The 288,358-nt window shown below is 45.6% G+C and overlaps 1 protein-coding gene and 1 pseudogene across 1 annotated transcript; both read left to right on the top strand.

Moving 5' to 3' along the window:
• Positions 1–100,410: 100,410 nt before the first annotated feature.
• Positions 100,411–219,191, top strand: DYNLT3 (dynein light chain Tctex-type 3). Its single transcript, XM_085622909.1, has 5 exons — positions 100,411–101,267; positions 127,126–127,167; positions 172,299–172,422; positions 188,038–188,115; positions 212,681–219,191. Exons 1-5 carry the CDS (start codon positions 101,238–101,240, stop codon positions 212,755–212,757), a joined length of 351 nt encoding a protein of 116 aa, XP_085479035.1. The 5' UTR covers positions 100,411–101,237; the 3' UTR covers positions 212,758–219,191.
• LOC146805640 (5.8S ribosomal RNA) lies at positions 191,329–191,481 on the top strand (annotated as a pseudogene).
• Positions 219,192–288,358: the final 69,167 nt, after the last annotated feature.

Below are 288,358 nucleotides of genomic sequence, written 5' to 3'. Positions count from 1 at the left end.
AGGATAGCTTGACTCCAGTGGCGCAGTGAGCACGGGTCCCACGTCTGGGAATACCCATCCCACTTAGGGCGAAAAGCGTTACAACAAACAAATGATGGACGGAATGCTGACAATGCAGGCATTCTCCCCCAGTCAAGAGATCTGGGTTAAATCCATCGTTCTTTTGCCCACTATGCCACCCCAGTTTAGACATGGCCATATGCAAATCAGTCTTGACCCTGTGCCTCATGGGAACAGTCCAGCCCGAACTGCCAAGCCATGTCTTCCCTGGACCGGAATCAAGCATCCTAGGACCGGTTTCTGGCTATCAGCCGTCATCAGCCAGGATAGCTTGACTCCAGTGGCGCAGTGAGCACGGGTCCCACGTCTGGGAATACCCATCCCACTTAGGGCGAAAAGCGTTACAACAAACAAATGATGGACGGAATGCTGACAATGCAGGCATTCTCCCCCAGTCAAGAGATCTGGGTTAATTCCATCGTTCTTTTGCCCACTACGCCACCCCAGTTTAGACATGGCCATATGCAAATCAGTCTTGACCCTGTGCCTCATGGGAACAGTCCAGCCCGAACTGCCAAGCCATGTCTTCCCTGGACCTGAATCAAGCATCCTAGGACCGGTTTCTGGCTATCAGCCGTCATCAGCCAGGATAGCTTGACTCCAGTGGCGCAGTGAGCACGGGTCCCACGTCTGGGAATACCCATCCCACTTAGGGCGAAAAGCGTTACAACAAACAAATGATGGACGGAATGCTGACAATGCAGGCATTCTCCCCCAGTCAAGAGATCTGGGTTAAATCCATCGTTCTTTTGCCCACTACGGCACCCCAGTTTAGACATGGCCATATGCAAATCAGTCTTGACCCTGTGCCTAATGGGAACAGTCCAGCCCGAACTGCCAAGCCATGTCTTCCCTGGACCGGAATCAAGCATCCTAGGACCGGTTTCTGGCTTTCAGCCGTCATCAGCCAGGATAGCTTGACTCCAGTGGCGCAGTGAGCACGGGTCCCACGTCTGGGAATACCCATCCCACTTAGGGCGAAAAGCGTTACAACAAACAAATGATGGACGGAATGCTGACAATGCAGGCATTCTCCCCCAGTCAAGAGATCTGGGTTAAATCCATCGTTCTTTTGCCCACTACGCCACCCCAGTTTAGACATGGCCATATGCAAATCAGTCTTGACCCTGTGCCTCATGGGAACAGTCCAGCCCGAACTGCCAAGCCATGTCTTCCCTGGACCGGAATCAAGCATCCTAGGACTGGTTTCTGGCTATCAGCCGTCATCAGCCAGGATAGCTTGACTCCAGTGGCGCAGTGAGCACGGGTCCCACGTCTGGGAATACCCATCCCACTTAGGGCGAAAAGCGTTACAACAAACAAATGATGGACGGAATGCTGACAATGCAGGCATTCTCCCCCAGTCAAGAGATCTGGGTTAAATCCATCGTTCTTTTGCCCACTATGCCACCCCAGTTTAGACATGGCCATATGCAAATCAGTCTTGACCCTGTGCCTCATGGGAACAGTCCAGCCTTAACTGCCAAGCCATGTCTTCCCTGGACCGGAATCAAGCATCCTAGGACCGGTTTCTGGCTATCAGCCGTCATCAGCCAGGATAGCTTGACTCCAGTGGCGCAGTGAGCACGGGTCCCACGTCTGGGAATATCCATCCCACTTAGGGCGAAAAGCGTTACAACAAACAAATGATGGACGGAATGCTGACAATGCAGGCATTCTCCCCCAGTCAAGAGATCTGGGTTAATTCCATCGTTCTTTTGCCCACTACGCCACCCCAGTTTAGACATGGCCATATGCAAATCAGTCTTGACCCTGTGCCTCATGGGAACAGTCCAGCCCGAACTGCCAAGCCATGTCTTCCCTGGACCGGAATCAAGCATCCTAGGACCGGTTTCTGGCTATCAGCCGTCATCAGCCAGGATAGCTTGACTCCAGTGGCGCAGTGAGCACGGGTCCCACGTCTGGGAATACCCATCCCACTTAGGGCGAAAAGCGTTACAACAAACAAATGATGGACGGAATGCTGACAATGCAGGCATTCTCCCCCAGTCAAGAGATCTGGGTTAAATCCATTGTTCTTTTGCCCACTACGCCACCCCAGTTTAGACATGGCCATATGCAAATCAGTCTTGACCCTGTGCCTCATGGGAACAGTCCAGCCCGAACTGCCAAGCCATGTCTTCCCTGGACCGGAATCAAGCATCCTAGGACCGGTTTCTGGCTATCAGCCATCATCAGCCAGGATAGCTTGACTCCAGTGGCGCAGTGAGCACGGGTCCCACGTCTGGGAATTCCCATCCCACTTAGGGAGAAAAGCGTTACAACATACAAATGATGGACGGAATGCTGACAATGCAGGCATTCTCCCCCAGTCAAGAGATCTGGGTTAAATCCATTGTTCTTTTGCCCACTACGCCACCCCAGTTTAGACATGGCCATATGCAAATCAGTCTTGACCCTGTGCCTCATGGGAACAGTCTAGCCCGAACTGCCAAGCCATGTCTTCCCTGGACCGGAATCAAGCATCCTAGGACCGGTTTCTGGCTATCAGCCGTCATCAGCCAGGATAGCTTGACTCCAGTGGCGCAGTGAGCACGGGTCCCACGTCTGGGAATACCCATCCCACTTAGGGCGAAAAGCGTTACAACAAACAAATGATGGACGGAATGCTGACAATGCAGGCATTCTCCCCCAGTCAAGAGATCTGGGTTAAATCCATTGTTCTTTTGCCCACTACGCCAGATTGGGAGCTTGTTCACACCGAATTACACTCTGGGGGGGCTGTAGTCCAAGAGAGTGTTGGAGAGAGCTGAGCTGGGCAGTGACTCTAATGTCTAATTACTTTTTAATTCACAGAGGCTTGTGGCCTAGGGACACAGCAGTGTACCTACCTTGGATTGGGGGTACTCCTCTTGTGGCCCCTACTGGTTGGAGCTGGGGCACCTTGGAGCTCACTGGTACCCAGCCCTCCTCATGGTCATTGGTGCTAGTCGTTGCCCAGTGGTCCCTCTAGGAAGACAGAATGGTGTACCTACTGCCAGGAGTGGTGGCTTGCACTCCTGTACCTTTGTCTTTAGCCTCTGAAGTGGTCTGCTGACTTGAGCACCACCACCACACAACCCTCAGCGGAGTGTGCCCTCTCCATCCACCTCCTCAATCTTGCTGGGGCTACCTAATTGCCTGGTGTCAAGCTGCCACCCCTGGGATTGTTACACTGCAGCGAGGGAGTTCTGGAGCAATTTATGCACTGTGCATTTGCCATATGATCATGGGTAAAGTCGCCAGGAAGCATGACCTGGAAACTGGGGGTCGGGCCCTGGATGTGACAGCTACCTGCAGATTTACAGAAACACTGATATCCTAGCAATGGGGGCCCTTGACGAGGCACACTCTCCATGACATTTTGCAAGCAATCACTGCATCCCACGAGGCTTTGGAAATAAAGATCAACACCATCGGAGTGGACTTGAGTATCCTGAAGGACGACCATCATCACCTAGCTGGGAGGGTCACAACAATAGAACAATCAATGGTGGACATTCCCTCCGACATGGGGACGATGCAAGAGTAACTTTCGGTAATGGAGGATAAAGTTCGGATCCTAGAAGTGCGGGCTGAAGACAGCGAAAAACAGATCAAGGAGAAATGTTATCCTCATTATAGGACTACCAGAACACATTGAGGAGAACAATATGCTGTCCTACTTAGAACGCTGGCTATGCGAGGAGGTAGCCGCGGAGGGCCCGCCCTTTTATTACACTTTGGAGAGGGCGCACAGATTCCTAGCTCGACCCCCCTGTGGGGCACGCTTCTGCAACCAGTCGTAGGTAGGGACCACATCCTTGCTTAAGCCAGGGACAAGAGGAACATTAAAGTGAACAATCACAGAGTTATGATTTTTCCCGACTTGCCCAAGGAGGTCCAGAAGCAGCATTCCTGGATGCCAAGTGACGACTGCACCAGATGGGGCTGAAGTATGCTATGCTTTTCCTGCTCCGGCTGTGCGTGATGACCCCAGAGGAGGTGCAGTTTATTCACTCTCCACAGGAGGTGTGGGAGTGGCTCAAGATGTACCCACAGGCTGGCCCCAGCTGGGAGTCCCTGACAGGGGCACCCAAGCAGTAACCATTGAGGCGCTGAAGCAGAGTCCCATGTGGTGGGGCCCTATCAGATGCGGAGGCCCAATGAGAACAACAGAGAGCAGTGGAGGTGGTGGCAGCAGTGAGTAGCAGTGCGAGGAATCCAGCTTCTTCAGTGGGCGGTGGTGAAAAACGAGATTTGGACCTCACCCAGTGCGCTAGTTCCTCTGAAGACTAAAACAATGAACTTACAAGGGTAACCCCTGGTACTGCTTATAAATTAACTTAAAGTTGGTGATGTATTGCATGATGTGTCATTCTAATGGGGCGCTGTATTTTGTACTCTGCATTTTATATTTTCAATAATGTGCTTTTATCTTGCATCCATGATCAGCCCCAAGGGTAGTCACCCTTTGACCCTCCTTCAGTTGGGTGGGGGAAAAGCTTGGGGGAGAGTCCCGAGATGGTCATTACACCTGTTCTTTTTAGTTCCTTGCAGTTTTTTGTGGGTGCTCCCAAGAATGCCTATGTGTTAGTTGACTGCTTGGATGGGAGGTGTTGGCCTGCTTGTCCTGGGGTGTGGGAGTGTTGGGGTGTTAGTTAGTTCTCTGTTATAGTGAGGATCTTGAGTCGTGCCCTAGATTTAGGCTCTTCTTTCTACAGGATTGCAGGTGGTTTTTACAAGAGGGAAGCTTATCTGAGATTGTGACACCTGCCCTATAACTGCACTCTTCAATGGTGGCCCCCATAAATTATAAAATCAACTCCTGAAATAATAGATGCATACCATGGCTCGGAGGCATAAAGTCTTTTTATAAGTCAAAATAAGTGGGGTCCTAATTGCGCTTCTCCAGAAGATACACCTACTTGCCAAGGAAGGAGCACCGCTTCAGCACAGGTGCAGGGGTCAGGCATACTTTACTTCTCATTCGGCCTATGTGAGAGGGGTGTTTGTGTGGATATGCGCAGGGATCCCTTTTCTAACATGTAGGACATTGTATATACCCAGCAAGTTGTTACGTACTGGTTTATGGATGTGATGTCACTATAGGTAATGTGTACGTTGTATGTTGGAACAATGATTTCATCTACCCCGCCTACCTTTACAGCGCAGTCTCTACAACAACCCCGTCTTAGCCACAAATTGCTTTACCACCCATTCCTTTCCCAAGAATTTTCGTGGTTAAGGCATGTGTGGTAAACAGCTATCCGTGGCTAAGGTTACCACCTCCTCCCTCTCCTCCTGAGCCCTAAATACATCCCCCAACCTCCTAAAAACTATCCCAATCCCCCTCATCACCTAAAAACTACACCGATCCCCCCCACCTCCTAAAAACTACCCTGAACTTCCCCTCCCCCGAAAAACTACCCCGAACTCCCCCACCCCCTAAAAACTACCACCAACCCCTTAAAAACTACCTCAAACTCCCCTACACCCTAAAAACTATTCCAAACCCCCCTACCCTCCAAAAACGACCCTGAAAACCCTCTTACCTGTCCTGTTCGCTTTCCAACACTCCTCTCTCCCTGCCCATCTCGAACACTAGACTGACTTTGCCTTAACCACTCACATGTGTGGTTAAGTCAAAGTCGTTTGTTCGGGCAGGCCGTAGTTCGGCTTGCAGGCTTCCGGAACTCGTGACCCTGGCCTTGTTGTTCCGGATGTTTCCCTGGGCTGAATATTGATCAGGCAACATTTTTTGGTGAACCTTCTAGGACACTGGCCCCTCATCTGGTGGGTTCCATTATCCTGGTGGTATTATAATTATGTGGCAGATCCTATCCTTGATTGATCCCATCTGCCATCGTCAAATTCCAAAGTGATGCGACTAGCCCACACCTTCTCATCTTGGCAGGGTGAATGGAGACTGATCGATTCATGGCACTTGCATCACCCGGGCAAACAAGACTAGTCTTTTTCTATCATTTGCATGACTTACATGTTCGCTTAGGTGGTCTCCTATATACACCTTGTCTACATGCTCTAATCTGGTCCTCAGAAAATCTCTCACGGACCATTTCTGATCATAACCCCCTGTTGGTAAGCCTGGGCGAGAGTCTGTCCCTGCATCCTGACCTGGGAGCTCAAGCCGGAGGCATTAGAAGACACTGTCTTCTTTGATACTCCGGGTACTGCTGTTAGCAATTACTTTGAAGATAACACCAGGTCAATGTCCACTCCCAAGTTGAAGCGGGACACATTTAAAACAGTGATTAGAGGACAGTGCATAGCTGAATCGGTCATAGTACGATGGACCCTGCTTGCTTTTAGAAGTCTCAGAGGCTGAAGAGACCGTGCGGGCTGCAAACAGGCACTGACCGGATCATTCTGAACTACAACCTGTTCTATTAGAGAGTAAGGAAAAAGTTATAGAACAAGTAGAGCGACTGTGTAGGTTTGACTATAAGAACTATATGCTGAGGGCACATGCGGAAAGAAACCGCACTGGCTAGCCCTTGGCATAGCTTGCCAATCCGGCAAAATGAGGCTCAGTTATTGTTGAGTTAGACATCGCCAAAAGGACATTAATCGGGAATTTTATAACTATTATACTGCTCTGTACCGTAGTACTACTTTTTGTTCAACTAGTCGATCTATATAACACTGCTAGGGATGCGGGTCTGCTGCTACCCTCCACACAAAAATCCTTGACAGTACAACTGCTGAAGGCAGGGAAACCAGCTCAAGACAAAAAGGCTTACCGCCCATTATCGATTATGAACATTGATTACAAAATCGTCTGTAGGATTGTGGCCACTCACCTGCTGCAACATATGCCCACCCTCATACCTGCAATACAGCACTTAATATTCGCAGGTTCTTTGCGCTATTGGAAACTGGAACAAACAACATGTGACAGGCACTGATCTTTGCAATGGGTATTGAAAAGGCTTTTGACAGCCTGGAGAGGGCTTTCCTTTATGGCGTAATGAATCACTTGCGACTGGATCAGGGTTTTATAGCCTGGGCAAATCTACTGTAGACTGAACCCTCGGCCAGAGTTTGAACGGGTCTGGATATCTCGAGTGGCTACAGAGTGGAGCGTGGACTCAACAAGGCTACCCTCTGTCGCCTGGATAAGGTCGGTAGCGCATTCCGGGGCATAACGGTTGGTGCCCAGATGCATCACATCACGTTGTACACGGACGACCATTGAAACTTTCTGCATAACAATGTGAGGGTACTGGCTGGAGCTTGACGGCTATCAAAACGCTGTGGTTCCCTCTCAGGCCTCTGTGTTAATTATCCGAAGTCCCGCACTTTCATTGGTGGCCAGACAGCCACCAGCGACACTCGGGGGTTACAGTGCAATCCATATGTGTGCCCTACCTTTGGGTTCAGGTATATAATAACCCCATGGACCTGCTTGATGGTAATGTGTGAAAGGCCCTTTGGGCACTTCATTCTAGCACTGAGTTTTGGAAAAAATTTACCTTTTGCGCCTATTGTACTTTTTTGTGGTGCTACCAGTATGGATTTACAGGGTGACCTTCCGGGAGATTGGCACACTCATCACGGGTTTCATATGGGGTTTTGGTTGCAGAAGGGTGGCTCTAACCATACTTCAGAGGCCAAGGATGGACAGGGGCTTGGCTATTCCCGACTTTGAAGCCTATTATATAGAGGCACAGCTTCAGTGGCTGCCACAGTGGATGGCGGGCAGACTCGATCCTGGCAGGGACATAGGCCCTTTTGTGCCGGACCTTCCTAGCCTGACCCGGGTGCTGCTTGGTCTTCGTCCTCCTCGTCTGGATGGCAACATGGAATTTCAGGTCTTGCGTTGGTGTTGGTTGCATAGTCTGCGGACAACATGGGTGAAATTCCCTTATTTCCCGGATATTCCGATGGGATTTCTCGATGTGCTACCACACTTTGGAGAGGTGCGAGGCTTGATGGACTGGGAGGCAGCAGGTGCAACAACAGTGGGGACCCTCTATTCCGCAGAGATGCCCCTTCAGTTTGAAGAGTTCTGATCACAATTTGATTTGCCACAGAGTCATTTTCTTCTTCATCGTGCAGTGACAGCAGTAGATTTCTGGCACTGGAGGATGGGCACGGCAGAACCACCACACGCAAAAAGTTGCCAATATTTGGTCACCTCATCGGGACCTTTAAGGCAGTTATATGTCTCTATAAAATACTGATGGAAGCCATACTATCTCCCTTATATAATCTTAGAGCCCTTGAAAGGAAGATCTGAGGGTTCTCATGCCGGAGAAGGCCTGGTTATCCATTCTAGAACATGTACCCAAAGTCTCCTGAAATGCACAGTTCAAGCGCATACATTTTTATGCACTACACAGGGAATACCTCATGCCAGGGGGGATTAACAGACACTTTGCAAAAGTTGAGGAGAAATGCCCAAGGTGTAGGGAGGTGATGGTGGAGTTCCTCCATATGTTTTGGGAATGACTGGAGCTCTGAGAATATTGTGAGGAGATCATTGGAGTGATGGCCGAAGTCCCGTACACTCCTGGTCATTGCCTCCTAAGCTGATTCTCACACACATTACTAAGAATAAAGTCACAAGCAGGTTTCAGGATTTAGCTTTTCTCCTAGTAAAGATAAAAATTACTAGGAACTGGAAAGCACCTAGGGGCCCTCGGGTGGGGGTCTGGAAACAAGATTTGCTGAGATGGGCGGGCAATGAGAGTGAGGTGCTGCTCCGGGAGGAGAAGAGAGGCCTCGGGTTTATGGAAGTAGCCAGAGCTTGGGAGGCGTTGGTATATGAACTTCAGTACCCAGAACCACCTTCCCCTGATGAGTTATCGGCTACCCCCTTAATGACTGTAACAGTAATGGATACTGGAATTCCCTGGAGGGATGTCTTATTGGTGGCCTTAGTTTATTGTACAACCCTGAGGTTTGGGTGGCACTGCATTTCTTCATAGCGCCAACTGTTCAGAGCTAAGGTGGCTTCTGCTTTTTAAGGAGTACAGAGCAGACAGGGGCACCACTGGGGTGGGGGTGGGGTGGGATGGAGAGGGAGATCACGGGGGTTACTTTTTACCAAAGTTTGTTGTATGTTGTCTAGAGAGTGGGGGAATATGTCACTGTCCTCAAGAAGTTGCATGCTAGTTGATAACTTCCAGGAGTTTGGATACTCGTATTGTTTGTAACTGAATTTGCATATAACAGTAGCCCAATAGGTGTGACTACATTTATATTGCAACTCTTGGTTGGATGATGTACAACATGTCGAAGAAGCAGAATATTGGTGCCAGGTGGACTGCATGGATCGAGACGTTCAATGATTTCATAGACGCTCTGGAAGAAGTAGACGATGAGAAAATAATTAAGTACCTAAAGAATCATGCTGGTGATGGAGTGAAAGAAGTGATAAAGAAAATATCACAATCTGATGCAATATTGTAACTTCACATCAAAGAACCACTGGGACCCAAGTTAAATCCGATGCTGAATGTCGACTATGAGAGGTACATTTTCAATCAAGGGAGACAGCAAGGTAGTGAAATGATGGATGAGTTTGTTGAAAAATTTGATGTGTTTATCTAACACTGCAAGTTTAGAGAGTTTAATGACAAAGAAGCCATGCACCTCAGAGACATCGATGGCTGTATTTCAGACTTATTCAGAAGGCGCATAATGCGAAAAATGATCAATTTGGAGAAAATACTAATGGCTGCAAAAGCTGATGAAAGAGCAGATCGATATGCTGTTGACATGGAAGCTGGAACAGCAAAGAGTGAATCGGCATTAATCATGAAAAGCAGACATAAGCACAAGGTAGATGCATGCAAGTCAATGTCTTCCAAGAATGAAACGTTTTGCTTGTGTGGATTTTCATTTCCCCATAAAATAAATATCCAGTCATCGGAAAGACGTGTAAAAAGGTTGCAGGAAGGAAAGCCACTTTATAACGGGTAGCAAGTCAAAATAGAAACCGACTACTTCACAGTCAGAGAAGAAAATGGATGCCAAAAGGTTCCAGAAGCATTCTCGCCACCCCCCAACAAGGCCAAAAAGGAACATGAGTTATGACGAGTAGAAACCAAAATAGGTCGATCGTCATCAAACTCGTCCTACAAAGGCTTGTTGATGTCATTGATGAGTGCCTGTGAAGAAGATGGTTGTGCGCTGATGGCATTGATCAAGGAAAGCAGGCACGTGTAGGTTTGAATGCTTGCACAGTAGAACAAACAAAAAAGAAAACCACCAAATGAAACATTTAAAGTCATTTGGACATTGCCCCAAGATTACAATAAAGGTCAACGGGTGTCTTATGACATTTTTTATAGGCAGTGGTACCTCAATTAACATCATGCCTGTTGAAAAGTTCAACAGCCTATCTCCTGTGACATGCTTCAACCTATTGAAAATGAAAGTATGCATGTGGGCTGCTTCGAAACCATTGCAGAGTCAAGGGTCATTCAGTGCTTGTGTATTCAGTTTTGCCATTGATGCCAACATGGGACTGATATCTCTAAATTACATCCTCAACACTCAATCTGAAGTTGTGAGTCAGTTCCTGTTGTTATTTAACTGCCTAGGCAGGCTCAAGACAATGAAAGTGCAACTTCACATCAATGAAGACATGCGCCCTGTTGCCAAGCGGCACAGCAGAGTCGGTTTCTAATTCCAAGAATCTGTTGATAAAGAATTAGAAATGCTATTGAAACATGACATCATTTAGCACTCCACTGGTCCTACACCATGGGTGTCACCCATAGTGGTGGTGCCAAAAAAAGATAGTGGTGGTTCAGTGCCCATCTGCTTTGTTATGCACCAGGCCAACAAAGCTATTGAGAGAGAAAAATATCCTGATCCATGCATAGCGAACATGATCATGCAGCGGAATGGTGCCAAAGTCTTCTCCCGTCTTAACCTGAACAAGGTATACCATCAACTCGAATTGTAAGAGAATTGCAGGTACATTGCTACTTTTTTGACTCATGATGGTTTGTTCAGATACAAAAGGTTGAGCTTTAGAGTGTCGTCAGCTGCAGCAATATTTCAGGATGTTATATGTCAAATAATACAACCTATTACAAATGCTTTTAACTGCAGTGATGACATCCTGGCATTTGGAGCAACGGAGTATGAAACAGCTCTAACACAATTGTTCCAGTTACTTGTTGATGCAGGTCTCACTCTGAACGCAGCAAAGCGTGAGTTTAAGAAGACCAAACTTAAATTCTTTGAACACATATTTTCTAGCGAGGGAGTACCTTCTGACCCTGAAAAAGTGAAAGCACTATCAGCTACTTTCCCCCATAAGATGTTACTATGCTGTGATCATTCTTAGGCATGGCCAGTTATTGTTCAAGATACATTCATGATTTTGCCACAGTGATTGCTCCATTAAGAGAGCTGACAACATAAAATGTCCCATTCAAATAGTCTGATGAATGTGATCAAAGCTTCAAAAGAATAAAACATGCAATTGAGAATGCAACCATGATGGCCTATTTTGACCTCAAATTACAGACTGAGATCACAGTAGATGCGAGCCTGGTGGGGCTGGGGACAATACTTGATCAACAAAATGGTCATCCAAATGCCCAGAGACACATTGTGGCCTATGCAAGATGACGCTTGCCTGACACAGAGTGTGCCTATTCTCAGTCAGAGGAGAGTCTGACTACAGTGCGGGCTTGCAAACATTTTCATGTGTTTCTATACGGAACACGTTTCACTATTATAACAGACCATCCAGCACTGCTCACCATTTTTGGAAATCCAAAAGTCAAGATGCCCCCTCACATCGAGAGGTGGGTTATGAGACTGCAAGTTTACGACTACGCAATTGTGCACAAGCATAAAAAGGGCTGATCCCGTGGTGGTCGCACAGTGGTCAGGAGCAGCAATATGCTGATGGTGCCACTGCGGCACCGCCAAGTATATTTTGAGTTTCCTGTCCACCGCCCATTTCATGGCAGAGAGACAACTAAAGGGCCCTAACAGGGCCCCCGTTCCACCTCTTGGCCTGGAATTGCACCCCTATTCCTGCAAGATGTGGCATGCATGTCACACCATGCAGGAACATGCTGCAGGCACTGTCATGGGGGAAGGCTGCATGTTAAGCTCTCCTATAATCCTAACAGCCCACCACCATGAGACCACCGCTCCACCGCCCGCCTGACCAGGATTAAACTCCTAATCTGGCAGACAGGTGCACCACAGCTTTGCGGTCCTCCAGCGGATGGCAAGGTGGCGGCGCCACTGGAGGACCGCCAAAGTCGTAATAAGGCCATTAGTCATGGGCAAGTAGAAGCGGAAGTGGAAAACAGACACTCCAATTGCTGTTGATCCTCTGAGTGTTGTGACGTGCAAAGGACACATGGTGACAGCCCATCTTCCCGGACAGTCCATCAAACGAGAATCATCACATTTTAAGCACCTACCTCTGCAAACATCAGCTCCTGCACTTACAAATGAGGCCGTCCTGCCTGACAGTCCAGATCAAGCATCTGAACCTATAACATCGGTGCATGAACAGAGTCCATCTCAACCACTTTATGCCACTCAATCTGGCAAACAAGTGTGAGTGCCTCAACGACTTATTGAAGAAATATAAAGTAACTGTTTGTGCTTTTCATTTAACAAGGGAGAGGTGTAGTGTTGTGAGACTATGTGTGCTAGAACCTTTGCAGTTCTGGGCAGACTTAACAGAGGAAGTACGTAACTGGTTGGAAGGTGTTACGGTGTGATAATTAATGGTTATGATGCAATCAGAGAACAGAGTGTGATTGTATGCAGAGGAATAAAGATGTACAATCCAGAGCTCCATGTGTGGCAAAAATTAATTTGCATACTCCAGTGCTTGGGAGGACGCTGCAACTATCACTAGTGAAGGAATGTTCCAGAGAAACCCTGGAAGATAACGTAGGAGACAACACTCGTTTAAATTAAAGACAATATTTGGGGAACCAGACCTCGCTGATTCCCTGCCCGACCTAACATCTATAATTGTGGGAAATGCTAATGTACATAATGTGAGACAAGATCTGGAATGTTCCTGCTGCCAGACTGCCTTGTTAACTGAACTCCCATCTGTTCTACAATTACAGGTGAGTCGCCCAGGCATGAAATCTGAAACAACACGCAGCAGCTGCTGTTTGCTTCTGGCAAAGTTTCTATTTCTGATTTTAAAGCAGTGTATTATAATGTTCATTTCATGAAAGGGAAAAAGTTAGATTGCCTTTTCAAGGGCTTCACATTAAACAAATGAATCAATAAATATACACTTACGAAAGATGGTGTGTCTTTTAACGTAAAGCCCACCTCCTGAAGCGCAGAAGGAGGAATGGCTATACTCACAGGCCCCTTATCTTATGAAAGTTATGATGGCAGCTTTCCCAGAGACGTCAGTTGTGGTTTGCTAGAGTGTACAAGTGCAAACTCTACGAAATCCCTTGCTAAACAGGTAACTCTCTGATCACCCCCTGGCCCTGGCCACAGAGGACATCCCTTCGAGCCATGGGTAAACAAGCATTTACAATGCAATAGGTATTGCAATGACATTATTTTGAGCTATTGACATTGTAAATGGCAATGCCTTTAAAAAAATTAAAAAGCATTGTTATTTACAATACCAAAAGCAACACCTATTGCATTGCAACGCACGATGTCCATAAAGACGGCGCCGCCCTTATTAAAGTAAAATAAAAAAAAAATAATAAAATAAAAAGAGTGTGTGGGGGGCAGAGCCCTGTGGTGACTCACTGGACAGCGCCTTGAGTGCTGCGCCCAGCTCGTCAGTGCCAATGCTGCCCTGCCAGGGGCTTCTCGCACTTTATCTGGGGCTAATCTTATAATTTCCATAAGGCATCCTGTGTGCCGCAGGGACGAGTGTCCCTGACAGCCCCCCCCCCCCACACACAGCACTGGCCGGTGTTGAACCACACTGTGCCCTCACTCGAGTAATCTCATGGACAGAGCACACAATAATAATATTCACACAAATTCACTCATCCGGGGCTCTTTGCCGTGGGGGGATGGGAGCAGCCAGGGCTGTCTCTCGCTGAAACATGTGTTTGTGGGGGGTGGCAGCCTCCCTCCTACCAGGACTGGTGCCTCATACTCTCTGTACAGTAAGATCAGGGGAAGAGCTCACAATATTAATACCTGTGTACACACCCTGGCTCTCTGTCTGCTTGGGGGAAAGGTTTTGGCCGTGTAAATCTTACTGAAAGAGAAAGTCATGCAGACACCCCCAACCCTCTCCCTCATACACACAGCTAGGCATCTCACCACTCTGTGCCCTGCAGTCCCTAGAACTCTGCGTATGGTAACACCAGTGACAGGACAAACACTATTAATGCATGGCCACACATCCGAGGCTTTATCCTGCCCGGGGTGCATTGCCCCAGCCAGGGCTGACTCTCTCTGAAAAGGAGGTGTGGCTTTTTGACCTGCTCCTGCAAACTCTGCAAACTCGGAGTACAAAATGCAGCTTTCAGCTTCAGGTGCTGACAGGTGGGAACATGAAAACCAACTAGGAGATTGTCTTCTCCAAATGCTGAAAAATGTAACCCCCACTCCCGTTCTTTATGGACTAAGTGATGAAAGATGGCGTTTTCTGCACAAAGGGCCCTTGCGCTTCTATTGGCGCTTTGAGCATAAACATTCACTAGAAGCATCACAAAGTTAATGCATGTTTTGCAGACAGAGATATTTCGAGTTAGTGCATGCGCTCAACACTAGTGGCACACTAGTTTATACCTTTCTTTTACGTAGTGCTGCTCTGTCCCCAATAAGTCAGTGCTTTTCTTGGCCTGGCAGAGTGCATCACCTGGACGCAGCCGACCAGAATAAAACTACCTCCTTCACGCAATTTGTTCCTGGACTTGGCAGTAGTAGTATATTTCTCTTTGTATTGGTGCTCTGTACACGTCATTTTGCAAGATGTTTAAGCACAAACCAGTGCCGTACGGAAAAAATGATGCCCCCCATCCCCCCCAGAAAGTGATGAAGGGGAGCGACTCCATATCTCCCAGATACACCCTTGAAGGTTACCCAACTTCCCCCTCGCCCCCCCCCCTGTGAATGTGTATGGTTCTATTGAAACTTCAACTCCCAGAATGCACAGCACCACTGGCGAAAGATGTAAAGAGCGGCCAAAGTCGTCAATGATTGGCAGCTATAGGTTTGCTCAGCTGATTAAGAAGTTAACAACCCCCGCTCGACCTTGAGCTGATTAAGTAGATGTTATGAGATGATGACAGACGAACAGAAGGAGACGTGCCCTCGGTTATTTAAGCGGCAAAAGTGGAGCAGGGATGAGAAGCCAAAACCCATTACTGCCCCCCGACTTAACAGGTGCGCAGATCACCCCAATAACCCCCTTCCCCCCAACCGGGAGATCTACAAATGTGGAGCCCTAACACATTTCCAGTGCTGCGAAGTGCGACCACTTCACTCGAGGGGATGCGGGCGACTCCTCATAGCATAGCCCAAATGTGGAGGCTGAGGCTAGCAGCCACAATGTGCATACATCTAGGAATACAGCTACTGCTATAGGCAATTGCTTAGGCAGTTCCAGCGGTTGTACTCTGGTCACGTGATAGTAACATCCGACCCACAGGATGTTTTCCATGGACGACAGCTCTTTCCGGTGTGCGCTTAAAACCAGGTTTCTCGGAAATGAAAGCAGTGCTGATAAAATGCTCAAACAGCCCTGGGCAGCTGGAGAGAATGGTACAGGTGGGGGCCGACACCGAGCTTCAGAAACCAGCATCCTGTGTCTTCATATTCGCCCCCCCCGCCACCCCCTCCGCAGAGCTTAGTAGAGATTTTTCTAGGAATGTCACTCCTATTCGTGTGAATATAACCTCTAAAGTTACCCTCAATGGGGATAGCTGGGAGGTGTGTACAGCGTTCTGAAATGTTGCTAAGAAAGGCACAGCAAGTAAGATAAGTAAAGCGACATGAGCTCCAAAGAAACTTACGATGCGGCTATCTTTGCCCTCCGCCTCAGGAAGCCCATGAACAATGAACAGCACAACTCTGGGGAGTTTGCTTTTGGATGGGGGAAGGGGAGGGAGGAGCTGGTAGGATTTCCAATGAGGAGCCAGCGTTTTCCGTAAACAGAGCTAGCAGCACACCTTCCTAAGTCACGCCAAACAAAGATGGCATGGGCCAGTCCACATGGCCATCCAAAAAGGCGACAGGGCGGTCACAAAAAAGCCCGATATCCAATCACGCACCACCATTTACCATAAAGGATGAAGCAAGCCAATGGGAAAGAGGGGCGGGGCTTCAAGTCCCCTTCTAATATGATCAATTACTTTAGCTCTTGCAGACTGAGCAGTGCATGCGCGCTGCAACACTAGGCGAGACCAAAAAATTGAACTAAAAATAATCTGACGAATGGGGGAGAGCATTACCAGGCTCAAAAGTAAAAGTGAAACGCAGCAACAGAGCATCATCAAAACAGGATCACCAATTAAAATCCTATCAGAGGCAGTGCTAAAGTCAAGCCTACTCAAAATCAAGATGAAACACAAATTACTCACATTGATGCCCAAAGTAGGCATCAGCACTAAGTTCAGTGACACAAGCCGTATCTAAGGGTACTCCCAATACACCTAATTTTTTTACATCGTGTTGTGGTGGATGTTCAGCGCTACTGAAGCGACATCAATTGCAGTGGTGGAAGGGAAGGACTTTGAGCATTCTAATGTCCTCGTTTATCCCTTCGCTGAAAGCGTGCTTATGCATTGCATCACAGCACAGTGTTCACTGGTGTAAGCTTTGCGCACTGATCCACCTGGACCCTGTCTGGTGGTGTCTCCATGAAACTGAATCACTCAGTAATATAAAATAAGGAGGGTTCTTGAAACTGGAGATTGAAACAGCAGCCACTCGCGTAGTGGGAAAGTGCAGCACTTTTGAAGTGTCAGATACTATGGGGCAGATTTACAAGCCCCATGCGCCACTTTTGCGCCGCTGTTGCGTCTCTTTTGTGACGCAGTGGCAGCGCAAAGCTAGCGCCATGCTGCGACAGATTTACAACATGACGCATCTAGGGGTTGCTATTTTGAAAAACAAGAGGTCCTTCAAAAACAATGGGGTTGCGTCACGTTGTAAAGCCCTGCGCCACATTAAACCCGCGTCAGGTTTAATGTATGCAGGGTGGGCGTTACGTCAGAAAACTTTTCCGACGCTGGTGCGTCAAATCATTACGCCTGCTTCAAGCAGGCGTAAGGCGTGACGCACCATGTTAGGGATAGCGCAGGTTGGAACAGTGCTGGAGTTGCGTCGCGCTTGCGACACAACTTCAGCACTGCGCCATCCTTACGCCGGCAGATGCGTCACGCATCTGCTTGTCCTTGCGCCACGATGCACCGCATTGTAAATGCGGCGCATCTGCGGTGGCGCAAGGGCAAACTTGCGTAACGCATCTTCCCTGGCGCATCCCTGCTGATTTGCAGGGATGCGCCAGGGAACGTAAATCAGCCCCTAAATTGTTCTTTAACATTTGTAGGAATAATAGCTATTATTATAACAATAATTCTTATCACGTTTAACATGAAAGCATTTCTACAACAATTTTGCTTTTTTGTATAATCCTAATGAATTTGTAAACCAGTTAAAGGTTGCTGAATCAGGCAGTAACACAAGAATGTCTACAGGAATTAACTATGGCCATGTTCTTCCCTGAATCCAAAATACTCCATGACAGGGTGAAGCTGTGCCTGTTTTCTTACCTCTAGAGCTCCGCCTCAAGCTTCCTGAGGCCATCCGTGAGTAGCTCATCCAGTTCAAAATAACGCTTTGCATTCTGGAACTTGTAGTCATGAGTTTGCAATTGATGAAAAAAGGATACAAATCTCAAAATGCACATAAAATCGGGACTGGATGTCTTAGTGTGATGTAACATGAACATACTGCATAATGTGTTAGATAAGATAAAAATCTCAAAAGATTCACTTTGGTCGCGTGTTTGTGTATAACACGGCCTGTCTGACAGCTGGCTACACTCCATCTGACTAGAACTTCTAGAAAACTCTGGTGTCTGCTGCGGTACTTCCCTAAACTGGCTAACCTTTTGTCTAACAGGCGCAAATAACAATTTCGCCATTCACATCCACACCTAAAGAAATAAAATATGAAGTGTCAGAGGACTCTTTGTTGACCCACCTTCATTTAGCGCTTGTATGGGCCCTCCAGGTGCAATTAGTCCTTTTTTTTTTTATCTCAGGGTGGTTTCTTATGCTGATGACACGTAGCTGTTTTTCAATTGATAAAAATGGCAACATCATGGGATCTCTTCGGACGGGCGTCTGGCTACACCATAAACTGGTCCAAATCTGTCATGTATGTTTTACACAGCCCTCCACCGCAACTCCCTAACGATTGCCCGCTGCAGATCGCGGGTGACACGTTTAAACACTTGGGTATACATATAACAGCCAACCCGGATGATTTCTTCAAAAGAAATCTAATGCCCACATTAGAGCACCTTAAAAGGGACGCAAAACACTGGGGGACGTTGCCGCTCACATTGTTGGGAAAGGCAGCACTTTTTAAAATGATGGCGCTTCCTCGATTTCTATTATCGCTAGAGAATACACCGACCCCAGTACCGGCAAGCTATTTTAAGGCGATAGCGGTGCAGGTTTCCAGCCTTATGTGGGGTATCAAACCAGCACGCATAGCACAGACCAAGTTGGTTCGAGGGTGGTACGACAGTGGTATAGAACTCCCTAACATAGAATTATATTACCGGGCGGCGCAGTTTAAGGTAATCAACCAATGGATACATGCCCCACAAGCAGACCCTGCATTTCGGGCAGACAGATCAGTATTGGGAGCGGGAAATATGCTGACCGCCCTCTATAATAAGAAGCATTAATAGGGCCCACAAACAACACAGTCGTCATATGGCATGCCGCGCAGGCTAAGTTGGACTTGCAAGGGATTATAACCCGACTTACTCCTCTTTGGGATACGGAGCGGTTGGGAAAATTCAGGAATAGTAAGGGCTTCAAACAATGGGATGCAATAGGCATATCCACGGTGGGTGACATGTGGGACAAGGGGAGTGTAATTACATTCGAAAGTCTTCAGCAACAATACGAACTGACACCCTCTGAAATTTTCCGATATACGCAGATAAAACACGCGCTGACAGCAGTCATTCCACCTGGTACCGAGGTCCCGGAAGCTTCACCTCTGGAGGACAGATTACTGACAGACTACATGCAGAGTCGGGCTACTTGATTCACCTATCGAAAGTTAGTTAACAACCTGCCAGCTCCCACTGTGCCACTCAGGAACAAATGGTCTTATAATGTGGGTGACCTAGATGACACTGAGTGGCAGGAGTCGTTGGCCTCACCACGGGAGGTGGGTATTCCTTCGCGACTCAAACTTGTGCAGCTTAAAATTTTGCATCGAACCTATTACACTAGGCCTACACTATGTAGGATGGGTAAAACAATACACCCATATTGTCTGCAGGGATGTGGGGAGGAGGATACCTTTTATCACACCATATGGCAGTGCCCGAAAATTACAGAATATTGGACAAAGGTAATGAGAACCATATCGCAAACAGAGGAGGTGTCATTAATACCAGAGCCCAAGAGGTGTTTGTTAAATATATGGGAGCCGAATGATCTCACTCATCCGGCGCAAAATTGGGCTACACTGGGGATAATGGTTGCAAAACGCAATATTGCACAAAAGTAGGGGGCGGTGGAACTTCCGTCATTGACCACATGGTGTATAAACATGGACACTGTTATGGTGGCCGAAAGAACAGTATTCATTAATCGAAGTTGTCCCCGGAAATGGAGCAAGATCTGGGGGGCCTGGAACAAATTTAGGGGGAACATCTGTGATCCACCACATTACCAGGCGGAAGAAGACTCGGATGAAGAAAGCTTGGAAGGGGAGCGATATCAGCATGTAGGGCTATGGTGTAAGAAGTGCTATTGTGATAAGGATGTTGAACTGTGTAGTGCTGACGTATAATGTGTATATATACTACCTGGAAAGGTTATGCCTCGACAAAGTTAACTATAATAAAAATATATATTTTTTTTTAAATGGCAACATCACTTTAAAATGTTTTAAAGCATGTCTTGTTCATAAAACCAACTGCCTGAAACCACCGAACTCAGGTAAACCTGAGATTCAGATTTTTGGGGGCACCCGTCCACTTTGGTCTTCCATTAAATGGGTGAAGTAATTGGGCGTAACTTTGAAGCAGATCTTTCTTTTGCGCCAGATTTTGGCACTCAAGTCACTTGCTTCTCTTTGCTACTTTCCCTTAAAAGATTTTTTGTAAGTATCCTGCCTGTTCCTATGTGCAAGACAGTGTTTCATGCTCTCACAACGGCAAGACTAGACTAGGCCAATTCACTCCATCCCAGCCTCCCTCAGCACCTTGTCAGAGATCTTCAAGTTGTCTAGAATGCAGCGGCCAGGCTCAATTTACACATCCAAGGTCAGCAGACCATTTCATCGAACCCAACATCTCTTCACTGGCTCTCTGGGCACAAAAGTGTGCATTCTAAAAGTGTAGTCTAGACATGTCATTCATTTCACAGGAAGGGACTGAAGTACCTGAGCAACCAACTTGTTCATTATCACCCCGAAGGAGATCTGACATCGGCAAAAACCGATCTGGTAATAAGGTTCCAACTGGGACTCGGGTACGCCACAACTATGGCGGTTGTGCCGGTCCCCAATGCCCTAGACGCGCAGGGCTGGAGAGGGCGCTGGTGACGCAGCCAGAACCAGCAGCGACCTTCGCCCCTGCTTGGTTGAAAAAGGGCATGCCCCGGTAGCACTCAAGTGCTCCTGGGGCCTGGGAGGCGGGTCCAATCTGGATCGTGCCGGTTCTCGGGTCCTGATCATGGACCCTTTAACCTCTTCAGCGCGGCGCGGATTTCCGCGCCACGCTGAAGATTCTGTGCGCGGGCGGGGCCATGACGGAACGGTTCCGTCATGCGCACAGCGCAACCGACGTGCATGACGGAACCGTTCCGTCATGCGCGTCGAAGGGGTTAAAGGGGGCTGTGGAGAGGCGGGACGGTCTTTTCCTCACTGCTCCGCACTCGATCAGCAGATCTGTCTACGCGACAAACATTATGCCCAGCAACCATCCCTTGAGCCAGCAGATTAAATGAGTGTTCCGTTAGAGGTTGTCTCAATATTTCTCTTTCAGGTTGTGAGCTGTTTTTCTGGCATTTGGTACTGTATACCTAACAAAGAGTTTCTTTTGCAGGGTGGTGTCATTGTATTTTATGTGATGGTATCCTTGGTCTGCGGTACGGTCATGATTGGTGGGGCATTTTACAGTCCTTAATAGGCATCACCATTGTTAATGGGGACGCCTGGGGGGGAGGGCAGTACAGTGGGCTCTCATGGAACTCCAGGGGTTGTTTACGGCCGGTAGGCTGGAGGGTGCGGGTGGAGAAGGTCCGCTTCCGGCAGGCCTTAGGGCCAATCCCTGCACAAGCGCATTGGCGCCAAGTTGGCATAACAGCACAGCCCCTTGTAGGTAGTATTTGAGGGCGTTGGGGGTGCCCGAGGGAGGTCATCTTCTGGGCAACCGGGTCTCCTGCACAAGGTCACTCCGGTAGGAGAGGTGGACCTAGAACATAGTTGGACCAGTCATGACCTTGCACGTAGGCGCAATTCAGGATATGCAGAAAACAAAATGTACATAATTTAGTTTAAGGTTAGGAATGGCTATGTATTAGACAATATGTTAAGGTTAACCATCCAAAATAATTGTAAATTTATTATAAGAAATTTGGTTGATGTTGGAATATTCTGTACTGATGGATGGGTTTTCTGCATATTGTAAATATAACATTTTAAATATGTTTTATCATTTAATAAACTACGGCCGAGGTTCTTCCGACCTCTCACCCAAGACAATTGTGTTGACTTATATCTATGCCTCGGGGAGATCGGAGGTGGTTTGTGGTACCCATGGGGTCATGATGGGGAAGGGATATCAACCTGGAGAGGGGGATTTAGCAATACCTGGCCATCTATAAGTTTCGGGTGCCAGAAAACTGGGCTGCCCTTCTTGCCGTTCTGTCTGATAAACCGCGGAAGGACCTCCCTTCTCCTTTACTCTCAATCTCTAATGAAGACAGATTTAAAAAAAACAGTAAAAAAACAACCAACAATATGGTTATTTCGATCTGTCTAATCATCCTTTTCATGTGTACCTCTCTACTTACGCAGCCCTGGGATGCTTTTTTGGAGTAGCTGTTGTACCTTACAAGAATTCATTCACTCAGGAAAATTTGGAGCTACGTGGCCCCTGCCCCGGGCTTGTCAGTAGTGCGTCCCAATTTGGTAGAGCGAAGTTGTACACGGAAGCGAGTCTATGCTGCAGGTGATGGATACTGACCTGCCATTGGTGGAACGTCATCATAGAACGTGTTCCGGAAGTAGTGATGATGGCTATGTTGACCAACCGGATATTCCTTTATTTTGTTGTCCGGCTTTGATATCGATGTCTAGACCTCAGTGGTTTACTTTGTGGGAATGACAGACACACGTGTGACGCTCTAGACATGAGTGGTTAAGCTGGAAACGCACGAGCCACGTGTGCAGAAGACCCCAAAGGGACTTTTCTTTCTTTCAGAACTGGAAATCATAATAGAGCCAAGAATTGTAAAATCCTTCTGTTGATAGCCAGCAATGAAAATGTCATTCCATCTGTCTCATTCTAGCAAATGAGCAGGTCACTGTCAACAGGAGGCGGCCTGGTCGGGGGCACTGGTCAACCCACCTCCTTTGTAGATGAGACAGATGCCTGTCTGTGTCTGTTAGAAGGATTGCTGCAAGAGCCTGCACTGGAAATACACTGTTGCTTCAGGGAGAGGGGGGGGGGGGGTGTATGGCTGCCCACTGTGAGATCCTGCTAGCCCAATCAATCACATGGCAAGATAGGTGGGCAAATAAATGCATTTCAGTAAATTCCCTGGACGGCCGTGTACTGCCACACTCTGACTCATTGGTGCAGGCAGGTTACCCTGGTGCACCACAGACTAACCATAAGCACATGTGAATGGTAGACATGGTCTTTCAGCTCAATAACCAGAGTTGTAATCTGTACAACCCCACATCTGCAAATTGTGTGATCGTGGGCAACTCCGTTTACCTCTTGGGCTTCTCTTCAAATATCTTCCTGCCATGGGAGCAATTAGAAACATGCTTAGTCAGCCATTAACGGCGGTGTGAAGCTAAGATGAACACAGACACGTAAACTGAATTCATACAAACACTACAGATGGCCTTTCATGTCCAGTGAAGTATTCGCTCACACCTGCTCAGCATAAGCCGGAGTCTCACGAGTGAGGCCACGTGCAGAGGCCAGGACATAAATCGTCGCACACCGACGGCTCACAAGTGCGACCAGTTTATTGCGGCGAGAAGTGAGTGCGAACAGGGCCAGTTACAGCATCACTTCACCCCTGGGCCTCCGCCGGGACTCGTGAACGCGCACACTCGGCACTGCAGCCCTGACCCTCCTTGTAATAAAGAGCTCTGGCGAGTGTCCAGAAACAGTCAATTACTGGAGGGCCCCAGACTGGGGTAGCGTCTAGAATCAGTATGAGCGTGATAGGCGCTATGCTGAGATGCGAGCATCAATGCCTGAATAACACCCCTAGCTTCACTTTCAAAGGCTGTCAGTCAGCGTAAAGAGTGCTAAGCTGGGTTTACTCCACACCTGCCGAGGCGCAGCTGGATGATGGGGGGTAGCAGGGAGGGGGTAGACACTAGGGGTGGGCGGAATTTGCAAAATCCACTTCCGCAAATTATCGCGAAAATGTTTAAAATTATCGCAAACAAGCGGAAATATCGCGAAGATGCGGAAATTTTTTCCCGCATGTTCGTGAGATTTTCTGCATGGTTGCGGGTCGCCAACTTACCCATGTGGTTGCTCGCGGGCGTGGCCATCTTGTTTTGAGTTGTCTCGCGGTGCATGATCCGAGAAGAAAGACGTGATCGCGCGACGCATGACGTCACTGCGGGCGCGAACTGTCGCGAGACAGCGCAAATGGCTAAAAACAATACAACATCTCATGGAGAATGCGACCGGATCAAGAAAACTTGTCGGCGAACGCAGGGATTCAGGTAAGGCGATCGCGCGCGCGCGAGAATGTATTATTTTACAGCGCGAGCAAGAAACAAATTATCGGCAAGCTGCGGAAAGCGGAAATTTTTACATTTTCCCGCTCTCCGCGGAACGCGAAAATGTCAAATTATCGCAATTTCCGCGAATGGAACGAAATTTTCGCCCAGGCCTAGTAGACACCCCATATGAAGCAGGTAAAGGGACTTTATATTCTGTCAACTGACGTGCCAGCAACCACAGCTCTGAAGCCAGGCCCCCATGCTGGCTGGTCATGAATGCAAAATGTTTCTCTTTACTACGTTCCGTTAGTCTTTTAAAACTGGGGTGAATAGGGTACAAAAGCTCCGGGCCCTGCCGACACCCCCCATTACTGAGACTTTGCGCATTTTTTGCATTCTCCTATGTGCTTATGATCCTTTTTGTTTACAGCGCCTCGAGGCTCGGAAGCAGCAGGAGGGCGTGGCGGTGCTATACAAACATGAGATCCAATGAAAACAAGCCGTCTTAAGGGCGACACTAAATACCAAAATAAAAACCAAACGTCTACGGTTGTAGACTGCGCCTGCACTTTAAATAGTACACAAACACTTAGTATGAACACCGCAAATCATCTTTTCTCAAAACACAATACTAACAGACAATACTGACAGATGCTACTATCAGCGCCAACATAACCTCCTGGGTGACTTGTGCGCTATACAAATATACATTACAACAAACAATTGATGGACGGAATGCTGACAATGCAGACATTCTCCCCCAGTCAAGAGATCTGGGTTAAATCCATCGTTCTTTTGCCCACTACACCACCCCAGTTTAGACATGGCCATATGCAAATCAGTCTTGACCCTGTGCCTCATGGGAACAGTCCAGCCCAAACTGCCAAGCCATGTCTTCCCTGGACAGGAATCAAGCATCCTAGGACCGGTTTCTGGCTATCAGCCGTCATCAGCCAGGATAGCTTGACTCCAGTGGCGTAGTGAGCACGGGTCCCACGTCTGGGAATACCCATCCCACTTAGGGCGAAAAGCGTTACAACAGGCACAGGGTCAAGACTGATTTGCATATGGCCATGTCTAAACTGGGGTGGCGTAGTGGGCAAAAGAACGATGGATTTAACCCAGATCTCTTGACTGGGGGAGAATGCCTGCATTGTCAGCATTCCGTCCATCATTTGTTTGTTGTAACGCTTTTCGCCCTAAGTGGGATGGGTATTCCCAGAAGTGGGACCCGTGCTCACTGCGCCACTGGAGTCAAGCTATCCTGGCTGATGACGGCTGAAAGCCAGAAACCGGTCCTAGGAAGCTTGTTTCCGGTCCAGGGAAGACATGGCTTGACAGTTCGGGCTGGACTGTTCCCATGAGGCACAGGGTCAGACTGATTTGCATATGGCCATGTCTGAACTGGGGTGGCAGAGTGAGCTAAAGAACAGTGATGGATTAAACCCAGATCAGTTGACTGGGGGTGAGTGCTTGCAATGTTCAACACTCCGTCCATCATTTCCTTTGGTTTTTGCTTTGTTCGCCATAAGTTGGCAGGGTATGCTCAGACGTGAGTCCCTTGCTCACTTTGCCACTGGATTCAAGCAAGCCTGGCTGAAGACGGCTGAAATGCCAGAAACCGGTCCTAGGAAGCTTGTTTCCGGTCCAGGGAAGACATGGCTTGACAGTTCGGGCTGGACTGTTCCCATGAGGCACAGGGTCAGACTGATTTGCATATGGCCATGTCTGAACTGGGGTGGCAGAGTGAGCTAAAGAACGGTGATGGATTAAACCCAGATCAGTTGACTGGGGGTGAGTGCTTGCAATGTTCAACACTCCGTCCATCATTTCCTTTGGTTTTTGCTTTGTTCGCCATAAGTTGGCAGGGTATGCTCAGACGTGAGTCCCTTGCTCACTTTGCCACTGGATTCAAGCAAGCCTGGCTGAAGACGGCTGAAATGCCAGAAACCGGTCCTAGGAAGCTTGTTTCCGGTCCAGGGAAGACATGGCTTGACAGTTCGGGCTGGACTGTTCCCATGAGGCACAGGGTCAGACTGATTTGCATATGGCCATGTCTGAACTGGGGTGGCAGAGTGAGCTAAAGAACGGTGATGGATTAAACCCAGATCAGTTGACTGGGGGTGAGTGCTTGCAATGTTCAACACTCCGTCCATCATTTCCTTTGGTTTATACAAATATACATAGCATAGCAGCCATCTCAGTGGTGCTCATTGGGTTGAAACCTCCAGCAAGGGTCTAGATTCACTCTCCCGGGATTCCAATATTCCATCCGTGAGTGACACACGGGCATCAGAAGAGAAGGCATCAACCAGCAGAGCTATCTCGCCTTGGATATTACCACTCCCAACAACGCCTCCAGCCACAACAGTAAACAAATTAATATATTTAACATCAAATCAATACCCCGAACCGAGATCTATTTTTTGGACTGTAGAGGAAGTAAGCAGCAGCTATCAGACACAGGAGGGTCAGGGCACCCCAGACCCCGGAAGGTGTGTCTTCGGAGGTAGTGACCACCGACTTCCTACAAAGTGCACCGGGCCATCTGGGGAACTCTCAGGAAACTCCTTGCCAGCCGCAGGTGACTCCCTCCACAATCCTGGTTTCTAAGTCTGAGTAAAATTTGATTTGGGCAAAATGAGTCCAAATGTGGGGCAAGTGGGCTGAATAGTGTTACAACAAATGTTTAACAATGACTTATGAAATTTCTTTGCCATCATTAATATTTTCAATTTATGAATTACATACGTCAACATACTGATCTGATATTTCGAAAGTGGGCCCGTAGTTTGGAAAATAAAATGATGCCTTTAAATGTCTTGCAGTTTGCAGCCCTCCGTGCCACTCTCTGTCATCCTGCCTGGAGACTGACTCCGGTCCAGCACCACGAGGCGGGTATGGAATCTTTCTGAGTTCGACATGAATCCCCGAGGGGAAAGCTTCCTTCAATTACTGTATCTCTATCGTCAAATGTGCAAACATTTCTACAGCTCGCTCCTTCCTCCTTCTCCCGTTGCAAAGGGTTTTGAGATTAATATAACATTTATTTCCACTTTTACGGCGCTGCTCTGCCTGTAAGGCATCAGGGCGCCTAAAAAATAAAGCATAGGAGAACAAGCGCTCGCCATCGGTTTTCACTCAGCCGCTTGTTTATATTTGCATCGTGCTTTAACTTTCACTTTAAGTGAAAGCGCCATGCAAAACTAAACACGGGGCTGAGTGAAAACAGATGGCCCCCATAAAGATGAGAAATGGCGAAAGGGCTTCAACAAGAAAACCTCATTTCCAATGGCAGGCCACTGTTTAGCATAAACGGGGATGTCAACCAATGAAAATGAGGAGCGGGGCTTCAAGTCCCCTTCTCAAATCTACTCTCTTACAATATCTCTAACCCAGCGAGTAGCCCTTTGCGCTGCAACGCCGGGCGAGACCTAAAAACGAATTATGGTGGAAAAGAAGAGTAGAGAGGGCGGAGTAGAGGTAAATTGAAACCTTGCATAAGTGTACAGTCAGAAGGCAAGATAGATGGGAGGGCATGGAGTAACAGGTCAGTTGATAGTAGGGTGAGTCTCGGAGGCATTGGGTTCCCCATTTAGGTGGAATGGGAATAGAAATATTTTAATTTTTTGTGAAATGTAAAAATGGTCTTATCCATCTCTCGTTTGACTTGGAAGGGAGCATTCAAAAGAAGGTACTGCTCCTAAGAAGACATGGTCAGAGGGCTGCATGTGTTTTCAGTTTTTTATACTAAAGTCTAAGGGGCATATTATAAAGACAGGCGATAAAATTATCGCCGCTTTAGCGGCAGAAAACTGCCGCTAAAACGGCGATAATGGGCTTGATAATATGCTCTATGGAATTCCAATTGAAGCTCAGGTTAGATGTCCTTCACATCTAACATGGGCTTCAATTGGAATTCCATAGAGCATATTATCAAGCCCATTATCGCCGTTTTAGCGGCAGTTTTCTGCCGCTAAAGCGGCGATAATTTTATCGCCTGTCTTTATAATATGCCCCTTGGTCTGTTTGTTCATTGGGAGTTTATTCCCGCCAAAACTTATTAGGACCAAATAAAAATAATTAATCTGGGCAAATCGTATGGATGTCCACTTTATGTGTGCTACTTTAAATATGATTTTGGCCTAAAAGGAAAATCGTGCAGTTCGTTAAGTACTGCTGTAGTGTGAGCATATTTAATGTGGCCAAAGACCAATCTAGCTGTTGCACGTGATTTGTCAGTGAAAGGATAGAGTGGATTTGGAAACTTCCAAAAAAGTGGGATCAATATAGCCAATTCGAGATATGACTAGAGTTTTGGCCTCTAGGCAAAATTTTGTGTCATGAAAAGTTTTAATTTTGTTAGAGACGAATGCGGCTCAGCCCATGTTTACAGTGTTGTCAGTTTGTAATAATATGGACACAGAATGATTAAATCAGAGGTCATGGGACTTTACTTCATTAGACAAAAGAAGAGAAGGGATCGCTTTTAAGTTCAGCCATTTTTTGTTCAATTTTTATTCTTAGCTGTCTTTGAAGGAAAATGAATTCGCTTTTCTCGTTGTTGAATCCGCTAAATTTTATGTTATCCAGGTTTGTAATTTTTTCTACCATTCCATCAGAGCGAGAAGGGAGTTTGCTTCCAGGTAAAGCCAGTGACATTGGCATATCAGTGAACCTAACTCCAGCCACTTCAATCAGAATTCTCAGAAACTGCATCTATATATTGAACAACATATGAGCAAGTATAAAACCCTAGCGGAACTCGGCAAGAGATAGGGTTAGTGTTGATGACAGCTGTACTTCCAATGAGTTGGTTGTAGTTGGAGAGGAATCAGATGAACCAGATCGAAGTTCTTCCACCAAATGACATGAATGTTTCAAGAATCTGGCAGAGTCTATGATGGTCAATAGTACTGGCAGCTGATGAAAAATCGAGATGGATAAGGAGACACGGGCCACCCTCGTCAAACATGCAGGGGCAGATGTTCTAAGTTGCCACGCAGTGAAGCGCAGCATAGCAATAAAAGTTGCTGCTTTGTATGAGATGGATCTACTATGATATGGCACTCCTGCTCTCTTCCCTCGTGTGGGTGCACAGTCAGGCTGCTGAGCACCACAAACACACCTTTGCACTATAATGCAAATGTTTGTGTGATGTTTAACATCGGTTTTGTACTGGAAGGGTACTCTTCCAGAACCAAATCCTGCAGATAGACAAACTTTGAAACTTTTCCCACTTTGTATGTGTACTGTACATTGCATCAATCAATCAATCATGTAACTTGTAAAGCGCACTACATACCCGGGCGGGTTTCAAGGCGCTAGGGGGGGGGAGCTGTTAGTGGTCGAAGAGCCAGGTCTTGAGTTGTCTCCTGAAGGTCAGCAGGTCTTCGGTTTGACGTAGGTCGAGGGGGAGGGTGTTCCAGGTCTTGGCAGCGCAATGGGAGAAGGATCTGCCTCCGGAAGTAGTTCTCCGGATGCGTGGGACCGTGGCCAGGGCGTGGTCAGCGGAGCGGAGTTTTCTGTTGGGTACGTAGAAGGAGAGTCGGCTGTTGAGATAGGCTGGGCCGGTTTTGTGGAGTGCCTTGTGTGCGTGGATCAGGAGCTTGAAGGAGATTCTTTTGTCGACGGGGAGCCAGTGCAGGTTCTTCAGGTGGGGGGTGATGTGATCGCGGCGCAGAACATCGAGGATCAGGCGTGCAGAGGCATTCTGGATTCTCTGTAGTCTGCTGACGAGCTTGGACGAGGTCCCGGCGTACAGGGCGTTTCCATAGTCGAGCCTGCTGCTGACCAGGGCCTGGGTGACTGTTTTCCTCGTGTTTGTCGGGATCCATCTGAAGATCTTGCGGAGCATGCGGAGGGTGTTGAAACAGGTGGAGGAGACTGCGTTGACTTGTTTGGTCATGGAGAGTTTCGAGTCGAGGATGACCCCCAGGTTGCGTGCGTGGTCGGTGGGGGCCGGGGGGTACCCCAGTGATGTGGGCCACCAAGAGTCGTCCCAAGCGGAGGGGTTGGACCCGAGAATGAGGATTTCCGTTTTGTCTGTGTTCATTTTGAGGCAGCTGTCATCCATCCAGTCGGCGACGGCTTTCATTCCCTGGTGGAGGTTGGATTTGGCGGTGAGGGGGTCCTTGGTGAGGGAGAGGATCAGCTGAGTGTTGTCGGCATAGGAGATAATGTTGAGGTCGTGTTGTCGGGCGATGCGTGCTAGTGGTGCCATGTAGACGTTGAACAGCGTCGGGCTGAGGGAGTATCCCTGTGGGACGCTGCAGATGATCTTGAAGGCCTCGGAGCGGAACGGGGGAGGCAGACTCTCTGAGTTCTGCCGGAGAGGAAGGAGGTGGTCCAGTCCAGGGCCTTGTTTCGGATCCCTGCGTCGTGGAGGCGCGTGCGCAGTGTGTGGTTGCAGACGGTGTCGAAGGCGGCGGAGAGGTCTAGGAGGATGAGGGCCGCCGTCTCGCCGTTGTCTAGCAGGATCCTGATGTCGTCTGTGGCGGCGATGAGGGCGGTCTCGTGCTGTGGTTGCTGCGGAATCCTGATTGTGATGGGTCTAGGATGTTGTTGTCTTCGAGGTGTCACGTGAGCTGGTGTTTACTATCTTCTCGATGACCTTAGCTGGGAACGGGAGCAAGGAGATGGGCCGGAAGTTCTTGAGGTCGCTCGGGTCTGCTTTGGGTTTCTTCAATAGGGCGTTGATCTCTGCGTGCTTCCAGTTCTCAGGGAAGGTGGCGGTCTCGAAGGAGAGGTTGATGATTTTGTGCAGGTGGGGTGCGATGGACTTGCTGGCTTTGTTGAAGATGTGGTGTGGAGGGGGTCGGATGGGGAACCGGAGTGGATTGATCCCATGGTCTTGATTGTGTCCTCGATGCTCACGTTGGGCCAGGTTGTCAGGGTGTCGTGGGTGGTGGGTTTCGGTGGGTTTGGTGTGGTGTGGTCGGCAGGGGTCGTCCGGGGTCTGAAGCTGTCGTGGATGTCAGTGATTTTCCAGTGACAGAAGGTGGCGAGTGAGTCGCACAGGGCTTGTGATGGTGGGATGTCGTTGGCGTTGGAGATGGGGTTGGAGAGTTCCTTCACGATGGTGAAGAGCTCCTTGCTGTTGTGTGCGTTGTTGTCAAGGCGGTCTGTGGAAGAGGTCCTTTTGGCGGTTCTGATGAGGTGGTGGTGGTTGCGGATGGCGTCTTTGTAGGCAGTGTGACTGTCTGGCATCTTGTTGCTGTTCCGTGTGTTTTCCAGTTTCCGGCAGGTGCGTTTGGAGTCGAGGAGTTCCGGGGTGAACCAGCTGACTATTCTGCTGGTGCCTCTGTTGGTGGGGTTTTTCAGCGGCGCGATGGTGTTGGCGCAGTCGTTCATCCAGCGTTCGAGGGAGAGCGCGCCATCATCCGGGTTGGTGGGGTTCGTCGGAGGGTTGAGTGCGAGGCTTGTCTGTAGATGTTCTTCAGTGATTTTGCCACAGCGGCGGCGGGGAGTCTGTAGGGTGCGGTGGTGTGTGAGTGGTTTTCGGAAGGAGAGATGGATGCAGTGGTGGTCAGTCCAGGTGAGTTCGGAGGCGTGGCTGAAGGTGACGTGGGGGCTTGAGGAGAAGATTGCGTCAAGTGTGTGGCCGGCGATGTGGTTCGGCGTTGTCACAAGCTGTTTGAGTCCGAGGTTAGTGAGATTGTCGATCAGGGTGGAGGAGTTGCTGTCGTTGTTGTTCTCCAGGTGATAGATCAGGGCTCCGAGGAGGATGTAGTCGGTGGAGGTCAGCGCGTGTGAGCTGATGAGGTCGGTGATGGAGTCGCAGAATTGACGCCGGGGTCCTGGTGGTCTGTAGACGAGGGTGCCTCTTAGGGTGGTCTTGGGGTCCGTGTGGATCTGTAAGTGCATGTGCTCGGCAGTGCTGAGGGTGTCGTTGGTGTTTGTAGAGATCTTGATGGTGTTTTTGTGGACGATGGCGATACCTCCTCCGGCTCTGTTTACGCGGTCTCTGCGGGTGATCTTGTACCCGTCTGGGATGGCTATGGCGATGTCTGGCGCGGAGGTTTCGTTCATCCAGGTTTCGGTCAGGAAGGCGACGTCCGGAGATGTAGTGTCGAGTAGTTCCCAGAGTTCGACGGCGTGTTTGTGTGCGGAGCGGGTGTTGATCAAGATGCATCTGAGCTGGTTGGTTTCCGTTGTGGTGGGTGTCTTGGTGCTTTCGTGGCAGGAGAAGTTGCAGTTCCGGCAGGTGAAGGGGCTGTGGGTGCGCCTCGGGGCGACCTTGCAGCAGGTGTGGGTCCATCCTGGGTTGAGAGCGACGAGGGTCTTGGCGTCGTAGCGGAGGCGGTGGTCCTCGTGGCTGGCATGGGGGCCAGTTGTTCTGGCGCTGGGCAGGTCCAGGCGCGGACGGGCGCAGACGGGCTTGCCTTAGGCGCGCCTTCGGCTCGACAGCGGCGCGGACGCGCAGCGGCCGCCATATATGGGGAGGTGGGGAGGGAGGAGCAGCTGGGAGGCGGGAGGCGAGGGACGGGAGTGACGAATGGGCGTGAATGGGGCAGGGCCGCAGGGGAGGCAGCGGCGGGGACGGGGGACAGGAGACCGGCAAGGTGGTAAAGAAGATAAACGGGGCACAAAACAGGGTCCCAGGCACAAAGTAAACACGTGGACGGCGAGGTGGTACAGAAGATAAACGGGGCACAAAACAGGGTCACAGGCACAAAGTAAACACGTGGATGGCGAGGTGGTACAGAAATAAAAAAGGGGGCACAGAAGCGGAGCGGCGAGCGAGGGGTAGGGGGCACGGACAGCCACAGGCACAAAATCAGGGTCACAGAGGCAAAAAGCAAAGGAACAGCACAAGGGAAATGGCACAGAGCAGAGCAGCGAGCGGGGGGCAGGGGGCACGGGCAGTTACAGGCACAAATCAGGGTCACAGAGGCAAAAGGCAAAGAGACAGTACAAGGGAAATGGAACGAACCTAAGGCCACCACTGGCCACCAGGGATGAGGCGCAGGTGGAAGCCTGCGGGTGGTGGAGGGCCTCGAATTCTCCGGCGGCGACAGCGGGGGTGCAGGCGGAGCTGCAGCGGGGGGGGGAGCGACCTACTAGAAGGTCAAGGGTCGCTCTCCTCACCACGCAGCGGCCGCCATATATGGGGAGGTGGAGAGGGAGGAGCAGCTGGGAGGCGGGAGGCGGGAGGCGAGGGAGGTGAGTGGCGAATGGGCGCGGAGGGGGAGGGGCCGCAGGGGAGGCAGCGGCAGGGATGGGAGACAGGAGACCGGCGAGGTGGTACAGAAGATAAACGGGGCACAAAACAGTGTCACAGGCACAAAGTAAACACGTGGACGGCCACAATAAAAGTCAGAAACAATTGGAGAAATTAGAAATGTCTCCTTTTTAACACCACCTTCAAAGAGCTGTTATTTGTTGACAGCAAGCCCTCGTTAGAAATGTTAGTAGATAGGGCTTTGCATAAAGAAACATGGGTAGTTGCATGAGAATGCCAACGTATGTACCACCCACGTTATTCCCTCTTGGTGGAAAGCAACACAATGAAGCACAAGTGCTACTTTATGTCACTTTAAGGCTGATTTCTAGAGCATATAAAGCCTTTTATTGGAAAGTTAATGCCAAATAAACATTTTGCGCTCGTTTGTGTCACTTTATAACAAAAAGCTGGTGTAAAATAATAGTAAACCTGCCCCACAGTGTATATTTTTAGAACTGCATTTACTGTGCTGCCTTCCTTCTGGATGCTGAATTGGTAGAGGACTAGAGGCTCTTTCTTGGCAGTGTGTGAAGCCAGCAGTTCGGCTACAAATTTACCAGTTGCTTTGTCCGGACATGACAGGTCATCGACAGGTCGTCAGTGATTTTCTATCATTTTTTATAGTATTTTGTTTTAATAACAGAGTCCTTTGACCACCCATGGTTTAGACATGGAATAGACATAGAATCGACAATGTTTTAAAATGCATGGTCATTTGTGGGAAAACATTTAAAAATACATTCTAAATTTCTTTGATACTTGGTCCATACCTTAGTAACTATCATTGACAATTTGTAATGTTACTTCTAGTTCATGATATTTTAATTCTAGAGAACATGAGAGCAAGCAATTACTGCTGGGGGTACATGGTAAATATCAAAAATAGGGATGCATCTTATTATATATCTTATGGTTATACATTTTTGATTCATTTGAGCTAGACAGTTGGTATAGTTTTGTGAGTTAAATAATAAAGACCTACCTGTGCGAAAGAAAGGGTGAAATTAACCATGGTGGTTTAAAATATTGCAAAAAAGTACTACAAAATGAAGTTCCATCATACTGACCTTCTATTGAGAGCCACAAAGTTTCTTGTATGAATACACAATACTTAGAGATCTTTTGATCCTAACTTTATTTTTAAACATTGTAGCATTATTATCAATTTGGTTTAGCAAGTGAGTATTTTAACAACATAGTTTAAACATGTTATGGTATGTTATGTTCTGCTACATTATGGTACGGTATGATATGTTACATTACTTTATGTTTTGTTATGTGTATTTGTAGGGCACACTCTCACCCGCAAGAGTTAACCCGGCCTAGGGTACATAGATTAATTGAAGAGCCAGGTTTTCAGCTGCTTTTGAAATTCAAGAAGATTCAAGAGAGAAGGAGGCTCTGATATGAGGAAGGAAGTTATTCCATGCTTTAGGAGTGATGTAAGACTACGCCAGTCCTCCGGCTATTGTTCTGTGTGTTCCTGGAATATGTGCAAGTCGAAGTCCCGTAGTGCGTATGTGCCTCGGTGGTTGGTGGAAGGAGATGCAGTTGTTCAGGTAGGCGGGGCTTCACCATGTGTGAGAGTTTGAAATGAATACGTTCATGTATCAGGAGCCAGTGGAGATCTTGAAAGTGTGGTATAATGTGAGCTCTGACTGAGAGGTTGATGAGTCTAGCTGCCGCATTCTGGATTGTTTGTGGTTTTCTGGTGGGTTGCTTAGTGATATCAGCATACAGGGTGTTTCCGTAGTGTATTTTGCTGGTGACAACAGTGTGAGTGATGATTTCTCTAGTGTTACTTGAGAGCCCCTTTAGGATCTTCCTTAGCATTTTTATTGTGTGGAACTCGATGTGGCGGTCACGTGGACTTGTGCAGTTATCTCCCGTCTGATGTCAATGATGATTCTGAGGTTCCTGGTGTGGGCCCTGAGTGTGGGTGTGAGTCCAAGTTTGGTTGGCCACCAGGTAAAGCCAAATGGCGAGGTGTGATTGCCGAAGATCATTACTTCTATCTTGTCTTGTTGAGTTTGAGACAGTTGACTATCATCCAGTTAGTGACTTTCGTCATGCAGGTCATCAACGTGGTTCTTGCGTTGGGAGTCTTGTCTGAGAGGAAGTGTTGAGTTACATGTTGTCAGTGTAGAAGAGGATGTTGATGCAGTGCTTGCCTATAATGTTGGCCAGAGGGATTATTTATGTGTTGAAGAAGGTTGGGCTGAAGGATGATCTTTGAGGCACATCTCAGATGAGTTTGCAGGCTTCTGAGGAGTGGGGTGCCATGCTGACAGCTTCCATTCCATCTGTTAGGAAGGAGCAGATCTAGCGAAGAGCTGGCCCTTGGATGTCGATATCACGTAAGCGCCTGAAGTGGATGCAGTGTGAGACTTTTTTTAATGCTGCCCAGAGATCCAGGAGAATGAAGGCTGCTGTATCTCCTCTGTCAAAGATCATGCAGATATCATTGGTGGTGGTGATGAGTGCTCTTTCTGTACTGTGGTTGAGCCTGATTTCCTACTGAGTGGCATTGAGGAGATGGCGGCTGCTAAGGTGGTCAGAAAGGCTTGGTTGATTATCTGTTTTAAGACTTTGGCTGGACATGGTGGGAGTGAGATACCCTGTAGTTAGCGAGCATGACTGGGTCTGTGGATGGCTTCTTGAGCAGGGGTGATGGTGGCATGTTTCCAGTTGTCTGGGAAAGTGGCTGAGGTAAAGGAGGCATTGAGGATAGGTATTAATACTTTGTTTAGTGGTCACAGTTCTTTGGTGAAGGCATAGTGGGGACAGGAGTCCAATGGGGCCTCTGAGTGGATGGTCTTCAGGGTAGAAGTGGTTTTATTAGTAGTGATGGTAAGCCATAAGGTCAGGGTGTGTTCTTCAGCCATGGAAGAAAGTTGAGATCTTTCGGTGATGAGGTCTGGTAGAGAGTCAAAGTTTCTGTATATGGATGTGACTTTCTTCCAGAAGAATTCAAAGAGCTTCTGACAGAGGTCTTGAGATGGGCTAATGTTGCTGGAGCATGCAGGGTGTATAGGGAATTCTTTGTTGAGGGAGAAGATTTCCTTACTGTGGATTATGCTGCTGTCGATACGGTCTACAAGAGTTGGGCACTTGGTGTGTTGGATCTGCTGGTGGTAGGTGAATAATAAAGTTACCAGCATAATCAGGTTTATTACTTGGGCATTCTAAGCAGGGCACGACTGGCCATGCCAGGCATCGGGCGTTTCCCGAAAGGCTAGAACGGTGGGGGCTGGTTCTGCAGCACTGTGGGCCAGTTTTGTTACTGGGGGCTGGGTTTTCAGCAGTGCTATAATATCGACCCTACAGTGACAAAAGCGGCAAGCAAGCATTTCCAGCCTTCTGTGGCCAGCAGAGCTTCCCTGGGGTCTGGTCCGAGAAAATTGCCAGGGCTGCTTTGGGTTCAAAGTCTGGCCCTGATTCCTAGTGATGTCTACAAAAGCCATGGGAATGTCCACATCTGTTTCCATTTCTGATACCTATTTTATGAATGCATCAAGTCTTTAAAGAACATGTGGACAAAATGACAGGGCTTACAAGAACAATGATGAATATAATGGTGTGACGTTCAGTAGTGTTGCATCTTGATTGAAATACAAAAGAACATGAGTGTCATGGCTGCCTCACAGGTGTAAATTAAGCTTACTTCAGCACTCGTACTACTATAAGGTGTAAATTATCTATAATTTAGGCCAGGGTAGAATTTCAATTTCACTGACGTAATCAGAGTAATTTTGGTAATTATACGTTACTCTTTGACTCAGAGTTATAGATAATTACATGATTTCTTCTGCTCATGATTGAAATTAATTTGGGAGAAATGAATCCTACTGTGAGAGCACATTTTGAGTCTGCTGCATTTAGCGTGATTTCTTAGCGAAAAATGCATCCTCGCATCTTTTTTGGACAAGAGGGGGCATTGTTTGTTCTAAGAAATAGGCTGGGCAGACTTTTGACTATGCCAGAGTAAATAGAGTGATTTTGGCAATTCTCAGGTATCTTTTCCTGCTTATGCTAGAAGAATTAATTGAGTTACACATGCTTCCATCAAAACATAGTGCAAGATGCTGAATTACTATTCTTGTGTATTTCAAGCGTACTCTTGCAGAATTTGTAGGTAATTCTGCTTGAATACGCTATACAGAATTAAGCAAGTTGGGCCTACCTCTACTATAATCACAAAAGTTAGACGAACTGCAATACACACAGAAATAAGTATTCAGAAGTACCTTATGTTACAGAGTTTAACACTATGTGTATCAATCATTCTTTGATCTCTCTGCCCTACTAAATGTAAGAAATTTGGTTATTAGTTGCAAAGTATGTGAGTCCTTCACAAGTAATGGATCCGCAACTTTTTCTTTACTCGAACTAAGTGCCCCATTGTAGCACTTGATTCACTCAGTATAGCAATGCAGACCAGCCCAACACCTAATTAGGGGCAGCGGTGTGAGCTAGAAACCCCAACACACTTGTTCGCAACAACAATACTCAATAAATCATTGTCCAGTCAGTGCTTTTTCTTATAAAAAAGAAAGATACTTTCATCACACATACTAATAAATACTGCTCATTATATTACAAATATGTACAACAGATAGATCGAAGCACCTTTGGTGACCCCTTAATGGGAGTTCACACCCCCAGCATGCCCTGAACCCATCATCACAATCCTTCCATTTAAATTAGCTGCAATATGCAATAAAAGAGGTGTCAGTACCAATATGGTCAGCCTACTGCCTTTGTCAGGGTGTCACCACATTTGTCAAAGCAGAAAACATTTTATAACCCACCACTGCAGTCAATAGGCATAGCACCAACGTTCAATACTGTTCATACTAATGACAAACTTTGCATTGTCAACCATCTACATTGTCAATAAAATATTATATTGAAAAATGTATGTTTCAGAGTCTTATTATTACTTTTGCTATGCTGCTAGCACAGCTTTAGAATCCACCAACAGGAGTCCCCACACTCAATAGCTTATAAACAAAAGCTTCAGAATGGTTTAAAATTACAGAAGCATCTCCCGGAGTCAGGGATTCAATCAACTGGGAGACTTACGACTATTTTTGTTAAAACATTCCTGGGGGTCTGCCACACTATTTGCACTCCCCAAACATCAACTATAAATGTTAGCGGTGCCACTGCAAACTCTTGGGTTACCACATCTCCCAATATGCAAATTTCTTAGGGCTTATGGATAACCCTGGGCGTAGTTCGCGTAGTAGCGCTACACGTAGCTACGCGAAGTGCACTTCGCACTACGCTCGATACGCGTAGCACTACGCGAACTGCGTAGTGCGCTGCTTGCGATGATTGCACTGTGCAATCATTGAAAACTGCTGCTTGCACAGTACGAGCTGTTGTTTTCTGCCGCTCGAGTAGATTTTTACTCGAGCGGCAGCTTTCTCAACGCGGATTGGTAGTTTTTCATCGCAAGCGGTCGCGAGCTTACGCGACCACTTGCAATGAGAAACCTGACCTGCTCGCGTTGAGAATCTTGCTGGTAGGTTTATTTTCCACGCTCGCGATCAGCAACTTGATGTTGCTGATCGCGAACGAGGAAAAAGTCTCGCCGGTATGACATTTGCTTGCTCGCTTGCGGTCGCCAACTTGACGTTGAGGACCGCGAGCGAGAAAAAAACGCCAACTACGCTACGCTAAGCGATTTTGCACTGTGCTACGTGCAATTTGCGTAGCGTGAAGTAGCACAAACTACGCAAACTTCATGAGCGTAGCGTAGTTGTCCGACCAGGGTTACTTATGGTGCGATCCCTGGCACCATGGCATGCATTCAGAAGGAGCAGCTTTTTGCTTATGTTATTTCCTTTTCTTCTGTTTTTATATGTGGTCCAAATGGCCTAGTGCTACATTTTTTTGTGAAGGGCTGGGTGTTCCTACACTTTAAGGGAGGTATCCAGCATGTTGTTCTCCCCAAGGGCAGAGCAAGGAGCCCACTCCCATGTTGCCCTACCGGCTCCCCATTTGACCAACACGTTTCTTTGCCAGGACGGAAGTGAGCAAGCTCACAGTCGCTCCCGGGCTACGACTCCCTGCTCCCACAGGCAAGGTGAGCGCGAGGTGGCATAGCCAGGTAGTTGGAGGGTGGGGTATATCATCTTTCCCTTTCTTCTGGAGATGGGATCCCCAAGAACACCTGGTGTTGATCAGGCTCACATGTGGTGAACCAAAAGAATCTCAGGAGGGAGCTACACTCACACCCCCTGTAAATTTAAAGTTAATAAAGATGATTGCACAGACCTCTGGGGGGAATATTTTAAAATATTAGCAAAGCAGCACACACTTCAGTCTCCACCCGGTTCCAGGAGCTCAGCCTTGTTTTGGGGTTTTCTGTGGCCCAGTGGGCTGATTTAGATCATTTGGACTTGTTTTGCTCTTGGTGGTGAGCAATAACCAACTTGAGCATTTTCCTCAGACCCCCTAGCCTTTAAATTTTGGGGCATAATAACCAACAAGTCACTCAGTTCAGCAAGGCACCATGCTGGTCTGCATGACAGTGAAAGGGCAGGAATGTGCCATATTTAACATAATACGGCCATTCCTGTCTTTTCCCAGCTCTAGCGCCCAATGTGCTACCTAGCGCCAATGCAGACACCATTTTACCATGGTGCAATGATACCTGCATTGTAAGCTGGTTTGTTTTTGTGCAGGAGGGGCTACTTCCTGCACAACAGTCCCCTGAGTCATTTTTCTCTTTATATGTGTGCTGCATAATGAAAAGAAGGAAAAAAGGATAAATAAAGATATTTCTCATTGCTACCACTCCCCAGGGGATGCAAAGCAATTTCGACGCATTCCCAGGTCTACCACTTATGGTAAAACATGGAATGCACCAAAATCCATGGGAGCTGCGTGGGAATACTGAGGGAACAACCATGGAACACCTCACTGGGACAGAGTCACGCAACACAGCAATCTGCACTGCATTGCGTTACTCTGGATTTATCAAGTCACTCAGACCTATGCAAGGTGAGCTTCAGTGTCTTGATAAATCACACTTAAGGGTTAGCCACTTTTGCGCCCCGTTTCGTTTTGCAAAAACAGCGCAACCCTATAATAAATATGCCCCTTAGTTTTCACCCAGATTGTGTACTACTTTGCGATACTGACATTTCAAAATCGCTGCTCGTTAGTAGACTAGATACCTCTGCGACACTCATGGGCTTGGGCATAGGTTGGTGGGGTTGGCCCACTGGTGCGGATGTGCTGCTCCCAGCTTGGTTCCCGCCGGACAACAATGCTGCAGGCGTGTGTTTTTTGGGACCAAACCAGTCGTGGTTAGTGCCTCTTGCTTTTTCTGTTCCTTCTTCTCACCGGCAACTTTCTTGGTACTGGAGGACCTGGTACCTTTCTTTGGGCCCATTTTCTTCAGAGGTCAGACGGGACGCAGGTGCACAAGTTGCAGAGATGTCTGTGGTCACAGTTGGATGTGATGTGCGCAGCAGGACTTCTGTCTGGCAGTACAACGGGTGATGTTGATAGTTACCTCCTCCTGTGTCTTTTTGTGCACCCAAAAGCAAATAAGCCAGGAGAAGAACATCAGTGAAATGTTGCATTTGTTGTTGTGGTTCAATTACTACTAGTACAAACAAAAAAATAGAAGATGTAGTGTGGCCATTTGTGAGACTATGGCAACAAGGGCTATGGTATACTACTTACTGTGTACAGTATACCCATACTACACTCTCAGGAAGGATAGGAAAGAATAAGAACAACCACAAAAATACTAATGTAATGGAAGGGAGCTGCTGCTGGCAAAGGGGATGGATGGAAGCAGTAAGCCAATAGGAAAACCACGCAGGCCCAAATTAACTCCCACCAGAAAAGGTCCACAGCCACATGGACACTCGCAAATCACAAGCAACAAGCTGGAGGCCTGGCAAACAATGAACTGCCAAAAGGCCTATAAAGAAGCCAGGCAAAGGATTCATGCTAAACCACTGCTGTGCCTTTTAATGCAATAAAATTCAAAAACGAAACTCCACAGGGCAAAACAAGGTCTGCAAGGTGCACACCAACACACCAGACACACACAACAAAGGCATTTCTTTAACACCCCCCCAAAAACAGAAATACCCCCCAAAAACACATTTTCCAACTCAATCCAATGCCATTCATGCCCTAAATGATGTTTAAATTCAACAGAACACACAGATAAACACTTGTTTAATGCACTTGTGGCTACCTGCTCTGAGCCTACTGGATGAAGGCAGGCCCGTGGGCAGACAAGGCCACACAAGCTTGCAGGCCTAGGCTTCAAAATGGCTGCCAGCCACATGGCCAGTCCCACCCAACTACAAGAAACAGAAGACAGCCAATGCAGGCCTATTGCAAAAAACACACTGCCTGCCTTCAAAATAGCCGCCAGCCTCATGGCCAGGCCCACAACAAGAAGCCTAGGCCACAAAGGAATACCATGCAGGCCTATATATGGCAAAAGCAGCACACTAATAACTCCCAACAGAAAAGGCCCACAGCCGCATGGACACTCGCAAATCACAAGCAACAAGCTTGAGGCCTGGTAAACAATGAACTGCCAAAAGGCCTATAAAGACGCCAGGCAAAAGATGCATGCTAAACCACACTGCTGTGCCTTTTTAATGCAATAAAATGCAAAAACGAAAGTCCACAGGGCAAAACAAGGTCTGCAGGGTGCACACCAACACACCAGGCACACACAACAAAGGCATTTCTTTAACACACCCCCAAAAACAGACACAAAGAGTGATCCTTCCAGCTGAAATCCAAAGGCAGAATGAACAGGCGATGGACAAAGCACTGGGAGGAGCCTGATGGACAGGAACAGGAAGTTGGAGACTCTGTGGCACTTCCTCCCTCTCTCCCCCCAAAAGTTTTTTTTTTTAAAAGGACTCCTTGCACAAAAAAGGACAGCCAAATGTCAATCAGAGGAGTTTTTTCCATCCAAATCATCATTTAGAGAAGGTTTTATGCAACTAGAGTTAATATTCTTCTCCAAATCTAAAATTTGGCGTGTTCACGATCGAGACCTTCACCACACTTCCACCGGATGTCGATGGCGCGTCCAAAATGACGTGTTCGCGATCTCATGGTCTTTGTCGTGGTAGAGATTGACGTGTTTGCGACCTCACGCTCTCTCTCGCGCTGGAAAATGACGTGTTCGCAATCGCAGACTCTCGCTGTGTCTGATGGCGAGGAGAATGATGTGATCGCGACCGCGAACTCTCACAGGATAGCGCAACCGGCTATCAACATCTTGTGCCGCACTCGAACGGATTGGAAAACTCGTCGGCGAACGCAGGGATCCCGGTAAGGCGACCGCGCACGCGAGAACGAATTTTCAAAGTACGAACATGAAAAAAAAACTTTGCACCGCTGCAAATAGCGGAAATTTGGGCATTTTCGCGCTCTCCGCGGAACGCGAAAATGTCAAAATATCGCAATTCCGCGAGCGGAACGGAATTTGACGCCCATCCTTAGTATTTTGCCAACAAATAGATTTTATGCAGCTTCGATGTCAGAATGTCCCTCAATTTCTGCCAAAAAAACATTAATTTAAATTTCGGGTCCCACAGGATCGTGGAATATTTCTGAACTTCACCAAATAAATGGCCTTGCATTTACATTACACATATGAAGGTTAGTGGTAGAACTGGGGAACAGAAATGGACAAAAGAGAAAAGAGAGACAATGGATATCAGTAATTACCTCTTCACTCTGCTTTGCTCTACGTGGGATGTTGTGTATTATCTAAAAATAAAATTACACCGTTATCATGATATCTTTATGAATGCTCCTCTCTAACACTACCGCTGTACTGTTTGATACATACACCTCTGTAATATCTATAAACCTTGTGCTATCGGGGATAATTGTTAACTCTTGTATATCTTGAATTGAAACATAAAGAACTTGAATGAGATCGATGAGAATGTGTTTCAACTATAATCTCTGTCCTGGTCTTGTAAATGCAACTACTTTATATTCTCAGATTATATTCTCTCTCATTTGTTATGAATCAAGTTGTTTCTCGGATTTTAACATAGGCAACATTTGTCAGAAAGGTATCGTTCATGTTCACACTAAAGAACCAGTCTCTTAAGCATATATCACAACTTTAGTTACCATATATACACTGAAGAGTATCAAAAGTCTCTAAATATGTCACTCACCTGAACAACTGCTCCGTTCCCTTTGTGTGATGACTGGACCTGATACCTTCTAAGTGCTGACCTCAGTAGACTGGAACGTCAGCACCAGGAAGCTGAAAACAGGGAACCGCAGAAAGCCAGAGACTCTCCGGGCCTGTCTGGAACTGTGGAACAAGGAGAGATGCACAACCAGTCAACCTTAAATTAGGTCATCTGCCGTCTGAGGAGTCATATCTGGGGGCCGCCTAGACTCCTCCCTGAATGGCCACGTCACAGTGGAGCCGTTGCGTTTGGGGGGAGAGTTCAGGGGAAGTGCCAGGATCCTGTCTCTGAGTGCATTCCCGCATCATCAGCATCGCATGCAGGACCTTCTGCCTCTCTTGTATAACCTGCTCCATATCGGGGGTGGCTTATAGTTGTGGCCTTGGACGCCTGCTCCTCCTACACATCCCACTAGGACTGGCTCCAGGAATAACAGCTTGTTACTCAGACCCTTCACTCCCTGTCCACGGCACCTGGCGACCAGTAGATTCATAAGACGTGGAGCGTCATTACGCCCCAGCCCGGTCGCCCAGCAGAGTCCATGAATACAAAAAATTACTCCATTTCAATGATGTCATCCGTTTGTAACCATTTAATTAAATATTCAGCCAGTATCTTTAGACTTTTTTGTCCATCCACATGTACGGTTTCATGCTTTTCCAATACTTCTAGTGCAATAGGTATACCCATCCAGGCCTTGTTCTAGAGCACCTTTGGTCATGCATTGTTCATTCTAGGCAGTATTTTCCACTTCAACCGAATGTATTTTGGGCTCAATATCCCTTCTTCAGGGGTAACTGCAGAAACTGCATCCCACGCTCGGCAAAAAACTCGCCTGATTACCAAGCCACCTCCGTCAAAGTGTTCAATTGACCAATAGATTCCAGCCAAGTCCAGAACTGTTCAGCAGAGTCAAAGAATCGCATGAGACCACTCGCAGCCTTATCGGGAAGAGGAGGGAGTATTTGATGCCCAACTCTCGGAGGCATCACTTAACCACTAGAAACGCCCCCTCTTCCTCTGCACCATCTTGGCGTAGTCTGGGAAGAAACGTACTGTGGCGTTATCCACTTTCACCTCCCCCAGGAAAGTCAGCACCACCTGGTCGCCTCCTCTGCTCTAACAGTTGTGACCAGAGTCTATGTTTCCCAGTGACCCAGCGAGTATTGTTGGATCAATCTACGTGCCCAAGGGCCTAGGTCTGAACCGACCTCGTGCCCCTGGCCCACCCAGCAACCAACAGCCAATATCAGTGGCTTGACCCAGTTGGTGGAATCCCTCGGCAGTCTTGTGCAGTGTCCTCAGTGATGTGGTTCCGCCGCAGCGCAGGGATTGCTCAGGGCATGGTGTGCGCCACTGTTAGACGGCGACCTCAGAGGAGCCCGGAAAGGGGTTCTGACTACCCTGAGACCCACCCTCAAAGTATCGTAGCCGGGCACTGGCGGGAGATTCCCCAGGGGGAGGAATCTCGCAACTAGGTTCGTACTTCTGGCACCACACGACACAGAGAGACCACACTGGGTATCCTCAGAACAAGCTTTATCAAACAGGTATCACTGCAAATATGTACAAGGTGAGCACGGGCTCAAGAGTCTCGGAAAGGTAGGGGGTAGCGGGACTGTCTCTGGTAACGGTTCAAAGCAGGGACGTATCCGGCGCACAGCTCCCAATCCTCGAGCTGGGGGATACGTGGTCGGAGTTGGGGTCCGGCGGGACCGTGAGAGTCTGGGGGAGCCGCGAGTCACTCAGCAGGGCTCAGGTACAAGGTCGGAGGTCTTACGATCTTCAGGGAGCCGCGAGTCACTCAGCAGGGCTCAGGTACAAGTTCGGAGGTCTTACGATCTTCAGGGAGCCGCGAGTCACTCAGCAGGGCTCAGGTACAAGTTCGGAGGTCTTACGATCTTCAGGGAGCCGCGAGTCACTCAGCAGGGCTCAGGTGAGTTCCAGTTTCAGGAGCCGCGACCACGTCAGCAGGCTCTCGTTGTTCCAGCGTCGAATCTGCCGGATAGCCCCAGAGCACCCCTTGTTATAGTTCGACCCCTCTTTGATGTCCGGAGTCTGTGCAGGCAGGGGTCTTGTCACCTGGGGGTCGCTTGTCGGGTTTTCCTGCTATAGTCTTTTGATCCTTTCAGGGCCGGGTCGGGAGGAGTCCCAGACACCCAGCAGGCGTGGAGCCAGCTCTCAGGGAGGCCGGAGGGCCGATCGAAACCCATCGTCCCGGGGGAGTTCAGAGGTGCGATAGAAACTGCTCCTCCCTCTCTCATCCCCTGGAAGCGTGATGTCCTCCAGCCGGAGTGGCGCCTCTAGGCCCGGGTCGCGCTGGGGCCGGGCGGCCATCTTGGTGCATGAAGTGGGCACGCGGGCCCGGGGTGGCCGAAAGGAGAGAGGCCAGGGACGGGGATGTCCGGGCCGGTGCGTGTGTCCTGGTGGGGAGGTTCGGCTGGGCCGAGTGCTTGGGCTGTAGGTACCAGGTTTCGGTGGTGCGGGGGCACGGAGGGCCATTCTACGAGGCCGGGTCCAACACGCGTCCCCCCCAGCTGAAAGCCGGAGAGAACTGCCCATCAGCTTGGGGGGTTCTCTTCGCTGAGGCGGAAGAACCGGGAGAGGCCGTCAGCATTGGCGTGGTCCGTACCAGGGCGGTGTTCCACGGTGAAATCCATCCCCTGGAGGGAGATTGACCACCGCAGTAGCTTGGGGTTTTCTCCTCGCATCTGCATGAGCCAGCGTAAGGGCCGATGGTCAGTCTGGACTCTGAAATGGGTGCCAAACAGGTAGGGTCGTAGCTTTTTGAGTGCCCAGACCACGGCAAAGGCTTCGCGCTCTATGGTGCTCCATCTTTGTTCTCGGGCCAACAGCCGCCGACTGAGGAAGGCGACGGGCTGGTCTAGGCCTTGGTCATTTACTTGGGACAGGACGGCCCCAATGCCATGCTCGGAGGCATCGGTCTGGACTATGAACTCCTTGGCGTAGTCGGGAGCCTGGAGGACGGGGGCCGTGCACATGGCCCTTTTTAGGGCATCGAAAGCTTCCTGGCAGGCAGCCGTCCACTGCACTTTCTTTGGCTGTTTTTTAGACGTGAGTTCTGTGAGAGGGCCGACAAGGCTGCCATACCCCCGAATGAATCTTCGGTAGTAGCCCGTGAGTCCCAGAAAGGCTCGGACCTCCGTCTGGGTGATGGGTGGTTCCCAGGCCAGGATGGCGTCGATCTTTGGCTGTAGAGGGGCGACCTGGCCACTCCCGACCTGGTGCCCCAAGTAGACCACGGATCCTTGCCCGATCTGGCACTTGCTGGCTTTTACTGTGAGGCCTGCCTGGCGCAGGGCGATTAGCACCCTTCGGAGGTGCTGGAGGTGCTCACTCCACTCTGAACTGAAGACAGCGATGTCGTCCAGGTATGCCGCGCTGAACTGTTCTAGCCCGGCCAGGACCCTATTCACCAGTCGCTGGAAAGTGGCCGGGGCATTTTTCATCCCGAAGGGCATTACGCGGAAGCGGTAGTGTCCATCGGGGGTGGAGAAAGCGGACCGCTCTTTGGCCCCTTCGGTGAGCGCAATCTGCCAGTATCCGCAGGTGAGGTCGAATGTGCTGAGGAACCGGGCTGCCCCTAGTCGGTCAATGAGTTCGTCGGCTCGTGGAATGGGGTGGGCATCGGCTCGGGTAACGTCACTGAGCCCCCGGTAGTCCACGCAGAAGCGGAGCTCGGGGGCGACACCGGGGGCCGCTGCCTTCGGGACCAGGACCACGGGGCTGGCCCAGGGACTGTCAGAGGGCTCGATCACCCCTAGGGTCAACATCTTCGAGACCTCCGCTTGAATGCAGGACCGGACCCGGTCAGGAACCCGGTAGGCTCGGTGTCTCACCGGCGGGCTGTCCCCGGTGTCCACATCATGAACACACCAGTTGGTGACTCGGGGGGTCAGGGAGAAGAGGTCAGAAAATTGTCTTAGGAGCTGGCGGCAGTCCGCTTGTTGCTGGGCAGTGAGGGCTGGGGAGAGGTTCACTCCTTCCACGGAGCCATCCTGCTCCTTGATACACAGGAGGTCCGGGAGGGGATCCGACTCATCTTCGGCCCCGTCATCGGTGGCCAGCAGGAGGCTCAGTTCTGTCCGCTGGAAGTGAGGCTTGAGGCGGTTCACGTGCAGGACCCGGAGGGGATCCCGAGGCGACTGGACGTCCACCAAGTAGGTGACTTGGCTCTTCTTCTCGACCACTTTGTAGGGCCCAGTCCATCGGTCCTGGAGAGCGCCAGGCTTCACGGGGGCCATGACCCACACCTGCTGGCCCGGCTGGAACTCGACCAGAGTAGCATTCTGGTCGTACCAGCGCTTCATTTCTTCTTGACTCGCCTCCAGGTTGGCCTCGGCCAGTTCTCGGAACCTCCTGGTCTGGTTCCGGAGGGCCAGGACATACTGGAACACATCTCGGGGGGTGGTCTGGGGTGCTGCCTCCCACCCTTCCTTAACTAAACTGAGGGGACCTCGGACGGGGTGCCCATAGAGTAATTCAAACGGGCTGAACCCTAAGGACTTCTGGGGGACCTCCCGGTAAGCGAACAAGAGGCAGGGGAGCAGGACGTCCCACTTACGCCGGAGGGGCTCTTCTAGGCCCGCGATCATCCCTTTCAAAGTCCTATTAAACCTCTCTACTAGGCCGTTCCCTTGGGGATGGTACGGGGTGGTGAACTTATAGGACACCCCACATTGTTGCCACAGGGACGTCATATACCTGGATATAAAATTAGTGCCGCGATCGCTCACGACCTCGCGGGGGAAACCCACCCTGGAGAAGATCCCCATCAGGGCCCGGCCCACCACGGGGGCCGTAATGGTGCGTAGGGGAATAGCCTCTGGGTAGCGGGTGGCGTGGTCCACTAGGACCAAGATGAAACGGTGACCTTGGGAGGTGGGGGGGTCCAGTGGCCCCACGATGTCGATCCCGACTCGTTCGAAGGGGGTACTGACGACCGGGAAGGGTTGGAGGGGAGCCTTGCGCTTCCCCCCACTCTTCCCACTGGCTTGGCACGTGGGGCAGGACTTGCAGTGGGCCTCTACCGCTGCTTTCATCTTAGGCCAATAAAAATGGGTCACGAGACGGCTGTAGGTCTTGTCCTGACCCAGGTGACCGGCGAGGGGGACATCGTGGGCTAAGCCCAGGAGGAAATCCCGGAAGCGGAGAGGTACCACCAGTACCCGTCCGGATCCCAGCTCCACTGATTTCTGCTCACTATACAGGACGTTATTCTCCCAATAGATTCGGTGCGTTCCGGTCTGGTCACCTGCGGCTTGGCCCTCGGCCTGGCGCCGCAGCCCGACCAGGGAAGGACAGGTGGCTTGCTCCCGGCAAAATTCTCCTCGGGTGGGCCCGCCCTCGTGGCGCCAATGGGCCAACTCGGGTAGATCCCCCAACTCGGGGACCGGGGCGGGGTCGGATGGTGCGGGTTCGTCGCTGGCGACGGACCCTTCCGATGGGGGAACGGGAGGACCCTCGGCGGGGACGGTGCTGGCTACTTCGACCGGGGTGCTCTCGACTTCTCTCCGGGGAGTGAGTCGGGCTGTCATAGATCGGGTGGTGGCACACACCCACTCGGGGAGTCCCATCATTCCTAGGTGGGCCTTGCGCTCTACGTGCTTCCAGGGAGAACTCTCCAGGTCGTTCCCTAAGAGGCAGTCGACCAGCTGGGAGGTTCTTACGGCCACCTTGAGTTTACCTATCACCCCTCCCCACTCAAATGGCACCAGGGCCACCTGACACAGACTTTCCCTATTGTCTGCAGAGATTACGGGGCAAAAGACATTGGGGAGGATCTGCTCCTCGGGAACTAGGTGCCTGAGGACACCGGTGATACTGGCCCCGGTGTCCCGCAGGGCCTCTACCTGGTGGCCATTGATCTTGACGAGCTGCCCATATTTCTGTGTGTTGGACGGTAGGAGGCTACCAGGGATCATTTCCCTATCTCCCAGGGATACTAGGGCCATAGCGGCGGGTTCCCACTCCTCGGCTTCCTCAACCTCCTCCCCCAGGGCTACGTTGGCTATCTGCCTCGCAGGGGTGACTTGGGTGGCCATGGGGCACTCTGGGTCATTGGCGTAGTGCCCGGGTTTCTGGCAGCGAAAACATGTGACGGTCACCCGGTGTCCCCGTCTCCCAGGGGGCCCTGTTACTGGTGGGGGGGGCGCCGGGAAAGGTGGAGGTGGTGTCTTCGGGGGGCTAGGCTGGGATTCCCTCGGCCCTCCCTGGTTCCCTCCCCCTCTCTGGCGGGGTGGTCCCTGACTGGTTCGGGGGTACTCTCCTACCATGCCCCGGGAGACCCGGGTGTTGGTCCAGCGGTCGGCCTCCACGGCCAGCTTCCGGGGATCTGTGAGCTTGCTATCCAGCAGATGTTGACGTAGCTCTACGAAGCAGTTCGCAGCCAGATGTTCCCATAACATGAGGTCCGTGAGTTCGGCAAGGGTGGTGACCTTGCTGCCCTTGACCCACCCATCGAAGGCCCGACTAAAAAAGTTTACATATTCCACCCAGGTGGTGCCCGGGATCTTCCTGCAGTCCCGGAACCGTTGGCGGTACATTTCTGGGGTGAGGCCGTATCTTGTGAGGAGAGCCTCTTTCATGTGGCTGTAGGAGGTCTGCAGGGAGAGGGGCAGGTCGAGCAGGGTGTCCCTTCCTTCGCTCAGAAACCGTCCCCACAACCCCGCCCCCCAGTCCTTCTGTGGAATCCGATGGGAGGTCATGGCGACCTCGTAGGCCCGAAACCATTGCTGAATGTCATCGTTTTTATAATATTCTTTGACCACATCCTTGGGGATGTGGACCTTCTGTTCCGCTGGGGGGGCCGTCTCTCGGTTCCCCGAGGGCCTCCCGTCCTCATTTCGGGCCTTGAGCTCGAGTTCCTTTAAGCTCCGTTCGTGCTCCAGTTGGAGCTTTCTTCCTTCGTGCTCCCGTTGGAGCTTCTTTTCTTCCAGTTCGCCTTGTACACGCATTTGCTCTACTGCTAGCTTTTTCTCCGCTAACTTCAATTCGCCCTCGATTTTGAGTTTGGCTAACTCGAGTTCATGACTGCGGCTTCTCTCTCTGTCCGCGAGCTCTTCCGGGGATAGGCCCCCGTCTGGTACGATGCCTCGCACCTGATTGCTACTGCTTTCGCTTTGGGGGGGTTCGGCTTCGTCGGGGCGCTCCCCCGTGCCTTCCGGGCGGGAGGCCCCGGTCTCCACCCAAGTTTTCAGTGCTTTCTGCAAGTCTTCCTTAGTGTTGAGGCCAGTGGTAGTGATTTTAAGTTCTTTGCAAAATTGTTTTAGCTCTTTGTGTGTGTATTCTTCCAGATGCTCCACCTGGAACACTCTGTTGGCGTTGGTTTCTGCAGGAGCTCGTGGCGCTTCCTTCTGCCATCTTTGTTGGTCGTGCGTCCGTCGTTTACTGTACGATCTCTAGGTGATGGGCCCGAATCCCGTCGCTTGCCACCAATGTTAGACGGCGACCTCAGAGGAGCCCGGAAAGGGGTTCTGACTACCCTGAGACCCACCCTCAAAGTATCGTAGCCGGGCACTGGCGGGAGATTCCCCAGGGGGAGGAATCTCGCAACTAGGTTCGTACTTCTGGCACCACACGACACAGAGAGACCACACTGGGTATCCTCAGAACAAGCTTTATCAAACAGGTATCACTGCAAATATGTACAAGGTGAGCACGGGCTCAAGAGTCTCGGAAAGGTAGGGGGTAGCGGGACTGTCTCTGGTAACGGTTCAAAGCAGGGACGTATCCGGCGCACAGCTCCCAATCCTCGAGCTGGGGGATACGTGGTCGGAGTTGGGGTCCGGCGGGACCGTGAGAGTCTGGGGGAGCCGCGAGTCACTCAGCAGGGCTCAGGTACAAGGTCGGAGGTCTTACGATCTTCAGGGAGCCGCGAGTCGCTCAGCAGGGCTCAGGTACAAGTTCGGAGGTCTTACGATCTTCAGGGAGCCGCGAGTCACTCAGCAGGGCTCAGGTACAAGTTCGGAGGTCTTACGATCTTCAGGGAGCCGCGAGTCACTCAGCAGGGCTCAGGTGAGTTCCAGTTTCAGGAGCCGCGACCACGTCAGCAGGCTCTCGTTGTTCCAGCGTCGAATCTGCCGGATAGCCCCAGAGCACCCCTTGTTATAGTTCGACCCCTCTTTGATGTCCGGAGTCTGTGCAGGCAGGGGTCTTGTCACCTGGGGGTCGCTTGTCGGGTTTTCCTGCTATAGTCTTTTGATCCTTTCAGGGCCGGGTCGGGAGGAGTCCCAGACACCCAGCAGGCGTGGAGCCAGCTCTCAGGGAGGCCGGAGGGCCGATCGAAACCCATCGTCCCGGGGGAGTTCAGAGGTGCGATAGAAACTGCTCCTCCCTCTCTCATCCCCTGGAAGCGTGATGTCCTCCAGCCGGAGTGGCGCCTCTAGGCCCGGGTCGCGCTGGGGCCGGGCGGCCATCTTGGTGCATGAAGTGGGCACGCGGGCCCGGGGTGGCCGAAAGGAGAGAGGCCAGGGACGGGGATGTCCGGGCCGGTGCGTGTGTCCTGGTGGGGAGGTTCGGCTGGGCCGAGTGCTTGGGCTGTAGGTACCAGGTTTCGGTGGTGCGGGGGCACGGAGGGCCATTCTACGAGGCCGGGTCCAACAGCCACCCACAGGCTCTAGGCCTGGGCCGGACATGACCCCCAGTGTACACCGCCGGGACCCATAAACTCAGGCCCAACGCGGCCTGCCTCCACAGTCAGGGTAAAAAAATTGCAGCTAAGCAACGTCAAAACTGCTTAGCTGCAATTCTTGTGAATATGCCCCATAGTGTTCCCCTAATAGCTGCAGCAGTTAATAGGTCTGCCTGTATCTCCTAGTTCGGAATGCATTGGTGGATCAATCTACGTGCCCAAGGGCCTAGGTCTGAACCGACCTCGTGCCCCTGGCCCACCCAGCAACCAACAGCCAATATCAGTGGCTTGACCCAGTTGGTGGAATCCCTCGGCAGTCTTGTGCAGTGTCCTCAGTGATGTGGTTCCGCCGCAGCGCAGGGATTGCTCAGGGCATGGTGTGCGCCACCCACAGGCTCTAGGCCTGGGCCGGACATGACCCCCAGTGTACACCGCCGGGACACACAAACTCAGGCCCAACGCGGCCTGCCTCCACAGTCAGGCTACAGTAACTCCACAGCACCGGCTCCTCACACTTCAGGTCTTAGACACAAGCCCAGCAAGGCCTCCAGACTCCAGGGACTGTCAACGTTTCCAGGCATCGGCCACCACGGTGTCGCAAGGATGGTGCAATAAAAAGTGCTGCATCACTGTTTTTCCCCAGCAATGCGCCACTTTTCATAAATGAGGCCCTGACTCTGCATTTCTTCTTCCCCTGGGACTCTGGCTGGTCATCCTGGCTGTTAGAGAGTGTGGAGGGTTGCTGACGTGTGCTAAACGTGGCCCTGGCTGCTCCATTCTGAATTACGGTGTTTTGTTTTTCCTTAGAGGTGTATTTGTGAGCTTCTTTTGCCTCTAGAGGCTGGAAAGTGACATTGGGCTGACTAACGTGAATTTTTTTGCTACTAATTTGCCGGCTGTCACTTCTTTAACGCTAACATGTATTTTCTAACACCTTGATGTTAGTGTTAGTGACAATTTTCCCAGCCACTAGCTGATCCTAACACCATGTAGAGACGTCTTGTAAATAAGCCACAAACATAGCATTAGGATTTGGTGATCGCAATGGTAAAAAAATTGCAGCTAAGCAACGTCAAAACTGCTTAGCTGCAATTCTTGTGAATATGCCCCATAGTGTTCCCCTAATAGCTGCAGCAGTTAATAGGTCTGCCTGTATCTCCTAGTTCGGAATGCATTATTGCGTTTTGCCCCAGTTCAGGACCTCTAAGAAGAGCTTGGCATCCAAAAGCATTTTTCTAAAGTGCTATGTGTTTGAAATACTGCTCCTAATTTGAGTAGGCCCTAAAACATATCCAGTCTTGTGCGTAACTTATATATGTAATCATAGGAGTTATCCCTGTCTGTAGAATGAACTTCCCCCCTCATCTCCACTATGTTCTATACCTCTAGCCAGTAGCGGATCTTTGCTGCATTTCTACAAACAGCCATGCCCATTAGAAGGGGTCTACAGGTATCCAGGAGGAATGTATGACGGAGTTCCGCATGTATTTTTCATGCATACCTTAGGAACTCCATCATTTGAACAAATGCGTCTTTAGTACGCATTTGTTCTGCACGCAAGTCTTTTTAACAACTTGCCTTAGGGGGTGCTGGATATTGGAATAATTGTATTTACTATTCCAACTCCAGTCTGTGCAATAGTAGGGAAGGTGTTGGACTCTGATTCCAACACCACTCCACCATTGCACTCCCCTAAAGCAAGTCGTTGTAACGACTTGCGTGCAGAACGAGTGTGTGCGAACGACACATTTGTTCTGTTGCCGGCACAGTGAAGGCACAGCGTGATTCCGGCTTCGTCCTACAGGACGTTTCCTATCCACGAGTTCATTCAATACACAATTGAAATTAACTTCTGTGGTCATGGGGATGAGTGCTACTAATTCCATGTCTATTGACAAATGATTTGGCTTTCACTCTACAATGTGTTGGGGTGTAGATATTGAGAATTGCTATAGGGTCACTGTTGGACCTGGCCCTTTCTGTAGGGCCATCCCCAAACCTTTTGCCTTCCTCCTCCTACTTTTTGCTGAATTCGTTTTTGTTGGCCTGAGGACTCTGTGGACTTTACCACTGCTAACCAGTGCTAAAGTTCTTCTGCTCGTTCCCTAAACCATGTCAACATTACCTTATGTCCATTTGGCATATTTAAAGTATGTGTAAGACCCTAGTAAAGTGGTGCAACATATACCCAGGTCCTGTAAATTAAATGCTGCTGGTCGGCCTGTAAGACTGATTGTACCAGGCAATTATGTAGACCTTTAAACAAGTCTCATGCCTGCCATTGCAGAGCCTCTGTGTGCAGTATAAACTGCCATTTCGACCTGACAAAGTAATCCTTTTACCAGGCCCAAACCTTCCTTTTTTTAAAATATATATGTTAACCCTAGAGAAGGTCCTGGACAGCCCAGAGGGCAGGGTGCAATGTATTTAAAAAGTTGGACATGTACTTTTAAGTTTTACATGACCTGGTAGTGAAAAACCCATTTCTCACTACTGCACAGCCAATCTCTCCCATAGGATAACACCTGAGTTGCCTTATTACATTTTATAAGAGTAATTTCCAAATGAGACGAGATAACTGGTTCATGTTTTGTGTCTCTGGAATCCTAATTTGAAATCCTAACTTATTGTGAAATCAGATTCAGATTTTAAATTACAATTCTGAAAATGCCACTTTTAGAAAGTCCTTTTGCTCACCATGCAACTTCAGTGGCATAGGCAAATCAGTCTTGACCCTGCTCCTCATAAGAACAATCCTGCACGAACTGCAAAACCAGATCCTCCCTGAACCAGAACACAATCAAGCCAGGACTGGTTTTGCCCTAGTTATGGTCTCATCAGTAAAATCATTGTCGTGCTGTGAAAGTCTGGTGTTGTTTCAAGGGAAAGCGGGAGGGGTGCTCAGGGATAGGCAGTGGCAGATTGACCCATTAGTGCATATGGTCATGACTTTATGATTCACCATATGAGCCGGCAGTGCATCAGTCACAAACAGCCACATGTCACATCACCCACTCTGCCCCAGCCCTTGCCTCTTTTCACAACAGTTTGTTGTAATTTCACAACTCTTTCCTGGCTTGCCTTTCCACCTACTTCTCTTTTTCAGCTTTCCCAATTCTCATCCATCCTCATATCACCTTTTTCCTCATTTCACACTCATGAGTCCCTCACCAGGCTGTCATGTGCTGTCCCCTCTGCCCTGCCTCTTCATAAGCACTGTCCAATTTCATTTGTACTGTCCATCTTCTTCTCTCATGTGTGCGTATTATTGTTTCAAAAATGTGTAGCAGGTAGAGAAAGGAAAGTCATTAAAACTTGAAGACTGCCAAATTAATTGAAATTTTATTTCATGAAAAAAGACAAAGACTTTTCATTTTTTTTAAAATAACAATGTACATTAGATTATTAGGCACTATTCTTTTCAACCTTATTCGGGAAACAAACATACAGTACCTGATTCATCTGGATGCAAATGCAAATCTGTTAATTTTCATGCTGGTTCTCATTGCCTTGCATATTTTTAGCTATTCATAATGAGTTCTGAGGAAGAAACCAGATAATTACAACTAATTCTTTTTCTTTTTTAGGTGCATGTAACTGTCTCATCGAGTATTTAAAGCACATTTATAATCATCTTGGTGTGGGTGCCTGATAGCTGCACTTCTCAGGAGCTGGAGTGAACTGGGCCTCCTTCCTCCCATATCTATATCTGAATAAATGATTCGGTTGGAAAAGAGCTTGATGTCCCGCAGCTGCATCTAATCTCTGTGTCTTTTGCTGATGTCCCTGTACCTTCCAAATTCTGGAAAGCCCCACTGCTCTCGCCCTTTGACTGGTATAGTACTCCACCTGTGCGTATGCAGAGCCGTGTAGACAACTGGGTTTCATCTCTCTGACTCTGTCAAAGAATCATTGTGGTGTCCAGAGGCAAAGAAAGCACCCGATTGGTGAGTGTAGGGCAGGGCCGGACTGGGAACCACAACCGGCCCTGGCAAAGTGCTCGGCTGCCCCCCCCCCACCCTCCCCAGGGGTTGGGGGTGCCGCCGAGCTCTTTGCCAGGGCCGGTTTTCGGCCGATTTTGTTACAAAAACGGCCCTGTAACAAAACGGCCCCGAGGGGCCCAAAACCGGCCCCCACCCGTGCGGCGCGCCGGGGGATTGCCCGGTGCCCGCTACGGCCAGTCCGGCCCTGGTGTAGGGCATCGTCTGACAGTCCATGAGAGAGGTAGAGTGAGAGAGTCTGGCTGGTATATTATTGGGGGATATTTGGAAAGCCATCTAATGGATTTATGTGAACAAGACATATTTTGAGTCATACTTAGAAACATTTAGATGTAAGTGTTTGACATAGACAACAGACTGGAATATTCGCTCGCTTATAAAGACAAAAGAAAACCAGACTTAGCAGATATATGGATATGTTATTTGATTAATTGCGGTGTATATTGCAGCTCTTTCAGCAACATTTTATGTTAACTATATATTTAATAAACATGTGGAATATTATGACCCTTTTCAGATGGAGTTCTTTATTTGTAAAGCTTGTCTCCAGAACGTTTTATCCCTTGACGCATCTTGGTGTGTTTCAGCTGTGGAGGGTCTCATAGAACTAGCTTGCAGTTTGTTAATGCACATAAAAAAAGATAGGGCCTCATTTATGAGGTCCTAGAGCCACTTTTTTGATGCTCTGGTGGCGCAATCTGCCGCAGTATATTTACGTAGCCACGCAAAGCCACTTTACTTGGCTTTTAATGGCCTTGTAAATATGTACCCCTTTCACACAGAGCACTGCATGAAAGGGCATTTCATGGGTGTTGCTGTGGGTGTTCCCTCTCAATACCCGTGGAATCTGAAGCATTCCCAGATTTACGAGGAACCACAAACCTGGGCATGCACCAGAATTCTATGCCTCCCCAAGGGAGGCATAGGTGTGGCGCAATAAGGAAAAATACTTTTATTTCTCCTCGTTTTTTCCTCTTTCTATGTGTGCTGCAGAATGCAGCACGCATAGGAAGGGTAAAAAGCCAGCAGTTATTTTTTTGTGCAGGAAGGTGTCCCTTACTGCACAACAACAGTCTTCACTGCAGTGCAGGCACCCTTGCAACATGATGCAAGTGTGTCTGCATTGGTGCAGGGCTGTTGTTTGTGCATCGGAGCTGGGGAGAAGGACAGGGATGCACAGTATCTTGCAGATATGGCGCTTTCCTCCCTTTTCTTTTGACGCACAGCAGCACAGAAGGAAGGCCTGCTGTGCTGCCTTGCATCAAACATTTGTAAATGAGGGCAAAACACACACTCAGAATCTAGCGCACACGGCCACAAGTAAGGTTTGCATATAAACTAAATGGTTCAACATTCCTGTCCCTCCCTAATGAACTATGCACTTTAAATAAAGCACTAGATCCTGAGTGTGCATCTTGAACTTTGTTCTGTAACAAAATCTGCACACGGCTTGCTTGCACCAGTGCACATTCTCCCACTCTCACTGATATATGTAACACACACACAAACGCACAAACATGCGCACACACACATACACACACACCTGAGAGAGACCTACAAAAAAGGGAGTCTAGCTATTGACGGTCCCTAAAGCCCGATGAGTGACAAGACTTCCACCTTGCTCAAGTTTTAATGCACTTCAAAACACTGGTTATTTACTAAGTAATTATCAGACCTTTAGAATTGATGGTCATCATGCATAGATCAGCACCTGGAGTCTATTACATTTTTCAAGGTGTTTTTAATTTATAAACACTGACTCATTCACTCTTTGTGCACTTTATCTATTTAAATAAAAAAAAGTGTTGCCAGGAACAGTTAATTGCAGCATGCAATGACTCATTGTTTATGCATACAATATTCACATAACATGTGCCTTAATATCTCTACTGAGTTTTATTTTAGTCGATCGAATTTATTAAATCCAAAATATTTTAAATGTGTTCAAAAGTCTCAGTGGATACAAACTAAAAATATTTATATTCAAATACAGTCCCTCCCTAAATTCTGCAATTTTAGCATAGATATCAATCCGTGAAGTTCTGGAGAGTTTGGACTAGCATGTATCTCAACCCTCCTTCTCTTGAGGTGAGATGGATTGCTGAGCAAGTTTAACAGATCAGTAACTGGGGACATGGATTTAATGGCCAGTTATCACTTATGAAATAGGCAAGACTTCTGAGTTTGTTCTAGACAGATATAGTCCAGAGTTAGGAAAGATAATGTTGTACTGCTAGACCTGGCATCCTTGGTGTAGTTTCCACTGACTTTTTTGCATTCAGACCTCCTGTTTTGCTGACTTAGTCTCTGCTGGCTTTAATACACTGGGCACTTTACCACTGCTAAAGTGAATGTGCTCTGTACTTGAAACATGGTAACTTTGGGTTATCCACAATTGTCATACTTAATCTACTTATAAGTCCCTAGTAATGTACATTACATGTGCCCAGGGCCTGTAAATTAAATGCTGCTATTGGGCCTACAGCACTGATTGTGCCACCCACTTCAGTAGCACTATAAACATGTCTCTGGCCTGACATTGCAGAGCCTGTGTGTGCAGTTTTAAACTACCATGTCGACCTGGCAAGCTAATCCTCTTGCCAGACCCAAACCCTCCTTTTTAATGCATATACGTCACCCCTAAGGTAGGCCCATGATAGCCCAAGGACTGGGTACAGTGTATGTAAAATGTAGGACTTGTATGTTTAGATTTTACATGTCCTGGTAGTGAAAAATCCTTAAATTCGTTTTTCACTACTGCAAGGTCTAATTCTTACATAGGTTAACTTTGGGATTACCTTATTACATTGTGTTTGTGTAATTTCCAATTGGGAAATGATGGGACCCCCCCAAGTTTTGCGTCTCTGGAATCACAATTTAAAATCCTAACGTATGGTGAAGCTAGATTTTAAAATTTAATTCTGAAAATGCCACTTTTAGAAAAATGGCATTTTCTTACTTTAACCATTTTGTGACTTCTGTCTGTCTCTGAATATACATCTGGGGTGGGTGACAGCTGGGCGTTGCGCATTCCCTCTGGTCATTCATAAACAAAGGGAACTTACATGTGACTAGTGGGCCAGCCACATCCGGGTGGGTCAGCCTGGGCAGGATGGGAGGGAGGAACTGACACTTAAACTAGAATAGGCCAGGTCCTGTCATCACACAAAGGGCAGCATACCCCCCTGTAGAGAGTCTGCAGCTAGGTCAGCAAGGGCAGAGACTCCGTGCACTTCAAAGGCATCTCTTTGAAGTCTCCTCCACTTCAAAGGGACAACTGGGTATAAGTACTGGACCTCTGACACCACCAACCCAGTACACTTCTGGACCTGTGGATACTCTGCCAGGAAGAAGGACTGCTGTGCTGCCACAAGGACTGCCATTCTGCTGGACTGCTACTCTACTGGACTCCGGCTCTGCTGTGCTGACTTGCTGCCTTCTGCCCTCTTGCCTGGGAGTGAGAAGGTCTGAACCTGCATCTCTCCAACCCAGAACCAAAGTGGCTCAAAGGGATTGTCTGCTTGCCTCCTGTTGATCTCACTCATCACCAGCACCTGGACTCCAGTGCCGGCTGATATCATTTAAAGGTGGGGGGGCAGGAGGAGGGGGAATGGGAAGAGAAGCGTAGGGAATCAATAAATGCAAATAATTTGTAAAACTTACCTCATGATGATAGACGCCTGGCCTCTCGCTGCTTCTCTGCTCTGATGCTCCCAGCAATCCCAGGGGCAGCTTCATAGACTCCCCATCCAATCCCTGCGCTGCTCTCAAGCATGAGAGCAGTGTGGGGATTGGCCTGAGTGGGCTTAAAAGACGCTCACTCAGGCACATGTGCTGTTTCTCCAATCAGGATGTATAATACAGCGTGGTTGGAGAAAGCAAAGTGTGCATGTCAGTTTGGCCAGCCTGAGACGGCTGGTCAAACTGACATGAGCACTTGCAAGTGCACATGCCACTACTTCTACCCCCTCCAATGGCCCGCTGAGCCCCCCAATGCACACGCTGGCTCAGAGCCAGCAGCTAAAGAATAAAACAATAGAAAGATATTGTCTATTTTTTAGCTGCTGGCTCTGAGCCAGTAGGGCGAATCTCCTCTGCCATTGCAGAAGAACTGTCGCTGCTGGACTCTGCCATCTGAAAGTCTTGCCCTACCAAGTGGTGCCAATCCAAACCTGGGCCCTTGGAAGTAGGTCTAAAGTGTTGCAACTTCCAAAATTCACTCATTGCCATCGTTCTGCTGCTCGGGACCAGCACATTGCCCTTGACACCGATGCATCGCCGCTGCTGCAAGGACTGAAGACATTGCATCAACGACTGCATGGTGCCGCGCCTCTAGTCCCCGTCTTGGAACTGATGCATCAATTACATCAGAAGGGATCAACCCTGACCCATCGTCTCCTCTGCACCACGCATCAGGACTTTATCGACAATGCAGCAAGATATTTTTCAGTGGGTCAATGTTGCTCCCTGTATTCGACCCGCACTCCATCGCGGTCAGCTTGAACTTTTGAATTTGTCCCAGCCTAGCTCAAGGAGATGGCCCCAGTTGGCGCTTTATGCTTTTAAGAACTACATTTCAGTTTATTCTTTAAAAATTCATAACAGACGTTTTTCTTATTAGATTTTTGTATTTGTATTGTCCATTAAATTAAGCTCTATATTTCTAACCAGGTGTGGTATTGTTTTGTGTGGTGTTTTCAATGTATTACTGTTTCAAGTGTTGCATAAATACTCTATACATTACCTCTTAAGTTAAGCCTGACTGTTCAATGCCAAACGACCAGAGGGTGAACACAGGTTAATTTAAGGTGTGTATCTGACGTACCCTTACTAGGATTGTGGTGGCTGCTTGAGTGGGGTTTCACCCCCTCAACCAGTAACCTAATTTCTTACACCCAGTCAGTCTTCCAAATGGATTTCTCTCACACACACACGCACATGCACACCACACCCCCAACCCCCGAGAGAGACCTACAAAAAAAGGAAATCTCGCTATTGATGGCCCCATAAGCCCAATGTTTGACAAGACTTCCACCTCACTCATTTTTTAATGCACTTCAAAACACTGGTTATTTACTAAGTAATTATGAAACCTTTGGCATTGCTGGTTGTCAAGCAGAGATCAGCACCTGGAGTCAATTACATTTTTGAAGGGGGTTTATATTCCTAAACACTGACTCATTCATTCTCTGCGCACTTTATCTGTTTAAATAAAATAGGTGTTGCCAGGAACAGTTAATGGCAGCATTCAGTGACTCATTGTTCATGCGTATAATATTCTCATAACATGCCCCTCAATATCTCCTCTATGTTTAAACCTCTTCAGATAAGTCGTGGTCAGTTACATTTTATTTCAGTAGATTGCATATATGAAATCCAACTTAATTCAAATGTGTTCACAAGTCTCAGCCGATGTAAGCTATAAATATTTACATTCAAATACAATTCCACCCTAAACTGTAAGATTTTAGCACAGATATCAGTCACTGAAGTTCTGGAGAGTTTGGACTAGTATTTATCTCAAACCTCCTTCTCTTGAGGGTAGAGGGATTGCTGAGCAATTTTAAAAGATCAGCCTGGATTTAATGGCCAGTTATCACTTATGAACTAAACAGGACTTCTAATATTGTTCCAGACAGACACAGTCCAGATTTAGGAAAGAAAGTTTAGTACTATACTCAGCACAAAAACGACACTGGTTTACTGCTGTTTTTCTGCTAATTCATACAGACAAATTTTTTTAGACTGATTCTCCAAGCCCGTTGATTCAAAGGTACCCCTTTTCAGACGGTGTGGTGGCGATAGGGGCTTGGCCTTATTTACAAGGCAGCGTCAAGCCACTTAATGTGGCTTAACGCTGCCTTGTAAATAAGGCACCCTTTCACACTGCAGTTAGCGTGAAAGGGGAGGGCAATGGGTGTTGTAGTGGGCGTTCCACCGAAACACCCAATGATTTTGACACTGCCCCCTATTTACAAGGGTGGCGTAAATAGGAGGCAGTGCCAAAATTCAGTCCAGAAAAAACCTCCTCTTAAACAAAAGAAACTAGGAGAAATGCTTTGTACAGCACACATAGAAACAGCAAAACGCCATTGTTTATGTGCAGGAAGGTGTCCCTTACTGCATATAAACAATCCTTGAAAATAAATTACCTTTTGCAGCTTCTATGTGTGCTGCTTTAGGCAGCACCCACAAAAGTTACAAAGCGCCATTACTGGTTGTCTATGTGCTGGAAGGGACCCCTTCAGCACAAAAAACAATCATTCCCCTGCAATGCAGACTTCCTTGCACTATGGCGCAAGGGTGCCTATGTTGGCGCAAGGCAGCTAAATTAGCACCAGCACAGGGGGAAATGCAGGGCTGCGCCATATTCTTGTAAATACGGTGCAGCCCTGCATTTCAGAAGTGGCGGAGCGTGGCATTAAGCCACGGAGGCTAACACCGCGCTCCACTACTTCTCCCGTAAATATGCCCCAAAGTTTGTTTTAAGTTATGAAGCTATATTTATATTGTATCTTTTATGTAAAAATTGCTATGATTTTAATTAACTAAACAATAAAAATGCATCTATCTACTGTAATCAAAGTACTCAGGTATAAATTTGAAGGTAAGCGTTTTATATGTCACTGTGAGCCAGATGTATGACCCTATTTTGCATGCGCAAACAGGGTTGCGACCCATTTGCGCACGCATGCAAAATCTAATAGGGCAATGTACAATCCCTATTAAGTGAGTCGCACTTTTTTTGCGACTCGTTAAATAGGAATTGCGAGTCGCTATTAGGAAGGGGCGTTCCAAGGGCGTCCCTTCCTAATAGCGAGTCAGAGGCCTATGTAAGAATCTTTTGCGACCGCAATTGCTGTCGCAAAACACTCGCAATTTACTGCCCTCTTCAAGAGGGTGCCAAAGCACTCGCAAATAGGAAGTTGTCGTCAGGGGATCCCTTCCCCTCTGTGAATGCAGGGGAACAAATATTTTTTAGGGGCAGGTAGGGATCCCAGGGACCTCTACCTGCCCTTAAAAGATTAAACGAAAACGTTTCATTTTTCTTTTTTTAAATGCATCTCATTTTCCTTTAAGGAAAACGGGCAGCATTTTTTTTTAAAACTGCTTTATTTAAAAGCATTCCTAGACATGAAGGTCTGCTGAGTCCAGCAGGCCACCATACCTGGGAGGGCCAGCCATTCCTAATGGGGTCGCAAATTGCAAGTGCCTCAATAATATTCAGGAGGCATGCAATTTGCGACCCCATTAGGAATCGCTATCAACACTGTTGTACATAGCATTTAGCGACTCACCAATTGCGAACCTTAATTGAGCGCAATTTGCGAGTCGCTTAATGACATGGTCGTACATCTAGCGCTGTATTACTTTGATTAGCTTTTCCGCGCTTGAGACTCAACACTCCCACGAGGAAGGTACACCAAATTATTATCGCCTCCACTACGATGAAAGTACGGAGTTTTGAAAACCAAACTAATGTAGTAACGTTTTTCACCAAAAGCCCAATCGTATGGAACTTTTGCATATTTTTTTTTAACTTTTTGCGAGAAATAAACAAAGATCACGATAATACAACTTTGCTAAATAAACGTTTTCCAGCTCACAAGATTAAGTCAGTTAGTTGTGCCAAGGCTCAAGCTGTGACGTGCAGGGTAAATACAGATCTTACCAGAGAACGCTTCCTTCATTTAGCTACTTCAAAGGTCACTAGCTAAAAACCCACGTGTATAGCAACATGCCATTTTGTAATTGCTTTAAATAAACTATATAATAGCTCAAATATTCTACCGCCTGTAAATGTTAAACATAGATCCCACTTTTACAATAAGCGTCCCTGTTTACTATTTCATGTCGATTTTGACTGTGTTTTAGTGTCCTCTTGTGGTACTTTATGTGTATAGCAAGCAAATACAAATGTAACTTTTTTCTGTTCTGTACTCTCAACATTATTTATTCCTTGTTTAAAAATATTGAAGGTTAAAGCATACGACATTTTTAGGATTTCAGCTTCAATATTTCCTAAAAACAAACAGTGCCATGACAGTGTGGTTCTAAACCTTCAAGGTAAATCACTATCATAGTCACAATTATAGTCAATTTCTTAGATTTAAAATTTTGATTTTGCAAACATAAACAAATCATAAAAAATAATTTTGAAACACTAAAAATATAGCATCGAAATCTGAGCGGGAGAGATGGTTTTTTTTCTATCCGTTTCAGGATTACGTTTATATAATAACATTGCCGATCACGTGCTTCTGCTGTAAGCTAAAAGCACAATGGTAACGCCTAAACCGTTCACGTCAGTGTCGGAGTAGATGTTTATGGCTCAAGTCACTTTTATTGGCATTTTGTGAAAATACAGTGCAACGGGAAAGTAGAAATTTAAATATGCAATAATTAAAAGCAACAGGACCACGTGATTCTTGCACGCCGTAGCTGGTCAAAGTAATTTGCTCACATTTTAGAAATACGTATTTTAATGTCATAAACTCATCTCTCATTTTTGCGACCTTTATTAGTTTCTCGTCCTCCTCACAGTTCTTATCAAAGGAGGATAAAGCAAGCCAAAAGGCGGGCATTGATTCAAGACAGAGTGAAACCAGATAATAATGCACACCTGGTACAGCTTACTCAAAAACAAACAAAGGACTCAAACCCACTCCACGCTAAGCAGCCCTGCCAAGTACCAGCGTCATGGGTTGCTATAAAGCATTTTAGTGTCAGCTGGTGTTAGCGTTGCCGCATTAAAATGCGATTGTCAAGCATTATCTTGATGCTAGCTGTTATATGTGGGAAGCCGCTGCTCTAGAGCCTTATTCCAGTAGCCAGAGTGTGAACAGGGCCCGGAAGAGGTGGGTTACTATGGAGCCCTCAGCTTGGGCCCAGCTAAGATGTTAACTTAAATGAAATTGTTACGCAGTAACATTAAAAGTCATTGTCTTCCGTCTAATGCTGTCTTCATGGCATGAATCTGTAACATCGTAGCATTAAAAGTGGTTGCCTCCCCTCCTCTGCTCCTTACAGCAGTGTTTTCTAGGTCACTAGCTGACATATGGTTCGTCGTGAAAGCCCAAGAAATAAATAAAGATGCTTCAAACTCTGTATTTAACTTGTCACGTTTGCTGTGCTTCAAAAATAGAAGTCAAATGCAGGGGCAGATGGTGGATTTTGAATGTGGTGGGGTGTACATTTTCAACCCAAGTATAAAATGATCAAGCACCAGTTACATTACATAAGGTCACATTTATTTTGTAGACCCGGTGCGCTTGCCGAGGACCACAGGCTAAATCCAGCTGTATCAAAGGCTCACTATGTGGGGATCTTGTTGATGGGGTCTGTAAGTGTCCCTGATCCAGTGATAGAGTGGCCAGGCGTGGAGGTCCTGAGGACATGTTTCTTGGATGTCCAACAGTCGGCCATTAGTGACATGGAGCTGAAGTCACCAGAGCTATTCAAGAGCTGCAATCAAAGCTTGCTGACAGGGCTGCATGGACGACCCAGGCTGAGACCCCATCCTCCCTCTGGCGCACGGGCCCCAGCCACCCCAGCCCTTCCTCTGCCTTCACACAGGTGGTGGAGGTGCCCTGGCACCAGATGGTCCCTCTCCCTGGTAAGAGTAGAGGTTCAGGTCGGCAGTCGTGAGGAAGAGGCAGTAATGCCCCAATTGTGCAGAGTCCTAGGGAGAAGAATTCACCATCTACATATTTCTTGGGTCTGCCTCACTTCGTTATTTTGGACACCCCATCTGGAGTCCTTTCCATTGGCCAGTAATGTGCTTTGCATCTTATTTCGCTGTTCCCTGCTCATTGCCTCATCCTTACCTGACCCTTCCCTGCCAACCAAAGTCCTCATGTCCGTTCCCTCTCCCACATCCTACACGCCAACCCCATTGCACTTCAGTTGTTTCATTTATTGCCGCCAAGCCAATGCCACTGGGCACTCGGGAGTCACAGAAAATGCTAATGGGAACACTTGTTATCAACCTGCAATAAGAAAGAGACGTAGCTACTCTGGTGTAATTCGTTAGTACATGTTGACGACAATACCTGCAGCCAGAGCCCTTGTCAAGGCCACATCACCCGGGCCAAGTCATAAAATGCACAGTGGGGTACTAATTAGCATAGTCAATGATTAATGATGTCACATAGAGTGGTGTGACAGCACATAATGTCACAGTGCCATCAGATCCATACATTTAAAGGTAACACCATGTGAAGAAGTACACAGTGCATGTGCATTTAAAATGTGTTTCAAGAGCTTGCTGCTCGTGCTCCTGATTTTAGTGCACTTACTTCTGAGGTGACCTAGATGCTCCAAACACCACTTATCCAACAGGTTTCAGTACAAAGATGCAAGTCTTCTTCATCAATAACATTGATTCAGTTTGAGCATCGAGCAGGCAGTGGCGGCTGGTATGGGACAGTGGTGAGGGGGTTGGTAATAAAAAAAAACTTACCTGATTGTTGCAGCTGCTGTCGCAAGCTGCCACCTCTCCGCTGCAGGAAGGAACAGGAAGCACCACGGCTTCCAGACGCCCCCAGCCAATCACGACGCTGCTTATAGCAGCATTGTGATTGGTCTGAGCGCCGTGGTTTGGCGCTCAGACAAGGCTGGTGGCTTGGGCTAGTACTCCACCCATGCTAAAATGGAGCCTCAGTGGAGAACATGCAAAGTATGCATGACTGTTTGGCCGGCCAGAGATGGCCGGCCAAAGTCATGTGTACTTTAGGTGCAGCAATAGCCACTCCTCACCCTTCTGGGTCGAGGTGCCCAGCCCTGCCCCACCGTAACCTGGCAGCAAGGGGAATGCAAAAAATAAAATGATAATAAATTCTGTTATTATAAAAAAAAAATTATTGCACTGCTTCAAAGCAGTGGGGCAACGCTCCTCTGCCTTAGTGGAGGAGCCACCTCTGGGCAAATGCCAAGCTGGCTTCTGACGATTGTTTTTTAACTTGAGATTTGTGTTTACGAACTCCTCTCACTTTGCAGTAAGAGAAAGAAAAGTGAATTAAGTGAATATCTTGCTGTGGTACAGAAGGTGTGAACAGAAAGGCTGAAGGATGTCATTTTTTTGACACACAACAACATGAAAACACCTCTAAATGAACTGCACACATTCAGCAATGAGGAAAGCAAAAATTAAGCACATTTATTGGATTCACGATGTGTGATACAAGCAAAGATTTTAATAGGATCAAAACAAATTGAGGCACTTTTGGTGATGCACAAATGATAAATATTCCCTGAAACTTATTTTCCACACATTATCAGTTGCGTGCAATATAGTTTTATCAGTAAATTGTATGTTTGTGTAAATTTGGTGGCCATTTCAATAGAAAATGTGCTGTCTATAAATGACAGTGGGGAACTGCCACACAATGCTTTATTTATCTTAAAATAAATTGCTCGCCTTATGGCCATTAAAGCTAGGTGGGTCACAAAAGTTTATCATTCTAAAAAGTTTGTCATGTTTCTACAGAGTTTGGGAAGCACTGCCTTATGGCTTGATGCATTAGGCGTTCCCTGCATTGGCCTCACGCACAGCTCTTTGCTAGTCATTATATGAGAAATCATTGATATTGGAAAACTCTTACACAGGTGAGTTAAAACATTTTGCAATATTTAACAATTTTATCTCCGAGGATGGGAAATAGTGTTCAATCCATGTTCATAGTCCATTGTTAATACAATCTCAAGTCAATCATTTTCGGGAAGTTGTAAATTGACATAGCTCCCAAAGTGCCACGTCTCATAAAACTGACACCTTTAGTCAGGGCGCTGTTGAGTTGTTAAGGAATTCCTAAACATTACAGTAGACACAACTGTGCAGTTTTTACATTTACCTCATTACATTAATGTAACTGCTTTGTTTTTTTCTTATCATAAATTGTCACTCAAAGTATCTTTCATGATGCATTGGAATTGAACACATAAGAACACTGAAAACCTGCAAATGTCACACATAAGGAAAACTAAAACTTTACAGCTATGGCTAAGTGCAGCGGCAACAACGGGGGATCTTGACCCCACAAGGCACACTGAAACCAAAGGAAGATTACGAACTGGCTCTTGGACCAATAGATCTTTCACTCACTTTATTGGTGCATTGCAGGGACTACTGTGTAGGCCAAAGAGACCCTTAGATGAAACAGTACTGGACAAATGTGCTTTTAGAGGAGTGATAGCCTCCTGCATGGGGGCTTGACACACTCCCGGGACAGCGACATTCCAGTGAGAGGCACCGGCGACCTGATGACCCAAAACATAGTGACCATGTCATCACCTGCCTTCTCCTACTGTTTCTGAGAAGGACCCTCTACAGGAATTGAAATGGAGGGAGAGCATAAACAGCAACAAAATTCGGAGAGGGAGATGCCATTGCATCCATACCCTGCCCTGGTATCCAAGGTTCTGCCAGAGAAGATTGAAGCAGTAGCAGCTGCTACCGGACTTGGATGGTGAGGTGGGGAAGGGAGAGGGAGGAATCGGGGGTAAGAAATATGGAGAAAAAAAACACTAACCTGAAAATAGCCAGCCACCGCCTCTCCTCCGTCCTCTTCTTCCTGTCTCCGTTCCGGCTGCAGGAAGCACCCGGGCTCCCAGGCTCCACTGAGCCAATACCAATGCTGCATTGGTCTGAGTGACATGGTTTGGTGCTCAGATGGGGAAGGGAGGCTGAGCATGTCCCTCACCAGGCTGTGCATTACAGCCTGGTGGGGAAGATGCAAAGTGTGCACAACTGTTTGGCTGGCCCAAGAGGGCTGGCCAAGCAGTCACGCGTACTTAGGGAGTGCAAACCACTCCTCCCACTGTTCTGACCAGCCCCGCACCACCCCAAGAGCCCCTGACTGCAATAGGAAATCTAAAATGATCATAATGATATGTTATTATCATTTTATTTTTCCTTTTGAGCTGTGGGGCGACGCTCCTCCGACTTAGCCACTGGATTGAAGTTCACTGTCGCCCCTGTTTGCAAAGGCAAAGACCTGACAGGATAAGTTAACCGTGAGGGAACAGTGAAATGAAAAAGGGAGCACACTGCTCCGCTTATCCATACTCACATTATCCACCACAGATATGGAGTAAGCAGTCAATGACAATAGGTTTTGTTCTACTCAGGAACAGAAACATAAGGCTGCTGCAGTCCAGAAATGAGACCCAATGCCCTTCTGACAGATGATTTAAGTCTATACCATCAGGTTTCCAATCATGACAAGGAACACTGGATTCCTCAGTATCGAAGTAAAGGACATCACTCCATGCAGAATGGATTGTCCAGAATGGATTGCAGATCCTTTCAGTTTGGTGACTAGTTGACCTCTGTCCTTGAACATAGGCCCTGGAGGAGTCAAGGCACATGGTAGCCCCCTGAATCCTTCCTGGTACATACCACTTCGAGGAAAGTTTCGCTAAGAAAAATATGGCGTCTTGTTACCTTTTCTCTACAAAATAAAATAAAACTGTTTGTCCTAGAAAGCAAAATCAGGACTGCTGTTCCAACCCTCACACTCGTGCATCTGGATGATGGGAATGACCTGCTTCATGGCCTACTAGACTATGCAGTGATACTCCCTTACGTGCATCCACAACTCATCAAGGGCTTGAAGAAATATGACCACACCCCCTCACCCTGATTAAACTCCACTGACTGCCCTTGCCAGCCGTCACCATCTTCAACCCCAGGTGAATTATGTACAAAGCCATCACAATCGATACTCCTGCATATCTGGCTGACACGAGCACCACCTGCAGTGTTGATCGGCACGCCCGCGGCCAGGACTCCATCAGATTAGAAACAAAGGGGCGCAAAATAAGAAAAACCAAGACAACGGGCTTTTTCCATCTATGCTTCCAGGATCTGGAAGAACTTTCCTGTATACAGGAAAAAACTGAAGATGCACCTATTTAAAGAGCACTACATGATTATAGAGTAACATTCCACTTTAACTCTTTGAAACCAGTAACTCATTGTAATCACACTTTCACTATATATTTGCCTTGGACATAGTACAGCAGTCGGCTACATCTGGTTAGGTTCTCATTACATAAATACTACGTATATACATAAATTCACACATGCTGGCAGAAGTTGCCAACTTAGAATGAGATGGAGGAGATATACACTTTCCAACCAGCCATTACTGGAAAGAGAACTAGATAGACAACGTGATAGGAATCCGCATCTCAAAATATGTAGAAGCTAGGGTCCAGTACAAACAGTTTCATGTGAAACCATGCATTATGCACAACAAAAACCGAGGTTGCATCTGCTCAATATTTAATTGATCAATGGATGTATCATGCCTAGATAGGAAAGAACAAAGGTGAGACAAGTTTCTAGATTCAGTGGAGGAAGGCAAACCCTGCCTTCCTCCACTTGCAATTATACTTTTGTTGTTTTTGGATCAGCGGCCCATCTGTTTTTTTTTTTCCTAATGCCCCTTGGCAACTCGATCAGCGTCGCGTTCAGAGGCCATCTGTTTTTTTTTTCCTTTAGTGCTTTAACTTTTGTGTTCGTGCTTTCACACAAGTGCACGTATTCACATACTCACAATTACATGCACACACATGCTTACACAATCTCTCGCACGAGATCTACTGCTAAAAGGAGCACGTGCTGGGCTGCTTTCTAGTGACTCTTTGAGCGGACAATTTCTTTGTCAGTAACATGCGTTTGAGATTACGTACGTTATTGCGCGACGCAAGTCTATTTTATATTGAAATGCACCTAGGCGTGCACTTTGTGCATTAATTAGTGCTACTGAACCTGGCAGCAGTTTGTAATGAACGAAGTGCCTGTGCTAGCCTTCACGTCACCGCTGGCACTTTACCACCTGAATATTGAGCCCAAAATATCATGGCATAAAAGTATTGTAGCAAGAATACAGACAACAAAAATATCAAGCAGGTAAAGTATATGTTACTAACACACAAACACACATAGCCAAATGTATACACCAGTGCACGTATTCACATACTCACAATTACATGCACTAACTCTCTCACTATCACTAACTCTCACACTCTCACCAACTAACTAAATCTCTCACTCTCACTAACGAACTCACTAAATCTATCACCCTCACTAACTAACTAACTAATTAACTAACTAATTAACTAACTAACTAACCTTCACTCTCATGTTATTTACACCCACCCCTTTAACAATAAAAACCATAATAGGCAACCATTGGGACAGGCAGATACAAGTTGCCAGCATTCAAACATCAAAAAAAGCTTGTCATTAATTATTATTAATACTTTTTTAATATAGTCATTCTGTTGTACATAATACTTTCTTGGTCATATCTAAGGTAACAAAAATGCTTCTCGCAAATCTTTATTATAACTTTTCACCATACTGCAAACTTCTATACAAAACAGCTTAAAAACAAACACAAAGTCAATATCTCTGCCTAAACTATTATCAGTTCCCAAAGGCGAGACCTATTGGCTATGCCAATGCTTGTTTGACAGGGCAGCAGTTGTGTGCTTTCATAAAAAAGTGTTGGCCCTCCACACAGCAGTGATCATTTTGTTTATTTATATGGCATCTTTAGTGGCCCACACATGACACTGGAACCCTATTACAGTGTCTTAGATAAGATCATTTATGTTGTTTTTCTCTGGCAGGAGCACAGATGGGAGGAGGGCAGCCATTAACCTACATGTATATTTAGGCTTGGATTGCCAGTGCAACTCTCACCTGACCTTTTAACCTACATCAATATCATTCTACAGTTCTGGGCTTCCACAAAAATACGTACATGTTCCCGTGCTGCACAATGCTTTACATTGCCATACAACATTCTTGTAAAGTCAGACCTGTTGGCACTGCCAATACGTGTTGTAATATGGCAACTGAGCTTGTTCAACAGAAACATGGGTCCAAATTTACTAATTTTTCCCCATAACGCAGTACAGCAACCAAAGTTGCTGCCACAATAAAGAGGTGGTGAGGTGGGTGGAGGGGTCATGGGGGAACGTGTGGTGGGGTTAATAATAAAAAATAAAAAATAGACAGTTACCTGGAGCTGCCGCTCACCTCCCGCGCCTCACCTCGCCCTACCTGGTGCCGGCAAGCACTGGGGACATGTCACGGACTCCCTGCAATCCCCGCATTGCTCTCATACTAAGAGAGCAGCATGGGGATTGGCCTGAGCGGGCTGGAAAAACGCTCCGCTCAGACCAGGGAGTCTGTGGGTGTTTCTACAACCTGGCTGTTCAATGCAGCCAGGCTGCAGAAACCTAAGTCCGCATATGTGTTTTAGTCAGCCTGAGTCGGCCAGCCAAACACATATGCACACTTAGGGAGTGCACTTAGCACTCCTCCTCCCCATGCCCTGCCCCTCCTTGCACGAGCTGGCTCCGAGCCGCCAAATGACAAATAAAACTATGACATTATTTTATTTTTTATTTGCTGGCTCTGAGCCAGACAGTGGGGTGATGTTCCTCCGCCATTGCAGAGGACCCACCGCTGGTTGCTGAGCTGCTTTGAGTGAAAGGGAGACAGCAGGACAGTGGCATATCTAGTATGAAGAGCACTGCTGCTTGTTCCCCTAGCCCTGAAAAACATTCAGGCTGCCTAGAGCTGTACACTCACATTTTCACCACAGTGCAATAGTGTCTGCATAATATATAGCATAGGTTTTTGCAAATGAAGGGTAATCTTCCAATACAAAATTCTATGTGAAGACAAACTTTAAGACTTTTTTACACTTGTTATGTGTGCTGTACAATACAGCACACATACAAATTGGGAAAAGTTTGGAGACGGACCTTTTTGGTGCAAAGTCCTGACTACAAATGTCAGTACATAAGGGTTTTGTGTCACAAACCATGACTGGTGGCATGGGAAAGTCCCTTTAACAAAAGCATTACAAAATAGTGCATAGGAGTATTTAATGTACTTTTAGAGAATTTGCCAGTGCAAATCAAGATTTGAACTGTAAAGTTAATCCCAGATTAGCACTTTGAGCCAGTTTGCATCACATTTCGTGTCTTTTCACTCGCACAACGTTTTAACAAATCTGCATGCCTGACTTGCCGAACCTTTACCTTCACACACTCAGGCAGATGGTGGCAGTCAAATTGAATACTAATCTTTCTGTGTCTTTTCTCTTTCCTCACTTCACCGCACCTCTTCTACCTTACCGCTTTCTCTGAACCAGCATCCATCTCTGCATATTCCCTCTAGCTTAATCTCAGCTCTCTCTAACCCACCTTTGTCTACCTCACCTGTTTCTCAATATACCCAATATACCTCGATCAGATGCATTGCCGTCTACCTCCTTCGCATGGCTTTGCTTCTCTATCACTCTCTGTGCCTCCCTCTTTATCTATCACTCTCTGCCCCAGCTCTGGATCTCAAATGTCTCTCTGTAGCTCATCCCTCTTTCTGTACCCCGCTCCTCTTTTTCCATCTGACCTCAATGTATCTCTGCTCCATCTTCTTCACTACTCACACAGCCCCTCCTCATCTTTCCCTCACCTCTCTATTTCAGTCACTCCATGTATGCACTACCTTACCTCTCTCTCTACCACTCTCAGCCTGTTATCTTCCTAGCTACTCCCCTTCACCTTTCTATCCCATTTCTGTATCTCACATCTTTCTCCCTCCCTCACTTTTTTCCATTCCATTGCTCTCTCTCTCTGACTATTTACCCTCTCAATTTAGCTTACATTATTTCACTACCTCGCCTCTTGAGCCCCTTTCTCCCTTCCTACATCTTTCCGTCGCCTCTCAAAATATCTTGCTCCTTTCTGGATACCTCTATTCCTCTACCTCTTTTTCTCTATCATCAATAGATCTTGATCTTTCTCAAACAAACAAACACACAGCCACATATCTTTCTGGACCTCCTAATCTATTTCAACCCACCACTTATCTCAAGTAACTCTCAGTACCACTTCCTTTTAGACAGTGGCGGCTCCTCCACTATGGTGGAGGAGTGTCGACCCACTGCTTTTAAGCAGTGCCAAGTAGAAACATAAAATGATAATAACTTAGTTATTATCATTTTATGCTTCGTGTCCTGCTGCTTTGCGGGTGGATGAGAGGGGTGAGGGGTTCTGCTGCCCTCGGAGCAGGGCAGGGGAGAAGTCCTAAGTGCGCAATGACTGTTTGGTCGGCCCTCTTGGGTCGCCCAAACTAGTCATGCTCACTTTTCCCGTTCTCCATGCAGGCTGCATTACAGCCTGCGTGGAGAACATGCCCACCCCTTAAGCCCCTGGCTGAGCACCGTGCCATGGCACTCAGACCAATCACAACATAGTGTAAATCTGGGAATGCATCAAAACTGTGCGCCTGCCCACTGTGTCCCTTCCTGCACAAACACAAACCGATTTTAACAAAGGAACATGGTGAAAGGGTGCATGCATAGGAGCATGGCAGCCATTTGTGTGCCAGCCCTGTGAAATAGGACAGTAATGAGCCGTATCTCATAGATACTGTGCATTCCTGCCCATTTCTTTTGATGCAGAGCAGTGCAGCAAGAAGCCTTGTGGCGCTGCCATGCTCTAAAATGTTGTAGATGAAGCCTTAAGTTTGGACGGCAACACTAAGGAAATGGGAGTGATGGTAACTCAACTGGGCATGCTCTCTTGGTTTTTCAATTGCCAATGATGACCTCCTTATTTTTAAAATGCTTGATATACCCCCTGCAGCAGAGGACTGGCAACAACGTGCCCAAAAGTGAAAGCTCTCAGTGCTCTGTTGAGTGACCTAAAACAGGCATTTGCAGACCTCCGAAGTTTGCCAGCTCATACAATTCAGGTTTTGTCTCTTCCTTCCGGGACATTTAGCCCTGAATTTTTAATAGAGTTTAGACAACACATTTGATAATGCAAAGAAATACCTGTTACTCATACATGGAATTGGTCAACTTCAGAGCTCTGCATTTGTAGGTCATATTTCACTGCTTTGTGCTGCACTAATTTATTCCATGTGTCTCATTACTCATATAGTACATTGATGCTACGCGATCGCATCACATGACACAGTGCATCCCAGTTATATACCCCAAGTTTGTTCAATGTTGGACTATGGCTGACATTCCATAACCCCTACGAGAACACGTGCGGGGGGGACAATGCACCTCACATCCCCAGTGCAGCGCAACGGTCATCCTGCGTGAACGTTAAATGTATCTGGGCTCAGACCTCTAAGGGTCATCACCAATCAATAGACTGAGCGGGAGGGCTCTACAACCTTCAAATTAGGCACGCTTATGTCAAATTGTGTTATAACCGTGCAATATCACTTGTACGCCAATACCATCGGCAGTGAAAGATGTGATGTGTGTAATAATCTTAAATGCCAATAAAAATGTTTTACAAAAAATAAAAATATATATATAATACATTGATGCCACACCAACACCCTCTGCTTCCCTCTTGGTTTCCCTTCTTTCCAGTCTGTGGGGAGGGAACCTCTTCTCCCTCTTTACTGTTGATAGTCACTTGGATAAGTCTCCCCCCTTTCTTTGGCTGTCATTATGATATACCTGTATTTCTAGTCTCTCTTCTCTATATGGCATGCCACACTTTCTGAACAGTCCTCCTTCTTGCCACTGCATAATCTCATCAATAGTCATACTCACCCTTTACCAACTCCACTGTATATTTTTTCAGATTTTTCCCACTCTCTTACGCTTTCTCATTTTATTTCCACACACACGTCCCGCCTTCCCAAGTTTGAACCTTTCTCTTTTTCTCTAACCACCTTGCGCTCATCAAACACACACACACTTCCAACTCCTCTACCCTTGCTAATTTTCCATTTTTTCCTTTCTCTCGCTGTCCTTAACTGTATCTTCTCTTTTCCTCTTTTTCATCTCCTTTTCGTCCTTTACTGTTCATTCTATTTGCTGTCATTGTTTTCTTTACTACTGTTACACTCTCTCTTTCTCTTCTAGTTGATTGTCCCTCACCACCCGCCTCCTATTTTCTTGCTTCTCCCTTGGCTGTATGATAGCCTCTCTTCTACCAGTGTTTTTCTCTCTTTGATGTACCTCACATCCCACCCTCTTACTCCCTTAGAGCTGAATGTGTATTCAATGCCCCTCCTTTTCCCTTGTTTTAGTCTTCCATTCTGTTCTGGGTTTTTTTGAGGGGATGGTGGGTCACAATAGTTAACTGAGTGAGAGTGCCTGGTCACCTTGCCATATGCTAATGGGGGGGCAGGTTTAATCTGGTAGAGAAGAGTGACTCTAAATGGCATGGCAGTAATTAGTGCAAGTGAATAGGGTTGCATGCATGCATTTACGCAACTATTCCTGCAGAGGTTCCAGAGTGGCTCATGCAGGGGACTAAAGGGCTGTGTTATTAATCTTTCTATGTGTCACCATATTGGAAGTTGGAGCAGAGTGTCTGGCTACTTGTCGTCAGCAGCTCAAATTTTAGACTTCATCAGTTTTACATTTGAGAATTTCCACCATTGCCTAGGGAATAGGTTACAAGGTGTGAGATCATGTACTGGTGGTAGCAACATTGCATTTTTGTCAAAAATAGTACAAATTTTTGCAGTGACCAATCGTAGTCTGGCTAAATTTGTCCTGGGCTGCCAGTGAAAATCCAGGACAATGTGTTCTCCTACAACATTTGGGTTAGGTGGCCTTCAATCATACCCTTAGCCAATACTGGTATTTAAAAGCCTAACATTTACACTCTCTGTTGTAACCTGAGGTTGTTATAATGTTATGTTATTGGGATTTTATAACGCGCACAGCTACTCCTAGGAGTGTCTTGGCGCGAGCCTGCGAAGAACCGAATAAGAGAAGAATTAGAACAGAAAGGTTTTAAGCTGTTTCTTGAATTGCCCCAGCTCTTGGATGCAGCGCAAAGAGAAAGGCAAAGAATTCCAAGCCGTGGTGCCCCAACGGCCAGAGATCTGCCCCCCATTCTTTGGAGGCACACACGAGGAATTTGCGCAAGCAGCTGGGATGAGGATCTCAGGTGCCTGGTAGGCAAGTAGAAAGCAAAACGCTTTCAAAGATATAAAGGTCTTCCATCATGCAAAGCGTAATGCGCTATGACCAAGGCCTTAAACTCAACACGTTTCCTAACCAAAAGCCAATGCAGCATGCACAGAAGATGCTTGATACTCTTTCTAGTAGGAATGTTGAGCACCAGCCGGGCCACGGCATTCTGGACTACCTGCAATTTTTTAAAGAATATAGTCAGGAAGGCCCAGATACAGCCCATTGGCATAGTCTACCCGAGAGAGGATCAATGTGTGGGCCACTGTTTCCTTCGCTGGCCTAGGTAGTAGTGGAAGGAATTTTTTGAGAGACTTTAATATCCCAAAGCAACTCCCCGCCAATTTTTTAATCTGAGTCGAGAAGGACAACTGTTCATCGAACCAGACCCCCAGATTTTTGACTGGTAGACCCAAACAAGATAGCTTGGGATAGTCAGATGGCCAGAGAGATTCCCTGAAATGCGGGGGAAATTTACCATAAAGAAGAATTTCGGTCTTTTCCTCGTTTCATTTAAGTTGAGCGGCAGAGAGCCACTGGAAAACGGCTGTCAAACACTCCTTCACCCTCGCGGTAGAGAATTCCGATTTACCCCAGGTAAACAGAAGTTGGGTGTCATCGGCGTAAACAACGATCTTGGCACCCTGCTCTTCTGCTAATTGGACCAGAGGAGTGACATATATATTAAAGAGCAGGGGGCTCAAAGAAGACCCCTGCGGGACTACAGTGGTCACAGATTGGAGAGGAGACGAGAAAGGCGGGAGCCAGACCTGTTGCGAACGCCCCGCAAGAAAGGATTCCAGCCACTTCCAGGCTTGTCCAGAGATGCCTATGTCCGCTAACCGAGCCAAAAGCAGTGCATGGGGAACAGTGTCGAACGCTGCAGACAAATCCAGCATTATGAGAGCAGCACTTCCGCGCGAGTCCAAACAGTCTCGAATAGCTTCAGAGACCTCAACCAAGGCGGACTCAGTACTATAGGCGGCTCTAAAACCAGATTGTGCTGGATGAAGTAAACTGGACCCCTCAACAAAATCCATAAATTGTTTGTTAACTGCCTTCTCAAAAATTGTCACCATACAGGGGAGCAGAGAAATAGGGCGATAATTCCCTGGGTCCCCAGGATCAAGCGACGGCTTTTTTAGAAGCGGGAGGATCTTCGCCTGTTTCCAATCCAACGGGACAACTGCCTCTTTGAGGGAAAGATTAACGAGTGTGTTGACCTCAAAATTAACCAATTCGGCAATGGAGGCCAGAAGCCTGGCCGCACACAAGTCCGATGGAGACCCAGATTTCATAGATCTCAATATTTTAAGGGTCTCAGACAGATCAACAAAGGAAAAGGCTGACAGCATAGAAACGGGAGCTGGTGCCGCAGCCAAAGGAAGGCTCTGGCCGACAAACATTGCCTGGATAGCCCGAATCTTATCAATGAAAAAATGGGACAGCTGAAACAGGGAGTTTAGTGGTCATAGCCTTAGGGGCCATGAAACTCTGAACAATGGAAAATATTTCCCTAGAATTGTTGCTAGCGGACTCAATCCGTTCAGCATAGTAAAAGCCTTTGGCCTTTCTAATGGCCATGTAGTAAACCTTCTGGGCTTCTCTAAGTGTCTTCTTTGCCCCTGGACAATAGTCCACGCGCCAGGCGTGTTCCAGCTTTTTGCAATGTTATTTTAGTGTTTTCAAATCATCTGAGAACCAAGGCTTCAAAGAAGAATTCCTATGACGGCGATGACAAGAGGGCGGAGAGAGGCTATCAACTGCCCGCCCGATCCAATCAGTAAAGCTGGCCAAAGCCCCTTTCGGGTCAGCGGGAAGAACGGACCTAGAATTATCTAAAATCAGACTAAAAGCTACCGGATCAATTTTAACGGTAGCAAGCCTGGAACTGACCTGATGGTCGGCGGCCTCTTCTCCCACAGCCCACGTAAAACAGGATAAAAAATGATCTGACCAGGGGACTGGGAGCGGATCTTCAATTGAGATAGGGAAGTTAGAACAAATGGGGTCTAAAATATGGCCTCCGCAATGGGTTGGAGTCTAATAGATCACAAGTATTTCCCAATCCAATCTGGTCTAGATGGATATTGAGATCTCCCAGAAAGAGATATTGCGAAAAGCGCAAAACGCGAGGAAAAAGAACATCTTCTAGACCACTAAGAAAGGGCCCAGCAAAGCCGGGGGCCTGTAGATTAATGTCCCACCCAATGTGGAATGAGCTGAAAGAACAATGGTGAAATCCAAGAATTCACCCTCCCCCAGTACTATTTTTTTCCCCTGAGTCACTTCCCAAACGTCCCTATAGACAATAGCAACATCACCCCCTCTACCGCCAAGGCGGTTGGTCCGGGAAATTTTAAATCCTACTGGGATGGCCGTCTGAACAATCGGATTAGAGGATCCATTCAACCACGTCTCTGTGATGAACAGAAGGTCGAGATGTTGGTCCAGGATAAGATCAAATATGTCCTGGTAATGTTTCACCAGCGATCGACTATTTTTCAGCCCAGCTCTGATGGTAGGACACACTTTGACTATAGACGGGAGCTCATTCAAATGCTCCAACCCTCCCAGATCGGAGCCCAGATGAAACTGACACTCCTGACAAACTGTCCTCAGATGGCAGCAAACGTCCCATCTAGGATTTGATTTACAATTGCTAGGCCTGAGCAGCAGCAATTCCCTACGGCTGTAAAACAGCGGAGCCTCAGAAGGCAGTAGACAGCAGGCAGCAAACCTGGCACTGGCCGCTTTCGGGACGCTGACAGGCGCAGACGGGCTTTCCATAGGCGCACCCGCTGCGCGTCGATACAGCGTGCATCTAAATAATCCCGTGTGCCCGAGAACTAGACCGCAAATAAGCAAAATAGCGGCTCTCAGCGGCACCACGGGAATGCAGGAAGTGAACTGTCCCAAGTTTCCCCAGCAGGCACCCAACCCAATGCGGTTAAAAAGTCAGTAAAAGCCTCCAATTTAATATTTTTTTTTTTTAAGTGCGGGTATGCGGATCAGGTAAAACATATGTGCAAATAAGCAAAGCAGAACAGAAAAGAGCATGGCAGCAAATGTGGAACCCCTAAGGCGCTGCGCGAGCGTCCAACCTGCATTTAAGTAATCCCGTGTGCCCGAGAACTAGACCGCCAATTAGCAAAATGGCGGCTTTCGGCAGCACCACGGGAATGCAGGAAGTGGACTGTCCCAAGTATCCCCAGCAGGCACCCAACCCAATGCGGTTAAAAAGTCAGTAAAAGCCTCCAATTTAATAATTTTTTTAAGTGCGGGTATGCGGATCAGGTAAAACATATGTGCAAATAAGCAAAGCAGCACAGAAAAGAGCATGGCAGCAAATGTGGAACCCCTAAGGCGCTGCACGAGCGTCCAACCTGCATTTAAGTAATCCCGTGTTCCCGAGAACTAGACCGCCAATTAGCAAAATGGCGGCTTTCGGCAGCACCACGGGAATGCAGGAAGTGGACTGTCCCAAGTATCCCCAGCAGGCACCCAACCCAATGCGGTTAAAAAGTTAGTAAAAGCCTCCAATTTAATAATTTTTTAAGTGCGGGTATGCGGATCAGGTAAAACATATGTGCAAATAAGCAAAGCAGCACAGAAAAGAGCATGGTAGCAAATGCGGAACCCCTAAGGCGCAGCGCGTCCGTGCAGCGTGCATCTAAATAATCCTGTCTGCCCGAGAACTAGACCGCCAATTAGCAAAATAGCGGCTCTCGTCGGCACCACGGGAATGTAGGAAGTGGACTGTCCCAAGTATCCCCAGCAGGCACCCAACCCAATGCAGTTAAAAAGTCAGTAAAAGCCTCCAATGTAATCTTTTTTTTTTAAAGTGCGGATATGCGGATCAGGTAAAACATATGTGCAAATAAGCAAAGCAGCACAGAAAAGAGCGCGGCAGCAAATGCGGAACCCCTAATGAACCCTCTCCATAGTTTCTCAGTTCCCTGCTGATCAGCCAGTGTGTGATGTAATGGAATGTTGATGGGTGCCTGTGCCTGGAGAAGTGCCAGTTGGAGAGAGTGGGCTGACCAGTGAGAATGTTGCTGCTGGTGGGGCATTTATATATAACCTGTAAGCTAAGAGAAATCTTCTTCAGTAAATCTACATCTTGTAACCTACATGAAATGGCTACCTTAATTACAACACTGGCAATGATCTATTAATCAACCTATGCGGAAGAAACTCATGAAACAAAGAGGTGAAGAAACATTAAAGTGTAAGAGGACAAAAGAGACGGAAAAAGAGAAGTAGATACCCTGAACCCCACCGGTGTCTTCTGCATCAGACAACTTGTGCACTGCGAGAGGGGTCTACTTGACTATTCACAGATGAACAGAAAATGCAACAGTTGGGATGTGAAGTGAACCGACAGTGAGTGGAATCAGCCACTTGGAGCGCTGAAGAGCAGCTTAATGGTACACATTGTGAGTAACAGTTGGGAGCGCAAGTGGATGTCGGGGGTCTTTTGTTAAAGTAACGCTCAAGCACAATAAAGTGGCGAATTTTGAAGCCCTTTGGAAGCACTTAAAGTGTCGTGCTGCAACAGGTTTTTTTACAACCATTAGTAACCGTTGTAGCTTAAGTTTAAGGTGGGCCTGTATGCGTGGCTGAACTGTGATTTAGCCCCAATCAAGTGACGGTGTGAGCACGCGCTTAAGTGCGAATATCTGGCTCCCGGTGTCATTACTAAACAAGCATTGGCATAGCCAATAGGTCTCGCCTTTGGGACCTTATAAGTGTTTAGCCATATAACAGTTCCATAACTAAATACTTATAAGGTCCCAAAACCGAGACCTATTGGCTATGCCAGGCGGCCCTACGATCAAACATCAAAGCGGCCGCGAAAGTGAACCCCTAATGAACCCTCTCCATAGTTTCTCAGTTCCCTGCTGATCAGCCAGTGTGTGATGTAATGGAATGTTGATGGGTGCCTGTGCCTGGAGAAGTGCCAGTTGGAGAGAGTGGGCTGACCAGTGAGAATGTTGCTGCTGGTGGGGCATTTATATATAACCTGTAAGCTAAGAGAAATCTTCTTCAGTAAATCTACATCTTGTAACCTACATGAAATGGCTACCTTAATTACAACACTGGCAATGATCTATTAATCAACCTATGCGGAAGAAACTCATGAAACAAAGAGGTGAAGAAACATTAAAGTGTAAGAGGACAAAAGAGACGGAAAAAGAGAAGTAGATACCCTGAACCCCACCGGTGTCTTCTGCATCAGACAACTTGTGCACTGCGAGAGGGGTCTACTTGACTATTCACAGATGAACAGAAAATGCAACAGTTGGGATGTGAAGTGAACCGACAGTGAGTGGAATCAGCCACTTGGAGCGCTGAAGAGCAGCTTAATGGTACACATTGTGAGTAACAGTTGGGAGCGCAAGTGGATGTCGGGGGTCTTTTGTTAAAGTAACGCTCAAGCGCAATAAAGTGGCGAATTTTGAAGCCCTTTGGAAGCACTTAAAGTGTCGTGCTGCAACAGGTTTTTTTACAACCATTAGTAACCGTTGTAGCTTAAGTTTAAGGTGGGCCTGTATGCGTGGCTGAACTGTGATTTAGCCCCAATCAAGTGACGGTGTGAGCACGCGCTTAAGTGCGAATATCTGGCTCCCGGTGTCATTACTAAACAAGCATTGGCATAGCCAATAGGTCTCGCCTTTGGGACCTTATAAGTGTTTAGCCATATAACAGTTCCATAACTAAATACTTATAAGGTCCCAAAAGCGAGACCTATTGGCTATGCCAGGCGGCCCTACGATCAAACATCAAAGCGGCCGCGAAAGTGAAAGTAATCGCGGTAAAGCACGGCGCGCGCGCCCGCGCACATGCACTGTAGCTCCAGGCTGGCCTGGTAGCACTTTTTGGAGCCCTCTCAATAAGTCTCACCAGACCAGCGCATGCGCTGGGTCAGGCGAGACCTAAAAAGATACACTGAATCAATGTGTGCAAGAAGCTAGAAGAAACATGTGATGGTATACTTTGTTGAGCGTGTGGCAGAGCGAGAAAATAACGTGTGCAGTGGTGTGTGCCAGTCAGTGCTTTAAATGGGAAAAAATATGTGCAGGTATTCATTAAAATGAGCTAGAGGTGTAGTGAGGGGGGGCTAGGGGCGGGGCTAAGGGCAAGGCATGATGATACTTAACAACTTCTATATTAGTTGCAGCACATACCAAGACACATGAGAAATGTGTTTTTATAAACAAAGCAGGGTTACTCATTACACAAAATGAAAGAGAAATGCGATAATATGTTAACATTTCCTTTTTTGGCAAAAGTTGCACCTTCTTAATGGCATACTGTTAATTACTGTTTGGCACAATACTATATATTTTTGAGCATGCAAGTAGGAAGAAACTGAAAATACCCCCACGTCGCACCAAAGCTCTTATGGCACCAAGCAAATGAAGCAACTCATCATGACCCTCCCCAGAAGATATCTCTTCACTCTTCCATCAATCTATCTATTCATCCTTTCATCCTACCATTTACCTGCTGATGTCCACCATTTAACCTTTACATTCTATTGTCTTTTCAGTCTTTCATCAATCATTCAGTTTTTCACCATTCCGTCTATCCACCCATAACCAACCCTATCCATCCATCTCCAAACCTATCCATTCATCCTTTCACTCATCCATCTCTTTATCCACCCTTTCCCACATCCATCAATCCTTTCACTCATCCATCCATCAACCCTTTCACTCCTCTATTTTATCCACCCTTTCACTCAATCCCTCCTTTCACCCCACCCTATCCACCTTTTCATCTATCCTCCCTACCTTTCATTCATCCATTCAAACTTTCACTTATCCAGCCATCATCCACCCTTTTATCCAACCATCCACTCTCTTTCACCAATGCATACTTTCAATCATCCATCCATCCATCCATCCATCCATCCATCCATCTATACATCCACCCTTGCTCACTCATCCATCCACTCACTCACTCACCCACCAACCCTCCCTTTTACGTTATTTATGAATCTTTGTCGCCCAGCAGACATGTACAAAAAAGTGCCACCCATTTTCTTTAAAATACCTCCTGGGAGAGTCTTGATTCTCTGTCTCTTTCTTTCACTTTTTTCTTACAAACACAGGCATACACACAAACATAGCAGACACACAAAAGACTCAGATATGATAAAAGCCATCTTTTCTCTTCACCTACCATGGCTTTTTTAATTGCCACCAGCCCGGACTGGCCGTAGCCTGATTGCCACTGCCAGGGGGCTGCCATGATTCCTGTGTTTGCACAAATGCACAGGATAGTGTGAAAGTGATTGACAGCACAGTGCCTGAACAGACCCTGCTCTGTCAAGCACAGCTTGATGGTGAGCACCGGACATTATTCAAATGAGCCTTGCTGAATAGCTCAGCTGGGGCTACACAGCGCCTTGGCCACCAGGGACACGTTCTACTCCTGCTCACCAGCACTGCCAATGAGCCTACCTTTTCATGAGTACCGGTACTCTCCAGAGCAGTAGAGAAGTGCCGGTACTCAGAGCGATAAATCTAAGAAGTGCCGGTACTGAGTACCGGTGAGTACCAGTGCATTTAAAGCACTGGACTGCCAGTTAGAAAGGGCTGTGCGTGAGGGGAGGAACTGCAGGTGCCATCTGAGAAAAGAGCGCATGTGGAGAGAACATGTTTCTGTGATCAGTTGTTATTGCACTGAGAATTCCATCGATGGGGGGGAAAGTAAATAAAGTAAAAAATGTACAAATTAATAAAAGTGAAACCAGTGGCTTTTTGACTGTGAGTGCCGCAAACTTATGAAGAAGAGCTGTTGGAGATCTGAACGTTTGGAAAGGGGCAACGTCAGGGGAGGCAACGATGGTTGGGACACAACGATGAGCCTGAAACCGTCAACCCCGATCGAAGACGTAATCAAGCATTAAAGTGACTAGAGTGACATTGTGTAAAATATCTAGAAGAGGGAAGTGATTTACCTTGTTTTGTTTGGTTTTCCTCCAATAGAGTTTGTGAAGTGCTAAAGGGTGCTTAGTTACTTCGCCCTTATTCTGCAAGATGGGTCATTGGACAACCTGTTTGTGCAGGAAGGCAGTCTGGCAGGAAACCTAAAATGCTGACCCAATAGCAATAGGTCGACCACAGTGAGAACTGAAGTACCATTCTTCTGCTAGAGGATATCAATTCTATTCATCTGAACTCTGTAGTTTTGGGGTGTGATCAGGTGAGAAGTCGAAAACCAGGGTGATGAACTTGAACTACCTACCAGAGAATAATTGTAATGCTGATTTCTTTAGACATGCTGCAATTTGCCAGAATATTTATGTGTTGACGCTCCTGAATGTTTAAGTATGATGTCATGCTATACATTTTTGCTCAATGCTATGCTAACTGTTAGTTGCCAGAATATTTCTGTTTTGTGTGAAGTGCTGTAGGATGAGAGAGTCCATGCATGAGTCCGAGGGTGTGGCTCTGGGAGTCCGTGTGCATGTGCACGCAGAAGGGGTGAGAGTTGTTGCAGTTTATTATGGTCTGGTCTGTATTGTCCTTCATCAGGGGCTGAGGAGATGTTAATGAGGTCATGCTGTGTTGCATGCTAAGTTTGCGGAGCCTTCCTTAGTGGTTAAGGATCGTTAGGATTGTGTTGCAATCTTAGCTTGCTATATCCTTCCTCGTTGGTTAAGGATATGCAAGTTTCCATGTTGTATTGTAATCCATCTTTGATTTCTCCTTCAGTGGTTGAGGGATCATCCATGTTGTATTGTGGTTCATTTTGGTTCCTTCTTCATGGTTGAGCAGCCATCCTTCCATGTAAGTTATGTGTAGCTATCATATACTCCGTAGTCACACAATTGGGGAGCGGTGACAGTTTTGTTATGGAGGTATTTGTATTACCTGTGAATGTGTGCAGTGTGGGGGGGGGGGCGGGAGAGGGGGGTACAGTTTTTGTATGTGCCTGTCTTGATAATTTATGAGTTGGAAATTTATAGGAATCATTGATTGTCCATCTTACGTCCTTTTGTATTTTCATTTATTTTTCTAAGGGGAAGAGATTTGTTGAAACCTGAGGTTGTTATAATGCATTCTTGCCACAGTTTCTCAGTTCCCTGGTGCTCAGACAGTGTGTGTGCAATGTAATGGAATGTTGATGGGTGCCTGTGCCTGGAGGAGTGTCAGTTGGAGAGAATTTCTGAGCAGTGAGGATGCTACTCCAGGTCGGGCATTTATATATAACCTGTAACCTGAGAAATATCTTCTCGAAAAAAATATACATATTGTAACCTACATGGACCGGCTAACTTAAAATAACAACACTCTACTCTGCTACACCACCTCTTCTGATTACATACTAGGCTCTCTTACTAGTCTGTATAATTATGCAGGTTTGCTTTTTTCTCCTTGACAATCTATGTCCTTACTTCTATCTCCTGAAAGATACACTTTTGTTTAAGTGACTGTCAGTGATAGGGTGACCACCTCCCTCCAGTTCATTGTAGACACTGTTACCAGTCCGGGCCTTTTGAGTGATAGACTAATGCATTCTGGGTGTTGTAGTCTTGTTCAACTTCCATTGGAAAAATTAGACTAACACACCTCACATCAATGATGACGTGAGATTGTTAGCTTAGTGTGAAAGGGAGAGATAGCAATATCAGGAAAAGTATTAACTTGTCAGCAAGTGTGTGCAAATTGGATTAGGCAAGCATGAGATTCATTGTGGCTATGTGTTTTTATGAGTAAATGTTTGAGATAAATAATGTTAATAGACAAGTTTGTGTGTATGCATGTGTGAGAGAAAGAGAGACAGAGAAAGAGAATGAGATAAAGTGCATGATTGTGAGCATGTGTGAAGTGCCTGTCAGAGAAAGTGAGCAATAGCTCTATTGAGAAATTAAGTGAGATCTGTTGTTCGCCATGTAGGACTCAACAACAGGCGACTGTGACAACCTTTTCTTTACAGAGCAACGTGGAGAACTTTTCCATCAATGTTGAGAAGTTGTTTCAGATCACTATGTTTTAACAGAGAGGATGTGGTCTCACGGCAGTAGCCGACCTTGGAGTTGGAAACCAAAGTTCGAGCCTCGGGTCGACTCCACATCTTGTGATTCTGGGCAAATCACTTAGGAGCTTATTTATGAGCCCATGCGTCACTTTTGCGCCACCGGTGCGTCACTTTTTGTGACGCACCAGCGGCGTAAAAAATGAGCCTTGTTCCACCATATTTACAAAGTGACGCATCCAGGTAGATGCGTCACTTTTTAAACCCCTGCACCACATTTAACCTGCGCCAGGTATAATGTATGCAGGGGGGGCGTTCTGGCTCAAGAAAGGGTTGTAGAAGTGACGCAGTGAAATCTATAAGATTTCCCTGTGCCACTTCTAGGACACAAATGCGTCAATATCTTACGCCTGCCTCATGGCAGGCGTAAGGCTGACGCAAGCACATTTCACATGGGACTTGCCCATGTGTAATTGCTGGAGTTGTATCACTTTTGTGACACACTCCAGCAATCAATCAATCAATTATAGCATTTGTATAGTGTGCTACTCACCCGGAGGGTCTCAAGGCCCTGGGGGAGGGGGTCTGTTACTGCTCGAAAAGCCAGGTCTTGAGTTGCTTCCTGAAGGAGAGATGGTCCTTGGTCAGCCGAAGGTGGATGGGGAGGGAGTTCCAGGTCTTGGCTGCCAGGTAGGAGAAGGATCTTCCTCCGGCGGTGGCTCTGCGGATGCGTGGTACGGCGGCGAGGGCGAGGCTGGTCGATCGTAGCTGGCGGGTGGGCGTGTAGAAGGTCAGGCGGTTGTTGAGGTACTTAGGGCCCAGGTCGTGGAGAGCCTTGTGTGCGTGGGTGAGGAGTCGGAACGTGATCCTCTTGCTGACGGGGAGCCAGTGCAGGTCTCTCAGGTGGCTGGAGATGTGGCTGTGTCGGGGGATGTCCAGGACGAGTCGTGCGGAGGCGTTCTGGATGCGTTGGAGTCTTTTCTGAAGTTTGGCTGTGGTTCCGGCGTAGATGGTGTTCCCATAGTCCAGTCGGCTGGTGACGAGTGCCTGGGTGACCTTCTTCCTGGTTTCGGTGGGGATCCATCGGAAGATCTTACGGAGCATGCGTAGGGTATTGAAGCATGATGATGAGATGGCGTTGACTTGTCTGGTCATCGAGAGGGAGGAGTCCAGGATGAAGCCCAGGTTGCGTGCGTGGTCCATTGGCTTGGGAGTGGCGCCCAGGGCAGGGGGCCACCAGGAGTTGTCCCAGGCAGAGGGCGATGATCCCAGGATGAGGACTTCCGTCTTGTCTGAGTTCAGTTTCAGGCGGCTGTTCTTCATCCATTCGGCGACGTCTTTCATCCCTTCCTGGAGGCTGGTTCTGGCGGTGGTAGGGTCGTTGGTGAGAGAGAGGATCAGCTGGGTGTCGTCGGCGTAGGAGATGATGTTGAGGTTGTGTTGGCGTGCGATGGCTGCGAGGGGGCTCATGTAGACGTTGAAGAGGGTTGGGCTGAGGGATGATCCTTGTGGTACGCCGCAGATGACTTCGGTGGCCTCGGATCTGAATGGGGGGAGGTGGACTCTCTGAGTTCTTCCGGCGAGGAACGAGATGATCCACTTCAGTGCCTTCTCTTGGATCCCAGTGTTGCTGAGGCGCTGTACTAGGGTGCAGTGGCAGACAGTGTTGAACGCTGCAGAGAGGTCCAGGAGGATGAGGGCCGCTGTTTCCCCGTTGTCAAGCAGGGATCTGATGTCATCGGTGGCTGCGATCAGTGCGGTCTCGGTGCTGTGGTTGGCTCGAAAGCTGGACTGCGAGGGGTCGAGGGATCCGTTCGTCTCGAGGAAGGCAGCGAGCTGTCTGTTGACGTTCTTCTGGATGACTTTGGCAGGAAAAGGGAGGAGCGAGATGGGGCGGAAGTTCTTGAGGTCGGTGGGGTCCGCAGTTGGTTTCTTCAGGAGGGCGCTGAGCTCGGCGTGCTTCCAGCTCTCCGGGAAGGTGGCGGTGTGGAAGGAGGTGTTGATGATGTCCCGTAGTTGGGGTGCGATGATGGAGTCGGCCTTGTTGAAGACGTGGTGGGGGCAGGGGTCGGCAGTTGAGCCGGAGTGGATGGTGTTCATCGTGCGGGTGGTGTCTTCGGTGCTGACCGGGGTCCAGGCGCAGAGGTTGGTGGTGGGGGGCGTTGGTTCGGCGGTTGGGTGCGTGGTTTGTGCACCGAAGCTGTTGTGTATGTCGGCGATCTTGCGGTGGAAGAACGAGGCAAGTGAGTTGCAGAGGTCTTGTGAAGGAGTGATGTTGTTGTTTCCGGCGCTGGGGTTGGAGAGCTCTTTGACGATGCTGAATAGTTCCTTGCTGTTGTGGGCGTTGTTGTCCAGTCTTTCTTTGTATGCTGTCTTCTTGGTGGTGCGGATCAGCTGGTGGTGCAATGTGTCATGTTTGCGCCTACAGATACGTCAGAAATACTGACGTATCTGTAACTCCTTGCGACATGATGCGTCATACTGTAAATATGACGCATCATTGGCGTCGCAAGGAGGGCGCAATGAAAAGTGATGCATCGCTGTTTTCTCGCAGGGATGCGTCACTTTTCATAAATGAGGCCCTCAATCTCCCCGTACCTACCAAAAAAAATGAATGTGTCTTTGGGTAATGTAACTGGTGCTCATGTAAAGCGCTTCAATACCTCCGGGTCGAGTTTGTGCTATATAAATCTGCAAATAAAAAAACAAAATGCTGTATTTTTTCATCATTTCTCGAAATGTTCCTGGAAGGGAACACCACCAAACACCTGTGATGATGATAGTTAAATCCTGTTAGATTTTGGTCAGTGTTGCTGGCTTAGACTGTTCCTTAAAATGCACAATTTGTTTTCACCTCTTTTCAAAAAAATCCCATTTTGAGAGGAAACCTAACCCTTCCTCTAAAATGGTGTTTAAAACATGCGGGTTTTTTTACCGTAGTATTTTCTAAACTCTTCTCTACCCGTCTCCCGTCTCCCAGAAAAAAAGACATTCTAAGATTAACATCACACTGTCAACTGAGTATTTTTGTTATATCTTTCTGTGCATGGAGAGGTGGAGGAAAAATTCTAATTTTGGGGACACAGTGCTACAGAAAGGGGGACAGAATAGGGATGCATATATATATGTCTGTTTGCTTGTGTGTGCATGTGTGTGCGTGAGTGTGTGTGTGCGTGCATATGTGTGATGGTCACCCCTGTGTAGTTATGGTTCAAATGAGCTTTCGATTGACAAGGAATTTTATGATTTGCTAATAACTTTGGTCCCCATTGAGAGTTCTGCACCAAATGTGTAATGTTCTGGAATGTCAATATTCCTGTAGTTCTGCGCGAGAGGAACTTCTGAGAGGGTGGATCTGAAAAGGTTAATACTTTTGTATATCTTAACAATTGAAAAGGCATTAGCTGCTTTCCACACGTTGATAAATTTGTACGACATATAGCAGACTCTTACCATACTGAGCTTTCAATGGCATTTTAAAATTTATAGCGATTAAAAACGAGGGCAAAAAATTGTTCATTTGCTAATAACATTGGCACCCTGTGAATGATGAATCTCCATGAAACGTAGTAGGAAGTTAGGAAGTTACACACAGTGAAGATATTTCTTGTTTTCTGCAGATCCAATAGTGGAAAAAGTTAAAGGGGATATTCAAACATTCCTGATCTGAAATAACATTGCCGCAGTTTGGTGAAATTGTGCGACAGTTAGCAAGACTTTACATGTTTAGTTTGGAACTGATATTCTCATATTTATGTAGGGCCGACAAGGAGGCCACAGTTACGTGCACGGGGTCAAAGGCCTGTTTACGTGGACCCATTTGATGTAACCTCACAAAATCTGTCAATTAGCCTTTTTTACATTTTTTTTCAGATTTATATAGCCCGAACTCTACCCGAAGGTATTAGAGCGCTTTACATGAGCACCAGTTACGTTACACAAGGACACATTTGTTTTTAGGTCTCGCAGACCTGCGTTGCAGCGCGAATGCGCTGCGAGGCTTCTTGTAATCAAGCAGATTTCAGAAGGGTTCTTTAAGCCCCGCCCCTTCTTCCCATTGGCTTGCGTCATAGTTCATGCTAAACGCTGGCTTTCTATTCTGAATGAGGCTTCTTAGTCCCACCTTGTTACCGCCCTGTCTCCTTTTGGGACGGCCCACCTAGACTGGGTCTTTTACTTGTGGCGTTACACGGTCTCCTTCATAACTCGGCGTAGGAACTTTTTTTTCTTCATTAAAGTGAAAGCACGATGTGTCACATTGTGCCTTTCCCATTAAAGAAGGATTAGTTCATTTCTTGCTCCACGTCTCCACGACTCTCTACAGTTACCTCGCGGAACAAGTGATGCTCTTAAAATACATGAACTCGCCCGGTCTGGTGTCAGCAGATTATGACCCGCATGGAGCACAGAGCAGGCCATCTCTGCCCTCTTTAGGTAGCCGGCTTTAATTCGGGCTTACAGTACCGAGATGAAAGCGCTATTGCCAGACTGACCGACGCGCCTAAAAACAGACACATCCCACTGTTCACTTCGGCTGCCGCTCGCAATATGTTTTCGGGCCATTGTGCCCAAAGCGAAGGCCTGTGTGAATGGGGTTCGCAGCGGGGGAGGCGCTATGCTGGGGTAATAAGGCCGCAGTCTGGGGGGACCCAGCACGTTAGTTTTGTCTTTCGCTTTACAAGACTTGTATTTACGGCTTTATGGGGGCCCATAGTAAAAAACCCTGCAGCCGAAGGGGACATGCCGCCCAGGGATCAGTAAAGAACCCTTAACAAGCATTGGCCACGTGGCCGTAAGAGTAACGGCCGCGGTGCAGTGAAAGCGAAAGTGATTGCGATCAAAGCGAAAGTGATCGCGAGGACGCGCTCTGTGGACAGCATGCGAGTGGTGCGCGCGTAGCAGTGATCGAGCTGGAAGGGAGGCAGATGGCGGCTGCGCGCGTGCACACTCGCGTGAACATAAGCGTTAGGCCAGCGAGGTCTGGTAGCACTTTGAAAACCCGTATGCTAAATGTCTTGCAGTGCAACGCATAAGCTGGCGCAAGCGAGACCTAAATAAGCTTGTGTGAACTATTTCAACTAATAGCAATAACGCCTTGCGTGGCATTTGCCAGGGAGTTTAACAAGCGCACGTCAGTGAAATTCCTTTTTGTAGGAGTTTAGGAATACTCTGGCTTTGTTAAATTTGTGTTTGAGTAGCATCCGCAGCTATCTCATTTGTTTCTTTTAATTGACTAATATTTGATGTATCGACCCAGGATCGAGGGAATTGAAGAGTAAACAAACCTGAAACGTGTATTGGCTTACACGGCGGCCACTTGGGTCAACGTCACGGAGGTAGCACTTTTCAAGCCCTAGGCCTTCCTTTTATGAGTAACGGTTTTCAGGTGCGCTAGTCCCATTGGCCCAGTAACCCATACATGGCAACGTTTTAGAAGGGGAAAAGGGGAAAATGGGAGATTTAAAAAAAAGAAAATCGGGAGAATGAATTTCTCCCATTAAAAGCATTTTAAATTCAATAGGTCTCGCATTTACGCAAGTTTAAGCTGTTGGCATTGTAAATGACAATGCCTTTTATTTGTGTTTTAAAAATGAAAACAAAAATAAAAAAAGGCATTGTCATTTCTAATGTCAATAGCTCAAACAAGCGTAAATGCGAGACCTATTGCATTGCAAATGCTTGTTTTGTTAGGCACGGGAGATTAAGTGATTTGCTCAGAATCACAGGATGTGGAGTCGACCCTGAGGCTCGAACCTTGTTTTCCCAGCTCCAAAGTCGGCAGTCTAGCCGTCTGACCACATCCTCTGCCCTTTTCTTTTGGGATGTCAAGATTTGAGCAGATTCTTCAAGGGAATCGGGAATAAATGAGGGGAAGTAAATGTTCATTCACTAACAACATCGTTGCTGTTTAAAGAATTCGCATCAAATTTGGCAGACATATTAAGCTCAGTGCAATAATAATCAGATTTCCTTCAGATGAGATCAAGGGCAACATATGTAAAGGGGAAGCTCAAAAAGTAATTGCCTTCTAATAATGCTGGCAGTTTGAGGGTTCAGTATTGCATTTTCAGACTGTAAGTATGTTTAAGTTGCACTTGGTGTGCTGAGTTCCATGCAGGTGCGTAATGGGAGACTCAGTTAAATGGGAAATTAAATAGGTGTCCATGTCCTAATAATGCTGGCATCTGTGATGAATCTACAGAAACACTGGCAGTACTGTAGGTGGGGCAAAGTTAAAGGTGTGGAAAACGCAATAAAATTGACAGTGTTTCAGAAATCTGCCTGAATTTTATCAAGCGCTGAGCAAGTTAAACTTGGTGCAGGAATGTCATGTTTCGTCCAGATCGGACAAGGGGTCAGGCCCCCTATCATATACCATGCATGGCCCTCAGACACATGCAATCTCCTTGTGAGCAGATAACATGCTTGTCTACCTGCGGCCTTCGCATGGATCTTGCGCCGGTCGCAGCCCTCCTGCAGTCAATTGAGACCTTGTCTGGCCTTCAGGTCAATCATTCAAAATCTTATGCCTTTTCCTTTCAAGCTACCATCTCACACACCACGATCACCATGGAGGAGCAGACCATACCGGTTAGATGGGAACTTTCTTCGGGCTATCTTGGCGCTTCGAGCAGAGATGAAGTTCTGGGTTACTCTTTCCCCTTATCGGTAAAAAGTCCATTAACCTTCTCAAAAATGGCAATGTTTCACAAATTGCTTTATTATTTTGTTGATCTTCTGGTAATTGTGCCATTTTTTTTTTTTAAAGCGCTCGATTCCCTCCTACTTTACCTCATCTGGGGCCCGATAGCACACGCGTTAGCCTCAAAAGTTACAACTTCAGCTTGACAGTGGCTTTCGATCCTATTGCTTTGCTGCCCAGCTACAGTGGCTCTCCCCTTGGCTTTTTGGAATACATTTGCAGGAGATAGATTACACACACTCTATGTTGCAGGCAGGTTGGGTTGCATAACCTGCTGCTGCCAGGAGTAGTACGTCCCCTTGTAATTCCCCTATTCCTATGCATTGTCCTACTGAGGGGAGTGTTATGGCCCACACACAACACCACACCCTATGCGCAGAACGTGCTTTTGTGTGGTAAACCTACCCCTTAGCCAGGCTTACATCAGTGAGATTGGCGCCATGGGAGGAGGTGGGGGTTTCAACAGTAGGTGATATTTTCGAGGATGGCATTGTACTATCCCATCAGGACTTCCCACAACTCCATGGGATGTCTGATACTCTTTTCATTAAACACGCAAGCTTAAGCTTTATATTTGTACACACTGGTCACCGGCAGGTTCACAGCCAACCACAAATGCGTTTGTTCAGACTGAACACTACATGGGTGCTGGTAGACATTTAGTAAAATGGCCATAGAGGGGCCTAAATTCCCACTTACATGTTTTGCTTATGCAGCTGAGGGCCTTGTGGGAGATAGATCTTGGCCACGTACTCCATGACAGGAAATGGAAGGTTTTTTTGGAATACCCAAGCGTAATACCCCAAAACATGAGGGTTAAATTAATTCAGTTCTCATTGCTACATAGGGCATACCTAACACCTTCGAAATTGCACAGGATATTCCCTATGCTTCATTCCTCGTGCCAGCACTGCCGCACTGACTGTGCAGTTCTGCTACACATTATGGTCCTGTGATGTCCCACGCTGTTCACTTATTGTGGGGGAAATTATGGAAGATTTGTGGACTTAGCACTTCTTCTGGCCAAATGACACATAACCCGTCGCTGGAAGTCCTCTGCCACGCCCTTGCTGGTGGGTTGGCATGAGGAGGTCTACTGATGGCAGTCGGCTGAGAGATCATCGTTACGTAGAGAGGAATACCGGGGGAGCTGTAAAAAGCCAATAGCTATGGAGTGGGACACCATGCTGGAAATCCTTCAAACACAGGAAGAGGGCATTGACTGATCCTGTCCTGTGGGTTGGAGGCAGATGTGGTTGGATCTTCTATTTCTAGTGCACCCCCTTCCTACATGATTTCACCAATGTTGACATGTATTAAACTTTTCATCAATAGTTTGGCCATGGAGCCTTCTCTACTTAACTGTTAACGATAATTGTAGTATTGTTATGTGCTAATGGTATGGCAGACATGTTTTTTTTGTGTGGGGTGTAGGGATGGAGGGTTTTGTTATATGAAAATCTAATACCTTATATTGACTTGTCACCTGCTTTGTCATATTGTGCATCTGCTGATACTAGATACCCAACTTGTTGCATAGCAGATACTCTATGTCTATGTTTAAAATGTATTTATAATGTAACTAATGCTTGTTGCTCTATGGCTAGAACTGTATTGCATCTGCTACATGTCTTGTTCCTGTTTTGATAACTCAATAAAATACGTTTAAAAAAGGAATATCGAACCACTTATTTATTATTATGATTTAGAATTGCTTACTCTACTTTACTTAAATATATTTCATAGTTTTGGGCATACTCATAGGGAAACTGCCCTCATAGGGTAAGCAATCAAAAATTCACAAAACCACATAGGAAAATGAAGAAAAAGTATATATTACCCTAGACTTCCACTATCAAAAAATTGCAAAAATTTATTCTTAAAAAAGCTAACCCCAATTGGGCCCCTCTACTCCAGTCCAAACTCCAAACCCAAGCAAGTAAAATTTCACAAAATCCACATATTAAAATGGAGAAAACGTATATTTTACCCTAGACCTCCACTTTCGAAAAACTGCAAAAATGTCCCCTTAAAAAAGCTAACCTCCATTGGGCCCCTCTACTTCAGTCTAAACTGGAGGCCACTTACCAACAAAGATGCAATAGAAAAAAAACAGAAAAAGGAACAAAAAATACCGGTGCATGCCCTCCTTCAAACAACAAACCATATCCAAAGTGCTGCATTAAACTGATTTGATTTTTCCCAAAAAGTTAAGATTCCAATTGTGTGGCTAGAGCCAAGATTGCAAAGAGAGAAAGTGATGCTTTCCCTCTAAAATTCAAATCCGAAATGAACACGGGCTGGGCAAAGCAGCGAGAGGAGTCTTAAGGACAGGAAAAGGAATTTGGTGCCATATGCTCCGTAGCCTACCCCATTCTTTGACACTTTCTTCCTCTTTAAAGAAAAAAACCCATGCATGTCGTGCTAAAAGAAAGTACTCAAACAGTCCATCCGGGTAAAATATCGATTCGAAAATGACTTTTGAGTTGATTTTCTGGCTGGTCGAGTAAAAAATCGACTGAAAGTCTGATCAGCAACCATCCGTGTTACATAACTGGTGTTCGTGTTCAAAACGACTGCTGAATCTTCTGATTCTGTCATCTTTTGCCAAATGTGAGCTCTACTATTGTAGTTTTAAAATACTCTTCAGAGTCTGATTTTCACCGAACAGGAGAATTAGTTACGTGATCTGGCGTTATGGCACGAAAATCGGTAATTACGTGTCACAAGAGTAATGCAGAATTAGCCAACTATGCCAAAGTAATTAAAATTATGCCCCCACCTCCAGATAGTCCAACTCTCATCACTGCAGACAGTCAATGCCTGCTAAGTGACTGTAACTAGATAAGTATCATGAGTAGGTATTAGAAATTGGGTTATTGATTGACTGGGGTGTGGTCAAGCAGTAACTACAATCCTAGTCAGGGAAAGGCACAAACAAAACCCAAATTTACCTGTGCTCAACCCTTAGTAGCTTGGCACAGAGCAGTCAGGCTTATGTAAGGGGCAATGTGTAAAGTATTTATCCAACACTTCAACCAGGAAAACAGTGAAAACGCCACACAAAAAAATCCCACTCCAGGTTAGAAAAAATAGAACTTAATTTAATAATTAAAACAGGACCTAAATGACAAAAGCCAATCAGTAGAAATACAGTTATTAATTTTGAAAGAATAAACTGCAATGTAGTGCCTAAAAGCATAAAGCACCAACCATGGCTATCTAGTCACACTGGACCGGGTCAAAGTCAAAATCTCAGGTTGACCGTGATGGAGCGCGGGTGAGATACAGTCCAAGATTAGTCCCGCTGAAGATATACCTTCTCAAGTTTTTTGCCAAGAGTTCAGTTCACGTCGGAGAGAGGGTTGCGGGAAGCTAAGAGAGCATCGCAGGTGGCAGTAAGTGTGATGCAAAGAGCAGGCTGTGTGTCGCGGACGGGTAGGCTGAAGCTTTGAGTTGGCGGTCACCCACGGGCTGTAGATGCTGCTATGCAGAGAGATGGACTAGCGACGGTGTGAACGGGCCACTTCATGGTCGCATATAGCCCAAAAGCTTGATTTCAAGAGCTTATGAGAGGCACTACTTGGGGGCTCACAAACTCACTGAAGGTGGGTCCAGAGCAGTTGGGGATCCTTTAATCTCCCTGAGGCTCAGATCAGGAGGCCAGTATATTAGACCTTCAGTCACTTTGAGTTCCTAGGTTCAAGATGAAGTTGCAGGTCCAGTTCTTCTTCCCCCAGCAAGAGGGCAGCAGGCAGCAGGTCAGCACAGTAGGGCTGCAGTTCCTTAAAAGCAGTAGTCCAGCAGAGTAGCTGTCCTTGTAGCAGCACAGTCCTTCATCCACAGGTCCAGGAGGGTACTGAAATAATGGTGTCTAAGGTCCACAGTTGTGCCTTTGAAGTGTGGAGAAGCTTCTAGAATCATGCCTTTGAGGTACACAGATGCCCTGCCTTCCTGGCCCTGATTCCAGACAAACTACAAGGGGTATGCAACTCTTTATGTAGAGGCAAGGCACAGCCTATTCAAGTGTAAGTGGGGTGGTGCCCAGCCCCTCCCTCCCATCTTGCCAGTGATGACCCATCCAGTCACATCAAATCTCCCATTGTGTGTAGCTGTCTAGGATGACTACACAAAGCCCAACTGTCACACACACACACAGTCACGTTACCTAGAGACAGGCTGCAGGCACTACATGGCTAATCCAAGAAAATGCCAACTTTCTAAAAGTCACCACCAAAGGGGGTTAGGCCTAGGGTTTGGCATTTTGCAAGCACGGAGGAACTGTGAATTAAAAACACCTTGTTGTTGAGGGGAAAGGATTGAAAAATTACCCCCAGCACATATGTATAAACCCGATCGCTGTGTTAGGCACTTCTTTTGTTAATAATTCTAAGAATTGCTATTGCACAATTTAAGTGTTGCTTAAAATCTCACATGTAATGATGTTGCATTTCATTGTTTGTCTATGAATGTTTGTTGGCGAATTGTTTAAATGTTATGTTGATTTATGTTGAATTTTTTGTTAATGTCATAGATTAATTGTTCTTTCTTTTTGTAACTTGAACACTTGAGAAATAAGAAAATAATTTGTAAAAAAAAAATGGGTAATTAAAACTCCATTCAAAAATATAAAGTCATTGTTTGATGTTTGCTCTAAAGTAAAAGAGCCTAAAATTTGTAGGAGTCAGGTCATTTTGTGTTTTTTGATAACTTTCTAAAAGTGGCAATTTCAGATTTGAAATGTGAAATCCGACTTCACCATGAGTCAGTATTTAAAAATTTGGATTCCAGCAACACCAAACAAGAACTAGTTATTTGTTCCCGTTTTAAAATTACATGTATAAAATGTAATCAGCCAACTACAATGCTATCCTGTGGGAGAGATAGGCCTTGCAGTAGTGAAACATGAATGTAAGAGTTTTTCACTACCAGGACATATATAACATAAAAGTACATGTCCTACTTTTTAAACAAATTGCACCCTGCACTCTGGGCTTTCCAGGGCCTACCCTAGTGGTGACTTATATGTAATAAAAAGTAAAGTTTGGGCCTGGCTAAAGGATTATTATGCCAAGTCAAATGGCAGTTTAAACTGTACACACAGGCTATGCAATAGCAGGCCTGAGACACGTTTAAAGGGCTGCAGGCCCACTAGCAGCATTTCATTTACCGGCCCTGGGCACATCTAGTGCCACTCTACTTGCAACTTGTAAGCAAATTAAATATGCCAATTGGGTATAATACAATCGTACCATGTTTAGAGGACAGAATTAACAGTGGGAAAGTGCTCAGAGTCCAAAGGCCAGCAAAAACTAGGTCAAATGGAGGAGGAAAGCAAAAGGTTGGGGAGAAGACCACACTAAGACTGACATGTCTAACAACCGGCATGCCTTTTTAGACTTGTACGAACTCAGTGTATTAATGCCATAGCTTGCTATATTTTCAGGGCCAAAGTGATACTTTGTTGTGCGTGTGGGTAGCACCTGTGGGGGTCTCCTCAAGTTAAAATGCTTTAGCGAAAGAGCACAAGCACTTTAGCACTGGTTAACAGTGGTAAAGTGCGCAGAGTTCTAAGGCCAGCAAAATCGAAGTCACCAAATATAGGAGTTCTGAAAGCAAAAAATTAGGGGGAAACCACACCAAGGATGCCAGGTATAACAGTAGGATTGCCACCTTTCCAAGAGAAAAATACAGGCCAAAATGAGCTATTGATTTAAGAGTCTTCAAAGGCCTGGGTGAATTCTAAATAAGACTATCACTAAAATCGTATATGTATTCATTTGCAAGATGACTTTTCTGTCTTTGTTAACTTAAATAATGAGATACAATAATACCAGGAAATGTACTTCCAGTGCTTGACAATTACTACCACCGGTCTTGAACGTCAAATTACCTCCAGTGCTGGTAAAATACTGGTAAGGTGGTACCCCTAATTGCGGTGGGAGCTGGAGTATGAGCAAAAAAATACTTGGAGTGACTAAAAGAATTGCAGGGAGGGATAAGTGGAAACTAAGCAGGAACAGGGGGAAAAAGTATTCCCTGGGTGTGCTGTCACCTGCATTCCTAGAGGCACAATAGTTTGTTCCTGTATCAGATGTTATTGATGCCAACAACTTGTTTCTTGTAACATTGTTAATAAAGCATTTCAAACTAAAAAAGAAATGCATTATTCGTTCTGTGTAGTAGGAACTAATTAGAAAACAGCCGTGCATATCCATTAGAAAAATTTGGGAATAAAACTCATGAAATATATCCCGATATGAAGTATATCCAGTGCAAATAAGTTACTCTTTCGTTAATCCGTGCATGTACCGTACGACTATGAACGCTCTTTGCGTTTGTTTAAAAATGGCTCTTGCATTGTATGCATTTCTGCTACAGGGCACTTATGCTCTCGTCCCTCGTCTATGTCGCTGGGCTATCCCTGGGCAGGGAGGGGCGAGTGAAAGAGAGCGAAAGAGCGAGATTGGGAGCGAGTTATTGTATTTAATCCCCTCCACTCCCCACCTCTCCTTTGTCTCAATTGTTTACAGAGCGTCACGGAAATATAACCGGTCCATATGCCTACTATTTTAAATGTTTGATATGTAATCAAAATTATATTCTGCTAGGAATTTGGGTTTGTAGTTGTTTACTAATTTCCGAACAATTTGGAGTCACGATTATTTGGTGTTATGTCACCGTCATTTGGCAGAACGCTTCAACCATATGGATGGCCCTGAGGAGCTTTCAGAATTGGTATAGCGTACATAGACGAACGTTTTTGGCTGTGGCCAGCATTCTTTCAAAATGAAAGTGTAGAATAATGTTTATTGTATTATAGTCTGACATCCCTGATAATTTTGGTAAAATACGTCTTCGTTTTGCATGCTTGTGAAAAGGAGAACAGTTTTACATTTCAAGTGATTTTAAATATGCAAATGTTCGACATCGCGTTCGTCTTTCCAATAGGTCATTTACTGCGATAGCTTTGTGAAAGTTTACATTTATGACAGCTTCAGCCAAAGATGACTGCCACCGATTCCTGCTGTAATCCTAACTAGCATTTTTTTCTATCTGTCATTTGTGTTTAATGAAGTTATAAAACTAAAATGCATCGAGTCCTTCGCCTGTTTCTATGATGAGTTCTGTCTGCCTCTTTTCCATTGGGTGTGCCCCACGCACATCAGGACAACACAGAGAGTGAGCTGTCAGCCAGAGACTCAGCAAAAGGCTCACAGTGCAGAGGAGACGACTGTCCTATAGAAGGAACACGAAGCCCGGACAGAGTACAAGTCATGGATGAAAATTCAGCACCACATGAAGAGGTAGGTACTGCTGAACTGAGGGACTGATAGATGTGCTGGCTGGGTTTACGTGCAGTGCAACCTAGGAGACAACGGGGGCAACCTGCCTGAAAGATCCGACACGGGTATTACAGGAAGACAGACTGAAAGAGAGAGTCAGTGTATCCAATCTAACCTATTGCATGCAGCGTTTCCCAGGGAAGACCTGCCTCAGAGCTTACAGGGATTCACAGAGGGAAGGGAAGAAATACTGACTGCCCAGAAGTGTATACATGAGAAATACGGAGCACTGCCTGTCCCATATATCACATGTAGTTTTTCCTGGGCCTACCCACAGTGTACCTGCATTGTACCTCGAAGGCGAGAGAGGAAACGCTGACTGCCCCATAATTAACATTTCAGCATATCTTTAGAAATGGAGGGGTGCCAATCACGTTTTCTGTTTGCTCATCTGTAACATTCCCCATTTTTAAAAAAAGTTTTATGTATTGGAGGGGAACAGAGTACGTTTTTATGTAACAACGTTCACATGGGACGTAGCCGTGATAATTGCCCCAATTAACCGGTTTGCAAAGTTGTTTCTGTTAAGCACAGTGGAGAAGGCTTTACAATAAGCTTTTAGCTTACTTCCATAAAACCTTACAGATTGTTGGGATATAAAAGTCCTCCGCATGGTAATGGATGTGTACCCCTTCCTTGAGTGCTCCAGCTGCTGTGATATCTGGATCCCTGGTGCCTATTTGTGGTCAGTGGTGAACACGAATAGTGCATGTGCGCCATGACCTTGGGCTGTCTCACAGATTGCAGTCTTGCTTAGACCAGGAGGGACCCAAAGTGCTACCCTCATGCGGGGGAAGGTTTCTGCTTTCAGCTGGAGTTGAGTAGCATGTTAGCAGTTTTGCAGCATAATTTGTTTTAAGTAATAATGATCAGTAGAGTGAAAAAGCCTTTTTACCTGTGTCACTGGCTTGGGGCTTACTGGCCCATTTGTGTAGAGTTCTGCTGCTGTATGCTTAACTCATGTCTGGGTATGTTACATTTACCATACATTTTTTAGGGTTAAGGGATGGGGTAGCTTTACAGGGATGAGGGATGATTTTAGGGTCTAGGACCGAGGTCTTCAAACTTTTTTAGGCGTAAGAACCCCTGTCTGTCAAATTTCTAGATCCTGGTACTCGTCATCATCGAAAACACTAAACACCCCCATTCCCACAACAAATAATTTTTACGATGGGGAAATAATTATGGTGTTTTAGCAAACCAAAGGTCAGTGAGCGTTTGGGTGTAGTCAAAGTTGTAGCTGAAAACAAAGGGCCTCATTTATGAGGAATTGGCATAGAGCAGCGCCACAAGTCTTCTTGCAGCACTGCCCAAATGCCAATGTGAAAGACCAGGAATGCACCGTATTTATGAAATACGGTGCATTCCTGTTCTTTTCCCTTGTGTTGGCGCACACATTGCACCAACATAGGCAGGATAGTTTTTGTACAGGAAGAGGCACCTTCCTTCACAAAAACAATCCTGAGAGGAGTTTTCTTCTTTCTATGTGAGCTGCAGAATGCTGCACTCATGGAAGGAGGAAAAAACGAGGAGAAATTAAAACATTTCTCCTCGCTATGCCTTCTCTGGGAAAGCATCTGTTTTTGGAGCTGCCCCAGGTTAAGTAAGGCAATGCAGTGACTTGCACTACTATGTCTTACTCCATATGGATGAGGCCATGCAAAGTCAAGCAGGTGACTTTGCACCGCCTCATAGGCATGGTTGAGATACTTGCGCCACCGAAGCATCAAAAAAAGTGATGCTCTGGCAATGCAAGCCTCTATTAGTTAATTCACTGCAGAGGTCTGTGTGTAACCAGAGAGCCACAGAATTAAATCTTGATTGGTGCAGTGGAGAATAGTGATGTGTATTTTTAGTGCTACGAGATCACAGCACTGTGAATATGTAAGTAATTATTTTATACTTGCATTACACACAGTGTAGGATAGCATGCTGCAAAACGTGCAAATAGTTTTACGATAAAATGGTGCTTCCAAAATGTAGATTGTAGTAATACCAAAGTATATGTAATGCAAATTTTTTTTTTACATAACTCTCCCTTCAGTACCTCTTTAGGGGTACTAATGACTGTGTAAATGCAGTTAGAATTATAAGCAAGCACTTCCCAGCCCAGTTGTTAACTCTTTGCACTACCACTCAAAAAACTAAATCTTTGTCATTACAGAGCTTGGATTGATTTGATCAATTCCAGCCAGAACCACACCCAAGCATCTTTACACTTGCAGATTAACTGATAGGCACATTTGCATTTCATTCAGGCAAGCAGCTGATAACAATCTAAATTGGCCTCCCAGGGCGGCTGTCTTTTACCCAAAGGAAAGCACACAATTTGGATTGCAGTGACAAGTGAAGCGGGGAATGCGTGACCCCCTTCCCAGGAATCCACGGCCCGCCTGGGAGTCGTGCCCCACAGATTGAACACCTCTGTTCTAGGCGCAGGTAAAGGTAAATAAAGGTAAGGGTTATTTATGGGTGTAGGGGTCTGTAGAGGTAAAGAGATGTAAGGATGGTTATAGTGATTAGAGGTGAGTAGAGGTACAGAGAGGTAAGGGTGATTTTAGGGCCAAGGAGTGGGTAGAGATAAAGGGAGTTAAGGGTGATTTTAAGGTTTAGAGGTGGTAGCAGTAAATAGAGGTAAGGGTTATTTTAGGGTTTTGGGGGCAGGAATAGGTAAAGGGAGGCAAGGGTGATTTTAGAGTTTAGGGACAGGTAGAGTTAAAAGGAGGTAAGGGTGATTTTAGTGTCTAGCGATGGGTAGAAATAAAGAGAGCGAGGGTGATTTTGGGGATTAAGGGGTGGTAAAGGGAGTATCAGTGATTTTAGGATTGAAGGGAGGTAAAGGGAAAAACAATCATGCTGGGGAATTTGGGGGGTTGCCCTCTAAAAATGCTATATATATATATATATATATATATATATATATATATCTCAGATGTTACCATTGAATTGTATAGTAAAAGCGTTATTTTGTAAAACCATATGTGGTATTACAACGCAGTGCAACACTCTCATGATAACCCCCATGTGTCAGGTGGGGTGCCCGGGTGAAGATTAAGGATGGTGCACTGCTGTGCTGAAAAGAGGGCCTTTGTCCTGTGAGCGTTTTCACTTGAGGAGGCTGTTGCCCAGTGTGTCACTTTGGGCAATTCCCGTATGCCAGGAGGGTGACCGTGACAAGAAGAAAGTCCCATTGTCATTGGAGCAGCATACAGTCACGAAGAAGTTGCGGGCTGCATCTCAATGGAGAAGAGCATTGGTTCAACCATTTGAACCAAGAGTACTAAAGACATGTCCCCGCACATAGGAAAACTTACCATAGGCACACCATGGACATCTACAGCCTCGACTACAGCATCTAGCCTTCTACTCATTGATGGTCCACAGATGCAGTGCACCCGGACTCTCTGAACTGCCTCTGCAGCGGATAAGACTGAATACCAGGCCGCTGGGCCTCTGGGGGAACTTACTCTGACTGAAGCCCTTCTGCACAGTGACAGTTTGACTGTCCAAAAAGCTATTGTGGTATTTTTAATACTGGAACTCACTAGCAGGGCTTAGCCTGGCTGTTGCCTCACATAGATGGGAATAACCACGATTAATATAGGGGAGATGGAACGTGAGATCTTATCCAGGTAACGCTAGTGTACCTGCCATAAGAAGTATGTAGTGTATATTATTTGTGGTGTGCCATATTTCAATGTGTTTTATATGTACAACTTTTACCTAACAGTCATTTATTTGGGGCATTAGACATATTTTTGTCTCTTGAGACGGTATTCTCCTTGCACCTCCCTCCTCCCTGAAAAGCCTTGGACTTTTTGGCCTGCACTGCCTTTGAGAGTCAAGCGCAGAAAAGGTTCTTAGTTCAGTTGCTTAGAGCCCATAGTGAGTCAGGCCCTGGGTCATCAAGAGTAAAAGGCCTCAGCCACCACAGTTGAGCCTAGTAGTTCCTCCTTGCCCCATGGCTCTCTGAACAGGGTTCTGACACAGATAGTATTTACATATTAGGGATCTTGGAAAAGGCTGCCATGACTTCCATGTAAGGAGTCTGAGTCGGATTATAAAACGTCGTTTACCAAGCTAAAAATCTTCAATAGTGTAAAGTCAAACTTTGGGGAAAACAAGTTGGCTCACATATTGTTAATGGTGCGTCTAATGGAGAAAGAGTTCAGTTGTTCTTATGTACTCCACATAAGCCCTGATTATCAGTTGGATAGTACTGGGCCCATGGTGAAATCGGTGGGGCCAATTTTACTGCTTGTAAAACCAAATGGAATTTGCCTTGCCAATGAGTTTTTGCCAAATGTTTACCACCTGCTCTGGACAGGTGGTAGATGTATTCACAGGCCTGTGTGTGGGGTGGGAGTCGGGTCAGTAGCAGACACCAGGCGTTTCCCCGGTAGGGTGGAGTGATGGGGGCTGGTTTTACGCCCGTGGGGGGCGGTTTTGTCATTGGGTCTGGTTTTGCATCAGTGCTGCAATATTGGCCCCCTGTAACAAAATAAAAGCAACAGCGGTGCTCGCAACTAGAGCTTCTCCGTGCCTCCCCACCCCCTCCCCCAGGGCCGGTCGAGTGGAATTGCCAGGGATGCTTTCTCTTCCCATTCCGACCGTGGCGTGTAGGGGACCGAGTGGGAAGCTTCATTGTAACGCGAGAAAAGAAACGTTGAATGAGAGTTGGCTGCTGCTGCAGCGAAATCCTCAATGCGATTTTTGCAGCTGTATTTAGTAGCTAGAAAAATAAAGTCCGGTTCTCCACTTCTTCCTCGTTTTCTGCTCTTGGAGGGACTTCTTGCCCTGGGTTTGGGTAGAAATGTTATATTTCTTTGTACTTCTGGAAGAATTAAATGTTCAGCGTCTAGTCTGCTCAACATTGTAGGAGCGTGCACCTCTGCAGTGGTTCCATCTTGCTCATTATGAGGCCATCTCCCAAGGAGTAAGAAAGCAACATTACTAAAAACAGTGTCCACAGCTATAGCTGGAGCAGGCCACACTTTAACATAACAGACCCAAATTATTGGCTTAAGATGGATGGAAAACTCATGAAAATGTTGTGACGGGCCGTGGTACTTCCATTCTATAACTATAAAGGTACATAGGATCTCTGGCAAACACATTTCAGTGTAAGGAAACCACACATACCTCCTCAGGACACATTGTGCTAGCTTTATGCTCCTGCAGATTTCTGATAGCATCATTCATGCGCAGTGCTGGAATTGGAATAAATCTACCCCATGAACCCATAAATAGGGGAGTCAAGGAATGGCAGAGAAAAGCAGGTGGAGTCACAAATGGAGGAGTAATGATGAGCAGAGTCTGACAGTTGACATATACATTTATTTGTAAACGCCAGCTGCAAAAAATTGGTAGCAAGGGCAGCTGTGACAGTAAATCTGTTCGAACTTGCTTTATTGTTCACAAGGAGGCTGCATTTAATATATCCCACGAGGTTAATACCCCTGCTGCATAGTGCTTCAAATTGAAATATAGAAGTGCAGGTACTCCTAGCTCCAAAGTACTGGTTTGCTAATGAGAAATAAAAGTACTCTACCATTAAAAGAATTTGAACAGTCCTGAGAAGTGCCAGTGCTATATTTTCCAAATTAAAAAAGTGGTGCTCCTAAGTACCTGATAGTACCCGCATATCTAAAGCATTGTAATATTTGTTTGCCCAGAACATTTTAGGGGATTATAATAACAGTAAGATAACGCTGGTTGTTAATGCAGTTCCAGGAGAGTTCTCTGTTTTGTCCAGTCACAGTTCTGAGTTATAAAGCAGCATAGAGGGTTAATGTGCCTTCTGCAAATCACAATGTGCAACATGCAGATCATAGGTTTGTATTTTATGAATTTTGGAGTGTGAATTACTGATTTTGGCAAGGAGATACTTTTGTTACTTCCAGTTCATAAGTTGCAATCCTAATATAGCACACTGGGATATGAACTGGCATCAAGGAACTGCATGCCAACTGCAAGTCTTGGGTTTAGGTCTTTATTGTTTTTTTCTCAATCTGATGGTATTCAGAGTTTGCAAAGAAGGGTTTGTTTGGGTGGTATAAACTCTTGGTAGTACAAAAATATCCAATCACTGTGTTACTTTTTAAATTGTGACTTTACGTTTCTCTAAACCATGCACTCTTAAATAAAATGTCAAAAAGTATGGACGATATGTGACTCATGGACCTTATAAATCTCACTGCCTTTTGTCATATTTCGTATATATTGATGTACGCACTTGTATGATTTATTGTGTCTTTGTGTGTGATGTAAAGGGCTTTGACACCCGTCGCTGTTATGAGCAGCGCTATAAAAGATTTAAATATGAAATAAATTTAGTAAGTGCAATTTAAAACAATATTTGTGTAAATAGTCATGCACACAGATAAAACTGGCATTCTTACAGTGCATGAACATCTCATGTAATTATGCATAATTATGAGTAATTTAGCTGTAATTATGAGTAATAACGCTAGAGAGAACTACGCCAGTTATGTCCACCCCTAGTTTTCACTACTGGTTTCTGAAGTACATAAAAACAGATTCTTCATAAAAAGTTGCGTCTTTTGCATTATTTCATAAATAAAAATAGAATTGCTAACAGAAGTCTACATACACCACACTTATTGGTCAATTTCTTTTTTTATATCTGTGAAGGTTAGAATGAGGTAGTAGAATTATTTTGTCTGGGTTAAGGTAGGTATTGGAGAAAGTTATTGTAATCTAATAATATTTTGTCACATTGTTTATCAATTTTGGAGGTGGGTGGCCATAAGTGACATTATGACTGTTCCCCATATGTTCTAGCTAGCATTCTCTTGGCATCACCTTCATCGTTGCTACATGTTCTGCATCGTTAAGCAATCATTTCATCATACAAATTTGCTTGATCCAGGCAAGCCAAGTCATAGCCATGTTCACTATGAAGTCCCCTAAGAAGCTTCACGGTCCGTAAACCACCCCCTTCCTTTTTGGTGGCGTGCTTGCATTAAGGTGCGATCCAATACAAAAGATCCACCCTGCTCAATTAAATTTCGGCAGCTCTGTGTTAGCGCTTCACCTGTTGGGCTTCCTTTGCATGTGACACGAAATTCCCACTGGAATCTCGTACCTAAGTGCAACAAAACTCTGGCTTTCTTCGCTGAGTTTGTGTGTGGCCATGTCAGGAACTGAGAAATGCAGGCCCTATATTTGCAGTGAGAGATTACGTTTTTGGAGCCCCAATAAGCAAGAAAAGAGGATCCCACGTCACAGCTCACTTCTTAGCTTCAGAGCTGAGTAGCGTAAAGAAGCCTGAGAATTAGTAATCCACTGCAGAGGCAGCCTCTCAATAAAGCTCTTTGGCAGAGGCTCATAAATCTGGCTTGCATTGCTACTTTTGGACCCTGGAGTTGACAGAGACATTTGCTGCACAAACCTCTTGAACCCAGTGTGCAGATGAAACAGCCCAGTAGTTTGTGAAATGGAAGGAATATGCCTCCATTAAAAAACGACCCTGTAAATGCAAAAAAGCAAATGAATAGTACCAGGTGTAAACTACACTGCAACTATGTATGAATTGAGGTATGTACCTTCAACATCTTTTTCCAGTTTCTGAGGCCTCACAACAAACTGATATATTTAACTGACACACTTTAATTTTGTCTGAGTGCAATGGTCTGCATGACCTCAAGAGTGATTTCTCGTGAGGATGGAGGAAGACAAATGTTGAATGTGTAGATCCTGATTCACAAAGGGCCTCTGCACTTGTGGTGGAGGCCCCGCAGTCATGGGAGAGTCTCCGCACTCAGGATGGAATCTGCGCAATGAGAATTCTCATTACGTAGATTCCCCCCTAGGGCCCGATCTCAATGTCAGTCTGAAACTCCTCTGACCGGTTTCGGAATCTGGTCCATCGGGTTGGGCGAGTCTTACCAACCGATTATGATGCTTCCGAACATCGTTCAGTCGACTTGCATTGACTTCAACGGGAGCCTGTGTTCTGACCGACAACAGAGGCTCCCATTGAAAAAAAGGGTTATTGCGGAAAACCTTGCACCCTGTCGCAGGCACTCCCTGGTCCTCATCGTCTAAGTCGAGGACGAATTCATCACAAAGATTAGGGGACCTATCCTCATCCTCCATATCAATGTCAGTATTGATATGAGCACTTCCATCGCGTGTGCCGCTATGGACACCCATATTCGTTGTGTCACAAGGGACACCTGAATAGTTTGTGCCGCTATGGACACCCGATGTATTCGAGGTGCGAGGACCTCCCATAAGGTTTGAGGGGCTAAGACCTCCCAAATTAATTGAGGTGCTAGGACCTCCCATAGTGCTCAGGGGGTTAGGCTCAATGTTCTTAGATTTTTTTGCTATTTCCCCTTATTAATAGGCATATCATTATGATTGGTATTAGAGCCTTGGTTAGAGTCGTCCTGTTCAGAAGGAAGGGGTCTTTTAGCGGACATAACCTCCTTAAGAGTATCCAACATACAGGACCTCATTTCTCTTTGAATGAATTTTTTAAAAGAGCCATCATTAAAATTGGGGGAGCTTGCCACTGCGTCATCGGAATCTAAATCTGACATTTTAGGCTCAGAAAGGAGTGTTCTAGTATGTAGAAGGAACAGGCTGATAAATGCCCCCTTTTTATTTTTTTTTTATGCCAAACAATATAAATAAATGATTAATAATCTCCCCCTCTTTTTTATTTTTTATGTCTCTAAAAATATGAGGGGCAATGCCTGGGTTGAACCCCAGAAAAAATTGCTATAACGAGTGACCGGCAGCAGCTGATTAAAGACGAGCAACTGACAGAAGGTGCTCGAGATCAGCTGCTGCCGGGAGGTACAGAGGAAAGGGCCTTGGCAACTGTAGGACTTGGTGCTCCCGTTGCCAAGGTACACTCGTCGAAAGAGAGTCGGTAACAGGCAGGGCGATTGAGGGGACGCGAAAGGCCCAAGTAAGTGGCAGCGTGACCCAAATGAAGGGCAGTACGTTTGATGAAAGTAATGGGGGCAAGGAAGTGCGACCTCCGCGCGCCCCGGGAGGGCATTAAACAAGGAAATAAATTAAAAATTACATTGAAGCGCGCACGCCCGCCCGAAGGAGGGGAAGGTAACGACCCAGAAACTCCAGTGAGGAGGAGGGGAGGGTGGGCGGGGTGCCGAATGATTACCAAAAATTGGAAATCAAGGCAGGGAAGAAATCAAGACCGGGAATATGGGAGGGTAGACGGAGGGGTAAGGGAGCCCTTTCAAGTCGGTGTAAGGGTAGTAAAACCAAAATTTAAGATAACACAGAGTATCACAGTAAGTCAAGGTAATATAAAGGAACTTATCTGGTTGAGAGCCACATTTAAAAGAGGCAGTCTGTTTTGTGCTCATGCCTTTTATTCTATCTGATTGTTCCATTCTAGAAATGTTTTACTTTGTGATGTAGTGCGGCTGCTTGTGACTGCATTAAAAGATGAATGCATAATGTAGCCTCCGGTCTTGTAATGAAATTTAGTTTGCATGCCTGTTTCTTTTTTTTTTTCATAACCAACTTTATTAGGTTTTTGAACAGCAATGTAATGACTCGGAGCACAATAAGGCACATTGCGATTCATACCTTGTATATGACAAGCAAGCACTAGTGGTAATAAATTGAAGAGATTTACTATTGAGAGATGGTAGTGAGGAAACATTAAAGGTATTGTGCCACTCCGATCAACCCACATGACCCAGCCATTTACCCCATATTCGTTCATATTTGACCGGACAACCTCTCGCCTCATATACAGGTTTCTTCTGCATCATGCACCAGTCTAGTCCCTTGCTCCACTGTGACACAGTAGGATGTGTGAGGCTTTTCCACTTGGTCACTATATCCTGTTATGCTACCACAGTAGCTATGCCCAGGATCTCTCTGTCTGCCCGGGTACCCCTGTAGCCCTCCAAAACTAAGAGGAGGACCAAAGGAGTGTGCAGAACATCCCACCCCAACACAGCACTGAGTTCAGTCACTATGTCTGTCTAGTATTTGTGTATAGCTGTACATGACCATACCATATGGCAAAAGTCCGCTGGGCCTACGCACATCACAGGGCAATCAGGGCTTGGAAGTAAACCTACTTGGTGCAGCCTGGCTGGCGTAAGGTAGGCACAATGGAGGTAGAAGGTTTGCATTAACCACAATTTGGACAAAATGGTTATGACTCAGCGTGCCATAAAGGCATCACACCAATCATCATCCTCTAAGGGGCCCAGCCATTGCTCCCAGCGCATCCGAAGGTGATCTAGTGAGTCTAATGCATTGTTAATGAGAAAGCGTTAGATCTGAGATGCACCTCACTTCCCAAATGCACCTATCAGGAGTTTAGATTTCAGTGGGCTTAACTCTGGGATTGAGGTATTATTGGGGACATGGGTTATGAGTGCATGCCTAAGTTGTAAATATTTATAAAATTGGGTAGACTTAGTGGAATACATATCCTGCAACTCTTGAAAGGTATGTATATGAGTCCCAGACCAAATATCACCCAATTGTGTTATGCTGATAAGTTCCATTTCCTGAAGCCCTCCAGTGTGACCACCTCCCTAAAGCAGGTGCCGTGCCATAGGGGTGTTTTGGAGTGTAAGTTTAGTGTCCCAGTGAGTTTTGGCGGAGCGCGGATCACTTTGCAGAGAAGACTGCTCGGGTCACAGTTGGGATGGTATTAGGGATCGGGGAGCCGTATAGCATCAACAGAACTTGGGGGAACCCTAGGGATGTAAGTTCTAGTTGGTGTGTGGGATCTGTCCACCCCCGTGAGAACCAGTCATTGATCACCAGGAGTTGGGTCTCCAGGTAGTAATAGAAAAAATTGGTAATCCCCAGGCCATTGTCATACGGGGCATGTTGACAACAGGTGAGAGCCAGATAAGGTCTGGAATTACCCAAAAGGAATGCTGAGGTAAACTTATCTAGCGTTTGAAACCAATGGCGTTGTAAGTGAAGTGTGAGGCTCTGGAATATGTATAGAAATCGTGGAAGTATCAGCATTTTATATAGGGCTGTCCTGCCCCTTGGGTTCAGTGGTAAGGGTTGCCATCTACGGAGATCTTCCTTTGTTCACTTTTTCAATGGGTTAAGGGACCAAGTGAGCTCTGGATGAAGCGCTACCCAAATTCCCAGGTAGTGGAAACTGAAGTGCCGGAGCGCAATGTCAGATTGTCATGCCACGCAGTCATGTGAGACATGCAGAGGTACCAAGCATAAATTGACAAGGTTTACTCATAAACCCGAAGCCTCGCCAAGTAGCTGGAAAATTGGATTCACTAAGGACCTGTCGTCTCACGTTCTGTCAGGAAAAGCAGGACCTTGTCCTCATAGAGTGCGATGCAGTCTTCATGGATGCCCTTCAAATACCATCCCCGTATCTGGGCATTGCATCTAATTAGGCGGGACAGTGGCTCAAATGCTAGGGCAAAGAGGAGGGGGGATAGGGGGCAGCCTTGCCGTGTCCCTCTACGGATGGGAAATATGTCGGTGAAGACACCGTTCATTAAGACACGAGCCATAGGGTTAGAATAGAGCACGTAGACAAGTCTGCGGAAACGCAGACCAAAACCTGCCCTTATTAATGCCTTCTCCAAGTATCGCCAATCCACTGTATCATAGGCCGTTCCAAAATCTATAAGTAGTAAGGCAAGGCTGGGCAACGGGATGTGACTGTGGGCCAATGTGACGTGAAGGCATCGAAGGCAGTGCCTCGTACTACAGCGGGGCATAAAACCACATTGGTCAGGGTGAATAAGGGTGCTAAGCACAGGTTTAACATGGGTGACCAATATCAGGGCTTAGATCTTTACTTCGGTATCGATGAGTGAGATCGGGCGAATGTCAGAACAGGAGCATAATGGGGGTTCTGTTTTTCTGAAGACTGTGATTGTGGCCACACCTATATCGGAGGGGAAGACGCCCTTCCCTGTCGCCTCCTCATATGGGGCATGGAGCCGGGGCACCAAGATAACTTTACATGCCAAAAAATACTCTGTAGGGAGCCCGTCAGGGCCCAGAATGTTCCCTGAGGCCATAGCTGAAATTGCCACTTCTGTCTCTTCAGTCAATATAGGTTGGTGGAACAGCTGGGTCTCGGTGTGGGAAAGTTGTGGTAGAAGCACCTCTTGTAGAAGGTGGAAGTCTGGCTCAGGTTCCAAAGGTGAGGCTGCCATATAGAGATGTTGATAGTACTCGGCATTAGGTCTGCATGATACTGGGAGGGGTGCGTTGAATTTGGCCCTGTGTATCTATTACTTCCGGTATTATCCGGTTCACTAGGGGACGAGAAGCAAGCCAGTAAAGGAGTTTGCTGTTTTTATCGCCCCATCCATAAACCCTGGCTGTTAAGCTTCTCTACATTTGTTTCGCAGTGTCAGGAGAAAAATGAAGGATTTCCTCCCCTAGCAGTCTGAGTTGCCAGAATACGTCATCCCGGCTGCTCGTGGTTGTGGCTCTTTTTAGGCAATGGTCTTGGGCCTCTAATCGGGAGAGGTGTTCACTCTGGGCATGGCTCTTCTTTTTAAGGTATCCATTGGCATAACCCCTGATAGTGGCCTTGCCGACCGTCCATATGTGCCAAGTGACTGAACTGTGCCGTAAGTAAGCAGTGAGTAAGTCTTAAGTTCCTCCTCCAGTGCTCGTTTGTAAGTCTTATCTTGAAGAAACCAGGTATTAAGCCACCATATGGGACGATGGTCTACATCTACATGGAGAAGGAGGGGAGAGTGGTCAGAAATGCCGATGGAGAGGATTTGGATATTAGTGACGGCCCGGCAGCCAGGGGCAGGCATAAATACGAGATCTATGCAGGAATGATTATGGTGAGTAGCGGAGGTATGGGTGTGTTGGAGTTGTTGGGAGTTCCATGTCCTCCATACGTCACATGAACCAAATGCGGCGGTCCAATCTGAGACACGTTTGGCGCCCATACAGCAACAAGCAGACATCACAGTGCGGAGCTAGTACCGCATTAAAGTCACTCCCAATCACCGTGAGTCCTGCTGGGAGAGGCAGTAACAGATTAAAAAAATCACGGAGTAAGATCTGTTGGGCCGCTGGGGGTGCGTAGGCAGAGATAAGATTAAGTACATGTCCTCCCACACTCCCGGTTAGGGCTAGGAAGACTCCCTGTGGATCTCAAGTTTTCTTTGTGATTGTTTACGGAAAGGAGCGACGAAGGAGGATCGCCACTCCATGAGAACCACTTGTGAACCTTATAAGGAAGACTCTGTCATACCCTGACACAACAGGAATGGGGAATGGTTACCCATCAGGTGCGTCTCCGTAGTAGGAGGTGGCAGGGAGGAATCGGTGAGAGTATTTTAAAACTGCAGTGCTCTTCACTCAATCTAAAACCACATTGCTGTTCCAGAAAAGCATCTGGATAGGTTCTAGATCAGGGTATACTGAGGCCATAGTGGTGGGTGGGGGAGAGAGTGAGCCAGTTTACGTGGGACATAGCCAGTTGCCTCTGTAGCTGGCATGAGAAGTGGGAGTGTATTCCTAGTCTGGTATAGGCTGCTTTGGGATTAGTCATTACTGAGTGTTGTGTTGTGTGCTGAAAACAAAAAAATAAATATTAACAATATAACACATTCCTCCTGCCGACCCCCCTCCCCATACCTTGTCCCTGGAAGCATCTGTCGCTCTGGAAGTGAAAACCAAAATAGAACACAATTTGAACTAGGAAACGGAGTGTTGGACCCCTCCATGTTGTAGGATCAAGAGTATAGTTCAGGGCTCAAAGACAGTTTGCGGGTGCCAAAGACATCACCCAGGTCCCAACAATGACTGAGGCGGTTACTCCTTTAGAGCGTGGGGCTCGGTGAGAGGTCCTAGTCCTCTGCCTGAGCGGCGGGTGGGGTGTAGGGCCATTTACAAGCGTCATCTTGGTTGGACTTTGGGTCCAGCACCACGGGAGTTGGAGATGCAGGTGCAGGGAACTTGGCCCTGTCCTGTGTGGCCAATACAAGTGAGGATGAGGCTGCCTAGTTGACGTTGCATCTTCTGCGGGAACAAAGTGCGTTGCTTCTGTGGCTTGGAATTCATGTTGGGCGTGGCCTGCCCGCTCAGTCGCAGAGTGGAGGATGGAGAGGTAGACACGGAATGGAGCAGCTGTTTCTTTGTAATCCATGTCTATGTCGCTTCCGGAGTGTCAAAGAAATAACTTTTTTTGTTGAAGACTACTCTGAGTCAGGCCAGAAACCGCAATCTATAGGGATGATTATGGGCCTGGAGCTTCTGCTTGACTGCGGCATAGGAGCGATGCTGTGATTGCACTTATTTTGTATAGTTTGGGTATATCAGCACTTCTTTGCCTTGATAGGAGATGTCTCAATGGGAGCGTGCCTCATGCAAGATGGCATCCCTGCCTCTGAATTTGAGAATGCGAGCAATCATTGGTCTGTGAGGGGCTCCCACTGGTGATTAAGGTGTGAGGACCCTGTGGGCTCACTCAACGACAAACCATGATGAGAGAGGTCTGCAGGCATCCAGGACCTGTTCCAAGTTCCCATGAAGGTCCCGCCTGCACAGGTTCTGCACCCTCAGGAATGCCTATGAAGCGCAGATTGTTTCATTGGGAGCGGTTCTGCTCTACGGTGGAGCTCAGTTGTGTGTGATAATAAGCGGGAGACTCGTGCCTTCAGAGTAGTGCCGTCATCTTCGACTGGGGTATGCGGGATTCGACCGCCGAGATCCTTGCCGTGGCATTGCGTAGATCTTGCCGTATGAGAGCCATATCAATGCGCACCTCTCCTATTTTGGTTTCTACCAAGGCTTGGGAGGTGTGGATGGCTTGGACGATGGTGGCGAGTTGGCCCTCAGGCAATGGAATTTTGTCCGAGGTGGTGTCTCCAGTATTACTACAACTTGTGGCATATTGATCTATGCGTGTTTGAGAGGCTGGTGGTCATGTAGGTCTATCCTTACCCATGGCTGCCGCAAAGTGGAGTGTCACTCAGAGCCTGGTAGAGGGGCCGACCCCCCCATAATGCCCCACAGGAGTATGAGCAGTTTGACTCAGTAGGATGATACTGTGGGCAGGAGCCTAAAGTGCTGGCTTGCGAGAGCATTGACCCCAGATTGCAAATTGGTCCGCAGCCAAGTATTTGTTTGGAGGAAGTGCTCCTTATAGTCTAGGTATCTTTACAGATGGGGCGTGCCAGCCAAGGTCGACACACTGAGTGTAGTCCAGACACCTCAGGGGGCACAGCATGCAGCAAATGCAAAACTCCACTGCATTAGCGCCAGGGTGCCGGCCCAAGGACAATTGCATGTACTGGAGCTGGGGGACCGCAAGGGAGCAGTGATCCAGGGAAAGAGTCTTGTGCAGATAGGTGCAGCGTCACTCCTGCGCCCGGGGGCACACACCACAGTAGCCGGGCATGCACGTGTTTCCCCAGGAGGTAGATTGTGGGCCACGGAAAGCTCGATCCTGAAGCCTGACTCTGGCTCATCTTGAAGTCCTGTTGGAACCTCAAGCTCATAACGAGCCACGTTTTCATGCAGATTCTGGCTGGCTTACTCGCTTTACCCTCATGTACAAGAGGTCAAAACAAAGCATTAACATTTAAGGTTTAAAAATAGAGACAAATAAATACCCATCTAGTGGCCAATTTATACAAAGTGAAACCAGCAAACTTGCATTAATCGCTGCTTTCCTACTTAACCAAGCAGAGATCTTAAGCTAATATTTTATTTCATCGATTCTTCTTTTTTTTCAATTTCAGATATGAGAGCATCTTGTCACTTAGTTCACTATTGGCACTCTCACCAGGGTGGAAGTGGGTGGAGGAATACTTCTAAGTTTATATTTAAAAACTATCACTTTGAGTAAGTACTTCTCAGTACAGTGCTATAATGTTACACAATTATGTCAAAGCTTCCACAGGTTAAAGAAATAATTTTTTTTATAAATTTTGACAAGACTTTGTCATATTTTGTGTGTTGTTTGCTGTATGGTTTACTTTACAAACATTTTCAGGGCTTTGCTCGTCATGGGCTCTAAGAGCCAAGCCAGACCTTCGTCTCAGCTCTGGCTCGGATCTCACTGTAAATTTATTGGCTCGCCCACCTCTATCGAGTCACTGTTTTCCTAGATTTTCTTCCTCTTTTCTTCTTTTTCTGCCTTTTTCATAACCCTGGGCGTAGTTTGCGAAGTAGCGCTATGCTACGCAAAGTGCACTTTGCACTACGCAAGCTACACGTAGCTACGCAAGCTGCGTAGTGCGGTAGGGAAAATGCTGTTCGCACTGATTGCACAGTGCCCAAATGCTTGTCCGCCCTGTGCAATCATTGCAAACGGCATCTTGCAAAGTGCAAGCGGTTGTTTTCTGCCGCTCGAGTAGATTTGTACTCGAGCGGCAGTTTTCTCAACGCGGACTGGTAGTTTCTCATCGCGAGCGGTGGAGAGCATAGGCGACTACTTGCAATGAGAAACCTGCCCTCCCAGCGTTGAGAATGTCGCCGGGAGGTTTATTTTCCACGCTCGCGATCAGCAACTTGATGTTGCTGATCAGAAACAAGGAAAAAGTCTTGCCGGGATGTCATTTTGCTCGCTCGCGGTCGCCAACTTGACGTAGAGGACCGCGAGCAAGCAAAAATGCCCACTACGCTATGCGTTTTTGCTCTATGCTACGTGCAATTCGCGTAGCGCTTAGTTGCGCAAACTATGCAAACTACGCGAGTGTAGCGTAGTCGTACGCCCAGGATTACTTTTCTATCACTTGCTGTAGGTCAAAACTTGATATTGAAAAATAAGTTAAATTTCATTTCCCAAGAACGAGCTTTGTGTCCTCCAACTGCAACCACTTGCTTACATTAACCACTAGGTATAGGTATATCTTTTCTGGGTGCCTGATTTGTCAGACTTCACATGTTAGGTAGTTTGACTTCAGATACACCGAGGTGGAAAGTGTTTCACATGATTTTCCTTTCATATTCTTCACAGAAAATATCTATAATTTTCAAAATATAATATGATTTTAGGGAGGTTTGTAGTTGATTTATCCTACCTAAGGGAGATATTAGATACTTTTGAAAACTATTTAGCCAAGGGAGTTGATAATGTTTAGTGAAAAGATTGTTATATTTGGGTAGAAGATGTTATATGTCCATTTTCTAACCCGAATCCACCTTGTTATTTATTATATTTTATTAATCCTTTTCTCTGATGTTCTGGTTTTATGACAGTGCATTGTAGTTGGTTTTTGTCACAGTGCTGTGTCATAGTTTAGTCTCCTTAGCAGTATACCGCAGCCCATGTCACTAGTTCAGTGATGGCAGCATCGCACTGTCTCCTAAAATCACTTCTAAGTCCTATAGACATCTAACAGATGCCATTGAACAAATGTATGTGTATGTTTAATTTCTTACCTACGTCGATCTGTGAATATGGCTGCTGTATAATTTAGTTTAGTACTTCACCTTCCCCTTAGGAGCAAATTAATATCTGCATGATGATTGGCTGTCAGTGTGTTTAATCTGTAAATTACAGTGCTATAGGTATAGCGTGTTTTCCCCTGTTTTTGGAATTGGAACCCTATTTCTGACCTGTTGTTGAACGAGGCCTCGTAATCATGCTCCATCCACATGTGCTGTGCGAAAATGGAGTGTTTTTGTTATCACAATGCACCATCTTCTAGGGTGGGACAGGCTTAACCTCTTGTCAAGGTTGACACTTTACAATGTTAAACATTTAATAAGCGGGCAATTATAAGGCAACACCAAAAGTGCAGGGCCACTCTCCTGCTGCATCTGGGTCATTTATTGAACTGTGGCTCAGAATCCATTGTGCCCGCATTATAAATGAATCATATCCATTTTAGACTGGAGCATTGACCAGTAACCTGGCTGACGATAAGGGTGCGTGGTTTTTTATATCTTAATCTCCGGTTGTAATCATTAAATCCTTTCCACCACTTGTCATAGGGACCTTTGTCAACAAAGAGAAATGAGGAGAAAACATCTACATTGCAATTAAACATTAAAGACTTTAAATGCAGTCAATACTGAGAATTAGTGTGAGTTACATGGTTTTATTTTCAAATCTTTTAATCTTTCATCTATGTATTTATTAAGCATTAATCTTTAGATTTCAGTATTAAACTTGTATGTAATCCACCAATCAGTATTTGATTCTAAATTATAGTACAATATTCATTAGAATCACAGTCAATATAGTAATAATACAACAAGCATGTTCAATAAAGGAAATTCTTTATTCTAAATAAGATGGCACAATGAGAGGAAAAGGTGTTAGTTCAGAAACCCAATGAAGAGTCCTGATGAGAGAGAAATCTATCTGTGCACAAGCATAACACCTTTGCATCTCAGACTGTAAATTGTTCAGAGTCATAATTCAGCAGACATATAGAATTAGGCTAAATAACCTCATGTGTAGAGAAGTCTGGAAACTAATCGGCAAGTCTCCAGCCAGAGTGTCGGGAAAGGAATCATCCCTAGTCTAGAAACACGCACCTATATAAACACACAAATTCTAAGTTGAAACATTATTTACTTTTGTCTTTTTCTTCCTCCAATAGAATATCAGTAAACCTCTAGGAATAAGCAACCCCCCACCCCGTTTTCTCATCAGAGCATAGTAGGCTTTCTATTGGTTGTCCAATACAAAACAAGGGTCTATTCACTATCTCGGAGTAGGCTTTCGATGTAGAAACATCTGCAGTAAAGAGAAGGAAAACATCTTGCACAAACAACTATTCACTGCGAAAAACTGGCCTTTCAGTGTTAATGAATTATTTTTAATTTACCATGGCACAACAGTTAAGCTAACTTAAATCAGCGCTTTTATTTATTTGCAGGCCTACAAGATTTAAGTATGATTACCTACTACAATTTGCATTTAGTGTATGCTTTATTTAAAATGAAGCTTGTGCACATTATTAAGTGTATTTTGGCATTAAATACAATTCACAACACCAGTTTCCCCACTCTGATGGTTGAAAAGAACAACACAATTTCTTCACAAATTAATCTCCAGAGTGCACCATTATCTTCTGTTGATATTTTATTTTTCAGGGTTCCAATTTTCTATAACTTTCTTATACTCTTTGTTCTTTCTCCCTTCCATTTCTAATTATTCTCTGATTTTTCTATTCCTTTATTATTTTCCTTAGTTAAATAGCATCTGAATCCTTTGTATAAAGTGTATAGGCATATCAAGCAAATACCAATGACTAGTACAGGTCTCAATATGACCCTAAAACATCCTCCACCTACTGTTGCTAACCAATTGCCAAAACTCATTTGCCTAAACTCTGTAATACACTGGTGATTTCTAATGTTTCCAATTAAGGTTTCAGATAAGAAATGTTCTTTACAAATTCTTTTATCTTCCTACTCTTGTCGGGTATATATGAGCAGCAGTACTCAGTTTTCAGCATCTTGCAGACTCGGCCTTTCCCTGCTAATAAAATATCTTATCTACTAGTGTTGATAACTTTCTAATGTTCTCATCATTTAAGACTACTTCTGCAGGTGGTATTATTGCTCCCAACAAATCTCCTATGAATTGTGCCCCATCATTTGTTCTACGTGTGTGTCTATGGGGTGGTGTCATTGTTAAAGCCTATATGCTACTTACATAATACATCTTAGGAAACTGCAAAGCTAAATAACAAACGCCCGCCCCATCAGCTGACAAATGGAAACAGGCATCCTGTCCATGCACAAAATAAACTGTAGGAATAGCTGCCTCTTCCTCGGTTAAAATTTGGGCAGGTCCGCCCAAAACTTCAAAGGTGTGTTCACAATTGCTAATCCCAATATTTATTTTTCTAACATGGTTTCTCCTTTTGTAAAACACAACATTTCCTGTTTTGTTTTCTATCTAAATTAAAATATGGGAAAACGTTTTTCTTTTTATATTCATCTTTTTCCTTCTTCCAATCATTCCTTAAAAAATCTTCTTTATTATTAATAAAGAAAATGTGAGCTCTTCTTTCATCTAATGTTAAGATGAATGTCTTTTCTAATGGTCTCATTAAACAGGTTAGGTTCTGTTTGTATGTCTCAGCATTGTCTAGAGCCATGTGTGATCTAAAGAAATGCCATTTAGAAAGGATCATATAATAATTGGAAAAATAATATTCAAAATGTTCCTGTGTATAAAATTAACTAAGCAAATACTACATGTGATTGCATGTGATAATGGGATATGATGGGATGCCACTTTATCTGCAGCTGAGGAAGAAGGTAAATGTGTACAGATGTAGCAGTCTTTAGCATCTAGAGCTTGAGTTTACTTCTGAACTAATTTAGAATAAACATTAATTGAAAACTATTCATTTGAATAATCTACCAATTAAGCCTTTAATTTTGTCTCATCAAATGTTGTAGGTGCAGTTGTAGATCTAAGTATTTCTATTTTCGGTGAAACATTCATTCCAACAAAAAGGAGTATATTAGCTAATATAACAACTATTAGTGTGATCATAATTACTAATCTACACTTAGCTTTGGTAAGGATGCACATGTTTGTCTATAGTCGGACCTTATGTAGAACAATAGAATCAGACAGATTTATTTATCTGTGTTGAGTTCTATTTGTGCAAATATGCAAGGTCCTTGATTGATCATTTGTAGTTATTTCATTCAGCTGATATACAGAAATCTTCTCGAGGTATCCCTATCCCTAGTCCATTTTCTTCTAAATGTGTTATCACTACTCTTATACTGCAACCTTGACCCTAGGGAATTCTGTTTAATTCTTTTTCTTTATTTTTGTTAATTGTTTATTGTCAGTTTAATTTATTTCAGTCTTTTATTTTGTAGTTTTAAACACAGTTCATCTTGTGTCGTCTCAATGGATTTGATTTTTAAATTCACTAAGAAGTGCTTGTAAAGTTCTTTGATTGCAATTTTTGTTTCAGAATTTTTTTTTAGTCAATGCTGTTTCTTTATGTTTCATATCATGGCGGTTCACATGATCCTGATTTGAGTTCATTAGGTTTTTGACCTAACACATTCTGTACATTCTCCCCATAGTAAGCCCTTTCGGGTGCAGAATACCTACAACATCATGCTCTTTCTCTCTTGGATCTCCTTGGTGTCTGTTGATCTTCTTCTTCTTCTTCTTTGCTTATACCACAAGATTTGTGGTATTCGTTCAATTGACGTACTTGATTTCAATTGCCTCCTACCATTCGGCCTTTCCAGTATCCATGGGGATCTTCCTCTTCTCACACTTGTTCCTTCATCTGGGTCATTTGATTGCTCCAATGACGCTTCAACGGATCCTTTATTCTCAACTCTTGATTCTTCTTCAGAGTGTGGTTCCCACCTCTTTGCGAGATTTTCAGAACTTGCACCAGTGAGAGATTCAGCTGTAATTTACCCCTATGGTCCTGCTGGACATACAGATACAGGAGATCTCGGATTTGGCTCATAAAACACTACTTCTTCGAATGAGAACTTTACTCTCTGAGCGTGCAAGGCGTACACCCAATTTAGTGTCCCAGGACATTTAACCACAGTGTTTGTGATCAGGATGACCTGGTAGGGGCCTTTCCACCTTGGCTCCAGGCAACATGTTAGCACTTTTCTTTACCTTGGTTGAGGTTGTGACATTGCACCTGATGTGAACTTGCAGTGGCAGCTCCAGCCTGGTGACAAAACAGAATGCACCACATTAGCTAATCCTTTGCTGTAATCAAGTATCATGTTACCTGTTATGTTTACAAACTCATTTGCAGGTACAGCAGGCAGTCTCATTGCATGACCCATGAGGATTTCATGAGGTGGTAAACCTGTTCTCCTTACAGGGGTGCTTCGAACACTCATCAAAACCAATGGTAAAACTTTTGGCCATTTCAATGAAGTGGATGCACAATGCGTGCAGGACCATTGAAATGTTGTGTCATAGGGAACAACAAGCTGCCTTGCAACACTGGTCTTCCATCCGCTGAAACCCAGATGTCATAGGCATTTTAGTACACCCTGCTCTTATCCACCCATGTTTTTCTGCCTCTGAAATTTCATCCTATAGTCTCTTGATGTCTTCCCAAGTGTCAGCTTCCACACTTGCCCCTGTTGATTCCATGCTTCTCCCACTGTGTTGCTTCCCAAGCCACCCTGTTGCTTCCCAACCCCTGCCCTTCAGGATTATAGCTCCCCCACCATATTAATTGTCCCAGCAAGCATTGCTTCCCCACAATTGTGCTACAATTGTTTTCTTTTTGTTTACTGATCCAATTCAGATTGGTAAACAAAAACAAAAAAAGAGCTTACAAAAGAGCACATGCCTAGAAAATTACATGATCAGCCGCATCATAGGCTTTTTTGTCATTTTTTTAACCTATGCTGTACAACATTGGACATGCTGCAAGAACAGGTAACAGAATAAGTTGTGAATTCCCATTGTATTTGGAGCAGGACGTCCTGGAGATGGTTGGCGTCTGGAACACCTATCTGCCAGCCTCCCTAAAAGTAGGAACTCAGCAACTAAATATGTACCACAACGCTGCAGCCTTAGCAGCACTGTCCCTCTAAACGTAAGATCTTCAGTTCACTGGCAGCACAGTGATAGCACATTTAAAGTGCTTCTTCAGGAAACTGAGTATCACATAATTTGGTCAGTCAAGAAAGCTCAGATCTTTTTCCAAGTTTCCCTATTTACACCATCGTCAGTTCAGTTCCTGGATGAGATCGTCTTCTCCAATACAATGCCAAAGAACAATGCTCTTGATTTACCTGTCTTCCAGGAGCTGGGAGTATATTGTATTATATCAAGGTGAGTTGAAAAATTCACACATCACTTGTAAAAAAGAGTCTGCCAATGTTCAAGAAATTTCTAAATAAAAAGTTAAGATATTTTTGTCTGAAACGGGGCAAAAGCAAAATTTAGAATGAACCAAGCGATATGGCCCAAAAAGTTTGCTCACCCCCATAGTGCAAAGATAAGTGTCTTCCTTTGAGACTTCAAGTGACTTACTAAAATTCAGGTGCAATATGAAAACACACGTCTTCTGCTCAGTCTGCCAACTGAATGAGCACTCCATCCTCCTAGTTCCTGAACATGCTAAACAAATTCACTTCATATTGGCTCCACAGACCTAAGCTTTTTACTTTGAACTCTTCAACTCTGAGATAGCAGACAAGGATAATTATAAACCATTCCAGCCTATATAATTATGTTCCTTTCGTGACTAGTGGTGGCTGGTAGGGAATGGTGGTGGGGAGGATGGGGATTTAGACATACAAAAAGAATACTTACCTGCTCATGGCCGGTCACCAGCCCTAGCCTTTTCTTCGTCCTCGCTGTTCCCCTTGCTCCCAGCAGCACCACGGCTCTCCTAAGCCAATCACCACACTGCTGTTACCATTAAAGCAGCATCGTGAGTGGTCTGAGTAACGTGGTTCAGCGCTCAGATGGAGACTGACATGTTCTCCACCAAGTTTGTGCATTACAGTCCGGTGGAGAACATGCTAAGTGCGTATGACGGTTTGGTCGGCCCAAGACGTCCGACCAAACTGTCCTCCTCCTCCTCCCTTTGGCATCACAGGAGCCCAGTCCAGCCCGTCCTAGCCTGGCTGCAAGATACTAAAAATAAAATGAAAGTACCATCTGTTGTTATTATTTTATTTTCCCTTTTACACTGCTCCGAGAGCAGTGGGGCGATGCTCCCCGTCTTAGCGAAGGAGACACCACTGATCATACCTATTTTTTTTAATGGGTGAGCTTTTTTGTATTGTCTGTTATGTTTGTGTGTGGACTACGAAAGGTGACCGATGAAAGGTGGTGATTTGGCTTTTTAATACTTAGAAGAATAACTGTGTTCATCTCCCTATGCTTATGTGTGTTTGTTACATGCACACTTATTCTCTCAATTGCTGCTGTGTTGTTTGATGGTGTGTACGATGTAATGTCTTGTCTGCCTAAGCTCTTCCCATGCAATATCACAAAACCGGGAAACACCATGTCTTTTTCTCATTCTGTCAAATAATTTGTACAGGCCAGACACTCCATTTTTCCTGAACAAATGATCAACACGAACGATGAGTGCACTGCTAAAACTGTTGCGATGCAATTGCGCTATAGCGCAATGTAACCCTAAATAGAACATTGCAAATACAAATCCGACCCTTAATATATTAAATACATCCGCTACGTCAGTGTGTGAGACTAATATGCAGTGAATGGTACTTGAGGTGCCTATCTATGGTCATCACTCCATTTAGTTCACATAATTATAAGGTTTGTGCATATTAATATAAGGCGTCAGTGTTGTGCAGATGTGTTGAAATAAAATGGTTCCTTTGTGATTTCTTGAAAATCACTACCTTCGTGTCAGGCCAACCTTTGAAAGGACATTTAGAGTGGGGCAGATTCACACCTGTGCAATTCAACCACCAGTAGAGCTGAGGAAGATTCAGTCACTTGTCAAACCTATGTCTTTGCAGACAAAATCTTACAGTCAGCACCTTAAGGAAATAAAGGAGAACAAACCCACCAGTGACTCATTCTTATGTTATGTTTATTTGTATAGTACATATCACCCGAGAGGGTATCCAGGCGCTTGCGCAAGGTGTGCAGATGTGTGGTCCCAAGGTGCTTATATGAAGAGCCAGGCCTTCAGCTTCTTGCAGAACTCAGTAAGTGAGGAGGAGGCTCTGATGTGTTGAAGGAGGTCGTTCCAAATTATCGTGCATACTGTTCAACACACACTCTGCACTACTGTGTGCAGCAGACATATCAATATCTCATCGTAGCTCACTGAATTGATGCATCTTCATCACAAAAATTTGGTTCTGCCCCATCTCAACAAACGTTATTGATGTCCTGGTGCCTCTTCACTGCAGCATCTAGCACACAGGCCACTGCAAACAAAACGGAGGCCACGCTGTCATCCAAAGACCAGCATGGGCCTGCACACTATCACACCAACTGCCCAATATCTCGTTCAAGCACCTCTCCCATTACTTCTTACTCTCCACAGCCCAGGCTGTAGTATTCCACCCTATCTCCTGCTCACACTAGTCCAGTCCCTCCGCCCCCTCCTAAATCTCCAATGCCATCATCAAAGGTTTGAGGTTTGGCAGCTACTCTTAAGACCATCTTCTTCAGCAACTTTAACATGCTGAGTGACCGTATGGAACCAGAATATGTGGACTGATTCATGCTGGGCCAAAATATGCTATCTTAAATAGTGTTTACAAACTTTTGGCCTTTTGGAGTTAGAAGTAGACACTCTACACCCACTAGAGTAATATTTTTTAGAAATAATGTTTAGGCCACAATATTTACATCCGGCGTTATTTTTGTTATCACTATTCTCACATATAATCTTAGGTGACACCTCAACCTAGCCTATGATGAAAACATTTCTTAATTCTGGTAAACAATGCAGCTGTCAAACAGCCTGCTATTTTGCTAACTCATAGAAAAGGCAACATCCTTCCACACACCAACGCATTTTAACATCTATAATTTTGGTATGATTTGCTGTAACCTACTTTAGTTTGGTGTATGTATGTATGCCTTTCTTATTAATCTAGTCTGGATGACTCTATTGCCTCCAGCTCTATTTCCAAGTCTTTTGTTCTTTGTTGACATTACCTGTTCTCCATCTATGAAAATACGTAGCAAATTAAGTTTGGTAATTTGGTCTTTTAGTTTTGCAAACAAACTGTCGAATAGAGAAAGAGGAGGTGACGAAATTGGTCTGTATGATTTTGAAGCGACACAAAGCATTGTGCGAATTTTAATATTCAATTTAAAAAAACAATTATTAATGATTCAGAACTCAGTTCTTATATAATGCTGACACTCTGTTTTATCTTTTGGTTCTAGGCCACATTTAATCCAGATGAAGCAAGCAGCACCGTGAAAGAGGTTTGTGGGAAATGTTTTTAATTGTTGCTTTTGCTGACCTTTCTTTAAAAAAAATCGATTTCATAGTTCACAGTAAAGCTCTTTTATAGTGCAACAACAGAGCTCTGTTACCCATTTTTATGTGACAATTACATCAGAATGTACCCAGCATGATGCATCAAGATCATAATATTTATTAAAGTCTCGTTCAGAAACAATTGTACCAAAATTGTCTCATCTCATCAGAACATAATTATTACAGAGTTGGTGATAACGACCTTGTGGAGATTCTAGAGTGATGACTTGCAGAGTTAATGGATTTCTTTGATTTGCTAAAAATGCACTGTTTTCATTTAATAATTTGCTCAAATTTTGGCAGATGCTTGGTATATCCACTTCAGAATCTCTATTCCATATACCCATTAATTGTTCCCCATATCAGAAAATACTAAACTGATCTAAGCGTCCTGATTCGCTGAGTGCAACTTTGTGATGTTTTAGCTGTGACATCATGTCATTGCAGATATGGTTGCATTGTTAACCATAAATGTAACACTTCAGTGTGCTTTCCACCCTTCACACAGCACAGAAACCACATTAGCCTCTGTCTTAGACAGGCAAAACATATTTTCATGGACCGTATTCAGAATGGCTGTGTATTTAAGATTCAATTTAAGCTCTTTCATGCCCTATGGAAGGAAATGCTGTTTTTGTATGGTCACCCCAAAGTTTTTAGACTTATGCTGCTGGTTTTTCGACTCTGAGAGTGCACTTAGACCTGATAACCAGTCCTCATTCCATGTGCCCTTGCCCGTAAACTGATATTTCAAATTGGCTTTTACCCAATTGGCTGAGCAAGCTTACCTGTAAGTCCCTGGTAAATGGTACCAAGAGCATTTAAGTTGGGAAGCCCCAAGGAATGGAACTCTGGTTGTGCCACCCTGGGTTGGACACGAGAAAAACTGGACTCCTATCCCACCATTTGCAGGATGGATGAGAAGTTTGCTGGTCCGATTTTGCCAATTAAAGTAATGGCAAAGCCAGACTTAACCTAGTATATGTGTAAGTATCCCCTGTGACAGTCCTATCGATTTCTAGGGCAGGATTCAATATATTCCACTTGCAGAACATGCAACTTTACATGTTTTGACAGTTAAAGCGCAGAGCTGTCATTTTTACTGTGGAAAAGTTTGGTCGCCCATTGGCAAGAGCAGAGTTACATGCTGACCGCTTAGCTGTGGTAACTCTAGAATGGTACAACCAAAGTGGGTCATCCAAGGTATCAAACAACTCGTTATAATAAGCTCAACTGGATTTTCAGGTCTAAATTAATGTAAAGTTGCAATATGCGATTTTAGCAAAGTTGTCACTTTGTTGCCTCTAGTCCCCTGTGCCCATACTGGCAGCACATAGGGTCCTGTAGCCGAAACGTCTTTCTGTCTTTCTGGGGAGACATGCTAATGACTCCCAGGAAAGGATACAATAGGGGCCTGCTGTGGAAGGAGGTGTAAGCTCCCTTCTTTAGGAAGCCACACAGGTGTTGGTCCAAAAGTCAAGCTTCAAAGGAGCAGCCGCCTTTGAGGGCAAATGGATTACACTTTGGAGTGAGGATGCTCCATTGTTCAGGCAGATGGCTGGCACCTGGGACAACAGATGCCAAACCAATTTTCCAGTGCGTGTAACCCCCTTGGTAGCCACTCCTACAGGTTGGGCTTGGGAGATCCACACGCCATGAGGGAGGACTTGCCATATTGGAAGTAGGCAGAATGATGCATCATGGGATGCCCAGATACCACACTTCGCAGGAAGTGGTCATCAGGTGGGAGGGAACCGGGCAGCCAATTGGCTGCCAACCACATCCTGCCCTCAGAAATTCCCCTAAAACCTACAGTTGAAGGGACAAGATGGTCACAAAACAAAACAAGAAACTTAAAAAACCCTTATTGAGAGCAATGATACCTGAAAGGTATCTTGGCACTAAAGACTGCAATTAATTGGAGCTGGAAACAACAGATGCAATTACTTGGAGAAACAATTAGTTGGAGAAAGGCCAAGTTTTTTATGCTTTTCTGAATTGGCAGAAGTTTTAGCAGCAACCACAGAAAACACCCGAGCACCTGTGCTGGTCAGATGGACCCTAGGTACTAGAAAAAGCAATGTTTCTTGGACAGAAGGTCAAGACTCAGAAGGTAATGCTGCAACTTATTTTGCAAAAAGGAGGGTCTAGAATGATTCTAGGCTCAGAAGTCTAAGCATATAGCTTTAAAAATAATTAATTTGGAGAAAGGCAGGCAGTGAATGGCTTTCAAATAGGAAGAACCTGAAACGCACTTTAGAAGCAGTCACGTTTTGAATTCTCTGTAGACACTTCAGATGAACAGCAGAAGAAGTAGTAGCTCTACAGTATTATTTTATGTATTCATAACTGTCTTTGGGAATCAATTTCATATCTCAGAAATGTGTCTGAAATACAAGTTAAGGTGTATTTTTAGGTCTGACATTTGAGACAGCTATGTCTGAAATACAAGTTAAGGTGTCTTTTTAGATCTAGCATTTGAGATAATATACTGTGCCTCACCAGACTATATTTAAAAAAAAAAAAAAATCGGATATAATATACATACACAGAGAGACCTTTGGTCTGTGGGCTTCATCATATGGTCTGTTACACTGTCATTCACATTTTTCTTCTACCCACTACAACATACAGAAAGTGGCAATGGGTCAGCCCATTTTTCTCATAGGCTACTTTCACTTGAGTGACTCCCAAAACATGCACACATTGTTCACCTACCGCTAAAAATGGTTCCTTACTCTTCAGTGACAAAAATAGTTTAAACTGTGCTTTTTTTGTTTTATTTTTATACTAACTTTTAAAGACAGCAAATCTGTTCTGCCTACAATTTGATGCCAGGCTAGATGGTGATTTATAGATGTTTGTTTATTAAAGTTTTTGTTATAGTCTTTAAGTGACCATCTAGTATTGTAGCTGCCTGACTTCTTTTCAATCCTTAGCTATGTTGTGCTTTATTTGGTGCAAAGGGCAACCGAAAGGTTAATTTTCAGAACATTACCACTAAAACAGCTGCATTAGGGTTTATTTATGTTCATTTTTATTGCAAGCATAGGAAGCAGCATGTTTTCTTTTTTTTTTGTGGCACATGCTGGTAATCACAAATATCTATTGCTCCACCTTGTCATGGCCAAGCATATTAGCTTTCTTTAAGAGACCATAGCTCTTCCAAAGCCTTAATCCTGTCTACCGACTACGGGTTATCTGGACGGTGCAGCTCCCACCTGCTCTGGTGTCGGAAGTGGCAGTGAAAGGCTTGATTATTTAGAACAATCCCTCCAATGACGTTCCAGGTGACCTTTTTGCTGTCTGGGACGATCATATGTCCCCTGGAAACAGGAAATTCGAGAAATGTCCTGGATTTGCTAAGAGTAAACGCCCATGGCATCAGATGCAGAAGTTTTTGTTTTTCTTATGATGACTCACTCACACTCTTTATTGCTTTTTGTGCCTGTGATTACTTTCTCTTCACCAAGGCGACACCCGCCACAGCGCTGGGAGCCTCTTCAGCTGAAAAAGCAAAAATAAACCTCTGGCTGGCATGTAGGAAAACTTTAGTGACCAAAGCTTTCCCCTCAGCCTCCCAGCACTTAGTGCGCCACCTCTCACACTAACTGTTGCACAATATGTTTAGGTCTCGCTGAGCCCCAGCGCTTGCGCTGGCTCGGAGAGACATTTTATAGTTGGGATTTTCAAAGTGCTGCTGTGGCCTAAAGCTTCAGTGCACGTGAACGTGCACGCGCGCAGCGCCATGTGTCTTTCCTCCGCAGCACGCGATCGCAATCGCGATCACTTTCACTTTCGCGGCGATCGCAATCGCGATCACTTTCACTTTGGGCTGCCTCCTGCTCCAGACTTATTTCACTGCACGGCTATCACGCTCCACAGACCACCCTGCCCTGTGTGGGCATGGCTCCTACGTACAGACTCACTCTCATCATATGCTGCCCGGCAGTCAGGCATTTACCAGCTCCTTAAGGGTCACGCTCTACAGGCCGCCTATGTTCTGCTCTGTGCTCCTCTAGGCACTGGCAGTCCTTCACAGACCGCCCTGCTCTGCCCTCTGCACCGATGTGCACTACAGCAGCCTCAGCACGCCCCTCCCGGTTCACGACGCCGCCCGTGTCAGGCCTCCTCCCTCCCTGCAGACATATGGGGCCTCCTCCGCCGGCCCGTCCAGCCCCTTTGTCTCCGGGCCGCGCTGCGATTCCCTGCCATTGTCTCCGACCATTTCAGATGTTAACAAGGGCTGCGTTTGTTCCAAACACACTGGAGTGGAACGCTTACAAATTAGCTCAAGTGCCCAGGAATTGCGACATGAGGAGAGTTGGCAAATTTTCACTAAAATGTTTTAACTTCATCTAAGGTTGGCCCTTGTAACAGGAACGCCCTTGCCTCAGCACCACAGTTTGTGCAGGCTCCCGGGCTCAGATTTTGATCATAAAGAATGAAAAACATAGAGGCCAATCTTCTTGTTAAATATGCTACCAGTCTAATTACTGGAATGTTTACTCGTATACCGAAGTAATTATACCAAATGCTGGGTGTTGTGGAAGCGCTTGTGCTTATTAGTGGCCAAAAGCCACTGCGACAACTGAAAACATTTTATGAACATACATGGAAGACTCCTTTAAACTGTTCTTTCATCTTGTGAACACAAGCTTTCACGTGAGAGGGTTCATTTAAAATGTGCATACGCCTCGTGTATACAGATGCTCACAATTGATTCGGGCGGTCTGCTGTGCTGTGGATGCGACTCAAATTACGAAGTTTAATCTGAAAAGAAAAGAGCCCGTGCTTTCTCGAGGGCATGTACCGGTCTGATTAATCAACGGAGAAATCAGGCAAATTAGCACTGCATTTTAGCAGGCTGCGGTGAGGAACTTAACATGCAATAAGTCATGAATGACATCGCGACTAAGTGACACCAACCGAGGCTACCGCACTGCCCCATAGGAATGACCTTGTGGTATATTCATCACAACTAAGCAAAGTTTGCTGCAAATACCAAGTCACGTGACACATCCTAAATCTAAATGACTGTGGTAGAAACTGGCCTCTGAGTTTTAGCAAAGAACTAATTTTTTCCACGTGCCAGTGGTTGTGAAGTAAATGTCTGGGAGGCAGAGGCCGTTCACACCTTATCCTGCCTGCCCCTTTGTTTCCCGGCCTTTAGAGATGCTGCCGAGAGCGTGCCGGCAAACACCCCCTGTAAACCCGGACACCAAAGGGCAGCTGCCCCTCCCTCCCCCCCTCTTTTATCCCATGCAAATCCGACCGCAGGTAGAGATTCACTTTTATTTTATTCAGTAACGCTTTGGGGCTTAAGGGGGGACGATGGAAACACTAGCCCCAATGAAAACAACATTATTTTTAAGGAGCAATAACCAGATCTCCCTGGAGATGCGAAGAAAGAAACCGGATGTATTGAAGAAACTTTGATCTGGTGCAAATAGCAAAACCGGACAAGTCAGTTTTTCGCTAGGTTTAATGATAGCACACTTGAAAATTATTACTAGAAAGGCAACGCCCGACCATTTGAAAGGCACATTCTTACACGCATGAACGAAATGGAGCGGGAGCCATTGCTTACACTTATGTTATATTAATGGATGAATGTGTCCTTGTGTAATGTAACTGGTGCTCATAGAAAGCGCTTCAATAGCTTCGGGTCGAGTTCGCCCTATATAAATCTGCAGCAAAAAAAAAGGATTATAAATCAATGTGCAATTACAATTCAAAAGTTACAAAACCATTTGTAGTTCATAAAGGGTCATTTTAATTCTCATCATCGATGATACTTAGAAAGGGACAAAATATGTTGCCTCGAGCTTAGTCTCTGCTTTCACGTTTGAAAAGCTGTATACACCTGGTCAGTTTATTATTATTTAAACCAAGCGAAATAGCTTCAGAGTGATTTTTTTTTCCTTATTTTTCTTATTTATTTATTTTGGCATGGTTGAGCAAATACAATTTCTGCGTTTCCTATCTTACAAGGGAAAAGAATGGAGCAAATAAATTTGCACGCTTCTGCCCCAGTGCAAAGTTATCGACAAACAACACTGAAAAAAAACAGCGCAGTTTGCACTATTTTTGCTACTTATGTAATTGAAAGAAAGTGCATAAATATTTTGGTTGAAATGAAGACTCGCATTTCTCATTCGAAAAGTGGAATACGTTTTCTACGTCGTTATTTACATCTTCCCTCCAAAATTATCCATTACCTCTGCTTTTGACCAGGCTGGGTAAATACCATGTTCTATATTATCTATTCCACACGCAGTCTGAATGAATGGCGTCAATTAAATGCTCCTATTTTTTGGTGCCAGTTGAAAGTTTTGGGTGAAAGCCTCTTGGTTTTATCGGACTCCAAGACACCATTTCTCTGTGAGCGGGGGTAAATGTGAATTTAGGGTAGCTGCATTGTTTATCTATTTCTTATTTACACACGACAAAATGTTGACATTAGTTTGATATCTGTGTTGGCCTTGTTTGTACAAAATTCTGTCTTCTCTGTTCCATGATACTCTCGCACCAAACGGGCAATGAAATGAATTTGCTCCGTTTTAAGTACAAATGAATTCGGGGCTTATTCACAAGCCGCTTGTGCCGTCGGTGCGCCACTTTTAATATGGGGAAAAAGTACGTAGCGGCAGCGCAATGGGCTTGTAAATAAGCCCCGAATTGTTTCGGTTTGTTCGCTCCTGTGCGAGTGAGGTACATACATACACCCTGTTCCCATCCAATCAGATTGCACGTATGCGGTAATTTATGGATTTTGGGATGTGCTACTCAACATACAAGATGCGTGAAAGTGGAATTTGTGCATTTAACCAAAAGCAAAATGGTGCACAAGCCCGCACATTTTCAAAAGCTCAGTGAAGCATCCTAAAAAGTACTGACAGTTATTTATTTGGGAAAGAGTCCTAGGACAAAATTCACCACTCGATTGTCACCTTGAAGTGGACTGGTGGTTTAAGTTCCAATGGTATATTTTTTTTAAGGTTTGTTAAATAGCCAAATGCCCCACTAACTGACTCTGCTAAAAAAAAAAAACATACAGTGACACCGTGTCCATGTCGGTGTCTACAAATTAAGTGCTGTAGCTGAGCACCGGCACAAATGAAACACTTCACAACGCATTTTTAAATAACAGCAAACAGTGCTAAACGATGTAGTGTGGGGTTCAAAATATTAGAGTACGTTGTAGTAGCACACGCCGCCCCCCCTTCAAGGCATTTTGGTTTGTATGGCAGTGTAGCACAATTAACTCACACAGGGCCAGGTCTCAGTTGCCATGGCACAAACTTTAAAACTCCTGATTTAGCATGATGGTACATTGCATTCTGGGAGCATGTGGAGGACCTGCGTGGAATATGGTCTGGGTCTTGAACCCAATGGCGGGATAATATCCCTGAGGTTAAGATTCAGACATAGCTACACATGAGATGCCTGCCTGCCTGTCTTAAGATGGCTCCGCTTCATCAGCTTAAGCTATTGGCATTGTAAATGACAATGCCTTTTATTGATGCTTTAAAACAAACATTTAGATAAAAGGCATCGTCATTTACAATGCCAATAGCTGAAACTCTCGCAAATGCGAGACCTATTGCATTGCAAATGCTTGTTTTAATATTGCAGCTTGTGCCATTTGTAACCTAACTCACATTAAAAACGCTGTTGCTATCTAATATTATTTTTGTTTTTGAAAGTGAGTGATAGCTACTTAGGGCCTAATTACAACTTTGGCAGTCTTGGAGCAGGGCCGCCATGCCACCACCCTTCTCTAAGACCGCCACAGCCATACTGACACCGCCCGCCAGATTATGACTTTTTTAGTCTCTGGGGGATGTTTCTTTGGTGGTGCCTATGAAAAGGGCACCACAATGGGAGCGTCAAAGGCAGTTCCTGCACAGCATGGACTGATGCAGTCCATGCTGTGTGGGACCTGGGGTGCATACACACAGGAGGGCACAACATGTGCCTCCCCAGCATGCACCCCATGGCTCACTGCCATGAAAACCATGGCGAAGAGGAAACCCGTAATATGCTTGGAGGTGCCACACCGGGACCGCCAAGCATATTGCGGCCTCAAGACCCCTGCAAAACCACCATGGATCATAGAGCCCTGGCGGTTATGGCGCTCTGACTGCCAACTTGTAATAGGGCGGCCGAACCGTCGGTGCAGCGGCGTACGCACTGCCACCATGGCAGCGGCAGTTCATCGAACCACCGTAGTCATAATTAGGCCCTTATTACACAGCCCACAATAGTGTTGTCCAGACTCAATGTGGTTTATTTCCATAATCATGTGTAATAATGTTCCATAAACAAAAAGGCAAGCCCGTCTGTGCCTGTCCGTGCTTGGACCGCACCCAGCGCCAAACCCCATGGCCCCCGCTAGCGCCACGATGCCAGACGCCGCTACGACTCCCAACACCCTCCGCTAACTCAACACCGGCCGATCGTTCACCTGCTTCCAAGTCACCCCGAAGCTCACACACGGACCCTTCTCCTGCCGGAGCTGCAGCTTCACCAGCCAAAGAACACCTGCACATCCTGCCCGTCCCACCAGGGCAGTTCGGAATCATCTCAGATGCATACTACTCAACACCCGCTCCGTCTACAAGCACGCCATCGAACTCTGGGACCTACTTGTCTCATACTCCCCGGATGTTGCCTTGCAGGCGGAGACCTGGATGAACCCCTCCTCGGCACCTGACATTGCCATAGCCATCCCAGACGGCTACAAGATCACCCGCAGGGACCGCACCAACAGACCAGGAGGAGGAATCGCCATCGTCCACAGGAATACCCTCAGATTTACGACCAGCACCGAAGCCACCCTCAGCGTCGCCGAACACCGGCACTTCCAGATCCACATCGATCCCAACACCACCCTCAGAGGAACCCTCGTCTACAGACACCCCGGACACTGGCCACAGTTCAGCGACTCATCTTCTCGACCAGCAACCACGTCACCTTCAGCCACACCACAGAACTCCACGGACCGACCACCACTGCATCCACTTCTCCTTCGAGAAACACACCACACACAACCACCCACAATGGATCCCCCACCGCAGCTGGAACAAGGTCACCGAAGACCAGCTAATCACCACCCTCGCCCGAGACCCACCAACCGACCCCACAACACAGCTGTCCGCAACCTCAGGCAATGGATCGACGACTGCGCCAACACCCTCCCCCTGATCAAAAAACACTCAAACAGACACACCGACAGAAAAGCCATCTGGTTCACCACCGACCTCCAGGCTTCCAAACATACTTGCTGAAGACTCGAGAAGAAGTGGTGCCACGAACAGACACCGAACAACCACGCAGCCCTCAAGAACGCCAGCCGCAAACACCACCAACTCATTCAAACCACCAAAAGGACCTCCTTCAAGGAACGCATCAACAACAATGCGCACAACATCAAAGAGCTCCTCAATATCGTGAAGGAACTCACCAACCCCAGCTCCAGCTCTAACGACCTCCCGCCGTCGCAAGACCTCTGCGACTGCCTAGCCACCTTCTTTCACCGCAAGATCGCAGACATCCACGACAACTTCAACACCCAGACCCCCCCCGACAGCCGCCAACACCTCAAACACACCGCCCCCCAGCCACACCGGCCTCCTGCTCTCCTGGAACCACGTCAACGATGATGACGCCACCAAAATCATGAACACCATCCACTCCGGCTCACCATCCGACCCCTGCCCTCACCACATCTTCAACAAACCGAGCTCCATCATCGCACCCCAACTCCGGAAGATACTCAACAGCTCCTTCGAGACCGCCACCTTCCCGGAGAGCTGGAAACACGCCGAGATCAACGCCCTACTCAAGAAACCCAAGGCGGACCCAAAGGCCCTCAAGAACTTCCGGCCCATCTCCCTGCTCCCATTCCCGGCGAAAGTCATCGAGAAGATTGTCAACAGGCAACTGACCCGCTTCCTCGAGGAAAACAACACCCTGGACTCGTCCCAATCCGGATTCCACACCGTCTGCCACCACACCTTACGCACACTTCTCCACGACTCGGGGATCCGCGAGAAAGCCCTGGACTGGACCACCTCCGACCTCACCGGCAGAACCCAGAGAGTCTGCCTCCCTCCATTCCGATCCGAAGCCACCAAGATCACCTGCGATGTACCCCAAGGATCATCCCTCAGCCCGACCCTTTTTAACGTCTACATGGCACCGCTTGCCAACATCGCACGACCTCAACATCATCTCATACGCCGACGACACCCAGCTGATCCTCTCCCTCACCAAGGACCCCGCCACTGCCAAAACCAACCTCCACGAAGGAATGAAGGCATGTGCCGAATGGATGAAGAACAGTCACCTGAAACTGAACTCAGACAAGACGGAGGTTCTCATCCTCGGCTCCACCCCCTCCGACTGGGACGACTCCTGGTGGCCGGCCACGCTGGGAGCTGCACTGACACCCACTGACCAAGCACACAACCTGGGGTTCATCCTTGACTCATCACTATCAATGACCCAACAACTCAACGCCGTCTCCTCCTCCTGCTTCAACACCCTCTGCATGCTTCACAAGATCTACAGATGGATCCCCACCGGAACCAGAAGGACGATCACCCAGGCCCTCGTCAGCAGCAGGCTGGACTACGGCAACACCCTCTACGCGGGAACCACGGACAAACTCCAGAAAAGACTCCAATGCATACAGAACGCATCCACATGCCTCATCCTCGACATCCCCCACCACAGCCACATCACCCACCTGAGAGACCTGCACTGGCTCCCCGTCAACAAGAGAATCACCTACAAGCTCCTCACCCACACTCACAAAGCACTCCACATCGCCAGATCAGTATACCTCAACAAACGACTCACCTTCTACACCCCGAACCGCCAGCTTCGCGCCGCTGACCTTGCCCTCGCCACCGTTCCATGCATCCACAGAACGACCAGCGGCGGCAGATCATTCTCCCACCTCGCCGCCAAGACATGGAACACCCTCCCCATCCACCTGCGACAGACCCAGGACCTGCTGACCTTCAGGAGACTTCTCAGGACTTGGCTGTTCGAGCTGTAGCAGCAACCCCCCCCCCCCCTCCCCTCCTCAACGCCTTGAGACCCTCACAGGTAAGTAGTGCGCTCTACAAATGATTGATTGATTGATTGGCTTCTTTTATGATGTCTTGGCTTTGTCCATGTTTGACTCCTTTGAATATGATCTTGTGCAGATACAATAGAAACACAAACAAGTTTCTTGGAATGTATGTTTGAAGAAATGCATATTTCTGGAAGTCTGAAAAAACTGTGCAGTTGAAGAAACAAATGTGCTTATGCTTGGACTTTACATTTGCCTCAAGATTTGTTAGACCCAGTTTGCATTTGTTTGTTCTCATGTTCTCGTGTTAATCATGTGCGCATTTATCTCTCCAAATAAGCATTTATGGGAGTGGATGTGCATTTCTTGGGGCTCATTTTTATAATGCCTTCCAATTAGTTAACAAAGTGCACTTTGTGCCATGTTGATTACATATTGTACATCTCACTACGTTCTGATGGTATCGCAACATGCATTCATAATGGTTTTATGAATAATATACTTGTCCTATTTTCTGATTACTCGATGCCCTGTGATAGCTAGCATCTTTCCTAAACCTTAGATTTATCTGTTTTTTATATGTATTTTCTAGCGTTTTCCATGCTCCTTGAAAAATCTAATGCGCTTTCTGAATTGTTGACTAATTAGTTGCACTATATGCGTTCTTTATTAGGCAGGTCATAGACTTGACCACATCAACAAAGAACTCTGATTTCCATCGGGTTGTTGTACAGTGGCATAATGCAGACCCTCTTCATTTGTTATGCTTCTAATTCGAAGATTGTTTGAGGTACAACATCATTATTTACAGTATAATCGGATTCAGCACATATTTCTACCAGGGACTTAGACATTACACAATTCGCTGTGAGAAATCAAAAGATAAAATTCATGGAAAGTTCATGATCCCTTTTTGAGTTTTATTTAGCCCATAACATCTTATGTTGTCAGCTCTAACAAAATGTCCTGCTGTAGAGATACACAATGTTTGTTCTTTGATAGCCAGGTCGAAGGAAGTGCTAGAGAGCCGCATATATTATACATGTCTTAGCATACATTATTTATGCATTGCAAACATAAGAGACAGGATGGCAGCTTCTGCAAGTACATGTCTTCCCTTGAGGGGATTCGTAGTAGATGTTTGGTAAGGCCGAATTTGGTCAGGATGTGTGAATAAACCCTGTCCGTCTTCCTCGGCTCTCAGAAACCTAAGGAATTATCGCTGGACTTGAACGAAATATCAGTGGAATGGTATTTCTCGGCACCTTTCTATATCACGAATTACGCTTTAAATTCGTGTCTCTATAGTTTTATATTCTATATGGTGATCGTTCCCCCGAGATTTTCCTCTCACTTACGGAGAGTGTCTTTAACGCAGTACGAGAACCATGTCTTTATTTTTATCCTAAAGCTAAGCGTAATTCGGTAGTAAGGCTGTTACAGCTAAGTACAGCACAGACTGAGGACGCCAGTGCTTTGGGCTCACTGAAGTAAAATGAGTATAGCGGTCTTACCTAAGTGTGCAGTAATTGATCGTAGTTCTTATAATGGAAGTCAATACACCAAAATGCCGGGGATAGCGGAAGTGACTTAACATGCCCTTTGACCTTCACGTTCAACATACACATGTTTACACATACACATGCTTACACTAGTGGTGTAACATAAGCCCCCGATCTCCTAGGGGCCCCTCCTCATCAAAAGTGCTAGGCGGTGGGCCAGGAGGGGGAGGGGGCGGTGTCTGTGCACTTTGCATGGGGGTCCCCTCAAGTTTCGTTACACCACTGGCTTACACATACACACGTATTCACACATAAACACTTGCCTATACATGTACGCACATCAGGCGGGCAACTAGAGCCAAATTTCGGGGGGGGGGGGGGGCTGAAAAAGATTTCGGGGGGGGGGGGCTAAGTTTTCCAGCGATAGGCAGAGTGGCTGTAAGAAGGGGTGAAAACACAACAAAAGCCTCATTAACGAGTAAATGGTCTTTTAAAGACCTGTGAAGTACTCGGGTCCGGCTGCAATTAGATGGACGCCAGCCCGCGAGGCTGTCTCATCCGGGCTGACACACATGACAGGGGGGTGCTGAAGCCCGGTGAGCCCAATGGGTGTTGCACGCCTGACGCACATTCACACATACACACACTCTCTCTTACATAAACACACTCAAAACTACAAGCATGTACACAACATAGGTACATTTAAAAGCTATTTTTATTTACTTACCTCAGCTGCCAGGGACAGTGGTATTCTAGCTATTTGTACTCCATTTTTTTATTAAACTAACAGCTAACAATGTAATATTATACACTATTAGTATAATAAAAAATTGACAAAAAACAAGGAGAGTGAAGCCCCTACCTACGTCAATAAGTATGAGCTGCTTCTGTTCCTGGCACTGAGTTTGCCACTGCTGATGCTAGGGATCACAAAGGCAGTGCCAGGAGTTACCCCTAAATGACATTCATGAGGGACTGGATATTATTATTCAAAATCAGTGGAGGACTGGATCATACCCACGCATCTGCAGAACACAAGATCTTCAACTCCATGCACTGTTTCAATATCGACCAGTGAGTTTGCATTAATATCAGTGTAATGTGTAAACTCCAGACCATGCCTGCAACAGCCCTTACTACTGTGCTCTGTAGCATTCCAGTTGTCTAATGGGATAAGCAAAAGGCCAACAACGATTTCAATGACACAGTCAACTTTGACATAATTATGCTAAGGTTGCATGTACCTACTGTATACTGGTGTCTCAACCCTGGTTAGCACATGTTCTCCACATTTAATTTGGTTGCACTATAACTACTTGTCTGCTGTAGCACTGTTAAGTTGTGGGCATCTTATATGGAAGTTCATCCTCTAACATACGGTTAAGCTGTTTAACCTCAGTCAGAGAGGAGAGTGCTGCCTACTCCCCTACCTTACATACTCTTATTTTTCTATACAGACTGGCCATTTTTGTGTACACCCTCACATGCATGTTCACATTTTTTTCTATAGTGATTCTAAGTTCCCTTTCCTTCTCCTTTAAGGAACATGGGACCTTAGACCCTTCCTCGAGTAAGAGCTTTTTCCCCCGCTTACCCCTGGGCATGCTGCAATCGCCTTCCTTGCCTTCTAACCCTTAGTGGGGATTTTTAGTTCTCATCTTGGATCTCTTCAAATTTCTAAGTCCTGATGGTGACCCTCTTATGTTTATGGGTTGCAACCTAGTTAACAATATCCATATGAATCTCTTTTAAATATATTCCTGTCTATGTTAAAACTGTTAAACTCTTTGCAGTACGACTTGATATGCTTATTTTATTGGCTATACGGCTGTTAGATTTGTTCACACTCTGTAGCTTTTTAATGTATTGTTTGAATCCTCTGAGAAATGAGCATATCTTTACACCACTTATTTTCACCTGCATATCTGTTTTCTCTTTTTTCTTTGTATTACAGTCCAGTCAAAAATATTTTGCTCTCTCATGGTTCTCCGTGCATTCTACGATATTTATTGTTTTGAAGAAGTTTATTTGCTTTAATATAAATTCAGCAACAGTTGTTCTAAAGTAGGGATATATCTTTCTAAGTATCTCTGCAAAAACAAAGCTTTTTTACGTCATCGTTCTAATTGTCTTGGTAATGCAATGTAAGGGGAGGATTTCTTGTAATCAGACTGCCAGAAAATGTTACTTTCTGGAGCAGTGCAGACACTTTTGCCACTGAGGGGTGTGATGGTACCTCCTGTAGTTTTCTGGGAATGTCTCCGAAAGTGCTTTTTATTAGGTCTCGCCTGAGCCAGCGCATTCACTGCACAACAAGACATTTAGTTAGGGCTTTTAAAAGTGCTGCCACACGGCCTAGCGCTTGCGTTCACATGTGCGTGCACGAGCGCAGCCGCCAGCTTTCAGCACCCTGGCTTTCCTTTATGGCTTTCCTTTGCCGCGGACACCACTCGCACTTTCGCGGGTGCACGCGCACAGACCCCATCAGCCCGCGATTGCGATGACTTTCACTTTCGCGGCCGCGTCACTTTCGCGGCTGCGCGGCCAATGCTTGTTTATACTTCCCACTTGTTCTTCTTTGGGCAATAGCTTATCGCCGAGCCGATAGAGGCTGTGCCCATTACATCTGATGCCGCCTCTGGAATGTGACGGTCCCGCGCTCGCATCCGGGCACTTAAAATGCAAAGCATGTAAATAAATCTCCAGGTAGAATATATTAGCGTGGCGTTGCCGGTGAAAGGAGACTCACTGTCAGCGTCCCTCCAAACTGCACCCCCACACTGGAGAAACGCGTTCGAAAGGGGCTTTATATTGGATCATTATGAATAAACTTGTTTGCTGTTTGGTTATTTTGTGGCGGATTTGACGTAGGGCGGGCAGATCGATTCCCCGATGAGCGTACTACAGTGAGGAATGTTGTCTTGGCTATCGTTTTGTCTGTTTGCGTATCTATCACTCCAGCACGCACGGCGTAAATGGATTAGTTAGATGTATCTATGTCTTAAAAGAGGCTGGTGCCTTTTGATTTGCTTGGATATAAAAAAACACATACACATTTGCCATTTATTTTCAACTTTCATTTTAAGAGACTAAAGTGTCGTTTTATGAAGAATGTTAAGCGCCTCTGCATGTTCTGCGTAGGGTAATATGAGCTTTTAATTAAAAAAAATCATCACATTTTGTCTTAATTCCCACCTATCATAAAAAGGTTATATAATGTTCAGAAATCAAACATTCAGTTTCCTTTCTAGGTATTATATTATTATTACATACCCCGGCACCCACGTGCTTAGGCTGTCTACAATTCAAATTCATATATAGAGGCAAGCTCAAAAACGTAATCACCTGTAGACATCCCAAGCATTTTAGATATAAAGATATGTTGTGTATATTGAAATAACTGACTTTGTTTTTAATTACATAACGCATCTTCTCAGTACACTGCAGTAGTAGCTATTAACTTCCTTCTGTAGAGACCACACCTTTGCAGAATGCCACAGCAGCAGCCAATTAACAAATCAAAGTGTTAATCAAACTAGATTGGATAATCTCTCTCATTATTAAATGATTCCTCTGTCTCACCCACCTATTGAACAAGCATTGGCACAGCCAATAGGTCTCGCCTTTGGGACCTTATAAGTGTTTAACCATGCAAAAGTTAATGTTGTTGCACCAAGGAAATTGTGCTGCATAACTAAATACTTATAAGGTCCCAAAAGCGAGACCTATTGGCTATGCCAATGCTTGTTCTGGAGAGTAATGACTACAAGAAACAATGCTTCTAACACCTTTTCATCGAAAACCCCAGGCAAGTGTAAGCTCTGGCAGAAATAGATTTTGGTAATGTAAAAATGTCACCTGCCATTCCCACCATATTTTCTGGTGAGCTTCAGTTCGGGGTCCATAACAGTTGCAATTACCTGTGACTCCATCAATCAGAACTCCTAGATTCTTATCCATGGTGGCCAGGGACGATGGAGTGCCAAGGCTACATGTTGAAGTATAATTAATGTCCACCCCAGTCTTGTTAACACCCAAAATCTCTTCGTTTGGCAAAAATTGAAATACATTCATGGCAAAGAGATATTGTTTAAGTGGGGCTAATAAGGATAGAATTCAGGTTCAAAATAATCTGGATATTGAGTGTTTTCTTCTTGAAGGTAAAACCAAGATATTAAATCCAAGTCCCTGGTGAACAAAATTACATGTTAACAAATACAGTCAGGGCGGGTCCTGTGACACAGTGATTTTCCTGGTCCCCTAAAATCTTGAATGATGAAAGATTTTTGAATCTCTGGCTGTCAACAAATACTGAATTCACTCTAAGATGGTACCCAGTGGTTAACTTGTTTAAAAAAAAAATAATAATACGTGCCGGGGCTCTCGTCAAGAGGCAGCTTGCAACAGCCCATTTCTCCTGTTGACGCCACCTAAAACAGAGCCAATTACTAACCATGAAAGAGCTGGGGAACCAAGTTCGAGTCTGGGGGTCGCCTCAACATCCAATTAATCACCTCACATTTATTAATCCGTTAATCACCTAATCTCCCATTGAATTCCATAAATGTATATAACTGGTGCTCATGACAAGCGCTGGTGCTGAGCACCGGAAACCACCGGCTCAAATTAAGCACTGGTGGTACCTCCAAACCCTACGTCATTCAATCTTTGGAGGTTTATTTATAGATTTATTGATAGTGTCGAACACCAGTACAACACCCTAAAGAATCAAGGCAGTGGAACTGTCATTACACACCAATAGTCCTATTTGCAAAGAGAGGGGACACTAGGAGCTAGTTTAGAGGTCCAGTGACTTGCGCTCCCAAATGTAAGACTTACATCATAAAGAGAGTCACTGTTCCTTTTAAAGAAATGTAATGTAATGTAATGGAGGGAGAAAAGAGGTACTCGAGTCGTGTGTTACTCTAGTCGTCTGTCACTTTGCTATTACTCAAACTACCTTCACGATCATAACACCTATAGTTCACCTATAGATACCATGACCGATAGCAATAATGATCACGCTACAGGTCACGAGCACCTGGCCCTCCAATGGATGACCCGGACCTCACTATAAAGTGAACTGGCATTTTCCAAATGGATACTTTAATGGAAACCTGTATCCCTTTTTTACACTCTTGTCATTTCAGAAGTACTACTCCTTTTAACTGTATGGAGGCACTGGATCAAATAGGCCGCTGTACACATTTCCTCTTAATAATTGTTTGGTCCTGACGAAGTGCTCTGGATCTCCTCCTGAGACCATAGAAAAGCGCCAAACATGTAGACCGGAGAATATATCCATTAGGGACATATTATCTATCTAGCTACAAAGGGACATAATATCCATTAGAGCAGCACCACACACTTTGTTTTTAGCAATAAAAGAGGGACCACTTTAATAAAATTACTCGCTCTCCCTCCAGCCATTTTTTTAAACACACCTTAGGACTTCACTGCCACTTACACCCACGCACCCATATGACTTCATCAAAAGATCTCCGAAAAAGAGACCCTTCGGGGACCCGTAGGGCATTGCAGCGCCGGCCCGACGAGGAGCAAAAGCCCAATGATGAAGCAAGACATCCTTCGGGGTGTGTGAGGGAATTAAGATGAGGACACACTGTCCCCAACACATGGAGTAACACACAACTTGAGTATCTCTCTTCTCCCTCCATTACGTTTCTTTAAAAGGAACAGTGACTCCTTTTATGATATAAGTATTACACAACAATAGCCATAGAGCATGTGAGATATAGCAGACCCTGTCTCTCCTTCAGGGTGCCTGACAGGTTGGAAAGGGTTTTGCAAGCCATTTGACTGATAATAAGATGTGGTTCATAGTGTTTTTCACATAGCCTACATAGGAAAGGCAGCTCAGATATTGGTCTGTAGTTTCCTGGGCTGCTACATCCAAGAAAGATCTTTTTAACAGTGACAACCCACTTTCTCTTTCAGTACTAAGGGATCTAGGCTATAGTTTTTGGTGAATGGCGAGATTATAGGGTAATGTTAAAAACCCGGACAGACAATATGAATTCCCAGAGCAGTTAAGTCCTCTCACCTCACACTGCCTGTCCATACACTCGTTACTCAAATCACTGAGAAGCAAGCCAGTGGAGTTACTTGGAATTGTACTCCAATCACCGAGAAGCAAACCAGAGGGGTAAAGGGGCATTTGATTGAAAAGAAAAAAAGACACCTGGCCATATTTGGACAACTTTATAGGAATGACACTCTAAACATTATCACTCAATGTCTTAGTCTGATATTTGACTATTACCTGAATAGTCGATGAGAGGGTGAAATCACCCCTCCCCCCACGCCCAGAGAATGTAAAGCCAGTAATTCCTAATATGAGATGAACACGGATTATATCAGAAACTGATTTTTCAAGGCAAGAAGAAGTGTCCAATTAAATCACCAAGGAGGAAATGAACAAGTACCTTAAAATAACACTATAGAACCACCAAAATCAAGAGTGAAATGATTTCTGCGAGAGAACTGTAAAGAGATTGCAGTGTTAATAAGTGTATTGTTCATCATCAAACTGAAAGGTATCTCATTATCTTAATTAAGAAATCAATCCTATTTATACCGCAGCATCCCAAATATGGAACTGTTGGTCCAGCAAAACGTATAAATCCAATTAAATGTCCATTCCAAGAAATGAGCTACTCTAAGGCGCACACAGTCCTTGGTAAGAGTTCTTCAGAAAACAAACAAATAAAATGAAAGGTCAAGTAACTCCTTACTTGAGTTCTATTGGTTTGTCCTCAGCCATAGCAGAATGTTCAGAGGGTCAAAATCTACAGAGCTCAAAATACGGTGTGTTGCAGACAAATGGGTGAGACAACTGCTAATTACAAGAGGACTTCCTGCTTTTGCCTTTGGCACCATCAAAAGATCCCTCTCCAGCCAGCAGAGCATGACACTGATAAAACCAAGAGAGACCAGATGTGAGTTTTAAATTTAGTGATAGAAACAGTTGGACACCAATTCTCCATACAGAGGACTACACGTACACAGACAGGACTAAGTAATGAGTTACAAATAATATTTTACTAATAGCAATTTCCAACATTCAAAAGCAGGCAACAAATATTTCTGCCCTTAGTGGCTGCAAATGTTCTGCCCATCCGGCTCCACTGGGTTTATGCCAACGCTGATTTTATGCCATGTCAGAATGCAAACATGTGTACCCCTTGGGATCCCCAGGTTCTCTACTCTTCAGGCTTAGCTGTTCTGTGTCTTCACAAGTTGGCAACATTTTGCTGCCCCCTCGGTGACAGTTGTTCTTTCTGCTCCACTTGTTCTCTGCCAGAAAAGTTACAAGTGTCTTTCCTTCTCTGTAGGCTTTCAATTTTTCTAGTCCCAAGACACCGCAATGCTCTTTCCCCTCCAGGTTTCATTATATTTGGGGGGCTATTGTGATGTGACTGACTGATGGAGCCCAGACCCTAACTACTTGTGTTCACTTCCTGTATGACCAAGGGCTCAGAATAAAAGTTCCCCTATGTCTACACAGTTGTCCAAGTGCACACAGTGTCCCTGTATGTATGTGTGTGTAGGTGCATCTGGATGCAAGCACAGCGATTATCTACATGTGAAGGACTAAAGCTGTTTGTATGAGTGTCCACATAAACAAAACGAGTGAAGAAGTGAGAAGCCCACACAACAATTAGTGTCTCAGGGGCACCCCATGTACTTTAAACAAAAATGTATAAAGAACAGTTCTAGTAAAAATCCAAATTTCAGATAAAATGTCACAAATTGCATGAAAATCGCTGATGCCCATGAAATTCATGTAACTGGCGACCTTCATCACTAGGTTGCAGCCTTAATTAGAAGATTAGGAGTTCTGCCCCAATGGTGCGTACATAGTCAACAAAGTCTGAATTTGGTTGGCGGATTTTATGGCGAAAAATTTGCAAGTGATTTGGAGAGAGAGGGTGTGTGTGCACTGGCAGGAATGTGCAGCACTGAATGGCTGTAGAATGAACTGCTAACCACCTGGTTGAGAAGACCTAGTCCTCACTCCTTCTAGCATGAAAATTATTATAGCTTTCTATTTCTCTAGTTGCAACTCTTTCACTGTGTTCCGAAAGCCTTACATCATGAAGAACTTGCTTGTACAACGAAAATAAGAATATATTCATTTTCCTGAGAAAGTTGTGGATATTATGCACATTGTTCGCAGGCCAATCCTTGAGGATAGCTCTTGTCAGCTCATTTCTTTTGGAGCCAAGACAGTACATTTGGCGGGAGAACTTAATTTTGGGTTGAATTTGAATCAAGGCGTTTGATAGCTGTCTAGTTGCCTTTGGTGGAAATAAAATTCCAAAGTATTCTGAGAGTCGAAGATATATACGTTTGTTGGTCAGGATACTACTTGCTGATCCTACTGTCTGCACCATTTCCATTACATAGGCAAGGTCTTAGTCAGCAATATTTCCTCAAGAAAGGCACTTTTATTCTTCCTATGGCAATAGCTCATCTCTCCTTTCTAGCTTCCTATTCTTCCTATTTCCCACTTTCATGCCGTGATAGAAAGCTGGGCTTTTGACCCGCCATGCATCATCCAGCGGAAGGTCCTAGTCGGAGCGTGGGAGATTTATGACTCCACAACCCTCAACCAGACCTCATTGTCTCAGATCTTGGTCCCTCTCCCTTGCCTACAGAGTGGCAATTTTGCCAGGAGGGCATTTGCTGGCGGAGTTTCGATCAGATGTGTTACAGTTAACTCGCACCATTATTCGGCATCCGTATGCCAAATACTGGATATGCTATAACGTAAAGAGTAAATATCATACTGCAAATGATGGTTTTCATTTGTCGTTGATGCTGTAATGTAAAGAGTTTATATCGCACTATACAACAGCTGTGTATGTCCCCAGTGACTCCTTTCTCCTGTCATGTTTCAACTGTACGTACTTAAGTTTTAGTGCTGAATTAGAGTTATCTGATGTTTACTGATGATTCTCAAGTTTATGTTTTGGCTTATTAAAATAAACGACAACTGCTTTTTTCCCCCAAGGTGGCCCTATCTTGATCCATATGTGAGTGGATTATGTTGCATCTCAGTGCAGGTGGGCTCGCCAATGGCCTGCCTAAGCTCAGGTGCAACAAGCATTGCATTGAATAAGACTTATTAAATCATGTGCTCAGAACCCATGGGTAAATTGGAGCACTTCAAGTATCTTAACACTGTCTTCGGGACTTTCTGGCTGCCCTTGGCTAGCTAACAAAAAGAGAATAATCCTTTGGAACCCTTGTTGAGGCAGTCTGCTTTGATCTGAATAGTAAACTACAAATAAAACTCTGTTTCTTTTCAAACAAAAGTCTGCTTGTTTCATTTTCTTGTTCATGATTCTTTTTAATCCATCTTGTCTCAAATATCGAATCGAAAATAAGCTTTATTCGATTTCACATTGCAAATCATAAAAGCACACAAAAGATAAGATTAGTTCATTGTTCGGGTTAAAATAGTTCTATATAAAAAGCATGATAAAAACGTATACAATGCAGATAAAACGAATTAAAGGGGGATTACTTTATACTGGCAATAAATGTAATTGTAAAAACGTTCTGCGAGCAATAAAAACCCATAGATAACGTGACATAACACAGATATACAGACTCGGAAGGGATTGTGAAAACGTAAAAGCTGGGTAACACTGCACACATTTTAGAGATCTTAACAAGGACTTGATTAAACATCTTCTCAGGTCTGAATAATATTTACAAAATAAAACAATGTGCATGGTGCTCTTGGCAGATACATTGTCGCAAGGGCATTTTACCCAGTCTTGCGACCTGTCGTTTATAGTGGGAAAACTAGTTAGACGATGAAAATATCCATTCTGAGCCTGGTGAATACAAATCGATGATGAGCGTTATGTACATTTATTAAAGAAGATTGCATATCATGTGTAGTCAAAATTAGTTGGTTCTTGAGAACAGTAGGTTTCAGTAGTTCTGTAGATAACCATACATCCTCAAGCTGAGAAAAAACACTCAGATTTTTGCTCTTTCCTAGAAATACTAGTCAAAGACTCTGGATGATCTAAATAGTCAGAATGTCCCAAAACTGCAAAAAAATGATTAACATACGTGAGCCATGGGATTATAGGGGCGTACGTAGATTTGAGATAGTCCTTTATAATATCACGATTTAATCCTGTAGACTCAGATGTCCAGATCTTGTGCAAGAGCAGGAGAATCTTAATCAGATCTGTTAGAAAGGACACCCCAATTCCTAGTGAGTGGCAAAAGTGGAGAAACTTTTGGGAAGAGCAAGGAGATTCCTTAAAAAAGCATTTTCAACCATTTGCAGTGATTGAACATTGACATAGCCCCACAGCTCCACCCCATATATAGGTCTGGTCCGACATTAAGCCTTATGTATAATCATCATCTCTCTTGGGGACTTTTTGCTCAATTTCCCAGAGACATTAAGCAAGGCCGGGATGGTTTTGACAAATTGGAGCCTCCTGGAGCTGATAGCACATGTACAGGTTCCCTCTAAATCAAACAAAATGCCCAGGTATGAAAGGTTTGGTGGAAAGCTGATCTTAGTGCTCAGTCAGGATATCCCCACATTTCATGGATCTTTTCCCAAGTTTCATAATAAAAGTTTTACTTTTAGTGACATGTAATCCCAAGTCCTTCATAAACAAAATATACTCAGTCAGAAGACACTGTAAGTGCAATAGAGTATAGGCCATAAGCACTGCGTCGTCAGCATAGAGGATGGCTGGAATAGGCTGGTGACCAACTTGGGGGAGATCATTACATCTAGTTTCTAAAACACTACCCAGTCTGCTTATATATAAATTAAACAGAGAGCGAGCAAGAACACAACCTTGCCGGACTCCTCTCTCTATGCTGAACGGCTGAGTGCATTCCCCTTTTAGCCCGTAGCGCCTGCATGCCGAATACATCTCGATAAGGAAATTAACTATTGGTGGGTCTACTCCCAAGTCGGTCATGACCATCCATAATTTGTCAAGCACCACACAATCAAATGCAGATGTTAAATCTACAAATGCAAGAAACATATTCCCTTGTTTAGTGCGTGTGTATTTCCCGATTAAAATGTGCAAATTTAGTGCCTGCTCGATTGCCACTACACATGGATAAATGATACTGAACTCATCATTAACTAAATTAATGTTCAAGGTATTTTAGGAATATCACATTCCCATCATCAGGAGAATTTATTATATAACACACTATAGACAGAAATTAAACTTGTTTTATGCATTTTTCTTCTTATTTAAATAATTTCAAAACCGCCATTCCATAAACGTGCATTATAGCAATACCCGTCTTTGGTAACACAGCCCACGTCAGCCTGTCTTCATGTTTGCTGGAGACTGGCTGTTGTTGTGGACACCGCGTACATATAAATTAGTAAAGATGGCTTTAATGAAATGCTATTTAAAGCTGCAGCTGTACGAAGTACAGTAGAAGCCTTGGGGTGGGAAAACTAATGAATGTGATATTCACATTTTAACTGTTTACCAACTTGTACAAAGATTCTCTTTGTCAAGAGCTCTGTTCGTTACACAGAGCTGACATTTCGCTTTTCTGAAGAAGTGACGCTGGCTTCGAGCGTGAGCTTTTCTTCAGCTGTTTGTGGTCTTTCTTCAGCAGCTGACTTTCCAAGCCTTTGGAAGCTGTATACACTTTTTGTACTTCAGATACATGTGGGTTTACGCATTACGCATTTCTTTGTGTGTACTCTAATCTTTTTTTTGATTATGCGTTTGTGCTCCCACATACCAAAATCAATAGAGCCTGTGTACAGGTCATCAAACGAGGTTGATGCTGTGTGCTTCCCTCCTGCCCCGAAATCTGTTTCATCAGTAAGGTCGGCAAGTATTCTGAAGCCTCCTCCACAGAGCGTGGGTAGGACCTGCAGTCTGTCGTTTGGAAGCTCTGTAGGGCTGGCTCGGCCTCTCAGTCGTACATGCTGATAACACCGTCAATTTAAGCTATAATTCAGCTCGTAGTTTATGATATAGAAGGTAGTATTATTTTTCGTCAAATTGGCTTCTTCTTGGTGCTCTATAAAGGCTTATTGTTAAAGATTAAAGATTATTTGACTGACTGACTTATTGTTAGCCTGCTCTATATTAAAGATTGTTTTGGTAATGCTGTTATTATTCATATTGTAAGGAATCCTTACATTATTCAGAAACATAATGGTTAATATAACCCTTTATTATCTATGGCATCATAACATAACGTGCATTCGTAAAGCCGTTTAACCCGTAGGCCTCTTGGCGCTGAATAACAAATGTTTATTGTTACCCAACTTCAATGGTACTGATTTTATCGCCCTCAGAAAATTGAAAGGCCGAGGGGACCCTCTGGGATTTGAACCTGTGACCATGAGGTCGAACACAGGCCCATACCGTGGACCCATTAGTCAACTAAGCCACCAGACCCGGCATCACAACTGTTTAATCAAAAATAATTCGACAATTGTGGTGTCGCGTGCGTCTTCCCACCAAAAGCTGTAGATGACCCTCCTCAGGGTGTCATTCTCAGGGTAAAAAGAGTGTTTTACTGAGCATAGCATACATAATGTGTGCTTTTGTGCTGACTCACCCATCACAAACAACCTCAGCTTGCACAATAACGCTGATTGCAAGAGTACCAGGCGGTGCCGCCATGCTCCTCATAAACTCTAAGGGCCAATCGGTGTCTCCATTACTTAATGACGCACAAATATCTCCCACTCTGGAGACAATGACCAAAGCACACATCACTGCTCCCACAGCCGCATTTTTCAAAGCAGAACCAAGCCTTTCTAAACATCATACGGTTTTGTTCCAAACCTGAACGATTTGCTGCTTTTAAAACAGAATGTTGTTCTTTTCTCAGTCTGTAGATGGGACTGCAGATTTATGCTTATATGGGACATAACTCAAAGAGGTATGCTTACGATAAAGTACCCCTTAAAGTTCGTTACCTAAAAGCAGAATGAAGCCAAATGCAGAGTTACTTTACAAGGACATAAAATGCCGTGATGACTGGCGATATGCTTTTAAGTAGGGTAAAGAGTAGGTTACTCCATGAAATACATCGGCACGCATGACCCTTCTCCTAAACCCCTATAATGTATCTGTCTCCTTAATAAAGAGATCCTCTGTTGTCAGATATGTAGAAATATGTACTATCAGTGGGTTATTTCTTACAAACCTATTTTAAGCAGTTTAAAGTTACTGATTTTCAAAACCGTCTATAGGTTAGATTGGGTGACAAAATGAAGATACATATTTGCTTTTTTTAATGAAAAAATGAACAGTGCACTACATGAACATGCTACCACGGTGTTCTAACTCTGGCAGAAGGTGTTGTTTTCAAAAATCATATGTAAGCATATGTAACAGTAAAGTAGTGATGGCATTTACATATTAATGGGGACAACTGATGCCTCAAGTAGACCGTAATTAGGAAATTATATACATTTGTATACGTTTATTACCGGTGTCCTGAACTTTTGCTCCATGCACATCTAGAATATCATTGGCAGTGACGGCTCATTGTCAGGGCCTTCAGGGTGCAGTCCTGCCTCCTCTGAGACCTCACATTCTGCCCCTTGCCTCTCCCTACTAAGCACATTATTTAATTTATCAGTGATCATGAAAACACAAATTTCATGTTTGCTGTCTGCTGGGATGGTGAATTTGTATGTGCCTGTTGAGGTATGCGGAGCCGATGTTGTGTAGTGCTTTGTATTTGTGTGTGAGGAGTTTTATTGAATGTGTGTGTGTATGGGGAGCCAGTGGAGTTCTGTGAGGTGTGGTGTGATTGGGGAGCATCATGGTTTGTTGAGGATGAGTCTTGCAGCTTCCGCTCTGGATGGTCTGGAGTCTGTTCAGGAGGTGTTTGGTGATTCTGGCGTAGAGTGTGTTCCTGTAGTCAAGTCTGCTGAAATGATTGTTTGTGTGACTATTTTTCTGGTGTTCCCTGGTAGCCATTTGAAGATTTTTTACAGCATCCTCAGGATGTGGAAACAGATGGAGATCACAGAGTTGACCTGGGCTATCATGTTGAGTTTGTCGCCAAGAGGATTCCTAGGTTCCTAACTTGGGTGGTGAGGGTGGGAGTAGGTTCTAGATCTACTGGCCACCAACTTTGGTTTTGTCTGAGTTGAGTTTAAAGCGTTACAACAAACAAATGATGGACGGAATGCTGACAATGCAGACATTCTCCCCCAGTCAAGAGATCTGGGTTAAATCCATCGTTCTTTTGCCCACTACGCCACCCCAGTTCAGACATGGCCATATGCAAATCAGTCTTGACCCTGTGCCTCATGGGAACAGTCCAGCCCGAACTGCCAAGCCATGTCTTCCCTGGACCGGAATCAAGCATCCTAGGACCGGTTTCTGGCTATCAGCCGTCATCAGCCAGGATAGCTTGACTCCAGTGACGTAGTGAGCACGGGTCCCACGTCTGGGAATACCCATCCCACTTAGGGCGAAAAGCGTTACAACAAACAAATGATGGACGGAATGCTGACAATGCAGACATTCTCCCCCAGTCAAGAGATCTGGGTTAAATCCATCGTTCTTTTGCCCACTACGCCACCCCAGTTCAGACATGGCCATATGCAAATCAGTCTTGACCCTGTGCCTCATGGGAACAGTCCAGCCCGAACTGCCAAGCCATGTCTTCCCTGGACCGGAATCAAGCATCCTAGGACCGGTTTCTGGCTATCAGCCGTCATCAGCCAGGATAGCTTGACTCCAGTGACGTAGTGAGCACGGGTCCCACGTCTGGGAATACCCATCCCACTTAGGGCGAAAAGCGTTACAACAAACAAATGATGGACGGAATGCTGACAATGCAGACATTCTCCCCCAGTCAAGAGATCTGGGTTAAATCCATCGTTCTTTTGCCCACTACGCCACCCCAGTTCAGACATGGCCATATGCAAATCAGTCTTGACCCTGTGCCTCATGGGAACAGTCCAGCCCGAACTGCCAAGCCATGTCTTCCCTGGACCGGAATCAAGCATCCTAGGACCGGTTTCTGGCTATCAGCCGTCATCAGCCAGGATAGCTTGACTCCAGTGACGTAGTGAGCACGGGTCCCACGTCTGGGAATACCCATCCCACTTAGGGCGAAAAGCGTTACAACAAACAAATGATGGACGGAATGCTGACAATGCAGACATTCTCCCCCAGTCAAGAGATCTGGGTTAAATCCATCGTTCTTTTGCCCACTACGCCACCCCAGTTCAGACATGGCCATATGCAAATCAGTCTTGACCCTGTGCCTCATGGGAACAGTCCAGCCCGAACTGCCAAGCCATGTCTTCCCTGGACCGGAATCAAGCATCCTAGGACCGGTTTCTGGCTATCAGCCGTCATCAGCCAGGATAGCTTGACTCCAGTGACGTAGTGAGCACGGGTCCCACGTCTGGGAATACCCATCCCACTTAGGGCGAAAAGCGTTACAACAAACAAATGATGGACGGAATGCTGACAATGCAGACATTCTCCCCCAGTCAAGAGATCTGGGTTAAATCCATCGTTCTTTTGCCCACTACGCCACCCCAGTTCAGACATGGCCATATGCAAATCAGTCTTGACCCTGTGCCTCATGGGAACAGTCCAGCCCGAACTGCCAAGCCATGTCTTCCCTGGACCGGAATCAAGCATCCTAGGACCGGTTTCTGGCTATCAGCCGTCATCAGCCAGGATAGCTTGACTCCAGTGACGTAGTGAGCACGGGTCCCACGTCTGGGAATACCCATCCCACTTAGGGCGAAAAGCGTTACAACAAACAAATGATGGACGGAATGCTGACAATGCAGACATTCTCCCCCAGTCAAGAGATCTGGGTTAAATCCATCGTTCTTTTGCCCACTACGCCACCCCAGTTCAGACATGGCCATATGCAAATCAGTCTTGACCCTGTGCCTCATGGGAACAGTCCAGCCCGAACTGCCAAGCCATGTCTTCCCTGGACCGGAATCAAGCATCCTAGGACCGGTTTCTGGCTATCAGCCGTCATCAGCCAGGATAGCTTGACTCCAGTGACGTAGTGAGCACGGGTCCCACGTCTGGGAATACCCATCCCACTTAGGGCGAAAAGCGTTACAACAAACAAATGATGGACGGAATGCTGACAATGCAGACATTCTCCCCCAGTCAAGAGATCTGGGTTAAATCCATCGTTCTTTTGCCCACTACGCCACCCCAGTTCAGACATGGCCATATGCAAATCAGTCTTGACCCTGTGCCTCATGGGAACAGTCCAGCCCGAACTGCCAAGCCATGTCTTCCCTGGACCGGAATCAAGCATCCTAGGACCGGTTTCTGGCTATCAGCCGTCATCAGCCAGGATAGCTTGACTCCAGTGACGTAGTGAGCACGGGTCCCACGTCTGGGAATACCCATCCCACTTAGGGCGAAAAGCGTTACAACAAACAAATGATGGACGGAATGCTGACAATGCAGACATTCTCCCCCAGTCAAGAGATCTGGGTTAAATCCATCGTTCTTTTGCCCACTACGCCACCCCAGTTCAGACATGGCCATATGCAAATCAGTCTTGACCCTGTGCCTCATGGGAACAGTCCAGCCCGAACTGCCAAGCCATGTCTTCCCTGGACCGGAATCAAGCATCCTAGGACCGGTTTCTGGCTATCAGCCGTCATCAGCCAGGATAGCTTGACTCCAGTGACGTAGTGAGCACGGGTCCCACGTCTGGGAATACCCATCCCACTTAGGGCGAAAAGCGTTACAACAAACAAATGATGGACGGAATGCTGACAATGCAGACATTCTCCCCCAGTCAAGAGATCTGGGTTAAATCCATCGTTCTTTTGCCCACTACGCCACCCCAGTTCAGACATGGCCATATGCAAATCAGTCTTGACCCTGTGCCTCATGGGAACAGTCCAGCCCGAACTGCCAAGCCATGTCTTCCCTGGACCGGAATCAAGCATCCTAGGACCGGTTTCTGGCTATCAGCCGTCATCAGCCAGGATAGCTTGACTCCAGTGACGTAGTGAGCACGGGTCCCACGTCTGGGAATACCCATCCCACTTAGGGCGAAAAGCGTTACAACAAACAAATGATGGACGGAATGCTGACAATGCAGACATTCTCCCCCAGTCAAGAGATCTGGGTTAAATCCATCGTTCTTTTGCCCACTACGCCACCCCAGTTCAGACATGGCCATATGCAAATCAGTCTTGACCCTGTGCCTCATGGGAACAGTCCAGCCCGAACTGCCAAGCCATGTCTTCCCTGGACCGGAATCAAGCATCCTAGGACCGGTTTCTGGCTAGACTGATTTGCATATGGCTGGGTTCAAACTGGAATGGCATGGTGAGCAAAAAAACGATGGATTTAGGCCCAGATCTCTGTACTGGGGTGAATGTATGACATTGTTCTGCATTCTGTCCATCAATTGTTGTTTTTGCATTTGTCACCCCGAGTGGGAAGGGTATGCTCAGACGTGAGTCCCTTGCTCTCCATGCCACTGGAATCAAGCTATCCTGGCTGACGAGGGCTGAAAGCCCGAAACCGGTCCTAGGATGCTTGTTTCCAGTCCAGGGAGGACCTGGCTTGGCAGTTCGGGCTGGACTGTTCCCATGGGGCACAGGGTCAAGACTGATTTGCATATGGCTGGGTTCAAACTGGAATGGCATGGTGAGCAAAAAAACGATGGATTTAGGCCCAGATCTCTGTACTGGGGTGAATGTATGACATTGTTCTGCATTCTGTCCATCAATTGTTGTTTTTGCATGAGTTGAGTTTAAGGCAGTTGAATTCAGGTGGCGGCTGTGGTGACCTTGATGCTGTTGAAGGAGGTGAAGACGGGGTCGAGGGTGTGTCCAGCAGAGTCTGTGAGTCCGGCGACATGTATTTCCTAGGCTTTTGAGAAGAGCGGCTGAATTATGGTTGGTTCGAAAACTGAAGTCACCGAGGAGGATATATGCTTTGGAGTTGATGGTTGGGGGGGCGAAGAAGTCTGCAATGTTGTTGGTGAAGTTTGTTCATGGTCTGGGTGGTCAGAAAATCAGGGTTCTGTTCAGGGTGAAATTAGCCGAGATTCAGAGTTTGAAATTCTGGTACTCCATTAAGGGGGTCACGTTCTCTGTGGCACAGTTAATGGTCTTCTGGAAAAGAACTGCTATTCCTCTCTGGGCTTCAGTTGATGGTCTTGTCGTGTGATCTTGTATACTGCTGGGATGGCCATGGTGATGTTGGGTGTTGACGAGGAGGTCAGCCATGTCTCAATAAGGAAGAGGATGTCTGGGGCGTTGTTTTCTAGTAAGTGCCAGATTTCCATGGCGTGGTTTGTGTGTGAGCACGTGTTGGGGCGCATGCATGATAGTATGTCTTGGGGTGCGTGTCCACTAGTGGGAGTTGGTGGTGTGCTCGGTGTGTGTGGGTGGTGCTTGGGCTGGTAAGTTGCTGCATGCGAAGCAGCAGTGGGTGTAAGAGAATGCTCCTTCTGTGCAGTGTGGTGCATCAACAGCATGTAGATTGGCATCTAAGGTTGAGGGACTGACAGAATGTTGCTGAATACCACTGGGTATCGTTTGGACCAGTGTTTGTGTTGCTAGACATGGTCCAGACATGGCAAATGCATACAGGCATTCATCTGGCGCGCTAGCAGCATGTCCGCACTTCGGCCGCCATCATGTATGTCCTGGAAGAGAACAGGCAGTGGGCAGTGTGCTGAAAGTAAGACGCCGCTAACTTGCGTTCCTAGAATTACAGGCTGGACCTGGAACACGGGTAAGTATTCTCGAAGGTAAGAACAGAGTCAAGAATACAGTAGAATACATTTACAACACAGTGCTTAGCTGAAGTGCTTTAAGGAGCAGGAAGGAGCAGGTGAGTAGCCTGGGGAGGAGACAGAGGGCACAGGAGGCTGGAAAAGAAGCTCAGGAAGGGTGCAAAGAAGGAAGAGAAAGGAGTCACTAAGATGGCACAAAACCTTACAAAAACGGCACAGAGGTAACAAGACAAGGCAAAATAACACATGACAAAAGGCACAAAGACATGGCACAAAAAAGGTAACGGAGGCAGAAGAACAGAAAGCAAAAGAGATGGCACAGTGGTGGCAAGAGGCCATAGAGCACAGGACATAAAGGCACGAAGGTAATGGGGCAAAAGAGCGCAAGACAAAAGAGATGGCACAAAATTGCCAATATAGGCAAAGCGCACAAGGCAAGAAGGCACAAAGAGATGGATAGCACAAAAGCTAACAGGGTCAGCACAGGAGGAAACAAGAGGCAGTGAGAGCCACTAGAGGTGCAAGAGAGAGCAGGAGAGAAAGAACACGAGAGAGAGTGAGAGGAGTACTGTCACATTGTTAATACTGTCCTTTTTTAATATCACCTGCTTCTCGCAATTTGTGCCATGCATTCTTGGGATATTTTTAAACTCACTGATCTCACTTGATTCCATCACCTCTTTGTATGGTGATTCTTTGTAGTTTGGGGAAAAAAGTGAGTTTTGATCAAATGCTAACAGTGCAATAAAACAAACTTGTGTGGGAAATTGTAATGATAGTGCTACATTGGGTACCTTAGGCAAGTGTTATAATTTGTTGAGCATGGCAGATGTCAGTTGGCTGTTTGTTCAGCATGTGTCCCAACACTGCCTTCTTGCAATGTGTGCTGCACATGCTGCATCTGCCACATTTACTAACCTGCATTTCAGCGCTGCCACTTTTGGCAAATGTAAACGTTTAGGGAGTGGGGGTGGGGTAAAATGTGTAACAGATAACCCCCTTTTTCTGAAGTTAAGCTCCACCAGCGCCACGGTCGGATTGGCAAGGTGGGCAATCAGCCTGTGCCTGAGGGGCAGGTGGTAGAGGAGAGCTAGGTGGACATTTTTATGTCGAGCCTAGATGCAGCGCGCATGTGCTGCTCTGCTAGACATGCTGTATTCTCTCTGTGACGATTGAACACGACCACCACACGCCCACCGCTTTTCTTTGGTTGCTTGGTCTGCCTTTACAAATTCCATAGTTTTTAGTTCGTGAATAGTGTACATGTGTCCCTCCTTGTGACTGTTTTGTTCCCACCCTGACTACTGGCCCTGTTACATGGATCCTTTCACTATCAATCAATCAATCAGGTGTTTGTTAAGCGTGACTACTCAACCGTGACGGTCTCAAGGCGCTGGGGGAGGGGTTTTTTGCAGTTTCCAGTCCATCACGGAGGGAGTCTGTTGAAGAGCCAGGTTTTGAGGTTTCTTGTGAAGATGGGGAGAGATGTTTTCTGTCTGAGGTGGAGAGGGAGGGCGTTCCAGGCTCTGGCCGCGAGGAAGGAGAAGGAGCGTCCGCCTGTTCTGGTCTTTCTGGTGCGGGGGCCACAGCATAGGAGAGCTGGGCTGATCGTAGGGTTCTTTGGGGTGTGTGGAATTTGAGTCGGCTGTTCAGGTATGCTGATCCGGTGTCATGGAGGGCCTTGTGAGCGTGGGTGAGCATCTTGAAGGTGACTCTAGCTTCGATGGGGAGCCAGTGGAGTGTGTGCAGGTGCTGGGAGATGTGGCAGTGTCTTGGCAGGTTGAGGACCAGTCTTGCAGTGATGTTTTGGATGTTCTGCAGCCTTCGGGTGAGGTTTTTGTTTATTCCGGCGTAGAGTGTGTTGCTGTAGTCGAGCCTGCTGGTGACCAGGGCGTGAGTGACGGTCTTTCTGTGTTTGAGGGGGATCCATTTGAAGGTCTTACATAGGAGGCGCAGGGTGTGGAAGCAGGAGGACGAGACAGAGTCGATCTGGCGGTCCATTTTGAGCTCTGAGTCCAGGAGGATTCCCAGGTTGCGTGCGTGGTCTGTGGGGGTTGGTGGGCTTCCGAGGGCAGGGGGCCACCAGGTGTCGTTCCAGGTGTCGGGGTTTGGGCCCATGATGAGTACTTCCGTTTGGTTGGTGTTTAGTTGTAGGCAGCTGTTTTTCATCCATTTGGTGACGGCTTCCATGTCTTCTTGAAAGTTGTGGCTGGCGGTGTTGGGTTTGTTGGATAGGGAGAGGATGAGTTGGGTGTCGTCTGCGTATGACACAATGTTGAGTCCGTAGGTTCTGACGATGGGGGCAAGCAGAGCCATGTAGACGTTGAAGAGCGTAGGGCTGAGGGAGGACCCCTGAGGGACTCCGCAGGTGGTAAGTGTAGGGTCCGAGAGGAAAGGGGGGAGTCTGACCCGCTGCATTCTGCCAGAGAGGAAGGAGCAGATCCAGTCAAGGGCCTTGTCTTGGATCTCTGCATCGTGGAGTCTGCGTATTAGGGTGCAGTGAGAGACCGTGTCGAACGCCGCTGAGAGGTCAAGGAGGATGAGGGCTGCTGTTTCTCCTTTGTCCAGTAAGGTGCGGATGTCGTCTGTTGCGGCGAGGAGGGCGGTTTCCGTACTGTGTTTTTTTCTGAAGCCGGATTGGGAGGAGTCGAGGGTGTTGTGCTCTTCGATGAATGTAGCGAGTTGGCTGTTGATGGCTTTCTCGATGACTTTAGCTGGGAACGGGAGCAGGGAGATGGGTCTGTAGTTTTTGAGGTCGGTGGGGTCCGCCGAGGGTTTCTTCAGGAGGGGGTTGATCTTAGCGTGTTTCCAGTCATCAGGGAACGAGGCGGTTGCCAGGGAGCGGTTGATGGTATGGCAGAGCAAGGGTGCGATGGTGTCGGCGGCTATGGGCCATATGTTCTGTTTGTGTGCAATTCTTTTCCTTTCATTCCTCTCCACGCCAACACATTTAGTTGACTTTCTGTTCAGGAGTTTATTTTTTCCATTCCAACTGCGTTTCACTGGTGGTGCCCGCGAGGTTGTGTTACATGTAACTTGTAAACAACTTTAGAGAGTGGTCTGGACCACCAGATGCGCTCTCTGCAACCTGGCGCTTTTTTGATCAGCCCCCAATCATTGTAGTACGAAGTGCGCTCACCGTAGACCAGTGCCTGTGACAGATTACGTGGTGGCTGTGAGACGCGCTCCCACAACCAAGACTTCCATCCTGAAGATAAAATGCCGCCCACTTTCTGTGCTCTCCAGCTGCGCTGCAGGTACAAAGTTCATAGGGGCCAAGCTGCTCATGGGAACGAGTGGGCTGACGACCTTATTCCCTCCCCCCTGAGAAAGTGTTAGCTTCTGTTTCGCTTACTAGAGCACTTGCTAGCGCTGCTGCCATGACAGCCCGCCCTTCACTTTCACATGAAATGTGGAGTCAGGTGAAAGCAGCAGATGAGCCATGGAGCTGCTGGCGGTGAACCTGAAGGTACAAGGAATGAGTGTGAGGGAAGGGACCTGCCGCAAGGGGTATAAGAGGACGATGGGAAGAACCGACACGGGTGAAGTCGCCACTGCTTGTTTCCCCCTTTTCTCTGTAAAGAGGCCCTTTCATCTGTAGAAAACTGCAAGTGAAAGGTAAACTCTGGCTCAGAGGCCACTGCATATCTATGTACCTCCAGGAGCTGCATGTCAGGCGGCTTGGTGAAGGCAGCTACAAGGAGCACTGGCCTGTGGGGGAACCCGGGGCTTGGACCTCAACATTCTCCGTTAATGTGTTTGTAGATTACTGGATATAGGCTTCTTTTTCCTGAGATTCTGTATAATTAGCACTCACTGCTTTTGATGAAACAGCAGCAGTCACTCTTCCTCCTCGTGCATAAATCTGTCAGGTTATTTCAGAATTCATTGGTGTTCAGGACATGAGGGTTTGGCGAAGGGTTGTGCCTTTCAGCTGTGGGTCGCTGAATCGGAACTAACTCAGGGTTTGGCAACCTTGGAAGACTGTGTGTCTCTTGCCAAAACTAGAACTAGTGATACTCCGATGTCAGCAGTGAGTGTTTAACTCCTTGAGGTAATTGGCTGTCAGGTGTGGAATTCTTTCTGTAACTATGGAGTTTTTGGGTAACGTGTGAGTTCACACCATGCTCTCTATTTCTGAGGCACCGGGTATCTGTTGCAAAGAAATACTGCTAGAGCAATCTACACACACACTCCTTGGTGGGATTCCCGGCACTGTGGTCAAAGACTGAAGGAGTGCAAAGTCCGAGCTACTTCTTCAAACTTCCAGACAGCACCATGTCCAAAGAGAGATAAGTTGGTTCACATTAAGTCGAGGAAGGTGCATCTCACGACCAGAAGGCAAGGCCCCTGACATGGAATGATCTGGTGACCCTTCCTTTTTAGGTCTCGCTGGCGTTGCAGCGCGAAGCGCTGCCGCCAACGAGACTTATTGTCGTCGAGATGCCTCTCAAGGGAGACAGACCGGGGCACGCGCAGCGATCGGGGTCTGTGGACGCGCTTCTGAGAAGCGCAGACGCACACGCCCCCAAGCGCGCGCGCCACGCCGACCGCTGGGCTTGTTTATTTCAGTGCACCTTCTCCGTCGCTATGGTTACTACGTGACGTCGCTTCAAAGAGCACAGCTTTGGGCACGGCTGCCATAGTAAACCTCTAGTCCGTCCTTCCTAGTCTCCGACCGTGGCTGACCCGGAAGCACATGCACCATGTTTCCGGATGTGGTGGAACAGGAAAATATGGCGGCTCCCAAGATCACCCCAAAGGATGCACAGGTCTGTATGGGGCCGCAAAGAATACTTCAGTCATAAATTCCGATTGCGCAGGGAAAGTGATGGCTGTAGCTGTTGCAGATCTTTCCGAGCAGAGTTAAGATCTCATGCTACTTCAACTCCGTCTCTTCGGGAATCCTTCAGCGATGCCTCTCGCTTCGTTTTTGAAGTGTTACTTTCCTTCATTGCATGGATTCGGTCTAAAGTTGTGGTCTACTTTATGGTGTTTTGACTGAGTGAAATATATGTCGTGTTCCCATACACGTAAACATGTCGATACAGTACTGAAATGGCGGGGGGGATGGGGAGGAAGGAGGATCAGTCCTAACCATAGTTTTTTTATTTTATTTATTTAATGCGTTTTTATATAGCGCGGACTTTACCCGAAGGTGTCAGAGCGCTTCACATTAGGCAAAGTAAAGATACAAAAGGAGAAGAATTACAAGTGAGCCTGTTAAAAAAACAAACGTTACGTTACATAGTAAGGTGTATTTTGTCGCAATTCTTGTTTAGTCTGTAAGCCTATTTTCATTAATGAGTTTCTTCTACTTCAGGCACGACATACTTTCCTGCAACCAAAGCCATGCGCATATGTTTAATATGCATGTGCGCTTTCATCATTATTACTTTTGTAATATTACTTTTGCTTTCCTGTCTCTTATAAAAATGTGTTTTATAACACTCCAATCGTGCTTTCATCCACCATGAAGATTGCTTGTGGCTTGTTCTAGCCAGAGGTTGACCTGTGTAAACTCGTTTGATCCAGGGAAGACACGCTGAGAAATCTTTTTGCTTCATTGAATGTGCTTGTATTCAAAACCGCACGCAACACTTGACTTACAATGGATGATGCAGGGAGGACGACGCGAGCCAGGAAAAATGCCGGCTCTGCTAGAATGATAAAACGAGGAGCAGGACAGAAAACGGCTACTACATCAATACCATTTCTCACTATAGCAAGTATTTATTTATGGGCAGGGGTGTAGCGCAGGTGGTGGCAGCATTTTTTAGGGGGCCCCCATTCGGCTCAAGGGCAATGAATATGAGATATGGGAGACTTGGTGGCTCTGCATCACATTATGCGTGGGGAGAGGCGGCATTTTTGCTTTCGCCACTGCTTGTGGGGTATGGATGAGATTGGGTGGGAAAGTGGCCAGTTTTCTTAATTTGTTAATATGCTTGGCCAAGGTGGTTAATTATCTACAGTGAGCGTGCTCTTAATGGGGGGGGGGGGCGCGTTTAAAAAAAAAAAATTTTTATTCACGACTGTTTTGACATATGTTTATTTACTGAGCTTTACTACCTTGGTGTTGGTTACTCCTCTCGGACGTCCCTCGCCACACCTCTGCAGGGGTGGTGCGGAGTTGGAGAAGGTGTACAACTAGCATTGTTTGGCACTAACGAGGGGCGGGGGTGCCGGGAGAGTTACACGGACCCCAGAGCAGCGGCGCACAGCTACCAGGCCTCGCTCTTGGAGCCGTCATGCTGGCTACCGAGGTAGGGACTGTTCGGGCCTCATCTATCGGAGGCTCCTGTGCGATGCCACAGGAAAGCCTGGACCAAAAGGTATGTCCACTTATTGGCACTCTCTCTTGCCCTACCGTGTATTTGGGATTATGTAGCTGCTTTATAAATGTTATGTACATTTCTCGTTGTACATTTATATTATATTATATTATATTATATATATATATATATATATATATATATATATACATACACACACACACGTGGACTGAATTTTCCATAATATGTTTCCACAGGCAGTAAAGCATATCCGTGTGAAATGTATTCAGCGACGCTTTGTGACAGCAGCGGTCTCTTTTCAGCAACAATTGAGCAGTTCAAAGTTTTGTTATCACCTCGGCATTCCACAGCACTTTACAAAATTCCGTAGTTTTGTTTCTTTCCTGGCACATCTTGTTACAATTCTGAACAGACTCAGCAGAAAAGCGCAGAGTGAGGTGTGATAGTGCTTTGGTGCTCCCCAGTGCTGTTTAGGCGCTTTTTCTCAGGCCACTCAGAATATGTAACTGTAAAACAGTCTCATGCCCGTGATTTTCTCGGTGTAGTTTTAGTCCGCAGGATTTTACCACACAGGGTTTACAATGTAATGACTTTTTACGCCTTTAAAACAGTCTCCATCTGTTGTGTTAATAGGGCGCCTTACTAAAGATGAAATGTTTCCAGTCACGCCTACCTGTAATTTTTTTATTTCTAAAGCTTCTGTGCCTCGAAAGTCTTTGATTGGGGAAGGGGGCAGAGGTGGGTGGCCATGGGTGAGAGAGTTGGGGTGAAAAGGTTGCGTAGGTTCACTCTACACCCCCCCCCCTCCCTCCCACCCACCTCCTCCTTTGCTGTCTGTCCAGACTTCCGCGCTTTGGGTGCAAGCGGCAGGCAGCAACGGTTTGTCATTAACTAGGAGGTGTTGGTCAGAGGGCTCCGCCTCCCTATTGAGGTGGGTGCGGATTCATCTACTTGGAAGCTTTGTCTTCGGGCACCAGGGCCGTGCTTGATTGGTCTCTGCTCGTTTAGTCTCCTGCAGGTGTCGCTTGTGTGCATTCGTTGTTGGTGGAATCTTTTCTCTGCCATATTGCACCCTCGTCAGGTCTGTCGTCTCTGCATTAATGGCGGGGTCTGTAGCCCCTTGTCTTGCATAAGATCGCAAAGCATAGCTATGCTATGTTTACCTGAAGTGCTTAATTTGAGCAGATGGTTTCCAGTGCTCGGCACCGGCACTTAATTGTCAACACTGAGACTTCTGCCACATGGTGACGCTGTTTGTATAATTTAAAGATGAGCAGAACAGCAATTGTTTATTAATTCAGTATATATTAAAAACAACTAATACCTGCCGCCCAAACTATTTTTATAGCTTTGGGGGCCTGAAATAGGCTGAATTGTCATACTTGTGGCAGTGTGCGGGTTAGTAGTTTTGTGAGTACTGTCACTGGCAGCACCGGCAATGGCAATAGATGTTTTAAGCTGCAGAGGCCTCCTAACGAGAGCCCTGGCACATTTAAGAACTGCCTGAGACAGAGACCCCCCCCCCCTTTTCCCCGTCTCCGTACTTCTCCTGGAGCTCTCTTTTAATTGTTCCTGTAATTGGGAACCTTAGCAGATAACTCTAAATCCTCAATAAAGCTTTTATTTTGGAGATATCAGCTTGCCCTCAAAGTGACTAAGCCAGGCATAGGACTACGCACCAGCTAAACCACAGTGCTTGTTTGCAGGCACTTCTGTTTTCACTAGGATAAGCTCTGCATGCATACAGTCTCTACCTGAGCAGGGCCATAGAGCCCATTCATTGAATTGCGTTTGACCTCTGGGCCGTTCAATGTGCACTTTTCTGACTGGCGCTGCCCAACTCTTGTGCATATCACTTCCCCAGCATGGAACAGGAAACCTTACCGAGCTCCATTGCCTCTTCATACACAGACTAGCACTATTCAAGCTCCTCACACACACTTTCAAGGCACTACATACCACTGCCCAACCAAACCTCGGCAGTCTCATCTGCTTTCACAAATCTTCCAGACACCTCTTCTCACTCGGACTCCTAATTGCACACATCCCAGCCATACGGAAAACCAGATCTGCCTGTCAAGCCTTCTCCTACATCGCTCCTAAAGTGTGGAATGACCTTCCGCAACGCAAGAGCCTCCTCCTCACTTCTTGAATTCCGCATGAAGCTGAAGACCTGGCTTTTTAGGTCGAGCCTGGGCAGCGCATGCGCTGCTCTGTGAGGCATGCTGTATTGAGGTAGGGACCTGACGCTCCACCCACATTTTTCATTGGCTTGTGTCATTGTCCACTGTAAACTGTGACTGTTCATTGCCCCAAAGGCTTAGCAGTCCCTCCTTGGTATTGCCTTGTCTCATTTTGTAACCTTCCATGGCGACACCCCCTGTTGCGTGTGTTGTTGCTCGGTAGGCTTTAATTACAGCCTCCGAGCACTATTTTCTCAAATAGCATTGTCCAGCCTGCTGGACACGCTCTCTCCTAACACTTTTTACACATTTTTATAGTACGCATTTGCAATGCAATGGGTCTCGCATTTGCTATTGGCATTGTAAATGACAATTCCTTTTATTTATCGGTTTTAAAAACAATACATAAATAAAAGGCATTTTCATTTGCAATGCCAATAGCTCAAACTCTCATAAATGCGAGACCTATTGCATTGCAAATGCTTGTTAACCACCTCTGACGGTTTGATGCACACACTGGTGAATATTGTAAGAGAACTTGAATAATAATTTTGCACGTTCATGCAGTCTTCTAATTGGATACTTTCTAACTGCGAGTTTGTAAAATAGTTGATATTTCACATTCTTTTTCTTCCCTTTTCTCTTTTTCAGAGAATGGTCTTTTTATTTAAATTTTTTTCTTCCTACTCCCACTCTGTGGCAGTATGGGATATTATTACTGCTCCCTGGATTGTTCAGGTATACCTGTAGAAGTGCAGGTAGATAAGTGCTTGAAAAGCAGGGGAGATGTTTGTGAATAGCCACAAATGTGGCTTTCTCACCCTGTTTCCACTGCATTGCCTTGAGCTCGGTGTTGACATTTCCCGGAGAAGGCCCATCTACTCATCTTATTGTGACTTAAGAATGTATAGGATGCATTTACATTGTGTGACTTCTTTTTGCCGGAGCCATCCAATCATGACTTAAAAATGTTTTAATGTAGAAATTACACAAGAGCGTTTACAATCTTTGTAAATTATCCCCCAAAAGTGCATGCTTCTTAGAAATGGTGACAGATACATCTCTTGCCAGGCAAAATGGATATATTTTCAAGGCACTGCCCAGTGGCACTATTGAGAGGCAACCAGTGTGCAGGGCCCAACACAAGCACGAAACGTGCATGAGCCCTCAGCTAAGAAACTCTTTGATCACTAAATGAGGCAGGTTTTTGTGATCCTGGTGTTAGCAGACCTGAAAGCGCCATTAATCCAGGGTAGGATGCAAATGCCTATCTCAATGCATCCATTCATGCTGCCAGTTGAACAGAAGAGGGACATTCTAAAACAGGATTTAGGTTAGAAAATGAGCTGAAAATCTTCTGTGGAAAGAAGTGGAAAAACATTTTATATCCACAATATGCATGACTAACCCACATTAAATCAAGTTGAAATATGGGGAAGGAGGCGCACACCTATTTGAACCTGTAAACTGTATAATCTGCTAATTCGCAATGGTGTGACAGTGTTATGCCTGCTGTCAGTTCAAGCGTCTTATTAAATAGAGTGAAGAGTTGCAAACCGGCGGGGTTGTATACACTGTGCACTGGGTTACTAGAGAACACTACACGTTTTCTTTAAGTGATCACAAAAAAATAAGCACATTAAAACCAGTGATAAATCTTAAACATTGCATTGTTTAAATCGTGATACACATTAATTTGCATGAATCAAAATTAGGTGAACATAATTCTTTCACAAATATGGATCATATTGCATTAAGGTACATAACATGTGGTCATTACATCATGATCGGCACATGAAATAATATACAGAATGTTTAGAAGAGAGCCCAATGCATTTTGGGACTGGCACGTCCCTTCATCAGGGGTAACCTGTGAACAGAAACATTAATATTACAAGGACATCATTTATGATTCTCGAAGACAACATGAGGGTGCCAGTACAATAAATCATGAAAGATCCAAACTCGTCTGGGCGTTACTTTTGTGGTGATATGTTTATTGCTCCACCCTTGTGGAATTAATAATGTGAAGAAACTTAAAGAAATAAGAAAATCTGTTATTGTCTGTGGACAAGGAGAATGTAATTCTGTTAGAGAATGCTACCCCAGTGAACTAAAGAAAATGGAAGAAAAAGTGGCAAAAAAGCACAATCAATTCCTCGAGGTCATACCTCAAATAGCAAAAGTGGTCAGACTAATTTCAATAGCAACCTGTGTGGAAGGAAATGAAAGAGATGAAAAACAAGGTGTAGAAAATCAGAAGAACGTGGCAGACTAGTCTGTGTGGTAGACCTGGGCTTACCTCGTAATCAAAAATCGGTAGTACTCCGCGAAGAAACGTTGTCACAATAAGGGAAATGCTGCAAGTTAAACGTAAAAAAGAGGGAAGAATAAAATGGTGGTCCATATGCTGCGAATATAGCGCAATGATTGACGAGTTGGGATCTTTCATGATTTATTGTATTGGCACCCTCATGTTGTCTTCGAGAATCATAAATGATATCCTTATAATATTAATGTTTCTGTTCACAGGTTGCCACCGATGAAGGGACGTGCCAGTCCCGAAATGCATAGGGCTCTCTTCTAAACATTCTGTATATTATTTCATGTGTCGATCATGATGTAATGACCACATGTTATGTACCTTAATGCACTTTGATGGATATTTGCGAAAGAATTATGTTCACCTAATTTTGATTCATGCAAATTAATGTGTATCCCGATTTAAACAATACAATGCTTAAGATTTATCACTGGTTTTAATGTGCTCATTATTTTTTGATCACTTAAAGAAAACTTGTAGGGTTCTATAGTAACCCAGTGCACGGTTTATACAACCCCGCCGGTTTGTAACTCTTTACTCCTTAAATCAAGCACATCTCTATGAGGCCCTTTTCTACAGGCAAATCACCACGGCATAACCAGTATAAAAAAAAACTGCATTACTGCGTCATCGCACTGAAAGGCAAGTAGAGATCCTCAGTGCCTGCTTTTACTCGTGTCTCTGTGATTAAAAACATTTTTATATAATAATCACCGGAAGTCGTTGGGTCTTCCCTAAGTTGTGTGATTACCGTCAGCTGGGGATGTCATGCTGAAAATACATGTGAGCGAAGCTATGTTGCAGTAATGTGCGATAATGTGCTGCATCGCTAAATACTTACAAGTTCCCAAAGGCGAGACTGATAGCATTGCAAATGCTTGTTTACTTTCCTCTGTGGCTAAAGCAACCCTCCATCCCTGGGCTGATTTTTCTAACCAGTAGACTGCTGCAGCTTCAGGTGAGAGGTAGACTGAGCAAGCCTCATATTAGGTCCCCTATTTGTGATTTACAGGATGACAATTGGGCGGCCGGAGGACACATCTCATGTGATGCACATCCTTCCATCCTGGCCCTCAGTAGACAACAGTGAGCCTTTGATGGAGGTGCGTTTTTGAGCAGCACAATTAACAAGTCTTCATGTGGGTAGGGTGCTTTTGTCTCTCACAGCAGGTCACAACGATCAGGCAGATAAGCCGCAGGTGCCTGCTTCCAGTTTTCTGGGACAGAGAAGTTTCATTCCAGTAATGTGCAATGGAATGAGAGAAACACCAGGAACCTAAAAAGTTTTCAATTACTTTGCAAGTTGTTAAAAAACAGGAATAGAAATGGATTAAAAGAAAAACACCTTTTTTGTAGTGTTGCTGTAAAAACAAACAAAAATTAAAACATCCTGGGATGAAAGGGGAGAGAAAAAGGAAAGGAGAGAAAGGAAGACTAAAGGAAATGAGAGACATGGAGAAGGGGGCCAAAGAGTGGAAATGAGCTTATGAGCCCTATTGGAAATTGGGCCATTTGGGACCAATTTATAGGGAGTAAGAGCCTCAAGTCCTTAAGATGCGCAGAACCCATGGGTCCTTGAGGTGAGCAGAGGCCTACATACTTGCGGATGAGTGTGAACCTCTGGGGCCATGGTGGCTAGAAGTGACCGAGAATCTCAAAGGATGACCAGGAGTTTTAGGTCCTGGCATGGGATCCAGAGATCCAAGAGTGAGCAAGGGCTTGGGGATCTAAGAGAGAGCAATACGTTCAGGGACAAGATGGTGACAGCTGAAGGTATGTGTCAGAAGACATTGGTGATCTGGAATGGATTAACAGTGTTTCCAGTCTTGGATGAGGCTACTGGCCTTTGGACCTTTACAAAACATAATTAACATAAATTTCGCCCCAAAATGAGCCCCCAATTGTAACCACACAATGATTTATGAAAGGTTGCGATACGCTAAAATGTCCCCCTTTTTTAGGTGCCAATTTTTCGCCCCTGTCCAGCACCTAGTGCAGGTAGAGAGAGGGGTTCATGAGTCGGTGATATGAGCGGCTCATTAGAAGCTTTTGTGGGGCTCAGGTCACAAATGTGATGGCGACTCCTAGTGGCAGCGAAGGTTACCTTCCTAATTGAGACTATATCACAAAAGCAGGCTAACGCAGCTTATGTGTCATATAGATAGATTTAAACCAGTGGCAGCACAGGGCCACGAAAAGACCTTGGCCTGGGGCAAAAAGCCCCAGATGTTCTCCACTTGAGAGTGCCTTGGATGTCAGGGATCGTGGTGGTGCTTCTAGTACAATCCGTGACGTTTTGTGATCTTTCAGTGTAACTCCACGTTCACAGTCTTCACAAATACTAGTTCAGGTGACTCTTGCGTTGATCTCCATCAATAAACGTATTCTTGCCCTTAACCTTCACTAGTGTGATTTACACTGGGTTGGCAGAGTGTTAGTTGTTTTACAAGTTCTCAACCACTCAAGGAACCTTGCTATAAGGTTGGTATTAAACCCTAAATCGGACACAAATGGAATTCGGTTTTAATGGCGGTCTTTCTTTCTATGGTATCGGTAGGTTCTGGTGGTTTTACCTCAGTGCTCTATACAAGACTCTAATTTCTTTTGTACATTGCTCAGATGCCACTTTGAACTTGTGAAGAATTACACTGATATTTTTAGAAAAGTAATTGTAAATATATAAATGTAGCATATTGGACTGTTCTTTTTTTTAAATAAAAGTAATTTCCACTGGAAATTTGCTTTTTCAATAGTTTAGTATTGTCTAGCCTAGCCCACCAGCTTTTTTGTGTTTAAGTGATATATATAACACAGATATTTTCCTGACGTGTCTTTTAAGTGTTCATGTACGTTCTTTAATGTATATAGATGCGTGTGTCTTACATATGTGTGCCTTGTTTTTATAGTGTATTGATGTTATCCTTGGCGAAGTGGATTATGATCAGGGCGAAGTGAACAGATGGATGGCCAGTGTGGTGGAGCAATCCTTAGCACGCCTGGTGAAGCTGGGGAAAGCTTACAAATATATAGGTAAGGACAAATCGCGATTTTCTGAATTTTATTCTCTTGGAACATGTTGAGGTTATTGACACAGGCAAAAGAATGGTAACATTGCAAATGTTTCCCTTTCCAAAGTCCTGCATTGTATTAACACATGCTTGTGGTATTGGCCAAGTGCAGAGTATCGACACAGCGTCAGGTCACATTATGCATGACGTTTATAGAGTTTGCAGAATGCGTATGCCCAGAGGTTTGTTGAGACGGTCCAAGCTAATGAGACTGAACTTTACCAAGTCCAGGGACTGCGATTTGACAGAAAAATGCCAAGTTTTGAGGAACGTGTGGCATGATTTATAGTAAATAGTCATATGGCAGTGAGTTGGTGACTGCAATAAAGCAACTGTCATGCCTTTTCTTAACTTGACCTGTGGATGGTACAAAGCACCTGGAAGTTCACCCAAAATGAAACACGGGGCCTGTGAAGAGAGTCCAGCAAGGGGACGAATGTTCATGTTTTCATGCTAAGCAAAGGCTGAATGGGCTATGTTTCGAATCACTGGGAGTTGGTTGAATGTGTATTTGAAAACTCCAGTTAAGGAGCAGTTCCATAATCAAAAATGAGGAACAACGATGACGACTTGCGTAGTGTGACCTCACAGGAGTCAAACAATAAGATTGATTTCCCAGAGAACTCTTAGACTGAAGGATTTGCTCTAACCTGCGAAGCCTTGGTCAACACGGAGTCAGTCATAGACTAAAGGTTCCTAATAGCTTTAACAGGTGAAGGGTCCTCCAGGCCAGAAGGATACACCCAGGAGGCCTTCCCTGCCAGATACAACCATGAGCTACACTTTTTCTTTGCTTAAGAAGAAGTGGGTGTCACCAAGGCACATGTTGATGTGGAAGCCATAGGCTTTCCCATTGACCCGACAGAAACAGAAAGATTCAACAAGCAGTATACCAAAGGAGACGGCTGAACACCACATTATATAGGTTAGAAACATGAATGTTAATTCACTAAGATGCCAGAGTTAGCGGAAGAGACATCATGTGCTCTGTCACCCTTGATGATGTCACAGGAAGTGACATCACAGGACCCTTTGTGCTGGTAACATCACAGGAATTGACATCATGTGAACTTGCATGATCTTTTGACCCAGTGCTATTACAGGAAGTGACAGATCTACCTTTTGGTTAGTTACATCTCACAAATGGATTGGAAAATCTCTTGCAGATACAAATGAGATACTCTATAAACATGCTTTATTCAAATCCAATTGAAAATGCTTCCAGATACATTGTCGGTATCAAACTGCATCTTCAGATATAGTGTTGAGATAATGCAACATAATTTAATAACCTTTTAGTGTACAGCTATGGAAAATATGCTGGTCATGTTGAAATCACCTTGTATTAAATGTTTTATTTAATGATTCGATAAGCATATAACGCTTAGCACAAGTTTACGTTGCCATTTGTTTGTACCATGTAATGAAAGCTCAGTCTGGGAAAGTAGGTCACATTGCTATTTAATGCAGGTCATGTTCTCCCAGCAACATTTTTCCCAACAACTTGGTATGCATCCTTTCCTATGTGAGGGGGCCATTGCACCTTCCCAGGCTTAGTGAACTGCACATTTTGCTCAGCTGGCAGGAATTCTAGTGGAGGCAGTGTAGACATTGTTTGCAAAAATACAATGGAGAAGTGAGCAGGTCTCTCAACTTAAAATCAATAAAATATAAATTTTATCTAACCAAACAGCTCCTTGAGTGAGGGCCCTAGGTCAACACTGGCCGCTACCCTTTTTCTTTTAGTTTTATACAGCATTAACTTGACCCGACGGTATCGGGTATCAGAGCACTTTACATGAGCACCAGTTGGGTGCATAAGGACACGGTAATTTTTGTTAGGCACGGGGAGATTAAGTGATTTGCCCAGAATCACAGGATGTTTTGCGTCGTTGCCGAGACTCGAACGCGGTTCCCCAGATTTGAGGTCAACTGCCCTAGCTATTAGGCCACATCCTCTCCCCACTCTTCCCATGCAGGCAAAAATCACACCGACCTAGCCAACTCATAACATGGCAGTCTGACAAACACCACACAAAATGGTTCCCCCTGAGCATGACCACACATACAGATACTCATAAGGCACAACAACCTTCCTCAAACCACTCTCAACCCTACATAAAATCCACAGAGCCCAACACATTAAAAGGCAATGCCAATGGCAGATGTGCATTATGCAAATATCAACATAGAAAGGGTGCAGTAGAGCTAAAACTGTTGGTGCCGGAAGTGTGGTCACATCCTGAGCATCACAGTACTTAAGGGTTGTGAATGCGTCTTTATGCTTTGTATATTAAAATCATGATTTTAACTGTATATTACATTCTTGAGTTTACCTTCCCATTTCAAAAACAGTTTGAGCATTAATAGGAGATGTTGCGTGAGTATGAATGAGAAATGTTAAATAGAGACAGTGAGAGGGGAATGAAAGCATCATCACATCAGGGAAATGATAGTAAGTAAAAAAAAAAAACAGGAAAGCAAAAAAACTGAGAGAATAAATGAGAGGCTTACAAGTGGAAGACAGTGAAAGAAGCCAAGGAAAGTAAGCTGTAGAAGGAGGATAAATGAAGGGAAAGAAAAGGAAAAGGTAGAGGTAGGAAAGCAGGCATGCACAGGGGAGACTAAAGGAGGGAATGATTGAATGTAACGAGAGGCTGAGATAAAGAAGAGGAGAATGTCTGAAACATAAAAACTGGAACTAGTGAGCCTAAAAAAAGAAAAGTAATCAGTGAGACTGAAAAATACAAGGGATATGAAAAAAACTGTCAGAGACAAGTTTCAGAAAGTAGAACTGATGGATAAATTGGTAGTGGAGAGTAACAGAGAAAGGATATCAAATAAAGTTTGGGAAACAAGAGTAAAAGAATAGATGAGTTACAAGAAAGGAAGTGTGGGAGGCAGAAACAAAGAATGTGAAAAGGCATGGAGTAAAAGGAAACAGGAAGGGACAAGAAACAAAATGGAGCCCACAACTATGGGAAAGTGAGTGAAAGAGCAAGGGAGAGAGATCCAAGTGACATCAAACAGAGAGCAGGGGCGTAGCTAAGCCTTAGGCCGCCGGAAGCGGCCCCTTCGTTTGCAGCCTGTGGCAGCTGAATCTAAGAGCAGGGAGGGTGCTGGCGATTCAGCGACTGTCGCAGGTCAGAGTTGGGATGGGGCACTGTCTGCTGCCCTCAAAACTTATGTCGCCTGGGGCGGACCGCCCCCGCCCCACTGACAGAGAGGAAAGAGAAAGAAAAATTTGGGTTTATGGAAAGAGGTGTCAAAAACATCAGCCAGAGAAGCTGGAACTTAAAAGAGAGAGGGAAAGAGAAGGAAACACAGACTGCTATAATATTAGCAGTCGCAGTATATGCTCATCTAACGTTATTGCACTCTGAGGCCCATTGTAAAAGGTGGCACAGGATACAGGTCCATTTAGTTATTTGTTTTTTTAGAGTGAACTGGTATTTCTTCCCCACACACGAACTATGCTCCTCAAAATATTCAGAAGGGGATCTTGAAGTGTGGACATTAAGGGAAAGGGACATCCCTGTTTATCTGAGGTAGACACACCTATTTTCTTAACCGTCTCCCAAGTCAGCTTGCTCATTTGTAACACCTGTATATACTGCACAAGAAGGGTGTTAGAACTGGGGGTCTCTAGTTGGCTAAGGTAGGTACCTTAGTCCAAATGGGGACCCTTGCTTCTGGTCAGGGAAAGGAGGGACACACTCTTAGATAACCCCTGCTCCCCCTCCGGTAGCTTGGCACGAGCAGCCAGGCTTATCTCCAAGGCAATGTGTAAAGTATTTGCAACCACACTCCCAGTAACACAGTGATAACGCCACAAATGGACACCACACTGATTTAGGAAAATAGCAGTATCTTTATCAAGAAGAAATACGATGAGACCAAACGATAAAAATATCCAGCATATGCATATTCGTAATATTTCACTGGGACGGTTATTAGGCCAACAATCACTTGTAGGTTCTTGCGGTATTAATGAGCAGTTCACACTGATCTAATGCAATCCTAATGCAATGCTATGCAGTTCGTAATGAAGTTTGTAATGTAGAAATAAGACAGTCCTTAATGCAAGTACTAATGTGGTTCGTAAAGCAAGTAATAATGCAGTCCGTAATGCAAGTACTAATGCGGATCATAAAAGCAAGTAATAATGCATTTCGGCACCGATCGCGGTGCTAGTGAAGGTCTCTATGTCACTCTTGGCTGACTCGCGGTCAGCGACTGCCAAAATATGCCCCCAATACTGTTATGAAGGAAACAACGTGCAGCTCCACAATCCGACCCCGGTACTGCCACTCCTTTGGCGGGTACGGGCCGCGATACTGACGAGCGGAGGCTTGCGCTGCAAAGATGGGAAAGGCTGAGAGCGGTCTCTCGTAGCACGCACTCCGCCCCAGGCGGCGCCACACGCACGCTCGCTGAGCGTTACCTGGTGGGGGTTGAATCTCTCTCTCTCTCTTCTCCTCGCGGCTTGGGCGTCACGCTGTGCGGCTTTGGGTTGATGGCGGCTGCTCCTTGCAGTGAGAGTCGGGCTACCAGGCGACGGCCTCGCAGCTGATCGGCTCCCGGTGCGACTCCATTGATCTTGAGCAAAGGACCTCATACCCACGATGGTTGAGGTTTACAGGTCTCTTCTTGGCAACGGCAGGCTCGGGCCGACAGAGGTGATTTCTCACGAGTCCCCCTTGGGACGACGGTCAGGGCCGATGACAGTAACGATAACAGCACTTCTGGTCACGCTGTAGATCGAAGCAGAGCGCAAGACTGCTCCGGGGCACACTGTCACGGGGCAATTCTCACGAAGGTCTCAGGCTGCCAAAAAGCACACGCACACAGCGTCGCTGAGACACACTTGGAAACTTTGATGTTCCTGAGTTTCCACAACAGGGAGCCAGCTCCTCTCGGGCCCTTGGAGACAAGTTACTTCAGGACACAGCAAAGTCTTTTCAAGCAGGCGCACACAGCAAAGTCCCTTGTTCTCTCCTTAGTCAAATCAGCAAACTGCAGGCCAGCCCCAGAACACACAGCAAGGGCAGTCCTTCTCTTCGGACTCTTCAGCTGTTCTTCTTTGGCAGAGGTTCCTCTTGATCACAAAGTAGTTCCAATCCTTTTTCAGGCTTGAGTTCTGTCTTGAGTTCAGGGGTTTCAGCTCTCACATTTATACCCCTAAATGCCTTTGAAGTCTTTGTGTTCAGGGGTCTCTGAGCCCGGTCCAAACCTGTTCTGGGTGTCTTCCTGCTAGTGCACACCTTCTTTCTTTGATAGTGAGGGTCTGGGCGCAGGAGGTGGAGCCATTCTTTTGTGGCAGCAGCACAGCCCTCTTCGCATCAAAGGGGCTACTCCTCCCACCACACCAAATGCAGGCCAGCCTGTTGCTGTCACACCTACTCCTCCTTGGTGTCAGGACACCTCCCCAGACCCTTGTCACATCCAAACCCAGACAGTCAATACACAACCAGGCAGAGGCACACAGGATGGTTAGGACAAGAAACCAGCCACTTCTAAAAGCGTGGTTTCTAAACACACAATTTAAAAAACCGTCTTCACAAAAAGATGTGTTATTAAATTCTGAGTTCAGGCACACTAAACTCCATCTCTCCATCTTATGCCTATGGGAAGATAGGCTGGAAACTTGTGACACAGCCTTCCCCATTCTGTCCTATGGGCAAGATGGCCTTGCAACAGTGAAAAACGAATTAGGCAGTATTTCACTGTCAGGACATGGTACACACCTCAGTACATGTCGTACCTTTCACATACACTGCACCCTGCCCAGGGGGTACCTTGGGCCTACTATAGGGGTGTCTGATGTGCATAAAAGGGGAAGGGTAAGGCCTGGCAAGTGACTTGTCAGGACAACAAGGCAGTTAACAAACTGCGCGCAGGCACTGCAGTGGCAGGCCTGAGATCTCTTTTTAGGGCTACTTGTGTGGGTGACACAATTAGTGCTGCAGGCCCACTAGTAGCATTTGCATTACCAGCCCTGGCACACATAGTGCACTTTACTAGGGACTTTACTAGTAAGACAAGCATACCAATTATGGGCAACCCATTACCATAACACTTTATACAGGGGGCACTTGCACTTTGACACTGATCAGCAGTGGCAAAGTGCCCAAAGCAACTAAGCCAGCGAAACAAAATCCATCACAGCATCAAAAATAGAGGAGGTAGAGGCAAAAAGTCTGGGGTAACCACGCCAAGAAATGCCAGGTCTAACAAAGGGAAACTGACCAGGGGCGTAGCATAGTCCGTGAGAATCGGGGGGTGTAAATCATACATTTCCCGACTACATAACAGTATGCCGATAGGTGGAGGGATGACCAAGGTTTGGGATACACGGTTCTCCATGAGGAACAAGATCAATGCTGATTTGCAGTAGGTGGGCCCCTGTATAAGTGCATGATAAAACCAAAAATAATAAGTGAAAGCAGTTTAGGCAAACAAATGCGTAGGAGACCTGACCCAGTCCCAACTCGCAAGCCAAGAATGCATTTATTTGGGTGGATGTCACACCTTAAACACCCCCTCCCTCTCAAGCTACACCCTTGGCAGTGACACTGTCACATTCAGGGGCACCCAAAACTTTCAATAGGGAAATCAGAATTATCAATTTCAAGTCGATATCTCTGAAAAGGAAGGTGTGGATAGTAGAGGACAACTCTGCAAATGCCAATTCAGTGTTCACCAGCAACTAAGTGCCTCGTGGTGAATGTGCACAAACATCATCTTACTGAAAGACGATTCCCAGATAAAATCAATACATGTTTATGAAGCTCTTTAAGCACTCAGTAGTGGTCTGGCCGGCAGAGAAATGACTGCATTTCTCTGAGGAGATTTGCCCTGCTAGAGTTAGGCATTTTGCAGCTTTATTAGAGCAGGACAGGTACTGTGCACCGCTACATGTGCTCGGTTCAACCTGACATGAGTGGGGAGAGAGAGGGACAGTAATTGCCCTTATGCACAATAATTCCTCTGACATGGCTTCCTTTTGGAATTTCTCTCCAAACTCAAATGGTCAAACTTGTTATTTTAAAGTGTAGTTGGGGGTTCAGTGAGCCTGCAGTGTGTTCTGAACTGAGGCTCTGGAGAGGAGACAAAACAGTGCAGATATTGTTGGTGCTGTAGCCTTCATCTCACACCAAGAAACAAGTATGAATATGATATGGGTCTAAACCAGCATGCTCCAGCAAAGCACACTGTCTTTAGTTAGTCTTTGAGGCCAACTAGTTTGTCTCGGGCTGGATTCTCATGAGTGTGTTTGCAAGCCTTCACCCCACTCACTTATTTCTGAACAGGAGACACTAACCTTTCTATTCATCTTGTAATCGTGCACCACAATTTACACACCTTCCAGTTCTCCTTCAGAAAGTACTTTTTCCTTCAGCTGCACCATACAATACGTGATTGTCAATCGATTGCACTAGCAGGAGGTGCTCTAAGTGGGATTAAAAGGAGTGTGGCCGAAGAAGCGTAACTAGAGATTCTTTCCAACATGACAATGTCATTAAGGGCATGGCTACCAGTATTATACTAAAATCCCATGCATCACACAGCAGGCGACCTGCCCAGTATTTTTGGGGCTCTCTGAGTTTTCTGCCATTGCATCTTTACATATAAGACAACAATGGACCTACGGCTGAAACAAGCAAGACCTGTTGACTTTGCAAATGCTTGTTAGCAGTATCAAAAAATTAGTAACTACGATTGTTGCGAATAATTTGTCTTGAAAATATTTCGATTCTTATAATATTGCTGTGAAGTAAGCATTATTAATTCTCTGGAAGGAGTAGTGGTCCTCTGAGTGTCTTAATCATTCCCATTCTCCCCTTTACACCCTTTTCTCTGCACTCTGTTATTACACGTGCACAACATTTTTCTTCACATGTCTTTTTTTGATCCTTCCTCTACATATCGCACATAGCATCTCTCTCCTCTTCAGCACCACCTTTTCACTCTCTTCTTCTGTGTGTACTTACTTTCATCATCTCCACTTCACCATCCCCCATGTACTCAATCCACCCACTCACCTGCTGACACTGCATTTTGTTTTGCTTTGGCGCTGTCCATTAAGCTACAGATGCATATTTCCTTCACACTTTCTAACATTTACAATTGGCATGTATTTGACCATTGGTTTGCAGAGAGGCTGGATGTGCAAGTAGTTTGAACATCTTTATGACCCTCTGATAGGCACTGTCAGAACCTCACATGGTATTCAGCCTCCACTCTGCAGCTTTCACCCAGACACCTGGAGGTAATTAATTTCAAAGTGTGCACTGCATAAAAGTTGTGTGTTGCTTATAAAATTACAGAAACACAGCAGCTTGAAAAAGCAAATACATCTAGGGGTGCTGATGCAGGGTTAAGTAAAACATGTGAAATGCGGAAAGGACTTGTTTCTCTGACAATTAAATTAAAGGTTGTTACAGTGACTGTCTCTGACATTAGTTAAATTAAAGGTTGTTGCAGTGACTGTTTAGAAATCAATCAATCCCTGCTTTTGCCATAAAAGATAACGATATAAAAATAGAACCTGCTAGGGACCCATTTCAAAGCACAGCACTTAAAGCTCTACTAAATTGAACCAGGCATGTCATGTAAAAAGGGACGTCATGCATTGCAACACATTCCTTCCTTTTATACCTAGGCCTTCTGCACTGTGTGCAGCACAACCTCTGATTCTGAACACAGGCAGACATTCGTTTAGACTAAATGGGCTACTTTATGTGTGCATGCTTAGGCGTTCCTTGTAAGAGAAACATGTTTAACAAGCATGCTAACACAGTAATCAAGTTATTTTATGCATTCCTTCCTACCACTCATATCTCACTGTGGAACTTAGGCTGTGGAGCTAGCCTGAGCATCCACGACTTGCCCCCGCTGCGAGCTGCTCCCTATCAGGCTCAATTGCGCATTCTTCACCATATCATAACTTCTCAACTTCGGAGCTGTAGTGAGTGCCCCCCCCCCCCCCCAAAGTGAATGATAATCCAACCTGAATTCACAATTAAAGATGAGACTGGATAAATGTGTAAATGCGACAACAAAAACACATAATTTGTTTTAATTCAACAGGAAAAGAAATCTAGGTCCAGTCATTCTATATATAACAATTTAAGCCCTGCATATTGCAGCATGAGGCAACGGCACTACTACACGTGCAGTTGCGGCTGCTACCTGGAAGCAGCAGTGGGGCGGGAGGGGGCAAGGGACGGGGGGGTATCTGTTTTAAAAAAACAAAACGCTTATCTCCCGGTCAGCCGACTGGCCGGCCACCGCCACCATTCCTATGTCCTCTTCCTGACTTCTTGGGAGAAACAGTAAGCACCAGGGCTCCGACGCTACCCGCAGCCAATCACAACGTTGCAATGTAGCATTGTGATTATTCTGAGCGCTGTGACATGGCATGTTCTCCACGCAAGCTGCAATGCAGCCTGCATGGAGAACAGGTAAAGTGCGCATGAACGTTTTGGGCGGCCCGAGAGGGCCGACCAAACAGGCATTGTGCACTTAGGAGTGTTCTACCACTCCTCCCCTGCTCTGCAACCGCGCCCGCCCCCTCACGCAAGTTGACACAGCAGGAGAACAAAATAAAATGATAATAAGATTACTTTCTCATCGTTTTATTTTTTCCTTTCTTTTGCTTCTTCATGGCAGTGGGGCGACGCTCCTCTGCCTTAGCGGAAGAGCCACCACTGTAGATGTATTCAGACTTTTAAACACTAAATTGTCCGCATATAAAAACAGCATTGTTTATTGACTCGAGCTACATATGTTTGGCATTTCTGACAGCAGGAAATTGAAATTGAAACAGACGGGAATGCGATTCAACTTTACACTGCGATTCAACTTTACACTGAAGCAGAGACTTCCTACAATAATTTAATTCTAAATAGTCTTCCTGCCCCACGGCCTGCCTGCGTATGGCATTAGAAGCGTGGCGCGGACCTCTTTGATAAGTGCAGGGAGACTGCTTCAGTGCCAGGATGGTACACACACGTCAAGTCAAGGCCGTCACCATCCTCCAGCAATAATAGTGGCGCTGGAAATCATAAATGCAGAGGGAGAGTGCAGCAGGCCCTCATATACATATAAAGTGCGCACCAAGCTTAAGATGCTCCGATGGCCACCACGACTGTGCATGCGCACAAGTGTGTGCTGCCACTGGCGTAACGAAACTTGAGGGGCCCCCCTGCAAGGCACGTGAAGGGGCCCCCTCTGGAATCAATTAGGAGCCCTCGGCCAGAGTACTGTTCTGAGGGGCTCCCAGGAGATTAGGGCCCCCTGCACCACGGGGGCTGCGGGGGCCTGTGTTACTCCACTGCGTGCTGCAAGTCCCCGCCACAGCAATGCCGTATTCATGCTGGTGCAGCTGCTGCCCCCCCACCCCCCAAGTTCAAGGCTATCTTACACAACAATTTTTATTTATTGCAAAGAAGTTTGCATAATGCATAGTATTTTAATGAGGGCAGTATATTTACTGGTGTCCTGACAAACGTCAATTGAAGCCAGGGGTCGCAAGCAAATTGCCAGGGGTCGAAACAGTTTGCGTAGGAGTCACAGTTGCAGCCCCTGGTGACCTAATTGACGTGCATGGTTAGAAACTTCCTGTGAAAAGAGGGAGAACGTTATCTTGGCATCTCACTGTCAGAGGAGATTTCAGCCTGGAGAGAATATGATCCTGTAGTCCACTCGACCAATGGTGGCAGATTAAGAAGTCATGGTAGACAATGCCAATCTCCACTGACAGATACAGTAGGATGAGGGCTGTGACTCTGTCAGATCATCAGTCAGTGGAATAGGTACTCATTTTGTGCCTAGGTGGGGAAAAACACACTTAAATTCATCCTTGCAACGGAAGGGCTCAGTGAAATTCAGAAAGTGAAAAATATTACACTCCGACGCAGTTTGGAAATGGCAAGTAGGACTGAAATTAGTTGCTGGTTTGAAGCATGTAAGGATCCAAATCTTGATTTCACAAGAGAGAAAAGTGCCACTTGTTTAAAATGAGAGGGGACAATGCACAGAAATAGAGTCTGTGTAAAATGACGATAAACGAAGCTAGGGCCTTCACCGCCCTAACGGAACACGGATTCAGAATCTCCCCTGATTAAAGGATAAAAGAGGAAATGATGGGGTGAAAGTGAAAATTAATCAAACTTAGAAGTTTACAGGAGAGCAGTGAGCAGAAAAGCGGATAACTGCCTGCGCTCCCAAGTTTTAAAGACCTTAGTGTAAAAAATATAAATTTGCTCACAAAGTTCTGTGGGACATGGCAGATCCCATATTATGAGCAGAGAACGTTTTAATAATTTAATGGGTTCCATCTTCAAATTAGACACAGAAGGAGTCAGTTTAAAATCAGGTTAAAATAAAATTTGTGTGGCTTGCAGGGAAGCTGATGCGTGCAACCTCAGACAGATTTTGTAATATTACTTGAGTCATATGTGACATGCCATCTTTTGTGTTCACCTACCTTAACCAGTAGATATCATGACTGTGATATAAAATAGGTGACCGGTTCATTACAGACAGTTTCATATAGTGTTCATTTTCATTTAAAGATGAACTGCTTTGACAAAAGATATGGTGCTCCATGTGTAGATGACTTTGAGTCCTTTTGAAAGTCTTGGATTCCCGGGGGAGAATCTTCAAGTGAGATAATATACTTTATTCTGGTCTCACTATGAATGTTAGAGCAGATCATGAAATCCATCTTAATAGTCATATGAGATCAGTGGCATAGATCCCTAGATGGTAAAGATGCTAAAAGAAGCAAAACTCAGATGAAGAGTGCGACCAGCTGAACGTGTAAGGCTCTGTGTATGGAAATATATATTTTTCTGTGTTTTCTGAGACATCATCAGTTCAATTTGTAAATTTGCTCTATAGGGTGACAGAAGCGACAAAGAGGGCTAGATGGGCAGTATACCCAGGAAGTAACTGGCTTATGTTTCTCACAACCCACCTTTTCCCTCAATCAAGTCTTGACTTGCATTTCAACTTATACAGTGCTCCGCTGCCCTTTGGCTAGGTTTGCGCTAATACATATACCACATGCACATATACATACAATGATAACAGTAGAGTATGGTACCAGAGCCAAAAAGGTAAGGCTGCAGCTACCTTTGTGTATATATAAGCACTTGTACCCAGACGTGGGTCCCTGGATCACTTTGCCACTGGATTCAAGCTATCCTGGCTGATTAAGGGTGATACCCTGAAACCAGTCCCAGGATGCTTGTGTCTGGTCCAGAGAGGACCTGGCTTGGCAGTTTGGGCTGAACTGTTCCTATGAGGAGCAGGGTCAAGACTGATTTGCATATGGCTGGGTCTAAACTCGGGTGGCATGGTGAGCAAAAGAACGATGCATTTAACCAGTTCTCTTGACTATTTATATGTCTTTTGGTTTCTCGCCCTTTGTGTGGAGGCAGGAGACCGCCTATTCAAGTGTAAGTAGGGCTGTGCCCAGCTCCGCCCTCCCATCCTGCCAGTGATGGCCCATTTAGGCACACATAAGCTCTCTATTGTGTGTGGCTGTCTAGGAGGAATACACAAAGCCCAGCTGTCAGTTATACTCAGTCACGTGACCCAGAGACAGGCTGCAGGTACTTGGCTAAGGCAGGAAAATGCCAACGTTTTAAAAGTGGCATTTCCAAATTGTACTCTTGAATCCAACTTAACCGTGAGAGAGGATTTTTCATTACGGTTCCAAAGATACCAAACATGAACTGCCTACCTGCTCCCAATTGGAAATTATCATTTACTGAATGTAATAATGTAACCCAAATGTTATCCTATGAAATGTAAGAGCTTTTTACTACCAGGACATAAAAAACTGATAGGTACATGTCCACATTTTTAAATAAACTGCACACTGCCCTCTGGGCTGTTTAGGGCCTCCACTAGGGGTGACCTATATGTACTAAAAAGGAAGGTTTGAACCTGGCAAAAGGTTTGTTTTGCCAGGTTGAGATGGCCGTTTAAACCTGCACACGCATGCTGCAGTGGCAGACTTGAGGCATTTTTAAAGTGCTTCTTAAGTGGGTGGCACAATCAGTGCTGCAGGCCCACTAGTAGCATTTAGTTTACAAGCCCTGGTTACATGTAGCACCACCTTGCTAGGGACTTATAATTAAATTAAATATGCCATAAAGGTATAAGCCAATTTTATCATGCTTAGAGGAGTGAGAACAAACACTTTAGCACTGGTTAGCAGCGGTAAAGTGTGCAGAGTCCTAAGGCCAACAAAAATGAATTCAGCAAAAATAATAGAAGTGAAGGCAAAAAGTTTGAGGAATGACACTGCAGAAAGGGCGACAGGAGTCATATGACGTCACTTCCTCTGAAGTTATTAGGATAAAAGTGTATGTGATGTCACTTCTGCTACCCCTGGCATTTCGGTGAATTGACCCCCATGAACTTCCTTCCCTTTTCCTGTTTCACCCTCATTAACCTTCTCCTTACCCCCTTACCTATCGGTACCTAACCAGCCTACTGCCTTTCTCAGTCCCTCTTTTCTCTCACTCACTCTTACTTGCCCACTCACCCCCTCCTATCCACTTCACTCTCACTTTGTCCTCTCCAGTTCTCCATTCCTCCCTTAAGGCCATCCTTCTATCTCTGTCCACTACTCTTCCCTAGCATTGCTTCCTCTTACATTCTCCTTGTTTACCCTCTTAAATCGTCTCCTTATTCTCCACTTCTTCACCCTACATTCATCTCTCAGTCCTTTTTCTTTTTACCACTCCCTTTTCCTCATCTACTCGCAGTGGCGGCTCGTCTGGTAAGGCAGAGGAGAATCACCCCACTAATTTTAAGCAGTGTAACTAAGGAACAATAAAATGATAACGTGATGTTATTATCATTTTATTGTTTACATCTGCTTCGCAGGCGGCGGGCAGGCGGGGCTGCTCTGCTCTCAGAGCAGGAAAGGGAATGAGTGGTTTGCCCACTCCTAAGTGTGCAATGATGCTTTGACCGGCCCTCTCAGGCTGGCCAAACTGTCATGCGCACTTTGCATGTTCTCCAGGCAGGCTCCATTACAGCCTGCCTGGAGAACATGCCCAGGCCCCCAGTTCCCGTCTGAGTGCCGAGCCACGCCGCTGAGACCAATCACAACGCTGCATTGCAGCGTTGTGACTGGTCATGGAAGCCTGGGTGCTTACCAATCACAATGTTGCATTGCAGTGTTGTGATTGGTCAGGGGAGCCTGGCAGTGCTTCCTGGTTCAGCTGAGTCTGACGGAGGAGAGACGCAGGACACTGCGATTTAGTAAGTTGTTTTATTTTATTTTTTCACATCCCCCATCTCCGGCCGCACCACCCCTGATCTCTGCAGGCCGCCACTGCCTACTCCCCCTCTATTTTACTTCACTTCCACTCTGTCCTCCTCTCTTGTCTCCCTTCCTTGCCTCATCTTGTGCTGTACTTAGTATCGGTTTTGTGTTTTTTGTTTCAATTTATGACTATTTTATCTATGTTAACCATACAACCTTAGCATCTCTGTTATGTTTCTATTTAAAGTGCTCCCGTACCTCTTGATGTTCGATGATATAGAAAACTGGTACGTAAATAAATAATACAGCACCTGCTGGTAATGTCACAAGCAGGGCATCCTTCAGGGAAGATTGGCCAATGGGGCCAGAAAGGATACAGTTGAGTAGTTTGAAGTGATGCAACCTTTTCATTAGGCTTGATTTCAAACATGGAACTCCTCAAACTCCTCCCCCTAATTGCCTCACTTTTTCAAGAAATATTTACATTTCAAGATCGTCACTGAAAGCCGATTAACCTTTAGTACTGTGATTTCTGCCAGTCTCAGATGCTGTAATTAATTGAGTCACACTGACTGGAAGAAGTAAGGAATTTTACATCTCCAAAAACTATTAGATCGTTAAATTCAGTTTTCAAAACTGATGGTTTTGGCTAAACTAACTAACTGCCAACAGCCCAAATTTATGAGTTTGTGAGAAACTGATCACACAAGCCAGACAGACTGCTTTTTGTTTGCCAAAATAGAACATTTTAGCATCTTATGGATGTGGGGAAATTTATACTACCAGACAACCACAAAACTTTTAACTCATATGTGGGTGAGTGGTCTGAGGCCACCTAGGATTACTACATCTCATTTATAATGTGGTACTTATAGATATGATGGCCTGAAACAATATGAGAGTTTTCCTATTGCAGAAGGCTGCACTGGGGAGAACATGAAAGCCATTTAGGAAAGGGAACATGTAGATGATGGTAGTTCAGCAATCAGCAGGCCCTGCAGAGGTCAAACAAAAGATCTGCAAAAAGTCATAATAGTCATAAAAGTGGGAGAACACTTCTGGCTGATAGAACATCTCTCAGACTGGATTTTATATAGAGGGGTGGAGCCATAAAATATGTTAAATTGAATGTTTCTAGTAGTTATGTTCAATATTGGGTCTTCTAAAAAGTAATAGTTAATATGTAACTTTCCTGTCATGAAGTGTTCATCCCTTGACCAGGGCTCCAGATTGTACTGTGCTTTGCCGAAGGAGTAACCTGCTGTTTTTCCTGCTCTCTAGTGTCTTGTACAGTGATGCAGAAGTGTGGATCTGGCCTGCACACCGCAAGCTCATGTTTTTGGGACAACAGTACTGATGGTAAGAGTATGGCTACATAAAACAATAAATACTTTGCCATTTTACTACATTTTACTTAACGTAATAAAATGCTATTTATTCTAGCTGAATCAGTCAGGTAACCTATTTGTGAGACAGTATAAATTGTGTAAATATTTCTGTTTCTGAATATTCTTCTTGCTTTTTCTAACTCCTTTACTCAATCTTTATAGTGATGACTATCACCTTCTTTTCTATTCATGTATCATAATTAAGGCTAACTAATGTTTCTTACAGATATATCCTTACCGAAAGTAAGTAACTAGTGCTTTAGGGTTGTGAAATTACACTTGTATGACATTTACCATGCCTACATGGGTGGTGCAAGAGTGCCAGTCCAAAATCACTGGTGGCATTTTGTACTTTAAATAAACCAAACAAGTAATTTTCTTGACGTAACTCAGTGTTCAGGATTTCGAGGTGTCCTTGAAGTCACAATGAGGACTCATTTAAAGCTTCAATCTCAATCACGGCTGCAGGAGTCAGACACGTTCTCTCAAATGTCCCCCTCTGACACTACAAGAATGGGTTATGTTCTGGAGGGCCTTGAGTAAAGACCCCAGAATGACCCCGTGCCAGAGTTCCAATTTTCCCTAGTGTAGAAGCCCCAATCCTTGGCACATACTCAGATGGTAGCATCAGTGAAGAAAGTTGGATTGAATTTCTGGGAAGGAGTCACCAAAAATATATACATCATATATACATTTTAATACAAGATAGAAGGTCCACTTATCCAAATTGGGACACTATCGGTTTCTCCACTACATAGATTGAATTACAATAACTTCAAAGATATGTAGGAGATATAATGATTGCAATATCCTAACAGACTGAACTCAAATATAACCGAAACAAAGAAGCTGTACCGCAGATTAGAACACATGAGTAAGGAACTACCCGCTAACTACATAAAAGTTTGGCGACACCAATCTGGAGTCGGTGGTACTCTCACTGAACTAGTGATAGTCCTTGTTTGAAGATAAAAACCCCCAAAACCACTTTACAGATGTAAAGTATTTTCTCTTTTGGTCCTGAGGAAGGTAATCTAAAATCATTACTTTCACCAAAACGTGCGTAGACCAGTGACTGCACATCTGGGAGTCCTATCTAAGAATCAAAACAAAGAGAAACCAATCAGAAATAATTGTAATGGACTATTGAATGTTCGAATCTAATTCTGACAATTATGATGGATAGCAACAGTGAATAAGACACCATTACAGATGTGCTTTTATTGTCATTTTATTGTTGTTTTTGTGTAGGTTTTGTGATGGTATGTATGATGAGATTGTTAGGTGAGAATGGAAAGTTGATGGTGTTTGTCTTTTTGGGGGTTATCGCAACGTGTATCAAAATGAACAGAATTAAGATGTGATTCTTTTTTCAACTGTAATAGAATATGAATTTGCTGTCATTTGTAAATATGTTTATGAGCACATGAATTTAAAACATTTGAAAAAATATGTACACATAAAAAATAAAAATATAAATGTTTTTGATAAATAAAAAATAATCAAAAAGGAAAGTAGTCTCCATGTGTAGAATTTGTCTTAGTAAGTAGTCGTTGTGCTGAAGATTATGTCCCATGGGGAAATGTCTTGTGTGAGTAATTGCCATTTTTTTGAAAGTAGATAGGCCAGATTAGAGGTTGTTCTAATTGTAGAAGCCCCCATCCTGGGCAACTCTATTCTGCCACAGTGTTGGAAAGTGGCTGGGAAGGGCTGCTGTGCTTGGCCAGATTAAGAAGTCCTGACCGAGCTCCTGCTCAGAGCTCTGGCTGGCTCTGGGTCGAAAGTCTCTAACCCAGGGCTCTGGTCTTTTCCTACCCTGTCACTAAGAGCATATGACAGGGCCTCGCAGGACCTTGGAGGTCTCCCCAGCCTGTCTGAGTTAAGAAGCTCTGACTGGGCCTTGGTCAGGGCTGTGGTCCGCCCTGGATAAAGGCCTCTGGCTCCTGGCTCCATTCACTGACCTGCTGTGTCACTTAGAGCCCAGGACAGGTTCTTGCAGGCCCGGTAATGTCTCCCCAGCCTGCCTGGATTAAGAGGTTTTGACCAGGCCCCGGGTTAGAGGCCAGGCTGGCCCTGTGGTGGAAGCCTCCGGCCCTGGGATCCGTTCTCTAGCCCACCATGTATCAAAGTGTCATGCACATGATCTGCAGAGCCGGGAAGGTCTTCCTGCATGTCAGGGTTGAGACCCTGACCAAGTTTCAGGACAGAACTTCGGCTGGCCCTGGAGTGGAAGCCTCTGTCATTGGGCTTTGTTGTGATGAAGAAGGTGCCCGGGACAGGGTCCCACAGGCCATCGATGTTCTCCCCTGCATGGCTGAATTAGCAAGCTCTGCCTGGACCGTGGGTCGGAGCTCTGGCTGGGCCTGGGGTGGAAGCCCCTAGCCCTGGGCACAATTCTCCCACCCGCTGTGTCTCAAAATGCCAGTGATGGGGTCTGCAGTCCCGGAGAGGTCTTCTCTGCTTGGCCAAGTTAAGACACTTTGACCGTGACCTGGTTCAGAGCTCCGGCTGGCCCTGGGGTGGAAGCCCCCAGCTGCAAGCTCTGTTCCCCAGCTCTCCATGCTACTTACAGACCAGGATGGGCTCTCCTGCCTGTGTGGATTCAGAAGCTTTTACTGGGCCTCAGGTCAGATCTCTGGCTGACCCCGGGCTCTTCTCTCTGCTCTCTGGCCCTCTGTCTCTCAAAGTGCCCAGGACGGGGGTGGAGTGCAGCAGGGCCAAGGAGGTCTCCCCCTCCCTGTCTGGGTTAAGTAGCCCTGATGGGCCCAGACTCAGAGCACCGGTTGGCCCTGGAGTGAAGCCACAGCCCTGGGCACCTTTCTCCAGTCTGCTGCATCTCAAAATGTCCAGGACGGGGTCCTGTAACCCTGAGGAGGTCTCCACTGATTGGCTGGGTTGAGAAGCTCTGATTGGGTCGCTGGTCAGAGCTTTGGCTGGCCCTGGGGTGGAAGCTGCGGGACCTGGACTCCTTTCGCCCTCCCGCTGTGTCTCAAAGTGCCCAGGACGTAGATGGGGTGGGGCGTCTCGGCAGATCACCTGGAAACACTCTTTAAATCGCAGAGACTGACTTCCAAATGGGAAGCCTGCCAAGCTGTCTCACTTTGCAGGTGGTTGATGGGCAGTGATGCCTTGTTCCCATCTCTCCTGCACCCGCAGGTGGCTGAATGCTGCAAAAGTTGCATATGACTCTTGCTAGTGCATTGCTCGGCTTGCACATCGGCAGATAAAGTAACTAGCTGTGAGAATAAATGTGAATTGCAGTACACATTGATCACTGACACTTTGAAACACCTTGTGGCTCCAGGTTCCTCCTCAGGCTATGCCTTTCTATGGGTCCCTTGAACTTCAGTTGCCCTGGGGCTCTCCCAGGGCATGGGTGAAGCTGTTGTAGGGAGCTCCACTCCCTTTGACCTTCTACGGTCAGACCCCAATTGCCTGTTGCAGGCGCCCTTATTCCTGGCACAGGGGTACACCAGCACCAGGATTGGTGCCCTGCGACGGAGAAATGTGGCATACAAAAGACTGATTCCCTGATGTCACTCAGGGGACCGAAGCCCTTCAGATCGAGGCTCACCCCATGGAGAGTGTCAGGCTGGTAGCAGCCCCCAGCATGCCGGATTCAAATCTTCTTCGAGTTTAGTTGCTAGGGAATGCGGCCCAAAGTGGGTTGTAAACTCCTTCCAAGGTCAAATATATGCATGAGACTGATAGCCAACAAGTACCATAATGGAAAGTTGAAAAGACTTTAAAGAAAGTGTTCAAGAGGCCACAAAACCATTAAGAGGTAAATGAGTTTGGTCATTGTAGTCTGATCTGAGGATACAACACGGCAGGAAAGTCTGTCACCCAGAAGGGTGGATCCCCTCCACGGGACCGTAACTTGAGTGCAACGACACCCTCCACAATGCTGCTCCTCTGTGGCAGGTGCGGGAACTGGCTCCTGGTTGGCAGGGTAGCCTATGAGTGACAGCTAGCTCTCTGCTTTGGCAGGAGTGTTATAGCCCACTGGCAGCACTTCGCCATCTCCGCAGAGCTGACACTACCACTAGCATGTCAGCATGTACAGTACGGTTGAAGAGCCTTAATGACGATTAGGAAAGTTGCTTCCCTACGTAACATAGCTGTTACATGCAGTCCATGAGGCAGCAGAGTGTGTTTTCCTCATGGCAATGTTGCTGCACTGTGATAATAAACTCAAATACGACCTTTACACTGCAGTAATAATCATGTGATTTTATGTTCATCAGTACAGTTGCTCTAAATAACATGTTATTGGGAACATTTATATTCACTGCCATGATATACAAACCTTTATATTGAATGTTTGCCAGTGGGTTCAAAGCTCATATGTCACAGGAAACCAGTCTTCATTGTGATTTATTTGACTTAATTCTCATGGCTGACTTCATTAGCAGGAAACTTTGCGCTGCTAAACAAAAAATGCTAACCAGCTAATAAAGTAAACTGCTTTCACAATGACAGCACTGCTATGATAGCATTAATCAGTATATCTGACAAGCTCGCTTTTGCAGGCTTCTCCATGATGCAAGAGTCTACTAAATAATTATCCACAGTGTGTGAAAATAAACCCTGTTACCCAAAAGTTAAATGCACACTCCCACGCTGCACTTTATTTTCCCATTGCAGTCTTGTTAAACATACTCTGATATCAAGGTATTAAAATTAGTATAACACATTTTGGAATCCAAGTTTAATTTAATTTAATAGAATTATTTATGAAGGAACTTTCCTGTACCTTTCCCACTAAATTACAGCAGTGGTGCTTAACATAGATACAGAAAACTAAAACAGTTAATTTAGACTCTGTAGTCAATTGTTTAATGTAACAAAATACAAATGTTCTTTAATTACAAAAACAAACTAACTTAATCAACTTGTGCTATGATTAAAAAGACATTGATTCCTATTCACAAACGTAAATTTACATGTAGATTTACTCACATGTACTCTTATACTTTATAGTGACTTGGCTATTTTGGACCTTTTACCATTTCTAATTGTAAACATGCTACACAAGTGTAGCCTTAACATATCCCCACAACCTGAAAATAGGGGGTGAAGCTAAATTAATGAGTATAAAGTTACTGCTAGTAACTTTTCACACGCTGGCAGAGGTCTCTGCCACCGGGACAGGGAGCTCCCCATGTTAAAGTATAGGGAAAAGTAGAAAAATGATTATTAAACTTTAAAATAATTTAGTAAAAATAGTTTCATGTTCAATAGTATGTAAAATAAATGTATATATTTTTTAAATCTATAACAAAAACCAGTTACAACACTTTTATCTTAAAGGTATATAAAAAATTAATTAATTAAAATATTGTGATTTATTTAATGATTCATTTAACACATTTACCAACAATACAATGTATTCTATAGCATTAATTACTCAAAGTTATGTGTTGAATCAATTTGATTTGCACTTTTATGTTACAAATATAAGTTAAATTTGATGTTGAATAGTTTCTTAAAAACAATTATTATGCCATATTTTTTGTTTTGGGAATAAACAGAACTATGGTCAAGGGAGAAGTTTTGTGTGAGGGGCAAAGCAAAAACCTATTAAGTATATAAGGGATTAATTCAAACTGCCTTATGAGGATAGAAAGATGCCATAAAGAAATATAGGCCTGAATTCGACACGAAGGAAGGCAATGTACATATTGTACATGTATAAAAAAAGGAACAACTTTGGACAAAAATAACAATGGCACTAAATGATACAACTATTAAACCTTTCTAAGATTGTCTAGGTAAGATCATGGGTGCTAGAAAAAAGTTGACAACAGCACCAATCATGGAAACAGCATGGTACATGGATCTTAATGACCTATGTAATCCCAATATTATGTCAACTGAAACTGACAAAAATGAAACCAAAGTCTATGTTAAACTCAAGAACTCTAGTGGAAGGAAGAAAGAAGATAGTACAGATGATTGACTGAGGCTGCCAAACCAGGTAGAGATAGAAGGAATAATAAACTCAATAGGAGGTCCAACAGCTCTGGGTCAGGATGGAATGCTAGTCTCCATTATAAATCAGAACCCTACTCGAGCCATACTGCTGGAACCAGCTAGGAAATTATTATCACCAATGAAACCATCCCAGAATTCTGGAAGGGGAGCCTTGAAACTCGTAAGAAAAGGGCATCCTTAAAAACTATAGGATAATTGTCCTCATGCAGATCACAAGGAAAATATTTGCAAAATATACCATGAGCTCTTTGAAACATGAGTGGAGGAAAATCACATCTTACCAAAAGAACAGATAGGGTTCAGGAAGAAATAAACAGTAACTGATGAGTGCAGCTACTAAATTCTATTTATTTAGCATAGGTTGATCTTACAGCAGCCTTTGACTTGGTTGGTAGAAGCAGGCTACAGCAAAAATCGATGCATGGGGAATCTCTACTTTTTATTAGCATTAACTAGCAATATCTAGAACTTATGCTCCCACCATGCTCTGCTTATGTCCTCATAGACTGCATCACGTATGACATGTTCAACGACATCATTGATAACATCACTGATAATTTCTCATATGATGTCATTGATTAACATACTGGGAATGGTAGGGGCACAAGGTCTCATTATGTCAGTAAACTATAACTGGTGAGTTTCTGTGTTTTTTTACTTGCTTTCTGGTACTTGCAGTTTTGCATTTCCAACATACAAATCAAAACGTCATGTATCACATTGCATGAGAAAAACGGGAGTGAATGACCTATGCATGATATCCCTGTAGTTTATAGGTTGCAAATAATATTGTAAATTGCCTTTGCTTAAAATAACTATTGTTTACTGTGCCAGAGATATAAATATTTCAGCCACAAAGAATAGGTAGGGAACACACATGTTCTACTTTAGAGACCTCAACTTGTCCTGTAAATGGTGTGAGAAATTCTTCCTATCATATTTCCGGTGCATTCTGCTACAGTGTCTGTCAGTATCAGTCTACCAGCAGCCGTCCGTGTCTGTATTTCATCAGCAGTCTGTGTCTGCCTGACAGCTGCAGATTGTTCCTGCCTGTCAGCCGAGCAACTTTTATTTAAATGAATAAGAATAAAGGAACCAGGGAATATAGAGTGTGGTGGTCCAACAGCCTCATGTATAAGCCACAACGGTTTGTGTAGCGGACTGTTACATTATCTATCAACCTTTTTTGTGTGTGTAAGTCTCTGCAAAAAAAGCCTCACATACCCAGTCACTGAAAGCGATTACAAAATACATAGGGCCTGATTACAGGTTTCCGAGGTCCATCGGACTGCCGAACCTGTGGTAGTGGTCCCTGGGTTGTCAGACTGGTGGTACGGTCGCCGTATTATAAATACGGCGTTGGGACCGCCACAGGTCTGCTGCAATCACCGGGGATCATGGATCCCACGGTGGTGGCGCATGAGACGGAAGTTCAAATATGTTTGGCGGTTTTGCTGCGGCGGCGCCAAGCATATTAGGAGTTTCCTGATTGCCTCACTTTCAATGGCAATGAGCCTCCCATCAAAAAAGCAGCGTTGAGTAAACAGGGCCCTACAGGGCTCCCTGTTGCCTCAGGAACATGGGATGCATGCAGGGAGGCACATGGTGTGTTCCCCTGTGTGAATGCACCCCCTTTCCTGCACGGCATGGACTTTACAGTTCAAACCAGATATATTAAATACCAAATGGAGAGGGGGGTTCAGGGGAAGTTTATAAGACAAGCGAGGATTGAGCCCCCAACCATACATGAACAAACAAAAGAAATCCTCTTGTCTGAGTACAAGAGCATACAAGGAAAGAGACAAGAGAGATTATCTCTAGGTGCTTCTGGAGGAGTCCCTCAATTAGGACGAAATCCCATCACCCACCGAAATGGTGGAACCTGACTAACATAAGTGAAGGGAGACCTTGCAAACTGTAAACTCCATCTGTGACCACAACAACAGATGCATCCCACAAGAGCTGGGGAGCACACATGGGGAATCTGAAGATCAGGGGTCTCTGGTGCCCTTGGGAAGCAGTGAAACACAAACTATCTGGAACTAAAGATTGTCTTTCTAGCACTTAATGTCTTTCAGGCACATGTGAAGGGGTGGACAGTACTTATACAGATGGACAACAGACAATGACTATGTTCTATCTTAACAAGTCTGGGGGAACACAGTAATTCCCACTGTCAAGACTAGCGCAGGAGCTATGTAAGTGGGAAATCCAACGGAACACGACTCTGGTAACAATACACCTTCCGAGGAATAATGGTGAGAGTTTTCACACAGTGAAGAATACCAAGCATAGATCTGTTCACAACTCCAGAAAATGCAAAATACTGAAGCTTCGCATCCAGTTTTCCATGCCAACTGTCCAAGGGAAATGCCCTGTCGATAGACTGGTCAGGCAGATTTGCCTACGCCTTTCCACAGATTCCCCTGATCCCAGGATTACTGGACAAGGCCAGACAACCAGTCACTCATACTAGTTATCCAACAATGGACCTGACAAACATGGTATTTGGATCTATTGGAGATGCCCAACGAACAAATCATAAAAATAAAGACAACTCAGGACCTGTTAACCATGCAGAACGGGAAAGTGTGTCACCTAGAGCCACTACACTAAACCTAGTGGTGTGGCTCCTGAATACGTAGAATTTGGGCACCTGCAACTGCCCTCCAGGGAAATGGAAATCCTGAAGGAGGCAAGGAAACTGAGTACAAAAAAGTGCTACACGGCCAAGTGGACCAGATACATCTAGTGCAGAGACCACGAAGACTAGAGACCGGGACAGTGCTTATGTACCTTACCCGCCTACTAGACAGTGGCCTGACCTACGCATCACCAAAGGTCCGCCTGGACGCCATAGTCACTAACACCAGAGGAACATCAGGTAACAGTCTCTTCTCACTGTCCATAATGAAAAGATTCCTGGAAGAGTCAGAGAGTGGTGCCACCAAGATTAGCACCAGGGCCTATGTGGAACATGAGTACACTACTCACACAACTCATGACAGGACCATTTGAACCAATGCACTAGACAGAATTGAAGTTTTTAACCCTAAAAACAGTGTTTCTAATAGCCATCACGTCACTCCGCAGGGTCAGTGAGCTGCAAGCTCTGACAATCCTTGAACCATCTAACGTCACAAACAGGCCACCCTGGATCAAGATAAATAGAAGCAGAGTGTGGGGGAATCCCTTTTATAGGACAAATTCCCTACCCCACCCATGGGTGGCATGCTTCATCATCGGGAACCTCTTTGCACTGCGTACCTGGTGACAGTGCGGGCTACAACCCCCTCACTGTGAGGTAGGAGCTCAGGGATGTTTTAATTGTGGTTGAGAAAAGGTATACTAAAACATTCGGATGAGCTGGGCGTGGATGGAGTGTGTAAGGGTAGTGAAAGTGAAGTTAAAACTAACTCCCTGGTATGTTAAAAGTTCATTTTAATGGAACATCCAGGGGTCAGGATTAAGAAAAGTGTGTGAGACCTGGCAGGAAACTTTAACCCCGCATGGTTCAATGTGGTCAAAAGGTCGACATGTTTCAGCCTAAGTAGCCTCCACAGAGATGACGTGGCTTTCTTCAGGACCAAATAAGAAAAATATTTGTGTAGGGATGTAAGTGAATCTAGCCACTATACCAAATCTGCTAGGTGAAAAAAAGGATACAAACAGCTCATGGACTAATACATCAGTTGTGGTGGACTGATGTTCAGCGTCGTCCCCGTCTAGCACGGGAAGCTAGTGGCAACTCATCCTCCGTGCACGCACCTGAGGTGGTTTCCAAAACCTCTGTTCGAGGTCATAGTAGCCAGCTGGTGCAGCCGGGACCATACCTTCAAATCCACAAAGAGAAGGTACCCACAGTTCCTACCAAAGGTGGAATCGCCTTTTCATGTCAACCAGAGCATCCAACTGCCGAACTTGTTTCAGGACCCAAAGACTCATGAAGAGAGGGCACTTCATACCTTGGATGTGTGAAGAGCCCTCATGTACTGCCTACAAGAGGCAAAAGCAATCCGAATTGGGAACCAGCACTTTGTCTCATTTGTGGGGTCAAGCAGCGGTACACTGGTAACCAAGAGAACTATTGCACGATGGATAGTGGAAACTATCAAAATATGCTTTGCATGGGTGGGAAATACCTTAACCACACGCCTCAGGGCGCACTCGACCAGGAAAAAGGGTACAATCCTAGCAAGATTCATAGCAAACATACCACTTACCAACATCTGCATGGTTGCAACATGGGCATCTCCACACGCTTTCACGAAATATTGCTATTGGACATCAATTTGAACAAAAAAACGACAGGTGGGACAAAAAGTAGTATGACACCTGTTTGCCAATTCACCTCCTTTTCAACCCATCCTTCCCAGAGAACCAAACACTGCCACGTAATTTGATGCACAGCATGTGAATCCAGAAAAGGATCTATACTGCTAAATGAAATGGTTACTTACCAGTAGAAGAAGTTTTGCAACCTGAAGAGTTTTCTGGATTCACATGCAACACTCCTGTCTCCACAGAAATGGGGGGAAAGCAAACTGGTGAGGAGAACAGCGATTCAAGACAATAGGAAGTTCTTGGACCAACTTACCAAGAAAAGAGAAAATGAAAAGAAGAATAAAAAGATAGAAAAAATTGAATCTGAAGATGATGGCAATGCACAGGAATTTCTGGGGCACCGTCTGACATCACACTAGGGATTGATTTACCACCAAATAGTAGTCAACGACGCCTACACACAAAAACCAAGAAGAGACAGAAGCAGACAAAACAGGATTCCACCACTAGATGGCGGAATAGATGCACAGCATGTGAATCCAGAAAAGCTCCCCACACACCACTCCTACCGCTAAGTAACAATTTAATTGAGTACCTGAACCAAGGGCAGATGAGAACCCTATCAGCAGTTATTGCAGGTAGCAGCAAGCCATTTCCCTCATTAAAAAGTTCTGTCATCACATTGATATGGTTGCCATCTTGTGTAAGGGAATTTCCTTTCATTCTTTGGAGCTTGAGGACTGCCACTGCATGGCTAATCGCAATAGTTGGTAGAGGAGAAGGAGTGGACTGCAGCATTGCTTGCAGACCTGGGGGGTGGTGGGCATGGGGAATAGTTCTACATCATTACCACAGCAATTGGAAGTTTGTAAATTTAAATAAAGACAGCTCACAGCAGTGAAAATGTGAACTACTTTATGTTACCTCCCCAAAGTCTTATTGGAAACAGAAGTGGCATAATGTTAACCTATGCAAAAGGATCTGGGCTTAATGTACAGACCGCCCAAGCAGTGGCAATCCAGCACAAATACATGAAAACAATGGCCAAAGGTTGGCTGGCATAGAGGCCAGGTTCCCTGCATCTTATTTTGTACTTTTTTAGTATTTTTTAGAGGATTGATGGCATTAAGTATTTGAAATAGTTATACATGTCTGTAGGCAGACCTAAAAAGTCTATTTACTTGTGTTTCTAAATTTACATAACCAAATAGTTTGTGAATTGAGTTCTACAGTTTATGAAGTCTATTACAATGCAGCACTTGTACAATCGTGGCTCACCAGCTATGGTCCAGCCCACATTTAGTCTCATTGAGTGTGCTTTGTGCATTGAAATGGCAGTGACCCAATGCCGTTGTTCCATTTTGCTTAACAAGTACACCTATGCTCGCTTACTTCTTCCTTCCCAAGTTTCTGTTCTCCCCATCTTAGCTGTTCTAGAAATTATTTTGTTTTTTGTTATGCGCTTGGATACCCATGCCGGTGATTAGCTGCACTGTACAAACCCGATTTGATTGATTGATTAAGTATCATTACTTTTCAAGATTCTTAGTATGAAGGCAGTAGGATTTTATTAAGGAAGTTAGTTCGAGACACATGGTATAAGCTCATGCTACTGTTTTGCACAACTTGGTTTAGAATAGCTACACAAAACCATGGTAAATTCTTGCTCAGCCCATCAACAGCCCAAGAAAGTGGATGTGAATTAGTCTGGGACTTTTCTTCCGCTAGGTTTTATTTTTCTGTTTTTTCCTTGGAATGAGCATTCTTCAAGGACCTACTGTTTTGTTCTTATTACCTTTGGCAATGATGGATTGTTTCTGTTAGACCTTATAGTTCTGCTCATTATGCACAACCATGTTGTGAAGGATTGGGTTATTAGTTGAAATGGGTTGAAGCCCCACTCAAATAATAAACACAATCTTTGCCTGCGTGATCCACAATCTTCACTAAGTAAACCTGTGTTTAACTGTTTAGTAGCTTGGCACAAAAACATTTAGGCTTAACTTTGAGGGAATATGTAAAGTATTTATGAAGCCCTCAAAAAGTAATAAAGTGAATACACAACACAAGAAAAATACCAAAATAATTTAGACAAATAGATTGAATTTTAATAAACAATATGGCACCTAAATGACAAAAATCCAATCAGTAGAACCGAAGATATGAAATTTTCTAGTGAAAATAGCGCTGAATTGCACAAAGCGTCAATTCTGGTTTTTTAGTCACTCTGGATTTCGCTGGAGCATCGCATTGTCTGTCAACACAGAGTGTCACCGTATTTGCTCGTTCTCGGAGCGGACTTGTAAAGCAGATCGTCACTGGAGATTTGCATGGACAAGCATCACAGATGGTCCTCGGGCGATGCGAAGAGTCCTTTTGCAGCCGCAAAGAGCCCAAAAACGCCTGGATCTTCACCTGTAACTTAGGACAGGAGGAGTACACTCTGTGTCCGGCCAAGGATCCAGGACCTGAGGCAGACCACTTAAGGATGCAGACTCACTCCAGTAGAGGCCAGCAGCAGGGCTCAGACAGGTCCAGTTGGAGCTGACCAGCTGGGCAGTTGCAGGGAATCCTCTGGAGGCTTGTTGTGTCCCTGTGGCTCAAACAGGAGGTCAACCAACTGATCCTTGGAGTCACTTTTAGGGAGCCTGAGTATAAGGCAAGCAGGTCCAATCTTCTTTTTTCAGAGAGAAGAGCATTCATTCTTCTGAATCTTCCACAGGTCCAGGAGTATTTTGATTTGAGGTTCTAAAGGGTCCACATTTATACATGGTGCCAGCCTTTGTGTGGAGGAATTCCCTGGCCTAATTCCAGAACTGGTTCTGGTCAATTCTCCTCCTTCCTGTAGGTTTTGTTTCAAACTGCCTAGGGTGACAAAGAAAACGGCAGGCCTTCTGTCAGGTTCCTTTGAGTGTGCTGCAGGCAGGGTCCTTTAACGTGTAATCAGGGCAATGCACAACTCTTCCCAGCCATTCCATCAGGAAGACCTTCACCCTCCACACCTAATGTTCTTTTGTCCCCATGTCCGAAAGGAATGCACAAACACCATAGGAGGTCATTCACAGTCATATGTCCCAGGACACTAGCAGAAAGGCATATTTAGTTAAGGCAGAAAAATGCTTTAAAAGTGGCATTTTCAGAATTGTAACTTAAAATCCAGCCTTACCATTAAAGAGGATTTTAAATTACAATGCATTTGAGTAAAATAAGTATTTATCTACCAGTGCCCAAACTTAAGTTAGCAATTAAGTGTAATAAAGCAACCAGGGTAATCTGATATAATAGTACTTTTACGGACTTTTATGGACCACACATTATTCTGATCCTCTGGACGACCAAGGACTTCTTGACGCCCACAAATTCGAAGCCAGACATAGCTACTGACAACAACATGCCGTGCTTATCAAGTCTCAGACTTTTGAGCCTTCAAGCAACTAGCCGATTTCCCTGGTTGCCTCGTAACGGCTTGAAAAAGCCCAAGGCCTGGGGCTAGTAGGGGGTGAAACACGTTTTGGCTATTGGCTCATTGCTAGTCAGATGCATTTCCGGTAGAAAACCAATGTGTGCCTGCTATTTTTTGATATACACATATACTGAATAATGGCGGTGTGCTGAGTGTTTCCCCCATAAATTTAGTGTGAGAGATCGGATGATGTGTTTAGTGGCCATAGGAAAATGCTAGATAAGTGTGGGGAGGAAAGGGGGAGTTGTAGTGGGGTACCCTCACCATTTATCCTTTCCGACCTAAAGAAGAGTGAACATATATCACTCATGGAAAGGGAATAAAACCAACAGGTATCAAACAACAAATCATAGCCAAAACCAGAGCATGCAGCCAAATGCCAAATGCCCAAACCGTCACTCTATGAACCAGTACATGAAACAGTGGTGATGGCAGAGTGCCGCTAAAGTTGGAGGAGTAGCGGAAAGAGAGGCTTCAGACATGCAATCCTTGTCATGGTGCAGGTGGGACACCAGGGACTCACCCCCCTGGGTGGCGTTGGGCTGTGTTCAATTTTTATAAAAGGTAATCTGCTAATCGTGGTGTGATTACCGGGCCTAATATAAAACCCTAATGCCAAACCAAGTCATCCTTTCTCGTGGTATCACTGGAGTAAGAATGTTGAGTCCGCAAGGATTGACCGAGGGCAAACACTATGTCTATTACTAATCGTTGATTTTGGCAAAGTGCATGAGGTGAGGGTACTCTAGGAGCACTCCCTGGCGTAATGAGGCGCTAATACCTTACCAGATCCCGAAATGAGCAATCCGAAGAGATACCTGGGTCTGTTTGCATCAACTTGAGCCATCGGGTTAAACTCCCCCCCCCCCCCCCCCACACAGAGACTGAGCCCCCATCTGCAGCCTACCCGCGACCCAGTTCACTAAGTCCCTGAGGTACTAATACCTGACCAGAGTCCGGTGTAAGCAGCCTTCTCTTCTGCAGAGACAGATTTGGGCTCGTTCAACACAACTGTTGCCACAAAGAAGAGAGCCCCTGGCTGATTTCCCGCTGGTGTCCACACTTGTACTACTTGCCTTGTTACAATGGGCCGAGGAAGTATTAATACTCCATCAGAGCCCGGTGTGACCAGCGTTCTGTTCCGAAGAAAGAACAAGAGGTCTCTTCACCTCTCCCTAGAGAACGTCTTCCCTCTAACCTGGACGGATCACTGTGATGTTCTCTTCGACATCCAGATAGAGAGGAACACCCCCCGTCATGCCAGCTCCCTTCCCCCCAAGCAGTTCAAGGCATGGGGTAGCATTGCCCCTCATGTCCTCAAATCTTACTTGCTATCCACCTGGCAAGACCTTTTGCACGATCCTGAACTGGCAGCCATTAACTACACACAATGGCTCCACAATGCATTTAACCCATTCAAAAATGCTTCTAAAAATAGAAAAACACCATCCGCCCCTTGGTTCTCTGAGACACTAAGACAGGAAAAACAAAGGTGCAGGAATCAAGAAAGACACTACGACCTCGCCGAAAAAACCCGCTACAGGGAGGCAATGACCAAATATAAACTCCTCTTAATCACAGAGAAAATTAATTACTACCTCAAGCAAATTGAAACAGTACAACTGTTCCATGTAGTGACCAAGCTATCAGGACCAGGGACCAACTCCCTCACAATCGCCACCCAAACTCTCTGCAACTATCTGGCCAGCTTTTTCCAAGAAAAGGTCAGCCATATCTAGCCCAATTTTTCAGCCCATACCAAGACCGACAATCTGACTGACGCTTCTAGCAACGATAAAAACTCTCCCAACCCCCCTGAAGTCAGCTCCATTGATGATAAAATTACTCCTAATCTTTCGGAATTTAGCCAGGTCTCTTCTGAACAGATCTTTGACCTAATTTCCACTGTCAAATCTGGATCCCCCAATGACCTCTGCCCTGCAACCACTTTGAAACTGATTCCCGACATCATAGGCCCCAACCTAGCAAACATCTGCAACTCGATGTTTAGGACAGGCACTTACCCCTCCATCTGGAAAAAGGCAGTCATAAAGCCGTTGCTAAAGAAGAACAACCTTGACCCCAGAGATACCAAAAACTACAGACCAATTGCATGTCTCCCATTCCCGGCAACATTTTTTGAAAAGGTCATGAACATTCAGCTGGCCCATTTGTTGACGAAAATAACTTACTAGATGACACCCAATTCGGCTTTAGAAAAGGCCACGGCACTGAAACAGCCCTCATCAAGGCATCCGATGAAATCAGGATGATACTTGATCGTGGGGGTGCCGCGGTCCCGGTGCTACTGGATCTTTCAGCGTTACAGCAAACAAATGGTGGACGGAATGCTGACAATGCAAACATTCTCCCCTAGTCAAAGGATCTGAGTTAAATCCATTGTTCTTTTGCCCACTACGCCACCCCAGTTTGGACCCAGCCATATGCAAATCAGTCTTGACCCTGTGCCCCATGGGAACAGTCCAGACCGAACTGCCAGGCCAGGTCCTCCCTGGACCGGAAACAAGCATCCTGGGACCGGTTTCAGGGTATGTCACCCTTCTTCAGCCAGGATAGCTTGAATCTTGTGGCACAGTGAGCAAGGGACCCACGTCTTGGCATACCCATCCCACCCAGGGCGAAAAGTGTTACAGCAAACAAATGATGGACGGAATGCTGACAATGCAAACATTCTCCCCCAGTCAAAAGATCTGGGTTAAATCCATCGTTCTTTTGCCCACTACGCAGCAGCATTTGACATGGTCGACCACGCAACCCTGATCGACCGTGTCTCAGCCATCGGCATCAGACATAGAGCCAAGGCCCTCCTGGCCTCCTTTCTATCTAATCGGACTCAACTAGTGATTCCTGGCGACTTCAAACCCCCATCATTTGCACTCTCGTGTGGTGTGCCACAAGGATCATCGCTGAGTCCGACCTTGTTTAATATATATGTGTCAGACTTAGCAAGGGTCATCAAATCCTACGATATGCGACTAACTTCATACGCCGACGATACACAACTGGTTCTAGCGGTTCATAATGACGGAGGGGCAGTTACGGCAAACTTTCAAGAGGGAGTGCTAGCCATTAGTGCGTGGATGGCAAACAACTGCCTCAAATTAAATTCAGATTGATGATCTTTGGTAATCTCTCCCCCAGCTGGTCCCCCACTTGGTGTCCAGCTAAGTTAGGCTCACCTCCGTCCCCGTCACAAAGGTCAGAAACTTGGGTGTTATGTTCGACGACAAGTTGTCATTCATACACCACCCCAACGCAGTTGTCTCCTCATCCGTCCATGTCATCAGGATGATAAAAAACTACCTTTTCTCCCAGCCGGCAGGACTCTTATCAGTACATTGGGTATGTCAGAGGTTGACTATTGTAATGGTCTACTTGCTCAGGAAAGAGTCCTAAATAAGTTACAACTGGTGCAAAATGCAGCCGCCAGGATTCTGTCAGGCACCCCCAAGTTTAAACCAGTATCCAAGGTGGTGCGACCGCTCCACTGGCTACCCATCAGGAGTAGAACCAAGTTCAAGGCTCTATGCGTTGCATACAAGGCAATCCACAACACAGGACCTGAGTTTCTGAAGAAAACTCTCTGTTCCTACATGCTCAGCAGACCTTTGAGCTCATCAGCATCAAAACTGCTGATTGTCCCCCGAGCCAAGAAAGCTTCTTGGGGCGATAGAAGATTCACTGTCGCCATACTAGACCATGGAACATACTCCCCCTTCACATTAAGATGAGTCCCACCCTGCTTACCTTCCGGAAACAATTAAAGACCTGGCTCTTCAACCAATAAGCCACCCGCTCCTGGCCTTCCCTCTGCTTTGCCATCCGTAGCGCAGACACACCTAAGGGTATTTGCACGCTCTACAAGTTGCTTAAATAAATAAATTCACCACCTGGAAGCCCCCCAGGCTCACTCTCATCTCATCCCCCGTTACATCACCTCTGAGCCCGCCAGACAAGACGTTAATTCTGCGTCTAGGCAGTTTGTCTGTAGAACAGCAGTTCACAAGTGCCTCGAAGCTCAAGGGCCGAACACTGATTGAAGCAGTGGCTGCTGGTGGGGAATGGGGGTGGCGGTTTTGAAATAAACAAAAACTCTAACCTGTAAAATGGCTGCAGTCTTTCCGTCGCTTTGCTGCTTTTCTTAGGTCCAAACCGCGTAGCACCCAGGCTCCCCATAGCCGATCACAATGCTGCAATGCAGCGTTGCGATTTGTCTGAGCTCCACGGTTTGGCACTCAGACGGGAACAGGGAGCCTGTGCTTGTTCCTCACGAGGCTGTGCATTACGCCTGGTGGGGGAGATGAAAAGTGTGCATGACTGTTTGGGCGGCCCGAGACGGTCAGGCAAGCAGCCATGCACACTTGGAGTGTGAATACTACTCCTCCCCCATAACCCAAGCCCCACCCAGCCCTAACCCAACCCAGTACCAAAGAAAAATAAAATTATAATAACGAGGTTATTATCATATTTTTTTAAATTTGTTTCTGCTCTGCGAGCTGTGTGGCGAAGCTCCTACGCCTTAGTGGAGAATCCGCCCCTGTTCCATATTAAAATCACTTGTGATAACTGTTGTTGTCTTGGCTCGTGGATAGTAGCGGTGTCTACCTTGCCATTCATACTGCTTTGTGGGGTCGTCAGGATGTGAATGGATGGTTGAGGAGTGTCTTGAGCTGATAGATGTTCTTATATACAAGGTCCTAACTGCTCATTACCATTGCGTGAAACATGAACTAATGGGAAGGAAGGTGGGTGTAACTGTGTCCTTGGGATGACCAGGGGGTTGTATGCTATGTGAAACTTGGGAGACATATTTATGGGAAGTGAGGGTTAATTGTATACTGGGTAAAAGGTACGTTGTCAATAGCCTATGGGTTGATCTTATCAGTGGTTTCATGTCACCTTTGTGTGTCCCACATGTATTTATTGGGTGTGAGGAGCACATATCATTATATTGATAGCCAGGGAAGTTGGCTTTACTCCAGAGGAGGTGTCTGGTTGGATCTGGAGTTTATAGGTAGTGTCTTATTGGTATCATTAGGGAGTTAGGTTTCCGGGGAGAGGGTTGCTAAGTGAAAAACCGGTGGGGTTGGTGGTCAAGTAGGGCTACCTCCGTTTGTCAGGAAGGGTCCCCATATGCTCTTAAACTTGTCCAAGTTGACATTTAGTTTGTATATGATCTGTTCATGTACTACTTGTAGTGTTGCAGCGCATATATACACGACACTGACATGATTCTGTGGTGGGAGCTTTATTTTGATGCAACCACTGCTCTCCTGTTCATGCTCTAATCTGATCTCCTTCACTCCTCTTCTGCCACCCAGTGCTCCTTCCACCTCTCAAACTCATGTGCTGGCTCTAGCACCCAGCACGTCCCACAATACTACATCTTCCCCCTTCTTAAACAACTTGAAATACCTCAGATGTGTCCGTGCATGCCAGAGTAAATAATAAGGGAAAACAACATAGTTACAGTTCTTCAATCAGGCGAACAGGTCTTCGATGAGTTCGCTGCGGCCGGAGAGGTACATCTTGAGCTGCCCGTTCCCCTTTGTCAGGAGACGTTGAAGGTCGATAATCACTTACTGACTCAGGTGCATCTCCTTTTGCCACACTGCGGGGTGCAATCAACGCTTCTCTGACATTGTTCATGCATTTCTGAAAATTCGTCACATTCCTTGTGATCCTTTTGTTCTCCGACGCAGCTGTGATCAAGGTCCCTTTTTGTTTTGTCACCCAACAGTGGGCATGCATGATATTGACAGTCTGCTTTTCTCTGTTGTTTTTGTCGCACCAATACCCAGCCTCCCTTATGGATGGATGGCTGTGCAGCTTTTCTCCGTCTGTCTGTGTATTCCTTCATCTTCTCCTTTTTCAGTCTGTCTCTTGCTGCTAATTCTTCGTGTTCTGAGTCTTGAGACATACCACTATCTACGTCTTCCCAAGCTGGTATTCTTTTGCGCACAGTACGACCCAACATTAATGTTGCCGGACATCTGCCTGTGGTAGTATGCGGTGTGGTTCGATATGCTCGTAATACCTCCTTTAAAGCCACTTGCACATCACACTTTGAAAGTTCTGCCTGCTGGATAGTCTTCTTTAGAGTTGACCTAAATCTTTCCACCATTCCATTGGCCTATGGCCACAAGGGAGTAATCTTTCGTTGTCTGAAATTTAGGTGGTTGGCAAATGCGGCAAATTCTTGCCCATTGAATGGTGGGCCATTATCTGTTTTCACTATCTTCGGTATGCCCCATGCTGCGAAAACCTCATCCAGTACAGGTATGGTGGTGGCAGCTTTGGTTGACGCTATGAGGTGCGCAATTGGGAAACGTGAGTATTCGTCCATTAGGACCGGATTTACTTGCCAGATTGTAATGGGCCAAAGAAGTCCACTGCGACATGATGCCAGACGCCATCAGGCAGTTCAGATATTTGGAGAGGCGCAGGTGGATCCTCTCGACTTACTAGCTGACACTGTGGGCAGTCTTTCAGTGTAAGTTAAACCATCTGATCAAACGTAGGGAACCAAACGTGCTCCCGCAGTGCTCTGTTCGTGGCTACAATACCTCTGTGCCCTTCATGCGCTAGGTTGATGACTCCTTGGCGCAACTGTTTCGGAATGATGATTTGCTTGTCCCTTAGTACAAGACCATCTGAGGTGATGGACAGTTCATCCTTCACATGTCTGAAAGAGGACAGTTCATGACTGTCAATTTGTTGACTCTGTCCGGATTCCTCCAGATTTCTCCAACTGTCTGAATGCGATGTTTTACATTTTGTAGTGTGGCATCTTCATTGGTAGCGTCAAGGATGGCCTCCAAAGGGACTGCAGGTAGTTTGGCTTGAGCCACTACAAAATGGATGTATTCCTCAGCTAATGATGGATTGGATTTGGACGTTGCCTTGGGATGTCTGGACATATAGTCAGCTGGATTTGCAGCTTTTCCCTGTTTGTGGATGATGGTATAGGTATACTCTTGAAGGCAGATGCCCCAACGCTCTATTCTGGGTGGCATTTTGGCTCGGGGATTTCCGAAGATGGTTATCAGGCCCTGGTGGTCCATGATAAGTGTGAAGTGTTTTCCGTAAATAAAGATGTGAAAATGTTTGCAGGCCCAGACTAGCGCCAGGCTTTCCTTTTCGGGCTGAGAGTATGCTCTCTCTGTGTCCGTGAGACTCCGACTGGCATATGCTACAATATACCGCTGATCACTCTCTCTGTCATGTTGAGCTAATATAGCTCCAATTTCTACGGGACTCGCATCCACTGCGATTTCAGTTTTCCTTCTAGAATTGAAATATGCAAGGTTGTTGGCAGATTCAACCGCAGCTTTGATCGCGTGAAAGGCTTGATCACATCTCGTGGTCCATTGGAATGGGTGTCCTTGTTTGGTCAGCTTTCTCAGAGGGTAACTGATAGTGGCATAATCCTTGAAATAGCGTGCACAGTAGCTTTCCATGCCTAAAAACGAACGCACATCCCCAGCGTCTCGCGGCCTTGGGGTATCATTCAAAGCTGCAATCTTTTCCGGTTTCATTCTGGCGCCTAAGAAGATGTGTCCGAAAATGTTTAGTGTGGATTTGTGGAATTCGCATTTGTCTTTATTTAAAGTGAGATTGGCATCCAACAGAGCATGGCAGACTTGGTCCAGCGCCGTGTCGTGTTCTTGCATTGTATCTTCATAGACGAGGATGTCATCACTGTAGTTTAGAGTGTTGGGAATGTGGTGAATTACCTTCCTGATGGCCTCTTGAAAAATCTCAGCGGCAGATGAGACCCCAAAGCTGAGTCTTTTGTATCTTTCATAATCAATGTTCTGTTTGTGAAGAAATTTTCTGTTTAGCGCGTCACGCACATTTGCATAGGACGAAGCAGCGTCAGCCTGAAGTTCCTTTATAATCTGACCAACATCTTTACCGATTAAATTGCGTAGTGCAATCAGTTGCTGCACCTCCTCAGTCACATGTGACCCTTTCATGAAATCTTCAATGTCCTCTAGCCATTCCTGCCAGCGAAGGCCCATGCCTCCCTTGATATGAGGACTAAGGGTTCCGGCGGGCATAGAAAAGGTACCCCGAGCATGTCAAGTCTGTGTCCACCCATGTGCGCTGTGGACGTAGGTGACTCCGGCCTGGTGTTGGCGCTAGCAGAGGCATGACTCTGTCTTGACGTTGGCGATCCAGACATAGTATATGAACGTGCAAAATATGGTTGAGCAACTGATTTGCAGTGAATAGTCTAACCACAGGAATCTTCAAAGCGCTTGTCACTCGGCTCAAATGCAGTACAGTTAACGCTAATCTGCACTTATGGTATGGTGTAGGCTCACCAGCAGGAAGCCTAGGAAAGGAGTGGTCCCACCAGCCACTTGACATGTAATTATTGCCACTAGCATTAATGGTGACCAAGTACAGGCAAAAGGACAAGTGTGCAGTCCACTATTCATATTAATGTGACCCTGTAATGTAGGTTGAAGCATGTGACAGCTCATCTGCTATGCATTTGCCAATGTTTGATGCAACTCCCAGCACTTGCCTGACCTCAAAATGGCCGCCGGGCACTCCTCGCAGGGGATTGGTTGAGGCGCCTGACTTAAAGATGGCCGCCGGTGAAATCTCACTTCTCGCGAGAGTACCAGTCCTGACTCACACAGTGGCAGCAGCACGGGAACAGGCATTAAGAATGACAAACTCAGCCACCGGGTTCAGTACACGACCCCGCACTCCTCCACAGACGCCCGCAGACAGCAGCAGCAGCACTGGCACTCTCAGCCCAGAACACGTGACCGGGGTGGGCTCCCGGGTCGCGACCAGCAGAGTGCACCGCAGACACACACGCGACCGGGGTGGGCTCCAGGGTTGCAGCAACGAAGAGTCACAGCAACAATCACACGCGACTGGGGTGGACACCCAGGTCGCGGCAGACCCCACAGCTCCGAGGCAGCGGAGCGCACGACGAACACAGCAGGGGCAGAATGCGACCGGGGTGAGCTCCCAGTCCGCAGCACAGCACAGCTCCGAGGCAGCGGAGCGCACACCAGGACACAGGTAAGACAGGCACGGTCCACGACCACCTTCGTCGCCAGTTGTAGTGTTGCAGCGCATATATACACGACACTGGCACGATTCTGTGGTGGGAGCTTTATTTCGATGCAACCACTGCTCTCCTGTTCCTGCTCTAATCTGATCTCCTTCACTCCTCCTCTTCTGCCACCCAGTGCTCCTCCCACCCTCGTGTGCTGGTCCTAGCGTCCAGCACGTCCCACAATACTACACTACTGTATGGTACAATTCACTTATCCATTCATGAAGAGTGGGGACACTAGATTGTTGCCAGTGGCGAAGAATATACAGATTTGCACCCCTTGTTTCATAAAGAAGCAAGAGGGGGTGTTAGGTTAGTGTCAAAAGGGCTACACTTATATATGTGTCTCCAGACCTCTCTCAAATAGCATTTGAGTGAGGGGCATGTCAATAGGATGGTTAGTAGGTCATATGGTTCTTTGTTACATTTTCAACAATGGTCATAAACAAGGAGATGGGCTTGTTTTAGCCTATTTGGGGTCCAATACCATTCATTTAGAATTTTGAAATATTGGAACATAAGGTTAGACTCTAGAAATGCCCCATCAGTGGCCAGCATTAGTTTTGCCCATCTTTCTGGAGTCTAATCCGAGCCCAATATTGTTTGTTAGTGTAGCCAGGTTGCCACTAAGGTCTAGTGGAATGTTGAACCTTGATTAATACACCATATATGCCAGAGACCAGTCCTTTGTAGTGACCCCAAGTCCAGATATATTGTAGGATTGGGGAAGAGGTAAGGGTAACAGTGTACTTCTATTGCTGTGCATAGACAGTGGATCAATTGACAATATTTCCAGTGGTCTACATGTGTCAGTCCAAAGGCATCACTGAAACTCTGTATCCTAAGGGATCCACTTGTATATAGTTGTTCAATGCATTTGGCACCTTTTATCAACCATCTATTCCAATAAAATAGTTTGTTGACTCTGAGTAGGGCCGAATTACCCCAGATGAATGCCTTGGTGTGGAGAAGTGGTGAAAGGCGTAATAGTTTGTGTGCCTGCTGCCAAACATGTACCGTCGCAAGTAAAACCGGGTTGTTTGCAATTATTTTGTGGTTCTTGGGATGATAACCCAGTTGGAATTGGGCATGCTGACCACTTTTTGAGAGTTCTGAAGTCAAGTGCCCTATACCTAATGGCCTTGCACACACTACATAAATGGTTAAATAAAATAAACTTAATTACATTTATGAGTTGAAAAATAATGTATATAAAAATACACTTTATTTTAGTTCCTGAATATTTATATTCATCAAGGTGTGCTCCATTAAGATATTCTTTTCCAGCTAAACCCTAGTCTATGTTTCCAGGGAAGTTCATGTTTAGGTTTTTTTGTATAATTTCTTTACCTCATTCTTTTTTTTAAAATACAAACAAACCGCGTTTTGTTGTCTAAAAATAAACATAGATCTATTTTTGTGTTGAACTGTTCTGTTGTTGCACTCGAACAGGGGATTTTTGTTTTATGAATCTTTATGTTCATGCTTTTTCTTACATGACCTCTTTAACTTATTTTTGTTTGTTTACAAAAATAAAAAATAAATTGATCCTAAATATAAATATTCCTAGATCTATTTATGTTACAGGGCTATGGTGTATTGGAACAATGTTTTTTTGTTGTAGGGATCCTTGTGTTTAAACTTGGTTTTGTATGACTTATTTGTTGTTTTTATTTCATGCATTAGGGAACTGCACAGTGCGGTGGGAGAATCGGACCATGTGCTGCATTGTCAATGTGTTTGCTGTTGCCATCCCTCTCTAGCTGACGCAAACGAAGACCGACCATTCTGCAACACATTCAACCAAACCATTCTGATCAGCAACTGTTAAACCTATCATGAAAGACTAAATACAGTATGTTTTTCAAATGCTAGCATTTACGCAAGGACCAGAAGACTACTGCATAAACAATTACAGAGGACATCAAGTATAAACAAATAGCAAAGATCTCTCGAAGACATTAAACCATTTACATTTTTCTTATCAGTAATAATAGATGAGATTTCCCTACATGTCTCATTAAAGTGGCCAACCTGCCCATTAAAAATGGTAGAAATGGCTTCCACACGCTCAGGTCGCTAAGGTCCTGCCCCCGCCTCCTATCTCATTCAAAACTAAAGGTTTCTCGAATGCTATGTCCTGACATAAATGTAGAGGTGGTGTGCTTGCAATCAAACAAGGTTTATCTGAGTATATTTTTCAAAAGCTCTTAATTATCAAAGCTGCCACATTTGAGTGCAAGGAGCATTGCTGCAGTGCTGTGCAGCAGAGTATTGATTTTTACTATAAGTATCAGAGGCGCATCACATTGTAAAGCAAAGGTGTACCTACAGATTCTTCATCATCCTATCAGTAGCAGCTTTACATATATCATTGTATTGTTCGGCTGGAAGTTTAGGAGCCTGATGAGGTCACTTAATTTAGGATCCTTTTGTAGTCACATAACTGGTTAGCTTTGTGGTGTTCATGAGTTGACTGGAAACATGGTAAGCAGGAAGTGCCCTCTTCAGTATATCTTGACATACACTGCCGGCTCTAGAGGGCCAATAGATTCTGATGAAATGACAGAGGAGTGTGGTCATTCTGAAAGGGCTCAGGAAAAAGGATTAATCCTGGTCAAACATTCACCAGAATAAAACAGACATACATAGTTTTCAGCCATTTGTTGTGAATTAATGTTACAGCTTCATGCTTGCAAATTACTGCAAACCAGTATTTTATACACCCACTTACCATAAGCTTGCCACTAGATTAAATATAAATAATATAATTTTACTTTTATATATCATTCAATACCTGCCAGAGTGGTGATACCTAAACTGTTTTAAATCTCACATTTTCCTTTCTATAAATCTAACTCCACAGATTTCTTCATGAGTATTGATTTACCAACAGCATATGGCTTTGCTGAGGAATTTATTAGACACTGAGCAAACAAAGAGCTTTTCTTACTTTAAAAACGTTAGGATGGAACCCCTTTGAAATTGAGGGGGGCATAGCTGTCGATGCTAATCAATAAGTGGCTGTGGACACTCATTATAAGGGTTACCGGTTAATGTGGGATGTATTGAAAATGTTGATTCTGAGGTTAATGAAGTTTTGTGGTGTGGCTTATCACATGAAGGAGAGGGCAGTGCAAGCAGATTGGCAGCGAATCAGAAGTCAACTTTCACTAAAACATCAATTGAGCCTGCCAAATTTAAAAATATGGATATTGCACAACGCCTGCTTTCTGAGTTAAAGTCACATATTGGCCCTTACATACATTATGTTTCCATGAGGCCTGAAATGTAGAAAGGATAATGTGACTTCATAGATTTCGTGTATATTGTAAGTGTTTTAATACTTTGAGGTGTAACATGTAGAATTTGAACATAAAATACAGGTATATAATAGTTAAGGTCTAACGAAAGAGACGTGTTGTTTGTGCCAAGTGTTCCAGAGTCATGACTTTGCAAAACCTGGTAACTGCTGCAGAGAGAAATGCGAATTGTCCTTATGTACACGAATTCACCTGTTTTTGTGACCCCCAGCCCCTTTTATCTTGTTCTCAGGTACTCAGACATATGTTTCCTCACCCACATTTTATCTCACAAGAAACTATCTTCCTTAATGACTTTCATTATTTGGCCAAACATTGTATTCACCAGCCCGTCCCTTCCATAGACACCTGAGTTAATAAGACATCTTCTTTACTGGCAATTCAATACCAAGCTGCCTGAGATTTTGGCGGCAGGGCTTCTTGTGGCTGCATAGTTGAGTCAGTGGAACAAAAAGATCAGTCAGTCCACCAAGATGGAATGTGTGATGAATGTGGAGAAGCATAAAACCATGAAAGATGTTGACTGCCAAGTGCCTGTTTAGTCTCAAATTTCAGGAACATAGATTTATGACACAATATTTTGAGATGGGCACAAATAGTAGGTGTGGTCTGTTTCCCGAAAAATCCTAGAGCCCTCATTTAAAGATTGGTGCTAATTCAGAGATACATTTTCAGATTTGGTTATATTGCTATCCCATTCTGTAGTTGTGGTGACACCTCCATAGCTATATATTACCAGAAGCATAGTGCTAAAATATTCCACAAATATGCACTCAAACGTGCTAGTACCACACCACATTTGCTGCATTTTTCAGCGTGCATTTTATCACCGCAGAGTGGTAATCTACTGTGACACCCATGAAAAGGATGGAAGGGCAATATGCCACGATGGCAGTGCCCCAAAGCTCACCTGAATTGTAAGGTCCCTTGTCAGTGCTTCATGTTAGGATGCTGGCCTGCAGTTTGGTGCATTGTCTCGTGCCTAACTAAAATTAATTCATGTATTCACTTAAAAACATAGGGCCTAATATAGAGTTTAGTGGATGGGTCCTCTGTCACAAACATGACTGATATCTCAAGTGCCGTATTACAGGTGGAGGATATCCGTGATGTCACGGGATATCCATCACGTTTGTGACAAAGTACCCATCTGCAAAACTCTATATAAGGTCCTATGTTTTGGGTGGATAAGTGAATTATTCTTATTTAGCAACGGCACCAAACTGTTAGTGTTCATAACTGCAATCCAGCATCCTAACAGGAAGCACTGACATGGGGCCTTACAGTGCAAGTAAGGTTTAACCACTAAAATAAAGTAGATGGAATACCCATCACATGTGTGACAATGTATCCGTCCGTCAAGCTCTAAATCAAGGCTATAGTTGTGCATTAAGGGGCCGATTACGATGGTGGTGAAACCGCCATCGGCAGGCTGCCGGCGGCGGTTTCACCTCCATCGCAAAGCACTTCTTCGCCCGCCCTATTATGATGGCGGGCGGTGTGCTGGCAGACGCAAAGTCCACCCTCCACGGGTCCGCCACAGGCAATCGTTCCGATTGCCTGGCGGATCCAGCCAGCATGTGTGAAATGGTGGCAGTGCCTAGCAGGTAGCGTCCGCCAAATTACGATGTCGCCTAAAGCCAACCTTTCCATGGCGGTGAAACCGCCATGGAAAGGCTGGCGGGGATTGGATTTGGGGGCCCATTGTGTGCGCCCCTTGTGTTGAGGGAGGTGGTTATGCACTGGGTACCCCCCTACTTCCCTGCACCAGGTGGCAGGCACGCCACACAGGTGACAGGCACCACGTCGTGCCTGCCACGTAGTGCAGGGAAACACACAGCATGCTTTTTTAGCATTGCAGAGGGTGCTGCCGTCAGCAGCACCCGCCGCAATGTTAAATATGCAGGATGCGACTGCCGCTGTGGCGTAGCATCCTGCATGTTCAACATCCTAATCGGGGGTGCTGGACCGCCTCTTTACAGGCGGCCGGTCCCAGTCCCCGCTTCGATGGCGGACAATCAGCCCCTAAGTTTGTACTGTTACTGCGGCAGCTGATACAAACAAAAAATGGTGATGGGGTGGAGGGATAGTGGGTGGGGAGAGCGCTGGAGGGAGAGCACGAGGGGGTAATAAAAAAAATAAGACTCACCTAAAGCTGACTCGGTGTTCCTCTGCTTCATGGTCCCAGCAGACACTGGGAAAGCATCAGAGGCTCCCTGTGCAATCCCCAGACTGCTCTCATGCTATTACCAATAGCATGAGAGCATTGCGGGGATTGGCCTCATGGGCTGGTTGACAGTCACTCAGACACAAGGAGTCTGTGCTGTTTCTGTGCAAAACAGCTGGGTTGGAGAAATCTAACTGCGCATGTATGTTTGGATGACCTAAGACGGCTGGTCAAACAGACATGCACACTTAGAAGTGCACATACCACTTCATTCCTCTTCCCTCCCATGGTCCGGCCTGCCCCTCCCTACACACGCTGGCTGAGCCAGCAGCTGAAAAATAAAATATTGTTTTATTTTTCAGCTGTTGGCTCTGAGCCAGTGGGGTGACCCTCCTCTGCCATTGCGGAGGACCCACCGCTGGTTACTGCCCTTCCTGTTAGTTTCACTGATGATGGGAGATGCTGATTTAAGGTGGTGGTGATTTCTTCAGATATTTCCACCAGGTTTTGTTAGTGGTGAGGGAGTATATATTTGGCTGAATTATGTGTTGGATAATTACTGCACAAATATTAATTTCTGGTGGACATTCTGATTCGCCCGCATTTTGGAATCAATGCCATACTGTATATGAGGGTGGATTTAGGAATCATTGCTACCCCAGTTTCTATATTCCCTCCCCTCACCGTCTAAGTGCTGCGTTTAGTGTGGGCGGCATTCTTATTCTTTGCTATAGGAAATGGTTAATTTGATTCTTTGGGTTTGATACCCATATAGGTACTGAGAAATATATAACCATGAAGACAGGCCAGGAAATGTAACTCAAAAATACATTTTGATAGAAGTAAGCAAAAACCATTTGAGAGGAAAATAAAGGTTGTTGCATAGCTTTGGTTTAGGTACAATCACACCAACGCCATGTTCTTATCGTAATCATTGAAGTATTCTCAATTCTATCTTAATCAGACATTTCAAAAGTACTTGTGGAAAATAATTTTAAAAACTGTTGATTTATTCTTTGAAAACATGACTAAAACAATCTTTCTTATACCAATGAAGGAACGAAGGCATATAGATGAAGGCAAAATGAACTATTATGATGCAACTTTTTATACAAAGCGTTTTCAGGAGTTTATATGCACATGTATTGCAGCAGTGTATTGTAACCAGCTCTTCGCATCAGTGGTAAGTTGCCATGCAGGCGGAAAATCTACCTTGCCCTAGCTTGTAACAGTTTATCAGGGAGTAGGCATCTGTAAATTACTGCCAGGTTTCAGTGTTTATATGTAACCAACCTGCAGGCTCACGAGGATGTATGTGGATGCATGTCTCCTTCTGCTGGTACTTTATGGTGTTATTGGGTTACCTCTGGGATTCATATTTGCTTAATTTTGCACAAATATACACACTTGTACAATATTATATTGCCTATTTACAATAATACAAAATGAGGTAAATGCATACTAGTGTAAATAAATTACACAATGTCATTATTCAGAAATTATCATTTCTAGGGTACTTGATTTTAATGTAATTGTTGTCAAGAACGACAAACGCATAAAAGCAGCAAGGTCCTTGGCGCACCTTGCTTTTTTACATTTTAGCCTTCACGAAGGAAGTGTTTTATGGGTTTTTTGTAAGGCTGGGCTTTCACCTGCACAACATGTAGTCCCGATAGACAGAAGTCAATTACCGATACAGTGCCTGAATTACACATGCCTTTGTAGAAGCTTTACATCCAATGGTGGCTTAAGCCAATGCCACAGAATGTTATCATGTACTGAGACTCGAAGACTGTGTGAGTTTGGACTTGTTTTGTGGGTGTAAAGGATGATAACCCATGCTGTCAACTGCGCCCATTACTAAGAGCCTTAATGGGCAAATTCAAACAAGAGCTGTTTCCAGATTGAAATGGAGGCCTGGGAGGGAGTGATGGTCTTTGGCTAGTGTATTGGGACATCGCTGGCCACACACAGGTTGTCTTCCCTTGAAAAGGTGCCAAGCCTGTAATTTTGCTGTAAAATCACTGTACATTTGAAGTGTATTCATCTGTGCTCCCGAACAGTAAATGGTGTTCTGCAGGGTGGAATCTTGGATTTGAGTTGGTTTTGCAATGTTATAAATATTTGGCTTCTAGAATTATTTTACATTTGACAAAAGTTTTGTCACAAATCAACTGACCATTGAGTGTAAGCAGAGTTGCGACATGACCCTTCTAAACTTATGCTGTGTCATCACACTATGTTTGACTGCAACAGTCTGTCGAGCATGTAGGATTGCTTGGTGCATCCTGGTTTGCCTTTGGATTCTGGAAAATCTATGACAGTATGCAATGCTTGTTGCGAATACAAATTAAATGTTAAGATGTTATGGTCTACAATCTTTGTGGCAATATGACTTGCACTTACGTTGTGTTCTTTTGTAGAATGCTAAAATCTTGTTTATTATTCAGGTAATATATTTCCGTTGATATTGCATATACAATCATTAAGTTCTGTTAGCCAGGGCTTTTAATTCGAAGTGCTCTATACATAGCAAAATATTCGTATTATTAGGACTCCTTATGATGCAGTTGATGCAAGCTGTGCAGAGCACGAATGCATTATTGAACCTATGTCTGCCTTGATTGCACTATGGACTGTAAAAAAGATGAGAGCATTCTGTATAGATATGCGTTCAACAAATAAATTATTTTGTTTTCCAGAGTAATATGGGTGAATTGTCATTTTTTTAGACATTGGAACCAAAAAAGTGAAACATGTGTACATTTAGGATGGTCCTTGCACTGCACATATGTTCAGAATTAATAATTTTTCATATGGTATATTTAACTATGAATGGCATGCTTATCGTATCGTTATCGTTAGTCACCAGTTACCTTTAGCGTACTACATTTCTTTGTCAAATGTCATATCATTTTTTTTTTCTTTTACATTCTTTTTATTGAAAGTTATTCAGTCACACAGTAGTCAGGCAGTAGAATTTTATTTTACAGAAAGCATACAGCATACATAATAAAATATATGACATATATTACATTGATGATAAGTCTCAAATATCCACACCAACGTATTCCCCTAAAGATCTCACCCTGCGATCCCTTTTGAGTTCTCTTGTGGGGGAGATACATATTTCTCCTCTATATGTGTTCCACTTTCCCTATATTTTGTCCCATTTTCTGGGGAAGCCTCTGTTCTTATACGCATCTTTTTCCGCAATCATACATCTGTCTATATATTTTGTCCATCCCTATAGTGTAGGTATCTCACCTGTCCCCCACCTTAAAACTATGTTTCGCTTGGTAAGAGTCAACCCTAGTGTGACCCACTGTTGCTCCACAGCTGTGAGATCTGTGGCCTCACATATGTTAAGTAAGCATAGTATAGGCATGGGGTGGATCTCCTTCTCACTTACACTTCACATCTGGGACGTAATAGCCTCCCAGAACGGTTGGATTGCAGGGCATTCCCAGATGGTATGGTGAAATGTGCCCTCCCTTGTGCATAGTCTAAGACACCTTGAGTCATCCCTCCTCCCCATCTAGGTTAGTGTACCACCAGAGAGAAATGTCCTATGTAGTATTTTAAGGTGGATCAGTTGGTATTTCAGTGGAATGGGAACATCAGTGCTTCCTGCCATTCTTCTTCCTCTAGATTTCCTAAGTCCCTTTGCCAATGCTCTTGGAGTAGTAGGAGTGGGTCCGGTAAATTGTGACTTAGTTTTTGATATGTCATTGAAGTTGCCTTACGATTCATAGGTCTGATAATAGTCTATCTTCCAGGGGGGACGCTTCTGGCACTACCTCATCTCACGGAATGGCGGTTGTGAGGGCATGACGTATTTGTAGGTATCGGAGTGCTTCCTGATTAGTCATTTTATACTCTGATTGCAGCCAGAGAACAGGATTACCCTTCCTTTTTTCCAGAAGTCTCCTACTGATGAAATGCCGAAGACATCCTACTTATCGAACCCTGGTTGGGTGCCTAGCTTGCCCAACTGTTGTGATGCCCACAGAGGCATTGCTTGCGTCACTTTCTTGCGATATCCTAGTTTTTTTGTTTGATGCCATATTGCAATTGTTAGGGCCGTTGGGCCCATTAGTTTTTGGTGTTTAGGATTCGTATATAGGGCTCCCTTGTAAACATCGGGACCCATGAACAGCCTATCCATCTGATACGCTGGTTTGTCTTGCGGATGATAGACCCAGTGATTGACAACCACCAATTGAGATGCCCAGTAATATAGTCTAATATTGGACAGTGCAATCCCACTGTCATACCAGCTTCTTGTCAGTTTGTGCGTCGCTACGCATGACGGTTTGCCATCCCACAACAATGTTCTCACTTAGCTCTCGATATTGGTGAAGTATGTTTCGGGGATTTTGAAAGGGGTATTTTGTAGAACATATAAGAACCGTGGCAGTGCCTGCATTTTGAACAGTGCTGCACGATCCAGTAGGGACAAAGGTAGAGATCTCCAATACCGCACATCTTTGTAAAGACGGGACAAGGCTGAGGGCTGGATCTGGTGTAATATATATTCCAAGGTAAGGAAAACCTTTTGTCACCACTGTTGCCACACATTTGGGTGGCACCCTGGTTGGTGGACCGTATAAAGTGTACACTATTGATTTGGACCTATTCATGGTAAAACCAGATTACTCGCCGAAGTTAGTAAATATATGGAGAATTCTGTTAATTGAACTAGGTGGTGATGCTAGATACAGTAGTATGTCATATGCGTATAGGGATATTCTAGCTTCATGGCCTTCTGCCAATTTTATTCCTCGAATCAGCGGATCCCCTCTCACCCAGGTTGCTAGGGGCTCCAGCTTCAGGGTAAACATTAGCGGTGATATAGGGCAGCCCTGAAGCGTTCCTCTCCCCAGTCGGAACTTTCGTGAAGTATGACAATTCACTGTTACCTGTGCCATCGGGTCTGTGTACAGCAGTTTGATCCATTTCAGAAACTTAGAGCCGAATCCCATTTGTTCCAGGACAGCGAAGAAGTATGGCCATTCTATTGTATCAAACACCATCCTTGCATCGAGGGAGAGTATTGCTGCATCATCTCTGTTTACATCCTGCCCAGCACTCCATGGAGGTGACGTATGTTTAGGGCCGTACTCCGCCCGGTCATAAATCCTGATTGATCTGGGTGCACTATTTTTGTGATGATTGGAATCAGGCGTGTTGCTAGTATTTTTCCCAGAATCTTGGCCTCTGCATTTAGTAATGTGATGGGCCAATAGGAGCTGCAGCACTCTGCCGGTTTGTCCTGCTTATCTATGAGGACTATGGAGGCGAGTCTTTGGTCGCAAGGCAAGGCTACCTTTTGGTTGCTCTCTAAAAACATATCACAAGGAATGGTGTTATCCGTGTTAGCATATCATTTGTAATGACTGAAGACAAACAGTTTATTCAATAACAGCAACCTACTCAAATGTATACATTCAACAGCATTTAATTGATAAGTAAGTGGTCATCTTCTGACATGCACATCTTACCATGTTCAACAACCACATTTTAGTTTTCCAATTTTCACCAATATCAAAGTATCCAGACCTAAACTGTTATTCTTAACCGTGTTCCCCATGTGCTTTCAGGCACCTAGAAAATGTTCACAAAGTAAAATACAGACATTATAAAAGAAAACACCTTTGATAAGATTTTCTGGCATTAAGATTTAAATTGAAACTTAGCACTGAAAGTAAACGTATATACTCCTTTAAACAAATGTCCAAGTTAAATTATTATTTAAGAATAAATCCACATATAAGGTTGGAGGCTTCTATAATACATAACAAGGCTACAGCTTTCCAAAACCTGGTTTCTAATTTTGGCAAATAAAGGCAAGACGTACTTACAACACATTCTGTAAAAGTGGTAACATTTGCACACTGACTTTTACCAAATGCAGTGGTATTTTGCAACCAAACTACGTACTAATAAATCGATTCACAAATTGCCGCATTGTAGTGGGTATCCATGCCTCTGATCCCATGGACCCCTGCCAACTCCTAATGAATGTTTTTTCAGCATTCACAAAGGGGAAGAAGTCATGTTTGTGAATGGGTTACCACCTCCTTTGAGTTGTCAATAAAATAATGTTTGGTGACTAGATTTCTGTCACAAAACTTGAATACATATCATAAGGAATCAGTATTTGAAGGAGACTTCCTTAAACATGCTCCTTACAACTATCAATTGGCTATTGTTTTTTAAACCCATTTAACAATTTCAAAAAGCTTTTCCAGATCTTTAAATGGGGTTAGTACATTTGACAAAGAGTTTTAACATTCACAAACCCTCTGATTTACAGAATCAGAGGTTGTGAAAATGTTAAAACCTTAATTCAGAGTGCCATTGACGAGCACTCTTATTATGATATCCTGCTATGCCAAACTCTAAATAAGGCCCTATGACCTTCATTATGAGTGATCCGTAATTTGTGTGATCTTCATCACATCTGACAAAGTGTGACTCCGCTGAGTTATAATTTATTGGGTGTCATAAATAACGCCCAGTTACAATTTGTTGGGCAGTAACAAACGAAGTTTGGTGCTTACTGCTCCAAAATCAGCATGTTCCTGTAAATACTGGGGATTTGTCCCCGATTAATATCACCATGGTTGACCTGCCGATATTTATCTCAAAACTCATAATTGCGGTATGTGCGGTAATCCTTTGTTCTCATAGAATAGTACCTGCAAATTGTACCTGCAACATGTGGTAGTACTATCTTTTAGACCATCCTGAACAAAGGGAAAGAAGTTACGCTTATATGATGAAGGGATCAGAACTGCGGAATTGAGACTGAAGAGTGATGGGGCCAAGATACAACCATGTCTCAGGTCATTAAGTGTGTGTTTTCGTGTAGTCTGGCCCTCCTTGCTCAATCTTCTATATACTCAAGTGTTAGTATATAGTGATTGGACCAGAGAGAGAAGTGAGCCATCTGTTCTAAGATGTTCTCATCATTCGTGTCATATGCAGCACTAAAATCTGTGCAATCAATATAGCTTGTTGTAATCTGATGGGTTTGTTAACATATATGATATGGAAACTGTTAAGTATTTTGTACATTTACACATTTAAAAAAAAAATTGATTCTAAACAAGCAAGTAAAAATAGTAATAAAGGTTGTTATAGTAAGATGGTGTTAAGTGATGAACCCCAATATTATGATAAAAGGAAAGAAACAAGACAGCCGCTGATATTTTGCAATTAGTGACAATACTCCAAAGAAGAAAAGTTTGTTTTAAAAGTTCAAGAAATACTAGTATGAGTATGAATTATAGAACAGGCATGAAGGCATGCAAGAAATCAACAATGTACAGTAACAGAGTCATGACCTCAAGCTTGCTTGTCAATTTTAAGTAGATTCATGTGTTATCAACATGTGATACTTCTCCATGAAAGCCTGAGTGAGTGGTTACAAAATAACTTTGCATTCTACTGTGTGTTTATTTGAAAAAGACTAGATGTTTTTTGCATCTGTATCCAATAGCGCCAAGAGTCCATACTTTATGGCCTATTCCTGAAAACTGCAAAAATATTTCGGGAGTAGAACAAAAGTGATTAATTTATTTGTAGGAATTTGTGCAGATTTTTCAAATTGAATCCGGATGTTAGCAAATGCTAAAATGTTTCCCATATGGAATAACAACTATAACCATAATTAATGAGGCACTTGAACATATAACAACTATGACAACAAAGTTGCGATTGCTGACTGACGTGTGTGTGTGTGTGAGTGCGTACGTGCGTGTGTGAGTGTGTTCTGGTCACCTTAACTGTGCAAATCACAGCAGAGAAGCATGTATTCTTTTCGCCTTCCTGGTCTAATGTATCACTATTTCTCAGTCTGCTCTCTCTAGTGACTGTCCTTTTTGTCTTCTGCTCTACCATGTCTTTCTCTCCACCACTTCTATATAGTGTCTCTTTTTCACCTGCTCTATCCAAACATATTTTCGTCTATCTGTTTATTTGTTTCCTGTCTTTGGTGATTCTCATTTACATCTCTTTCCACTTCAGTATGGTTCTCTTTCTCGTCTTTTAAATCTAGTGTCTCTCTCATTTGCAGCTGCCTTTCACAAAATGCTCCTAGTTTCCCTCCTCTCTTTTTTCATTGCCCGCCCTCTCCACAGCCTCTCACTCTATTTCCTTCTCTCATAACACCTCTGTCTTCCTCCTCTCGCCTGTGCATCTCATTATTTGCCCAGTGTTTTTCTCCTCGCACATTTGTCTTACTCATTCAGTCTCTTTTCCTTCATCTCTCTCAAGACTTCCGCTTTCCAGTATCCCTATTGTTATTTTTAGCTCCACCTTGTTTCTCAATTTTAGCACCGTTTGGTTTTGCTTCATCTTGCTTCAGTGTCTCTTTTCCTCATTCATACCTAGTTTCTGTCTCATTTAGCCTCTTCATTCTCACTCCACCATCAAATAATCGCTGTATATTATATTATATTGACATCTGGTAACTGGTCCAACTTATAAAATCCTTTGGAATTTATCATCTTGTTTGAGAATAAAGGTGCCGACCTCTTGGTACAGTTCCATCATTGTATGTCTACAGTATCTTGATGGCGGCAAAACAACTTGTAGAAATTCAATTCAATTCACTTGCCTGAGCATCTACCATCTGGCTTTTGGTCTGATAGTGACAAGGCTGTCCTGCTCTGTCTGCAGCAGTAAAAAATCAGGAAGAGTACCCGAAGCCCGAACTCCCCTTCGCTGCCCACGTCAAGCATGTAGCTGTCACTTGCGTCCTCCTGCTTAATGTCCTAGGGAAGAATCTCCACTTTATGCTTAAACCAGTTGTGAGAAGCTGGCTTAGTATATGGTGCACACTTATTTAATTGGGCATCCTGCACTAATCCAGACAACACTTGTATGATTTTAGTGGTCTTAGGCAACTGTAGAAAGCGCTCTAAAGTGGTTGATGTGGAGAGCAGCCTTCAGGCTTAGTCCAGAAGGAGTGTAAAGGAGCTTGTTTTACCAGAATGTAATCTTATTGATATAGATTAAGTGTATTTATAAAAATATATTATTTATTATAAGACACTCACTAAAACATACAAATATCTCCTACCCGGAGATATACGAAATGCACACAATACTTTGCAAGAAAACAGGTAAGTAGCACACAATACACAGTGGACGCCAGGGAGAGACCAAACCATATAGTAAAATAGTGGTATGCGAACCACGACTCGAGTCAAGACTATACCCAAAAGATGTATAACTGTTAGGGACCCAAGAAAATGCCAGAGGTAAGTACCCAGAACCCCACGGAGGCAGTGTGCAGAGTGTGAACACGATTGCGTGCTCAATTCAAGTCTATGGGTAAGTCGCAGTTGCAATTTTAAAGAAGGATGCTTTCCAGTGGACCCTGAAGAAACCCTGTAGAAGACAGAAGGTTGGAGAGCCAGCCCACCCGTGGATACCTAAGGAACCATGTTACCTACACCAGGGAAGCCGGGTGCATAGGTGTGAAGTGGCGTCGGAAACAGCAGTCGAACCCAATGGAGGACCTCAGGTATATGCCGCTGCTGGAGAAGGAGAATGTTTTCGGTGGAACCCAAAGATGGATTCAAGTTGTGCAGAACCTGCAAGCAGAGGGGACGGTATCAAGGTCACTCAGGAGTGACCAGGAGGTACGGAAGACGAATGCCCACTGATGTTGAGTGTTGCAGGAGGGCTGACGGTGACCTTAAAACTGCAGATGTGTGGACCAGGTGATGCTGTGGAAGACCAGGAATGTACATGAGCTGTCCTGCTTTGGATGTTGAGGGTTGAGGGGTCAGTGTCCGGCGGGAGCACCAAGAAGCCTTGACAACTGCAACCAATGTGGAAGTTGAAGAAGGTGCAATGTCGGGACCAGCAAGGTCCAGGAGACTCACCACAAACAGGGTGCCCTCAGGGCAGGCCAGAGCAATCAGGTGGGCCCACAGAAATCATAGGCCACCCTCAGGAGGACCCACAGGCCGGAGGCACTGGAGTCACAGTGGGACCTCAAGCAGCTCATCTAAGATGCAAGCCCACGATGCAAGTGATGCGGTGAGGATGAAGATCTTCGTCACTGGAGATGCTTGAGGTTGAGGTTGGGGCTACTTGGAGCCCAAAGAGCTTGGTGGAAGGATGCCAACAAGCCTTTGCAACTGCAAGTCGACATAGTGCACAAGGGTTCGGTTCCTGATGCTCTGATGAGGGATACTGACCTCCAACTTGGTGAGATGACAGGTAAGGCCTCGAGGCATGTGAAGAGCTACCACCTATGTTGCTGAGCTTTTTGGAGTCCGTGGGAGCCTAGGATCAGCAGACTGGTCAGCTTTGTTGCGGTGCCTGCGAATGCAGGGAAGTGGCTCCTCCACTTCAAGGGAGATTTACTTCTGGTGTCTTGGAGTTCCACAGCCCTTGGAAGGTTCTTGGATGGAGCACAGGCAAAGATGATGCAGCAGCCTAGCAGACGACGAGACCAGGAGCAGCAGGAGTCTTCCCAGTTGCTGTCTCAAAGTCCAGAGCAGAATCCAGCGAAGTCCAGAGTACCCAGATGTTCGAAGATGAAGGGGTCTTGAAATTGTATCTTGTCCCACGACGAATCTAGGGACCCACCCACCCACAGGTAAGCCCCACAGGTAAGCCCAAAGGAAAGGGTTGGGACAATTCAGGGGTCTCTCCCTAAGGATGGGCTGGACAAGCGGGAGGATACTCACCTGTCCTTGGTCCAGTTTCGCACCGGAGCGGGAGCCATTGGCGCCCTGAACTGGTTTGAGCTGGACTACGCATGGAGGGTTGAGCTGGACTATGCATGGAGGGCGCCAAGTGTGCCGCAGACTATGTGGTGCTGGCAAGCACCCTACCCCAATACACTAAATCCTGTCTGGGAGGTGGTCACACCTCCCTGTGACAGGATAACTATTGTTCTGCCTTCCCCTGCCCAAGCTTGACTCGGCAGCAGAAGGGCAGAAACGTGTCTCTGGCTGGCAGCAGCCCTACCTTGCTGTCCAGGTCTGGAAGACTGGTACAGGGAGCACTGAGGGCCTCCCTAAAGAGCTTTACGGTTCATGGAATCATACCTGCCACACCGTTTACGGTGTGGGGGTATGATTCCAACATGTTAGATACCAAACATGATAGTATTCGTCACAGCCAGTTTTGAGATGGTCATCGCGTAATGACGCTGTGTCATATGTCTGTCTCAACCCATGTTGTCAATCCGCTATCGTATGCGTGTTAATTGTACGCTGCCTATAAGGAAGTTTCATAGGGACATTGTTGGGTTCAGTACAGTGCTGACGAAAGCCCAGGACTCCGGTTGAGGCCTCAATAGGGCTGAAACATGTCAACCCAGTGGACAATTAGCACCATAACAGGGCTATAATTGTCCTATATCTCGTTCTTTTAATCATCCCTCCAACACCAATGAATAAAGATGGTACAAATAACTGGCAGATGGTAGGGATTTTTACTTGAAAACTCCCCCCCCCTTTTCACCTTAGTTTCCTACTAATAGTGGTACTACAGCCCCTAATATGGGCCTGTTCGCCATTAGAGGATTCTTTGGCGAACGTAGGATGGCCGATGATGAAGCCTGACACCTGGGAGGTGTGTGAGGCCATCCTGTATATTATTTAGCACACTCTGGTGCTGATCCAAAATATTGGAATCGGGTAGTAGCCTGAGCAATCCCTCAGCGAAGGTACACCTACATAGATAGTAACATGGTATGAAGCCACAAGAAGTGGACTTGATGACTGAAGAGTCCGTTCGTTTTTTGGTGAAAACGTTATTATAAAGGGAGAGTACGAACATTGGTCCCTTGCCCCTCAGAGGGCAAAAACTTGCTCCCACTCCCTCTGACCCATCAAGGATTGGGTCACGTGTTATATATAGACCATATTGAGTCACCTAGACTATTGCAACTCCCTTTACCGTGGATTGCTTAAAGACCTCTTAAGGAAGCTACATCAAGTACAAAACGAGGCATCTCATCTGGCCTAGGGAGCACCACAGTTCTCCTCTGCCTCACAGGCATTAAAAACCTGCTCTGGTTGAAGTTGGCAAGAGAATTACCTTTAAAGCTCTATATTGTTTAGTGTGCAAAGTAGTACAACACTGTGCCTAAGGCAGACGTTGTACAACTACATTCCACCTTGTCTTCTACATTCCTCAGAGGCTAAACTGTTGGTAGTGCCAAGGTACAAACGAGTGCGGTCTGGAGGCAAAGGTCCCCGCTACAATTAATCACAGCGCTCTATAAATTAAATACCATAACGTAGATTGAATAATCTGTAAACTGTTTCTATACTCTTGTATCTTTCCCTCCCACCTCCCTTCAACCTCAGGACCACTCCGCTAATGCCATAATCTTTCTCAGACTCAATTTCTCTAGTCACTTTCTCTTTCGAATTCCCCATTCTGGCTTGCATTATATCCTCCCCATTGTTTAATATTCTCCCCCTCTTCTCCTCTTGCTCCTGTCTCTAGTGCATTTCTTCATTCATGTTCTCCTACCCATCATCTCCCCTACCTCTTTACTTTCTGCAGTGTACCCCTCTCTGTTCCCCTCTGCGCTTTCATCTCTGTTGTGCCTCTATGCTGAGGCTCTGATGTCACAGGTCTGCTGCCTGGTTGGAAGCTTCAAACGCACATTGCATGTTATGACGCTGGAAAGGATGGGATTGGTCAGAACCAGTCTAATGATTAGAGAAGAGAATTAAAAAAATGCTGCATGGAGACTTTAGGTGGGGAACGTGTGAAGCCAAGATATGAAAAGTGAAAAAACTCCCAAGCCAAGACAGTGCAGAAAAGACTCCAGACAAGCAAATCATGTTGTCATTAGAAAAAATAATTTCAATGAAAGGAAAGCATTGTCAATGCCAATAGGTCTGGCTGAGTGCATAGATAGTAATAGTCTCAGTTATTTATTACTCATGAACGAGTGATATTTACCTCTGCTCGCTTCTATGTGGCAGATTGCACCAAAATGCGTTAGTGGCATGGGTGATACGTGACCCTTGGCCGTACAGAGAGAACTCTGTGGAAGGATCTGGATGGTACATCCCCATTCTCACCAGGCAGTTCCCTGCTGAAGCTCACCAATCAAATCACTGGAGACACTGGAGTCACTGTCATCATTATGTCTTGGCTCTAGACATACCTGATTACCTTATCCTTCCTGCCTGGCCAGAGATTCAATGATATGCTCCTCCCAGCCCTCTCTCAACCATTGGTCACATAGGATTCTGCAAAAAGAGCATCATCCGCAAGGGTTCTCTGTACTCTGATTTCGCACTACATATATCTGGCAATGAACACAGCCCTACAAATAGGTTTCCCAGATACCTCCTGCACATGTATACCTACTGGGAAGACCCATATCTAGTACGAGACCTTGAAAAACTCCTGGCAATTATATATATATATATATATATATATATATATATATATATATATATCAGCACTGCACAAATACCATGTTTAAAGACTTTGCCTTAGTAATGGCAAAAGACAATGGGCCATATGTAGGTAAAAAGCAGTTTGCGATTTTCTGCGACTCGCAGTTTGAGAATCGCAAATTCCGATGTAGGTAATTTATCGCAAAATAATAGCGATTCCCCAAAAATCGCAGAATTATTTTGCGATTACCAAAATTGCAATTCCTTAATTGCGAGAATGCAATTAAGGAATCTGCAATTCAGGTGCAGAATGATGACATCACAACCAGGAAGTGTGACTGCCCATGCTGCACCTGATTGCCAGCAGCTGAGTAAGAGCCAGAAGCTGAGTGAGAGCATGTGTGGAGAGTAGGAGAGACGTGCTCAGCTACTGAAAGCAAGCTAAATGGAGTCCCAGGGGCCAGAGAAGCAGCAGGAAGAAGCATCCAGAAAGAGGAAACAGAATATTAGCGAAAGGGAGCTGGAGGTCCTCACTCAGGAAATAGTTAGCAGCCATGACCTCCTGTTTGGCAAAAGTTCCCTACGTGTGCCACAGGCACGAAAAAGAAAAATATGGAGTGACATCCAGGAAAAAATAAATTCCATTGGCGTGACACACCGCTCAGTCGAAGACCTCAGAAAAAGGTGGTACAACATGCGGCAACGGTCAAAGGGGAGGGTGGCTACAAGATTGGCCGAGGCCAAAAAGACCGGTGGCGGGCGGTCTACAGCAACAGACCCAACGCCCCTGGAGGAGCTGGTGGAGGGCACCCTTCAGCCTGAGAGTGTGAGTGGCGTGGCTGACCTGGACAGCTTCGAACACACAGACACCAGACAAGGTAAGATGTACGTCAAAACCCCCTGATACATACCCAACCCACTCACACCCCCCAAAAGGCAACCTGAGTGCAACTCCAGTACATGTCCACCAGCACACCCAGAAATGCATTATGGGAGATGTAGTCACATGCACTGAACCTGGGCCAGTGAGACACAGCCAGATGGAATAGCGATGAGTCCATCATGAAAATAGGGAAACAGACAGATAGTACCCATGTGAATTTTATTTTGTAAACTGTAATGCGTTACAAATACGAGACAGGACACAGAATTAATGTGTGCCTTTAAATTCACAGCACCATCACCAACACAGGAAATCGTGCCTGAAGGGGAAGAATCCGAAATGGAGGACGAGGCAGGGCAGGAGGAGCAGGGCGAAGCAAGACCATCAGACTCTGCACCATGCAGGTGCCGCAACATAGTGTCACCACTGTCACTGTTGGAGGCACAGTCACCAGACACAGCAGGAGAGGCACAGCCAGTGCACAGGCAGCATGCAGGACAGCAGCCAACACAGTCCCCTGAACAATCCAGAGAAGGGAGAGGGTTGAGACGCAGGGCACGGCCGTCCACCAGCACTGCTCCTTTCGAAGAGGACACGGTGTTCTCAGGCCTTGAGGGCAGCATGCTGAAACAACAACGCCTGCAAGTGAAGGGGATAAGGTCAATACAGCGCCAACTGGCTGCACACAATCACAACATGACCGAGTTGCGGGCTGGTGTAATGGCCATGACTGGTGCTTTGGAGGGACTCTGTAGGAAGATAAGGAGGGACAGGGCAGCCCGGCGCAGGGAGAGACATCGCCATCACACACGGCTGGACTTGTACACAACAGCAGTCAACCGCCACATCCCTGCTTGCCAGAAGATGTGTCAGTATGCCGCGTGAGATTGCCCACTGCTGCCAGGACGTGGGCAGTGTCCTGGTGCAGGTAACACATGCTGTGGACCAGATGAGCGCAGCTGCCACAGGTGGCATAGGCCCACTTAGAACAATGGATACAGACGGACAGTCCAGCAGGATTATCATCACTCCCCCAATTCCACCAGACAGACGCCGGAGTGCGCGCCAGGGGAGAGTGGATGATGTCTCCAGGGAGGGCAGTGTGCAGACAGAGCGAGGGGCAACAGGGCGTGCACGTAGGAGGTGAAGGGACACCAGGGACTAATAGCCATGTGTGAAGCAACACATTCCATATTGACTCAGTGTCTGATGGTAATTCTTGTACTATGGCACAAACATGTGCAAGCACTAACAATAAAGTCATGCTGTGTGACAGATGTATTCCTGCAACTAAGGAAATAAACATCACTGTGAAACACCATTCAGTCGCATTGTCTCCTCATTACTCACTTAGAAGTAGTTCTGTGTGATCTCATCTCGTCTCATGCGCCCAGCAGCCACCCCGGCCCCACCTGCTGGTCCGCGACGTGGAGCTGGTCCCTCCTCATCTGATGATTCAGAGTCTGTCAGATCCACTGGGGTGCTTTTATTTGTAGCAATGTTGTGTAGCATTGCACAGGCAACCACAATTTTGAAACATGTCTCAGGGCTGTACTGTAGCGCACCTCCACTCTTATGGAGGCATTGGAAATGGCTCTTTAGGATTCTGAAGGTCTTCTCAATGGCACAGTGTGTGGCTCTGTGTGCGCTGTTGTACCTCCACTCACCTGCAGTTGCTGGATTCAGGTACGGTGTGAGGATGTAGTCAAGTACAGCATACACACTGTCATCTGCAGGGTATAAGTAGATTCATGTTCAATACTGTCCTGCCACTACATAACTCTACTGGTTCTGTGTCTGTAAGCCATGCATTTACCTAGCAGGTAGCCCTCTCCGAATTCGCCATTTGTGAGTCTGCGATGCAATGCACAGTGGCGAAACATGAATGAGTCGTGTGTGCTTCCTGGGTATTTGGCCACAATATCAGTGATTATATGTTGGGCATTGCACACTACCTGGATGTTCAGGGAATTATATGACTTTCTGTTCCTAAACACATACTCATTCTGTGATGGGGTGAGATTGCGACATGGGTCCCATCTGCGCAGCCAATGACGTGGTGGAATTGGGCAATTTGGTAGAATTCCTGCTTGGTCTGATCTAGTGCCTGTTGTGTGCTTGGAAATTGTATGTGGTGATGCAGCCTCTGTACCATTGCATCAAGGAAAGCGTGGAAGAAGCACGAAAGTGCACTTTGAGAGACACCTCCTGCTATGGCGATCACCCCCTGAAAACTCCCTGATGCCAGGAGGTGCAGTGAGCACAGGACCTGGACATGGGTGGGAATGGTGTGTGCCCTGCGTGTGGGGTGTTCAAGTATGGGTGTCAGCTCCTCTATTAAATCCAGGATGCTGTCTGGGTGCAGCCTTTAGTTCACATGGATCTCCTCCTCGGTTAGTTGGAAGAGGGTGATGCGTGTAGATCCTTTCCTGGCATCTCCTTCTCTGTGTGGCATCTCTAATTCTCAGCCTCCTGGCTATTACGTACAGGCCAGCCATGGTGGGAAGTCCCAGTGGCTTTTTGGGCCTGTTTAAATAGGTTGCACATGGTTACCACCTGCTCAGAGTTGGTGCTAATTGAGAAGTGCAAATTTGCGATTTTCGTAAAATCTCTAATTGCTCATTTTTCCAACATCTAATTTTGCGAATTCGCAATTACAGAGATCGGTAATAGCGATTTTTGCAATTGATGTGACGCAGACTGCGATTTTGCAAAATTATTCGCAGAATCTGTGTTACGTAAAAATAGTAATCGCTAAATTAGCGATTCTCATTTTTGGGCAGCGGAAACCTTTCCTACATAGGAACGGTCTGTTTTGCGATCTCAAACACCCTGTTTTTTGCGATTCGCAGTGTTTGCGATCGCAAAACAACTTCCTACATATGGCCCTTTGTCCCTTTCTATCTCGGCGTGGATGGCACTGTGCGAATCCTAAGCTTAAAGACTTTGATAATAAAGCAGGCATTTGAGGTGAGCAAATTTAAATTATCGCTGGTGTTGAGAGTGCTCTATATTGGAGCTGCTTTCCACCTAAACTTTAGAACTTTCCAAGTTCTCTGCTTTTATTTTTTGCATAATTTATGCATCACTCTATGCCTGAAAGGGATCTGTTTTGACGTCTACTGGGTGCTCCCTTGTGTCTGGACAAAGCTCTACCTCTCTGAAAAGCTCTAATTAGAGCGAAACACATGTCAGAGGTTACTTTTATTCATTTCAGGTTGGCTTGGATGGTATTTAACCAATCCAAAGCTGTAATACTGTGCCTGGAGTGGTAAAAGGCTTTGGCCATTTTACAGCTCGGCATGGCTAGCACTGCACTAATCCTATGCTTAAAGACTTTGCTGTAGTAATGGCAAAAGACTTTGTCCCTTTCTATCTCGGCGTGGATGGCACTGTGCTAATCCTATGCTTAAAGACTTTGATAGAAAAGCAGACATTTGAAGTGAGCAAATTTAGAGTGTCGCTGGTCTTGAGAGTGTTCTATATTGGAGCTTTTTTCCACCTAAACTTGAGAACTACCCAGAGTTCTCTCCTTCTTTTTTTTGCATATATAGACATATCAGAACTGGCACAAAGTGCCGGAAAAAAACATGGGTTAGTCCAGCACCTCTGAACATGATGAATTTTTGATTAAAATGTAACCTCGTTATGTTTACTCGAATAACATTCACTGGATAAAAAAAATGTCATGGCAATCTGCTACATAGAAGCCCTATTTTAAGCATATTTGCAAATGTGTATTAAAATGCTCTGCTCCACATCCCCAAAATAATTTCCTAAAACATAGCGATAACATGGCATACATGACAACATTTTGGAAACAGGAAAGAGGAAAGGGAGATTTTGAACATAATGTACATTCCCCATTGCCTTACATTGAAGTGGAGGCAGTTTTATGCTGCAGACAGGCAACATATTGAAAAATTGGGAGATCCCCACCTAATTCAAGTGTGCTCGAATGTATGTCATGGCAGGTAGGATGAATCCATATTTTATTCACCAGTTCTCGCCTGTGGCAAGATAGACTTGAATACCTTTCCTTGCTGTGAGCACAGTTCAAGTTTATTTATTTATGATCTTGGAACTCCAAAGAGATCCACATAAACTGAAAGGCCAAAAGCATATAAAAGAAATTGTGTGCAACATACTTTCTACAATCATAAGCGAAAGCCGACGGTGAAAAATCTCCAAATACAAAACATTAGAATATTTTATACAATAGGAAATAATTAAAATATCCTTTATGCCCTTAATACTGTAAATCATCAGGTTAAAACCAATGTTAATAATTGCCAATTGCTCCCTTCTTATAATGAGCGTTAATACAAATTTAAAAAACACTTAAAAAGTTAAAAATCCTATGACAGAACATTTCATTTGGTGGCTCATAAATAGAATCAATTAGTGCAACGCCCGAGAGAATAGATAATTGTAAACAAATTGGTTTCATCCATTTACGCCGACACAATGATAAAGCGGGGCAAATAAATAGCACATGATTAACATCCTGGATGGTGGTATTACACAAATAACAAATCGGGGAAGAACCATACTGTTGGACCCGGCCTCGTAAGCGTGGCCCTACTTGCCCCCGCACCACATAACTTGGTACCTACAGCCCCAAGCACACGGCCTAGCCGATCTTTCCTCCAAGAATACACGCACCCGACCCGGGCATCCTCGTCCATGGCCTCTCTCCTTTCGGCCACCCCGGGCCCGCGTGCCCACTTCAGGCACCAAGATGGCCGCCCGGCCCCAGCGCGACCCGGGCCTAGCGGTGCCACTCCGGCTGGAGGACGTCACGCTTGCCAGGGGATGAGAGAGGGAGGAGCAGTTTCTATCGCACCTCTGAGCTCCCCTGGGACGATGGGTTTCGATCGGCCCTCCGGCCTCCCTGAGGGCTGGCTCCATACCTGCTGGGTGTCTGGGACTCCTCCCGACCCGGCCCTGAAAGGATCAAAAGACAATGGCAGGAAATCTCGACAAGCAACCCCCAGGTGACAAGACCCCTGCCTGGACAGACTCCGGACATCAAAGAGGGGTCGACCTATAACAAGGGGTGCTCTGGGACTGTCCGGCAGATTCGACGCTGGAACGACGAGAGCCTGCTGACGTGGTCGCGGCTCCTGGAACTTAGAACCACCTGAGCCCTGCTGAGTGACTCGCGGCTCCCTGAAGATCGTAAGACCTCCGAACTTGTACCTGAGCCCTGCTGAGTGACTCGCGGCTCCCTGAAGATCGTAAGACCTCCGAACTTGTACCTGAGCCCTGCTGAGTGACTCGCGGCTCCCTGAAGATCGTAAGACCTCCGAACTTGTACCTGAGCCCTGCTGAGTGACTCGCGGCTCCCTGAAGATCGTAAGACCTCCGAACTTGTACCTGAGCCCTGCTGAGTGACTCGCGGCTCCCTGAAGATCGTAAGACCTCCGAACTTGTACCTGAGCCCTGCTGAGTGACTCGCGGCTCCCCGAAGATCGTAAAACCTCCGAACTTGTACTTGAGCCCGCTGAGTGACTCGCAGCTTCCACAGACTCCCACGGTCCCGCTGGACCCCATCTACAACAAACCTATCCCCCAGCTCGAGGATTGTGAGCTGTGCGCCGGATACGTCCCTGCCTTGAACCTTTACCAGAGACTGTCCGCTACCCCCTATCCCTTCCGAGACTCATTGAGCCCGCGCTCTCCTTGTACATATTTGCAGTGCTAACCTGATTGATAAAAGATTGATTCCTAAGAACGCACGGTGTGGTGTTTCTGTGTCGTGTGGTGCCAGAAGTACGATCCTAGATACGAGATTCCTCCCCCTGAGGAGTCTCCCGCCAGTGCCCGGCTACGATACTTTGAGGGTGGGTCTCAGGGTAGTCAGGACCCCTTTCCGGGCTCCTCTGAGGTCGCCGTCTAACACATACTATTTAGACAGTACAGTATTTAAAGGGAGCATACATCTAAATAATAGCCAAAAGCGGGGCACTCCATGGGGCAGGTTCCAGGAAATATAGGCCTGTACTTTTTTTATCACCCAGGAATCTATGGCCGGGCTGATACCCCTCTTTAGAATACGAGCTTCCCTATCCCTAGTGAAACTTAATTCCCAAGGGGCCTGTTTCAAAGTGGCCCTTAACTGATATGGTGAAGAGCAGAGACTCATCCAATTGCAACAAATCAACCGCAATCCTAAAAAATTTAAGAATTAATTACTGCTCTTTTAAACTTTCTAATATTTCTTTCTGAATTAAATCTTACTATACCAGGATCACCTTTACCAGGCTTACAACCCTTCGCACTATCCCGGCAAGACCCTGTACCCAACTACTTCTTAAACCAAATTCTAACCTAAGAGCAGCCACAGGACAAGCAGAGTTGACTGAGGCTAGGCTCCTTAAAATTTGGCCTTCTGTTGTATTCGAAAAACCCAATTTCTCTACATCAAGCAATTCAATGCCATACAACAGCGAAGCAGGGATTTTTGTATGAAAAACTTCTAATAAAAGTGCAAAATGTATTTTTCCAGTAGATCTATAGAGAGAGCCCAAGCTGTTCCCCTGCGTAGTAGCTTTACGGATATTACTTTCTATATGGGCTTTGTCACTTAGGTTGCCACACACTATTTTTCCCAAGAAAGCATAAGATTTTACAAGTTCCAATATTTGGCCACCCACAGACCATTCGAAATTCCCACACTGCAACTTTTTTCTTCTGTGCATGCACATGATTTTACTTTTAGATATATTAATCTTTAAATAGTGGGCCTCTGCAAATTTATGAAGTGCCTGCGGACGACTATTTAATCCCCTAGGCATTAGATCCAATATTAATATGTCGCCTACATAAAGTAAACATGCAATCAGTTTTCCCCCCAGTAACGGGGCAATGCCCTCACTTTGAGCCAAATTGTGAGGAAGATCAAAGATATATAGGGAGAAAAGTAGGGGAGCCAGTAAACATCCTTGTTTTAGGCTATTTGCAGTAGGGAGAGACCTGTTTCCCCTCCCATTAGGACTTTGCACCAAGTGTCTGTATGGAGAGCACAAACTAACTCCAAAAGGGTGGCCGGCATACCCAGGTCTGACAGTTTTCTCCACAACAGAAGACGATCTACTTTATCGAATGCTGTGGAGAATTCTATAAAGGCTGTATAAACCTTTCCTCCTCTAACTTTAACATATTTTTCGTTTATTACCTGTAGTGCAGTTAGGATCTCAATTGTTCCATGCGTTGTCCTAAACCCGTTTTGCTCCAACGGTAATATTTTAACCGCATCCACCTAGTCATTAATTTGGGTCAAGAGGCATTTAGCAAAAACGTTACCCACTGCGTCAAGAAGCGCAATTTGACGATAGTTGTGTGGAGCATCTCGATCTCCTTTCTTGAACAGAGGGACTATTATACTTCCCTTCCAAGATGGGGGAATCATTTTGTTTTCATAGCAATACTTGAACACCGGATAAAGAATTTTATTCCACAGTTTACTATCTTGTTTTAAAACTGTGATTGGTAATTCATCGAGGCCCATCGCTCCAGAGGAGCGGATCCCCCGATCGCCATTTCTATTTCTTTTTCAGAAGGAGATCCATACGATGAGGGGTCTTCCTTTACTGTGATGTACTTAATTGCCATTGCATTATCTGCATATAAATCCTGAGTAAAGCTAACCCATTTACGCTCTTCAATGCCACAGGGAGTGGTCGAGATCTAGCTCCACATCCCTCCCAGATGAGAGACCAAAAGGTTCTTACCTGGCCTTTAAAGGCTGCTTCTCTCAGTTTATTCCAAATGTTATCTTCCCTCTATTTTCTTAACTTTACCTTTACCCGAGTCCTCCTCCTATTTAATAATAATATTCTATAATATCTTTCCGAGGATTAATTCAAGTACTGTTCCCTAACTAGTGTATTTATTTCAAGGTTTATTGGCAGGAGGAGTCTGGGGACTACTTTAGTGCTTTTTCTTTGGTTCGCCTTCTTTGCAATTTCTACCGCCTAATTCATAAATGTGTTAAAACTAGCAATTTCTGTTCCATTCCAACTAGGCAAGTTCTCTACGGTGACCTCTAAGACACTGTCAAGGCCCAAGATGGCTTTGTTATCCCAGTGACAGCTCCCTGATTTCTTAGCAAAAATAACAGATTCACCATTTAATGCCCATGGATCGTGCGAAAAAAAAAATTAATTTATGATAAGAGTTAGTACTTTATGGTCACTACAGGAAGAATTAGAGACCTTTAGGTCTTTTAGTAGGAAGAAGAAGGAACTTCCCACTACCACATAGTCTAAGATAGATTCTCCACTATAAGTTTTACAAGTAAAGGTTGCCGGTGTAGCCGTAGGAAATCTTTCATTTATTATAATGCCATCAACCTTCATTAATTCATCAATAAGCATTTTCCCTCTCTTATTAGTTCTAATATTTTGTGGAAAGAGCGCTGCATGGATTCTTCTTTTTCTTTATTTCAGAATCTACCCAAAGTAGGGTTATAGATTTTACAATTCAGATCCCTTACCAGAACTATATGACGGGGAAGTTCTACATTATTAACTTTTTTAATGTAGGAAAAAAACGCCTTTAAGAGAACATCATGAGAGGCATCTGGCGGAATATAGGCATTTATCAACATTAGTGGTGGACATTATAATCAAGATTATACAACATTATTGCCAAAAAAAGATTACTAGGATCTTTATAGTAATCGTAATTCCATTTTATCTTATTTGACAGTAAGCAGGCCACCCCTCCCTTCGCATGTCCCCTCCTGGACGGGGTTGCTTTACAATCTAAAGTGAAATAATCCCACATAGCAGTTCCTCTGTGCACCAGGTCTCCTGAAGACAAATCATGTTTGCATGTAACGTACCTAAATATAGTAACTTCCCCCTACTATTCTTTATTCCTGCAGCGTTCCAAGATATTATTTTTAGTTCATTGCTGAAAGGATGGCTGTTGTAGATGTTTACTGTTAGATCTGCTCGATAGTACACCGGGTAACCAATTCCATTTTGGACGCTCTTCTTTAGGATTCCATTTGAAGGAAAGGGGGAGCATTCTTTAAGTTTCACTAGTCTACCATTTTTAGTAATAGAGATTTTGAATTCTTCTGTTTAATGCAAGCAATCTCTACTATCTGAAAGTGAGTGAGTTGACAAGGACCTATTGTCGAGGACTCTATTTCGGGGTATCTCAAAGAGTGGAATTACATCAATCCACCTGCTTTGGAGGCCTTCAGGCCATTGTAATATAAGATTTGCAATAATTTTGAAATTAAACCTTTCCCTCGACTTATAACTAACTTCTGTATTTAAGATGGAGACTGGATTTATATCACTACTTTGTATAAGTTTCAAACTTTCAATCTCCGAGAGACATTTAAGTAGTGAAGTCCTATTTAATATTAAATCTGTATCAAACAGAGGATAAAATATAACTAGAGTGTGTCCATACCTTCCCAAAGGGGTTCAGCACCAGTTATCTCTGGTTTACCTCTCATTTTTACAGTGTCAGGGAAGGGAACAGCCAGGGGGTTAAGTTCTGATGAAAGAAGGTTAACTGGCCTCGACTGCTCCACTGTTATAGGTAATGGAAGCTCCTCTATTACGGTATTAGCACAATCTCCTTTGGAGTACACAATATTCGAGGGGGAGGCCTCAAAGACCATCATCGACTCTGTTGTTAAGTCTTTATTCTGAGGGTTCACAAAAAAATCGATTTCATCTTCCAGCTTCATATCTCGTGATGTATTTTTCAGGGGCTGGGAGGAAGTCTCCGTACTAACTGAAACCTTGATGTTTTCTTTAAAATGAATTCTCCTTTGCTTCTTTTTTGAGAATCTTTGTGCTGATTTCATCTTTTTCCCTCTATTCTTTTCCTTTTTCCCATTTTTTCCAGGTGCGAGGCTCCTAAGACATTGTCTTTCTCACCACTTAACTGGGTTTTGAAAATAGGGAATAGTTCCTGGTCTATCCTTCTAGGTGAGCCCACCGAGCCTTTTACTTTTTGAGCCGAATCAGAGATAACTTGTATGGGTTCAGGTAAAGGTTCGGGTCTTCTCTAGCATCACAGCTTTATTCATTATCTTATCATTTTGGGGATTGCCATCATGAGCAGTATAGGTTGATTGACCACTAGTACCACCGAGTATATTCTCTAGAACCTCTTCCACCTTTACTTCCGCTTCTAATTGTTCAGTATGTACACTTGAAATAGTCTCCCTCTCCCGATTAGTTTTCAACAATACCTTTAATATTTGAGTTACAGTTTCCAACACAGAGTCAGAACCTCCTACAAATTTTTCGAGAAGCGTTAGGATAGAGGATAATAAATGCTCTAAGGATACTAATGAATCCAAGACTATTATATCCTTCCTTAGAGTTTGACTGGGTTGGGTATCACTGATATTTAGATCAGGGGTCAAAGAGGGGTGTGATTGCAAAAGAGAATAATTCGATTTATTAGAGGGGGTACTTCTGAATAATTTTAGTCCTATAGGAGCTGCTATTGCTGGGGTATTTGCTAGTTCCGTAATCTTGCTAGTATCATGAGAAATATACTTCCTGCAAAGCTCTAAATCCAAATCGGGGAAGAGTAAAATCTTTATTTTGGACATCGTCTACAGAGTAGGGACCAAGGGGCTCTTCTATGATTACGTGTGGTGTGTGTGGTGTTCTGTGTAAGATTACATCTGCCGTCTTTGGAGATGGTAAAGTAGATCCTAAGGATACCAGAAGGACTGGAGAGCCGATCAGGTCCTCAGGGCACCGTACTGGATGCCTTTGGGATTCTAGGGGCTCTCTTCCTCCATGCTTACTATCAGTAGTATGTGATTCAATTACCTCAACCATATCAGTGACACTATTAACAGTATTAACAATATTAACCATTACATCATGATTCCTAGTCACATTATCTCCCCCATTCCAAATGGTCGAGGTATTTGACTCAACTTGAAGATTCTTTTCCTTTCCCATAGACTAAATAGTTGACTTTTTCCTTTTGACAGCATGCCTGAGATATCCTTGTTACGTAAGGGATTTGATTTAGTTTTTGCACAGGTCCTACCCACAAGTAATTGCCCTGACCTAAGTTTTCTTGCCCTCATTTTATTTAAGGCCTGCACAAAAAGTGTTCTGGGTAGTGAACCAGTTTCAATTATATTAGTTATATTTGCTGTAGACTTATTCTTATAGACTTAATTATAGTCTCTTAATTTTAGTCTCTTTAATATCCAGAACAAACAGCTCTCTCTACAACTGGAGCCATAACTGTCCTTTCTCTGCTTAAAAAAATAAAAGGTCCAAGGACAAAGGGACTGAGGGGACAAAGGGACAAAAGGATAGAGCGTTACACCATAAGTAACCATAAATAACAGATGAAGCAGTCCAAAGTCACCAAAATCACAGGACAGGGGGACCAGAGTCAGGATGCATTGAGATAACCCACGTGCAGGCAACTTTTCTTTTCAGTGGTAGCTCCCGGTGCCCCCACAATGTCCTCACAAAGTGCTAACTGCTACTGACCGCTACTGCTACTACTTTTATCTGCCTGGTCACAACTATTATGGGGTGAGCGTAGGGTAGGAAAGCGTCCATCAGCTTTTGGCCACAGCGAGAGGCTGTGTCTCCTCAGGTCAGCCTCGCCAATGCGTCTCCCTCCTTTCTAGTAAAGAATCGCGCACCGGTGACACAGATACAGCCCAGGCCCGTTCCACCTTTGAAGCTTCCAGTATTATGCCACCCTCTGTCTCTGTGAATGTTAATGTTAATAGCCCACTAGGCGCTCAGGGCGGTCTCCGGGGGCCCCTGTACATAGGAGATGAAGGTAAGGTTGAAGGTAAAGAGAGGCAGAGAACCGTACCTCCGTTCCCTGAGCTCTGCTCTCTCTGTGCTCTTCATAGCAGGTCTTCCTCCTAGGCTCCTAGATGCACTTGCACAGTCCTCAGCACAATCCTCTGTATGAAAAACAGCCTGCTAGGGGCTAGGGGGTAGGGGCGGGGACACAAGGGAGCACCACTATGCCTGAATTGGTCCACTCTGCCCCGCTCCTCTCGTGCACCACTCCGCTCCTGCTTCCCACATCCCCTCACCTTGCTCACTCGCTCGCTTGCTCAAGCTGCCCAGCTCTGCTCCAGCAGGCCGCTCACCGCACGCATGTCGGCTTCACGCCTCAGACGCCCAAGCACCCAGGGACCGGCACTGGCTCAGCAGACTCAGGGACCGGTGGCGGTCTTGACGGACTGGCAAACCGCGGTTTTGGCAGTTTTGTGGTGGTTCTGCGGCTCACAGTGTTCGCATTTCGCTTTGCAGCTCGCAGCTCAAGCGGGCTCCGCCTCCTCCTCCACAGGTGGGTAACGTGTAGTGCGTGGTGCGTCTCCAGTCGGCAATCATGAAAGCCTCTGTCCATGAGCACAGAAAGCATACTCTGTCCTTCAAAAACCATCATGTTGTTTGTGCATGTACTTTAGCAGTACACAAATTCACATCCTGCATCATCCTGGCTTTTCATTGAGGTTTTTGATGGTCAATGTGACGATGCTTTATGCATGAGAACTCATATCCCCAAGGAGAACATTTAACTAAACCCCTTTAAAATACTAATCAGATGTAAGAGACAAATAAGCATGTTACCTCCACCATCGGCCCACCGCCTTCTATGGATCCCTTAGCTTTTCATCTTGTTAAGGCCAATAAATTAAATATCGTACATTGGCACTAGCAAAGTGTGTTATGTAGCACTGCTTAAAATTTAACTTGTTTTTACAGCATATTTATGCGGTCACTTTTTCATTTAACGTAGTAGTACCAGTCAAAAGTTTAAAAAATTTGTTTACCACAGTCCTTATTACGATAATCCATGAAGTAGTCCTCTTTACATCTGGCTTGATGGTCCTGCTGTTGCCAGACAATTGTATGAGGATCGCTAGGAGAGAGACTTTGACTCTATGCACATATTGGGAGCCAGGATTACATGTTTTGAGTGAGCAGAAGTTGTGTGCTTCCAGAAAAAAAGTGCTTGCCATCCATGCTGCTATGTTCATTTTATTTATTTATCCAGCTGCCTGAGCTTGAACTTTCAGGGGCACTAACATGAGAGTGTAATGCTATTAAAGTGTCTTAGATAACTTGATAAATGATGTTGTTTTTCTCTGGCAGCAGCACAGATGCGAGAGGGGCAGTCATTAACCTGCGTGGATTTTTAGGTCTGGCTTGACGGTGCAACTGTCATCAGAACGTTTCGCCTACACCACTATTATCATATAGCTTTCCTTTAAAGCCAGACCTATTGTCATTGACAATGTTTTTCTTTCATTGAAATGATTATTTTTAATGGTGCATTTTGCTTTAAAGTGCTCTAGAGGGTGGTCCATACCTTAGGTGTTCAAAAGCTCGAAATATCTTCTTTTTTAATACCATTTCATTATTAGTAGGACTCTGCTTCTCATGCCATTTTAGATTTTACAAATTCTATTCACATGCAGTTTGCTTTTTATCCTTTGCAGTTTTTCCTCATTTAATCAGGGGCTGCTCCTCAGTTATGAAGAAGGATCGTCGCCCCTCCCCGCTGAAAGCCAGCAGAGGCAAAGGACAAAAATAAAATGATAATGAAACATTTTTATTATCGTTTTATTTTTCATCCTGCAGGCTGTAATGTAAGGGAGAGGCGTGACCATCCATACCTATGCTGCAGCTGCAGCACCAGGGAGGAGGAGGAGGAGGTGGAGTGGTGGGCACTTCCAAGTGCCCATGACGGTTTGGCCGGCCCTCTGGGGCCCCATCATACACATTTAGCATTTCACCTCCTGAGCTGTGCTGTACAGCTGGGTGGAGAAACCAACACAGACTCCCAGTCTATGTCTGAGCGCCGAAACGAGGTGCTCAGACCTACCCCAGCGCTGCTTGCATGCTGGGAATAGTATTTCCAGCATGTGAGCAGTGCTGGGATTGGGAGCTGGGAACCTGCGCAGTGTGCAGCAGTTCCTGGATGGGACGCGAGGATACGGGAGCAAGGCAGCGCCCGTAAGAGCAGGTAAGTGCTATTTTTTTTATTTACACGTCAGTTTTTTTGTTTGTGTTCCCGTCTCCCCTCCCCACCACTACGCAATATGAGTGGCCGCTACTGGATTTAAGGGTATACTCACACCCTTCTCACTGCAAAATACCTAATGTATCTGTAAAGAATTAGGATCAGGAAGACCTGTGTCCATTGCTCCAAGTTATGGATAAAGAGATAGCAATTAAAAACTCAGACAACTCTCAGTAAACTTAACAACCGAGAGGGTACAAGATCTTTAATGAAAATAAATAGCCTAAAATATTTCTACTAGTATTCGTACTTTGTGTGACTCTGTTTGTAAACCATTACCTGAGTGCTCATGAATCACACACTCCCTCCTAGACTCAGTGGCCCTGCATGTATAAGCAGTATCAAATTGCAAAGAGCTGTACTCTTTCTAACAACACTATTCACATCCAACAACACATTGCACTAGGATAACTAATTCTGTCTTGGTGCACTTACTTGACTGCATGCTCTCCATTTACTTCCAAATCACAAAAACACCATCAAGAATGTGCAATCATCTACAACTTCGGCATCTGCATAAATTAAACAATAACAATTAACGTTCTTTAGACCACAAAAAGCATACAACTTATCGGTCTACCATCTCTAATAGTGAGGCATAATATGTATATATATTATTGAGACAGTCACTTTTTAGCACTGGGAACTAACTCTGGACTTCATGGAGTAGCATGCTACCTCATCGCTAAATGTTCTATGCCCCCTTTGTCAGGGAAGTAAGCTGTACATAAAGTCACAATATAATACACAACATAAGCTAATCCGGCTTTCACACATGATGCAGCACAGAAGACTCTTATTAAAATCCTAAATGACTTTCACTGAATGCTGAGTGTTGGTGATGTCTGCATCCTCATCCTTCCTAATTACCTGCAGTGTTTGATATGAGTGACCACAAAAGGCTTGTCTCTGTGGGCTACAGGGCGAAGGTACTTGGATGGTTTAGCTCTTTCCTAACCAACCGAAAACAACTTGTGAGGATGGTATACCTCGGTCCTCTACTCTGTTATGTGTAGGTTTCTGCAGGGCTGTTGGACTTGGCCCTTTTTGCTGGAACATTACAGAACTATTTGCCTTCCTCCTGTATTTTATCGGACCCGTTTTTGTTGGTTTTATGACTCTGGGCATTTTACCACTGCTGTTCAGTGCTAAAGTGCATGTGCTCTCTCTTGTAAAAATGGTAAGATTGGTCTAAACGTGTTTGGCACATTTAATTTACCTGTAAGTCCCTTGTACAGTGGTATCCCCTATACCTAGGGCCTGTAAATTAAATGCTACTAGTGGGCTTGCAGCACTGCTTGCACCACTCACCGAAGTAGCCTTTCAAACCTGTCTCAGGCCTCTGCCACTGCAGGGCCTGCATGTACAGTTACTACTGCAGTGATGTGGCATGTAAATTGGTTGCCACGTCTGAAACTCCCCTTTTACTACATCTAAGTCACCACTAAGGTAGGCCCTACCTAGCCATATGGGCAGGTTGCTGTGCAGGTAAAAGGTAGGACATGTGCCTTAACCGAGTGGCATGTCCTGGTAGTGACAAACAGCCTATTTGGTTTCCCACTGCTGTGAGGCTACCCACTCATAGGCTTGATTAGGGACTCCCTGATAGGTGCTTCAGTGGTAGTTTCTGATATGAGAGGGGTAGCGTGGCCATGTTTGATATATTTGGAGTAGTAGTGATAAATCCTGCTTATTGCTGAAAACAGATTTGTCATTACTATTTTAGAAATGTCACTTTTAGAAGTGGGCATTTCTGTGTGCTTATGTGTCTTTGTGCCCTGCCTGGATGTTTATTCACCGCCTGGTTTTGACTGACAGGAGAGAGGGGATATGTATTCAATTTAGATAGGGATAAGGGGGGGTGAAGTGTGTTCTACCTTTCCTAGGTATCTTAGCTCTACGCTGAATAGACGTTAGCTGCATTTAGAGTAAGCCTGGGCGTAGCTCGCGGAGTTTCACTCCGCGGAATTACGCGGAGTTACTGGAAAACTGCGAGATTCCGCGGAGTTCCGCAACCGGGCGGAGTACTCTAAACTAAAGAGTTTATAGCCCGTTATGTACGTCTTTTACACTAATTGCAGTTAGGCAGGCTCATAATATTTTTCAAATGGCCACTTGAGGGCAGTGTTGCTCTACATTCTCAAAATGGAAGCCAGGATTTGCAAGTCTTTCATACATTGCAGTATGTAAGTAAAAAAGTCACACTCACTTCTAGCTATGGGCCTTCTTAAATTGTTGTTTGCCATGTAATCGCCACTAAATCATCCTTCAGCTCGGGTGTCCAGACTGGCGCACACAAATTCTTTCTGTGAGATGGATAACGAGGATAGAGACCTGGTTGTTGAAATGTGACTTGTGCCTGGAGTGTTACCACAAACAACCCCACTTGATATACAAGCCTTGGCCTTCTGTGCAGTTCCTTTGATTTATTTAAGTGTAGGGCCCAGGGAGCCATGTATACTATACATTCCACAAGGAACTTGGGAAACCGTAGGCTTGTCGGCTGCGCTATGTGTAACATTGGTTGTATATACCTGCACACAAATTCAATTTGCAGGGCTGTTTTCCATGATGTTTTTAGATTTGAAAAACAATGAGCAAAAAGATAAGATAAGGGTCTGTCATTTCTTCACTCATCTGATGATGAGCCCCTGTTGTTTTATTTAAGAGTAATTTACTACCGACAAAAATGCGAGCATGAGTTAATGAACTGCATCTTTCTTATTCCCAAATCTAATTAGCAATTTTTTGTTTGCTTTGGAAGGGCAGGGGCTTGTGAGCTTGGTGTTTTTCCAGAGACACTGAACTGGCTAGGCCTGCCTTTATTAAGGAGGCAGGATGGTGTGACTCAGCTGGACCTAGTGAGTGAAGGTGTGAAAGGAATGTGAGAGCAAAAGGGAATCCCATGGGTGTGAATGGAGGAAATGTCTTAGGACGTGTGAACTGGGCACTGGATGAGAAGAAGGTGGACGGCCGCTGCACTGCAGAGTGGTGAGGACAGCGTATGGGAGGAGTTGGTAATAGGATGGCACTGGGTAAGAGTGTAGGCATGTGACTGCATATGAGGCAGCATGATTAGAGAACAGGGTAGCAAGGAAAATTCAAGACAAGAGGGCTTTAATCATCGAGGTGGGAGGCACTGAGTGGTGGAGGAAAGAAACCGCATAGCAAGGCGAGGAGGGCACTATAGAAAAGTCAGCAAAGGTTACAGGGAGGCAGGAAAAATTGGCAGATCATGACGAGGGCAAGGCATGGAGGCACATCAGACGGCGGAGTTACTTATGTACCTAGGGGGCAGGTGGGCTTTGGAAATGCTTGCTGACTGACTGCAGTGCTGAGCTGCTTTTACTGATTTCTGCTCATCTTCAGTTTGTTGTTTGTCGTTGTCAGTGCATGATGTGAATTCCTTCCATGCTGCTGCTCGGGAGGACGGGGCTGTGTGGCTGCTCAACCCCTCCCAGGCCCTGCTGTCCACCAGCTGCTGCGGGAGGATGCCTGTAGAGGATTCTGCGCAGACCTGCTGCAGTCTTTTCCTTCCATCCCTGCCGCCATTTCCAATGGCAGCTCAGAGCTCTGCCGATCACCTCTGAGTTCACGGTTCAGCACTCGACCCTCGTAGCGCATAGCTGCCAAGGTTTCAGATTGCCATCTCTAATATGATGCATTTTGTTGTTCCACATTATTTTTAAAGTGGCAAGAAACTTGATCTGCGCCGTGACTCCTAGAGATTTAAGATCCTGTATATATTGGCCCAGTTCCCACTGGCGCGTTTGGGTTTCCTTTGATAAATTCGAGCGGATACGGAATGACCATCCATCTTTAGTATGCGACCCAGCTTTCAGTGCAGCTGAAATAATTTTTTCCTTAATAGAGTAGGTATTAAAGTTAATTAATATTTTCCTGGGTTTATCTCGATTAGGGTTTCGCCTAAATGGGTCTCTATGGATTCGTTGAATATCATGGAGTAGATCTAGTTCACCAGCATCTGGTATTGTTTCCTGGATCAGATTTACAACAAACCCTTTCAAGTCCTCACCCTCTTTCCCCTCTGGAACATTCAAGAGCCTCAGATTATTGTGTCTCGAGTTATTTTCGAGTGTTTCAGTTTTCTCTTGGAGGGCTTTTTCTTTATCTTTACAGTGTTTTTTTTTTTTAAACTGTTTTTATTTGCATTTTTCATCGAGTTACACATTTTGAATACAAAGGATGTATTTTACGTACATTGTCCAATTGTATCATATGCTACATGGCTGTGCCCCTATTTTCTCTAATACTAAATGAACCCACATTAACAACAACTAAATATACACGCGCCCAGGTTGTCCATTTAATAGCAATCCATCCACATTAGCTATTGTCGTTCAGTATCCTAATATGTGGCTAGTACTGCAGTGCGCGCCATGCACATGTTCCCTGATCTGTTCCATATTAGGCTCCCAGCTGTACCCTTCTGCCCATCCTACAGTGGTTCCAATATGCTCATGTCTCTTTCCAGTGTCCCCTTCCACAAAGGGCGACAGTCTCTTCATTCTTTTTTTTTTTTTAAATCTTTTTATTAACTTTGCTCATGGTCTCAAACAGAATACAACCAACGTTGCAATGCATAGTGAGTAATTCCTGTGCATGGTACCCATACAAGTCATCAGAGCTAACAAAAGGCGCACTCAGAATTGACCCCCCTCAGGACACCCCGAAACCTCTTCCACGGTCCCCACACCTTTTGCCATTTTTTCACACAGCCCCTGGCCTTATATATGGTTTCTTCAGCCCTCTGACACCAATCCAAGTCCCTGAGCCATTGATCCCACTGCGGTGGTGCCTGTGCCCCCCAGCAGCTGGCAATGTTACGTTTCGCTACCCCGGCCGCCAGTGCAAGCCAGATTTCGTGATACCTGGACCAATCTGTGGGTCCTTTGATCATGAGAAGAAGCCATTTGGGCTCCACTGGGACCGGCGAACCCACCACGTCCGACATCGTACGAGCCACCTTCGTCCAAAAGGGTACTATGTTCGGGCAGTCCCAAAGGATATGGTAAAATGACCCCGCCCCCTGACATCCCCGCGCGCATAGTGGGGACAGGCTCCTGCCCCATGTGAAAAGATGAGTACGCGGGTAATACACCCGATGCAAGATTTTAAGCTGCACGAGGCGGAACCTTACCCGAATGGCCACTTCGCGCGGGCTTTGCAAGGCATCCTGCCAGTCGTCATCCTCGAGGCGACCAATATCTCCCTCCCATCTCTCCCGCAGGGACTCAAGTGGGTCAGGCATATTGTTTATGAGTTTACGATAAATAGTAGCCGTAGGCCTGCCTAGGATGGGATCCAGCAAAAGCCTGTCCTTCATGGGAGAATATTCTGGGATGGAAGCGTCAGGACTCACATGAGAACGCAGGGCATGCATAAGGCGAAGGTATTCTTTGTGGTTGGCCCGACAGGGGATAGATGAGAGACTTGGACCAATTAATTGAGAAGCCAGAGTAGCTCCCGAACAACTCGAAAAGATGTAGCGCCTGCGCGATCGAGTGGCATGGGCGGGCCATATAGAGGACGATATCGTCTGCGTATAAAGATATAAGCTCTTCCCAGTCCTCATTGAGCGCCAAGCCCCAAAAAGACCTGTCCCGCCTGATCCAGTGTACTAATGGCTCGAGAGCGAGGGCAAAAAGAAGTGGGGACAAGGGACACCCCTGTCTGGTCACCCTGCGCAGGGGGAACGTTCGGGACATCGCACCGTTCACCCTCACCCTCGCTACCGGTTGCTCATACAGTAGTCGCACCCAACTACAAAAAAACGGGCCAAAGCCCAGCTTCTGAAGAACCATAAATAAGTAGGGCCACTCGATACTATCGAAGGCCATTGATGCATCTAGGGACATCAGGGCCGTTTGAGTATCACCCACCGCCTCAGTCATGTACAGGACTCCATATAGCCTTCTCAAATTATGCCGGCTGCTCCTAAGGGGCATGAAACCTGACTGGTCTACATGGATAAGGTCCGGCAAGACCGACAATAATCTCGTCGCCAAGGCCTTGGCCAAAACCTTGGCCTCCATGTTTAACAGCGAGATGGGCCGGTATGATGAGCACAGGTCCGCCGGTTTCCCAGCGTTGTGTATGACCACTATCGTAGCTTCTTGCTGATCTGGTGGGAGCCTACTCACCTCCCTGGCCTCAAGAAACATGTTTCGTAACGGGTCAATAATCACACTAGCTTGGCTCCTGTATAATTCAACAGGGATCCCATTGGGCCCCTGTGCCTTCCCTGCCTGCAGGGAGTTAAGGGCTTCACCGAGTTCCACCCCCGTTAGAGCGGAATCCAGATGGCTCGTTTGTTCCTGAGATAGAGTGGGAAGCGCGAAATCTCGCAAAAACTCTTCACAGTCCAGCTCCGACCTGGTACAGACCAGGGAGTAGACCCCCTCATACTACGACGCAAATGCTTCCGCTATGGCCATGCCCGTGTCCGCCAAGGACCCGGAAGCATCCCTCACGTTCGCCACCCAGGATCGCTCACGATCTCAGCGTTCAAGCCATGCCAGCAATTTCATACTCTTGTCCTCCACATCGTAAATCCTGCGTTGCGTGGCCAGGGAGTAGGCCCTGGCCTCACCCTCGGCTAGTGACCGAAGTTCCTGCTGCTTGAGTGCCAGGGTGTGGGCCAGGTCAGTCGAGGGGGTCCTGCCTGCCCTGCGCTCCCATTCCTCTATTTACCATTCCAGTTGCTTAATCTGCCGCAATTCCTCCTTTTTTTGGACTCCAATCAGCGCCTGGGCCTGGCCCCTGAGGACCGTTTTATATGCTTCCCACAAAGTAAGCTGGGAGTCGACCGATCCCTGGTTCTCAGCGAAGTACTGCTGAGAGCATTCCCGCAACTTATCCCTTGTGGAGTCGTCCTGAAGGTGCCAGGGGTCAAGCCTGGGAAAGGCCGCCCTAACAGTTGTTGCCCCCATGAGGACCACCTCCACTGGGGAGTGGTCAGAGATGCCCCGGGCATGAATGCAAGAATCTGCAAATTCACCCAAATGGTCCTCCCTCGCAAAAATATGATCTAGTCTTGAAAAGGACCCATGCCTAGCAGTAGAACGAGTATTGCCTTAGGGAGGGATGGTGCGAGCGCCACACGTCACCAAGGCCCATCGCGGTCATAAAGCCCCTCAATCCCATTTACCCCCTATGGCCCGATCTCACCCCTGAACGATCACAGTCAGCATCCATGACCGCGTTTGTGTCACTTCCGAGCATGAGGGTGCCCTGAGGGAGGCCCATCAGATGTGCCCCCAGCTTCTGAAACGTTGAGGCATGCAGGCCGGGCGGAACATAGCAAGAGCAAAGAACTAGTAGCCTCCCCTCCCATCTAGCTGCCACCGACGCCATACATCCCGAGTCCTCCGTCCAAGCGCCAGTGATGATCAGGGGCAGTGCGGTTCGAACAAGTATCCCCACCTCCCTGGAACCCGACGTGAACCCCGAATGAGCCACCAACTTATAGCCAAAACGGTCTAAGGCCTTACACCTGTTGCCCCGAAGGTGCGTCTCCTGGAGGAGCACCACATCCGGGGAATGGCGCTTCACGTGCTGTGGCACCAGTGTTCTCTTGATCTTGTTACCCAATCCATTTACATTCCACGTCCAGATTCGCATTTGTGTCTGATCACCCTTTCCCATACCAGGTCTCATGGTGCATCGAGTCAGTGCTCCTCCCAAACCCGCCTCTCCGATGACCCAACCATGCGTTTGAGTGTGAGCCACCATGAGCTAAACAAAAACAACCCCCCAGCCCCAACCGTCCCCACCCAAACCAGAACCCCCTCCCTGCCTAACTGCTAAGTGGGCCCCCAACCACCCACCCTGATAACTCGCAGAGTGCCTGTCGCCCCATCACCCCGGTGTCAACCAAACAAGGGAACATGAGCCTGCAGTCTGCAGAAAACGTCATACTGAATTGTCGGAGTTCACACCCAAATGACAAAAACAACGAAATGGACCCCACCGCACCCCCCGGACCCACCCCTCCCTCCCTACCCTAGATATCAAGACCATCTACCGGCTAAGGCAAAACTATTAAACCGCCAGCATGTGAATATAGCCCCCCAACAGGCATCTCGCCTCATAGTAAGCCCCCCAACATCCAGAAAAGGGACCCGGACACAGGCAACACCCCGCCCCCCATTCTTCTCCATACTAGTACCCCGTGAAACCTAGAGGCACTACAGTCACTTTATAGGATCCTGCTCACCCTCTCTGTGCTCTCGTGGCGACGTGTGCTGAGCCCGGACCTCCTGACCGGTGCGATTAGAGGCTGATCTCCGTGGACCAACCTGACGGCCCACTGCACGCCAGCCTTCCACCCAGTCGCTCGCCTCTGCCGGAGAGTCAAAAAAATACGCCTTATCACCGTCCATAATCTTGAGGCACGCCGGGAATAACATCATGTATTTCACACCATGGTCGCGAAGGGCTCTCTTGACCCCATCGAAGGATCTGCGAAGACGTTGGACGTGCAGCGTGAAGTCGGGGAAAAAGCGAACGGTGGCGTTCTCCAGCCGCAAATCCCCAGACACTTGCGAAGCCTGCAGGATGGCATCACGATCCCTATAATTCAGGATACGGGCTATTATGGTGCGCGGGGGCGCCCCAGGCTTAGGCTCCCCCCCCCAAAGCATGGTGGGCCCTTTTAACTGAGAAGAAGTTGGAGAGGCGTTTTGGCTTTAGGTGATTAAGGATCAGGTCCTCTACGAAGCAGTCCACGGACGGGCCTTCCAATCCCTCCAGAACCCCCACGATGCAGAGGGTATTGCATAGGGCCCGCCCCTCCTGGTCCTCCAGGCGGGCCAAAACGCTTGTTTGGTTCCTGGTGAGGGAAGCGACCTGCTCCTCCATTCTCTTCATTTTGACCTACAAACCCCCAATGCCACTCTCCGCTGCCGCCACCTTTTCAGACATCTTGCGAAAATCCGCGCGGAGTAAGTTAACCTCCTCCGTGACTGAGTCCAATTTAGGCTCCATCGTGCCACGCATGTCTTTAATCGTTAGCATGATGTCCCGGAGCGACGGTTCTGGTAAGTCATCCTCCACTCCACTGCGCTGACTCGCGCCTTGCTGGCCCTCCTCTCTGCCCATAGCCACTGTGTACTTATCGATTTGATTGGCTTTGGCCTGCGCTGACAACTTGTTGCGGCCCATGATGAGAGCCCCGTTGAAGTAGTCCAAGCGGCACACCAGGCTCCCGGGTCACCGGGGCCCAATTCGTCAGAGACCCAGGTCTTGCAGCCAGACCCTGAGACGGGCAGCGGCCCAACCACACGCGGCGCTGTCTCTGCTGCGTCCGGGGCCCCACTCCACTATCCACAGGCCCGCTGGCCTGTACTGACCAGTCACCTCCGGGGCCCCCCGCCGCCGCAGTATACGCTGCCTACTGGGCACCTCTTCTCACGCCCACCGCCGACGGCCAAACTGTCTTACGCCACACCTCCTGGTGCAATGTCTGTCTCGGCGAAAGGCAGCCCCACAGGGACCCAGAAACGCCCACCAGCAAGGCCCCAGTTAAGACTGCAGCGCGCCAGGGGCCCTCAGCGCCGCCCCGCCATGGAATATGAGGCACTACTTCACAGTTCCGGTGCCCGCCCCAGGCAATGGGTGAAGAAACCAGTCTCACAGATGCCCGGTGTGAGGGCGCAGGGGCCTAGATTAAGCCCTCCGCGCCTTGCCTCTCTCCTGCATGCGGCCACCTCAGCACTCCCTTGGCAGCAATCTTCGCCGGTAACACGTCCCTGCGGCCTGTACACAGCCTCCGCCAGCTCTTACCGCCACCGCTCTCAGGCCACGTACAGTCCACCAGCTTTAGTCCTCTGAAGCGCCAACAGGCCCCGGACAGGCCCCCACCCTCTCGCGGGCTGCCACCGTCGGGCCCGTCGCCAAGCCAGACACACAGGCGTTTCTAAGGGCACGCCTCGGCTGTCCCCAGCAGGTATGAGCCAGCACTGCAAGCGGACCGCCCGCAGCCGCCCGCTCGTGGCTCACCGGGCCGAGCTGCAGGTCGCGGTCCGCGTCGGCTACACTACGGGCGCCATCTTGCAACCAGCGCCGTCGCGGCGCAGGCGGCCAGCTACCCGGCCTCCAAGGCACACACTCCGTACTCCAAGGTCACCAATGAGTAGCTCCCACGCCTCGCTGTCCTCTGGGCCGATCGCCACACGTCACTCCTCACAGCAGCGCAGCAGGGCCGTTCACTCCACCGTCTCCGATCACCTCAGGGCAGCGGGCTCCATTTTCTAGTCCCGGCCAGCGCCTGCACGGCCACAACACCTCTGCCGTCGTACGTTCACGGGCAGCCGAAAACAAACCGATCGCTGCCCGCCGCTTCCCCTTTGCCTTGCCTGCAGGTAGGTGTCCAAATATACACAGATTATGACAGATTTGGGGGCGATGCGCTGCGGTCTGCTAGCGCAGCTCACTCAGTGTGCGGCCATCTTCTTTGGCTGCAGGCCACGCCCCCTATCTTTACTGTGTTGAATCTCTGTGCGATTAACCGTGACTTCCCTTCTCATGTCTTCTGAAGACGTCACTAGATTTTTGATTCTGTCAGTCAGATCTGTAAGCTTCTTCTCAAGACTCTCACAAACATCACAGATTTTTACTTGGTTCGCTTCTGACACTGCAAATCTAGTTTTTATTTCCTCTGATAGAGTCTGTAATAATGTCTCAATGTTTTCTTGTCTTGGAGACGGAGCAACTGCACCCCCTATCATTGAGTATTCAGGTAACCCTGATAATGTAGATGGTACAGATAATAAGAGTAGATTTTCCTTCTGATTACCAGGTAGCGTTTCCATGGTTGAGGTCTCCACTTCCAATACATGGAATCTATTAGCCAAAGGTAGGCTAGTAGTTTGCAGTAGGTCTCCAGCCGATTTCTGATTCATAATGTTGATGTCCCTGATCGGTTCCGACCCCTTTATAACGACAGTTGGTGAGTCAGCACCCCCGCTAATCTTAAAAAAGGATCGAAGTGAGGGAGTTATTTTTTGTTTGGATCCCATCCCTATTTGAGTAGATTTATTAACTTCTTGCCTTTTTTCTGAGTTTGTTTAGAGCTCCGATCCTCGCAAGGGGCTACAACGAAAATATCAGGAAATTGGGGGGAGAAGGAGCTGGTGGAGACGCTTTTGGCCCTAATTAGTTATCCTCAACATCCATACATTTATTCTGTAGCGTATATCTGTTAATTGTTTGTGCCCTTGGTTCTGTCAATGTTGTGCGCAGTTTCCCCTCTAGTTTCAGCCTCTGAGATGGTTTAATATTAGAGCTCTGTTTCTCCTGATTTTTTTGCTCTTTCCCTACCTCTAGTATTTTTGGGGGGCTCATGTGCCTGGGCAAGCCAAGCTCCAACCTAGTTAACGCATCTCGTGTGCTGGCAGATTGTAGTTGCACATAGGTATTGACCACCCCAGCATGCCCCCGCAAGGAGATTTGCGCTACAGCCCTTCGTCCCCGACTAAGTTGGAGTGCAGCCAGGTACCATGGGGCCCTAAATGAAGTAGAGATCACCATACACTATATGCTCCCCCAGGCAGACCTTTAAATTTCCCAAGGGAATATGTTGGCAAAAATATATTAGCCTTCAAGCCACCATGGGGTCAGAGCTTAACTCACGCTCAGCCTCTACCCCACCTCTTATGCCCCCCCAATAGAGCACCAGTCACTTGTCACCTAATAATATGTCCCCACGAGGGGAACAACATCCAGGGGTTGCCATGATGAGAGCAGAGGAGGAGATCCCGAAGCGCTACTCCAGCGGCCATCCAGCCCCCACAGGGACACAACAACTTCGACGAAAATTCCAGCAGTTCGCCAAACAAAAACAGAGAGCAGAGAGAAAAAAAAACCCCACTGAGGAGACAACAGATGCAGGAGTCAAAGACGCAGCCGGACAGCCAGAACCCCCAACCACCGGCAAAGCGCGTCCGCTGCGTCCCAGCACAGTCTCAGCTGCTCAACCCGGTCAGCCCAATACAAAACACGCGCCCGAAGCCACGAGGGGGGCAGCAGCAAGATGAGCCGCGGCTGCTACAAGGCACCAAAAAGCACAAAGGTAAGAAAATCTGCAATATCCTGTGTCCCCGTATATTCTCTGGTATATTCGCTGGGTTATTCTCCAGGTCTGTGGTTAGTTTAATGTCGATTTGATGTCCGCATTCTGTATTCCACGAGTACAGGCGCGCTGGAGAGAGTTAAGCCAGCAGCCGACTCTCAGCCGGCTGCCATGATCCCCTCCCGACTTCATCAAGCAGATAAAATCCTAGAAATTTACAAAATAGGTTGAGTCTGCATCCTCACATAAACACATAAAGGGGCTGGAGAGAGGAAGGCCGCTGGGCAGACTATATGCCCATTATTGTCAAAGGGAGGGTTCCCCAGGGAGGGTGGGTGGGGTCTTACAAAAATGGGGTTATAACACACTGCACATATCATGCAATTTTCACACGGGGTTGGGAGCATTGGGAAAAAAAAGAAAAGAAATAAAAAGTCCTCATATGCGAAAATCTTTTAAGAAAATAGGAAATGTTATTAAAATATGGTCAAGACAGATAATACACATACTTTGCGACTACTTAGTTGGAACATAAATGGGTTTAGAGTAGTAGACAGAAGAAGACGAATCCTACATTTTTTTAAACAATTTAAGTGCGATATCATAATACTGCAAGAAACGCATTTACAACAAAAAGAATGGGAATCAATACTCAAAGGTTATAAGTGGATACACCAGCTAGCATGTACTAATCAGAACTGTAATATTAAAGGGGCTGTTTAAAAACTCCGCTCACGCAAAAATAATTAAAGTAACTTCAGACCCTAAAGGAAGATGTGTTATAGCAACTGTGAGGATTTATAGTCAGACTTACTCTATGATGAGCTACTATGGCCTGAATGTAGACGATCCATCACCACTGCATGACCTATTTCAATAAATATTGAATGATGATTACCCTATTCTAATGGCGGGAGATTTTAATGCTCTAATGGATCCTACACTGGATAAATCTACCAATAGACCAACAGTTAACACTCCTAAAATGCGAGCTTCTATACAGAACCTCATGAAGAATTTAGGACTAATAGACCCCTGAAGGATGAGTGCTGGAAGAAAGAAAGAATTCATTTATCATAATAAAAAATATGGTCCCGAATACACTATTATCTTATTGATTCAAGATTAGGTAATAAAGTTAAAGCAGTCTTCCACCACCCTGCTCACTTATCAGATCATTCAGCAGTCAGTTTAGAGATAGCTATAGAACAAAAGGGGCTGAAATTAGATGGACAATGGATAGGTCCTTACTAGGGGAACCGGAAATTCAGGATAAACTGAAACAAGACACGCTAGACTATTTTGAACTAAATGCGGGATCTACTACATTACAGGTCATTTGGGATGCATACAAATCCTATATTAGAGGGAAAATAATTAGTTATGCATCACATAGAAAGAAGGAAAATGACAAAAAAATAGAAAACATAGAGAAGAAAATACATTCCTGGCAAAAAGATCTCACTGTGGCGCAATACTCTGTAGCGGCGAATGAGATTCAGTCACAAATTAATGAGGGGAAGAAAGAACTTGAGGAGCATCTGGAAGGCATAATTAAGAAAAAGTGGTTTGCTAGTAAGCCGGCACACTATAAGTACGGCGAGGGATGTGGAAGGTTATTGGCATGGAAGACCAGGGCTGATCTAGGTAGGAACTCAATAAAAGAGATAACCTTAGAGGGTTCAGGGGTAAGCTGTTCGGATATCATTGACATTGGGGTCGCTTTTACTAACTTTTTTCAAGATTTATATTAGGAAGAGATCTCAGTATCCAATGAACAGTTGGAATACTTGGTTTTCAAGCGACCCTCTCCCAAAATTGTCATTAGATAAGGAATCTCTACTTAATAAACCTATTACATCTGAAGAAGTATCTTTAGCAATAAAAAACCTGAAGAATGGGAAAGCACCAGGGCCCGATGGGATTCCTAGTGAATTATATAAGGTCCTAGCGGAGGAAATGATGTATCCATTAACCTCTTTATTTAACTCTATCTACATAAATAAAGAACATATACCAGAATCCTGGAATGCGGCCACAATTACTCTTATATTAAATCCTCACAAAAATCCTAAATATTTTGTGAGTCTTATCGCCCTATATCTTTACTCAACAATGATTATATAATATTTACGAGTATATTGGCAAATATGTTGGATAAAATATTGGGAGATTTATTAGGACTGTCACAGAAAGGGTTTATGAAAAATAGACAGCTGATTGATCTTACACACAATCTCGTATGCGCCATAGATCTGGCCACAGATAAAAACCTCCCCTTAGCCATTCTGACTGTCGATGCTGCTAAGGCATTTGAACGGGTTAGCTGGCCCTTTCTTCACGTTGTTCTATTACATAATGGGTTGGGAAGCAACTTCATTAATGCTATAAAAAACATCTATACATGCCCCTTTGCAAGAATCTTAATCAATGGCGCTCTCACTCAACAGTTGAAAATAGGCAGAGGTACACGGCAGGGCTGTCCCTTATCTCATCTGCTGTTTAACTTATATATAGAGCCTTTTGCAAGGAGGATAGGGAAGGAACCGCTAATTCAGCCGTTTCAACATCAAGGCTGGGTTAAAATAGAGGCTCTCTACGCTGACGACTTAATAATATATACACAAAATCCCAGAGATTCTTTTCCAATTATAATGGGTCTATTAAAAGATTTTGGCAAGATTGCGGGATATCAGGTAAACGAAGGGAAAACAGAGATAATGACCTGGAATATCCATCTTGATTCTACTTTGAGGGAAAATGTGAAAAAAGAGATAAGATACTTAGGAGTCCAGGTAGTTAAATCCTTCGAAGAAATGGCACAGATAAATTTTTCTAAACTGATGAAAGAAACTAAAAAGTTGTTGCAATCTTGGTCTACCCTGCCATTATTGATTATTGGCAGGGTGAACCTGATAAAAATGATGATCTTGCCAAAATTTACGTTTGTATTTAATGCTTTACCACTATATTTTGAGTTAAAATGGTTCAAGAAATAACAAGGTGACCTGATCAGCTTCATATGGGCTAATAAAAATCCAAGAATTGCCTGGAAAAAGCTTCGTAAAAAAAAAATAGATGGGGGGCTTGCATTACCTGATTTCTTGCTATACTGCTGGGCTTTCCAGCTAAAAAACATCAGATCACTTTTAACTAAACGCGTTCAGTTACTTCGACATTGTTTAGGAGCATTAACTGGTGATCTAGCAGAACAAGGTAACCACTTCCTGTTTAAATATGGGCATCTAAAATGTATTTTAAAAAATTCGCTTGAAGGTATTGAACGCGGCATGCAGACTCTGGATTCAGGTTAGAAGAATCTTGAAATTACCCTATTTTAGCCAAATAGCTCCAATTTGGAAATCCCCTGGGACTCCTTTATGTTTACAGGACTCCTTATCTATCCCACTAATGGATGTCGGAATTGAAAAATGGGGCCAATTAATAGACGAACAAAAACAAATCTTGTGGGGCTATCTATCACAAAAGACGAACAACTCATTGTCAAAATTCAAATACTTGCAATTAGCAAGCTAGGTCCAAAGCCAACCATCAATAGGAACCTCGAATGAGTGGGAAATTGCTCTACACGACAATCCTGCACAGAAAAAGGAAACTGCTAAATGGTACTCGATGTTAGTCAAAGAAGAAGACTCCGATATGACCCCACTGGAGGAAAAATGTAAAGAGACCTTTCCAGACGTTGATCTAACAACCCTGTGGCAAGTATCTTTGAACACACTTTGCTCGTTTGTTAAATACGCACCTTTAAGGAAAAATCATGTATTCACTCTGCACAGGGTTTACTGGTCCCCAAAGAAGTTATCCAGACTAGGAGGAGAAATAAAATGCTGTCTGAAATGTGGGCTATCAAAGGCGGATGACGTGCACATGTTCTGGCAATGCCCTGACGTGAATGCCTTTTGGCTAGAAGTGGGTAAGATATTGACGGAAATACTGAAAATGAGCATAGAGGTAAGCCTACCTTTGATTATTTTTGGGATTTTACTTTTAATGGGAAGAACAAGAAAGCGCTTGAACAGTTGTTATTAATTCTGATTGTAACTGCTCTTAGGGAAATCTGTGCTAATTGGGTTTCAGGTAGCCCACCATCCTGCGCAGCTTGGTTAAACACTATCAGATGATATGGCAGACTAGACTGCATAAATGCTTCTGTGAAGAGGGCCAGTGTATGGGAACCACTTGCTAGTTATGTTTTAAGCTTACATAGTCAATAAAGGATTACAACGGTCCAAGGATTAAGACATTCAAATCCAATGGGAGGTGTGAGGGGATCCCCTTATTACCTCGAAAATGAAGGTTTATAGTTGGTGTATCATGGTAAGAGAACATCGGGTAGGATTTGTGCGTATACTGTGTTCTCTAAACCTAACATGCACCGTAACAAATACCTTTGGGTTGTCGCATATGAGGACCAAAACAATTTTTTAAAAAAATTCAGATTGCCATGTGTGACATTGTCATACTTTCAGTGTAATTATGAGTGACATTTCATCGACTATGAGTGACACTTTCTCATGAGCAAAAGCAATCGATGAAGACGAGGGAAAGATATCAATATCAGAAATTACACCAGCCCTGCTAAGTATTACGCATCAAGAGTTGGACTAACGCACACAGCTGCCAAGTTTTTAGCATGCATACCAGTGACAGTTTTATGTTTATACTCTACTTATTAGTGGTATTTACGTCTGTCACGTGTGACACTTTTAATAACATTTTATCAAGAGAAGTTAGAAAGAAAGCGTGTCTGGGACAAACTAGCAAATCATCATCCATGTATTGTAACACCTAGATTAGATCACCAAATCCACCATAGGACAGTTTCGGATTTCTAAAGCTGTTGTGCATCAGGTTCCATAGTACTGTGGTTCCTCTAATTTTTTTAATAACATTCAAAATCTATTTGATTTCTTTCATTGCAACAACTAACTGCCCCACCATCATTAACAACCATATACAACTCCTTACTGCTCTCTTGCCACCCCCCCCCCATCCCCCCACATTGAAATTCCTGCCCCGAGGCCTCAAAATAAACATACCAGGGACAGGGCAGAGAACCGGAGCCGGGGAGGGCCAATAACGGGGCGTCGGAGGAGGAAATAACAGGACCTCAGAAAGGGCAATAACAACATCAGAGGGGGCAATAAGAAGGCATCACAGGGAGCATTAATAGGGAGTAGAGCGGGCAATAACAACGCATCAGGGAGGACAATAATGAGACATCAGAGGAGGCATTAATTGTACAATTGGGAGGGTAATACGAGCATTGGCAGAAATCAGGCATCACAGGGGGCAATAACACGGAGAAAGAGCAGTAAAAAACGGCATAAGGCAGGACAATAATAGAACATAGAATGGGTTAATAACAGGGCAATACATAAGGAAATCATACTACTTCGAACAGGGCAATAATACTGCATCAGAAGGGGCGTTAAGAGGGCATCAGGGGTCTTAACATGGCATCATCAGAAAGGACAATGATAGGGCCTCAGAGGTGTCAATAACAGAGCATCAGTGGCAGGAATAACAACAAATTACAATCCGCACCCTCCAACCCAGGCTCTGCAGCACCACAATGCGCCCCTGAGTCAGGGCGTGATCCCCTAACGCCAGCCTCCACCCCTCCTGCGCAGCAAGAGCACAGTGCAAAGCGGACCCTCTCAAGCACAGTGCGCCGGGCCACAGAAAGAGCCCCAGGGGAGGGTGAGACCGAGCCCCCACCTGACTTCTGGTCGCAATCCCCGCTCTGCCACCCGCAAAGCAGACACAGAACTGCGCTGAGAAAAGTGTCCAGTGCAGTACAACATGGGAGAAGCACATAGTGCTCCCCCAACCAGGCCCAGACACCCTTACAATAGGGTGACCAACTGACATGGGTGCAAATTCAGGACAGTGAGTGTAAAAATTCAGGACAAGGGTTCAAAATTCAGGACAAAAATTCAGGACAGGAGGTCAAAATTCAGGACAAAAGGTACGTTTTATAGACACATCAGAGAAGGTTGCGCAATAGTATATAAGTAAGTAAATAGACAACTACTAAAGTACAAGTGTAAATAAGTACATTAGGTTGAGACAATTGTGCACTTTATGGTTTGTCAGTGTGCGTGCAGCTTTAAGCAAATGTGCAGGTCTTTTTGTGGTAACAAAACTGCCCCCACCCCACCCCACCTTTCCAGCTCCCAGAGAAAACGCCTGATGCCCGGTCCGGCCAGTCCGGCTTTGATACCACCCTCCAATGGCACCCCTCATCTTCACATAGACCCTCTCTCATGTGTATTTAATTTCTTCTATAGTGCTAATCATCCCAAGTCTGTGGTGTTGGAGTGCATTGCAACACACATATATTATACAGAGACAATCACTCATATAAATGTTAAAGTCAATGTATAGGAAATGTTGCTTAAGATAATGGGGCTTACAATGTGTAATCATACTTTCATCCATCATTCAGTCTTTCACCATTCATTCTGTCCTTCCATCTGTGTGCCACTCCATGTCCATATTCAACCATTTACAAACCTATCCATCCATCCATCATTTCACTGAGCCATCCCTCCAACAACCCTTTTACTCATCCATCCATTATCCATCCATCCACCCTTTCACCCTATCCATCCGTACACTCGTCCATCCACTCTTCCACCCATCCATCCATTCACGCATCCATCCAGCCATTTACCTATCCAGCCATCCTTTCACTTACTCATTCATCCATCCAGTCACTCCTCTTTCCACCCATTCACCCGTTCAGCCATCCATTTACCCATCCCCCTTTCACTTTCAATTCCCCTTTCACTTAGCAATCCATCCTTCCATCCACCGACCCACCCATCTACTCATCCACTCATGAATCCATCCATTGAACCTATCATTCATCCATCCTTTCACTCATCCATTCATACTTTCTCTCATCCATCCACTCTTTCACTCCTTCACTCATCTATCCATCCTTTTGTCCATCTACCTGCCCTTTCACTCACTCATCCAGCCTTACATCCACCCTTTCACTCATCCGTCCATCCATTCACCAATTCACTTATCAATTCAGCAATCCACCCTTTCACTTATCAATTCATCAATCCATCCATCATTTCACTCATCCATCTACTCATTCTCTTGCCCGTCATCCACCCTTTCACTCATCCATCAATCCATCATTTCACTCATCTATCCAGCCATCCATCCACCCATCTCTTACTTACTCACTCACCTTTTCACATTAATTATGAGACCCATCAAGAACTCCACCCTCGCTGTAGTTCCTAAAGCAAGGGGTGGGGTGGGGCAGGGTTCACTATGCCCCTGCACTTAGGCAATCTGAAAAAGTGGAAGGCATGAGTCATGCATGATGCACAGTGCCTGGACATGTGGCGACTGTGACATAGTGTTGTTTCCAGAGCTTTAAGTGGGATGTAAAAACTAGGGGGGGTCTCTCCAAAAGGGTGTTTAATGTAATAAAATGTGTGGCTTAAAACACATAAGCTAAAAATCTGTGCTTAATATAATGTGCCACCCGACTGGTATTTTTGTTGCTTTTTTTGTTCCTTGTGTCATTACATCCAGAGATATAATACAACAAGTAACGTTACACTTGGAACAAGTAACGTTACAACTACAACAAGCCAGAACTATTGGCTTTGTCAATGGTTGTTGCATAAAATAAAAAAGCTGCAACTATGGCTGCTATACTATAACTATAATCCTTTCCTTTGAGCTTCTTTTCACAGCCTTCCTTTGGTTAACTGGATTCTCACCTAGATGCAGCCTGGGCGTTTTTGCACTTCCAGGTGACAGAAAGCCCTGCCCTGGAGCGAGGCTGGAGGAGGCCACCGCATGCTGTGCCAGCCCAGACTGACCCATTGTCATTCTGTATGTGGCAATCAGCCCCACACAGAATGACAATGGGCGGGGGGCTGCTCTTGTGCTCAGAGGAGTGCGAGGCGGCCCCATCAGGGAGCTGAGGCCTCTTGCAGGGGAACAGATCAGTTCTCTGTAATGCCTAAAATTATGGACAAAAGGCGTCCGTAAAAAGGATCCTCACGGAGAACGGACGTGAGGTCCAATTTACGGACTGTCCGTGAAATTTACGGACGGTTGGTCACCCTACCTTACAATCACCCCTGCCCCTGTTCCAACCACCAGAAGTACGACAGACAGGGCATTGCCATGTCTCGGGGCTGTGAGCACCCTTCTCATCCCTCCTCCCTGCCGAGAAGACATGTGGGAGAGCAGACTCCATTAGGCTGCACTGCTCCCCCACCCACGGGACCCCAAACGTCATCCTTCAATCACTCCCCATGATTTTTTGGGCCATCTCTGAGCAGGTGGATTTGTTCCCAGAATCGTTGAAAAATACATGGAAAAAGGCCCGGCATTTCTGGGTCTGTGCGATCATTCCTGATTCCAGGTGCTAAACAACTATTCTGCTTTCACTGATATTCAAACAGGCAGCGCTGCATGACTGGCGTGTCGGCGACTCGAGGCAGCTGGCAACTCAGGCCTCAACGAGCGAGCCACCACCACACCAGCCCCCTCCCCCTCCGGACATCCGTCTTACTTGGTCCCGGTGGCTGTTGAGCTGTGTGTCCTCAGTGACTCCTGGTGGCTGCTGCAACCGTGATGCCGGTCGTCATGACTTCGTCACTGACGTTCCGTCCCACGGCACTCCCACTAAACCGGCACGGGATTACATTATAATTGAAATCATCTGAATTAAGTTGCGGGCCAGCGGCTATTGAAGGCCACAAAAGGGATGGTGAGAGCCGAAGCGCTGCAGGCCTAGTACCATCATGTGCGGCCAGCCCAGCCTGCAAACCAGTGAGCTGCCAGCCTTAGACCACAAACTCCCCGCGCACAGGGACGTAACGTTCCCCCACGGCGCCACGCCCGTCACACGTGTGTTCAGGCTGCACGCAACCTAACTGGACTCCGGGCTGTCTTGGTAGCAGCTACTGAGCACTACCTAGGCTGTAAGGTCAGGCAGGCTATCTGGCTGACAATGACTCAGCCGCATGGCGCCACGGGAATCCTTGATGGAGATACATTGTAGTTAGCAGCAGGAAGCCCAGGGGAGCAGCAATTCAGTGCAGGCAGACCGCAGCGCACCGCCAGCCAGCTGAGCTGCCACATACACACACACACTTTGCAGCGCTTCAGTCACAGAGATAGCTGAGACACGATGCATTATGCGTGGCAATGCATTTCAGTGCGGTGATGCGGAGCACCTCACTGAAATGCGTTAGTGTCACGTCTGATGCGTGATACTCGGCAGGACTGGTAGCGGATCTGCAGGAGCGCAAACAGCCGTCGGTGAGAGCTGCAGGGGAGGGGGGCCCAATAGACATACCTCCAGGCGTCTCAGTGAAGGGCAGGCCGGTCCTTTGCAGGCCCAGCCAGGTTAGTGTGCCCCGTGGGCAAGAGTGAGAAAAGTGGCATTAGTGCTTCCCTATGAGCGAACTGGTGTCTCGCCTCAGTGCCTGGGGCCCACATTCACAAAGAATACTGCTGCTGCTACTTTACTGAGAGTGAAGCTGTGTCTGCTCACACGGCAGCGCGATTTAAGCACAAAAGTGCATACTTTGGGAGCACCAATGGTGTTCGTAATATGTGCCTAGTGGCACCGTGACTTATGTGATGGTGGCCTAAATGTGCTTACATATGACAAGGTGATGTCCTCATCACATGTTGGTGAGGTGTGCAGTCTACAAGTATTTACTTTATGCACTACTTGTGTTGTTAGGACAAGGGCCTAATTGGCCAAGTGATTTTATAATCTTTGTGACATCATGACAAGTGCCTGGTGGCACGGTGATTTATGTGATTATGGTTTCAAGGGTTTTATGTACAATACAAAGGACATTTTTATAACCTTGTGTGGAGTTTCTTTTGTGGTGTGCTAGTGTTTCACTGGTGTATGTGTGTTTTTGCACAAACGCATTACACATTGCCTCGGGGATAAGCCTGACTGCTCTGCCAAGCTACCAAGGGGTGAGCAGGGGTTATCTTAGGTGTGTAAATCCCTTGCCCTGACTTGAGTGGTGGGTTCTGCCTGGCTTAGGTGCATACCCTAGCCAACCAAAAACCACATTTCCGACTAGGGCTCTCTCACTGTGCCCATGCTGTTCAACTTATATGTGGAAATTTTGATAGAAGTGGTTATAATTCTCTAGGATGCAGACAGTACCCAGCTGTATCTAACAATATCGTCACCACAAGATATGTGCACTATTACAAATTGTTCAACTAAATTCCATAATTGGATGGCCATGAAATTCCTCAAGTTACAAAGTAATATTATTTAGAGAGTCTCACGAGTTCAATGTATTGGGTATCAGAGTTAAGACTGGTGGTTTCTCACCCACTCCAGCAGATGAGGTTAAATCACTGGAGCTGTGGATTAACAGCCATTCGGCTATGAGCTCACAAGTTGCTTGCATTGCTTTAGTTGCTCTACATACCCTAAAAAACGTAAGCTGCAGGTTCGTCCTAAGGACTTTCACGCTGTTGTTCAGCAGTGGCATAATAAATGTTGAGGAAGCCCCCCCTTGAAAGGTACACAGAGCCCCCTCCCCCCTCTTGTCTTAATCAGGTGCTCTCAGGTCAAGGTACTGTGCTGATGGGGTCCATGAAGCTTGCCACCCCCTCGCCGCTGGGGCTGCTGGGGCCTCTATTACATCATTGTTGTTCAGGCTTTTGTTCTTTCTTATCTGGACTATGGCAATTAATTCCATTTTGTCCTGTGTGTAAAGTTGCCCCACAGTCCTCGTCTTGTGCAATCCACATGATTGGACAAGAGGAGATTCTGTTAAAACATCTTCCAATTTCGCAAGGGTCTGAAAACTAATCTGTTTAAAATCTATTTCAGTTAATTCAATTGCTGACTTCATGCTCATCCTACTCCAACCACGGTGCGTTTTAACCCTCAGATCTGCCTGTCTTCACGCCACACTCTGACCTTTCCCCTCATGTGGTTAATTAGCCCCTTCCTGATGGAGGCCTGCCACTCAAGGTTTTCCATTGGCTGATCTGGTTATTATCTTTCTACATCAGTCTTTCTTTACACCCACTCGGTCCCCTTGAATTTCCAAAACCCTTCCACTCTTTCAACTATGTGCTTTGTATTTTAATTCTGTCCTTCTACCTCCTTGCCTAACTCTTGGATCCTTTCTGCTTTAGGTGTCTCTTTTTCATGATTTCCTAACCTCTTTCCCGTATTGTTTTTCCTTTTTCCTACTTCCTATACCCACTGTTCCTTTCCTTTCTTTTCTTCTTTCCTCCAGTGTGGCACTTAACCTGATGTGTCCCTCTTTTATACTTTGGTTTCCTTCCTCACTACACCATTTTGATACTGGTTTTCAACTGCTGTCTATATTTTCCCTGACTTCCTGCCCTATTGGTCAAGTTTTGGTTCTGCTGTATAGTGCACGGACACCTCCTCAGTTGGCTTGGACTTTTTAAAAATTATAACAAATAGATAAATAAATACAATACAATACATCTGTCCTCAGAAAGCCAACAAATTCATACTAGGAATAATTTATACGCTATTAATGGCTCCATATAGAGTGAATTAAAAGAAAAGTATCAATTACTGGTGAAAGTTTGTCTTTTATGATCACTGATATGAAAAGTTCATGAAAGAATAGATTCCAAAGAGCAGCAGAATAGGCTAAATGCACAAACACACCAAAAGAAGCTGCTACAATCAGAGAAACTGTAATTTCTAACCATAATGAGCACAGTTAAAAAACGAAAAGGAAATGGCTCTTTTTAAAGACAGTGCACCATCTAACGGACATTAACACACATAGCATCTCAAAAGAAACCCAACCTGAATTTAGAATCCCACCCAGTGGATTAGAGAATTTTGTGCAAGATTCACTACAACTATGAGCCAGATGTACGAACCTTCCGAAGGGCCGTTGCCAAATGTTGATTTTTTGCAAACTGCAATTTGGTAATGACAAGTCAGCATGTATGTACGGTGGGTAGTAGAAATTTGGGACTTGCAAACAAGTTGATTCGTTATTTTAGAAATCGCATTTAGGGATTACCTAATTTGCGAATGCGGTTGCAATAGCAAACGTGCTCACAAACGTGTGAATATGCCACCTGGTTCAGGGTGATGACCCCACAAACAGGAAGTGCTGCATCTCAGAAGCCAGGAAAGAAGGCAGAGTGAGGGTGGAGAACTGGAGCACATTTAAAGTGACCCAGTGGCGTAACGAAAGTTTAAGGGCCCCCCTGCAATGTACACTGAGGGAGCCCTGCTCCGGATTTAATCCGGAGCGCTCCGGTCCGAGTACTCTGCTGAGGGGGCCCCCTGAAGCTCGGGCATGCGGGGGCCTGTGTTACGCCCCTGAAGTGACCTGAGGAGCACAAAAATACTACTTGCGACGAAATAAATGGCCAGCCAAGAGCCAGAAAAGAACGCAGGGGGAAGAAAGCGCAAATTGAAGTTATACAAAAAGGAATTTGGGATACTGGCTGAGGAGTGCTTCACGAACCATGACCTCCTCTTTGGGCGGTCATATATGACTGTGTCTGAGACACAAAAGCGCAAAATGTGGAAAGAGATGAAGCAGAAAATAAATGCTGTAGGTGTGGCACAGTGCTCCGTTAAAGAGATGCAGAAGAGGTGGTACTATCTCCGGTCTCGCACCAAAGAAAAGGTCGCAACACACCTGAGTGAGTCCTGGGCAACAGGAGGTGGACCCTGAATAGTACCCACTACACTGGAGGCAATGGTAGAGACTACCCTGGAGCCACAGGCAGTCATTGGTTTTGGCAATCAGGACACTTCCGCACCTGCATCATCGCAAAGTAAGTGTAAAATATTAGCAATTGTAACATCTGTCAACTTAAAACTGTCTTCTACATACATGTAAAAATTTAAATAATACAGATTAGTATGGGATTATTCCACAACAAATGTACCCCTTATGGTGCAGTAGTCAAAAAAAGTCAGTGTCAGACATTTTTACAACTAAAGAGAATTGTGTTCCTCCTGTAATTAAATTAATAGTTTGACCATTATCCAAATAGATGCACCTGAGGAAAACATTGAGTACCCAATTTGATGAGGGAGAAGAACAGGCACGAATGGTGGAGGAAGAACCAGTATTGTTGGAGAGTCAGCCCACAACAACTCATGGCCGCTCCAGCAGCAGGTCTTTTTCCCCACAGCCACTATCCATTGAGGATGAGGAAGCCGTACAGCCGCCCACACTAAAATCCTGCAGCCAGTTGTCAGGTCCCGACAGAAGTGTACCAAGATACATGCTTGTAGGCGCCGTAATACTACACAGCCTTCTGGGTCTCAGGCAACTGCAGAACAACAAGCATTGTTTGGTGAGCTTAAGTTATCCATGCTGCAAGTTCAGCACCTGCAGCAGAAACAAAATAAAATGGTTAATTGAAAATTGCAGAACATGCAGCATTCCATTACTGTGGGCTTCAACACAGTGGCCAATCAGTTGGCAGACAATCAGTGTAGGATGGACACTAAATTTGACAACCTGACAAGTACCCTAGAGAAACTATGCACACAAATGGCAGAGGACACTAATAATCAAAGGTATAGAGAGAGGAGCAGTGCTGTGCATATGGATGCTTTAACAAGGTCTATTGAAAGGCTTGCACATGCCACCACTACCCTATCAAATCCTTCTGTAACGCTACAGGCTGAAATGGGCCATTTCAGTGGGGATGTGTCAAGGGGCCATGGCCAGATTACCACTGCAATGGAAGCCATACAAACAGTGCAAATTGCAAGTGGAGTGGGTGCGGAGCATCATGACAGTGAGGAGTTGCCCAGCCTCAGCAGCATCTCTGCCACAGATGCACGAGTGCTGAGATGCAGTAGCAGCCGTACTCCTGCACCTCAACATGGTGGCACATCCCATTCTAAACGTAGTCACACAAAACATTGAGGGGCACCGATCAGTGGGTGCATATATTTGTTGGGTTTGTTAATGTTGGTGCTGTAACCAACTTAAATGATCACTTCATGTTGTAAACATTTTTGACTATAACAGATTGTTTAAAAACTGTTGTGAAACACCTCACATTAAAAATATCTTTACTTTGAGAAATCAAACAAGTATGGTACCATTTCGTTACATTTTGTGGAAATAAATATGACTTACCTTGCGAAGTAATGTGTGGCAATGTGGTCCCTGTGCCTTCTCCCATCCACTGCTCTGCTGTCCTATGTTGTCTGCTGAACAGGTCTGAATCCGACACTGTAATATGTAGGCCTCTCTTGCAAGCAACATTGTGTAAGATGCCACACGTTGCTACAACCTTACATGCAATTTCTGGTACATATTTTAAGGCATCCCCACTCTTATGTAGGCAGCGAAAACGTGATTTAAGTAGGCCAAATGTCCACTCTATACAGTGTACAGCGATCTGCAGTTGTGTTTCACCTTTCATTTTGGGTGGTGGGAGAAAGGAAGGGTGTTAGAATCCAGGGACATAGGGCATACGCCTGAAAAACATAAGTCAGTGTGAAACAACATACATTTTGTGAGGACTGGCAAACCCATAGCTGTATTTACACTTCTTTTCAGTACCTAATAAATATTCATCATCAAACTCCCCTCTTTCCAGTCGTCTGTATATTCCGCTGTGACTAAACACGAAGGAGTCATGGGTGCTTCCTGCATTTTGTGACACAATATCAGTTATTATATGATGTGCATTGCAAACCACTTGAATTTTAAGGGAATGAGTATTTTTCTGGTTCCTAAAAAGGTATTCAAGATGGAATGGAGGACATATAGGTACACGTGTCCCATCCATACATCCTATGACATGGGGAAATTTGGCAATCCTGTAAAATTAGCAGTTTTATCCTTTGCTTTTCCTCATCATTCCTGGTGGTGGATGTAGAGGAGCATGGCATCTAGGAATGACCGGAAGAAGCGTGAAAGTGCACTTTGAGACCCCCTCCTGCAACAGCTATCACATCCTGGTAACTGCCAGTGGCTAATAGGTGTAACGAGCACAACACCTGAACATGGGCGGGGATGGAAATGCTGTGCAGAGTACTGATTTCTAGATGTGGCTTTAAAACGGCTCTTACCTCCATGACATTGCTACTTAGCCTGCATTTGTCATAAATGTCCTTCTCTGTTCTCTGAAAAATGGTCAGTCTGAGTCTGAAAATCCTCTCTTGTCTCCGCCTCCTCTTCTGCTGAGCAGCTAGATTCCGTATCCTCCTTACTATCATGTATAGGGCAGCCATTCTGGAACCCCTGATGCATTCTGGGCCTGATTTGATACTTTGCACACAGTTGCCACTTGGTTTGAATTGGTGGCAAATTGCATGTGCAAACGGGTCATTTGGAGACTAGTCACTATCTGCAAGTGCCTCTAACATTCAGTTTGTGATTTGCTATTTACACCTCACTATTCTCGGTCGGAAAAAAATAACAACTCGCAAACCGGTTGCATTGTTATTTTTGGTTTGTTAATGGCTTTTGTACATAGCCAAAAACCTTTTTTCTTTTCGCAAACTGTTTTGTGACCCATTTGTGAGTCGCTATTCTTTCAAGCATCTGGTCCTATGTTCGTAAAGTGATCTCAAATTGGGCATTGACTTTTTGCACACGGGATCTGATTTAGCAAAATCGCTATTGGCACAACACACAGAATGACCCACATAATGATTATTAATTAGGCAGGTCACGTTTTGTGTGCCCTTGTGATTGGCTACAAACACAGGGTTGGTGGGCTGAAAGGAACAGCAGACCTCCATTTCTGTGTTTGCAGTCCCAAATGGAAATCTTTTTTTAAAGCAGTCCATGTTCCCCCTTTGCGATTCAGCAACCATTTTCTTTAAGATGTCGGAAACTGTTCAATGATATCCAACCAGAATTACAAACCAGTGAAATATGGTAAATGTGTTCACACTTAGGTAGAACCCACTCTTATGGCCCTTCCTAATTGTGAATCGGTATTAGTTGTAAAATCAATTTTGTGAGTTGGAAACACTTTTCTGTCTCATAATATGACTTTAAGACCTAGGAAATTGACATTTTGCTGTTGCAAACCCAATGATTTTGCGACTTGCGCCATTTGTGATTGCAAAATACTTGTAATCTGATACACATTGTACTATAAATACATAAAAATAGGAAAACATGTGGGGGTGCAAGAGGTTTCATGTCCCACATGCTCTCAGAATGAGAACTGAAAAATGAAATGCTAGCTAAGCCAAGATGAAGTGTACATTTTTATACGCAGCTTGAAAGAGAGTACACACATTGCAAACAAAGGGGCATATTATGAAGGACGGCGTTAAAAATTATTACCGCTTTAGCGGCAGAAAACTGCCGCTAAAGCGGTGATAATGGGCTTGATAATATGCCATGGAGATTTCCAATAGAAGTCCATGTTCTGGTGTGAACATGGGCTTCTATTGGAATTCTCCAAGGCATATTATCAAGCCCATTGTCGCCAGTTTAGCGGCAGTTTTCTGCCGCTAAACCGGCGATAATTTTAACGCCGTCCTTGATAACAGTGCTTAATTTGGGCTGGAGCTTTCCGGTGCTGAGCACCGGCACCTAATTGTCAAGACCAAACTTAGGGCAGTCTGCCACATGGTGGCGCTGCTCATGTAATTTAGAGATTAGCAGTATAACAGTGTTAAGGAAAACAATATACATTAAAAAAAATTGCTAATACCTGTCTCCCCAGCCATTCCTTTAGCTTTGGGGACCTGGAATAATCTGAACTGTCGCATTCACATGCGAGAGAGATGGTCAGTAGTTGTTTTGGCAGAGATGGCAGGGTCGATGGGTGGTACAAGCTGCAGTGGCATCCTGGTCAGAGCCCTGGCACTTCATATTTTACAAATTAAGCACTGCTTGATAATATGCCCCTAAGTGCCTTCAGTAACAGCCTGGGTGTGTGAGGGAGGAAGAATAGACAACCTGAGGGCCTGGAGATGCGCTCCACCAGTACCTGATTTAAAATTGTGGTGCACAGAGATGCAAAAGGCACCCAAATAATGTAGCTGTTCTGCCAGTAGCAGAGGTTTGTGTAGTGTCAGAAATAGCAAGCGTCACCTTTCGATGATGCATTGCAAAATACATGTCATGCGCACATAAAACCAAGTCACTGTCAAAAAATATTTGGAGAAGTCAACCTACAGACTGAGGAAGAAAAACAGAAGTCAGCGATGAGCTATCAAACACCTGTCAAAGCCCCGGAGCGACAAAGTAGAAGAGAGCAAATACAGTAAGTGACATCTGTGTTTTAGTAATGAGAAAGTGGAAATACTCATTGTGTAGATAAAAAAAAAACAAGAACAAACTAGTTCTGAGTTCCAAAATATCATAATGCAAAACAAATGTTGATTGCGGAACAATGTCTTGATCAAATAAAGCGGTACAAAAGGGGGTGGTGATGGACGGAGCATCAGAACCAATCAAACACTCACACCCAGTCAACAGATCTGGGTTTGATCCATCACCGTTCTTTAGCCCACTCTGCCACCCCAGTTCAGACATGGCCATATGCAAATCAGTCTGACCCTGTACCTCATGGGAACAGTCCAGCCCGAACTGCCAAGCCATGCCTTCCCTGGACCGGAAACAAGCTTCCTAGGACCGGTTTCTGGCATTTCAGCCGTCTTCAGACAAATAAATGCAGTGGCACCCTTGGAAGGAACTGCCACAGAAATGAAAGGAGGGGGCATGTTGCTGAGTGCAAAACTGACGAAAAGCCGGAAAAGATGAAACAGATGTCACAGATCAATGACAGAATGAAGCGCAGTCAGGAAGAAATCACTGTTAATGAAGAAGAGATGGCAGCCACACTGGCCCTCAAAACGGTCACAAGAAATGAAGGACGAGACACTGTTGACTACAGACCGAGAAAGAACCCGCACCAGTTAAAACCAGTTAACGCTCACTCAAAATAACCACAAACCGAATTTTTAACCTGAATAACCACAACTTGGTGTTGTATCTGAAATGCAGATACGAGTTGTGAATAGTGGTGACCTGACGTGCTAGTCCATCCACCTTCACCAGAGATGAGGGATGGAATGTGGGAGACAGAACATTTACATAAGTAATAGACCATTCCCTGTCTTCATAGAAAATTGATCGGATGTTCTAGGCCCAGTCATACAATCATTATCCATTGCGGTGCAATGTTCATGAAATATTGCTAATTGAGGGCAAGCAATGTAACATTTTGTTGAGCCCCCAATCAAATGTGCAGCCCATTGTGCGCCAAGTATTTAAATGCCTAAGGCAATGTCAGACCTGCCAACTTGAGTATAAATCTCACCATGTGAGGGGGGGAGGCCCCCACCCCGACCCAAGCCCCCTCCTCAAAAACAAAAAGCTTACTGAGGCTGGTGCCAATCTCCTGGGGCGTTTTCACAACTTTTAACGTCTGTCAGCAGTTCAAAGCCTCGGAAAACAAGCTGGAAATCTGCTATTTCCAGTGGTTTCCAGCTCGCTATCCCTGCCACTGTGTGATATCGGCTCCTCAGCGGGTGACCGTGTGGTGGGAGTCCATATCGTGTGTCATATGGTGGCATCGTGTGAGTTGACAGGTCTGCAATGTGAATACGATGCGGCTTGTGCAGTGCTAGAGTGCAATAGCCAGTAGTCAGTGATGGAGGCATCAGGCAGCTAAATGTCCACTATGCCATGTCTCACTAGGTGTTTGCATGTTGCAATAAAAGTTATACTACGAGGACTTACAATCAACTGTTAGTATTGCATGTAGGTGAAGTTAAAACCAGACAAGGGTAGCCCGCCTACTGCGGACATTGATAGGACAGGGCCTATAAGAGAACTGTATAGTTATGATGACACTTTAATATTATTACTGTATATACTTCAAAACCAGAAAGCCCAAGAGAACCGAGACCTAATCTTTCATCTACCTCAGGTCTTACGACATACGTGACTCCAAAATTCAGACAACTCAGGATATCTACATAGGCCCAACAAAATCTAATACACTTTGGCATTAGAAGTATACAGTGTCAGGAGCACACCGTCAGAGTAGTCAAAAAACTAAAAAAACCTAGCAAACGTGTGTGATGACTTGGAAGATATAAGAACAAAATGATCCATTGATGCATACCAGAGGAAGTATAGTAAGTTTGGAGGGTAGAATATTAATGTTAATGAAGGATTATTAGAAAATAGAGCACCTAAAGGCATTGAAAATTCCACCCAAGAATGTTTTATGAACGAACTAGTCAATGCTGTTGAAGTGTCTAATGATCTTGAAACTGCCATAAACACCATGTCTACCAACACCAAAACATTTGTTGAGACAACGAGTGGGAACAAAATACCCCAACACTTTGCATAGCAGCCTTGGAAAGGCATTCTTTGGGTGGCAGTGTTACATTTCTGAACCCACTGTGGTATTTCCATGACATTGCAGAGAACGGCTGAGGTGCTGGAGCTTCCACGACCATGACTCAGGTTTCTGGCAAGTAGTATATCTTACTTATGGATCATCATCAGCCGCAGGCCACTAGTGACAACGGGGCTCCAGTAAAAAGGCGTAGAAAGAAACAATGCTATACAGTGCATTACTTTGTAAGACAAATCCATGAGCATTTGTTGGTGGTCCTGATCTGTATTCTTTGTTGATTCAGGGTGTCTGTTTCATTGTAGTTATTGGTGTATGTGTACTGAGGCATATGCTGCATTCCATAGTCTTTGCATGTGATAGACCAACAAGGGGGTGATGGGGCTGAACAGATTGAATCTGGTGCAGCTCTCACCAATCATGGAAAATGCACAGGAACCAGAGGCATGGATTATTGTAGGTAAGTGTGTCTCACCTGGGTAGTCCAGCAATACTGGAGTGAGTGGATAGATGTAATTGGGATCGTTCATGCTGCCAGCACTAGGGATATAAACACATGTTGGTCTATACTCAATAACAACAACATATAAAATACTCAGTAATAATAAACATACAACACAGGAATACTCTATAGGAGAGAGATTTACCCCTTAGTTCGAGAAATGTATTCACCAACAAGCAACTGTACACAGCGCCAACATAGCTCTCAGGCATAAAGTTTATTCTAACCAAGAAGTGAACTCCCACCTCGAATGTTTGTGCTGTTTTTAAAAGGTGTTGCACATGGGGGATGGTAGATTCTGAGTGGCGGAATATAATAGTAGGTGTGACTGTAGGATGTGGCTCTCAACAACAAGCAGAAAAGAAGGTGACTTGGTAGAACCTCACTGTGGTTGCTGGGACATGGATTGCAAAGCTTCCAAACCCCAGGTGGACTGGGGGAAGGGAGATGGGGGACTTACCATTAGTTATGTCAATATGATGGCTGTGTTGGGTGTTCCCAGCATGTTTTGTGTGCTTTAATCTTTTTCATGTTTGTTCATAAAGCCATGGAGACCTTTGTTTGTAATGCCACATATAGGCTTGCATTCCGCTCTCTACAGGTATACAGCTATCCTTTGGGTTTTACTTTGTATTTAACATTAAAATATGCTTAAGAGACCAAGGCAGAGTGTGTGTGATTCTGTGTATAGTTGTAGATATACTTGATGTACAGTAGGGCTGCTTGCAGTTAGTGGTGTTCATGGTGGGCTTCAGGCTTTTGCTGACCAGCAGAGGAGGTTTGCAGCGGCACATGTATTTTTGTTTCCAGTCAGGGACATTCAGATTCGTGGCAAATGATATGGTCTGCTCCATGTGACAGTCTTTACTGCTTGGCAGTTCGGGCTGGACAGTTCTGATTGGAGCAGAGTCAAGACTGATTTTCTGGGTTCAAACTGATGTGGCATGGTGTGCAAATAATGATGGATTGGGTTGTGGTCCTGAATGATTACCAGTGGCTGAGATTCATTTAAGCATTCCATACATCACTTTTTGTATACTTTAGTGTGTCATCCTAAATGGGACAGGTATATCCAGACGTGGGTCCCGTGCACACCGTGTCAATGGTACCGAGCTATACCTGGCTGATGAGCCCGTAATAAGTGTGAAACCCATCCTGGGTTGCTTGTGTTCCAGTCAGGGAGGACCTGGATTGGCAGTTCGGGCTGGACTGTTCCAATTGAAGCAGGGTCAAGACTGATTTGCCTATAGCTGAGTGCAAACTGAGGAGGCATGGTGTGCAAAAGAACAAAGGATTGGGATATGGCCCGAGTAATTACCATTGGCTGATTTTAATTCAAGCATTCCATCCAACACTTTTCATATACTTTAGTCTATACTCTCAGGCCATTTGTTATCGAGGTAGTCCATCAAGTGAGCCATTTCTGTCCATCCTGGTTTCCTAAGTTCCTAATCTTTTTGTCAGATGTTCAGTTCCTTTTACAGATATGCATAAATTAATGCAGAGATTCGGCACATCGAGTCTCAGCTCCCAGGGGCATCTGGTGGATTTTGAAACTGGTGGGGCGAAAAATTTGTACCCTAGTACAATGCGCGAGCGAGCGTTGCGAGCGAGCCCGAACTGAAAAAGGAGGGTGCGGGGGGAATTCCCCCCGCAAGAAAATTTTGCAAAAAATGTATTCAAATGGTGGGTTTTACACCACATATTTACTGTAAATTTTTGCAAAAACGGGATCCAAATATAGCATTTTAAAGCACAAGTGTGAAGAAAACATTACAAACATATCAAAAATGTGCCCAATCCTCTAACTGGTCTGCTTACAAAACGACCCCCAAGCCAAGCACATACAGCCAATGGGAAGAGGCCCTCTAAGTGTTTTCTACCTGTAACACATCTCTTCCTCTTTACTGTATTGGCTAATTAAGTCATCAAGGCTCACACCATTGGTAAGACCGTACATTGCAAATACTTTGAAAATTAGATGGCGAAAGAGATCCATCCAAGGATTGCAGTTCATCCTTGATTTTTTTAAGATTAGCCAGACAAACAGAAATTATATTCCAGCAAACTGTGTTTATTTTGCGAAATATAGCATTTATATACTATAAATGTACACTGACAGAAAGTCCACATAACAGAAATTGAGGTGCAAAACATACAAACCTGACAACACGATTTTGGGTGGAAAGCAAAGATATACTGAAAAAGACAGATATGGTTTATAAAGTGTTTCAAAATTTACAATAGAGAAAAAGGAGTTAACACAATAAGTTTAATTTTTAAATTGAAACATAAATAATAAAACATATAAATGTAGAGCATTACAAGAAAAAAAATTGAAATCAGTGAAGAAAGTAGTTAGCATTTAGGGCCTCATTTAGGAGGTTTTGCTGTAGGGCAGAACAGTAGGCCTTCCTGCTGCCCTGCCCTACAGCAAAAGAAAAGGGCACAAATGCACCGTATCTATCAGCAGATATGGCGCATTCCTGTCCTTTCCCCATGCACCGGCACACAATAAGCTGCTGTGCGCCAATGCAGGCACTGTTGCACCATGGTGCACTGGTGACTGCATTGCGGGCAATTACAAGAGGCGTTTTCCTCTTTCCCTGTGTGCTGCAGAAGGCACTATGCATAGAAAAAATAAAAATGAGGCGAAATAAAGAGATTTCTCCGCGTTATAAGTTTTTGGTGCTGCTTCAGATTACCGATTTCTCCCTCCCTGCACTACAGAGTATAACCGTCTGATCACTTAAAGGAACCCTACTTGAATGATGTGTTGTCACTGCAGTCTGGTAAAAAACTAAACGGGCCGGCTGCCTGTGCCAGGGCACAAAACAGAGCCCGATTAGAGACCTGTTTCGAGGCCCCCATTAAAAAACTGCAGGGGTTCAGACTCTGCCCACTTAAAGCTCTGGGCAATCCCACTCTCCTTCTCTGCGATGCTGCACATTTGAGCAAAATAAATGTAATGCATTCGACTTCTGGCCTCCTCACATTCACCTACTCTGAGATATGGCATCGGACACAGGACAGGAAGTGGGCAGACGTCACGGGCCTTGCGGGCCTCTGTCTTAGGAATTATTATTACAGATCAATTGCAATATTTTTTGGGGAGATTTACATGAATTTTGGACAGTCAGCTGCTGCTGCACATTGCTCATAACTGGGCTTTAACACTGATTAATTGACAGAGTCAAATGACCATCTGGTTGGATTTGTTACCATATGGGTATCAACTATGTTCTATATGGTTTTGAATTGAATGGCCTGCCTGATTTGAGTCATTCTCATAAAAAAGGATGCGTTCCATACTCAGTAAGAATTAGACCAGAGGAGTGGCATTGGGAGTGTGTGAACACTGAAGAGACAGCTTATCTGCGTTTATTGGACTATACTCGGAATTTTCGAGCCGTATACCCCACCTCCTTAATATTAACTATTTAACTTAGCACGGTTTGCTGTATTCAAACCTACAATCGCTACCCGTTTTTCATATCACAGTGCCACAATTGCAGGGTTTGAGTTGGTATTAGAGTGCCATCGTTTGAAGTTGTTAAGTTGATAAGTCGTCCTTGTATCTTTATGAATGGAATTGTTAAAAATGGCACACAAAGGCGCACAGGGCCTCAAAATGTCTGCTATCCAACTAACGAAATCAAAAGTTACCAACAAATTGCACAATGTACGTACGCCACCAGGGCAAGGCAGCAGGCCTCAAAGCCACCCTCCACCCCCCACCACCACCACCCCACCCCCGCAACTACCCATCATGGAATCAAAGTCACCCTGCGGGCCGGGCCCCAAAGGCGTCAGTAAAATAAATTATCGCAGCAGTGACAAAATGAAAAACAACACTTAAACAATTTAACTGTTTAAGTGTTGTTTTTAATTTTAAACAGTCTTCAGAAGTTCGGCAAAGATGTTTTAGTATGAGGTCAAAGACCAGACTTTATAGCCCTTGGAAAAATGCTGCTTGCAACCCATGCCTAAGAACATACCTCCCGCACAAATAAAGTGTGCACAAAAATGGAAATCTTGCCTGATCGTTAACAGCATAGACCCCATCAGAGGTGTAGCTAGAGCTTATGGCGCCCGGGGCTATCCCTCAGATTGCCGCCCCTGGGGGGGGGGGGGGGGGGGTTGCTGGGGAAAAAGGACGGCAAGCACTTGAAAGAGGACCGAGAGACACGTACTATCGCCGCAAATAGTTACCTCTATCATGCAAGTTACATGCACATACATGACACGGTCCAAGGCTACACAGTTGAATACACCGGTGATTGGCAGTACACAAGAGAATACACAGACTGCATGATCTATCTGGGGACTCAGAAAAACCGCATGTGACATCCATCAGAGAGCTGCGTGAACAATTACCTGATAATCCCCTCAGCACAATGCAAACATGCACATACATGACACTGTTCAGGGATCCATCATCTACAGCTTTACATTAAATGACCATTCATCATGGTCCCCCCATTAAATGAGTGCACTTTGTGATCTGCATGGTACATGTTCTTTGCAGCAGGCATATTAACCCTCTGTGCTACATTTCCAGGAGTCAACCCTTCCACTAGACAAAACTCGGATCTCTCTCTAGGAAGAACATTAATCACCGAAGTTATCATGACATTTTTATTGTTTCTGAAAATTGCTGAAGGCCAGGAAGGTGGCAGCAAGTTTTTTTTAAAGCATAATATACTTGCAAACACTACGCGCCCAACCGAAATAGGTACCCAGTGCGGTCACACCGTTTGCACCGCCCTAACTTGCTCAAGGTTCATGTGACTTCAGTGACAGAATCTCAGTGACTGGATCACTGTTGCTCTAGGGTGTGCTGCTTCGTAGGCCTGTCCGCAAGACTGGAGATTAACTTTAGTATGGATTGTGGTGGACAGGCCTTCAAGGTTAACTCACAATTGACACCACTAGGGTACACCTGCTTGTGCTAAGACATCAAGCCTTCTAAGGTCTAGTGGGGCCTTCTAAGGTCTAGCATGGGAATATGCTCCCTCAGTAGAGTGGTCTGGTGGACTGGTCATGAAGGCTGAACCCAATTCTCCAGTTCCAAATTCGACAGCACTAGCCATAGTGCCACATCCTCTCACCCACTGAACACCATACTGCCCCACTGAGAGAAACTCGCACTGCCTTCAGCTACAACCTAATTGTGCCCGCTATAAACACTTGGATGTGGCTCAATTCAAATTATGCACTTGATAAGAGTAATATGCTGCCTAAAAAGTAAAAGCAAACACTCATAGGGAATGCTAGATTAAGTAAAGCATGTGAAATGTAAGCAGAAACAACATGGTTACCTTAACGATCTCTTACTCACTATTCAGAAATCAGCGAGTGGTTTTACCTGAAAAGTTAAGTACATGACTACAGGGCCCTGAAGGGAACCGTTTCAATGTCCATTGCTTATATCCTTAATAAATGTAAGCAGTATGGTTTAAAGACCACACCCATAAACGGAGCCATGGTACACATTTTGTTTTCCAATCCACCCATCAACCAGGTATTGCAGTCCCTCCAGGAATGGTACACTTTCCCACCTGGGAACAACAATGCTGTTCAAAGAAAGACGAGAAAACAAAGGTAGCGCTTCACTGGCAAACTCTGTAAAGTGATGCTGATGTATTTGGATGTGAATAAAACCAATCTGGCCACTCTGCAACCACTCTGTCTTGCTTTATTTAGTTATGTGTTTATTTTTCATATGTAAAACCTTCTATTTCTCTCCATCCCGCTGCACTTCTTTGGAATAGAAAAATGTCAGAAAAAGGGCATTTCCCGCAAAGAGTATTTTTCTTTTTTGATCCATTTCACAGGGAAGCAGCTAAATGAAAGAAGGAAAGAGGTTGTGAACCGTTTCTTCAAGTTACGGTTTTCAGTAAGTGAGGAGCAAGACAGGAAGAGAGGGAATAATAGGAAGAGAGGGGGGGACAGCTGCCAGCACAAAAAAGAAGAGGACAGTGCCCGACTCCCGACGAGTAGGGGCTTTGAACCACGCTGTGTGCCACGAGGCGCCGCGCTGCCCTCTCATGTGGGGATTGACTGTGCATAAAAAATCCTGCAGGATAGAAGGCTATGGCTTGAGGGCAGCACCGGGAGCCACAGAAATGGAATGCATGTTGCCGTTTCTTTTTCTTTCCTTTCCCCTTGTGCCTGGGCCCTGCCCCTGTCTGCACCTGTCTGACCTGCACCGCGTGTGGCTGTATCACTGGGCCTCATTCCGCGTCAGGTGGACTGGTGTCACCAGTGTGTGGGGTGGGTGTTGGGGGACAGAAGTATTGCCTCCATGATTACACTTTACTGGGTACAGGAATGCACCTGTAAAACCAAATGTGCACAGAGTCCATCCTATGTGGTGGCGGATCTGGTAAGACGAGGCCCAGCATGTTATTCTCTATTTCCAGACAAAGAAGGCGGAATGATCCGTGATAGGAGGCGAGATACCAGCCAGAGTCTGTTTCCATGGGCCTGCTACCTCCACTTCCAATTACCACCATACTGAGAATGGGGGCCTGTGCCCGAGGACTTCTATGCGCACCATGGAACCCCTGTTCACTATTTCATGCACCTGTGCGGACCCTACCGTTCTTTTGCACAGACTTCTGATGGCCCTTGTCTGCGCTTAAAGCAACACTGCAATATACACTGGGGTCGGAAAGGAGGTTTAATTCAGCCTCAAGCCTGCCATCATAAAAAAACACATTTGATTCTAGTTCCGGTTTTAGGTGGAAAAAAGAAATCAGCACATTACAGAGGACTCTAAAATGGCCGCCGCAGAACTGCATCCCTATGACTAGCTGCAGGTGGCACACGTGAGGATGGCTAGGGAGCACGCTGAGCAGTTTCCACTGTTGTGCACCACAGGGCCGTAGCTGCCCTGTTTACACCTGCATGCACGTGTGCGGAACTGCGCCCAGTATTTACCTGGAGATCCGCAGCGAGAGCTCCCAGTGCCTTGGCGAGCGTCCATTCCTGGGGAACTGCTGGCACGGAGCCCTCCATGGATACCGGGTGTGCCCCGAAGGCACGGCGCTGGCAGGACGGCATGTTCTGCCAGGTGGAAGGGAGTGAGCTCGCTTGTAATCTTCACCCCATGGGCAGGGCTGCCAGGAACGGCTTGACCTCTTATCTTGTCCTGCCTATTTCCAGCATGACCTGGGAATACTGCTCAGTGATTGTGCTACCTACTGCAGAGGTCTACAAAATAATCATGTCACTGGTAAAATCCGAGCCGATCAGGCGTTAGCAGCCGTAGTAATGTGTGACTATTTTGGGCTCAGTTGAGACGATCAGAGCCTTTTGCTGTAAAGTAATTTTCGCCGCATTACAGGTACATTTGTAATGCGTGTCTTTTTAGTCGTCTACCCAAAGCAAACGTCACGTTTGCTTTGGGTAGACGACTAAAAAGACACGCATTAAAAATGCACCTGTAATGCGATGAAAATTACTTTACAGCAAACGTCTTCGGTGATTTACAGAAGCCATCCACGTTTCACAGCCAAACTATTTCTATGTTATGGCAGTAAAGAGTGTGAAAAACGCAGTGACACACGCATGTACATGAAAAGACACCTTCCCCGCAAACAGGCTCTTCTTAGAGGGGTTTCCAGCGGATTCAAGGCTCGGTGTGAACATTTCCACAAGACACACCTGCTTTCATTTGTACTTGTATACACTAACAAGCGCCGCCAAGGGAGGCAAGGCCTCTCTAAAGCCACCCCCCACCACCACTTAATCAAAGTCACCCTGCCTGCCGGCCGGGCCCCCAAGCGTCAGAGTAAAGTAATAAATTATCGGATTCTGTTTACTTTACTTACCGATGTTCCGACGTGCTGATGACCTTCCTTCACCTCGATGTTGTTCAGTCCAGGACTCCAGGCCTGGTTCAGTCTCTCAGTCCATCTAAGCTGGGCTCCTCGGGTCTGCAGTTCACAGTGTGGAATTGGTATGAAAGCACGCAGGTCTCATAAGCCACGACGAAGCAAGCCAAAAACTAGAATAAACTGGATTTTGTCTTTGGACTCCTCCCCCAGACCCCAGCAAACCAATCACTTGAAAGCAACAACAACTGTTGCTGGGTCTGGTGCAAGAGGCAAAGGCCACTGCTACACCCCCACAAACTCTAAGCTTGCCAGACAGCCCTGCCCCCAGCCATTGGAATGAATGGAGTGTCTCCAACTCCTCCCTGGGCCAAGGGGATAACGCCCAAAATCAAAATGCTATTCTGCAAAGGAGACACAGGCTGCACCCACCAGTGTGTCGTCACTGCCCTGTTTTCTGGCTCCAGGTCGAAGAAATCTTCGCCCAGCCAAAAGCATGTGCAGAGCAAAGGCCATCCCCCCACCCCCCTAAAGAAAACCCCACATTTTCACATGTTTGTTCACTGAGCACTAGCAGCCAGCACAATTTATTGCTAGCTGCTCAATGTTTTTCATCAGGCATTTTTTTTGTCCCCCAGGGTGGGAGGGCGACGCCCATCTCGCCCCTATGCACCAGCCTCCCCTGTCAGCTCCCATGATTTGCTCCCTTTAGGCAAAACGTTCTATGATCCTGATTACATTTCTTGCTTTCTTGTGTTTTCTGAATATTAGCTGCCGCCCTGGAACTATTCGCTTTCTGATATCATCTTTATCTATTCTATACAGAACTGGTTAGATAAATCTTTGCTATACAATTACATGAAACCTGATGAACATGATCCAATTTTAACAGTAGGATTTATTGAAACCACAGCTGAAAAGACTTTGAAGAAGACAGGGCTGAGAACTGATTTTGGAAGGGTTTTTTATGCCTTTGGGCCTTCTTGCTTCTGATACTTTGTCACAATGCTTCTTGTAAGAATGTTTGTGTAACCTGTTTAACTACCGGGCCAGCCAACATGGTCCCTTGAAATAGTCACCTTTTATTCATGAAGGTGAATAAATGTTATCTACATCAACATTTAAACTCCTCAATACCTATTTCGACCATTCAAATTCCAAATCCAGCATTTTGCAAATATTTCAGCTTAAAACTTTTTAAAACATTCTTAGTGTTTTGCACAATTTTACTTGCCAAACCCAACTGCTTAAAAATTCTACATTTATTCTCTTACCCAATTCGAATTTAAAGATTCCTAGTAAGTAATTTCAGATTATTCAATTTTTAAATTCAACATTAGTTTAGGGTCTACTTAGCCAACAGATTCAAAATACATTTTATAAGTTATTCTAAAGGCATTTTGAGAATTGCTAACCAACAAGTTCAAAATCTTTTTCAAAGTGCAAGCAAAATTTTTAAATAAATTCCAACTTTTTGAAAATGAACCTGAAATAAGTTAAAAAAACGTTTTGAACTATCAATCCCAAATTTTTAAAATGTTAAAAAGGAAAGTATTTAAATAACATTATTGAAGGTGGAATAGTGCGCATTCCTGGGCCTCAGTCATGAAAAGTGTTGCAGCGCTGCAACAAGACAGCGTTGCAAATCTTTTCACTACTCCCCTCTTGCAACACTACGGATGTGCTGTATTCACTGTAAGGCACTCTATGTCGCAATTAATGACAAAATACGTCTGGAATCGTGACGTATCTGTCTGCGCTAAAGTCACGCATTGCTGCAGTCGTGTCACAAGCATGACCTAACTCCAGCAATGCATGGGGTCAGCCTATACCTGTGGTACTGCGTCACCCTTACTCCTGCCATCAGGCAGGCATAAGGTACTGACACAGTGAAATCTGAGGGATTTCACTGTGCCAATCCTATGAGGCCTTGTCTCGTGGGATTGCACACCCTGGGTACATCATACCTGATGCAGGTATGATGTGGCACAGGCTTCAAAAGGTCACGCATATGCCTACATGCGTCACTTTGCAAATACAGCGCAACGTGGTGCTAGTTTTGCCTGGTCCATACATGAGGGGTGCCAGGGTGTCACCGCAGTTAGAGGTCCATCGGTGGTGGTTGTGCGCTGTGGTGTCATCATCTGTAAGCATTGGCAGAGTGGTGGTGCTGAGGGAGTTGACGAGACATGTCACATGAGAGAAATGCAACGTGATTGACCAAGCGGGCAACACGGAGTACCTCAAACGGTAAATCTGCTCACCAAAAACAAGACGCATATGGGTATTTAGGCCCCACGATGCATGGGCAACACTCCTGAAATACGAGCAGTGTTTTTGGGGCTCCACAACATGCAATTCAGTCTTCAGGCACAATACTGAGGGGCATATGTAGAAGGAGTTAACGCCACCATAGTGTCAATTTTGTTGGTGTTACAGCAGCTTTTTTTTGTTGCCCTTATTACAAGTTGCTGCTTACTGCAGTTAGAGGCAGTTTTCCGGTGTAAACGTGAAGTTTTAAGATTGCCACTTCTGTCAACGGGACTTAACGTAAATGAAATGCAATGTAGGCATTCCCATGCAAAAACTCCTGCTAACCCCACTTCACAATATTTACAAGGAATTCCTTGTATGGTGCAAAACCAAAAAAAACTGCCTCTAACTCCAGTTAGAGGCAGTTTTTCAAGACCAGAAAATAGCTAGTCTTAAAAATGGTGCAAACACTTGGGGCCTCATTTCAGAAGGTTTTGGTGCAGGACAGTACTGCAAGGAATGTTGCTGCACTGCCCTGTGACAAAACTACAGGGCAGGAATGCGCACCATCAATAATATAGGACGCATTCCTGGGCCTCATTCATTAAAAGTGTTGCATCGCTGTGACAAAACAGCATTGCAACACTTTTCACTACGCCCTTCTTGCGACACCATGGATGCGCTGTATTCACTGTACGGCACTCCATGTCGCAATTCGTCTGGAATCGTGACGTATCTGTCTGTGCTAAAGTCATGCATTGCTGCAGTCGTGTCACAAGCATGCCGCAACTCCAGCAATGCATGGGGCCTGCCTATACCTGTGGCACTGTGTCACCCTTACGCCTGCCATCAGGCAGGCGTAAGTTTATGACGCAGTGCTGTCCTACAACTGTCGCAGTGAAATCTGAGGGATTTCACTGTGCCACTCCTATGAGGCCTTGTCACGTGGGAACGCACACACTGAGTACATCATACCTGATGCAGGTATGTTGTGGCACAGGGCTTCACAAGGTCACGCATATGCCTTCATGCGTCACTTTGCAAATACGGTGCAACGTGGTGCTAGTTTTGCTTGGTTCATTCTTGAGGGGTGCCAGGGTGTCGGCGCAATTGGATATCCATCGGTGGTGGTTGCGCGCTGTGGTGTCATTGTCTGTAAGCGTTGGCAGAGTGGTGGTGCTGAGGGAGTTGACGAGACGGTCTTCGGTGGCCTTGATCCAGCTGCGAGGGGGGGCAATGATGGGGATGGTGTTCAGTGGGCATGGTGAAGACGTGATGTATACAATGATGGTCCGTCCAGGAGAGTCTGGTGGTGTGGCTGTAGTTGAAGTTGCCGCTGGCGGAGGCAACGTGCTCGACCATGTGTCCTGCTATGTGGCTTGCTGCAGTGACTAGCTGCTTGAGTCTGATGTTGGGGAGCTTCCCCAGGAGGGGCTGGTGTTCTGGTCACT

The sequence above is a fragment of the Triturus cristatus genome, chromosome 8 (genome assembly GCF_964204655.1).
Source record: "Triturus cristatus chromosome 8, aTriCri1.1, whole genome shotgun sequence".
NCBI lineage: Eukaryota > Metazoa > Chordata > Amphibia > Caudata > Salamandridae > Triturus > Triturus cristatus.
This window is presented reverse-complemented; position numbering and strand designations above follow the sequence as displayed.

Excerpts from the sequence above, each read along its gene's own strand:
- DYNLT3 (XM_085622909.1), top strand. The coding sequence starts at position 101,238 with ATGGATGAAAATTCAGCACCACATGAAGAG. Across the intron at positions 127,168-172,298 it reads CAAGCAGCACCGTGAAAGAG|TGTATTGATGTTATCCTTGG; the intron begins GTTTGTGGGAAA and ends TTGTTTTTATAG. Across the intron at positions 188,116-212,680 it reads TTGGGACAACAGTACTGATG|GGAACTGCACAGTGCGGTGG; the intron begins GTAAGAGTATGG and ends TTCATGCATTAG.